The 280,893-nt window shown below is 41.7% G+C and overlaps 18 protein-coding genes across 38 annotated transcripts in view; 10 read left to right on the top strand and 8 right to left on the bottom strand.

Annotated features, from left to right (window-relative positions):
• LOC121198145 (rho GTPase-activating protein 27-like) overlaps positions 1-14,090 on the top strand; it is a 25,005-nt gene extending 10,915 nt beyond the window's left edge. For 4 of the 7 annotated variants that reach the window (XM_041062055.1, XM_041062054.1, XM_041062058.1 and 1 more), the window contains 18 exons: positions 1,911-2,129; positions 3,480-3,659; positions 3,895-4,050; positions 4,387-4,449; positions 4,567-4,689; positions 4,822-4,902; positions 5,041-5,106; positions 6,304-6,371; positions 6,755-6,842; positions 7,529-7,630; positions 7,842-7,940; positions 8,022-8,094; positions 9,397-9,513; positions 9,650-9,748; positions 10,072-10,149; positions 10,305-10,439; positions 11,153-11,258; positions 11,885-14,090. In XM_041062055.1, the coding sequence (XP_040917989.1) occupies positions 1,911-2,129; positions 3,480-3,659; positions 3,895-4,050; positions 4,387-4,449; positions 4,567-4,689; positions 4,822-4,902; positions 5,041-5,106; positions 6,304-6,371; positions 6,755-6,842; positions 7,529-7,630; positions 7,842-7,940; positions 8,022-8,094; positions 9,397-9,513; positions 9,650-9,748; positions 10,072-10,149; positions 10,305-10,439; positions 11,153-11,258; positions 11,885-12,062 (2,031 nt within the window). In that variant the 3' untranslated portion in view covers positions 12,063-14,090. The remainder of the gene's footprint in view (positions 1-1,910; positions 2,130-3,479; positions 3,660-3,894; positions 4,051-4,386; positions 4,450-4,566; positions 4,690-4,821; positions 4,903-5,040; positions 5,107-6,303; positions 6,372-6,754; positions 6,843-7,528; positions 7,631-7,841; positions 7,941-8,021; positions 8,095-9,396; positions 9,514-9,649; positions 9,749-10,071; positions 10,150-10,304; positions 10,440-11,152; positions 11,259-11,884) is intronic. The other 3 variants (XM_041062056.1, XM_041062060.1, XM_041062057.1) reach the window with 3 other exon arrangements.
• A 787-nt stretch (positions 14,091-14,877) lies between these two features.
• Positions 14,878-17,198, top strand: ccdc103 (coiled-coil domain containing 103). Its single transcript, XM_041062774.1, has 3 exons — positions 14,878-15,058; positions 16,091-16,264; positions 16,581-17,198. The coding sequence occupies exons 2-3, from the start codon at positions 16,116-16,118 to the stop codon at positions 16,681-16,683; spliced, it is 252 nt and encodes an 83-aa protein (XP_040918708.1). The 5' UTR covers positions 14,878-15,058; positions 16,091-16,115; the 3' UTR covers positions 16,684-17,198.
• Positions 17,199-17,478: 280 nt separating this feature from the next.
• On the top strand, positions 17,479-25,443 carry LOC121198543 (ABI gene family member 3-like). The gene is given in 13 exon segments (XM_041062775.1): positions 17,479-17,846; positions 18,369-18,518; positions 18,604-18,774; positions 19,697-19,885; positions 21,165-21,223; positions 21,338-21,391; positions 22,178-22,494; positions 22,658-22,686; positions 22,688-22,808; positions 23,079-23,213; positions 23,599-23,727; positions 23,997-24,125; positions 24,293-25,443. Coding segments are annotated over 12 exon segments (1,629 nt in total). The 5' UTR covers positions 17,479-17,846; positions 18,369-18,386; the 3' UTR covers positions 24,457-25,443.
• An 813-nt stretch (positions 25,444-26,256) lies between these two features.
• On the top strand, positions 26,257-28,776 carry LOC121197937 (DELTA-sagatoxin-Srs1a-like). Its single transcript, XM_041061713.1, has 3 exons — positions 26,257-26,398; positions 26,555-26,643; positions 27,741-28,776. The coding sequence occupies exons 2-3, from the start codon at positions 26,567-26,569 to the stop codon at positions 28,156-28,158; spliced, it is 495 nt and encodes a 164-aa protein (XP_040917647.1). The 5' UTR covers positions 26,257-26,398; positions 26,555-26,566; the 3' UTR covers positions 28,159-28,776.
• Positions 28,777-103,563: 74,787 nt separating this feature from the next.
• Positions 103,564-110,401, top strand: LOC121199079 (phospholipid transfer protein-like). 3 transcript variants are annotated; one of them, XM_041063538.1, is made up of 14 exons: positions 103,574-105,675; positions 105,915-106,002; positions 106,109-106,237; positions 106,443-106,598; positions 106,738-106,789; positions 107,598-107,759; positions 107,867-108,034; positions 108,245-108,295; positions 108,501-108,665; positions 109,494-109,561; positions 109,647-109,686; positions 109,774-109,825; positions 109,917-109,993; positions 110,104-110,243. In XM_041063538.1, the coding sequence occupies exons 1-14, from the start codon at positions 105,564-105,566 to the stop codon at positions 110,194-110,196; spliced, it is 1,413 nt and encodes a 470-aa protein (XP_040919472.1). In that variant the 5' UTR covers positions 103,574-105,563; the 3' UTR covers positions 110,197-110,243. The 3 variants fall into 3 exon arrangements, with proteins under 3 accessions (XP_040919471.1, XP_040919472.1, XP_040919473.1); XM_041063537.1 differs by having other exon boundaries at positions 103,564-105,675; positions 109,917-110,401; XM_041063539.1 differs by having other exon boundaries at positions 105,570-105,675; positions 105,944-106,002; positions 109,917-110,401.
• rdm1 (RAD52 motif containing 1) lies at positions 110,174-114,256 on the bottom strand. 5 transcript variants are annotated; one of them, XM_041063544.1, is made up of 9 exons: positions 114,209-114,256; positions 113,509-113,624; positions 112,653-112,832; positions 111,809-111,934; positions 111,560-111,728; positions 111,210-111,308; positions 110,675-110,751; positions 110,378-110,476; positions 110,174-110,283 (listed from the first exon to the last, which is right to left on the bottom strand). In XM_041063544.1, the coding sequence occupies exons 2-8, from the start codon at positions 113,617-113,619 to the stop codon at positions 110,396-110,398; spliced, it is 843 nt and encodes a 280-aa protein (XP_040919478.1). In that variant the 5' UTR covers positions 113,620-113,624; positions 114,209-114,256; the 3' UTR covers positions 110,174-110,283; positions 110,378-110,395. The 5 variants fall into 5 exon arrangements, with proteins under 5 accessions (XP_040919478.1, XP_040919477.1, XP_040919474.1 ...); XM_041063543.1 differs by lacking the exons at positions 110,174-110,283; positions 114,209-114,256 and adding exons at positions 113,882-113,958; positions 114,122-114,195 and having other exon boundaries at positions 110,338-110,476; XM_041063540.1 differs by lacking the exon at positions 110,174-110,283 and having other exon boundaries at positions 110,338-110,476.
• Positions 114,257-116,341: 2,085 nt separating this feature from the next.
• On the top strand, positions 116,342-118,470 carry LOC121198234 (interferon a3-like). The gene is made up of 5 exons (XM_041062221.1): positions 116,342-116,461; positions 117,043-117,117; positions 117,807-117,959; positions 118,144-118,221; positions 118,330-118,470. Exons 1-5 carry the CDS (start codon positions 116,342-116,344, stop codon positions 118,468-118,470), a joined length of 567 nt encoding a protein of 188 aa, XP_040918155.1.
• Positions 118,471-119,055: 585 nt separating this feature from the next.
• LOC121198966 (integrin alpha-3-like) lies at positions 119,056-138,328 on the bottom strand. Of its 2 annotated transcripts, XM_041063380.1 has the most exons (29): positions 138,054-138,328; positions 137,111-137,280; positions 134,829-134,956; positions 133,912-133,997; positions 132,971-133,107; positions 132,736-132,842; positions 132,488-132,580; positions 132,186-132,245; positions 131,937-132,090; positions 131,387-131,580; positions 131,200-131,288; positions 130,149-130,282; positions 129,724-129,801; positions 129,564-129,631; positions 127,579-127,715; positions 126,430-126,573; positions 125,710-125,807; positions 125,303-125,480; positions 124,572-124,658; positions 124,353-124,432; positions 124,192-124,269; positions 123,821-123,923; positions 123,575-123,751; positions 123,232-123,369; positions 122,823-122,933; positions 122,166-122,264; positions 121,955-122,080; positions 121,589-121,737; positions 120,051-120,177 (listed from the first exon to the last, which is right to left on the bottom strand). In XM_041063380.1, exons 2-28 carry the CDS (start codon positions 137,266-137,268, stop codon positions 121,621-121,623), a joined length of 3,159 nt encoding a protein of 1,052 aa, XP_040919314.1. In that variant the 5' UTR covers positions 137,269-137,280; positions 138,054-138,328; the 3' UTR covers positions 120,051-120,177; positions 121,589-121,620. The 2 variants fall into 2 exon arrangements, with proteins under 2 accessions (XP_040919313.1, XP_040919314.1); XM_041063379.1 differs by lacking the exon at positions 121,589-121,737 and having other exon boundaries at positions 119,056-120,177.
• A 1,816-nt stretch (positions 138,329-140,144) lies between these two features.
• On the bottom strand, positions 140,145-147,720 carry LOC121198401 (globoside alpha-1,3-N-acetylgalactosaminyltransferase 1-like). Of its 3 annotated transcripts, none has more exons than XM_041062504.1 (11): positions 147,663-147,720; positions 145,356-145,580; positions 145,074-145,106; positions 144,061-144,105; positions 143,071-143,127; positions 142,471-142,503; positions 142,255-142,389; positions 142,024-142,156; positions 141,695-141,890; positions 141,309-141,528; positions 140,145-141,231 (listed from the first exon to the last, which is right to left on the bottom strand). In XM_041062504.1, the coding sequence occupies exons 2-11, from the start codon at positions 145,412-145,414 to the stop codon at positions 141,090-141,092; spliced, it is 1,053 nt and encodes a 350-aa protein (XP_040918438.1). In that variant the 5' UTR covers positions 145,415-145,580; positions 147,663-147,720; the 3' UTR covers positions 140,145-141,089. The 3 variants fall into 3 exon arrangements, with proteins under 3 accessions (XP_040918438.1, XP_040918436.1, XP_040918437.1); XM_041062502.1 differs by lacking the exon at positions 147,663-147,720 and adding an exon at positions 147,469-147,648; XM_041062503.1 differs by lacking the exon at positions 147,663-147,720 and adding an exon at positions 147,473-147,648.
• A 1,456-nt stretch (positions 147,721-149,176) lies between these two features.
• Positions 149,177-151,684, top strand: ifnphi1 (interferon phi 1). The gene is made up of 5 exons (XM_041063206.1): positions 149,177-149,296; positions 149,535-149,609; positions 150,665-150,817; positions 151,114-151,191; positions 151,360-151,684. Exons 1-5 carry the CDS (start codon positions 149,177-149,179, stop codon positions 151,498-151,500), a joined length of 567 nt encoding a protein of 188 aa, XP_040919140.1. The 3' UTR covers positions 151,501-151,684.
• Positions 151,685-159,956: 8,272 nt separating this feature from the next.
• syngr1a (synaptogyrin 1a) lies at positions 159,957-165,628 on the bottom strand. 2 transcript variants are annotated; one of them, XM_041061989.1, is made up of 4 exons: positions 165,119-165,628; positions 163,282-163,519; positions 163,027-163,172; positions 159,957-160,079 (listed from the first exon to the last, which is right to left on the bottom strand). In XM_041061989.1, the coding sequence occupies exons 1-4, from the start codon at positions 165,218-165,220 to the stop codon at positions 159,957-159,959; spliced, it is 609 nt and encodes a 202-aa protein (XP_040917923.1). In that variant the 5' UTR covers positions 165,221-165,628. The 2 variants fall into 2 exon arrangements, with proteins under 2 accessions (XP_040917923.1, XP_040917924.1); XM_041061990.1 differs by lacking the exon at positions 159,957-160,079 and adding an exon at positions 162,655-162,775.
• A 66-nt stretch (positions 165,629-165,694) lies between these two features.
• Positions 165,695-182,846, bottom strand: itga2b (integrin, alpha 2b). Of its 2 annotated transcripts, XM_041061984.1 has the most exons (31): positions 182,654-182,846; positions 181,571-181,701; positions 181,380-181,480; positions 180,688-180,853; positions 180,141-180,190; positions 179,874-179,919; positions 179,486-179,605; positions 178,544-178,588; positions 178,242-178,285; positions 174,780-174,845; positions 174,642-174,694; positions 174,472-174,544; positions 174,084-174,219; positions 173,699-173,884; positions 173,564-173,609; positions 173,137-173,238; positions 172,950-173,005; positions 172,566-172,717; positions 171,844-171,957; positions 171,507-171,574; positions 170,844-170,979; positions 170,664-170,756; positions 170,316-170,395; positions 170,116-170,196; positions 169,375-169,480; positions 168,985-169,140; positions 168,814-168,900; positions 168,298-168,417; positions 167,748-167,849; positions 167,528-167,650; positions 165,695-167,174 (listed from the first exon to the last, which is right to left on the bottom strand). In XM_041061984.1, the coding sequence occupies exons 1-31, from the start codon at positions 182,824-182,826 to the stop codon at positions 167,091-167,093; spliced, it is 3,096 nt and encodes a 1,031-aa protein (XP_040917918.1). In that variant the 5' UTR covers positions 182,827-182,846; the 3' UTR covers positions 165,695-167,090. The 2 variants fall into 2 exon arrangements, with proteins under 2 accessions (XP_040917918.1, XP_040917919.1); XM_041061985.1 differs by lacking the exon at positions 167,528-167,650.
• Positions 182,847-184,380: 1,534 nt separating this feature from the next.
• On the top strand, positions 184,381-198,695 carry crhr1 (corticotropin releasing hormone receptor 1). 2 transcript variants are annotated; one of them, XM_041061986.1, is made up of 14 exons: positions 184,381-184,754; positions 188,777-188,867; positions 188,962-189,012; positions 189,772-189,891; positions 191,746-191,828; positions 193,401-193,507; positions 194,111-194,231; positions 194,313-194,466; positions 194,537-194,597; positions 195,368-195,440; positions 195,819-195,904; positions 196,111-196,249; positions 196,995-197,036; positions 197,182-198,695. In XM_041061986.1, exons 1-14 carry the CDS (start codon positions 184,722-184,724, stop codon positions 197,320-197,322), a joined length of 1,302 nt encoding a protein of 433 aa, XP_040917920.1. In that variant the 5' UTR covers positions 184,381-184,721; the 3' UTR covers positions 197,323-198,695. The 2 variants fall into 2 exon arrangements, with proteins under 2 accessions (XP_040917920.1, XP_040917922.1); XM_041061988.1 differs by lacking the exon at positions 188,962-189,012.
• Positions 198,696-202,050: 3,355 nt separating this feature from the next.
• maptb (microtubule-associated protein tau b) lies at positions 202,051-205,341 on the top strand. The gene is made up of 9 exons (XM_041062219.1): positions 202,051-202,495; positions 202,822-202,850; positions 203,341-203,398; positions 203,485-203,564; positions 203,723-203,872; positions 203,953-204,034; positions 204,203-204,312; positions 204,859-205,026; positions 205,100-205,341. Exons 1-9 carry the CDS (start codon positions 202,051-202,053, stop codon positions 205,130-205,132), a joined length of 1,155 nt encoding a protein of 384 aa, XP_040918153.1. The 3' UTR covers positions 205,133-205,341.
• Positions 205,342-208,345: 3,004 nt separating this feature from the next.
• Positions 208,346-218,353, bottom strand: cdc27 (cell division cycle 27). Its single transcript, XM_041063395.1, has 20 exons — positions 218,210-218,353; positions 215,571-215,646; positions 215,109-215,256; positions 214,750-214,875; positions 214,159-214,256; positions 213,921-214,066; positions 213,427-213,647; positions 213,193-213,292; positions 212,982-213,091; positions 212,717-212,816; positions 212,457-212,637; positions 211,800-211,972; positions 211,572-211,724; positions 211,398-211,478; positions 211,085-211,212; positions 210,310-210,427; positions 209,976-210,104; positions 209,661-209,735; positions 208,980-209,109; positions 208,346-208,720 (listed from the first exon to the last, which is right to left on the bottom strand). The coding sequence occupies exons 1-20, from the start codon at positions 218,234-218,236 to the stop codon at positions 208,629-208,631; spliced, it is 2,412 nt and encodes an 803-aa protein (XP_040919329.1). The 5' UTR covers positions 218,237-218,353; the 3' UTR covers positions 208,346-208,628.
• A 942-nt stretch (positions 218,354-219,295) lies between these two features.
• Positions 219,296-221,348, bottom strand: gh1 (growth hormone 1). The gene is made up of 6 exons (XM_041062256.1): positions 221,339-221,348; positions 220,646-220,779; positions 220,397-220,513; positions 219,678-219,821; positions 219,439-219,585; positions 219,296-219,358 (listed from the first exon to the last, which is right to left on the bottom strand). Exons 1-6 carry the CDS (start codon positions 221,346-221,348, stop codon positions 219,296-219,298), a joined length of 615 nt encoding a protein of 204 aa, XP_040918190.1.
• A 3,543-nt stretch (positions 221,349-224,891) lies between these two features.
• On the bottom strand, positions 224,892-252,002 carry scn4ab (sodium channel, voltage-gated, type IV, alpha, b). 3 transcript variants are annotated; one of them, XM_041062253.1, is made up of 31 exons: positions 251,855-252,002; positions 242,036-242,250; positions 241,677-241,814; positions 241,206-241,324; positions 240,996-241,085; positions 239,977-240,105; positions 239,687-239,778; positions 239,196-239,480; positions 239,008-239,071; positions 238,783-238,924; positions 237,620-237,820; positions 237,435-237,531; positions 235,712-235,950; positions 234,948-235,019; positions 234,758-234,859; positions 234,316-234,672; positions 233,822-234,020; positions 233,281-233,540; positions 231,771-231,876; positions 230,904-231,058; positions 229,907-230,080; positions 229,652-229,774; positions 228,774-229,058; positions 228,520-228,573; positions 228,154-228,291; positions 227,893-227,997; positions 227,508-227,778; positions 226,583-227,204; positions 226,364-226,508; positions 226,172-226,249; positions 224,892-225,884 (listed from the first exon to the last, which is right to left on the bottom strand). In XM_041062253.1, exons 2-31 carry the CDS (start codon positions 242,165-242,167, stop codon positions 225,510-225,512), a joined length of 5,349 nt encoding a protein of 1,782 aa, XP_040918187.1. In that variant the 5' UTR covers positions 242,168-242,250; positions 251,855-252,002; the 3' UTR covers positions 224,892-225,509. The 3 variants fall into 3 exon arrangements, with proteins under 3 accessions (XP_040918187.1, XP_040918189.1, XP_040918188.1); XM_041062255.1 differs by having other exon boundaries at positions 237,435-237,528; XM_041062254.1 differs by having other exon boundaries at positions 242,036-242,188.
• Positions 252,003-254,245: 2,243 nt separating this feature from the next.
• myl4 (myosin, light chain 4, alkali; atrial, embryonic) lies at positions 254,246-258,069 on the top strand. Its single transcript, XM_041062257.1, has 7 exons — positions 254,246-254,341; positions 254,911-254,938; positions 255,262-255,411; positions 256,030-256,103; positions 256,203-256,302; positions 257,877-257,954; positions 258,041-258,069. The coding sequence occupies exons 1-7, from the start codon at positions 254,246-254,248 to the stop codon at positions 258,067-258,069; spliced, it is 555 nt and encodes a 184-aa protein (XP_040918191.1).
• The last annotated feature ends 22,824 nt before the right edge of the window (positions 258,070-280,893 follow it).

The raw sequence follows: 280,893 nt of genomic DNA, 5'->3' as shown, positions 1-280,893 counted from the left end.
TATTCATTTATTTTTCCCCGCCTCAGAACAGGAGTTTTATTCTCATGGGGTGGGGGTGGGGTCTGGTGATGTCACAGCAGGATGTGATGTGATCAGCAGGATGTGCTGATGTTACAGGCTGCAGGATGTGTTCAGGGTTGGACAGGAAACTGTGAAAGAACAACGCTGCAGCGACACCTGCAGGATGAGACAGGAAGTACAGTAACCTGACACCTGTGTGTGTGTGTGTGTGTGTGTGTGTGTGTGTGTGTGTGTGTGTGTGTGTGTGTGTGTGTGTGTGCTCGTCTGACCGGTTTGTGACTGAGTTGTTATCTGCTCGCTGTTCTGCCCCAGGATGTTGTGGGGATCCTTAAAGATGTTTAATGAGTCCTTGAGAGAGGTAGACAGATCTATGAGGACATTTTACGTGTCCTGGGAGAGGTTTGTGCGTGTAGAGGAGTGTCCACATATTCCAGAGAATTTTCAAACTGACTTAAAATAGGATGGAGGGGCTTTGGAAGATTCCATGAAACTAGAGAAAAGTTGTAGGGGATCCAGGAGTCACTGAAAAGGTTCAAGGGGTCTTTCATGAAGTTCCAGGAGTTACTGAGAAAATTCAAGGGATCCTTGAAGATGTTTTATAATGAAGCTCTGAGTCTTTAATGTCAAGGAAGTCCTGTGGGTCCTTGAAAAGGTTCTTGCAGACACTAAAGGAGGTTTTATAAATCCATGAGGAGGATCTAGGAGCTGGAGTTTCAAACTTGTGATCAGGTTCGGGGGGGTGGGGGTGTAACAGCCTGCAGATAGACGGGGGAGGGGCTACAGTTGGCTGTGGGCGTGGCTACAGCCCACAGAGCTCTGCAGTCTGACAACATGAATCACTCTGAGTGACTGTCGGACTTGAAACCCTGAAATAAAAGCTGCCAGACTGGTTTCTAATGGAGGCTGATTCTGGATGGAAGTTAACTATAGGTGAGTCCACACATCCTGAATTCAGCTGATGAAGTTATTGGTTCAAGCTGTGTCTCATGTTTCAGACCAGAAGCTCCCTGAGTCTCTGCAGGTGAACTTTCCTAAAAAGCAGCAGAAACCAGTGGAGGTTTGGAACATTACAGCTCAGTAAGACCTGAAGCTGTGACGTGAGATCTGAGCTCCGTCAACCTCACCCTGAATCTGTGTTTCAGCTTTAAAAGCTGATCTCCAGTCAGCTGACAGGAGACGGACTGTGCTCAGGTTAATGTGAAACGGAGGTGTTATCATGGAGTTTGACCTCTGACCTCTGACTAACAGTCTGTCAAACACTGACACTGATCCTGGGCTCATCTGGTCTGTCGGAGTCCTGCATGGTGACGGAGACGGAGACGGGGACGTGCTCGGTACATGAACAGATCTGAGGACAGTGAAGTTCAGGTTTCACGTGGATCAGTCTCCTCCGGCTCCCTGACGCCAGGTTGTGTGAGGAGGAGCATCAGGTGTGAAAAGCTGTGCTGAGATCTGTGATGAAACATCTGAAGTGTGTCAGTCACAGTGAAGCTGTTGCTGTTGATCTGATGTGTGTGTGTTTATAAAACATAGGAGGAGTACTTCCTGTTTGGCGGGAGCTCGCTCCACCCAGACACAGAGATCGTTACTGTTAATGAGACTCAGCCCAGTTTACTGACAGAAAATCCCTGCAACATACAAACGTTTGTCTGAAGTCAGATCAGTGTCCTCTGTCCAACGTCCAACAAATGGACAAATCAACATTATCATCACTAACAGAAACCTAAACTGTGGCTGTAAACACTGAGTTGTAGTCTCATCTTCCGTCCAGCAGGAACGTACAAACCCAGTCTGAGATCCAACCTGTGGTTTCTGGTTTGGTCAGGGACCAGAGGTGCTGGTTAAATGAAGACTTTGTCCTGATGGACTGTCCCTTTATCCCTCTGTAGGACCGCAGCTTGCTCGGCCCTGACTCGCCCATCTACGCCAACGTCTCCTCTCTGAAGAAAACGTCTCTTCCTCAGATCTCTGTCTCCAGCCCCGTCCCCATTCCTCCACCTCCTCCTGATCCTGCCCCCTCCGCTACAGGCCCCGTCCCATCTTCTTCAGTCCCCTCCTCTGACATGATAAGACCCACCTCCCCCCTCAGCCCACAGGATGGGTGGCAGGTAAGGTGACCTCTGACCTCTGATATGTTTTTTTATACTATCACATTTTTTATAAAAGCAAGTTTAAGCTGAAGCAGGAGCACTGAAAGATACTGAAGAGACACATGAAATTCAATAAATAGAGTAGTTCACAGAAGTTCTTAGGTAAATTGAAGTTTCATAAAATTAAATGATTGAAAGTAGCTGAAAGAAAAATACAAGGAATTGAGGTGGGAAATGGAACAAAGTTCAAACAGAAGAGAGGCTGAAGAATGTAAAGAAACGGAAGAGAACAGAATGAAAGACACTGAAGTGGAAGTTCAGCCAGTGACTCAGAAACATTGGAAACAAAGATTGATTTCACGAGGCAGGTTCAGGAAGCACAGACAGAAACACTCATCAGTGAAGGACTGAAAGGAGCTGAAGAGTCACTGTACTGAGAAACACTTCTACGTTTAACATATTTCTCTCTGGTGGATTTTTGTCACAGTTTTTATTCACTGTCGCTCATAAAGTTGGAATAAAATATATTTGACCTGTTCTCATGAAATGAATGAATCACAATATGATTTATTCCTGATGATTATAGTTTATATCTCCTCAGAACTTTATTGATCAGTCTCTTCCACTGTGATTACTGATGTGTATAAATAAACTTAGGAATGTGTCTGAAAACAACATGATTCCAACTTTATGGCCGACTTTTACTTTTTATCTGCTTTTCTTGTTTATGTGTTGATGTATTTTTACAGTCGTTCATATTTTCACTTATTGTCACAGCCCTGGTTCTAATTCTTCTTTCACATTCTCTGTGATAAGATTTCACATTTTATTCTATTTACATTCAGTTTAACTCCAGGTTTTCTGTCCTGTGTCGTCTGTTCATGTTGCAGCTCACACAGGTAATTAAAGTTTAATCAGATGTTACCTGAGCAGTTCAGGTTTGTTCCACAGAGATCGAATGAACAGTTAAAGCTCACATGTTGCTGAGGGACAGTGATGGTTCAACAGGACTCACGTGGTTAAACTGAACTAACGTCCTGATGTTCAGACTTTCATCCAGCTGCAGGTGGTTGGCAAGGAAGGAACTTTTCCGTCGAAGACTGTTCTCTGTTCTCTTTTTTCTTTTTTCCTGTTCAGGAATGAGAAAAAGGCAAATATTTGCATTGTTCATTCAAAGTTTTAAATATTAGAAAATGAGTAAGGACAAAAAGAAAAGTCTGACGTCTTCATATGAAAACAATACGGATGCACCTTCAGTGGCTCTGCTGGATCCTACTGACTCTACTCATCAGTAGAACCCAGCAGAGTCAGTAGAACCCAGTAGAACCCGGCTAAGCTGTGCTGTTTGAACACTGCCTCTCTGCTCAGGTGCACACTGACCAGGACAGTGGGAAGGTGTTTTATTACCATCCTGTTACCAGACAGACCGTCTGGTCCGACCCCCACGGCCCCCCCCCCCCACCTGTTGGAGACATGGACCAGTCCAAGGGGAGGGAGGGGGGACAGCTGACCTCCCCCTCACCTGTGCTCTCCCCCGCCTCCTCTCAGGTATGAAACACAGAATAAAATAATCTGATGTGTGCAGGACAGCATTACGCGGCGTTAGCAGGTGCTAACAGCCCCCAGTTAAAACCCGTCAGACATGTACTGGAGTATATGACAGACTTGTCAGCTGGATCCAGTTTGGTTCAGAGAGGACCAGCGCTGCCAGCTGTAGAAACTCACTCTGCTGGTTTAATCTTTGTCAGCTGTTCGTACCCAGAGTCCCTCTCCTTCCTCTCAGGGTTCCTCTGGCTGGGAGCAGCTGATGGACGAAGTGTCAGGGAGATTTTACTACTACAACCCCACCACGAGAGCCACATCCTGGACTGCACCAGAGCTTCTCTCCCCCTCCTCCCCCCCTGCATCTGCGACCAACAGGAAGCCTGACGGCGGCCCGGTATGATCCTGAGACGCGTCTGGATTAAACCTGGTTTGAAATCAGTGAAGTCAGAACAGAACAGATTGATTCAGTTCTACATGATGAGTTTGTAACTGTAGACTTTTGTTCTGAGATGTTAGAAAGAATCAACCAGCAGCTGAAACTCAGAAGCTTTAAATGCTGTTGGAGACGTTCCTGAAGAACAGCTGAGTGTTTCTGAGAAAAGGAACCAGACTCCTTTCACTTTATCAGCATTTAAACTTCCTATAACTGTGAAGAGCAGCAGGTAAAGTGTGAGGTGTGTGATATGATGACAGCTCTGTCATAACTGATGTTTGTCTGATTGAACTCAAGCCTCCGCTGCCAGAGGAAGATTATCCTGTGGACAGACCGAACGAGGACTCTGTCTTTACAACGGTACACACACACACACACACGCGCACACACACACACGTTTGCTCTGACTGATCCCAGGACGGACTGAAAGGTGTCTGGAATATTCATCACTCTAATTGGTCCCTGTTCTTTTCCCAGCATCCTCAGCAGCCTGCGGGTGTGATTCCCAGAGCTCAGCCCCAACGGATGATGGGAAACGGTGTTTCTGAGGAGGGAACGACTCTGCAGGTCAGGAACTGGAGACACAGTGTGGCTGAAGAGGCGAGTCAAACAAATGAGATAAAAATGTGTGAATGATGATGATGATGATGATGATGATGGTGGTGGAGGTGAGACACCATCTCTCAGGATGCTCGAGACCTGGATTTAAAATTCGTCCTCTGTGTGTCACAGACGTTTGCTCCCGGACACAGGAGGAACGTCTCTGACCTCACTGAGGTGTCCAATAGAAGACACTCTCCCGACAGTCCACAGGTAGACACACCTGTCTCACTGCTTCATTCGTATCATTACATGTCCACCTGTCTCATTCTGCCCATTGTTTATTCATTAATTCATTAATTTATTCACACGTTAACACCTTGTGATGTCATCTGGTTCTCCCTCATCAAGCTCTCTGATAGGTACAGACTAAAGAGGAATCTGTCCAATCGGAGCACAGGCTCCCACCAGCTGCACGTAGGTCCTGGGCCCTGATTGGCTGTTAAAGCTCTGTTGAAAATGTGTTCAGGTTTCCATGGTGACAGCGTCAGCTCTCCTGCAGTTGTCACGGAAACGTGTTGCAGCAGACCTGGTTCTACTAACTTGTTCTACTAACACTCAGAGAATCACTCACATCTAAAACACCGTGTGGGTACTGAAGGGACCTTTCTGGGCAGTTCAGACAGACAGCGCCACCTGCTGTGTGTCCTCAGTATTACTGCTCAGTGCTGCAGTTTCATCAGGATGTTCCACTTTTTAGAATTTCCTGGGGGGATGCTGTCCAACATTTGGAGACAAATATCAGAGACAAATGATAGATCATCTTAAAAAGTCCTGATGTGGCTGTAAGTAACTCTGCCACCTGTAGGGGGCGCCAGCAGGACGCCACACTCTGAATATTGCCCAGAAGTTGGCCCGTGTTTTTCTACTAACGCTGCTAATCCTAAATGAACGCAGCTTCATCAGTTCTGAAGCTCTGGTTGGGTTCTGCTGATGTTCTGCTGATGGCTCTGCTGGTGGTTCTGCTGATGTTCTGCTGATGGTTCTGCTGATGTTCTGCTGATGTTCTGCTGATGTTCTGTTGTTCTGTTGATGTTCTGCTGATGGTTCTCAGGGTGACGCTGAAGAACTATCTGCTCTTCTGTTTGTCCACTGGTTACTCAGACCAGGCTGAATGGGTTAGACACTGTGTTGATCCTCTGACTCCTGTAGCACCAGCAGGTCAAACTTTTCATCTGTCCTGTGATGTGTGTCCACATACAGACATTCACATCTGTGGATGTTAGCATTAGCTCAAAGCAGCATTGTTTAGTACAGCGTCACAGAGCTGCTAAAGGAGGTTCTTGGGATCCTGGAGGAGAAGGCGGGGCCTCAGAAGGTTTTAGGAAAGTTGTTAAATTATCTTAAGTTTCTACAGTAAAATGTTTCCAGGACTCATCAAACCTCCAGGTAGATTTTATTCACTGTGACAGAATGTTAGAGCTGCACACACACGCACACACACACACACACACACACACACACACACACACACACTCACACACACACACACACCACTCCCATGTTTACACGGGAGTCACATTTCAAAGCTGACCTGCAGGTTTAAAGAAACCTGAAGACTCACCTGTCTGTCTGTTTACCTGTGTGTGTGTGTGCGTGTGTGTGTGTGTACAGGGCCATCTGCTGGAGAAAGCAGGAATCATCAATAAGACCAAAATAGCCGATAACGGCAAAAAGATCAGGTGAGACCAAAAACCTTTGACTCTCAGCCTCAGCACCGACGTTTCCTGATGGAAAGTTTTTACATTTGAAAGCAGCTTTAGACTCAATTTATCATGTGTTCGTTTGTTTGTTTGTAACCAGGACTGTACACAAAGTACTGAACTGATTAGCACCAAACTTGGTGGAGGGACGGGGTGTGGGTCAGGGAAGAACCCGTTATATTTTGATGTGGATCTGGTTTAAGAGGCAGATCCAGGAGTTTGGGTTCCGGTTTTTCCTTCTGTTGGTGTGAGAGTCAGACACACTCAGGGTTGGCCTGACGTAATTCCTCATCGAGGCGTTTTTCAGTTTGAACATGACACTGCTGTTTGGACGTAACTGTGTCTGTCTTGCTGTTGGACAGGAAGAACTGGAGTCAGTCCTGGACCGTCCTCCATGGAGGGATCCTCACCTTCCACAAAGACCCCAAATCTGCTCCAACTGGGAACGCTGTAAGAACCAGTCCCACATACTGGGACACTGACTGGGTTACTATCAGCTCAGTTATTACATACACATACACTGAATAAACAAGTTATTAGGAGGCAGCATCAGCCCTGTGGTCCAGGACCGAGCCTCCACTGCCCCTGATGTTTCACACGTTCATGCTCCCCTCAGGATGAACTGTACTCACTGGTGATCGTCTGACTTTTCCTCTTGCGCCATCATCAGGTCACATTTTAATTTGCCTGTCTGCAGACACTTCATTCGTACTCTGACTGCGACTCCAGGTCCTGCTTCACATCCTCGCACTCAGATCCAGCCAGTTTTCAGACGGACATATAGAAATAAACCTTCGTATACGAGGACAACAAAGCTGAGCACAGACGGATCAACATAAACAACAACTATTATGTACAATGTAAAATACATGCATATAGAAATATATATAAAAGGCGACAATGAACAACAACATACAGGATCCATATACAAAGTGTTTCTGTAGCCACAGCTACACAAAAGCCACACACACACAACTGCAATGCAAAATACTGTAGGGCAACATGATACTGGTAAACAGGTAAACACACTGACAGATACCAATAAGCTCAAACTTTGTTTAAGTTCTACAAACCTGTGAGTCACGCTGACTTCCTCCAGTGAAACTGATCCATGATGACGACTTCCTGTTTTCCAGAGTAAAGTGTCGCAGATTGTTCCAGAGTTCACTGTGGACCTGAGAGGATCTTCAGTTGGCTGGGCCTCCAAAGACAAGTCCTCCAAGAAGAACGTTCTAGAGGCAAGGATCTGTTACCATGGTTACAGTCTGTTATATGTTGATATGAACCGGTCCCATCACATGCTCTGTGACCCGCGTTTCTGTGGTTACAGGAGTGCTGTGTGGTGAGGCTCTGTCTCTGACAGTGAAGCTGTTGCCATGGTTACTCCGACTTGTTTCTGACTTCAGCAGTGGGTGTATGTGACCGCTCTGTTTGTGTTTGTGTGTGCAGCTGAAGACTCGTCAGGGCTGCGAGTACCTGATGCAGTACGACACCGAGAGCATCATCAGCGACTGGTTCAAAGTCATCCATGACGCCATCAGGCAGCTGGTAACAAACACAGCCTCACTCACTACGTTAAACAGATCTGAGATCAGGAGAAGTGGCGCTGACCAAGTTGAACTCTTCCAGGACCACGAGCATCTGACGGAGGACGAGGACGAGGCTGCTTCAGACAAAGAGGACAAAGACAGGAAGAGGACGTGTGAGTCTTCATATTCTGTTGACAAAACGCTTACTTGTTTGACCGTATCACATGGTCACCATCAGCAGATTGAGTTGATTCTGAGTGACTGTCGGTATTTTCAGTCTGAAATGATTGGTCAAAAAAATAATGTTCAACTGACTTTAATCATCAAATAATAATGAAGGGCACAGACCACACGATTAATCATCCATTCAGTCTACGTTTCCATAACAACAGCAAACTCAACATGCTGAAGAAAACTGAGCGATACTGTTGAAAGCTCCGGAACAAAAAATCATTTTAGTGAGTGCTTTTAATCAGCTGAATGAATCACACCAAAGCAAAATAAGTCAAAACAAGTCTGACTTGACTTTGCCTTAGGGGTGGGCGATATGGCAAAAATATCACATCACGATTTTTTAATGGTAAAATCACGATCACGATTTTATCACAGTTAATTTTTACAGTGAAATTAATTTAGAACCAAACTATTTTCTTTGTAAAAACTTAGATATAAAGGCAAAAAAAGTCACCTCTTTCCACCGTTTGCTACTCATATGTCGTGCTTTTATCAAAGGCTTGTGTTATAGTTGGTTGTTTCTGTGTAATGTCTTTAGCCGTTACCACCGGCTGATGTGTGGTCGGCCTCGCTGCTCTCAGCAGATTGTTCCGGATGCTGCCTCTTCAGGTGGTTAAAGAGGTTCGTTGTTGCGCTTTGTCGTTTGGAGAAAACCCAAACCAGTTCCATACGAACAGTGACAGTATTCAGAATACAGTTACATTGTTGAAATCAGTGGATTACGTGACGATACTTCTCTGTTTCACGAGTTTATATTTATTCTCTAAATGAACGAAGGCGACCCGATGCGTTTCCCAGAAGCCCCAGCTCCACGAAAACAAACGGAAATAAACGAGCTATTCGCCCGATCAGTCTGTCAGAATGGAGTCGGACGAGGAGCAGCAGGAGCGAGAGCTTGAGCCGCAGCCGGCAAAACAGAGCCGGGACAGGAATGCGCTGGCCAAGACAGAGACGGCGTTACGTTACGTATTCTGAATACGTAACGCCGTTACATGAACTCCGTTACTCTCCAACACTGTCCATACGACTCAAGTGGCCTTCTTTTTGGGGACCAACTCCAAGCTTTCACTTTCGTAGTCGGCCATGGCTACCCGCTACACCCTGACTAAAACAGCGAGGCTAGTAAAAAAAAAAAATCAGCACTGCTCGTAGATCGTCTTCACGATCTAATATCGTCATATCGCACACCCCTACTTTGCCTCCAGTCACACTGAGACGTCCAATCTTTGTGTCGGTTTTAGCCTCCAGGACTTCATCGGGACAGGACTCGGAGCAGAGACGAGTCCGGACCAAACTGAGACGCTTCCTCCAGAGGAGGCCGACGCTGCAGAGCGTTAAAGAGAAAGGATACATCAGAGGTAAAACCCACGTCTGTCCTCACTGTGAACAACATCCCCATCCAGACCAAACGTACTGAGAGTCTGATCAGCCTCAGCTGATCTGACAACGTTCAGTCCAAGACTCGGATCACTTCTGTCTTTCTGCTTCGTCCAGATAACGTCTTCGGCTGTCACCTGGACACACTCTGCCACAGAGAAAACACAACCATCCCCAAATTTGTGGAGAAGTGTATCAGAGCGGTGGAGAGGAGAGGTAAACACACACACACACACACTGTTACAGGTGTTGTCCTTACACATGGCTCTCAGGTAACCACAAAGGACCACTGACATTTACACCTGACCCACCTCACTGATCACATGACTACATTCTCCATGCGTGGTGTAAAAGGGCCCCAGATGTTGACAGCTGTTTAATCCAGGGAATCACCCCCCCCCCCCCTCCTTTTCTAAAATCTAACGCAGTAACATTTACTCAGAGTTTGTCGTCGTTCACCTGAATCCATTTTTAAAGTAACTGTTGGTGTCCTGGAGCACAGTGCTCCTGACTGATGTGTGTGGTCTGTGTGTGTTCAGGTCTGGATGTAGACGGGATCTACAGAGTGAGCGGGAATCTGGCTGTGATCCAGAAACTACGACATAAAGCTGATCATGGTAACAAACTGTCACTTGCCATCATTCATCATCTCGACCTCTCTGACGGCTTGAGTTTGAAAAGCTGTGTGGCACGTTCTGTCTGGACGTACCCCTCGTAGGACGTAGGTATTTACACACTGAAGCTTTTCTTCGTTCCTCTCCTGTCCCTGCAGAGGAGCAGCTGGACCTGGAGGACGGACAGTGGGAGGAGATTCATGTGATCACAGGAGCTCTGAAACTTTTCCTGCGGGAGCTTCCGGAGCCGCTGTTTCCCTTCAGCTGTTTTGACAAGTTCATCGCTGCCATCCGTCAGTGCACAAAAAACCCTGCGTCTCACAGACACACAACACACTGAGTACAAAATGTGACACATACACCGATCAGGCGTAACATTATGACCACCTGCCTAATATTGTGTTGTGTTGGTTGATCTGGACCAACATGTTGGCAGCAGATCCTTCAGGTCCTGTAAGTTGTGAGGTCTCTGTGGATCGGGCTCCTCCTCACTCCTGATAGATACTGACCTCTGCAGACTGGGGACGTCCCACAGGAGCTGCAGTGTTAGAGATGTCCTGACTCAGTCGTCCAACCATCACAGGCAAACTCACTCAGATCCTTACACATGTTCACCTGCTGTCTGATATGTCCCGCCCACTAACAGGTGCCATGATGAAGAGCTCATCAGTGTTATTCACTTCAGCTGTCGGTGCTCATAATGTTAAACCTGATCGGTGTATATACACATACAGAACCACACAGAGAAAAATCATACACTGACTCAAATTCTGTGTCCAACTGGACAACGAGACAACAGGGGACAGAGGGACAGAAGGACAGAGGGACAGAGCTAGAGAAAGACTCATGGGGTCAACACAGTCATGAGTACAGATCATCTGAGAACTGCTGCCCACAGATCGTGTCACAGTTTGGCCTGTGGAACTTTAAACTACCTCGTTAGCTGAAGCAGGTGTTTTTAACCTGCCGACATGTGAAAGCAGCTCTGTGTGTTTATTTCCATCAGAGGTCCCAGACCACAGTCTGAGAGTCTCCTACATGAAGGACCTGGTTCAGTCTCTGCCTCTGCCAAACCATGACACCATGGAGCTGCTGTTCAAACACCTGCGCAAGTAAGACTTCTTAAAACCTGAACCAGGCTGCAAGAGACCCAGGACTCGTTTTAGTTCTTGTATTTTTTAATCCTAAACATTAAACGCTGTCATTTTATATGTTGTTATTGTAAAAACATTTGATTATAGAAGCTTCAAGGGCTGTTCTCATTGTTTAACGTGCTTGAAATAAGGTCTTCTGTTCTGCGTATGCACTGGTTTATGGGAATTAGAAAAAGAGATATTTAAAATGCAGAAAAAAGGAGAAGGAGAACCATCAGTGCTAATGTTTTTTTAGACTGTGAGACGTTTGGGGCCTGGGGGGCCAGGTCAGGGTCCTGAGACCCCTCCTCTTTTGCAAACTGATCCTAAAGTTGAATATAGCTCAGTAAGTTTCTGAAAACTCTAAGATTGTCTTTGTACAATCAGAGCCTGGAGGACCCTGAATGCAGGGTCACATCTGCCACCAGTCCACTGACATTGTCCCACAATAACACTACACAGGATGTGATGTCATGGGCCTGGATAAAAGTATAAGTTCATATTAAGCAGTCATGTGGTTTGTTGTCTGGTTCTGTGATGTACAAATGTCAGAACTTTCACTGGAACACGAAAAAACATTCTTCAGTTTCTCTCTCTCTGTCCAGGGTGATCGAGCACAAGGACTCCAACAGGATGTCGGTTCAGAGTGTTGCCATCGTGTTTGGTCCCACGTTGCTCCGCCCCCAGACCGAGTCAGCAAACATGACGATCCACATGGTTTTCCAGAGCCAGATAGTGGAGCTCATGCTCAACGAGTTCCAGACCATCTTCTCCCAGAGGTAGGAGGAACCTCCTGGATCCCCCAAGATCTATAAGAGAACCTCCTGGAATTCCAGGAAGGCCCCAGACCACACTGAGAACTGCCAAAAATATTTTAAACTTTCCAGAAATTTGGACCTAAACTTCATCCCCTCTCAAACTTCATTGAACCAGAAAATTGCTGACTACATGGCATTCTGTGCCTTAAACAAGCCAAATGGAACCTGTGAGGAACCACGTGGTCCCTGGACTGGTTTTGAAACCGCTGACAGCATCTTCAATCCTCTAACGAGGCAACAGACCAAACACAACACACATTTTGTTGGCATCCTAAAAACCCATAAAAATTCCCACTTTTACCAAGAACTATCCAATCACGTTCCGGATCCTTCTGGAATCGCTATGCTCTCTGGATCCAAACTCTTTTCCTGGTCCTATTTTTGAAGTTTATGGACATCAGAGTTCATGGATTTTGAACCTGGTGGCTACATAATGCCCATCTCTAACCACTCTGTCCTCCATGATCCAGGTAGAACTGGAATATAACTATCTAGAACCCCAGACCGATTCTGAAACCTTAACCAGTCTCTTTCTAGACAACAGACCAAACAAAATGCACCTTAAACCCCCAAATTTCTGACTTTGAGAAAGAACTGACCCAACAGGTTTGAGATTCACCCAGAACCTTGTAAAACTCCCAGGACCCAGAGTAAAAAGAGTGGATCCATCTGGAACCCTGGTTTAATCTGAAGTTCTCCACCACAGACACGTGACAAGCTGCAACAGATCAAACATCTTCAGTGTCCTGCTCGCTTGGTGTCTTTAAAACACTTCAAAAGTTGAGACTTCTGTGTCCCACCTGTCTCCAGGGATTCAGACTGTGCTTTTCTGTTTTTAAAGACATCAATGTTCCAGGTATTTTGGCTCAAATGCTCGTTATGAACTCATCAGTTTGAGTTTAATTCAAAATAGCGACTTGTCCACGTCCACGTTCACAAGCGGAAGGCTCAGTAAGTGAGTTAGAGCTGTTCCCAGTATCCCAGTATCCCAGTATCCCAGTATCAGTCTGTATTGCAATCACTGACACTGGAAAACACAGATTTGCACAGAAAAGTCATTTTCTAACACTACATACTGATAACAAGTGTTTTACATGAGTCTGAAATGAACAAGACCTTCATCGTATTAAACACTGGATCAAAGTTTAGTCATGACATGATTTCATCAGTCGTATTCAATACAGAGCGAACAGGCTTCGTCACAGCTCAGAGAAACAGGAGATAACAATTCAGCTGAGAAATGATCAAACCGTCTTTGTGCTGCACATCCTGGATCTGTCCCTGGATCTATCTCTGAATCTGTCCCTGGATCTGTCTCTGGATCTGTCCCTGGATCTGTCCCTGGAGCTGTCCCTGGATCTATCCCTGGATCTATCTCTGAATCTGTCCCTGGATCTGTCCCTGGATCTGTCCCTGGATCTATCTCTGAATCTGTCCCTGGATCTGTCTCTGGATCTGTCCCTGGAGCTGTCCCTGGATCTATCCCTGGATCTATCTCTGAATCTGTCCCTGGATCTGTCCCTGGATCTGTCCCTGGATCTATCTCTGAATCTGTCCCTGGATCTGTCCCTGGATCTGTCCCTGGATCTGTCCCTGGATCTGTCTCTGGATCTGTCCCTGGATCTGTCCCTGGATCTATCTCTGAATCTGTCCCTGGATCTGTCCCTGGATCTGTCTCTGGATCTGTCCCTGGATCTGTCCCTGGATCTATCTCTGAATCTGTCCCTGGATCTGTCCCTGGATCTGTCCCTGGATCTGTCTCTGGACACAGTGAAAGTGAGAACAGGTTTTACAGAAATGTTTCTCAGAGATGAATCAGGAACATTTTACTGTTTGTGTTCTGCTGTAATAATGAACTGATAATCTGTACAATGCTGTATGTTTTTATAGTATCGAGTTTATACACAGATACAGAACAAAGGAAGATTAACATTAAACTCTGTACATAAGAGGGTATTTTACTGGATTTTAATAAAAATCAAACTGGTCTGTACGACGTATTCAGGAGCGGTTGATTAGAACTGAGAACACACACTGATTCTCAAACATAAATGTACTAAGTCCGCGTCTATTTCTAAATGACTCACAATAACTTTAAAACCACAAACAAGTCCAGAAAGATGGTGCTGTACTCAGAGGTTACGTCTCCATGTCCCTGATCATCATCCCTGTCCGTGCCACACTGGACCTGTGGTTCTGGTCTCAATTTAAGTCAGTCTTGGTTTTTACACGAGGAGCGTGTGTCTGTAGCTGTGTGAGTGTGTAGCTGTGTGTGTGTGTATCTGGCTGACACAGGTTGGAGTGCAGGTGTGTTACAGGCCAGCAGGTGTGTTACAGGTCAGCAGGTGTGTTACAGGGCAGCAGGTGTGTTACGGGGCAGTTGCCGACGCACCTTTCACTGTCCGTTGGTGCAGTTCATCATCCACCCAGCGGCGGCAGCACCGAGTTGATCTCTGCTCAGAGAGAAGAAGACAGGGCGCAGGCGCACACACCTGAGCTGTGGCAGGTTTGAACGCGCTGGACTGACGGTTAGACCACCTCCACCTGACCTCAGGTCAGTTCACTCTGAAAGTCTGATCCAGATCAGTGGGACTGACTCAGCTCCGGAGCTGTGATGATGACTCTCATTAATCATTATTATTATTATTAGTCTGTTCTAAGTCTCATTATCATCAGTTGTTGTTTTGTTATCAGACTGTTTCTGACCCTGCTGTTGTCTTCTTCTTTTTAGTCCCGCATCATTACCATGATGTGGACCCTGAGCCGTGTCCTCTGTCCTCCTGCTCGTCCTTGGAGGACAGTGAGCTGAAACCTGACTTTTTATCATCAGTATCAACCCTCAGTGCGCAGGCGCTGTCTGGCAACCCGTCGTCATGGAGACGGCTTGTTGTTTGTGGCCCACGAAGAGACTGAAAACGCACCAGAGCACACAGAGACCGCGAGGAGGGGAAACTGGTTCAGGTAAGCTTTACAAAGTTAAACTCACCTTTAGCCCACCTGTCCGCTGAGCTAGCGTTAGCTCACCTGTCGAACTTACCTGTGGATCCACGCGGTCACCGTGGAGCAGCGTTTAACGGGAAAGCGGCTGAGCTGCGTTCAACAGCAGCACGTTCAGTAACATTTGAAGCGGCGGTTCTGTCTCAGCTGTTACGGATCCACGGACCTGTCTCTTCAGCTTTTACATTATTAAAATCTACAGCTAATAAATCCGCTTCCTGCAGACACGCGAGCACCAGACCGCTCACCTGGACCGGTGTTGATCACCTGTTGTAGCGCGTGTTCAGCAGCGGTTCAGGTGTGAGGCTCAGGGTTGAATCGTGTTATTAAACGTTGTTGAATGTAATTTTACAAATGATCCAGATCCAGAAGCTTCAGAGGTTCACAAAAGTTTTACAAACTAACTGATGACTTACCTGATGAACAGTCAGGAGGAAACGGTCCATTCACTCACCTGTAAACACAGAATGTCCCCACCGTACAAACTTCATCTAAAGATACAAGAGACAGAAAAACGTGCTCATGTGTTTATTTTCAGCAGGTTAGAGCTCTGAGTTAGACACCAGCTGGACAGACAGCTGATCCAGGAGGAAGCCAGAGTCCTCTCTAACACCAGGAGGCTGAGCTCCTCTGCTCCTCACCTGTCTGTCAGAGGACAGGTCTGGACATCCTGTGACTCGTCTCTAAAGCCCTGAACGCTCTCAGGCCTAAATATGTCTCTGATCTGCTCGTACGTTATGAAGCATCCAGACCCTCAGGTCACCTGCAGCAGGTTCACTCAGAGTCTAACCTGAGGAAAGTGAAGCAGCTTTTAGTTTCTCTGCTTCTTACCTGTGGAACGAGCTTCCTGAACACCTGAACACCTGAAGTCAGGTCATTGACATCAGCGCTTAAAACATTAGTGTTTCCTGCAGCTGTCCAGTAAATGACAAACGTAACCTCTCTGTAATCTTTATTTGTTTGTTTTTGTTTATTTTTGAATGTTTTGATGCACAGCAGGTGCATGTGACATCATCAGGTGATGGCGACGTCAGGGCGTGATGTCATCGACTTCTCAGCGTTGGAGCGAGAGCTGCAGGCGGCGGTTGAGTCTGAGCGGAGGTACCAGCGAGAGAACGAAGCTAAACTGAGAGCAGTCAGTCAGAGAGTCGCCTCCTACAGGGAGTTCAGGTAAGTGCAGGGGCCTGGAAACTGCTCCAGGAGCCCTGCTCAGTATCCTGGGATGACATGAAAACTGGAGCCTTCAAAACCATCCCTGAAATTTCTTCAAGGATCCTTTAAGTCTCATTAAGAATCCCAGGTGCATTCTGGGCTAAAGTCTTTAAAATAAAAGTTCCAGGGTGATTTTGAAGGCTACCTCAAGACTCCCAGGAGTCCCTAAAGGATTTCAAGGATGTCTGAGAAAACCTCTGAAACTCAAATGTTCAGAATACTCCTGGGGTCCATGAAGTAGTTCCAGGCTTACCTGTGTTGTTGTCTCTGTCAGAGACCTGGTCCTGTCCTGTCACCTGAAGCCTCTGGAGAAGAAAGACAAAGATGGAGCTCCACGGAAACAACCCTGGAACCCTGCCGCCCCGAGCAGAAAGTGACGACCGGTTTCCGTAGCAACGAGGAAGACTTTTCCTTTTCTCCGATCTTAGTAATAAAACGTGTCACTGTAAAACCATGTTTTCACTCTATTCGACGAGTTTCTGGAGATTCGTAGTTTTCATTGGATGGTGAATATGATCACATGATGCCGACAGAGCAGAGATCCTTCGTGTTCTCAGGATGTAAACGCTGCTGGTTCCTAAACTGAGATTTCACCCAGTAACGCTGATCTTCATCAGACACTTTCTAATGATTCAGGTAAAACTGTCAGCAGCAAACTCAGCGTCACATGTGAGACACCAACCAGTGAGACACCCACCAGTGAGACACCAAGGTCTCTGAAACATGGCGGTTTTTAAAAATAAAAGCTGATGTTTTGGAGACATGGGTTTTACGTGCCGTGTTGACCTGATGTGACCTGATGTTGAATATGACATGTAGCTGTCAGGTGTAGAAATACAGAGGAAAAGTACAATGTGAGTCTTTGTCTTATTAAAGGTTCTTGTTTGTTGTAGCTGTGAAACTCTCACTCTGTTAAATTCTGTTGTTGATTCACTTCAGTTTTTACTTCAGCTCTTTGTAAACTTCTTTTGTCTGATGTGAAACAGGAAGTGGTTTATACTGAGCAGGTTCACACACAGAGGAGGAAACACAGACAGGAGGTCTCACTCTGAACACTTTATCAGGAGGTGTCTTAGATCATTCAAGGACTTCCAGTGTCCTGTAGAGGGCTCCAGAGGAACAGGGAATTGGTCCGTGAAGTGTGTCCTGGGCTTCTTCAGTCCTCCAGTGAAACCCAAGGACACATTTCAAGGTCTAAGGGTCTTTGAAAGTTCCCAGGGTCCCCATGAGGGCTATGTTTGCCCTCAATAACATTCCAGGACTCCTTGAAGAGGATTCCAGGATCACTGTGAGGGTTCAGTAGTGTGAAATGGTTCCGTCAGAGTTCAGAGTTTGAATCGGCCCAAAAAGTTGCCGGGATGGTGAGCTGTGTTTCCGGTGGATGAGACGGCGGCAGCAGCTGTGAGGAGTGAGTCCTCTGTCAGAGCGGAGAGGATCTCTGGCTGCAGGTTGCAGTGTGTGAGAGCAGAGTCCGGAGGAGACACCGTCCAGGTCCAGAGCTCAGCCCGCGGCTTGTCGGACTCTTCCTCTGCAGCTTCAGGTGAGTTTTCTCTGACTTCACATTCTCCTCGGCTCATCAAAGCGTCACGTGCGCGATCGGAAGCGTCTGATTAATGGAGTTTGATTTGAGTTCAGACTTCCTGTCACCTGTTAGATACTAACCACTGAAAATACATCGAAATCTTCCCTAAATAAAATCTACAATCAGGAAACTGTATTTAAAGTTTTCAAAGTAAAAGTCCTCGCTGCAGTAAATTGGCCCTGCGGCGGTTTTACTCTTTTGTTGCATTAGATTCTTGCTGGTGATTATTTTCATGTAAGTTTGGTAATGTCATGATGTCCCAGTTAAACAGACGCCGAAGTCAAAGCTTCTCATTGTTTTTGTCCAAACAGTAAAAATCAAAATGATTCAAAGAAAAACGACGAATCATCAGATGTGAGAATCTGGAAGCAGGAAATCAGTGGCTTCATCAGTGATCCTCAGGCTGCTTCCGCCCTCCTGCGGCTCACTGCTGGCTGCTGTGCGTTAGGGTTAGGCCATAATCCATCATTTTCTTTGCAGAGCCCTCAGACTGTGACCATGAAGGATCAGAACTTTAAAGAGGAGGTGGTGAAGATTCTGGAAGAAGCTCCTAACTCCAGAAAAGCTCTGCTGGAAAACTATGACAACCTGCTGAAACTGGCCAACTACTGCCACGAAAACTACCTGCAGGTCAGTGCTGACACTGCTGCTGCAGACTGACCAGCTACAGGTGAGTGACTGCTAACCCTCACCCTGCTCCACGTGTTTCTGTCAGTCAGGTGACGGCAACGCGAAGGCATTGGAGGAAACGAAAAACTTCACCACCCAATCACTGGCCAGCATTGCCTACCAGATCAGCACTCTGGCCAATAGCGTACTGAGTCTGTTCGACGCTCAGACCAATCAGCTTCGTCACATGGAGTCCTCCATCAACCTCATTGCTCAGGTGAGCGCACCTGTGGTCGCACAGGTGTTCAGCTGAGATCAGGAGACTGTGAAGGCCACGGAGTTCAGTGACCCCTCAGTCTTCAGGTCTCAGGTCTACGTTTGTCCTTTCATCACCTGTCTGTATACATACATACATACATGCATGCGCACATATATGTGGACTGTGACTGAAGCACTGTGCTGCCTGTGGTCGCTGGTTTGGTCTGTCCCCTCAGTTTGTGCTGAGAATACAGATCCAGGTCATCACAGTGTGTGTGTGTGTGTGTGTGTGTCTGTGTCTGTGTGCACCTCCTCTCCATTAGGGAGGGCTGGATAAATGAATGCATGAATGGATGAATGAATGGAGCCTCTGTTTTCCGTCTGCTTTGTGTTCACTTACTGTCCTTAACAGAGCTACTGGGAGCTCTGCTGTGATTTAACCTGCTGTCTAACAGCCCTGCATTCATTCATTCATTCATTCATTCATTCATTGGCCTTTTTTCTTCTAATTTATTTACTAATGTGTGTGTGCTTTGAGATGTGTGTAGTTTGTAACACAGTGAGTGTGAATCTGTTCTGCTCTGGATCACACACAGGTCCGTTAGCAGTTCACCCACAGATTCTTATTTTCAGTCAGAAAACAGGTTCAGAGCCTGAAGAGACGAGCATGTCCAGGTCCGTGCTGTGGGCAGAGGGTTGAGGGGACAGATGTTTCAGGTGATGCTTTGGGCTCTGGTCGTAGGACGCCGCGTGACCTTTGACATCTTTAAACTTGACATGTTGCGCACAGCTGGACTGAAACTCACAGGAGCCAGTTTTTCTGTTTTAACTTTGCAGCACGATGAATCAGACGTTCAGTTAGTGAAAATCAAATGTCTTTGTTCCTCCTGGCTCGGTTTGACAGAGCAGGCCGTTAACCTGTTCACCTTCCTCGTCCTCAGACGGTGGAGATGCATAAAGAGAAAGTTTCTCGGAGAGAGATCGGCGTTTTCACGGCGGTGAGACGAGTCTCACGCGGCCACAAGATCCTCCCTCCTTCTCAACCTCCTGCAGGTACGCAGCCCCGCCCACCTTACAGCCGCCGACCAATCAACTACCAGCAGCTGGATGGCGTGGGCCACGGCATGAAGGTATCGCACACAGACGCACGTTTTGTCTCGCTGGTTTGATTGTTTTGTGTCATAAACCCACTGATTCTGATCTTCCATTGGAGAACCTGCTGTAAACGTGTCCCTCTGTGAACAGGTCAGCAGCAGCGGCTCATACTGTGGATTTTATTTTTGGACGCGTTCAGTCACTGTTCTCTTTAAACACGGTTCAGTTCTGAGGTTCATTTCACTGGAAACAGTCGCTCTGGAGTGTTGAACTTCTAAACTGTTGGTCTCAGCGAATCACGAAGCAGAGACACGGAGCTGCGTGCAGAGCGGAAGAATCCACAAAAACAGAAGTGAAGTTCTGTTCTGAGTCTCTGCTGCGGCAGCGATGCTAACAGGAAGCGTCGGCTGCAGTGAACCGCAGAAGTGACGCTGCAGTAAAAGTTCCTCATTCAGACTTCATACGAGCTCTGCGAGCTGGTTTCAGGACTGGTTTACTGATTATCACTGTAGCTCTGTCCACTGGAAACCAGTTCACTGCAGAGAACACAGCCCAGTTTCCTCTGAATGTTCAGCCTCTTCTGATTATTCTGCTGCGTGCTGGTGTTCACACCCTGCACTGAAAACCACAACGTAGAAACACTGCTCCTTTAAATCTGTTTCCAGGTGGAGCTACAGTCAACCCCTTTATATACAGGGAGATAGTTCAGTTCACTGGTTCCCAACCTAGGGCTCGAGCCCCTCCAAAGGGTCAGCAGATAAATCTGAGAGTCCTTATTTACCAGCTGTCTGTTCCTCTTTGCTTGTTTTGCTTGTTTAGTTATTGTACGAGAGCAGGTTTGTTTCCTGATGTGTGAAGTGACTGCAGCTGCTGTTTGTAGCTGCAGATCAGGTCAGACTTTAATGAAGAGACACACACAGACACACACACACACCACACACACAGACGCACACACACACCACACACACAGACGCACACACACACACACACCACACACACAGACGCACACAGACACACACACACACACAGACACACACACACACAGACACACACACAGACACACACACACACACACACACACAGACACAGACACACAGACACACACACACACCACACACACAGACACACACACACACCACACACACAGACGCACACACACACACACACCACACACACAGACGCACACGCACACAGACGCACAGTCTTTGTTGAGCGTGGGAAACTGTGTAAAGAGACTAATTAGAGCTGCTGAGGCCTGAGAGGCTCTATTGATGCTCACTAAACCCCCCCCCCCCCCCCGCCTTTGCCCCACAGGTCTCTGGGAAACAGTCGGACAGAACAGGAACGATCCGTAAACATGGAGCTTCCATCAGGTTCAGTTTGATTCTACTGTGTTTCTGTTGCTGGCAGCTTCTTCTTTCACATCACACGTCTCTGACAGGAAGTCTGACCGTGGTTTAATGTGTGTGTGTGTGTGTGTTTTTTAGGTCCATCAAACCTCCAGAGCCCGTCCAGTGTCCAGTGGCGCCCCCTGTCAGCGGGTAACACTCATGAGTGTGTGTCTGTGTTTGTGTCTTTTTGAGGACCAGTTTGAGGACGTTCAGTCTGGTTCTCACTTCTTCAGATGTCTCTTGGTTTTTTTGTTATCTGTGACATGGTGAGTGACACCTTTTAAAAAAAGATGTTTCACCTTCGTCCATCTGGTTCAACATCAAAACAGCAAGTGAAACACGTAAGGATGGTGGACAGCAACGCCAGGCAGACGTCAGAGGACACGGCCCGACCTACCTGGACTGCACACCGAGGAGGACAGAAGCCTCGGCGCTGAAATATTCAGAATCCCACACACAGACCAGTATTTGCTCTGATTGTCACCACCCACTGCAGCACGAGCTGGGGGGTCTTCAGAGTCCGACACCATCAGGCCCAGAACATGTCAACAAGGACAGAGAGGGAGGAAAAGGAACAGCTACACATACAGGAAGCAGTCAGAGCCTGTGGTTAAAAACCGGGCCTTCATCAGAACCACAGAAAGACCCGGACAGGGAGGGACAAGGACCAGAAACACAGAAACACTGCTGCTCTTTATGATGCAGGAGTGTCTGAGACACCACGTCCCTGTACACTGCACACCCAGCAACACTCTGAGACACATGGCCCAGCACAGGACAGTCAGGTCAGGACTCAGCAGTCCACCTACACCTGAAGGACCAGGGACAGTCCTCTGAGGACAGGAAGACTCATATGTTGTCCAGAGAAGAGCGACGGTCTGAGAGAGGAGTGATCTTTGAGTAATCTCTCTGTTTCTCCTTCTTCTTCTCTCTCAGCTCCAGTTTTGGGAAACCTGTAGCTCCGCCCACTATCCCCACGACCTGGCAGGCTCCACCTGAGTGTGACATCATCACCAGTCTGCTGGATGATACCCTACCTCCTCCTGCAATGAATGAAGTGTTGGCTCAGGATGATGAGGTCATGAACACCTCTGTCCCGCCTCCTCCGCCTCCTCCACCTGATTTGTCAGGAGCGATGGTGCCCCCACCCCCTCCCCCTCCTCCTCCCCCTCCCCCTCCCTCAGAGGCTCTGACCAATCATAGCGCTCCATCACCTGCCCCACCCCCAGCCCCACCCCTCAGCCTTGAGACGGGTAAGTACAAAAGTTTTCTGAGTAACTGAAACTAACCTTAACTAAGCCTAGATTTATTAAACCAGGATTAATTAAATTAATTAAACCTGGATTAGTTTAATCATTCATAGTCATTGGTCAAGCTGAATGACATCAGAATGACATCACCTCTCTGTCTCCTCAGTGGTGGAGGAGAACATCTTCCCCTCTCCCTCTCCTCCCCCCCCCCCCTCCCCCTCCTCCCTCCGATGATGATGGATTCCCTCCGCTGTCCAATGACAGCACAGAGCTGCCAGCCCCACCCCCTCTACCCCCACCTACCCAGGAAGTTGACGGTACTTGTCTGTTTGAAGCTTTGGCTGTTTCATGTTGTGTGTTTGCTATTCTGTCGTTTACCTGCCCAGAAACAACAGGTGCAAATTAGCTTCTCGCTAACTTTTAAATGCGCATGTCAAAAAAAAAATTACTGTAGAAAACGAAACATGAGGCTCCACGTTTTGTGTTCGTCACCAAACTCTATATAAATATATAACGATTAGGTTTGTATTAAGTTTCTTCTCCTTCTCTGGTGATTTTGCTGTTTCTTCTTCTGTGGTGTTCTTCAGTGACCCTCCTGTCTCGGAGGAGTCGCCGCCGTCGCTCGCCCCCTACCACTCGCTCTCTTTCTCTGAGGGTCTGCTCTGGCCCCGCCTCCCGCTGCCGCTACACCCGCTCTCTCTTCCTGCCTGCTGTCCAATCATGTAAGCCGGCAGACGACGCTGCTTCACCCAATAAAAACTCAGGAGAGATGAAATCTTTCAGCTAATCAATGAGTTACTGATCAGTTTATTTGGTGTGTGTTGCAGTTTTATCTGGTTTAAAGAAAAGATAGAAATAAACGAGTCAGAGCAGGTTGAGGAGCTTCCGGGAGTTTATGTGGTGTATCCCTGAGAAGGTTCTAGGCTCCTTGGAAAAGTCCTGTGGGTGTTTGAAGACGTAACAGTTGACCCAGAGGCTGTTTGTGCAGGGGTCCAGTGTCCATGAGGAAGTCCTGCTGTGAGGATTCACACATTGTCTCTTCAGACAGATGATCACTCCCTCATTAATAAACCTGACGGTGACTCAGCTTCTCTCTGTGTCTGTCAGTGATGATCCCCCCTCCTCCCCCCTACCCTCCCCCCTGTGCTCCTCACTCTGCCCCCTCTTTCACCCTGCTCCCTCGCTCCTCCTCTTCCTCACCTCGACTCTGCTTACCTGCTCGCCTCGAACACCTGGGTAAGAAAACAAATGCTGTGGTATGTATGTAGCTGATAGTAAACAGTCCAGTTCACTGCAGCAGAAATGAACACAGGAGTAGGAGTAGTACTGCATGACTGTCCCATAGTACCTCAGTGTAAAGCAGTAGCACTACACCTCAGAGTACACATAACACCTGAACATATAAACTACCTGCTGTACTGCTTCCTGTCAAAGCTCCACCTCCTCAAACCTGATTGGTTGATCACAACTGTCACTCACAGGACTAATGATCAATCTTCTCTTAGATCTGGAGATCCCAGCCCCTCCCCCTCCCCTCTTTTTGGACAGTGAGGGTGGATTTGATGACATCATGCCACCCCTCCCTCCCCCAGTGGACTACGACACCAGCGCCCCCCCGAACTACCTGGAGAAAGGTAACCTTTACACTGAGACAGGTGCTCTGCAGACGCCAGAGGAGGAATGAAGCTTGATGTGTACTTTGTGTATTTTCTGTTTGTGTGATTGTGCAACAACGTTACGACAGTCCTGGTGCAGAGCTCCTGTTATGTATCTTCTAACTGTAGTTCTCCTGTTTGTCCAGTGGTGGCGCTGTACACCTACGAGGCCTCGAAACCCGATGACCTGTCCCTCACTGAGGGTGACATCATCTATGTGACGCATCGTCATAACAACGGCTGGTGTCAGGGGTCCCTCAATGGAAACCAAGGCTTCTTCCCAGAAAGCTATGTCCAATCATGTGACTAGATTAAGGCCCCACCCTCGCTCTTTCTAACGAGACGTCACCATCAGTGTTACCTCCTGTCCACTGCTACCACCCCGAGGTAAAGCACAGGAACTACAACACCAGGATCAGACTTTTCGCGTTTGTTTTAAGAATCTTTAAAAGGTTTATTACGATAATTTAAGACTTTATTAAAAACCAAACCACAGTTACTAAATTTGTATTATTTCGTTTTTATTCAGTAATACATCATTGTAAATAACAACACAACAACCTGTTTTCCTTCCCCTTTATCACTCACCTGTTCTCACCCATCACGCCCTGGATCCTAACACCACCGGGCGTGGCTCCTCCTTACAAGACAAATAATACAAAATTTAGATGAAGTGAATTAACTGAAATAAACGTTGGAGGAAAAGAAGAAAGCACAATCAGGTTCCACATATTAATAATGATGAAGAACATAAACCAAACTCAAACTCTGTAAAAGAAGGATTATTCTCTGTTTATGACAACAATTAAAAACAAACGTTTTATATGTTCCAACACCGAGGTCCAATTTACAATCATACAAAAATAAATGTACGTTCCCTTCTACAGGGGAAAATACAATAAAATACAAAGACTGAAAACCTGAAAATGAAAAACTCGGTTCCTCTGTATTTAAACTGAAGTAACATATGAAATGCAGTATTTATCCAGTGTGTTGCTGATTGGTGGAGCTGTGTGCTTGTTAGGCTGAACTGAGGGAAAAAAGCCTGAGGCTGCCCCCTGCAGGTCACAGATACAAACTACAGATGTCAAACTGTGAAACTGTAACAAATGTCAGTTTATTTAGGCTTTAATTCTTTAATTCACCAAACATGATGATGTTTTATTGAAATGACACAAGAAGTTGTGCTGTGTTGTGTAATTCAATGCTTTTACTGTTTATTAGTGAAACAGCAGTGATGATCAGTAAACATCATCATCATTTCCTCAGATGATCAATAAATGAATCAATATGTGAATCAGTGTTTGTTCATGTTTTTTCTGTTCTGGTTCATCAAATCAGACAATAAATACAAACATCCCAGTGTTTCCAAGTAAAACCAGTTTAAAATCAAACAGGACACTTTTCATTCAGAGCAGCTCCAGACCACACACAGAACCCGGGTCATGGTGGGCGACCGTCTGCCTCCACCGGCTCGGTGGGGAGAACGTAGCACCGTGCGGGTTTCACAGAACAAAAAGAAGAAGACTAATAATATGACAACAGGACAATAATAATAATCATTAATGTGACTAATAATCGGGCAGCAGCTGGTTTACAACCACAGATCCAGCTGGCGACAGACCCGGAACATCAGTTCAATGTGGGGCAAAGAAATCAAGGTGAGAACACCTGGGTTAGGGTTCACCTGTGTGAAGGGCTTCTCAGGAGGGAAGGAGAGGGAAAATTCAGCTCGAGGTTTAACAGAAGACGCCACAGGTACGATTCACCATTATTAATCAAAGGTTAATGGATTGGTTAGTCTGGTTTTCTTTGTAGCTCTTAGGAGGCAGCTGACTTTAAAATAGGTGATGTGAATATTGTGAATTACTGTAAAACAAACCTGAGATTCTGTAAAAGGGATGTGAAAGCAGTGGCACTTTGACATTGTTCTTTTGTCTTTTTCCCACTCCTTTGGTTCCTTAAAGATTTTCAACCTGACCGACTGGTCACTAGTTGCTAGTCAGAATAACGTAAATGAATAACTGAACAGCTGAAAATTAAAAGGGAACGTTCTGAGTGTGAGACTGAGCAGATTCACACAGGGACTTTTATTCTTTCAGTACTTTCACTTCATCAGTGTTTGTGGTGAGAGTTGTTTTCCCCGCCCGTTTCCTGCCTCAGACGTTTCCTGCACACGGATGTTTTGTCAGTCAAAGGAAAATCTGCTTCAGAGACGCTGAACGTGAAACTGGCTTCATCTCGTCGCTGCTGTAAGTCACAAACTTTGATGTTTCTAACAGCTGATTAACATCCAGTCTTTCATCCTCTTCACTTTCTAAATGTTCAATTGTCCATTTACTCACAGACACAGAGGAACACTGTGTTTACAGCAGAGCGGAGAACTGATGCTCTGTTTCTCTGCACAGGTTGAAGACATCATGTCTGTTCAGACACATCGTCAGTGCAGCATCGAGGTTCAGAATAAGTGCGCTGGTTACAGCCTGGGAAACCCACGGTGAGCACCAACCTCGCACGAAGCTGGTGGGGTGGGGCTGTGGGGGGGGGGGTGTTTGGTGTGTGTGGGCCGGTTGGGGGCGTCGGTGGGGCGGTGGGGGGTGTGGGTGGGGTGGGCGGTGCTGTGGGGGGTTAAAGTACAGTTTCATGTAAAAGTTTGTACAAATTCCATATTTAGTAGGTTTCTGTGACTCCAGCTCCACGTTAGACTGAAGCTCTGATGTTCTGTCTGAGACGTGTTCGTTGTCTCTTTAGGTCTTAACTAAGCCCTGACTGGAAGCCCCCCCACCCCCCCCACACACACCCAGCTGGCCTCAGCTTTTGCATAGAACTGTTTGTGTGGCACAGGAAGTCAGAGCTCTTCCTGCCACACACACATTTCCACAAAAAAAAGACAAAGAGCAACAATAAGATGAGATAGGATGAAGTTTAAGCTTTATTACAGTGAACTAAAGAAGTTATCCACAGCTCGTGTCTCAGCTCGTGTCTCAGCTCGTCTCTCAGCTCATGTCTCAGCTCGTCTCTCAGCTCATGTCTCAGCTCATGTCTGAGACAGTTATGCTGGTACATAGTGTTTAGAGACCACCGGAGAAAGCGGCATTGCAGGGTTAGGAGATTATAAACCTTTCAAGTTAACGTGAGGATTCAGATGTAGAGACGATGAGACGGTCTTCTTGTCTGTCTCAAATCCTCATCGATGACCCTCATCTAAAATGGCAGAGAAAGGAGCGACATCGTAGATGTTTTGTCGGGGAGAAACTCTGAGACTTTCCAGAGTTGCTGCTGACTGTACTCTTTGATGCTGCCCCCTCTGGTCATTTGCTGAACTGCATCTCATGTGATTGGAGCTATGATGCTTGTGCTAACACATAGTTGAAAACAAGTTTATCAGGGACCTAAAAGGTGAGAAACACCCTCAGTAAGTAAGTTGATATGCTGACAGGTCTGGACCCGGGGAACCGAGGCTTCCTCTGATACTTGTCACTACAGGTGCATCACCCCATTAACTCACAACCCTCAGTATGATGTCCGTCTTCTCACCTGACTCTCGCTGTACCTTCAGGTCACTGTTTCTGACTCGTGACTCTCCTGTTTCAGGGTTCACACCGTCAGCGGATCCTGTGAGAAACCTCTGCCGCCGACTCTCGGTCCATCTGAATCTGGAAGCGCTCTGTTCATCAAGACTCCGCACACAGCTTGTGGATCTGTTGGAGTCTTTACCTATGATCTCCTGAGTGAATCCACAAGGCAGTACAGAGGGAGAGTGGCTGTCATGTTCTCTGTTCCTTATGACTTTAACCTGTACTCTAACTGGTATGCAGTGGGAGTGTTTGGGCTGGACATGCACTGCGATAAGCATCTTTATGAGATGATGTATTACAATGCAGAGAGAGGGTTTGTCAGAGGTAAAGCTAAAGGTCCTTCTCTGACTCACAAAGGTAATGATGTTACCATCAGAGCCACCATGTCCGACAGTTACCAACCTGTCATCAAGGTACAGGTGTGCAACAACTGACATGAAAACATTCAAACATCTTTAAGATCTGTCTCCCAGTTTGTCCACTAAGACAAAAAGTCACTTATCTTCCTGTTTATCTGCATGTGCTCTGCTTCTGTCTCAGTGACCAGATTCTAATTGTATTTAGTTCTGGTAGAAACTAAACAGAAATACTTTGTAAAATTACAGTTTTACAGTTTATTTCTTCTGTGCTCTGTTTCCTATCACAGCTGTAACCTGCTGAGCACAGTGTCCACTAACTGTTCTGGGATCTGAATGCTGGCCCTCTAACATCGTCCACTTCCTGTGTGTATCATGTTATATATGCTGCATCTCCTTCTCCTCCTCTCCTCCATTCCGAGCTGTCCTATCTTCCTCCTCTTCCTCCTTTCACCCAGCCCGGCCCTCAGCAGGAGGGTTCCCCCCTGTGAGCCGGGTTCTGCTCGAGGTTTCCTGCTGTTCACAGGGAGCTGTTTCTTGCCACTGACGCCTTAAGTACTAATCTGGGGTCAGATTCTGGGTCTCTGTAAAGCGCTTTGAGACTATTTTGACTGTGGCAGTATAAATAACACTTTTGAACTTCAATTAAAATCATGTCTGTGTAACACAAACACAATAAATTCTGCCTGAAACACCTGTGGCTGTTCAAAATTCAGCATCTTATTTAGACAGACTGAATGACTGCAGCCTAAAAAACGTATAAGCTGATGTGAGCGTAAAAAAGATCAATTACATACTATGAGTTTTTAAATGAATTTTTCATTTGTTTATACTATGATGTTTTAAAAGATGTTGTGATAATGACTATAGGAAGATATTTCTTTATGGCTTTTTAAAACATTACTATAAGATGATGTTTTTGATGAATATTTCTTGAATTATTATACAATGAATTTTAAAAATCAGGTTTTGATGCCTTAAAACGTTATGACTTTTTTTGAAGTTTAGAAATTTATTAAGCTATAATTGTACTATTATTTTTGAAAGGTTTTGTGTCTCCATTGTCTGAACATACTTTTCAGATGACACTTTTTCCTGCTCAGCTTATTTTAAAATTTCTTAACAAAAAAAAAGACTGATTAAGACTGCCATGACTTTTTTTTGAATATTTTGATGTAAAAAAAAAAAATACTACAGTAAGACCTAAAAATGTCATAAAAAATGTCATAGTATAGTAAGGCGTTTTTTTCTGGCAAAAAAAGTCAAAAATTTTTTCGGCCTCAAAATTTCATAAAAAACGTCATAGTATAGTATGCCGTTTTTTTCAGGCAAAAAAAGTCAAAATTTTTTTCAACCTCAAAATGTCATGAAAAACGTCATAGTATAGTATGGTGTTTTTTTCGGGCAAAAAAAGTCAAAATTTTTTTCGACCTCAAAATGTCATAAAAAACGTCATAGTATAGTATGGCGTTTTTTTTTCGGGCAAAAAAAGTCACAATTTTTTTCGACCTCAAAATTTCATAAAAAACGTCATAGTATAGTAAGGCGTCAAAATCGGACAAAAAAAGTCAAAATTTTTTTCGACCTCAAAATGTCACAAAAAACGTCATAGTATAGTATGGCGTTTTTTTCGGGCAAAAAAGTCAAAATTTTTTTCGACCTCAAAATGTCATAAAAAACATCATAGTATAGTAAGGCGTCAAAATCGGACAAAAAAAGTCAAAATTTTTTTTGACCGCAAAATGTCATAAAAAACGTCATAGAATAGTATGCCGTTTTTTTCGGGCAAAAAAAGTCAAAATTTTTTTCGACCTCAAAATGTCATAAAAAACGTCATAGTATAGTAAGGCGTCAAAATCGGACAAAAAAAGTCAAAAAATTTTTCGGCCTCAAAATGTCATAAAAAACGTCATAGTATAGTATGGCGTTTTTTTCGGGCAAAAAAAGTCAAAATTTTTTTCGACCTCAAAAAGTCATAAAAAACGTCATAGTATAGTAAGGCGTCAAAATCGGACAAAAAAAGTCAAAATTTTTTTCGACCTCAAAATGTCATAAAAAACGTCATAGTATAGTAAGGCGTCAAAATCGGACAAAACAAGTCAAAATTTTTTTCGACCTCAAAATGTCACAAAAAACGTCATAGTATAGTAAGGCGTCAAAATCGGACAAAAAAAGTCAAAATTTTTTTCGACCTCAAAATGTCATAAAAAACGTCATAGTATAGTAAGGCGTCAAAATCGGACAAAAAAAGTCAAAATCGGACAAAAAAAGTCAAAAATTTTTTCGACCTCAAAATGTCACAAAAAACGTCATAGTATAGTATGGCGTTTTTTTCGGGCAAAAAAAGTCAAAAATTTTTTCGGCCTCAAAATGTCATAAAAAACGTCATAGTATAGTATGGCGTTTTTTTCGGGCAAAAAAAGTCAAAATTTTTTTCGACCTCAAAATGTCATAAAAAACGTCATAGTATAGTATGGCGTTTTTTTCGGGCAAAAAAAGTCAAAATTTTTTCGGCCTCAAAATTTCATAAAAAACGTCATAGTATAGTATGGCGTTTTTTTCGGGCAAAAAAAGTCAAAATTTTTTTCGACCTCAAAATGTCATAAAAAACGTCATAGTATAGTATGGCGTTTTTTTCGGGCAAAAAAAGTCAAAATTTTTTTCGACCTCAAAATGTCATAAAAAACGTCATAGTATAGTATGGCGTTTTTTTCGGGCAAAAAAAGTCAAAATTTTTTTCGACCTCAAAATGTCATAAAAAACGTCATAGTATAGTAAGGCGTCAAAATCGGACAAAAAAAGTCAAAATCGGACAAAAAAAGTCAAAAATTTTTTCGGCCTCAAAATGTCATAAAAAACGTCATAGTATAGTATGGCGTTTTTTTCGGGCAAAAAAAGTCAAAATTTTTTTCGACCTCAAAATGTCATAAAAAACGTCATAGTATAGTAAGGCGTCAAAATCGGACAAAAAAAGTCAAAATCGGACAAAAAAAGTCAAAAATTTTTTCGGCCTCAAAATGTCATAAAAAACGTCATAGTATAGTATGGCGTTTTTTTCGGGCAAAAAAAGTCAAAAATTTTTTCGGCCTCAAAATGTCATAAAAAACGTCATAGTATAGTATGGCGTTTTTTTCGGCCAAAAAAAGTCAAAATTTTTTTCGACCTCAAAATGTCATAAAAAACGTCATAGTATAGTATGGCGTTTTTTTCGGGCAAAAAAAGTCAAAATTTTTTCGGCCTCAAAATTTCATAAAAAACGTCATAGTATAGTATGGCGTTTTTTTCGGGCAAAAAAAGTCAAAATTTTTTTCGACCTCAAAATTTCATAAAAAACGTCATAGTATAGTATGGCGTTTTTTTCGGGCAAAAAAAGTCAAAATTTTTTTCGACCTCAAAATGTCATAAAAAACGTCATAGTATAGTATGGCGTTTTTTTCGGGCAAAAAAAGTCAAAATTTTTTTCGACCTCAAAATGTCATAAAAAACGTCATAGTATAGTAAGGCGTCAAAATCGGACAAAAAAAGTCAAAATCGGACAAAAAAAGTCAAAAATTTTTTCGGCCTCAAAATGTCATAAAAAACGTCATAGTATAGTATGGCGTTTTTTTCGGGCAAAAAAAGTCAAAAATTTTTTCGGCCTCAAAATGTCAAAAAAAACGTCATAGTATAGTATGGCGTTTTTTTCGGGCAAAAAAAGTAAAAATTTTTTTCGACCTCAAAATGTCATAAAAAACGTCATAGTATAGTATGGCGTTTTTTTCGGGCAAAAAAAGTCAAAATTTTTTTCGACCTCAAAATTTCATAAAAAACGTCATAGTATAGTATGGCGTTTTTTTCGGGCAAAAAAAGTCAAAATTTTTTTCGACCTCAAAATGTCATAAAAAACGTCATAGTATAGTATGGCGTTTTTTTCGGACAAAACAAGTCAAAAAAATTTTCGACCTCAAAATTTCACAAAAAACGTCATAGTATAGTAAGGCGTTTTTTTCGGCCAAAAAAAGTAAAATTTTTTTCGACCTCAAAATGTCATAAAAAACGTCATAGTATAGTATGGCGTTTTTTTCGGGCAAAAAAAGTCAAAATTTTTTTCGACCTCAAAATGTCATAAAAAACGTCATAGTATAGTAAGGCGTCAAAATCGGACAAAAAAAGTCAAAATCTGACAAAAAAAGTCAAAAATTTTTTCGGCCTCAAAATGTCATAAAAAACGTCATAGTATAGTATGGCGTTTTTTTCGGGCAAAAAAAGTCAAAAATTTTTTCGGCCTCAAAATGTCATAAAAAACGTCATAGTATAGTATGGCGTTTTTTTCGGGCAAAAAAAGTAAAAATTTTTTTCGACCTCAAAATGTCATAAAAAACGTCATAGTATAGTATGGCGTTTTTTTCGGGCAAAAAAAGTCAAAATTTTTTCGGCCTCAAAATTTCATAAAAAACGTCATAGTATAGTATGGCGTTTTTTTCGGGCAAAAAAAGTCAAAATTTTTTTCGACCTCAAAATGTCATAAAAAACGTCATAGTATAGTAAGGCGTCAAAATCGGACAAAAAAAGTCAAAATCTGACAAAAAAAGTCAAAAATTTTTTCGGCCTCAAAATGTCATAAAAAACGTCATAGTATAGTATGGCGTTTTTTTCGGGCAAAAAAAGTCAAAAATTTTTTCGGCCTCAAAATGTCATAAAAAACGTCATAGTATAGTATGGCGTTTTTTTCGGGCAAAAAAAGTAAAAATTTTTTTCGACCTCAAAATGTCATAAAAAACGTCATAGTATAGTATGGCGTTTTATTCGGGCAAAAAAAGTCAAAATTTTTTCGGCCTCAAAATTTCATAAAAAACGTCATAGTATAGTATGGCGTTTTTTTCGGGCAAAAAAAGTCAAAATTTTTTTCGACCTCAAAATTTCATAAAAAACGTCATAGTATAGTATGGCGTTTTTTTCGGGCAAAAAAAGTCAAAATTTTTTTCGACCTCAAAATGTCATAAAAAACGTCATAGTATAGTATGGCGTTTTTTTCGGGCAAAAAAAGTCAAAATTTTTTTCGACCTCAAAATGTCATAAAAAACGTCATAGTATAGTATGGCGTTTTTTTCGGGCAAAAAAAGTCAAAATTTTTTTCGACCTCAAAATGTCATAAAAAACGTCATAGTATAGTAAGGCGTCAAAATCGGACAAAAAAAGTCAAAATCGGACAAAAAAAGTCAAAAATTTTTTCGGCCTCAAAATGTCATAAAAAACGTCATAGTATAGTATGGCGTTTTTTTCGGGCAAAAAAAGTCAAAAAATTTTTCGGCCTCAAAATGTCAAAAAAAACGTCATAGTATAGTATGGCGTTTTTTTCGGGCAAAAAAAGTCAAAATTTTTTTCGACCTCAAAATGTCATAAAAAACGTCATAGTATAGTATGGCGTTTTTTTCGGACAAAACAAGTCAAAAAAAATTTCGACCTCAAAATTTCACAAAAAACGTCATAGTATAGTAAGGCGTTTTTTTCGGCCAAAAAAAGTAAAATTTTTTTCGACCTCAAAATGTCATAAAAAACGTCATAGTATAGTATGGCGTTTTTTTCGGGCAAAAAAAGTCAAAATTTTTTTCGACCTCAAAATGTCATAAAAAACGTCATAGTATAGTAAGGCGTCAAAATCGGACAAAAAAAGTCAAAATCGGAAAAAAAAAGTCAAAAATTTTTTCGGCCTCAAAATGTCATAAAAAACGTCATAGTATAGTATGGCGTTTTTTTCGGGCAAAAAAAGTCAAAATTTTTTTCGACCTCAAAATGTCATAAAAAACGTCATAGTATAGTATGGCGTTTTTTTCGGCCAAAAAAAGTCAAAATTTTTTTCGACCTCAAAATGTCATAAAAAACGTCATAGTATAGTATGGCGTTTTTTTCGGGCAAAAAAAGTCAAAATTTTTTTCGACCTCAAAATGTCATAAAAAACGTCATAGTATAGTATGGCGTTTTTTTCGGGCAAAAAAAGTCAAAATTTTTTTCGACCTCAAAATGTCATAAAAAACGTCATAGTATAGTATGGCGTTTTTTTCGGGCAAAAAAAGTCAAAATTTTTTCGGCCTCAAAATTTCATAAAAAACGTCATAGTATAGTATGGCGTTTTTTTCGGGCAAAAAAAGTCAAAATTTTTTTCGACCTCAAAATTTCATAAAAAACGTCATAGTATAGTATGGCGTTTTTTTTCGGGCAAAAAAAGTCAAAATTTTTTTCGACCTCAAAATGTCATAAAAAACGTCATAGTATAGTATGGCGTTTTTTTCGGGCAAAAAAAGTCAAAATTTTTTTCGACCTCAAAATGTCATAAAAAACGTCATAGTATAGTATGGCGTGTTTTTCGGGCAAAAAAAGTCAAAATTTTTTTCGACCTCAAAATGTCATAAAAAACGTCATAGTATAGTAAGGCGTCAAAATCGGACAAAAAAAGTCAAAATCGGACAAAAAAAGTCAAAAATTTTTTCGGCCTCAAAATGTCATAAAAAACGTCATAGTATAGTATGGCGTTTTTTTCGGGCAAAAAAAGTCAAAATTTTTTTCGACCTCAAAATGTCATAAAAAACGTCATAGTATAGTAAGGCGTCAAAATCGGACAAAAAAAGTCAAAATCGGACAAAAAAAGTCAAAAATTTTTTCGGCCTCAAAATGTCATAAAAAACGTCATAGTATAGTATGGCGTTTTTTTCGGGCAAAAAAAGTCAAAAATTTTTTCGGCCTCAAAATGTCATAAAAAACGTCATAGTATAGTATGGCGTTTTTTTCGGCCAAAAAAAGTCAAAATTTTTTTCGACCTCAAAATGTCATAAAAAACGTCATAGTATAGTATGGCGTTTTTTTCGGGCAAAAAAAGTCAAAATTTTTTCGGCCTCAAAATTTCATAAAAAACGTCATAGTATAGTATGGCGTTTTTTTCGGGCAAAAAAAGTCAAAATTTTTTTCGACCTCAAAATTTCATAAAAAACGTCATAGTATAGTATGGCGTTTTTTTCGGGCAAAAAAAGTCAAAATTTTTTTCGACCTCAAAATGTCATAAAAAACGTCATAGTATAGTATGGCGTTTTTTTCGGGCAAAAAAAGTCAAAATTTTTTTCGACCTCAAAATGTCATAAAAAACGTCATAGTATAGTAAGGCGTCAAAATCGGACAAAAAAAGTCAAAATCGGACAAAAAAAGTCAAAAATTTTTTCGGCCTCAAAATGTCATAAAAAACGTCATAGTATAGTATGGCGTTTTTTTCGGGCAAAAAAAGTCAAAAATTTTTTCGGCCTCAAAATGTCAAAAAAAACGTCATAGTATAGTATGGCGTTTTTTTCGGGCAAAAAAAGTAAAAATTTTTTTCGACCTCAAAATGTCATAAAAAACGTCATAGTATAGTATGGCGTTTTTTTTCGGGCAAAAAAAGTCAAAATTTTTTTCGACCTCAAAATTTCATAAAAAACGTCATAGTATAGTATGGCGTTTTTTTCGGGCAAAAAAAGTCAAAATTTTTTTCGACCTCAAAATGTCATAAAAAACGTCATAGTATAGTATGGCGTTTTTTTCGGACAAAACAAGTCAAAAAAATTTTCGACCTCAAAATTTCACAAAAAACGTCATAGTATAGTAAGGCGTTTTTTTCGGCCAAAAAAAGTAAAATTTTTTTCGACCTCAAAATGTCATAAAAAACGTCATAGTATAGTATGGCGTTTTTTTCGGGCAAAAAAAGTCAAAATTTTTTTCGACCTCAAAATGTCATAAAAAACGTCATAGTATAGTAAGGCGTCAAAATCGGACAAAAAAAGTCAAAATCTGACAAAAAAAGTCAAAAATTTTTTCGGCCTCAAAATGTCATAAAAAACGTCATAGTATAGTATGGCGTTTTTTTCGGGCAAAAAAAGTCAAAAATTTTTTCGGCCTCAAAATGTCATAAAAAACGTCATAGTATAGTATGGCGTTTTTTTCGGGCAAAAAAAGTAAAAATTTTTTTCGACCTCAAAATGTCATAAAAAACGTCATAGTATAGTATGGCGTTTTTTTCGGGCAAAAAAAGTCAAAATTTTTTCGGCCTCAAAATTTCATAAAAAACGTCATAGTATAGTATGGCGTTTTTTTCGGGCAAAAAAAGTCAAAATTTTTTTCGACCTCAAAATGTCATAAAAAACGTCATAGTATAGTAAGGCGTCAAAATCGGACAAAAAAAGTCAAAATCTGACAAAAAAAGTCAAAAATTTTTTCGGCCTCAAAATGTCATAAAAAACGTCATAGTATAGTATGGCGTTTTTTTCGGGCAAAAAAAGTCAAAAATTTTTTCGGCCTCAAAATGTCATAAAAAACGTCATAGTATAGTATGGCGTTTTTTTCGGGCAAAAAAAGTAAAAATTTTTTTCGACCTCAAAATGTCATAAAAAACGTCATAGTATAGTATGGCGTTTTATTCGGGCAAAAAAAGTCAAAATTTTTTCGGCCTCAAAATTTCATAAAAAACGTCATAGTATAGTATGGCGTTTTTTTCGGGCAAAAAAAGTCAAAATTTTTTTCGACCTCAAAATTTCATAAAAAACGTCATAGTATAGTATGGCGTTTTTTTCGGGCAAAAAAAGTCAAAATTTTTTTCGACCTCAAAATGTCATAAAAAACGTCATAGTATAGTATGGCGTTTTTTTCGGGCAAAAAAAGTCAAAATTTTTTTCGACCTCAAAATGTCATAAAAAACGTCATAGTATAGTATGGCGTTTTTTTCGGGCAAAAAAAGTCAAAATTTTTTTCGACCTCAAAATGTCATAAAAAACGTCATAGTATAGTAAGGCGTCAAAATCGGACAAAAAAAGTCAAAATCGGACAAAAAAAGTCAAAAATTTTTTCGGCCTCAAAATGTCATAAAAAACGTCATAGTATAGTATGGCGTTTTTTTCGGGCAAAAAAAGTCAAAAAATTTTTCGGCCTCAAAATGTCAAAAAAAACGTCATAGTATAGTATGGCGTTTTTTTCGGGCAAAAAAAGTCAAAATTTTTTTCGACCTCAAAATGTCATAAAAAACGTCATAGTATAGTATGGCGTTTTTTTCGGACAAAACAAGTCAAAAAAAATTTCGACCTCAAAATTTCACAAAAAACGTCATAGTATAGTAAGGCGTTTTTTTCGGCCAAAAAAAGTAAAATTTTTTTCGACCTCAAAATGTCATAAAAAACGTCATAGTATAGTATGGCGTTTTTTTCGGGCAAAAAAAGTCAAAATTTTTTTCGACCTCAAAATGTCATAAAAAACGTCATAGTATAGTAAGGCGTCAAAATCGGACAAAAAAAGTCAAAATCGGAAAAAAAAAGTCAAAAATTTTTTCGGCCTCAAAATGTCATAAAAAACGTCATAGTATAGTATGGCGTTTTTTTCGGGCAAAAAAAGTCAAAATTTTTTTCGACCTCAAAATGTCATAAAAAACGTCATAGTATAGTATGGCGTTTTTTTCGGCCAAAAAAAGTCAAAATTTTTTTCGACCTCAAAATGTCATAAAAAACGTCATAGTATAGTATGGCGTTTTTTTCGGGCAAAAAAAGTCAAAATTTTTTTCGACCTCAAAATGTCATAAAAAACGTCATAGTATAGTAAGGCGTCAAAATCGGACAAAAAAAGTCAAAATCGGACAAAAAAAGTCAAAAATTTTTTCGGCCTCAAAATGTCATAAAAAACGTCATAGTATAGTATGGCGTTTTTTTCGGGCAAAAAAAGTCAAAATTTTTTTCGACCTCAAAATGTCATAAAAAACGTCATAGTATAGTATGGCGTTTTTTTCGGCCAAAAAAAGTCAAAATTTTTTTCGACCTCAAAATGTCATAAAAAACGTCATAGTATAGTATGGCGTTTTTTTCGGGCAAAAAAAGTCAAAATTTTTTTCGACCTCAAAATGTCATAAAAAACGTCATAGTATAGTATGGCGTTTTTTTCGGGCAAAAAAAGTCAAAATTTTTTTCGACCTCAAAATGTCATAAAAAACGTCATAGTATAGTATGGCGTTTTTTTCGGGCAAAAAAAGTCAAAATTTTTTTCGACCTCAAAATGTCATAAAAAACGTCATAGTATAGTATGGCGTTTTTTTCGGACAAAACAAGTCAAAAAAATTTTCGACCTCAAAATTTCACAAAAAACGTCATAGTATAGTAAGGCGTTTTTTTCGGCCAAAAAAAGTAAAATTTTTTTCGACCTCAAAATGTCATAAAAAACGTCATAGTATAGTATGGCGTTTTTTTCGGGCAAAAAAAGTCAAAATTTTTTTCGACCTCAAAATGTCATAAAAAACGTCATAGTATAGTATGGCGTTTTTTTCGGGCAAAAAAAGTCAAAATTTTTTTCGACCTCAAAATGTCATAAAAAACGTCATAGTATAGTAAGGCGTCAAAATCGGACAAAAAAATTCAAAATCGGACAAAAAAAGTCAAAAATTTTTTCGGCCTCAAAATGTCATAAAAAACGTCATAGTATAGTATGGCGTTTTTTTCGGGCAAAAAAAGTCAAAAAATTTTTCGGCCTCAAAATGTCAAAAAAAACGTCATAGTATAGTATGGCGTTTTTTTCGGGCAAAAAAAGTAAAAATTTTTTCGGCCTCAAAATGTCAAAAAAAACGTCATAGTATAGTATGGCGTTTTTTTCGGGCAAAAAAAGTCAAAATTTTTTTCGACCTCAAAATGTCATAAAAAACGTCATAGTATAGTATGGCGTTTTTTTCGGGCAAAAAAAGTCAAAATTTTTTTCGACCTCAAAATGTCATAAAAAACGTCATAGTATAGTAAGGCGTCAAAATCGGACAAAAAAAGTCAAAATCAGACAAAAAAAGTCAAAAATTTTTTCGGCCTCAAAATGTCATAAAAAACGTCATAGTATAGTATGGCGTTTTTTTCGGGCAAAAAAAGTCAAAATTTTTTTCGACCTCAAAATGTCATAAAAAACGTCATAGTATAGTAAGGCGTCAAAATCGGACAAAAAAAGTCAAAAATTTTTTCGGCCTCAAAATTTCATAAAAAACGTCATAGTATAGTATGGCGTTTTTTTCGGGCAAAAAAAGTCAAAATTTTTTTCGACCTCAAAATTTCATAAAAAACGTCATAGTATAGTATGGCGTTTTTTTCGGGCAAAAAAAGTCAAAATTTTTTTCGACCTCAAAATGTCATAAAAAACGTCATAGTATAGTATGGCGTTTTTTTCGGACAAAACAAGTCAAAATTTTTTTCGACCTCAAAATGTCATAAAAAACGTCATAGTATAGTAAGGCGTCAAAATCGGACAAAAAAAGTCAAAATCGGACAAAAAAAGTCAAAAATTTTTTCGGCCTCAAAATGTCATAAAAAACGTCATAGTATAGTATGGCGTTTTTTTCGGGCAAAAAAAGTCAAAAAATTTTTCGGCCTCAAAATGTCAAAAAAAACGTCATAGTATAGTATGGCGTTTTTTTCGGGCAAAAAAAGTAAAAATTTTTTCGGCCTCAAAATGTCAAAAAAAACGTCATAGTATAGTATGGCGTTTTTTTCGGGCAAAAAAAGTCAAAATTTTTTTCGACCTCAAAATGTCATAAAAAACGTCATAGTATAGTATGGCGTTTTTTTCGGCCAAAAGAAGTCAAAATTTTTTTCGACCTCAAAATGTCATAAAAAACGTCATAGTATAGTATGGCGTTTTTTTCGGGCAAAAAAAGTCAAAATTTTTTTCGACCTCAAAATGTCATAAAAAACGTCATAGTATAGTATGGCGTTTTTTTCGGACAAAACAAGTCAAAAAAATTTTCGACCTCAAAATTTCACAAAAAACGTCATAGTATAGTAAGGCGTTTTTTTCGGCCAAAAAAAGTAAAATTTTTTTCGACCTCAAAATGTCATAAAAAACGTCATAGTATAGTATGGCGTTTTTTTCGGGCAAAAAAAGTCAAAATTTTTTTCGACCTCAAAATGTCATAAAAAACGTCATAGTATAGTAAGGCGTCAAAATCGGACAAAAAAAGTCAAAATCGGAAAAAAAAAGTCAAAAATTTTTTCGGCCTCAAAATGTCATAAAAAACGTCATAGTATAGTATGGCGTTTTTTTCGGGCAAAAAAAGTCAAAAATTTTTTCGACCTCAAAATGTCATAAAAAACGTCATAGTATAGTATGGCGTTTTTTTCGGCCAAAAAAAGTCAAAATTTTTTTCGACCTCAAAATGTCATAAAAAACGTCATAGTATAGTATGGCGTTTTTTTCGGGCAAAAAAAGTCAAAATTTTTTTCGACCTCAAAATGTCATAAAAAACGTCATAGTATAGTAAGGCGTCAAAATCGGACAAAAAAAGTCAAAATCAGACAAAAAAAGTCAAAAATTTTTTCGGCCTCAAAATGTCATAAAAAACGTCATAGTATAGTATGGCGTTTTTTTCGGGCAAAAAAAGTCAAAATTTTTTTCGACCTCAAAATGTCATAAAAAACGTCATAGTATAGTAAGGCGTCAAAATCGGACAAAAAAAGTCAAAAATTTTTTCGGCCTCAAAATTTCATAAAAAACGTCATAGTATAGTATGGCGTTTTTTTCGGGCAAAAAAAGTCAAAATTTTTTTCGACCTCAAAATTTCATAAAAAACGTCATAGTATAGTATGGCGTTTTTTTCGGGCAAAAAAAGTCAAAATTTTTTTCGACCTCAAAATGTCATAAAAAACGTCATAGTATAGTATGGCGTTTTTTTCGGACAAAACAAGTCAAAAAAATTTTCGACCTCAAAATTTCACAAAAAACGTCATAGTATAGTATGGCGTTTTTTTCGGGCAAAAAAAGTAAAAATTTTTTCGGCCTCAAAATTTCATAAAAAACGTCATAGTATAGTATGGCGTTTTTTTCGGGCAAAAAAAGTCAAAATTTTTTTCGACCTCAAAATGTCATAAAAAACGTCATAGTATAGTAAGACGTCAAATTCGGACAAAAAAAGTCAAAATTTTTTTCGGCCTCAAAATGTCACAAAAAACGTCATAGTATAGTATGGCGTTTTTTTTCGGGCAAAAAAAGTCAAAATTTTTTTCGACCTCAAAATGTCATAAAAAACGTCATAGTATAGTAAGGCGTCAAAATCGGACAAAAAAAGTCAAAATCGGAAAAAAAAAGTCAAAAATTTTTTCGGCCTCAAAATGTCATAAAAAACGTCATAGTATAGTATGGCGTTTTTTTCGGGCAAAAAAAGTCAAAATTTTTTTCGACCTCAAAATGTCATAAAAAACGTCATAGTATAGTATGGCGTTTTTTTCGGCCAAAAAAAGTCAAAATTTTTTTCGACCTCAAAATGTCATAAAAAACGTCATAGTATAGTATGGCGTTTTTTTCGGGCAAAAAAAGTCAAAATTTTTTTCGACCTCAAAATGTCATAAAAAACATAGTATAGTAAGGCGTCAAAATCGGACAAAAAAAGTCAAAATCAGACAAAAAAAGTCAAAAATTTTTTCGGCCTCAAAATGTCATAAAAAACGTCATAGTATAGTATGGCGTTTTTTTCGGGCAAAAAAAGTCAAAATTTTTTTCGACCTCAAAATGTCATAAAAAACGTCATAGTATAGTATGGCGTTTTTTTCGGGCAAAAAAAGTCAAAATTTTTTTCGACCTCAAAATGTCATAAAAAACGTCATAGTATAGTATGGCGTTTTTTTCGGGCAAAAAAAGTCAAAATTTTTTTCGACCTCAAAATGTCATAAAAAACGTCATAGTATAGTATGGCGTTTTTTTCGGGCAAAAAAAGTCAAAATTTTTTTCGACCTCAAAATGTCATAAAAAACGTCATAGTATAGTATGGCGTGTTTTTTGGGCAAAAAAAGTCAAAATTTTTTTCGACCTCAAAATGTCATAAAAAACGTCATAGTATAGTATGGCGTTTTTTTCGGGCAAAAAAAGTCAAAATTGTTTTCGACCTCAAAATGTCATAAAAAACGTCATAGTATAGTATGGCGTTTTTTTCGGGCAAAAAAAGTCAAAAATTTTTTCGACCTCAAAATGTCATAAAAAACGTCATAGTATAGTAAGGCGTCAAAATCGGACAAAAAAAGTCAAAATCGGACAAAAAAAGTCAAAAATTTTTTCGGCCTCAAAATGTCATAAAAAACGTCATAGTATAGTATGGCGTTTTTTTCGGGCAAAAAAAGTCAAAATTTTTTTCGACCTCAAAATGTCATAAAAAACGTCATAGTATAGTATGGCGTTTTTTTCGGCCAAAAAAAGTCAAAATTTTTTTCGACCTCAAAATGTCATAAAAAACGTCATAGTATAGTAAGGCGTCAAAATCGGACAAAAAAAGTCAAAATCGGACAAAAAAAGTCAAAAATTTTTTCGGCCTCAAAATGTCATAAAAAACGTCATAGTATAGTATGGCGTTTTTTTCGGGCAAAAAAAGTCAAAATTTTTTTCGACCTCAAAATGTCATAAAAAACGTCATAGTATAGTAAGGCGTCAAAATCGGACAAAAAAAGTCAAAATTTTTTTCGGCCTCAAAATGTCACAAAAAACGTCATAGTATAGTATGGCGTTTTTTTCGGGCAAAAAAAGTCAAAATTTTTTTCGACCTCAAAATGTCATAAAAAACGTCATAGTATAGTAAGGCGTCAAAATCGGACAAAAAAAGTCAAAATCGGAAAAAAAAAGTCAAAAATTTTTTCGGCCTCAAAATGTCATAAAAAACGTCATAGTATAGTATGGCGTTTTTTTCAGGCAAAAAAAGTCAAAATTTTTTTCGACCTCAAAATGTCATAAAAAACGTCATAGTATAGTATGGCGTTTTTTTCGGCCAAAAAAAGTCAAAATTTTTTTCGACCTCAAAATGTCATAAAAAACGTCATAGTATAGTATGGCGTTTTTTTCGGGCAAAAAAAGTCAAAATTTTTTTCGACCTCAAAATGTCATAAAAAACGTCATAGTATAGTAAGGCGTCAAAATCGGACAAAAAAAGTCAAAATCAGACAAAAAAAGTCAAAAATTTTTTCGGCCTCAAAATGTCATAAAAAACGTCATAGTATAGTATGGCGTTTTTTTCGGGCAAAAAAAGTCAAAATTTTTTTCGACCTCAAAATGTCATAAAAAACGTCATAGTATAGTAAGGCGTCAAAATCGGACAAAAAAAGTCAAAATCGGAAAAAAAAAGTCAAAAATTTTTTCGGCCTCAAAATGTCATAAAAAACGTCATAGTATAGTATGGCGTTTTTTTCGGGCAAAAAAAGTCAAAATTTTTTTCGACCTCAAAATGTCATAAAAAACGTCATAGTATAGTATGGCGTTTTTTTCGGCCAAAAAAAGTCAAAATTTTTTTCGACCTCAAAATGTCATAAAAAACGTCATAGTATAGTATGGCGTTTTTTTCGGCCAAAAAAAGTCAAAATTTTTTTCGACCTCAAAATGTCATAAAAAACGTCATAGTATAGTAAGGCGTCAAAATCGGACAAAAAAAGTCAAAATCGGACAAAAAAAGTCAAAAATTTTTTCGGCCTCAAAATGTCATAAAAAACGTCATAGTATAGTATGGCGTTTTTTTCGGGCAAAAAAAGTCAAAAATTTTTTCGGCCTCAAAATGTCAAAAAAAACGTCATAGTATAGTATGGCGTTTTTTTCGGGCAAAAAAAGTAAAAATTTTTTCGGCCTCAAAATTTCATAAAAAACGTCATAGTATAGTATGGCGTTTTTTTCGGGCAAAAAAAGTCAAAATTTTTTTCGACCTCAAAATGTCATAAAAAACGTCATAGTATAGTAAGACGTCAAATTCGGACAAAAAAAGTCAAAATTTTTTTCGGCCTCAAAATGTCACAAAAAACGTCATAGTATAGTATGGCGTTTTTTTCGGGCAAAAAAAGTCAAAATTTTTTTCGACCTCAAAATGTCATAAAAAACGTCATAGTATAGTAAGGCGTCAAAATCGGACAAAAAAAGTCAAAATCGGAAAAAAAAAGTCAAAAATTTTTTCGGCCTCAAAATGTCATAAAAAACGTCATAGTATAGTATGGCGTTTTTTTCGGGCAAAAAAAGTCAAAATTTTTTTCGACCTCAAAATGTCATAAAAAACGTCATAGTATAGTATGGCGTTTTTTTCGGCCAAAAAAAGTCAAAATTTTTTTCGACCTCAAAATGTCATAAAAAACGTCATAGTATAGTATGGCGTTTTTTTCGGGCAAAAAAAGTCAAAATTTTTTTCGACCTCAAAATGTCATAAAAAACATAGTATAGTAAGGCGTCAAAATCGGACAAAAAAAGTCAAAATCAGACAAAAAAAGTCAAAAATTTTTTCGGCCTCAAAATGTCATAAAAAACGTCATAGTATAGTATGGCGTTTTTTTCGGGCAAAAAAAGTCAAAATTTTTTTCGACCTCAAAATGTCATAAAAAACGTCATAGTATAGTATGGCGTTTTTTTCGGGCAAAAAAAGTCAAAATTTTTTTCGACCTCAAAATGTCATAAAAAACGTCATAGTATAGTATGGCGTTTTTTTCGGGCAAAAAAAGTCAAAATTTTTTTCGACCTCAAAATGTCATAAAAAACGTCATAGTATAGTATGGCGTTTTTTTCGGGCAAAAAAAGTCAAAATTTTTTTCGACCTCAAAATGTCATAAAAAACGTCATAGTATAGTATGGCGTGTTTTTTGGGCAAAAAAAGTCAAAATTTTTTTCGACCTCAAAATGTCATAAAAAACGTCATAGTATAGTATGGCGTTTTTTTCGGGCAAAAAAAGTCAAAATTTTTTTCGACCTCAAAATGTCATAAAAAACGTCATAGTATAGTATGGCGTTTTTTTCGGGCAAAAAAAGTCAAAAATTTTTTCGACCTCAAAATGTCATAAAAAACGTCATAGTATAGTAAGGCGTCAAAATCGGACAAAAAAAGTCAAAATCGGACAAAAAAAGTCAAAAATTTTTTCGGCCTCAAAATGTCATAAAAAACGTCATAGTATAGTATGGCGTTTTTTTCGGGCAAAAAAAGTCAAAATTTTTTTCGACCTCAAAATGTCATAAAAAACGTCATAGTATAGTATGGCGTTTTTTTCGGCCAAAAAAAGTCAAAATTTTTTTCGACCTCAAAATGTCATAAAAAACGTCATAGTATAGTAAGGCGTCAAAATCGGACAAAAAAAGTCAAAATCGGACAAAAAAAGTCAAAAATTTTTTCGGCCTCAAAATGTCATAAAAAACGTCATAGTATAGTATGGCGTTTTTTTCGGGCAAAAAAAGTCAAAAATTTTTTCGGCCTCAAAATGTCAAAAAAAAACGTCATAGTATAGTATGGCGTTTTTTTCGGGCAAAAAAAGTAAAAATTTTTTCGGCCTCAAAATTTCATAAAAAACGTCATAGTATAGTATGGCGTTTTTTTCGGGCAAAAAAAGTCAAAATTTTTTTCGACCTCAAAATGTCATAAAAAACGTCATAGTATAGTAAGGCGTCAAAATCGGACAAAAAAAGTCAAAATTTTTTTCGGCCTCAAAATGTCACAAAAAACGTCATAGTATAGTATGGCGTTTTTTTCGGGCAAAAAAAGTCAAAATTTTTTTCGACCTCAAAATGTCATAAAAAACGTCATAGTATAGTAAGGCGTCAAAATCGGACAAAAAAAGTCAAAATCGGAAAAAAAAAGTCAAAAATTTTTTCGGCCTCAAAATGTCATAAAAAACGTCATAGTATAGTATGGCGTTTTTTTCGGGCAAAAAAAGTCAAAATTTTTTTCGACCTCAAAATGTCATAAAAAACGTCATAGTATAGTATGGCGTTTTTTTCGGGCAAAAAAAGTCAAAATTTTTTTCGACCTCAAAATGTCATAAAAAACGTCATAGTATAGTATGGCGTTTTTTTCGGGCAAAAAAAGTCAAAATTTTTTTCGACCTCAAAATGTCATAAAAAACGTCATAGTATAGTAAGGCGTCAAAATCGGACAAAAAAAGTCAAAATCGGACAAAAAAAGTCAAAAATTTTTTCGGCCTCAAAATGTCATAAAAAACGTCATAGTATAGTATGGCGTTTTTTTCGGGCAAAAAAAGTCAAAAATTTTTTCGGCCTCAAAATGTCATAAAAAACGTCATAGTATAGTATGGCGTTTTTTTCGGCCAAAAAAAGTCAAAATTTTTTTCGACCTCAAAATGTCATAAAAAACGTCATAGTATAGTATGGCGTTTTTTTCGGGCAAAAAAAGTCAAAATTTTTTTCGACCTCAAAATGTCATAAAAAACGTCATAGTATAGTATGGCGTTTTTTTCGGGCAAAAAAAGTCAAAATTTTTTTCGACCTCAAAATGTCATAAAAAACGTCATAGTATAGTATGGCGTTTTTTTCGGGCAAAAAAAGTCAAAATTTTTTTCGACCTCAAAATGTCATAAAAAACGTCATAGTATAGTAAGGCGTCAAAATCAGACAAAAAAAGTCAAAATCGGACAAAAAAAGTCAAAAATTTTTTCGGCCTCAAAATGTCATAAAAAACGTCATAGTATAGTATGGCGTTTTTTTCGGGCAAAAAAAGTCAAAAATTTTTTCGGCCTCAAAATGTCAAAAAAAACGTCATAGTATAGTATGGCGTTTTTTTCGGGCAAAAAAAGTAAAAATTTTTTCGGCCTCAAAATTTCATAAAAAACGTCATAGTATAGTATGGCGTTTTTTTCGGGCAAAAAAAGTCAAAATTTTTTTCGACCTCAAAATGTCATAAAAAACGTCATAGTATAGTAAGGCGTCAAAATCGGACAAAAAAAGTCAAAATCAGACAAAAAAAGTCAAGACTTTTTTCGGCCTCAAAATGTCATAAAAAACGTCATAGTATAGTATGGCGTTTTTTTCGGCCAAAAAAAGTCAAAATTTTTTTCGACCTCAAAATGTCATAAAAAACGTCATAGTATAGTATGGCGTTTTTTTCGGGCAAAAAAAGTCAAAATTTTTTTCGACCTCAAAATGTCATAAAAAACGTCATAGTATAGTAAGGCGTCAAAATCGGACAAAAAAAGTCAAAATCGGACAAAAAAAGTCAAAAATTTTTTCGGCCTCAAAATGTCATAAAAAACGTCATAGTATAGTATGGCGTTTTTTTCGGGCAAAAAAAGTCAAAAATTTTTTCGGCCTCAAAATGTCAAAAAAAACGTCATAGTATAGTATGGCGTTTTTTTCGGGCAAAAAAAGTCAAAAATTTTTTCGGCCTCAAAATGTCAAAAAAAACGTCATAGTATAGTATGGCGTTTTTTTCGGGCAAAAAAAGTAAAAATTTTTTCGGCCTCAAAATTTCATAAAAAACGTCATAGTATAGTATGGCGTTTTTTTCGGGCAAAAAAAGTCAAAATTTTTTTCGACCTCAAAATGTCATAAAAAACGTCATAGTATAGTAAGGCGTCAAAATCGGACAAAAAAAGTCAAAATTTTTTTCGGCTTCAAAATGTCACAAAAAACGTCATAGTATAGTATGGCGTTTTTTTCGGGCAAAAAAAGTCAAAATTTTTTTCGACCTCAAAATGTCATAAAAAACGTCATAGTATAGTATGGCGTTTTTTTCGGGCAAAAAAAGTCAAAATTTTTTTCGACCTCAAAATGTCATAAAAAACGTCATAGTATAGTAAGGCGTCAAAATCGGACAAAAAAAGTCAAAAATTTTTTCGGCCTCAAAATGTCATAAAAAACGTCATAGTATAGTATGGCGTTTTTTTCGGGCAAAAAAAGTCAAAATTTTTTTCGACCTCAAAATTTCATAAAAAACGTCATAGTATAGTATGGCGTATTTTTCGGGCAAAAAAAGTCAAAATTTTTTTCGACCTCAAAATGTCATAAAAAACGTCATAGTATAGTATGGCGTTTTTTTCGGGCAAAAAAAGTCAAAATTTTTTTCGACCTCAAAATGTCATAAAAAACGTCATAGTATAGTAAGGCGTCAAAACCGGACAAAAAAAGTCAAAATCGGACAAAAAAAGTCAAAAATTTTTTCGGCTTCAAAATGTCATAAGAAACGTCATAGTATAGTATGGCGTTTTTTTCGGGCAAAAAAAGTCAAAAATTTTTTCGACCTCAAAATGTCATAAAAAACGTCATAGTATAGTATGGCGTTTTTTTCGGCCAAAAAAAGTCAAAATTTTTTTCGACCTCAAAATGTCATAAAAAACGTCATAGTATAGTAAGGCGTCAAAATCGGACAAAAAAAGTCAAAATCGGACAAAAAAAGTCAAAAATTTTTTCGGCCTCAAAATGTCATAAAAAACGTCATAGTATAGTATGGCGTTTTTTTCGGGCAAAAAAAGTCAAAAATTTTTTCGGCCTCAAAATGTCAAAAAAAAACGTCATAGTATAGTATGGCGTTTTTTTCGGGCAAAAAAAGTAAAAATTTTTTCGGCCTCAAAATTTCATAAAAAACGTCATAGTATAGTATGGCGTTTTTTTCGGGCAAAAAAAGTCAAAATTTTTTTCGACCTCAAAATGTCATAAAAAACGTCATAGTATAGTAAGGCGTCAAAATCGGACAAAAAAAGTCAAAATTTTTTTCGGCCTCAAAATGTCACAAAAAACGTCATAGTATAGTATGGCGTTTTTTTCGGGCAAAAAAAGTCAAAATTTTTTTCGACCTCAAAATGTCATAAAAAACGTCATAGTATAGTAAGGCGTCAAAATCGGACAAAAAAAGTCAAAATCGGAAAAAAAAAGTCAAAAATTTTTTCGGCCTCAAAATGTCATAAAAAACGTCATAGTATAGTATGGCGTTTTTTTCGGGCAAAAAAAGTCAAAATTTTTTTCGACCTCAAAATGTCATAAAAAACGTCATAGTATAGTATGGCGTTTTTTTCGGCCAAAAAAAGTCAAAATTTTTTTCGACCTCAAAATGTCATAAAAAACGTCATAGTATAGTATGGCGTTTTTTTCGGGCAAAAAAAGTCAAAATTTTTTTCGACCTCAAAATGTCATAAAAAACGTCATAGTATAGTATGGCGTCAAAATCGGACAAAAAAAGTCAAAATCAGACAAAAAAAGTCAAAAATTTTTTCGGCCTCAAAATGTCATAAAAAACGTCATAGTATAGTATGGCGTTTTTTTCGGGCAAAAAAAAGTCAAAATTTTTTTCGACCTCAAAATGTCATAAAAAACGTCATAGTATAGTATGGCGTTTTTTTCGGGCAAAAAAAGTCAAAATTTTTTTCGACCTCAAAATGTCATAAAAAACGTCATAGTATAGTATGGCGTTTTTTTCGGGCAAAAAAAGTCAAAATTTTTTTCGACCTCAAAATGTCATAAAAAACGTCATAGTATAGTAAGGCGTCAAAATCGGACAAAAAAAGTCAAAATCGGACAAAAAAAGTCAAAAATTTTTTCGGCCTCAAAATGTCATAAAAAACGTCATAGTATAGTATGGCGTTTTTTTCGGGCAAAAAAAGTCAAAATTTTTTTCGGCCTCAAAATGTCATAAAAAACGTCATAGTATAGTATGGCGTTTTTTTCGGCCAAAAAAAGTCAAAATTTTTTTCGACCTCAAAATGTCATAAAAAACGTCATAGTATAGTATGGCGTTTTTTTCGGGCAAAAAAAGTCAAAATTTTTTTCGACCTCAAAATGTCATAAAAAACGTCATAGTATAGTATGGCGTTTTTTTCGGGCAAAAAAAGTCAAAATTTTTTTCGACCTCAAAATGTCATAAAAAACGTCATAGTATAGTATGGCGTTTTTTTCGGGCAAAAAAAGTCAAAATTTTTTTCGACCTCAAAATGTCATAAAAAACGTCATAGTATAGTAAGGCGTCAAAATCAGACAAAAAAAGTCAAAATCGGACAAAAAAAGTCAAAAATTTTTTCGGCCTCAAAATGTCATAAAAAACGTCATAGTATAGTATGGCGTTTTTTTCGGGCAAAAAAAGTAAAAATTTTTTCGGCCTCAAAATTTCATAAAAAACGTCATAGTATAGTATGGCGTTTTTTTCGGGCAAAAAAAGTCAAAATTTTTTTCGACCTCAAAATGTCATAAAAAACGTCATAGTATAGTATGGCGTTTTTTTCGGCCAAAAAAAGTCAAAATTTTTTTCGACCTCAAAATGTCATAAAAAACGTCATAGTATAGTATGGCGTTTTTTTCGGGCAAAAAAAGTCAAAATTTTTTTCGACCTCAAAATGTCATAAAAAACGTCATAGTATAGTATGGCGTCAAAATCGGACAAAAAAAGTCAAAATCAGACAAAAAAAGTCAAAAATTTTTTCGGCCTCAAAATGTCATAAAAAACGTCATAGTATAGTATGGCGTTTTTTTCGGGCAAAAAAAGTCAAAATTTTTTTCGACCTCAAAATGTCATAAAAAACGTCATAGTATAGTATGGCGTTTTTTTCGGGCAAAAAAAGTCAAAATTTTTTTCGACCTCAAAATGTCATAAAAAACGTCATAGTATAGTATGGCGTTTTTTTCGGGCAAAAAAAGTCAAAATTTTTTTCGACCTCAAAATGTCATAAAAAACGTCATAGTATAGTAAGGCGTCAAAATCGGACAAAAAAAGTCAAAATCGGACAAAAAAAGTCAAAAATTTTTTCGGCCTCAAAATGTCATAAAAAACGTCATAGTATAGTATGGCGTTTTTTTCGGGCAAAAAAAGTCAAAATTTTTTTCGGCCTCAAAATGTCATAAAAAACGTCATAGTATAGTATGGCGTTTTTTTCGGCCAAAAAAAGTCAAAATTTTTTTCGACCTCAAAATGTCATAAAAAACGTCATAGTATAGTATGGCGTTTTTTTCGGGCAAAAAAAGTCAAAATTTTTTTCGACCTCAAAATGTCATAAAAAACGTCATAGTATAGTATGGCGTTTTTTTCGGGCAAAAAAAGTCAAAATTTTTTTCGACCTCAAAATGTCATAAAAAACGTCATAGTATAGTATGGCGTTTTTTTCGGGCAAAAAAAGTCAAAATTTTTTTCGACCTCAAAATGTCATAAAAAACGTCATAGTATAGTAAGGCGTCAAAATCAGACAAAAAAAGTCAAAATCGGACAAAAAAAGTCAAAAATTTTTTCGGCCTCAAAATGTCATAAAAAACGTCATAGTATAGTATGGCGTTTTTTTCGGGCAAAAAAAGTAAAAATTTTTTCGGCCTCAAAATTTCATAAAAAACGTCATAGTATAGTATGGCGTTTTTTTCGGGCAAAAAAAGTCAAAATTTTTTTCGACCTCAAAATGTCATAAAAAACGTCATAGTATAGTAAGGCGTCAAAATCGGACAAAAAAAGTCAAAATCAGACAAAAAAAGTCAAGACTTTTTTCGGCCTCAAAATGTCATAAAAAACGTCATAGTATAGTATGGCGTTTTTTTCGGCCAAAAAAAGTCAAAATTTTTTTTGACCTCAAAATGTCATAAAAAACGTCATAGTATAGTATGGCGTTTTTTTCGGGCAAAAAAAGTCAAAATTTTTTTCGACCTCAAAATGTCATAAAAAACGTCATAGTATAGTAAGGCGTCAAAATCGGACAAAAAAAGTCAAAATCGGACAAAAAAAGTCAAAAATTTTTTCGGCCTCAAAATGTCATAAAAAACGTCATAGTATAGTATGGCGTTTTTTTCGGGCAAAAAAAGTCAAAAATTTTTTCGGCCTCAAAATGTCAAAAAAAACGTCATAGTATAGTATGGCGTTTTTTTCGGGCAAAAAAAGTCAAAAATTTTTTCGGCCTCAAAATGTCAAAAAAAACGTCATAGTATAGTATGGCGTTTTTTTCGGGCAAAAAAAGTAAAAATTTTTTCGGCCTCAAAATTTCATAAAAAACGTCATAGTATAGTATGGCGTTTTTTTCGGGCAAAAAAAGTCAAAATTTTTTTCGACCTCAAAATGTCATAAAAAACGTCATAGTATAGTAAGGCGTCAAAATCGGACAAAAAAAGTCAAAATTTTTTTCGGCTTCAAAATGTCACAAAAAACGTCATAGTATAGTATGGCGTTTTTTTCGGGCAAAAAAAGTCAAAATTTTTTTCGACCTCAAAATGTCATAAAAAACGTCATAGTATAGTATGGCGTTTTTTTCGGGCAAAAAAAGTCAAAATTTTTTTCGACCTCAAAATGTCATAAAAAACGTCATAGTATAGTAAGGCGTCAAAATCGGACAAAAAAAGTCAAAAATTTTTTCGGCCTCAAAATGTCATAAAAAACGTCATAGTATAGTATGGCGTTTTTTTCGGGCAAAAAAAGTCAAAATTTTTTTCGACCTCAAAATTTCATAAAAAACGTCATAGTATAGTATGGCGTATTTTTCGGGCAAAAAAAGTCAAAATTTTTTTCGACCTCAAAATGTCATAAAAAACGTCATAGTATAGTATGGCGTTTTTTTCGGGCAAAAAAAGTCAAAATTTTTTTCGACCTCAAAATGTCATAAAAAACGTCATAGTATAGTAAGGCGTCAAAACCGGACAAAAAAAGTCAAAATCGGACAAAAAAAGTCAAAAATTTTTTCGGCTTCAAAATGTCATAAGAAACGTCATAGTATAGTATGGCGTTTTTTTCGGGCAAAAAAAGTCAAAAATTTTTTCGACCTCAAAATGTCATAAAAAACGTCATAGTATAGTATGGCGTTTTTTTCGGCCAAAAAAAGTCAAAATTTTTTTCGACCTCAAAATGTCATAAAAAACGTCATAGTATAGTAAGGCGTCAAAATCGGACAAAAAAAGTCAAAATCGGACAAAAAAAGTCAAAAATTTTTTCGGCCTCAAAATGTCATAAAAAACGTCATAGTATAGTATGGCGTTTTTTTCGGGCAAAAAAAGTCAAAAATTTTTTCGGCCTCAAAATGTCAAAAAAAAACGTCATAGTATAGTATGGCGTTTTTTTCGGGCAAAAAAAGTAAAAATTTTTTCGGCCTCAAAATTTCATAAAAAACGTCATAGTATAGTATGGCGTTTTTTTCGGGCAAAAAAAGTCAAAATTTTTTTCGACCTCAAAATGTCATAAAAAACGTCATAGTATAGTAAGGCGTCAAAATCGGACAAAAAAAGTCAAAATTTTTTTCGGCCTCAAAATGTCACAAAAAACGTCATAGTATAGTATGGCGTTTTTTTCGGGCAAAAAAAGTCAAAATTTTTTTCGACCTCAAAATGTCATAAAAAACGTCATAGTATAGTAAGGCGTCAAAATCGGACAAAAAAAGTCAAAATCGGAAAAAAAAAGTCAAAAATTTTTTCGGCCTCAAAATGTCATAAAAAACGTCATAGTATAGTATGGCGTTTTTTTCGGGCAAAAAAAGTCAAAATTTTTTTCGACCTCAAAATGTCATAAAAAACGTCATAGTATAGTATGGCGTTTTTTTCGGCCAAAAAAAGTCAAAATTTTTTTCGACCTCAAAATGTCATAAAAAACGTCATAGTATAGTATGGCGTTTTTTTCGGGCAAAAAAAGTCAAAATTTTTTTCGACCTCAAAATGTCATAAAAAACGTCATAGTATAGTAAGGCGTCAAAATCGGACAAAAAAAGTCAAAATCAGACAAAAAAAGTCAAAAATTTTTTCGGCCTCAAAATGTCATAAAAAACGTCATAGTATAGTATGGCGTTTTTTTCGGGCAAAAAAAGTCAAAATTTTTTTCGACCTCAAAATGTCATAAAAAACGTCATAGTATAGTATGGCGTTTTTTTCGGGCAAAAAAAGTCAAAATTTTTTTCGACCTCAAAATGTCATAAAAAACGTCATAGTATAGTATGGCGTTTTTTTCGGGCAAAAAAAGTCAAAATTTTTTCGGCCTCAAAATTTCATAAAAAACGTCATAGTATAGTATGGCGTTTTTTTCGGCCAAAAAAAGTCAAAATTTTTTTCGACCTCAAAATGTCATAAAAAACGTCATAGTATAGTATGGCGTTTTTTTCGGGCAAAAAAAGTCAAAATTTTTTTCGACCTCAAAATGTCATAAAAAACGTCATAGTATAGTATGGCGTTTTTTTCGGGCAAAAAAAGTCAAAATTTTTTTCGACCTCAAAATGTCATAAAAAACGTCATAGTATAGTATGGCGTTTTTTTCGGGCAAAAAAAGTCAAAATTTTTTTCGACCTCAAAATGTCATAAAAAACGTCATAGTATAGTAAGGCGTCAAAATCAGACAAAAAAAGTCAAAATCGGACAAAAAAAGTCAAAAATTTTTTCGGCCTCAAAATGTCATAAAAAACGTCATAGTATAGTATGGCGTTTTTTTCGGGCAAAAAAAGTCAAAAATTTTTTCGGCCTCAAAATGTCAAAAAAAACGTCATAGTATAGTATGGCGTTTTTTTCGGGCAAAAAAAGTAAAAATTTTTTCGGCCTCAAAATTTCATAAAAAACGTCATAGTATAGTATGGCGTTTTTTTCGGGCAAAAAAAGTCAAAATTTTTTTCGACCTCAAAATGTCATAAAAAACGTCATAGTATAGTAAGGCGTCAAAATCGGACAAAAAAAGTCAAAATCAGACAAAAAAAGTCAAAACTTTTTTCGGCCTCAAAATGTCATAAAAAACGTCATAGTATAGTATGGCGTTTTTTTCGGCCAAAAAAAGTCAAAATTTTTTTCGGCCTCAAAATGTCAAAAAAAACGTCATAGTATAGTATGGCGTTTTTTTCGGGCAAAAAAAGTCAAAAATTTTTTCGGCCTCAAAATGTCAAAAAAAACGTCATAGTATAGTATGGCGTTTTTTTCGGGCAAAAAAAGTCAAAATTTTTTTCGACCTCAAAATGTCATAAAAAACGTCATAGTATAGTAAGGCGTCAAAATCGGACAAAAAAAGTCAAAATCAGACAAAAAAAGTCAAAACTTTTTTCGGCCTCAAAATGTCATAAAAAACGTCATAGTATAGTATGGCGTTTTTTTCGGCCAAAAAAAGTCAAAATTTTTTTCGACCTCAAAATGTCATAAAAAACGTCATAGTATAGTATGGCGTTTTTTTCGGGCAAAAAAAGTCAAAATTTTTTTCGACCTCAAAATGTCATAAAAAACGTCATAGTATAGTAAGGCGTCAAAATCGGACAAAAAAAGTCAAAATCGGACAAAAAAAGTCAAAAATTTTTTCGGCCTCAAAATGTCATAAAAAACGTCATAGTATAGTATGGCGTTTTTTTCGGGCAAAAAAAGTCAAAAATTTTTTCGGCCTCAAAATGTCAAAAAAAAACGTCATAGTATAGTATGGCGTTTTTTTCGGGCAAAAAAAGTCAAAAATTTTTTCGGCCTCAAAATGTCAAAAAAAACGTCATAGTATAGTATGGCGTTTTTTTCGGGCAAAAAAAGTAAAAATTTTTTCGGCCTCAAAATTTCATAAAAAACGTCATAGTATAGTATGGCGTTTTTTTCGGGCAAAAAAAGTCAAAATTTTTTTCGACCTCAAAATGTCATAAAAAACGTCATAGTATAGTAAGGCGTCAAAATCGGACAAAAAAAGTCAAAATTTTTTTCGGCTTCAAAATGTCACAAAAAACGTCATAGTATAGTATGGCGTTTTTTTCGGGCAAAAAAAGTCAAAATTTTTTTCGACCTCAAAATGTCATAAAAAACGTCATAGTATAGTATGGCGTTTTTTTCGGGCAAAAAAAGTCAAAATTTTTTTCGACCTCAAAATGTCATAAAAAACGTCATAGTATAGTAAGGCGTCAAAATCGGACAAAAAAAGTCAAAAATTTTTTCGGCCTCAAAATGTCATAAAAAACGTCATAGTATAGTATGGCGTTTTTTTCGGGCAAAAAAAGTCAAAATTTTTTTCGACCTCAAAATTTCATAAAAAACGTCATAGTATAGTATGGCGTATTTTTCGGGCAAAAAAAGTCAAAATTTTTTTCGACCTCAAAATGTCATAAAAAACGTCATAGTATAGTATGGCGTTTTTTTCGGGCAAAAAAAGTCAAAATTTTTTTCGACCTCAAAATGTCATAAAAAACGTCATAGTATAGTAAGGCGTCAAAACCGGACAAAAAAAGTCAAAATCGGACAAAAAAAGTCAAAAATTTTTTCGGCTTCAAAATGTCATAAGAAACGTCATAGTATAGTATGGCGTTTTTTTCGGGCAAAAAAAGTCAAAAATTTTTTCGGCCTCAAAATGTCATAAAAAACGTCATAGTATAGTATGGCGTTTTTTTCGGGCAAAAAAAGTAAAAAATTTTTTCGACCTCAAAATGTCATAAAAAACGTCATAGTATAGTATGGCGTTTTTTTCGGGCAAAAAAAGTCAAAATTTTTTCGACCTCAAAATTTCATAAAAAACGTCATAGTATAGTATGGCGTTTTTTTTCGGGCAAAAAAAGTCAAAATTTTTTTCGACCTCAAAATGTCATAAAAAACGTCATAGTATAGTATGGCGTTTTTTTCGGGCAAAAAAAGTCAAAATTTTTTTCGACCTCAAAATGTCATAAAAAACGTCATAGTATAGTATGGCGTTTTTTTCGGGCAAAAAAAGTCAAAATTTTTTTCGACCTCAAAATGTCATAAAAAACGTCATAGTATAGTATGGCGTTTTTTTCGGGCAAAAAAAGTCAAAATTTTTTTCGACCTCAAAATGTCATAAAAAACGTCATAGTATAGTAAGGCGTCAAAATCGGACAAAAAAAGTCAAAATCGGAAAAAAAAAGTCAAAAATTTTTTCGGCCTCAAAATGTCATAAAAAACGTCATAGTATAGTATGGCGTTTTTTTCGGGCAAAAAAAGTCAAAATTTTTTTCGACCTCAAAATGTCATAAAAAACGTCATAGTATAGTATGGCGTTTTTTTCGGCCAAAAAAAGTCAAAATTTTTTTCGACCTCAAAATGTCATAAAAAACGTCATAGTATAGTAAGGCGTCAAAATCGGACAAAAAAAGTCAAAATCGGACAAAAAAAGTCAAAAATTTTTTCGGCCTCAAAATGTCATAAAAAACGTCATAGTATAGTATGGCGTTTTTTTCGGGCAAAAAAAGTCAACATTTTTTTCGACCTCAAAATGTCATAAAAAACGTCATAGTATAGTATGGCGTTTTTTTCGGCCAAAAAAAGTCAAAAATTTTTTCGACCTCAAAATGTCATAAAAAACGTCATAGTATAGTATGGCGTTTTTTTCGGCCAAAAAAAGTCAAAATTTTTTTCGACCTCAAAATGTCATAAAAAACGTCATAGTATAGTATGGCGTTTTTTTCGGGCAAAAAAAGTCAAAAATTTTTTCGACCTCAAAATGTCATAAAAAACGTCATAGTATAGTAAGGCGTCAAAATCGGACAAAAAAAGTCAAAATCGGACAAAAAAAGTCAAAAATTTTTTCGGCCTCAAAATGTCATAAAAAACGTCATAGTATAGTATGGCGTTTTTTTCGGGCAAAAAAAGTCAACATTTTTTTCGACCTCAAAATGTCATAAAAAACGTCATAGTATAGTATGGCGTTTTTTTTCGGCCAAAAAAAGTCAAAAATTTTTTCGACCTCAAAATGTCATAAAAAACGTCATAGTATAGTATGGCGTTTTTTTCGGCCAAAAAAAGTCAAAATTTTTTTCGACCTCAAAATGTCATAAAAAACGTCATAGTATAGTAAGGCGTCAAAATCGGACAAAAAAAGTCAAAATCGGACAAAAAAAGTCAAAAATTTTTTCGGCCTCAAAATGTCATAAAAAACGTCATAGTATAGTATGGCGTTTTTTTCGGGCAAAAAAAGTCAAAAATTTTTTCGGCCTCAAAATGTCAAAAAAAAACGTCATAGTATAGTATGGCGTTTTTTTCGGGCAAAAAAAGTAAAAATTTTTTCGGCCTCAAAATTTCATAAAAAACGTCATAGTATAGTATGGCGTTTTTTTCGGGCAAAAAAAGTCAAAATTTTTTTCGACCTCAAAATGTCATAAAAAACGTCATAGTATAGTAAGGCGTCAAAATCGGACAAAAAAAGTCAAAATCAGACAAAAAAAGTCAAAAATTTTTTCGGCCTCAAAATGTCATAAAAAACGTCATAGTATAGTATGGCGTTTTTTTCGGGCAAAAAAAGTCAAAATTTTTTTCGACCTCAAAATGTCATAAAAAACGTCATAGTATAGTAAGGCGTCAAAATCGGACAAAAAAAGTCAAAATCGGAAAAAAAAAGTCAAAAATTTTTTCGGCCTCAAAATGTCATAAAAAACGTCATAGTATAGTATGGCGTTTTTTTCGGGCAAAAAAAGTCAAAATTTTTTTCGACCTCAAAATGTCATAAAAAACGTCATAGTATAGTATGGCGTTTTTTTCGGCCAAAAAAAGTCAAAATTTTTTTCGACCTCAAAATGTCATAAAAAACGTCATAGTATAGTATGGCGTTTTTTTCGGGCAAAAAAAGTCAAAATTTTTTTCGACCTCAAAATGTCATAAAAAACGTCATAGTATAGTAAGGCGTCAAAATCGGACAAAAAAAGTCAAAATCAGACAAAAAAAGTCAAAACTTTTTTCGGCCTCAAAATGTCATAAAAAACGTCATAGTATAGTATGGCGTTTTTTTCGGCCAAAAAAAGTCAAAATTTTTTTCGACCTCAAAATGTCATAAAAAACGTCATAGTATAGTATGGCGTTTTTTTCGGGCAAAAAAAGTCAAAATTTTTTTCGACCTCAAAATGTCATAAAAAACGTCATAGTATAGTAAGGCGTCAAAATCGGACAAAAAAAGTCAAAATCGGACAAAAAAAGTCAAAAATTTTTTCGGCCTCAAAATGTCATAAAAAACGTCATAGTATAGTATGGCGTTTTTTTCGGGCAAAAAAAGTCAAAAATTTTTTCGGCCTCAAAATGTCAAAAAAAACGTCATAGTATAGTATGGCGTTTTTTTCGGGCAAAAAAAGTCAAAAATTTTTTCGGCCTCAAAATGTCAAAAAAAACGTCATAGTATAGTATGGCGTTTTTTTCGGGCAAAAAAAGTAAAAATTTTTTCGGCCTCAAAATTTCATAAAAAACGTCATAGTATAGCATGGCGTCAAAATCGGACAAAAAAAGTAAAAAATTTTTTCGACCTCAAAATGTCATAAAAAACGTCATAGTATAGTATGGCGTTTTTTTCGGGCAAAAAAAGTCAAAATTTTTTCGACCTCAAAATTTCATAAAAAACGTCATAGTATAGTATGGCGTTTTTTTCGGGCAAAAAAAGTCAAAATTTTTTTCGACCTCAAAATGTCATAAAAAACGTCATAGTATAGTATGGCGTTTTTTTCGGGCAAAAAAAGTCAAAATTTTTTTCGACCTCAAAATGTCATAAAAAACGTCATAGTATAGTATGGCGTTTTTTTCGGGCAAAAAAAGTCAAAATTTTTTTCGACCTCAAAATGTCATAAAAAACGTCATAGTATAGTATGGCGTTTTTTTCGGGCAAAAAAAGTCAAAATTTTTTTCGACCTCAAAATGTCATAAAAAACGTCATAGTATAGTAAGGCGTCAAAATCGGAAAAAAAAAGTCAAAAATTTTTTCGGCCTCAAAATGTCATAAAAAACGTCATAGTATAGTATGGCGTTTTTTTCGGGCAAAAAAAGTCAAAATTTTTTTCGACCTCAAAATGTCATAAAAAACGTCATAGTATAGTATGGCGTTTTTTTCGGCCAAAAAAAGTCAAAATTTTTTTCGACCTCAAAATGTCATAAAAAACGTCATAGTATAGTAAGGCGTCAAAATCGGACAAAAAAAGTCAAAATCGGACAAAAAAAGTCAAAAATTTTTTCGGCCTCAAAATGTCATAAAAAACGTCATAGTATAGTATGGCGTTTTTTTCGGGCAAAAAAAGTCAAAATTTTTTTCGACCTCAAAATGTCATAAAAAACGTCATAGTATAGTATGGCGTTTTTTTCGGGCAAAAAAAGTCAAAATTTTTTTCGACCTCAAAATGTCATAAAAAACGTCATAGTATAGTATGGCGTTTTTTTCGGCCAAAAAAAGTCAAAATTTTTTTCGACCTCAAAATGTCATAAAAAACGTCATAGTATAGTATGGCGTTTTTTTCGGGCAAAAAAAGTCAAAATTTTTTTCGACCTCAAAATGTCATAAAAAACGTCATAGTATAGTATGGCGTTTTTTTCGGGCAAAAAAAGTCAAAATTTTTTTCGACCTCAAAATGTCATAAAAAACGTCATAGTATAGTATGGCGTTTTTTTCGGGCAAAAAAAGTCAAAAATTTTTTCGACCTCAAAATGTCATAAAAAACGTCATAGTATAGTAAGGCGTCAAAATCGGACAAAAAAAGTCAAAATCGGACAAAAAAAGTCAAAAATTTTTTCGGCCTCAAAATGTCATAAAAAACGTCATAGTATAGTATGGCGTTTTTTTCGGGCAAAAAAAGTCAACATTTTTTTCGACCTCAAAATGTCATAAAAAACGTCATAGTATAGTATGGCGTTTTTTTCGGCCAAAAAAAGTCAAAAATTTTTTCGACCTCAAAATGTCATAAAAAACGTCATAGTATAGTATGGCGTTTTTTTCGGGCAAAAAAAGTCAAAATTTTTTTCGACCTCAAAATGTCATAAAAAACGTCATAGTATAGTAAGGCGTCAAAATCGGACAAAAAAAGTCAAAATCGGACAAAAAAAGTCAAAAATTTTTTCGGCCTCAAAATGTCATAAAAAACGTCATAGTATAGTATGGCGTTTTTTTCGGGCAAAAAAAGTCAAAAATTTTTTCGGCCTCAAAATGTCAAAAAAAAACGTCATAGTATAGTATGGCGTTTTTTTCGGGCAAAAAAAGTAAAAATTTTTTCGGCCTCAAAATTTCATAAAAAACGTCATAGTATAGTATGGCGTTTTTTTCGGGCAAAAAAAGTCAAAATTTTTTTCGACCTCAAAATGTCATAAAAAACGTCATAGTATAGTATGGCGTCAAAATCGGACAAAAAAAGTAAAAAATTTTTTCGACCTCAAAATGTCATAAAAAACGTCATAGTATAGTATGGCGTTTTTTTCGGGCAAAAAAAGTCAAAATTTTTTTCGACCTCAAAATGTCATAAAAAACGTCATAGTATAGTAAGGCGTCAAAATCGGACAAAAAAAGTCAAAAATTTTTTCGGCCTCAAAATGTCATAAAAAACGTCATAGTATAGTATGGCGTTTTTTTCGGGCAAAAAAAGTCAAAATTTTTTTCGACCTCAAAATTTCATAAAAAACGTCATAGTATAGTATGGCGTATTTTTCGGGCAAAAAAAGTCAAAATTTTTTTCGACCTCAAAATGTCATAAAAAACGTCATAGTATAGTATGGCGTTTTTTTCGGGCAAAAAAAGTCAAAATTTTTTTCGACCTCAAAATGTCATAAAAAACGTCATAGTATAGTAAGGCGTCAAAACCGGACAAAAAAAGTCAAAATCGGACAAAAAAAGTCAAAAATTTTTTCGGCTTCAAAATGTCATAAGAAACGTCATAGTATAGTATGGCGTTTTTTTCGGGCAAAAAAAGTCAAAAATTTTTTCGGCCTCAAAATGTCATAAAAAACGTCATAGTATAGTATGGCGTTTTTTTCGGGCAAAAAAAGTAAAAAATTTTTTCGACCTCAAAATGTCATAAAAAACGTCATAGTATAGTATGGCGTTTTTTTCGGGCAAAAAAAGTCAAAATTTTTTCGACCTCAAAATTTCATAAAAAACGTCATAGTATAGTATGGCGTTTTTTTCGGGCAAAAAAAGTCAAAATTTTTTTCGACCTCAAAATTTCATAAAAAACGTCATAGTATAGTATGGCGTTTTTTTCGGGCAAAAAAAGTCAAAAATTTTTTCGACCTCAAAATGTCATAAAAAACGTCATAGTATAGTAAGGCGTCAAAATCGGACAAAAAAAGTCAAAATCAGAAAAAAAAAGTCAAAAATTTTTTCGGCCTCAAAATGTCATAAAAAACATCATAGTATAGTATGGCGTTTTTTTCGGCCAAAAAAAGTCAAAATTTTTTTCGACCTCAAAATGTCATAAAAAACGTCATAGTATAGTATGGCGTTTTTTTCGGGCAAAAAAAGTCAAAATTTTTTTCGACCTCAAAATGTCATAAAAAACGTCATAGTATAGTATGGCGTTTTTTTCGGGCAAAAAAAGTCAAAATTTTTTTCGACCTCAAAATGTCATAAAAAAACGTCATAGTATAGTATGGCGTTTTTTTCGGGCAAAAAAAGTCAAAATTTTTTTCGACCTCAAAATGTCATAAAAAACGTCATAGTATAGTAAGGCGTCAAAATCGGACAAAAAAAGTCAAAATCGGAAAAAAAAAGTCAAAAATTTTTTCGGCCTCAAAATGTCATAAAAAACGTCATAGTATAGTATGGCGTTTTTTTCGGGCAAAAAAAGTCAAAATTTTTTTCGACCTCAAAATGTCATAAAAAACGTCATAGTATAGTATGGCGTTTTTTTTCGGCCAAAAAAAGTCAAAATTTTTTTCGACCTCAAAATGTCATAAAAAACGTCATAGTATAGTAAGGCGTCAAAATCGGACAAAAAAAGTCAAAATCGGACAAAAAAAGTCAAAAATTTTTTCGGCCTCAAAATGTCATAAAAAACGTCATAGTATAGTATGGCGTTTTTTTCGGGCAAAAAAAGTCAAAATTTTTTTCGACCTCAAAATGTCATAAAAAACGTCATAGTATAGTATGGCGTTTTTTTTCGGGCAAAAAAAGTCAAAATTTTTTTCGACCTCAAAATGTCATAAAAAACGTCATAGTATAGTATGGCGTTTTTTTCGGGCAAAAAAAGTCAAAATTTTTTTCGACCTCAAAATGTCATAAAAAACGTCATAGTATAGTATGGCGTTTTTTTCGGGCAAAAAAAGTCAAAATTTTTTTCGACCTCAAAATGTCATAAAAAACGTCATAGTATAGTATGGCGTTTTTTTCGGGCAAAAAAAGTCAAAATTTTTTTCGACCTCAAAATGTCATAAAAAACGTCATAGTATAGTATGGCGTTTTTTTCGGGCAAAAAAAGTCAAAAATTTTTTCGACCTCAAAATGTCATAAAAAACGTCATAGTATAGTAAGGCGTCAAAATCGGACAAAAAAAGTCAAAATCGGACAAAAAAAGTCAAAAATTTTTTCGGCCTCAAAATGTCATAAAAAACGTCATAGTATAGTATGGCGTTTTTTTCGGGCAAAAAAAGTCAACATTTTTTTCGACCTCAAAATGTCATAAAAAACGTCATAGTATAGTATGGCGTTTTTTTTCGGCCAAAAAAAGTCAAAAATTTTTTCGACCTCAAAATGTCATAAAAAACGTCATAGTATAGTATGGCGTTTTTTTCGGGCAAAAAAAGTCAAAATTTTTTTCGACCTCAAAATGTCATAAAAAACGTCATAGTATAGTAAGGCGTCAAAATCGGACAAAAAAAGTCAAAATCGGACAAAAAAAGTCAAAAATTTTTTCGGCCTCAAAATGTCATAAAAAACGTCATAGTATAGTATGGCGTTTTTTTCGGGCAAAAAAAGTCAAAAATTTTTTCGGCCTCAAAATGTCAAAAAAAAACGTCATAGTATAGTATGGCGTTTTTTTCGGGCAAAAAAAGTAAAAATTTTTTCGGCCTCAAAATTTCATAAAAAACGTCATAGTATAGTATGGCGTTTTTTTCGGGCAAAAAAAGTCAAAATTTTTTTCGACCTCAAAATGTCATAAAAAACGTCATAGTATAGTAAGGCGTCAAAATCGGACAAAAAAAGTCAAAATCGGAAAAAAAAAGTCAAAAATTTTTTCGGCCTCAAAATGTCATAAAAAACGTCATAGTATAGTATGGCGTTTTTTTCGGGCAAAAAAAGTCAAAATTTTTTTCGACCTCAAAATGTCATAAAAAACGTCATAGTATAGTATGGCGTTTTTTTCGGCCAAAAAAAGTCAAAATTTTTTTCGACCTCAAAATGTCATAAAAAACGTCATAGTATAGTATGGCGTTTTTTTCGGGCAAAAAAAGTCAAAATTTTTTTCGACCTCAAAATGTCATAAAAAACGTCATAGTATAGTAAGGCGTCAAAATCGGACAAAAAAAGTCAAAATCAGACAAAAAAAGTCAAAACTTTTTTCGGCCTCAAAATGTCATAAAAAACGTCATAGTATAGTATGGCGTTTTTTTCGGCCAAAAAAAGTCAAAAATTTTTTCGACCTCAAAATGTCATAAAAAACGTCATAGTATAGTATGGCGTTTTTTTCGGGCAAAAAAAGTCAAAATTTTTTTCGACCTCAAAATGTCATAAAAAACGTCATAGTATAGTAAGGCGTCAAAATCGGACAAAAAAAGTCAAAATCGGACAAAAAAAGTCAAAAATTTTTTCGGCCTCAAAATGTCATAAAAAACGTCATAGTATAGTATGGCGTTTTTTTCGGGCAAAAAAAGTCAAAAATTTTTTCGGCCTCAAAATGTCAAAAAAAACGTCATAGTATAGTATGGCGTTTTTTTCGGGCAAAAAAAGTCAAAAATTTTTTCGGCCTCAAAATGTCAAAAAAAACGTCATAGTATAGTATGGCGTTTTTTTCGGGCAAAAAAAGTAAAAATTTTTTCGGCCTCAAAATTTCATAAAAAACGTCATAGTATAGTATGGCGTTTTTTTCGGGCAAAAAAAGTCAAAATTTTTTTCGACCTCAAAATGTCATAAAAAACGTCATAGTATAGTAAGGCGTCAAAATCGGACAAAAAAAGTCAAAATTTTTTTCGGCCTCAAAATGTCACAAAAAACGTCATAGTATAGTATGGCGTTTTTTTCGGGCAAAAAAAGTCAAAATTTTTTTCGACCTCAAAATGTCATAAAAAACGTCATAGTATAGTAAGGCGTCAAAATCGGACAAAAAAAGTCAAAATCGGAAAAAAAAAGTCAAAAATTTTTTCGGCCTCAAAATGTCATAAAAAACGTCATAGTATAGTATGGCGTTTTTTTCGGGCAAAAAAAGTCAAAATTTTTTTCGACCTCAAAATGTCATAAAAAACGTCATAGTATAGTATGGCGTTTTTTTTCGGCCAAAAAAAGTCAAAATTTTTTTCGACCTCAAAATGTCATAAAAAACGTCATAGTATAGTAAGGCGTCAAAATCGGACAAAAAAAGTCAAAATCGGACAAAAAAAGTCAAAAATTTTTTCGGCCTCAAAATGTCATAAAAAACGTCATAGTATAGTATGGCGTTTTTTTCGGGCAAAAAAAGTCAAAATTTTTTTCGACCTCAAAATGTCATAAAAAACGTCATAGTATAGTATGGCGTTTTTTTCGGGCAAAAAAAGTCAAAATTTTTTTCGACCTCAAAATGTCATAAAAAACGTCATAGTATAGTAAGGCGTCAAAATCGGACAAAAAAAGTCAAAATCGGAAAAAAAAAGTCAAAAATTTTTTCGGCCTCAAAATGTCATAAAAAACGTCATAGTATAGTATGGCGTTTTTTTTCGGGCAAAAAAAGTCAAAATTTTTTTCGACCTCAAAATGTCATAAAAAACGTCATAGTATAGTATGGCGTTTTTTTCGGGCAAAAAAAGTCAAAATTTTTTTCGACCTCAAAATGTCATAAAAAACGTCATAGTATAGTAAGGCGTCAAAATCGGACAAAAAAAGTCAAAATCGGACAAAAAAAGTCAAAAATTTTTTCGGCCTCAAAATGTCATAAAAAACGTCATAGTATAGTATGGCGTTTTTTTCGGGCAAAAAAAGTCAAAAATTTTTTCGGCCTCAAAATGTCATAAAAAACGTCATAGTATAGTATGGCGTTTTTTTCGGGCAAAAAAAGTAAAAAATTTTTTCGACCTCAAAATGTCATAAAAAACGTCATAGTATAGTATGGCGTTTTTTTCGGGCAAAAAAAGTCAAAATTTTTTCGACCTCAAAATTTCATAAAAAACGTCATAGTATAGTATGGCGTTTTTTTCGGGCAAAAAAAGTCAAAATTTTTTTCGACCTCAAAATTTCATAAAAAACGTCATAGTATAGTATGGCGTTTTTTTCGGGCAAAAAAAGTCAAAATTTTTTTCGACCTCAAAATGTCATAAAAAACGTCATAGTATAGTAAGGCGTCAAAATCGGACAAAAAAAGTCAAAATCGGAAAAAAAAAGTCAAAAATTTTTTCGGCCTCAAAATGTCATAAAAAACGTCATAGTATAGTATGGCGTTTTTTTCGGGCAAAAAAAGTCAAAATTTTTTTCGACCTCAAAATGTCATAAAAAACGTCATAGTATAGTATGGCGTTTTTTTCGGCCAAAAAAAGTCAAAATTTTTTTCGACCTCAAAATGTCATAAAAAACGTCATAGTATAGTATGGCGTTTTTTTCGGCCAAAAAAAGTCAAAATTTTTTTCGACCTCAAAATGTCATAAAAAACGTCATAGTATAGTAAGGCGTCAAAATCGGACAAAAAAAGTCAAAATTTTTTTCGGCCTCAAAATGTCATAAAAAACGTCATAGTATAGTAAGGCGTCAAAATCGGACAAAAAAAGTCAAAATTTTTTTCGGCCTCAAAATGTCACAAAAAACGTCATAGTATAGTATGGCGTTTTTTTTCGGGCAAAAAAAGTCAAAATTTTTTTCGACCTCAAAATGTCATAAAAAACGTCATAGTATAGTAAGGCGTCAAAATCGGACAAAAAAAGTCAAAATCGGAAAAAAAAAGTCAAAAATTTTTTCGGCCTCAAAATGTCATAAAAAACGTCATAGTATAGTATGGCGTTTTTTTCGGGCAAAAAAAGTCAAAATTTTTTTCGACCTCAAAATGTCATAAAAAACGTCATAGTATAGTATGGCGTTTTTTTCGGCCAAAAAAAGTCAAAATTTTTTTCGACCTCAAAATGTCATAAAAAACGTCATAGTATAGTAAGGCGTCAAAATCGGACAAAAAAAGTCAAAATCGGACAAAAAAAGTCAAAAATTTTTTCGGCCTCAAAATGTCATAAAAAACGTCATAGTATAGTATGGCGTTTTTTTCGGGCAAAAAAAGTCAAAATTTTTTTCGACCTCAAAATGTCATAAAAAACGTCATAGTATAGTATGGCGTTTTTTTCGGGCAAAAAAAGTCAAAATTTTTTTCGACCTCAAAATGTCATAAAAAACGTCATAGTATAGTAAGGCGTCAAAATCGGACAAAAAAAGTCAAAATCGGAAAAAAAAAGTCAAAAATTTTTTCGGCCTCAAAATGTCATAAAAAACGTCATAGTATAGTATGGCGTTTTTTTCGGGCAAAAAAAGTCAAAATTTTTTTCGACCTCAAAATGTCATAAAAAACGTCATAGTATAGTATGGCGTTTTTTTCGGCCAAAAAAAGTCAAAATTTTTTTCGACCTCAAAATGTCATAAAAAACGTCATAGTATAGTAAGGCGTCAAAATCGGACAAAAAAAGTCAAAATCGGACAAAAAAAGTCAAAAATTTTTTCGGCCTCAAAATGTCATAAAAAACGTCATAGTATAGTATGGCGTTTTTTTCGGGCAAAAAAAGTCAAAAATTTTTTCGGCCTCAAAATGTCATAAAAAACGTCATAGTATAGTATGGCGTTTTTTTCGGGCAAAAAAAGTAAAAAATTTTTTCGACCTCAAAATGTCATAAAAAACGTCATAGTATAGTATGGCGTTTTTTTCGGGCAAAAAAAGTCAAAATTTTTTCGACCTCAAAATTTCATAAAAAACGTCATAGTATAGTATGGCGTTTTTTTCGGGCAAAAAAAGTCAAAATTTTTTTCGACCTCAAAATTTCATAAAAAACGTCATAGTATAGTATGGCGTTTTTTTCGGGCAAAAAAAGTCAAAATTTTTTTCGACCTCAAAATGTCATAAAAAACGTCATAGTATAGTAAGGCGTCAAAATCGGACAAAAAAAGTCAAAATCGGAAAAAAAAAGTCAAAAATTTTTTCGGCCTCAAAATGTCATAAAAAACGTCATAGTATAGTATGGCGTTTTTTTCGGGCAAAAAAAGTCAAAATTTTTTTCGACCTCAAAATGTCATAAAAAACGTCATAGTATAGTATGGCGTTTTTTTCGGCCAAAAAAAGTCAAAATTTTTTTCGACCTCAAAATGTCATAAAAAACGTCATAGTATAGTATGGCGTTTTTTTCGGCCAAAAAAAGTCAAAATTTTTTTCGACCTCAAAATGTCATAAAAAACGTCATAGTATAGTAAGGCGTCAAAATCGGACAAAAAAAGTCAAAAATTTTTTCGGCCTCAAAATTTCATAAAAAACGTCATAGTATAGTATGGCGTTTTTTTCGGGCAAAAAAAGTCAAAATTTTTTTCGACCTCAAAATTTCATAAAAAACGTCATAGTATAGTATGGCGTTTTTTTCGGGCAAAAAAAGTCAAAATTTTTTTCGACCTCAAAATGTCATAAAAAACGTCATAGTATAGTATGGCGTTTTTTTCGGGCAAAAAAAGTCAAAAATTTTTTCGACCTCAAAATGTCATAAAAAACGTCATAGTATAGTAAGGCGTCAAAATCGGACAAAAAAAGTCAAAATCAGAAAAAAAAAGTCAAAAATTTTTTCGGCCTCAAAATGTCATAAAAAACATCATAGTATAGTATGGCGTTTTTTTCGGCCAAAAAAAGTCAAAATTTTTTTCGACCTCAAAATGTCATAAAAAACGTCATAGTATAGTATGGCGTTTTTTTCGGCCAAAAAAAGTCAAAATTTTTTTCGACCTCAAAATGTCATAAAAAACGTCATAGTATAGTATGGCGTTTTTTTCGGGCAAAAAAAGTCAAAATTTTTTTCGACCTCAAAATGTCATAAAAAACGTCATAGTATAGTAAGGCGTCAAAATCGGACAAAAAAAGTCAAAATCGGACAAAAAAAGTCAAAATTTTTTTCGGCCTCAAAATGTCACAAAAAACGTCATAGTATAGTATGGCGTTTTTTTCGGGCAAAAAAAGTCAAAATTTTTTTCGACCTCAAAATGTCATAAAAAACGTCATAGTATAGTAAGGCGTCAAAATCGGACAAAAAAAGTCAAAAATTTTTTCGGCCTCAAAATGTCATAAAAAACGTCATAGTATAGTATGGCGTTTTTTTCGGGCAAAAAAAGTCAAAATTTTTTTCGACCTCAAAATTTCATAAAAAACGTCATAGTATAGTATGGCGTATTTTTCGGGCAAAAAAAGTCAAAATTTTTTTCGACCTCAAAATGTCATAAAAAACGTCATAGTATAGTATGGCGTTTTTTTCGGGCAAAAAAAGTCAAAATTTTTTTCGACCTCAAAATGTCATAAAAAACGTCATAGTATAGTAAGGCGTCAAAATCGGACAAAAAAAGTCAAAATCGGAAAAAAAAAGTCAAAAATTTTTTCGGCCTCAAAATGTCATAAAAAACGTCATAGTATAGTATGGCGTTTTTTTCGGGCAAAAAAAGTCAAAAATTTTTTCGGCCTCAAAATGTCAAAAAAAACGTCATAGTATAGTATGGCGTTTTTTTCGGGCAAAAAAAGTCAAAAATTTTTTCGGCCTCAAAATGTCAAAAAAAACGTCATAGTATAGTATGGCGTTTTTTTCGGGCAAAAAAAGTAAAAATTTTTTCGGCCTCAAAATTTCATAAAAAACGTCATAGTATAGTATGGCGTTTTTTTCGGGCAAAAAAAGTCAAAATTTTTTTCGACCTCAAAATGTCATAAAAAACGTCATAGTATAGTAAGGCGTCAAAATCGGACAAAAAAAGTCAAAATCGGAAAAAAAAAGTCAAAAATTTTTTCGGCCTCAAAATGTCATAAAAAACGTCATAGTATAGTATGGCGTTTTTTTCGGGCAAAAAAAGTCAAAATTTTTTTCGACTTCAAAATGTCATAAAAAACGTCATAGTATAGTATGGCGTTTTTTTCGGCCAAAAAAAGTCAAAATTTTTTTCGACCTCAAAATGTCATAAAAAACGTCATAGTATAGTATGGCGTTTTTTTCGGGCAAAAAAAGTCAAAATTTTTTTCGACCTCAAAATGTCATAAAAAACGTCATAGTATAGTAAGGCGTCAAAATCGGACAAAAAAAGTCAAAATCAGACAAAAAAAGTCAAAAATTTTTTCGGCCTCAAAATGTCATAAAAAACGTCATAGTATAGTATGGCGTTTTTTTCGGGCAAAAAAAGTCAAAATTTTTTTCGACCTCAAAATGTCATAAAAAACGTCATAGTATAGTATGGCGTTTTTTTCGGGCAAAAAAAGTCAAAATTTTTTTCGACCTCAAAATGTCATAAAAAACGTCATAGTATAGTATGGCGTTTTTTTCGGGCAAAAAAAGTCAAAATTTTTTTCGACCTCAAAATGTCATAAAAAACGTCATAGTATAGTATGGCGTTTTTTTCGGGCAAAAAAAGTCAAAATTTTTTTCGACCTCAAAATGTCATAAAAAACGTCATAGTATAGTAAGGCGTCAAAATCGGACAAAAAAAGTCAAAATCGGAAAAAAAAAGTCAAAAATTTTTTCGGCCTCAAAATGTCATAAAAAACGTCATAGTATAGTATGGCGTTTTTTTCGGGCAAAAAAAGTCAAAATTTTTTTCGACCTCAAAATGTCATAAAAAACGTCATAGTATAGTATGGCGTTTTTTTCGGGCAAAAAAAGTCAAAATTTTTTTCGACCTCAAAATGTCATAAAAAACGTCATAGTATAGTATGGCGTTTTTTTCGGGCAAAAAAAGTCAAAATTTTTTTCGACCTCAAAATGTCATAAAAAACGTCATAGTATAGTATGGCGTTTTTTTCGGGCAAAAAAAGTCAAAATTTTTTTCGACCTCAAAATGTCATAAAAAACGTCATAGTATAGTAAGGCGTCAAAATCGGACAAAAAAAGTCAAAATCGGAAAAAAAAAGTCAAAAATTTTTTCGGCCTCAAAATGTCATAAAAAACGTCATAGTATAGTATGGCGTTTTTTTCGGGCAAAAAAAGTCAAAATTTTTTTCGACCTCAAAATGTCATAAAAAACGTCATAGTATAGTATGGCGTTTTTTTCGGCCAAAAAAAGTCAAAATTTTTTTCGACCTCAAAATGTCATAAAAAACGTCATAGTATAGTAAGGCGTCAAAATCGGACAAAAAAAGTCAAAATCGGACAAAAAAAGTCAAAAATTTTTTCGGCCTCAAAATGTCATAAAAAACGTCATAGTATAGTATGGCGTTTTTTTCGGGCAAAAAAAGTCAAAATTTTTTTCGACCTCAAAATGTCATAAAAAACGTCATAGTATAGTATGGCGTTTTTTTCGGGCAAAAAAAGTCAAAATTTTTTTCGACCTCAAAATGTCATAAAAAACGTCATAGTATAGTATGGCGTTTTTTTCGGGCAAAAAAAGTCAAAATTTTTTTCGACCTCAAAATGTCATAAAAAACGTCATAGTATAGTATGGCGTTTTTTTCGGGCAAAAAAAGTCAAAATTTTTTTCGACCTCAAAATGTCATAAAAAACGTCATAGTATAGTATGGCGTTTTTTTCGGGCAAAAAAAGTCAAAATTTTTTTCGACCTCAAAATGTCATAAAAAACGTCATAGTATAGTATGGCGTTTTTTTCGGGCAAAAAAAGTCAAAAATTTTTTCGACCTCAAAATGTCATAAAAAACGTCATAGTATAGTAAGGCGTCAAAATCGGACAAAAAAAGTCAAAATCAGAAAAAAAAAGTCAAAAATTTTTTCGGCCTCAAAATGTCATAAAAAACATCATAGTATAGTATGGCGTTTTTTTCGGCCAAAAAAAGTCAAAATTTTTTTCGACCTCAAAATGTCATAAAAAACGTCATAGTATAGTATGGCGTTTTTTTCGGCCAAAAAAAGTCAAAATTTTTTTCGACCTCAAAATGTCATAAAAAACGTCATAGTATAGTATGGCGTTTTTTTCGGGCAAAAAAAGTCAAAATTTTTTTCGACCTCAAAATGTCATAAAAAACGTCATAGTATAGTAAGGCGTCAAAATCGGACAAAAAAAGTCAAAATCGGACAAAAAAAGTCAAAATTTTTTTCGGCCTCAAAATGTCACAAAAAACGTCATAGTATAGTATGGCGTTTTTTTCGGGCAAAAAAAGTCAAAATTTTTTTCGACCTCAAAATGTCATAAAAAACGTCATAGTATAGTAAGGCGTCAAAATCGGACAAAAAAAGTCAAAAATTTTTTCGGCCTCAAAATGTCATAAAAAACGTCATAGTATAGTATGGCGTTTTTTTCGGGCAAAAAAAGTCAAAATTTTTTTCGACCTCAAAATTTCATAAAAAACGTCATAGTATAGTATGGCGTATTTTTCGGGCAAAAAAAGTCAAAATTTTTTTCGACCTCAAAATGTCATAAAAAACGTCATAGTATAGTATGGCGTTTTTTTCGGGCAAAAAAAGTCAAAATTTTTTTCGACCTCAAAATGTCATAAAAAACGTCATAGTATAGTAAGGCGTCAAAATCGGACAAAAAAAGTCAAAATCGGAAAAAAAAAGTCAAAAATTTTTTCGGCCTCAAAATGTCATAAAAAACGTCATAGTATAGTATGGCGTTTTTTTCGGGCAAAAAAAGTCAAAAATTTTTTCGGCCTCAAAATGTCAAAAAAAACGTCATAGTATAGTATGGCGTTTTTTTCGGGCAAAAAAAGTCAAAAATTTTTTCGGCCTCAAAATGTCAAAAAAAACGTCATAGTATAGTATGGCGTTTTTTTCGGGCAAAAAAAGTAAAAATTTTTTCGGCCTCAAAATTTCATAAAAAACGTCATAGTATAGTATGGCGTTTTTTTCGGGCAAAAAAAGTCAAAATTTTTTTCGACCTCAAAATGTCATAAAAAACGTCATAGTATAGTAAGGCGTCAAAATCGGACAAAAAAAGTCAAAATCGGAAAAAAAAAGTCAAAAATTTTTTCGGCCTCAAAATGTCATAAAAAACGTCATAGTATAGTATGGCGTTTTTTTCGGGCAAAAAAAGTCAAAATTTTTTTCGACTTCAAAATGTCATAAAAAACGTCATAGTATAGTATGGCGTTTTTTTCGGCCAAAAAAAGTCAAAATTTTTTTCGACCTCAAAATGTCATAAAAAACGTCATAGTATAGTATGGCGTTTTTTTCGGGCAAAAAAAGTCAAAATTTTTTTCGACCTCAAAATGTCATAAAAAACGTCATAGTATAGTAAGGCGTCAAAATCGGACAAAAAAAGTCAAAATCAGACAAAAAAAGTCAAAAATTTTTTCGGCCTCAAAATGTCATAAAAAACGTCATAGTATAGTATGGCGTTTTTTTCGGGCAAAAAAAGTCAAAATTTTTTTCGACCTCAAAATGTCATAAAAAACGTCATAGTATAGTATGGCGTTTTTTTCGGGCAAAAAAAGTCAAAATTTTTTTCGACCTCAAAATGTCATAAAAAACGTCATAGTATAGTATGGCGTTTTTTTCGGGCAAAAAAAGTCAAAATTTTTTTCGACCTCAAAATGTCATAAAAAACGTCATAGTATAGTATGGCGTTTTTTTCGGGCAAAAAAAGTCAAAATTTTTTTCGACCTCAAAATGTCATAAAAAACGTCATAGTATAGTAAGGCGTCAAAATCGGACAAAAAAAGTCAAAATCGGAAAAAAAAAGTCAAAAATTTTTTCGGCCTCAAAATGTCATAAAAAACGTCATAGTATAGTATGGCGTTTTTTTCGGGCAAAAAAAGTCAAAATTTTTTTCGACCTCAAAATGTCATAAAAAACGTCATAGTATAGTATGGCGTTTTTTTCGGGCAAAAAAAGTCAAAATTTTTTTCGACCTCAAAATGTCATAAAAAACGTCATAGTATAGTATGGCGTTTTTTTCGGGCAAAAAAAGTCAAAATTTTTTTCGACCTCAAAATGTCATAAAAAACGTCATAGTATAGTATGGCGTTTTTTTCGGGCAAAAAAAGTCAAAATTTTTTTCGACCTCAAAATGTCATAAAAAACGTCATAGTATAGTAAGGCGTCAAAATCGGACAAAAAAAGTCAAAATCGGAAAAAAAAAGTCAAAAATTTTTTCGGCCTCAAAATGTCATAAAAAACGTCATAGTATAGTATGGCGTTTTTTTCGGGCAAAAAAAGTCAAAATTTTTTTCGACCTCAAAATGTCATAAAAAACGTCATAGTATAGTATGGCGTTTTTTTCGGCCAAAAAAAGTCAAAATTTTTTTCGACCTCAAAATGTCATAAAAAACGTCATAGTATAGTAAGGCGTCAAAATCGGACAAAAAAAGTCAAAATCGGACAAAAAAAGTCAAAAATTTTTTCGGCCTCAAAATGTCATAAAAAACGTCATAGTATAGTATGGCGTTTTTTTCGGGCAAAAAAAGTCAAAATTTTTTTCGACCTCAAAATGTCATAAAAAACGTCATAGTATAGTATGGCGTTTTTTTCGGGCAAAAAAAGTCAAAATTTTTTTCGACCTCAAAATGTCATAAAAAACGTCATAGTATAGTATGGCGTTTTTTTCGGGCAAAAAAAGTCAAAATTTTTTTCGACCTCAAAATGTCATAAAAAACGTCATAGTATAGTATGGCGTTTTTTTCGGGCAAAAAAAGTCAAAATTTTTTTCGACCTCAAAATGTCATAAAAAACGTCATAGTATAGTATGGCGTTTTTTTCGGGCAAAAAAAGTCAAAATTTTTTTCGACCTCAAAATGTCATAAAAAACGTCATAGTATAGTAAGGCGTCAAAATCGGACAAAAAAAGTCAAAATCGGAAAAAAAAAGTCAAAAATTTTTTCGGCCTCAAAATGTCATAAAAAACGTCATAGTATAGTATGGCGTTTTTTTCGGGCAAAAAAAGTCAAAATTTTTTTCGACCTCAAAATGTCATAAAAAACGTCATAGTATAGTATGGCGTTTTTTTCGGGCAAAAAAAGTCAAAATTTTTTTCGACCTCAAAATGTCATAAAAAACGTCATAGTATAGTATGGCGTTTTTTTCGGGCAAAAAAAGTCAAAATTTTTTTCGACCTCAAAATGTCATAAAAAACGTCATAGTATAGTATGGCGTTTTTTTCGGGCAAAAAAAGTCAAAATTTTTTTCGACCTCAAAATGTCATAAAAAACGTCATAGTATAGTAAGGCGTCAAAATCGGACAAAAAAAGTCAAAATCGGAAAAAAAAAGTCAAAAATTTTTTCGGCCTCAAAATGTCATAAAAAACGTCATAGTATAGTATGGCGTTTTTTTCGGGCAAAAAAAGTCAAAATTTTTTTCGACCTCAAAATGTCATAAAAAACGTCATAGTATAGTATGGCGTTTTTTTCGGCCAAAAAAAGTCAAAATTTTTTTCGACCTCAAAATGTCATAAAAAACGTCATAGTATAGTAAGGCGTCAAAATCGGACAAAAAAAGTCAAAATCGGACAAAAAAAGTCAAAAATTTTTTCGGCCTCAAAATGTCATAAAAAACGTCATAGTATAGTATGGCGTTTTTTTCGGGCAAAAAAAGTCAAAATTTTTTTCGACCTCAAAATGTCATAAAAAACGTCATAGTATAGTATGGCGTTTTTTTCGGGCAAAAAAAGTCAAAATTTTTTTCGACCTCAAAATGTCATAAAAAACGTCATAGTATAGTATGGCGTTTTTTTCGGGCAAAAAAAGTCAAAATTTTTTTCGACCTCAAAATGTCATAAAAAACGTCATAGTATAGTATGGCGTTTTTTTCGGGCAAAAAAAGTCAAAATTTTTTTCGACCTCAAAATGTCATAAAAAACGTCATAGTATAGTATGGCGTTTTTTTCGGGCAAAAAAAGTCAAAAATTTTTTCGACCTCAAAATGTCATAAAAAACGTCATAGTATAGTATGGCGTTTTTTTCGGGCAAAAAAAGTCAAAAATTTTTTCGACCTCAAAATGTCATAAAAAACGTCATAGTATAGTAAGGCGTCAAAATCGGACAAAAAAAGTCAAAATCAGAAAAAAAAAGTCAAAAATTTTTTCGGCCTCAAAATGTCATAAAAAACATCATAGTATAGTATGGCGTTTTTTTCGGCCAAAAAAAGTCAAAATTTTTTTCGACCTCAAAATGTCATAAAAAACGTCATAGTATAGTATGGCGTTTTTTTCGGCCAAAAAAAGTCAAAATTTTTTTCGACCTCAAAATGTCATAAAAAACGTCATAGTATAGTATGGCGTTTTTTTCGGGCAAAAAAAGTCAAAATTTTTTTCGACCTCAAAATGTCATAAAAAACGTCATAGTATAGTAAGGCGTCAAAATCGGACAAAAAAAGTCAAAATCGGACAAAAAAAGTCAAAATTTTTTTCGGCCTCAAAATGTCACAAAAAACGTCATAGTATAGTATGGCGTTTTTTTCGGGCAAAAAAAGTCAAAATTTTTTTCGACCTCAAAATGTCATAAAAAACGTCATAGTATAGTAAGGCGTCAAAATCGGACAAAAAAAGTCAAAAATTTTTTCGGCCTCAAAATGTCATAAAAAACGTCATAGTATAGTATGGCGTTTTTTTCGGGCAAAAAAAGTCAAAATTTTTTTCGACCTCAAAATGTCATAAAAAACGTCATAGTATAGTATGGCGTTTTTTTCGGGCAAAAAAAGTCAACATTTTTTTCGACCTCAAAATGTCATAAAAAACGTCATAGTATAGTATGGCGTTTTTTTCGGCCAAAAAAAGTCAAAAATTTTTTCGACCTCAAAATGTCATAAAAAACGTCATAGTATAGTATGGCGTTTTTTTCGGGCAAAAAAAGTCAAAATTTTTTTCGACCTCAAAATGTCATAAAAAACGTCATAGTATAGTAAGGCGTCAAAATCGGACAAAAAAAGTCAAAATCGGACAAAAAAAGTCAAAAATTTTTTCGGCCTCAAAATGTCATAAAAAACGTCATAGTATAGTATGGCGTTTTTTTCGGGCAAAAAAAGTCAAAAATTTTTTCGGCCTCAAAATGTCAAAAAAAAACGTCATAGTATAGTATGGCGTTTTTTTCGGGCAAAAAAAGTAAAAATTTTTTCGGCCTCAAAATTTCATAAAAAACGTCATAGTATAGTATGGCGTTTTTTTCGGGCAAAAAAAGTCAAAATTTTTTTCGACCTCAAAATGTCATAAAAAACGTCATAGTATAGTAAGGCGTCAAAATCGGACAAAAAAAGTCAAAATCGGAAAAAAAAAGTCAAAAATTTTTTCGGCCTCAAAATGTCATAAAAAACGTCATAGTATAGTATGGCGTTTTTTTCGGGCAAAAAAAGTCAAAATTTTTTTCGACCTCAAAATGTCATAAAAAACGTCATAGTATAGTATGGCGTTTTTTTCGGCCAAAAAAAGTCAAAATTTTTTTCGACCTCAAAATGTCATAAAAAACGTCATAGTATAGTATGGCGTTTTTTTCGGGCAAAAAAAGTCAAAATTTTTTTCGACCTCAAAATGTCATAAAAAACGTCATAGTATAGTAAGGCGTCAAAATCGGACAAAAAAAGTCAAAATCAGACAAAAAAAGTCAAAACTTTTTTCGACCTCAAAATGTCATAAAAAACGTCATAGTATAGTAAGGCGTCAAAATCGGACAAAAAAAGTCAAAATCGGACAAAAAAAGTCAAAAATTTTTTCGGCCTCAAAATGTCATAAAAAACGTCATAGTATAGTATGGCGTTTTTTTCGGGCAAAAAAAGTCAAAAATTTTTTCGGCCTCAAAATGTCAAAAAAAACGTCATAGTATAGTATGGCGTTTTTTTCGGGCAAAAAAAGTCAAAAATTTTTTCGGCCTCAAAATGTCAAAAAAAACGTCATAGTATAGTATGGCGTTTTTTTCGGGCAAAAAAAGTAAAAATTTTTTCGGCCTCAAAATTTCATAAAAAACGTCATAGTATAGTATGGCGTTTTTTTCGGGCAAAAAAAGTCAAAATTTTTTTCGACCTCAAAATGTCATAAAAAACGTCATAGTATAGTAAGGCGTCAAAATCGGACAAAAAAAGTCAAAATCGGAAAAAAAAAGTCAAAAATTTTTTCGGCCTCAAAATGTCATAAAAAACGTCATAGTATAGTATGGCGTTTTTTTCGGGCAAAAAAAGTCAAAATTTTTTTCGACCTCAAAATGTCATAAAAAACGTCATAGTATAGTATGGCGTTTTTTTCGGCCAAAAAAAGTCAAAATTTTTTTCGACCTCAAAATGTCATAAAAAACGTCATAGTATAGTATGGCGTTTTTTTCGGGCAAAAAAAGTCAAAATTTTTTTCGACCTCAAAATGTCATAAAAAACGTCATAGTATAGTAAGGCGTCAAAATCGGACAAAAAAAGTCAAAATCAGACAAAAAAAGTCAAAACTTTTTTCGACCTCAAAATGTCATAAAAAACGTCATAGTATAGTAAGGCGTCAAAATCGGACAAAAAAAGTCAAAATCGGACAAAAAAAGTCAAAAATTTTTTCGGCCTCAAAATGTCATAAAAAACGTCATAGTATAGTATGGCGTTTTTTTCGGGCAAAAAAAGTCAAAAATTTTTTCGGCCTCAAAATGTCAAAAAAAACGTCATAGTATAGTATGGCGTTTTTTTCGGGCAAAAAAAGTCAAAAATTTTTTCGGCCTCAAAATGTCAAAAAAAACGTCATAGTATAGTATGGCGTTTTTTTCGGGCAAAAAAAGTAAAAATTTTTTCGGCCTCAAAATTTCATAAAAAACGTCATAGTATAGTATGGCGTTTTTTTCGGGCAAAAAAAGTCAAAATTTTTTTCGACCTCAAAATGTCATAAAAAACGTCATAGTATAGTAAGGCGTCAAAATCGGACAAAAAAAGTCAAAATCGGAAAAAAAAAGTCAAAAATTTTTTCGGCCTCAAAATGTCATAAAAAACGTCATAGTATAGTATGGCGTTTTTTTCGGGCAAAAAAAGTCAAAATTTTTTTCGACCTCAAAATGTCATAAAAAACGTCATAGTATAGTATGGCGTTTTTTTCGGCCAAAAAAAGTCAAAATTTTTTTCGACCTCAAAATGTCATAAAAAACGTCATAGTATAGTATGGCGTTTTTTTCGGCCAAAAAAAGTCAAAATTTTTTTCGACCTCAAAATGTCATAAAAAACGTCATAGTATAGTAAGGCGTCAAAATCGGACAAAAAAAGTCAAAATTTTTTTCGGCCTCAAAATGTCATAAAAAACGTCATAGTATAGTAAGGCGTCAAAATCGGACAAAAAAAGTCAAAATTTTTTTCGGCCTCAAAATGTCACAAAAAACGTCATAGTATAGTATGGCGTTTTTTTCGGGCAAAAAAAGTCAAAATTTTTTTCGACCTCAAAATGTCATAAAAAACGTCATAGTATAGTAAGGCGTCAAAATCGGACAAAAAAAGTCAAAATCGGAAAAAAAAAGTCAAAAATTTTTTCGGCCTCAAAATGTCATAAAAAACGTCATAGTATAGTATGGCGTTTTTTTCGGGCAAAAAAAGTCAAAATTTTTTTCGACCTCAAAATGTCATAAAAAACGTCATAGTATAGTATGGCGTTTTTTTCGGCCAAAAAAAGTCAAAATTTTTTTCGACCTCAAAATGTCATAAAAAACGTCATAGTATAGTAAGGCGTCAAAATCGGACAAAAAAAGTCAAAATCGGACAAAAAAAGTCAAAAATTTTTTCGGCCTCAAAATGTCATAAAAAACGTCATAGTATAGTATGGCGTTTTTTTCGGGCAAAAAAAGTCAAAATTTTTTTCGACCTCAAAATGTCATAAAAAACGTCATAGTATAGTATGGCGTTTTTTTCGGGCAAAAAAAGTCAAAATTTTTTTCGACCTCAAAATGTCATAAAAAACGTCATAGTATAGTAAGGCGTCAAAATCGGACAAAAAAAGTCAAAATCGGAAAAAAAAAGTCAAAAATTTTTTCGGCCTCAAAATGTCATAAAAAACGTCATAGTATAGTATGGCGTTTTTTTCGGGCAAAAAAAGTCAAAATTTTTTTCGACCTCAAAATGTCATAAAAAACGTCATAGTATAGTATGGCGTTTTTTTCGGCCAAAAAAAGTCAAAATTTTTTTCGACCTCAAAATGTCATAAAAAACGTCATAGTATAGTAAGGCGTCAAAATCGGACAAAAAAAGTCAAAATCGGACAAAAAAAGTCAAAAATTTTTTCGGCCTCAAAATGTCATAAAAAACGTCATAGTATAGTATGGCGTTTTTTTCGGGCAAAAAAAGTCAAAAATTTTTTCGGCCTCAAAATGTCATAAAAAACGTCATAGTATAGTATGGCGTTTTTTTCGGGCAAAAAAAGTAAAAAATTTTTTCGACCTCAAAATGTCATAAAAAACGTCATAGTATAGTATGGCGTTTTTTTCGGGCAAAAAAAGTCAAAATTTTTTCGACCTCAAAATTTCATAAAAAACGTCATAGTATAGTATGGCGTTTTTTTCGGGCAAAAAAAGTCAAAATTTTTTTCGACCTCAAAATTTCATAAAAAACGTCATAGTATAGTATGGCGTTTTTTTCGGGCAAAAAAAGTCAAAATTTTTTTCGACCTCAAAATGTCATAAAAAACGTCATAGTATAGTAAGGCGTCAAAATCGGACAAAAAAAGTCAAAATCGGAAAAAAAAAGTCAAAAATTTTTTCGGCCTCAAAATGTCATAAAAAACGTCATAGTATAGTATGGCGTTTTTTTCGGGCAAAAAAAGTCAAAATTTTTTTCGACCTCAAAATGTCATAAAAAACGTCATAGTATAGTATGGCGTTTTTTTCGGGCAAAAAAAGTCAAAATTTTTTTCGACCTCAAAATGTCATAAAAAACGTCATAGTATAGTATGGCGTTTTTTTCGGCCAAAAAAAGTCAAAATTTTTTTCGACCTCAAAATGTCATAAAAAACGTCATAGTATAGTAAGGCGTCAAAATCGGACAAAAAAAGTCAAAAATTTTTTCGGCCTCAAAATTTCATAAAAAACGTCATAGTATAGTATGGCGTTTTTTTCGGGCAAAAAAAGTCAAAATTTTTTTCGACCTCAAAATTTCATAAAAAACGTCATAGTATAGTATGGCGTTTTTTTCGGGCAAAAAAAGTCAAAATTTTTTTCGACCTCAAAATGTCATAAAAAACGTCATAGTATAGTATGGCGTTTTTTTCGGGCAAAAAAAGTCAAAAATTTTTTCGACCTCAAAATGTCATAAAAAACGTCATAGTATAGTAAGGCGTCAAAATCGGACAAAAAAAGTCAAAATCAGAAAAAAAAAGTCAAAAATTTTTTCGGCCTCAAAATGTCATAAAAAACATCATAGTATAGTATGGCGTTTTTTTCGGCCAAAAAAAGTCAAAATTTTTTTCGACCTCAAAATGTCATAAAAAACGTCATAGTATAGTATGGCGTTTTTTTCGGCCAAAAAAAGTCAAAATTTTTTTCGACCTCAAAATGTCATAAAAAACGTCATAGTATAGTATGGCGTTTTTTTCGGGCAAAAAAAGTCAAAATTTTTTTCGACCTCAAAATGTCATAAAAAACGTCATAGTATAGTAAGGCGTCAAAATCGGACAAAAAAAGTCAAAATCGGACAAAAAAAGTCAAAATTTTTTTCGGCCTCAAAATGTCACAAAAAACGTCATAGTATAGTATGGCGTTTTTTTCGGGCAAAAAAAGTCAAAATTTTTTTCGACCTCAAAATGTCATAAAAAACGTCATAGTATAGTAAGGCGTCAAAATCGGACAAAAAAAGTCAAAAATTTTTTCGGCCTCAAAATGTCATAAAAAACGTCATAGTATAGTATGGCGTTTTTTTCGGGCAAAAAAAGTCAAAATTTTTTTCGACCTCAAAATTTCATAAAAAACGTCATAGTATAGTATGGCGTATTTTTCGGGCAAAAAAAGTCAAAATTTTTTTCGACCTCAAAATGTCATAAAAAACGTCATAGTATAGTATGGCGTTTTTTTCGGGCAAAAAAAGTCAAAATTTTTTTCGACCTCAAAATGTCATAAAAAACGTCATAGTATAGTAAGGCGTCAAAATCGGACAAAAAAAGTCAAAATCGGAAAAAAAAAGTCAAAAATTTTTTCGGCCTCAAAATGTCATAAAAAACGTCATAGTATAGTATGGCGTTTTTTTCGGGCAAAAAAAGTCAAAAATTTTTTCGGCCTCAAAATGTCAAAAAAAACGTCATAGTATAGTATGGCGTTTTTTTCGGGCAAAAAAAGTCAAAAATTTTTTCGGCCTCAAAATGTCAAAAAAAACGTCATAGTATAGTATGGCGTTTTTTTCGGGCAAAAAAAGTAAAAATTTTTTCGGCCTCAAAATTTCATAAAAAAACGTCATAGTATAGTATGGCGTTTTTTTCGGGCAAAAAAAGTCAAAATTTTTTTCGACCTCAAAATGTCATAAAAAACGTCATAGTATAGTAAGGCGTCAAAATCGGACAAAAAAAGTCAAAATCGGAAAAAAAAAGTCAAAAATTTTTTCGGCCTCAAAATGTCATAAAAAACGTCATAGTATAGTATGGCGTTTTTTTCGGGCAAAAAAAGTCAAAATTTTTTTCGACTTCAAAATGTCATAAAAAACGTCATAGTATAGTATGGCGTTTTTTTCGGCCAAAAAAAGTCAAAATTTTTTTCGACCTCAAAATGTCATAAAAAACGTCATAGTATAGTATGGCGTTTTTTTCGGGCAAAAAAAGTCAAAATTTTTTTCGACCTCAAAATGTCATAAAAAACGTCATAGTATAGTAAGGCGTCAAAATCGGACAAAAAAAGTCAAAATCAGACAAAAAAAGTCAAAAATTTTTTCGGCCTCAAAATGTCATAAAAAACGTCATAGTATAGTATGGCGTTTTTTTCGGGCAAAAAAAGTCAAAATTTTTTTCGACCTCAAAATGTCATAAAAAACGTCATAGTATAGTATGGCGTTTTTTTCGGGCAAAAAAAGTCAAAATTTTTTTCGACCTCAAAATGTCATAAAAAACGTCATAGTATAGTATGGCGTTTTTTTCGGGCAAAAAAAGTCAAAATTTTTTTCGACCTCAAAATGTCATAAAAAACGTCATAGTATAGTATGGCGTTTTTTTCGGGCAAAAAAAGTCAAAATTTTTTTCGACCTCAAAATGTCATAAAAAACGTCATAGTATAGTAAGGCGTCAAAATCGGACAAAAAAAGTCAAAATCGGAAAAAAAAAGTCAAAAATTTTTTCGGCCTCAAAATGTCATAAAAAACGTCATAGTATAGTATGGCGTTTTTTTCGGGCAAAAAAAGTCAAAATTTTTTTCGACCTCAAAATGTCATAAAAAACGTCATAGTATAGTATGGCGTTTTTTTCGGGCAAAAAAAGTCAAAATTTTTTTCGACCTCAAAATGTCATAAAAAACGTCATAGTATAGTATGGCGTTTTTTTCGGGCAAAAAAAGTCAAAATTTTTTTCGACCTCAAAATGTCATAAAAAACGTCATAGTATAGTATGGCGTTTTTTTCGGGCAAAAAAAGTCAAAATTTTTTTCGACCTCAAAATGTCATAAAAAACGTCATAGTATAGTAAGGCGTCAAAATCGGACAAAAAAAGTCAAAATCGGAAAAAAAAAGTCAAAAATTTTTTCGGCCTCAAAATGTCATAAAAAACGTCATAGTATAGTATGGCGTTTTTTTCGGGCAAAAAAAGTCAAAATTTTTTTCGACCTCAAAATGTCATAAAAAACGTCATAGTATAGTATGGCGTTTTTTTCGGCCAAAAAAAGTCAAAATTTTTTTCGACCTCAAAATGTCATAAAAAACGTCATAGTATAGTAAGGCGTCAAAATCGGACAAAAAAAGTCAAAATCGGACAAAAAAAGTCAAAAATTTTTTCGGCCTCAAAATGTCATAAAAAACGTCATAGTATAGTATGGCGTTTTTTTCGGGCAAAAAAAGTCAAAATTTTTTTCGACCTCAAAATGTCATAAAAAACGTCATAGTATAGTATGGCGTTTTTTTCGGGCAAAAAAAGTCAAAATTTTTTTCGACCTCAAAATGTCATAAAAAACGTCATAGTATAGTATGGCGTTTTTTTCGGCCAAAAAAAGTCAAAATTTTTTTCGACCTCAAAATGTCATAAAAAACGTCATAGTATAGTATGGCGTTTTTTTCGGGCAAAAAAAGTCAAAATTTTTTTCGACCTCAAAATGTCATAAAAAACGTCATAGTATAGTATGGCGTTTTTTTCGGGCAAAAAAAGTCAAAATTTTTTTCGACCTCAAAATGTCATAAAAAACGTCATAGTATAGTAAGGCGTCAAAATCGGACAAAAAAAGTCAAAAATTTTTTCGGCCTCAAAATTTCATAAAAAACGTCATAGTATAGTATGGCGTTTTTTTCGGGCAAAAAAAGTCAAAATTTTTTTCGACCTCAAAATTTCATAAAAAACGTCATGGTATAGTATGGCGTTTTTATCGGGCAAAAAAAGTCAAAATTTTTTTCGACCTCAAAATTTCATAAAAAACGTCATAGTATAGTATGGCGTTTTTTTCGGGCAAAAAAAGTCAAAATTTTTTTCGACCTCAAAATGTCATAAAAAACGTCATAGTATAGTAAGGCGTCAAAATCGGACAAAAAAAGTCAAAATTTTTTTCGGCCTCAAAATGTCACAAAAAACGTCATAGTATAGTATGGCGTTTTTTTCGGGCAAAAAAAGTCAAAATTTTTTTCGACCTCAAAATGTCATAAAAAACGTCATAGTATAGTAAGGCGTCAAAATCGGACAAAAAAAGTCAAAATCGGAAAAAAAAAGTCAAAAATTTTTTCGGCCTCAAAATGTCATAAAAAACGTCATAGTATAGTATGGCGTTTTTTTCGGGCAAAAAAAGTCAAAATTTTTTTCGACCTCAAAATGTCACAAAAAACGTCATAGTATAGTATGGCGTTTTTTTCGGGCAAAAAAAGTCAAAATTTTTTTCGACCTCAAAATGTCATAAAAAACGTCATAGTATAGTAAGGCGTCAAAATCGGACAAAAAAAGTCAAAATCGGAAAAAAAAAGTCAAAAATTTTTTCGGCCTCAAAATGTCATAAAAAACGTCATAGTATAGTATGGCGTTTTTTTCGGGCAAAAAAAGTCAAAATTTTTTTCGACCTCAAAATGTCATAAAAAACGTCATAGTATAGTATGGCGTTTTTTTCGGGCAAAAAAAGTCAAAATTTTTTTCGACCTCAAAATGTCATAAAAAACGTCATAGTATAGTAAGGCGTCAAAATCGGACAAAAAAAGTCAAAAATTTTTTCGGCCTCAAAATTTCATAAAAAACGTCATAGTATAGTATGGCGTTTTTTTCGGGCAAAAAAAGTCAAAATTTTTTTTGACCTCAAAATTTCATAAAAAACGTCATAGTATAGTATGGCGTTTTTTTCAGGCAAAAAAAGTCAAAATTTTTTTCGACCTCAAAATGTCATAAAAAACGTCATAGTATAGTATGGCGTTTTTTTCGGGCAAAAAAAGTCAAAATTTTTTTCGACCTCAAAATGTCATAAAAAACGTCATAGTATAGTATGGCGTTTTTTTCGGCCAAAAAAAGTCAAAATTTTTTTCGACCTCAAAATGTCATAAAAAACGTCATAGTATAGTATGGCGTTTTTTTCGGCCAAAAAAAGTCAAAATTTTTTTCGACCTCAAAATGTCATAAAAAACGTCATAGTATAGTAAGGCGTCAAAATCGGACAAAAAAAGTCAAAATCAGACAAAAAAAGTCAAAAATTTTTTCGGCCTCAAAATGTCATAAAAAACGTCATAGTATAGTATGGCGTTTTTTTCGGGCAAAAAAAGTCAAAATTTTTTTCGACCTCAAAATGTCATAAAAAACGTCATAGTATAGTATGGCGTTTTTTTCGGGCAAAAAAAGTCAAAATTTTTTTCGACCTCAAAATGTCATAAAAAACGTCATAGTATAGTATGGCGTTTTTTTCGGGCAAAAAAAGTCAAAATTTTTTTCGACCTCAAAATGTCATAAAAAACGTCATAGTATAGTATGGCGTTTTTTTCGGGCAAAAAAAGTCAAAATTTTTTTCGACCTCAAAATGTCATAAAAAACGTCATAGTATAGTAAGGCGTCAAAATCGGACAAAAAAAGTCAAAATCGGACAAAAAAAGTCAAAAAATTTTTCGGCCTCAAAATGTCATAAAAAACGTCATAGTATAGTATGGCGTTTTTTTCGGGCAAAAAAAGTCAAAAAATTTTTCGGCCTCAAAATGTCAAAAAAAACGTCATAGTATAGTATGGCGTTTTTTTCGGGCAAAAAAAGTCAAAATTTTTTTCGACCTCAAAATGTCATAAAAAACGTCATAGTATAGTATGGCGTTTTTTTCGGGCAAAAAAAGTCAAAATTTTTTTCGACCTCAAAATGTCATAAAAAACGTCATAGTATAGTATGGCGTTTTTTTCGGGCAAAAAAAGTCAAAATTTTTTTCGACCTCAAAATGTCATAAAAAACGTCATAGTATAGTAAGGCGTCAAAATCGGACAAAAAAAGTCAAAATCGGACAAAAAAAGTCAAAAATTTTTTCGGCCTCAAAATGTCATAAAAAACGTCATAGTATAGTATGGCGTTTTTTTCGGGCAAAAAAAGTCAAAAATTTTTTCGGCCTCAAAATGTCATAAAAAACGTCATAGTATAGTATGGCGTTTTTTTCGGGCAAAAAAAGTAAAAAATTTTTTCGACCTCAAAATGTCATAAAAAACGTCATAGTATAGTATGGCGTTTTTTTCGGGCAAAAAAAGTCAAAATTTTTTCGACCTCAAAATTTCATAAAAAACGTCATAGTATAGTATGGCGTTTTTTTCGGGCAAAAAAAGTCAAAATTTTTTTCGACCTCAAAATTTCATAAAAAACGTCATAGTATAGTATGGCGTTTTTTTCGGGCAAAAAAAGTCAAAATTTTTTTCGACCTCAAAATGTCATAAAAAACGTCATAGTATAGTAAGGCGTCAAAATCGGACAAAAAAAGTCAAAATCGGAAAAAAAAAGTCAAAAATTTTTTCGGCCTCAAAATGTCATAAAAAACGTCATAGTATAGTATGGCGTTTTTTTCGGGCAAAAAAAGTCAAAATTTTTTTCGACCTCAAAATGTCATAAAAAACGTCATAGTATAGTATGGCGTTTTTTTCGGCCAAAAAAAGTCAAAATTTTTTTCGACCTCAAAATGTCATAAAAAACGTCATAGTATAGTAAGGCGTCAAAATCGGACAAAAAAAGTCAAAAATTTTTTCGGCCTCAAAATTTCATAAAAAACGTCATAGTATAGTATGGCGTTTTTTTCGGGCAAAAAAAGTCAAAATTTTTTTCGACCTCAAAATTTCATAAAAAACGTCATAGTATAGTATGGCGTTTTTTTCGGGCAAAAAAAGTCAAAATTTTTTTCGACCTCAAAATGTCATAAAAAACGTCATAGTATAGTATGGCGTTTTTTTTCGGCCAAAAAAAGTCAAAATTTTTTTCGACCTCAAAATGTCATAAAAAACGTCATAGTATAGTATGGCGTTTTTTTCGGCCAAAAAAAGTCAAAATTTTTTTCGACCTCAAAATGTCATAAAAAACGTCATAGTATAGTAAGGCGTCAAAATCGGACAACAAAAGTCAAAATCGGACAAAAAAAGTCAAAAATTTTTTCGGCCTCAAAATGTCATAAAAAACGTCATAGTATAGTATGGCGTTTTTTTCGGGCAAAAAAAGTCAAAATTTTTTTCGACCTCAAAATGTCATAAAAAACGTCATAGTATAGTAAGGCGTCAAAATCGGACAAAAAAAGTCAAAATCGGAAAAAAAAAGTCAAAAATTTTTTCGGCCTCAAAATGTCATAAAAAACGTCATAGTATAGTATGGCGTTTTTTTCGGGCAAAAAAAGTCAAAATTTTTTTCGACCTCAAAATGTCATAAAAAACGTCATAGTATAGTAAGGCGTCAAAATCGGACAAAAAAAGTCAAAATCAGACAAAAAAAGTCAAAAATTTTTTCGGCCTCAAAATGTCATAAAAAACGTCATAGTATAGTATGGCGTTTTTTTCGGGCAAAAAAAGTCAAAATTTTTTTCGACCTCAAAATGTCATAAAAAACGTCATAGTATAGTATGGCGTTTTTTTCGGGCAAAAAAAGTCAAAATTTTTTTCGACCTCAAAATGTCATAAAAAACGTCATAGTATAGTATGGCGTTTTTTTCGGGCAAAAAAAGTCAAAATTTTTTTCGACCTCAAAATGTCATAAAAAACGTCATAGTATAGTAAGGCGTCAAAATCGGACAAAAAAAGTCAAAATCGGAAAAAAAAAGTCAAAAATTTTTTCGGCCTCAAAATGTCATAAAAAACGTCATAGTATAGTATGGCGTTTTTTTCGGGCAAAAAAAGTCAAAAATTTTTTCGGCCTCAAAATGTCAAAAAAAACGTCATAGTATAGTATGGCGTTTTTTTCGGGCAAAAAAAGTCAAAAATTTTTTCGGCCTCAAAATGTCAAAAAAAACGTCATAGTATAGTATGGCGTTTTTTTCGGGCAAAAAAAGTAAAAATTTTTTCGGCCTCAAAATTTCATAAAAAACGTCATAGTATAGTATGGCGTTTTTTTCGGGCAAAAAAAGTCAAAATTTTTTTCGACCTCAAAATGTCATAAAAAACGTCATAGTATAGTAAGGCGTCAAAATCGGACAAAAAAAGTCAAAATCGGAAAAAAAAAGTCAAAAATTTTTTCGGCCTCAAAATGTCATAAAAAACGTCATAGTATAGTATGGCGTTTTTTTCGGGCAAAAAAAGTCAAAATTTTTTTCGACCTCAAAATGTCATAAAAAACGTCATAGTATAGTATGGCGTTTTTTTCGGGCAAAAAAAGTCAAAATTTTTTTCGACCTCAAAATGTCATAAAAAACGTCATAGTATAGTATGGCGTTTTTTTCGGCCAAAAAAAGTCAAAATTTTTTTCGACCTCAAAATGTCATAAAAAACGTCATAGTATAGTAAGGCGTCAAAATCGGACAAAAAAAGTCAAAATCAGACAAAAAAAGTCAAAAATTTTTTCGGCCTCAAAATGTCATAAAAAACGTCATAGTATAGTATGGCGTTTTTTTCGGGCAAAAAAAGTCAAAATTTTTTTCGACCTCAAAATGTCATAAAAAACGTCATAGTATAGTATGGCGTTTTTTTCGGGCAAAAAAAGTCAAAATTTTTTTCGACCTCAAAATGTCATAAAAAACGTCATAGTATAGTATGGCGTTTTTTTCGGGCAAAAAAAGTCAAAATTTTTTTCGACCTCAAAATGTCATAAAAAACGTCATAGTATAGTATGGCGTTTTTTTCGGGCAAAAAAAGTCAAAATTTTTTTCGACCTCAAAATGTCATAAAAAACGTCATAGTATAGTAAGGCGTCAAAATCGGACAAAAAAAGTCAAAATCGGAAAAAAAAAGTCAAAAATTTTTTCGGCCTCAAAATGTCATAAAAAACGTCATAGTATAGTATGGCGTTTTTTTCGGGCAAAAAAAGTCAAAATTTTTTTCGACCTCAAAATGTCATAAAAAACGTCATAGTATAGTATGGCGTTTTTTTCGGGCAAAAAAAGTCAAAATTTTTTTCGACCTCAAAATGTCATAAAAAACGTCATAGTATAGTATGGCGTTTTTTTTCGGGCAAAAAAAGTCAAAATTTTTTTCGACCTCAAAATGTCATAAAAAACGTCATAGTATAGTATGGCGTTTTTTTCGGGCAAAAAAAGTCAAAATTTTTTTCGACCTCAAAATGTCATAAAAAACGTCATAGTATAGTAAGGCGTCAAAATCGGACAAAAAAAGTCAAAATCGGAAAAAAAAAGTCAAAAATTTTTTCGGCCTCAAAATGTCATAAAAAACGTCATAGTATAGTATGGCGTTTTTTTCGGGCAAAAAAAGTCAAAATTTTTTTCGACCTCAAAATGTCATAAAAAACGTCATAGTATAGTATGGCGTTTTTTTCGGCCAAAAAAAGTCAAAATTTTTTTCGACCTCAAAATGTCATAAAAAACGTCATAGTATAGTAAGGCGTCAAAATCGGACAAAAAAAGTCAAAATCGGACAAAAAAAGTCAAAAATTTTTTCGGCCTCAAAATGTCATAAAAAACGTCATAGTATAGTATGGCGTTTTTTTCGGGCAAAAAAAGTCAAAATTTTTTTCGACCTCAAAATGTCATAAAAAACGTCATAGTATAGTATGGCGTTTTTTTCGGGCAAAAAAAGTCAAAATTTTTTTCGACCTCAAAATGTCATAAAAAACGTCATAGTATAGTATGGCGTTTTTTTCGGCCAAAAAAAGTCAAAATTTTTTTCGACCTCAAAATGTCATAAAAAACGTCATAGTATAGTATGGCGTTTTTTTCGGGCAAAAAAAGTCAAAATTTTTTTCGACCTCAAAATGTCATAAAAAACGTCATAGTATAGTATGGCGTTTTTTTCGGGCAAAAAAAGTCAAAATTTTTTTCGACCTCAAAATGTCATAAAAAACGTCATAGTATAGTAAGGCGTCAAAATCGGACAAAAAAAGTCAAAAATTTTTTCGGCCTCAAAATTTCATAAAAAACGTCATAGTATAGTATGGCGTTTTTTTCGGGCAAAAAAAGTCAAAATTTTTTTCGACCTCAAAATTTCATAAAAAACGTCATGGTATAGTATGGCGTTTTTATCGGGCAAAAAAAGTCAAAATTTTTTTCGACCTCAAAATTTCATAAAAAACGTCATAGTATAGTATGGCGTTTTTTTCGGGCAAAAAAAGTCAAAATTTTTTTCGACCTCAAAATGTCATAAAAAACGTCATAGTATAGTAAGGCGTCAAAATCGGACAAAAAAAGTCAAAATTTTTTTCGGCCTCAAAATGTCACAAAAAACGTCATAGTATAGTATGGCGTTTTTTTCGGGCAAAAAAAGTCAAAATTTTTTTCGACCTCAAAATGTCATAAAAAACGTCATAGTATAGTAAGGCGTCAAAATCGGACAAAAAAAGTCAAAATCGGAAAAAAAAAGTCAAAAATTTTTTCGGCCTCAAAATGTCATAAAAAACGTCATAGTATAGTATGGCGTTTTTTTCGGGCAAAAAAAGTCAAAATTTTTTTCGACCTCAAAATGTCACAAAAAACGTCATAGTATAGTATGGCGTTTTTTTCGGGCAAAAAAAGTCAAAATTTTTTTCGACCTCAAAATGTCATAAAAAACGTCATAGTATAGTAAGGCGTCAAAATCGGACAAAAAAAGTCAAAATCGGAAAAAAAAAGTCAAAAATTTTTTCGGCCTCAAAATGTCATAAAAAACGTCATAGTATAGTATGGCGTTTTTTTCGGGCAAAAAAAGTCAAAATTTTTTTCGACCTCAAAATGTCATAAAAAACGTCATAGTATAGTATGGCGTTTTTTTCGGGCAAAAAAAGTCAAAATTTTTTTCGACCTCAAAATGTCATAAAAAACGTCATAGTATAGTAAGGCGTCAAAATCGGACAAAAAAAGTCAAAAATTTTTTCGGCCTCAAAATTTCATAAAAAACGTCATAGTATAGTATGGCGTTTTTTTCGGGCAAAAAAAGTCAAAATTTTTTTTGACCTCAAAATTTCATAAAAAACGTCATAGTATAGTATGGCGTTTTTTTCAGGCAAAAAAAGTCAAAATTTTTTTCGACCTCAAAATGTCATAAAAAACGTCATAGTATAGTATGGCGTTTTTTTCGGGCAAAAAAAGTCAAAATTTTTTTCGACCTCAAAATGTCATAAAAAACGTCATAGTATAGTATGGCGTTTTTTTCGGGCAAAAAAAGTCAAAATTTTTTTCGACCTCAAAATGTCATAAAAAACGTCATAGTATAGTATGGCGTTTTTTTCGGGCAAAAAAAGTCAAAATTTTTTTCGACCTCAAAATGTCATAAAAAACGTCATAGTATAGTATGGCGTTTTTTCCGGGCAAAAAAAGTCAAAATTTTTTTCGACCTCAAAATGTCATAAAAAACGTCATAGTATAGTAAGGCGTCAAAATCGGACAAAAAAAGTCAAAAATTTTTTCGGCCTCAAAATTTCATAAAAAACGTCATAGTATAGTATGGCGTTTTTTTCGGGCAAAAAAAGTCAAAATTTTTTTCGACCTCAAAATGTCATAAAAAACGTCATAGTATAGTAAGGCGTCAAAATCGGACAAAAAAAGTCCAAATCGGACAAAAAAAGTCAAAAAATTTTTCGGCCTCAAAATGTCATAAAAAACGTCATAGTATAGTATGGCGATTTTTTCGGGCAAAAAAAGTCAAAAAATTTTTCGGCCTCAAAATGTCAAAAAAAACGTCATAGTATAGTATGGCGTTTTTTTCGGGCAAAAAAAGTCAAAATTTTTTTCGACCTCAAAATGTCATAAAAAACGTCATAGTATAGTATGGCGTTTTTTTCGGGCAAAAAAAGTCAAAATTTTTTTCGACCTCAAAATGTCATAAAAAACGTCATAGTATAGTATGGCGTTTTTTCCGGGCAAAAAAAGTCAAAATTTTTTTCGACCTCAAAATGTCATAAAAAACGTCATAGTATAGTAAGGCGTCAAAATCGGACAAAAAAAGTCAAAAAATTTTTCGGCCTCAAAATGTCATAAAAAACGTCATAGTATAGTATGGCGATTTTTTCGGGCAAAAAAAGTCAAAAAATTTTTCGGCCTCAAAATGTCAAAAAAAACGTCATAGTATAGTATGGCGTTTTTTTCGGGCAAAAAAAGTCAAAATTTTTTTCGACCTCAAAATGTCATAAAAAACGTCATAGTATAGTATGGCGTTTTTTTCGGGCAAAAAAAGTCAAAATTTTTTTCGACCTCAAAATGTCATAAAAAACGTCATAGTATAGTATGGCGTTTTTTTCGGCCAAAAAAAGTCAAAATTTTTTTCGACCTCAAAATGTCATAAAAAACGTCATAGTATAGTATGGCGTTTTTTTCGGGCAAAAAAAGTCAAAATTTTTTTCGACCTCAAAATGTCATAAAAAACGTCATAGTATAGTATGGCGTTTTTTTCGGGCAAAAAAAGTCAAAATTTTTTTCGACCTCAAAATGTCATAAAAAACGTCATAGTATAGTATGGCGTTTTTTTCGGGCAAAAAAAGTCAAAATTTTTTTCGACCTCAAAATGTCATAAAAAACGTCATAGTATAGTATGGCGTTTTTTTCGGGCAAAAAAAGTCAAAATTTTTTTCGACCTCAAAATGTCATAAAAAACGTCATAGTATAGTATGGCGTTTTTTTCGGGCAAAAAAAGTCAAAAAAATTTTCGACCTCAAAATTTCACAAAAAACGTCATAGTATAGTAAGGCGTTTTTTTCGGCCAAAAAAAGTAAAATTTTTTTCGACCTCAAAATGTCATAAAAAACGTCATAGTATAGTATGGCGTTTTTTTCGGGCAAAAAAAGTCAAAATTTTTTTCGACCTCAAAATGTCATAAAAAACGTCATAGTATAGTAAGGCGTCAAAATCGGACAAAAAAAGTCAAAATCGGAAAAAAAAAGTCAAAAATTTTTTCGGCCTCAAAATGTCATAAAAAACGTCATAGTATAGTATGGCGTTTTTTTCGGGCAAAAAAAGTCAAAATTTTTTTCGACCTCAAAATGTCATAAAAAACGTCATAGTATAGTATGGCGTTTTTTTCGGCCAAAAAAAGTCAAAATTTTTTTCGACCTCAAAATGTCATAAAAAACGTCATAGTATAGTAAGGCGTCAAAATCGGACAACAAAAGTCAAAATCGGACAAAAAAAGTCAAAAATTTTTTCGGCCTCAAAATGTCATAAAAAACGTCATAGTATAGTATGGCGTTTTTTTCGGGCAAAAAAAGTCAAAATTTTTTTCGACCTCAAAATGTCATAAAAAACGTCATAGTATAGTAAGGCGTCAAAATCGGACAAAAAAAGTCAAAATCGGAAAAAAAAAGTCAAAAATTTTTTCGGCCTCAAAATGTCATAAAAAACGTCATAGTATAGTATGGCGTTTTTTTCGGGCAAAAAAAGTCAAAATTTTTTTCGACCTCAAAATGTCATAAAAAACGTCATAGTATAGTATGGCGTTTTTTTCGGCCAAAAAAAGTCAAAATTTTTTTCGACCTCAAAATGTCATAAAAAACGTCATAGTATAGTATGGCGTTTTTTTCGGCCAAAAAAAGTCAAAATTTTTTTCGACCTCAAAATGTCATAAAAAACGTCATAGTATAGTAAGGCGTCAAAATCGGACAAAAAAAGTCAAAATCAGACAAAAAAAGTCAAAAATTTTTTCGGCCTCAAAATGTCATAAAAAACGTCATAGTATAGTATGGCGTTTTTTTCGGGCAAAAAAAGTCAAAATTTTTTTCGACCTCAAAATGTCATAAAAAACGTCATAGTATAGTATGGCGTTTTTTTCGGGCAAAAAAAGTCAAAATTTTTTTCGACCTCAAAATGTCATAAAAAACGTCATAGTATAGTATGGCGTTTTTTTCGGGCAAAAAAAGTCAAAATTTTTTTCGACCTCAAAATGTCATAAAAAACGTCATAGTATAGTATGGCGTTTTTTTCGGGCAAAAAAAGTCAAAATTTTTTTCGACCTCAAAATGTCATAAAAAACGTCATAGTATAGTATGGCGTTTTTTTCGGGCAAAAAAAGTCAAAATTTTTTTCGACCTCAAAATGTCATAAAAAACGTCATAGTATAGTAAGGCGTCAAAATCGGACAAAAAAAGTCAAAATCGGACAAAAAAAGTCAAAAAATTTTTCGGCCTCAAAATGTCATAAAAAACGTCATAGTATAGTATGGCGATTTTTTCGGGCAAAAAAAGTCAAAAAATTTTTCGGCCTCAAAATGTCAAAAAAAACGTCATAGTATAGTATGGCGTTTTTTTCGGGCAAAAAAAGTCAAAATTTTTTTCGACCTCAAAATGTCATAAAAAACGTCATAGTATAGTATGGCGTTTTTTTCGGGCAAAAAAAGTCAAAATTTTTTTCGACCTCAAAATGTCATAAAAAACGTCATAGTATAGTATGGCGTTTTTTTCGGCCAAAAAAAGTCAAAATTTTTTTCGACCTCAAAATGTCATAAAAAACGTCATAGTATAGTATGGCGTTTTTTTCGGGCAAAAAAAGTCAAAATTTTTTTCGACCTCAAAATGTCATAAAAAACGTCATAGTATAGTATGGCGTTTTTTTCGGGCAAAAAAAGTCAAAATTTTTTTCGACCTCAAAATGTCATAAAAAACGTCATAGTATAGTATGGCGTTTTTTTCGGGCAAAAAAAGTCAAAATTTTTTTCGACCTCAAAATGTCATAAAAAACGTCATAGTATAGTATGGCGTTTTTTTCGGGCAAAAAAAGTCAAAATTTTTTTCGACCTCAAAATGTCATAAAAAACGTCATAGTATAGTATGGCGTTTTTTTCGGCCAAAAAAAGTCAAAATTTTTTTCGACCTCAAAATGTCATAAAAAACGTCATAGTATAGTATGGCGTTTTTTTCGGGCAAAAAAAGTCAAAATTTTTTTCGACCTCAAAATGTCATAAAAAACGTCATAGTATAGTAAGGCGTCAAAATCGGACAAAAAAAGTCAAAATCAGACAAAAAAAGTCAAAATTTTTTTCGACCTCAAAATGTCATAAAAAACGTCATAGTATAGTAGGCGTTTTTTTCGGGCAAAAAAATTCAAAATTTTTTTCGACCTCAAAATGTCATAAAAAACGTCATAGTATAGTATGGCGTTTTTTTCGGGCAAAAAAAGTCAAAATTTTTTTCGACCTCAAAATGTCATAAAAAACGTCATAGTATAGTATGGCGTTTTTTTCGGGCAAAAAAAGTCAAAATTTTTTTCGACCTCAAAATGTCATAAAAAACGTCATAGTATAGTAAGGCGTCAAAATCGGACAAAAAAAGTCAAAAATTTTTTCGGCCACAAAATGTCATAAAAAACGTCATAGTATAGTATGGCGTTTTTTTCGGGCAAAAAAAGTCAAAATTTTTTTCGACCTCAAAATGTCATAAAAAACGTCATAGTATAGTATGGCGTTTTTTTCGGGCAAAAAAAGTCAAAATTTTTTTCGACCTCAAAATGTCATAAAAAACGTCATAGTATAGTATGGCGTTTTTTCCGGGCAAAAAAAGTCAAAATTTTTTTCGACCTCAAAATGTCATAAAAAACGTCATAGTATAGTAAGGCGTCAAAATCGGACAAAAAAAGTCAAAAATTTTTTCGGCCTCAAAATTTCATAAAAAACGTCATAGTATAGTATGGCGTTTTTTTCGGGCAAAAAAAGTCAAAATTTTTTTCGACCTCAAAATGTCATAAAAAACGTCATAGTATAGTAAGGCGTCAAAATCGGACAAAAAAAGTCAAAATCGGACAAAAAAAGTCAAAAAATTTTTCGGCCTCAAAATGTCATAAAAAACGTCATAGTATAGTATGGCGATTTTTTCGGGCAAAAAAAGTCAAAAAATTTTTCGGCCTCAAAATGTCAAAAAAAACGTCATAGTATAGTATGGCGTTTTTTTCGGGCAAAAAAAGTCAAAATTTTTTTCGACCTCAAAATGTCATAAAAAACGTCATAGTATAGTATGGCGTTTTTTTCGGGCAAAAAAAGTCAAAATTTTTTTCGACCTCAAAATGTCATAAAAAACGTCATAGTATAGTATGGCGTTTTTTTCGGCCAAAAAAAGTCAAAATTTTTTTCGACCTCAAAATGTCATAAAAAACGTCATAGTATAGTATGGCGTTTTTTTCGGGCAAAAAAAGTCAAAATTTTTTTCGACCTCAAAATGTCATAAAAAACGTCATAGTATAGTATGGCGTTTTTTTCGGGCAAAAAAAGTCAAAATTTTTTTCGACCTCAAAATGTCATAAAAAACGTCATAGTATAGTATGGCGTTTTTTTCGGGCAAAAAAAGTCAAAATTTTTTTCGACCTCAAAATGTCATAAAAAACGTCATAGTATAGTATGGCGTTTTTTTCGGGCAAAAAAAGTCAAAATTTTTTTCGACCTCAAAATGTCATAAAAAACGTCATAGTATAGTATGGCGTTTTTTTCGGGCAAAAAAAGTCAAAAAAATTTTCGACCTCAAAATTTCACAAAAAACGTCATAGTATAGTAAGGCGTTTTTTTCGGCCAAAAAAAGTAAAATTTTTTTCGACCTCAAAATGTCATAAAAAACGTCATAGTATAGTATGGCGTTTTTTTCGGGCAAAAAAAGTCAAAATTTTTTTCGACCTCAAAATGTCATAAAAAACGTCATAGTATAGTAAGGCGTCAAAATCGGACAAAAAAAGTCAAAATCGGAAAAAAAAAGTCAAAAATTTTTTCGGCCTCAAAATGTCATAAAAAACGTCATAGTATAGTATGGCGTTTTTTTCGGGCAAAAAAAGTCAAAATTTTTTTCGACCTCAAAATGTCATAAAAAACGTCATAGTATAGTATGGCGTTTTTTTCGGCCAAAAAAAGTCAAAATTTTTTTCGACCTCAAAATGTCATAAAAAACGTCATAGTATAGTAAGGCGTCAAAATCGGACAAAAAAAGTCAAAAATTTTTTCGGCCTCAAAATTTCATAAAAAACGTCATAGTATAGTATGGCGTTTTTTTCGGGCAAAAAAAGTCAAAATTTTTTTCGACCTCAAAATTTCATAAAAAACGTCATAGTATAGTATGGCGTTTTTTTCGGGCAAAAAAAGTCAAAATTTTTTTCGACCTCAAAATGTCATAAAAAACGTCATAGTATAGTATGGCGTTTTTTTCGGCCAAAAAAAGTCAAAATTTTTTTCGACCTCAAAATGTCATAAAAAACGTCATAGTATAGTATGGCGTTTTTTTCGGCCAAAAAAAGTCAAAATTTTTTTCGACCTCAAAATGTCATAAAAAACGTCATAGTATAGTAAGGCGTCAAAATCGGACAACAAAAGTCAAAATCGGACAAAAAAAGTCAAAAATTTTTTCGGCCTCAAAATGTCATAAAAAACGTCATAGTATAGTATGGCGTTTTTTTCGGGCAAAAAAAGTCAAAATTTTTTTCGACCTCAAAATGTCATAAAAAACGTCATAGTATAGTAAGGCGTCAAAATCGGACAAAAAAAGTCAAAATCGGAAAAAAAAAGTCAAAAATTTTTTCGGCCTCAAAATGTCATAAAAAACGTCATAGTATAGTATGGCGTTTTTTTCGGGCAAAAAAAGTCAAAATTTTTTTCGACCTCAAAATGTCATAAAAAACGTCATAGTATAGTATGGCGTTTTTTTCGGCCAAAAAAAGTCAAAATTTTTTTCGACCTCAAAATGTCATAAAAAACGTCATAGTATAGTATGGCGTTTTTTTCGGCCAAAAAAAGTCAAAATTTTTTTCGACCTCAAAATGTCATAAAAAACGTCATAGTATAGTAAGGCGTCAAAATCGGACAAAAAAAGTCAAAATCAGACAAAAAAAGTCAAAAATTTTTTCGGCCTCAAAATGTCATAAAAAACGTCATAGTATAGTATGGCGTTTTTTTCGGGCAAAAAAAGTCAAAATTTTTTTCGACCTCAAAATGTCATAAAAAACGTCATAGTATAGTATGGCGTTTTTTTCGGGCAAAAAAAGTCAAAATTTTTTTCGACCTCAAAATGTCATAAAAAACGTCATAGTATAGTATGGCGTTTTTTTCGGGCAAAAAAAGTCAAAATTTTTTTCGACCTCAAAATGTCATAAAAAACGTCATAGTATAGTATGGCGTTTTTTTCGGGCAAAAAAAGTCAAAATTTTTTTCGACCTCAAAATGTCATAAAAAACGTCATAGTATAGTATGGCGTTTTTTTCGGGCAAAAAAAGTCAAAATTTTTTTCGACCTCAAAATGTCATAAAAAACGTCATAGTATAGTAAGGCGTCAAAATCGGACAAAAAAAGTCAAAATCGGACAAAAAAAGTCAAAAAATTTTTCGGCCTCAAAATGTCATAAAAAACGTCATAGTATAGTATGGCGATTTTTTCGGGCAAAAAAAGTCAAAAAATTTTTCGGCCTCAAAATGTCAAAAAAAACGTCATAGTATAGTATGGCGTTTTTTTCGGGCAAAAAAAGTCAAAATTTTTTTCGACCTCAAAATGTCATAAAAAACGTCATAGTATAGTATGGCGTTTTTTTCGGGCAAAAAAAGTCAAAATTTTTTTCGACCTCAAAATGTCATAAAAAACGTCATAGTATAGTATGGCGTTTTTTTCGGCCAAAAAAAGTCAAAATTTTTTTCGACCTCAAAATGTCATAAAAAACGTCATAGTATAGTATGGCGTTTTTTTCGGGCAAAAAAAGTCAAAATTTTTTTCGACCTCAAAATGTCATAAAAAACGTCATAGTATAGTATGGCGTTTTTTTCGGGCAAAAAAAGTCAAAATTTTTTTCGACCTCAAAATGTCATAAAAAACGTCATAGTATAGTATGGCGTTTTTTTCGGGCAAAAAAAGTCAAAATTTTTTTCGACCTCAAAATGTCATAAAAAACGTCATAGTATAGTATGGCGTTTTTTTCGGGCAAAAAAAGTCAAAATTTTTTTCGACCTCAAAATGTCATAAAAAACGTCATAGTATAGTATGGCGTTTTTTTCGGGCAAAAAAAGTCAAAAAAATTTTCGACCTCAAAATTTCACAAAAAACGTCATAGTATAGTAAGGCGTTTTTTTCGGCCAAAAAAAGTAAAATTTTTTTCGACCTCAAAATGTCATAAAAAACGTCATAGTATAGTATGGCGTTTTTTTCGGGCAAAAAAAGTCAAAATTTTTTTCGACCTCAAAATGTCATAAAAAACGTCATAGTATAGTAAGGCGTCAAAATCGGACAAAAAAAGTCAAAATCGGAAAAAAAAAAGTCAAAAATTTTTTCGGCCTCAAAATGTCATAAAAAACGTCATAGTATAGTATGGCGTTTTTTTCGGGCAAAAAAAGTCAAAATTTTTTTCGACCTCAAAATGTCATAAAAAACGTCATAGTATAGTATGGCGTTTTTTTCGGCCAAAAAAAGTCAAAATTTTTTTCGACCTCAAAATGTCATAAAAAACGTCATAGTATAGTATGGCGTTTTTTTCGGGCAAAAAAAGTCAAAATTTTTTTCGACCTCAAAATGTCATAAAAAACGTCATAGTATAGTAAGGCGTCAAAATCGGACAAAAAAAGTCAAAAATTTTTTCGGCCACAAAATGTCATAAAAAACGTCATAGTATAGTATGGCGTTTTTTTCGGGCAAAAAAAGTCAAAATTTTTTTCGACCTCAAAATGTCATAAAAAACGTCATAGTATAGTATGGCGTTTTTTTCGGGCAAAAAAAGTCAAAATTTTTTTCGACCTCAAAATGTCATAAAAAACGTCATAGTATAGTATGGCGTTTTTTCCGGGCAAAAAAAGTCAAAATTTTTTTCGACCTCAAAATGTCATAAAAAACGTCATAGTATAGTAAGGCGTCAAAATCGGACAAAAAAAGTCAAAAATTTTTTCGGCCTCAAAATTTCATAAAAAACGTCATAGTATAGTATGGCGTTTTTTTCGGGCAAAAAAAGTCAAAATTTTTTTCGACCTCAAAATGTCATAAAAAACGTCATAGTATAGTAAGGCGTCAAAATCGGACAAAAAAAGTCCAAATCGGACAAAAAAAGTCAAAAAATTTTTCGGCCTCAAAATGTCATAAAAAACGTCATAGTATAGTATGGCGATTTTTTCGGGCAAAAAAAGTCAAAAAATTTTTCGGCCTCAAAATGTCAAAAAAAACGTCATAGTATAGTATGGCGTTTTTTTCGGGCAAAAAAAGTCAAAATTTTTTTCGACCTCAAAATGTCATAAAAAACGTCATAGTATAGTATGGCGTTTTTTTCGGGCAAAAAAAGTCAAAATTTTTTTCGACCTCAAAATGTCATAAAAAACGTCATAGTATAGTATGGCGTTTTTTTCGGCCAAAAAAAGTCAAAATTTTTTTCGACCTCAAAATGTCATAAAAAACGTCATAGTATAGTATGGCGTTTTTTTCGGGCAAAAAAAGTCAAAATTTTTTTCGACCTCAAAATGTCATAAAAAACGTCATAGTATAGTATGGCGTTTTTTTCGGGCAAAAAAAGTCAAAATTTTTTTCGACCTCAAAATGTCATAAAAAACGTCATAGTATAGTATGGCGTTTTTTTCGGGCAAAAAAAGTCAAAATTTTTTCGACCTCAAAATGTCATAAAAAACGTCATAGTATAGTAAGGCGTCAAAATCGGACAAAAAAAGTCAAAAATTTTTTCGGCCACAAAATGTCATAAAAAACGTCATAGTATAGTATGGCGTTTTTTTCGGGCAAAAAAAGTCAAAATTTTTTTCGACCTCAAAATGTCATAAAAAACGTCATAGTATAGTATGGCGTTTTTTTCGGGCAAAAAAAGTCAAAATTTTTTTCGACCTCAAAATGTCATAAAAAACGTCATAGTATAGTATGGCGTTTTTTTCGGGCAAAAAAAGTCAAAATTTTTTTCGACCTCAAAATGTCATAAAAAACGTCATAGTATAGTAAGGCGTCAAAATCGGACAAAAAAAGTCAAAATCGGACAAAAAAAGTCAAAAAATTTTTCGGCCTCAAAATGTCATAAAAAACGTCATAGTATAGTATGGCGTTTTTTTCGGGCAAAAAAAGTCAAAAATTTTTTCGGCCTCAAAATGTCAAAAAAAACGTCATAGTATAGTATGGCGTTTTTTTCGGGCAAAAAAAGTCAAAATTTTTTTCGACCTCAAAATGTCATAAAAAACGTCATAGTATAGTATGGCGTTTTTTTCGGGCAAAAAAAGTCAAAATTTTTTTCGACCTCAAAATGTCATAAAAAACGTCATAGTATAGTATGGCGTTTTTTTCGGGCAAAAAAAGTCAAAAATTTTTTCGACCTCAAAATGTCATAAAAAACGTCATAGTATAGTAAGGCGTCAAAATCGGACAAAAAAAGTCAAAATCGGAAAAAAAAAGTAAAAAATTTTTTCGGCCTCAAAATGTCATAAAAAACGTCATAGTATAGTATGGCGTTTTTTTCGGCCAAAAAAAGTCAAAATTTTTTTCGACCTCAAAATGTCATAAAAAACGTCATAGTATAGTAAGGCGTCAAAATCGGACAAAAAAAGTCAAAAATTTTTTCGGCCTCAAAATGTCATAAAAAGCGTCATAGTATAGTATGGCGTTTTTTTCGGGCAAAAAAAGTCAAAATTTTTTTCGACCTCAAAATGTCATAAAAAACGTCATAGTATAGTATGGCGTTTTTTTCGGGCAAAAAAAGTCAAAATTTTTTTCGACCTCAAAATGTCACAAAAAACGTCATAGTATAGTAAGGCGTCAAAATCGGACAAAACAAGTCAAAATTTTTTTCGACCTCAAAATGTCACAAAAAACGTCATAGTATAGTAAGGCGTCAAAATCGGACAAAAAAAGTGAAAATTTTTTTCGACCTCAAAATGTCATAAAAAACGTCATAGTATAGTATGGCGTTTTTTTCGGGCAAAAAAAGTCAAAATTTTTTTCGACCTCAAAATGTTACAAAAAACGTCATAGTATAGTAAGGCGTCAAAATCGGACAAAAAAAGTCAAAAATTTTTTCGGCCTCAAAATGTCATAAAAAACGTCATAGTATAGTATGGCGTTTTTTTCGGGCAAAAAAAGTCAAAATTTTTTTCGACCTCAAAATGTCATAAAAAACGTCATAGTATAGTATGGCGTTTTTTTCGGGCAAAAAAAGTCAAAATTTTTTTCGACCTCAAAATGTCACAAAAAACGTCATAGTATAGTAAGGCGTCAAAATCGGACAAAACAAGTCAAAATTTTTTTCGACCTCAAAATGTCACAAAAAACGTCATAGTATAGTAAGGCGTCAAAATCGGACAAAAAAAGTCAAAAAATTTTTCGGCCTCAAAATTTCATAAAAAACGTCATAGTATAGTATGGCGTTTTTTTCGGGCAAAAAAAGTCAAAATTTTTTCGGCCTCAAAATTTCATAAAAAACGTCATAGTATAGTATGGCGTTTTTTTCGGGCAAAAAAAGTCAAAATTTTTTTCGACCTCAAAATGTCATAAAAAACGTCATAGTATAGTATGGCGTTTTTTTCGGGCAAAAAAAGTCAAAATTTTTTTCGACCTCAAAATGTCACAAAAACGTCATAGTATAGTAAGGCGTCAAAATCGGACAAAAAAAGTCAAAAAATTTTTCGACCTCAAAATTTCATAAAAAACGTCATAGTATAGTATGGCGTTTTTATCGGGCAAAAAAAGTCAAAATTTTTTTCGACCTCAAAATGTCATAAAAAACGTCATAGTATAGTAAGGCGTCAAAATCGGACAAAAAAAGTCAAACATTTTTTCGGCCTCAAAATGTCATAAAAAACGTCATAGTATAGTATGGCGTTTTTTTCGGGCAAAAAAAGTCAAAATTTTTTTCGACCTCAAAATGTCATAAAAAAACGTCATAGTATAGTATGGCGTTTTTTTCGGGCAAAAAAAGTCAAAATTTTTTTCGACCTCAAAATGTCATAAAAAACGTCATAGTATAGTAAGGCGTCAAAATCAGACAAAAAAAGTCACATTTTTTTTTATCTCAAAATGTCATAAAAAACATCATAGTATAGTAAGGCTTCAAAATCGGCCAAAAAAGTCCCATTTTAGTCATGTCATCATTTGCCGCTTATCTGGGTTTAGTCCCAGGTCGCGGGGGTAATTTCTGCCCAGTCCACAATGCACTGAAGTTCTACGGCACCTCCCACAGGTGGTGAGCCCATGGAAGGTGGCGCCGTCCTGAGTGAGGCTCAAACCCACGACCCCGAGATATTGAGTCTCGTGCTCTACCAACTGAGCTAAGTTGCTAAGTTGCCGGGTGGCATCATACTTTAGTAAAGCCTCAATATGTCATAAAAAACGTCATACGGCTGCAAGGCGTCAAAATATGCCCCCAAAAAAGTCTGATTTTATTGTTATATTCTTATTCTAGTTTGAAACAGATATACAGGACATTCTTGGACAGACTTCAGGTCATCTGGTTTTCTGGATTAGCAGCAGGTCGATCTCCAGGAATATTCACCACACCTGGGAAACAAAAGAACTTGGAAACTTTTCAGGATTCTGGCGTTTACTCATCTTATGGATTTGTAGACTAGATTTGTGGAGGGTAGTCAGTGCAGCTGAGTCCTCAGGGACTACGTTGATAGTGTGTTTTTCTAAAATATATCCTGAGGTCTTCCCTTGATGATAACATCAAGGGATAGATATAAATTATCTATCTATAACTTTTGATTATTAACTTCTGTCAGTCTTCCAGCGGTTCCTGAACCATGCAGATCTTTTCACCATAATTTGGTATTGCCTGGAAACTTTGAAATGTTTCATTTCCACCATGTTTTGCTCTGATAATCTTCCAGCAATGTTTGCGTGTGAGAGCTCTGTAACTTCCTCAAACAGCGTGCAGGTCAGATATTGTGTGAGCTGATGATCAGAGGAGATAAACTCTGACACAGGAAGCCTGTCCATGATAGGTAGAAATTTTGAGGTGTCATCTGCTAAAAGTTGCCGTTGTCACAGTTTGGCTGTTGGGAAATTTCCTGAGATGACGGAGTCATTGCTCAGACTGGCAGATTTCTGAAGGCAGAAGATCAGAATCTTTTATAAAAACTCTGCACAAGTCTCATTTCTCTGAGTTCAGCTGTTTGAGAAACATATTTACTCTCTTAATTTACACAAAGTTCAGATTAAAGTTAAAGAAAATCTCTAAAATGTTTTCATCTGAAACGAATGAGATGGACTCAACGTAAAGGGAAGATGTAAAAAAGAAATGTAATGTTTAAATTCAGGATGGATGCAACATCTTTTCCAAAGATTCTGTCCTATGGGAAAATGCATTTTAATATAAAGATATGATTCAACGAGGAGAACCTCCTGATTATTTCATACAGAGCACATTAGCTCTTCTCTTAGCGTGGTGTTTTCCCGTACGTATGAAGCTAACGCTGCAGTGCTACACTGCATAAATGAGGATAAAGTGATGTTTATCAGTATGAGCGCTGAGATGCAGCTTTTCAAACAAACCTGATTTCACAGCTCATTTCTGACACTTCACATCTAATGAAAGAGCAAAATCCAAAGTGGGATTTTCCTGTGGACCAGCACGAGAACAGTTGAGTCACTTTACTTTAAAGTTTGTCCGGCTGCAGCTATGATCAACATTGCTGTAATGCCAACAACAGGCTTCATGTTTCTGTGTTTTTTTTAACTCAGTCAACATTCAGAACTCCATCATCATTTCACCCACTCCACACAGGTTTGGCCTGAGAGATCTGTCTCTGTGGATTGAACAGGAGGTGACAAGGCAGCAGCAGAAACTGTGACAGTGGTTTGAGCTGACGTCTGAGCTTCACACTGATGCAGCTCTGTCATCGTGCAACTACACGATAGCCAGTGTTCATTTAAAGCAGCTAATTCACAGACGCCTTGTCCATATTTGGTAAAATGTTCCAGACTCTGAAAGGTGGAGCTTCGTGATTTGCATATATAGTGGTGAGTTTGTGGAAGTTGTGATCAGCTGCTGGAGACACACAAACCACAGGTAACACTGCTTCTTCTTCTTTTTCTGTTAAAGTGACTGAAGCCATCGCTCTGCTTTAGCTTCGTTGACTTCAAAGTTCCTGATCCTGATCCTCTGTGATGCTGATTCCTGATTCAGGCAGTGGCTCATGGTGGAATCTTAAGTCTGCGTTCATGTAGCAGTGTTAATGTGTGAAGTGACGGTTTGAGTCTGTATGAATGGAAACGTCTTTGTCTCTGACTGAAACATGTTCGGTACTTTAACTCACTGACACAGCTCAACTTCATTCCAGTGAATTCAAAGCAGCTTCGTTTAGGAAGGCACATGAGAGAAAACGGAACGTGTCCTCGCTGCTTTTCTTCTTCTTGTGTTTCAGGATGACTTCCTGCGTGTTTTCCTTCTTGTTCTCCATCTCCCTGTTTTCCTCCATCACTGCTGTCGATCCTGCAGGCCTCAAAATCCGGATCACCAACAGAGCTCTGAGCATGTGTAAGAAAAAAAAACCACAGCAAAGATCAGACCAGACAGTTTCTACCTTCATTAAATATCAACTGCATGTAGGAGTAAACATATATCCAGTAAAACTGAGAATCATGTGCTTTCTTTATAGAACGGAGATAAAATCAGTCAATAAAGCGTTTTACTGCTCGGCAGTGAAAGAATTTGTGTGCAGTGAATTCGTTGTGGGCTGAACTTACACATCACTGACTTCTTGTATGATTTTACAGTGAAGGATCAAGCTCTGGCCTTTTTACAGGAGGGGCTGGTGAACAGGCCGTTTGAAGAGCGTAGCATTGGAAGCTGCACGATCCAGCGGTGAGTTTTACACCATGTGACCTCAGATCCTTCAGACATCTGATCGGTCTGCGAACAAATGACTTTTATTTTCTATGATGAATCAGACTCTGCTTCCTCTGCTTAGGGCTGTCATAACTCAGCTGGCTGTGAATCAAGCTGATCTTCGTTTCCAGGCCAACTCCGGGTTCCAGTTCGTGATCCAGAACTTTGGCTTCACCATCACCTTCGACCGACAGCTCAACCTGTACATTTTGTAAGTTCTGTTAAATGACACAGTTCGCTTTCCGTAGCAGCTCGGTGCCTGTTTGTCCGTGTTCAGATGAAGGTAGAGTCTGAGCATCAGGCACAGCGTCTGAAGCGTGTGATGATCAGTCTTTGTTGTCTTCGTCTTCAGACACTCGGTTTAATCAGAGTCGTCGTCTGCGCTTTAAATGGTTTCTTCATGTTTTTTGTTGCAGCCGAGACACAGGAACGTCCACGTTTGAAGCTGAAGGCGTGAATGTCAACATGGCAGTGAGTCTATTCCGAAATGACCAAGGACGTCTGAATGTGGCAGTGTCGAACTGTGAGGCTTCAGCCAACGGCATGGTCTCGAGGTCCACTGGCCCACTCAGGTAACACAAGGCAAAGATCTGCTTCAGACAAAGACCAGACGTAGAGTCCAGGTCCACACTAAGGCCAAATAGAAGATAGAAGCTGGTTTGGCGACACTGACTCAGGCTCATGATGACGTCTGTTGTTTGTTTGTTGTAGGCGCGTCTGGGACAACCTTCTGCCATGTGTGCGCCACCTCTTCAACCATCTGGTTTGTTTCCTTTTCAGTCTTTTCAGTGTAAACCAGGACTCGATACGTCCTCGTAGATACAAGGACGTATCATCGCTTTGCATCTGCTTGGTGAACTCAGTGAAAACTCAAATCACAGCGTGGGATGTGGCTAAGACAGGTGTAAGAGTTAGGACCTACCTTTTTCTGCCCAGCAGGTGGAGTCCAGGTCAGTGCAACATGTGAATGGAGCTGTTTCAGCCTTTTAAATTCCTTCTGGTCTTTAATTCTTTGTGTGTTGGGGACAGTGGTACAAGAGTTTAGAATTTAATACCAGCTTGGAAATTTTCCCAAAGAAAATAGTTAAAATTGCACAATACCAACTGCAAGGCGCTCAGGTCCGTTATACTACGAGGCAGGAAAGGGGAACCCAGTCAGGGCAGAGGCTTATGGTCGGGGCCCCTCGGGTTCCTGTCTGCTCTGCAGCAGTACAGTCACAGCTCAGGGGGGTGGGACTACCGCACCCTTTCATAGAGCTCCTCGTGTGGTGATAGGCTAATGAAACGTGAGATAAAAGCAAGGCAGCGAACTCTGGCTTCGACTGTGAGTAACAGTCTTGAGTTTTCCAGCCCAGTCGCTCGGACGTTATTTGGCCTTTCTCAGTTTTCTGTATGTTCACTCTGCTGCTGATTATTTGTGCTCATAAGACGTGAAGTCTTAATAAACTGCACACCCACTGTGGTCCGTGGTCTTAAACTTTGTCTGGATTGGTTTTAGCGTGGCTTCAGGATTCGGGGGAGAAACCAGCGTTGACTGTGACCGTCTCTCCATCTCTGTAATCTGTCTGCAGTTCTGTCCTGTTGTGCAAAGATATGGCGTGACTGCAGTAAACCGGATGTTGGACACCGTAAACATGGATGCAGAGCTGTTTCCAGACTTTGGCATCAGCATCGACTATTCTCTGATCAGAGACGTCCAAGTGACGGCCGCCAGCCTCGACCTGTCTTTCAAAGTAAAACAATCTGATCCTCGAACCAGCAGCAAACACTGCATCAGTTAATGAAGGGGATGTCTCAGGACGCGTGCTGGTAAATCTGGTTTTCGTGTGTGTGTTGTCAGGGTTTGGCACACAGACGAGGTGAAGCCGCTGCCGTGACCAGTGACGGTGTGGATCCAGTTTTCCCTGGAAATGAGCGGATGGCGTATTTAGGTGTCTCCCAGCTTTTCTTCGACAGCGCCGCCGTGTCCTTCTACAACGCTGGAGCCATGGGGAAGAAGCTCGAAGAGGTAGGAGGAGCTAAAACTCACCTGACAGGACACACACTCACCCACTAACACACACACTTCCTGTGTGTGTGTTAGTGGGTGAGTGTGTGTCGATAATAGATAATAACTGAGTTGAACTGGTTAAATTAAACGTTCCTATTTCATGTTATTGTATCTGTCATCAGCCTTTAACCTTTAACCTAAATAAAACCTGCCCCCTGCCCCCACCAGGTGACCTCCGTACCTGCCAAAGTTCTTCTCAGACTTCGTCAGTTTTTCACAGTAAGTTAAAACGCTCAGTGTGTTCGCTGCGTTCCAGGTGAACAGGTGTGTGTCGAGTCCCGTGACATGAAGCCTGATCAGGTTCTGAGCGTAAAACACGTTTCACGTGTCGAATAAATACGACTTTAACTTCCCAGATACAATCACACAATGTCGATTTGAAATAAACACAACTCTTACTGTGAGAAATACTCTGTCTCCATAGCAACCGTGGCGCCTGTCAGCTCCTCTCAGCGCTGAGGTCGGACTCACTGAGGCTCCCAGGATCAGAATTACCCCCCACGGAGTCACGGTGAACGTCAGGGCCAGACTCCGAGCAGCGTCAACGCCTCCCAGCAGGGCGCCACACGTCATCGCGTCTGTGTCCGCGGTAATGCACAACAATACACACTCAGATCAACACAAAGACTGCAGTCACAACTACACAATTATTCAGTCGCTGTGTTGATATAAAAACATTCGATGTTTACAACAAACAGAATAAAATAATCTTTATTGTCACTGTAACACACACAGAGACACATTCTTACAGCAGGTGCTGCACTCAGGAAACTGCTGTTGTATACAAACTGATCTGAGATCTGTTCCTGGTTGTGATCAAATGCTGAACGTGCAGCGTGAGCAGCGACGACCCTCTGACTTTCCCTCTGACTCGCTGTGCAGCTGCTGTGTCACACACATGTACAGTGCGTGACGATGCTCTCCTCCAGCAGTCTGGGAGCTGCTGCTCCTCAGCTCCCTCAGGAGGTGCAGTGTCAGAGCTGTTCACGTCCCAGGTGAGATCCTCACCGCTGACGTACAGTGGCAGAGTACAGACTCCGGTCAGCTGGTCCAGCCGTCCTCTGGTTTATGAGAGGGTTAGGGTTAGAACGGACATTAAAGACCAGCGTGTAGGATTCATGACGATCTGTTTCCGTTACCTTCCAACGAGCCGGTCCTCGTCCACGGTCCTCTGTGTTTCCACAGTAGCATCATACGTGTGAACATGTAACTCTGATCGGGCAGCGAATCACATCAGGCCGAGCTCCGCTGCGTGACGATCCCAACACACGGCTACACGCTGACATCAGCTACACAATGAAGACGCACTCGCTCCAGTGACACACTCATTTATTCATCAGCCATAAAAACACTTAACATTCAGACCCAGTCTCTGATTCAGACTCAGACTCAGTCCATCTCTGTCTCTCTTCTCCAGACCTGTGAGGTCAGTGTGCGTGTTACTGTGGATGGAAATCGCCTGACTCTGCCATATCAACAAGTCAGGTACACACACACACACACACACACACGCACACACACACGCACACAGATCATAATCCTCCGTCACACTTCTCATTTCGTCTCTCAGCTGCTCTGTGGTCACCAGCAATTCTGTAAAACAACAACTGGTAAGAACCTGTCTCACCTTTTACCTGTAATGATAACAATGATAACAATGATAATGATGACGATGATGATGATGATGATGATTGCAGGTGAAGCCCCTGAACACCCTCCTGACGAACAGGATCAGTGACTTCATGGAGGGTGAGCAGCAGTAAAATGTAAACACCACAGTGTGCTGCTTGTTGTTGTTGTTGTCGTCACTGACAGTCGGGGCCTGGTTGTGTGTGAGCAGGTTGGTTTGCTCGGGGAGTTCAGCTTCCTCTGCCCGAAGGAGTGAGCTTCACCCAGGGAACGATCCAGTATCACGATGTGAGTGGTCACACACGAAAGCACTCAGCCTCACAGTACGACAAGTGTACGACAAGTTTACCACCTGGTTCTACCTGGTTCTACCTGGTCCTGTGCTGTTGTCTCTGCAGGGCTTTGCGTTGGTTGGAGGAGACCTGGACTTCTCTGCAGAGGGCAGGAGGAACCTGCAGAGACACTTGGGAGGTGAACAGAGCCGTGACTGAGCGTCCAACCAGACCAGGTTCACATTTAGTCCCAGTCCGACGTCACAGCCCTGGTCCTGTGTCCTGCTGCAGCCTGATTTTCTGCTTCTGCAATAAAAACCTTCAGCATCACCGAGTCTCAGTTTTTGTCTGTTATACGCTTCAGGTTTCCCATCATGCATCACTCTACACCCGGTCCTACCCACAATCCTTTGGGTGCCTATGATACAGTCAGATCCCACTCTTCATCTTCACCCTCCTCTTCATCAGGAGCAAACTCACTCCAGGAAAACTCATTCACCTGAAACAGATCATCAGGTGTCATCTCACACAGAGACACACAGAGAGACAGAGAGACACAGAGACACACAGAGACACACGCAGACACACACAGACACACACGTTATTAAAAGAATCAATTTTTGAATCAAGTGTGTGTGTGTGTCTACTTAAACCTTCATCAGTGTGTGAACAGTCAACTGACAGCAGGTGAGTTTACCTGGACGACTTCTTCAGTCTGCTCAGGTAAACCTTGATCTGAAGTCTGTTTCACCTCCACCATCACTTTCCCGTTTCCTAAAGACAGAGAACACAAACATCAGTGTGTGTACAGAACAGCAGCAGTAATGCAGTGGCGCAGTGACACAGTGATGCAGTAATACAGTGATGCAATGACGCAGTAATACAGTGATGCAGTAATTAAGTGATGCAGTGACACAGTGATGCAGTAATACAGTGATGCAATGACGCAGTAATACAGTGATACAGTAATGCAGTGATGCAGTGATGCAGTAATACAGTGATGCAGTGATGCAGTAATACAGTGATGCAGTGACGCAGTAATACAGTGATGCAGTGATGCAGTGATACAGTGATGCAATGACACAGTAATACAGTGATGCAGTAATGCAGTGATGCAGTAATACAGTGATGCAGTGATGCAGTAATACAGTGATGCAATGACGCAGTAATACAGTGATGCAGTAATGCAGTGACGCAGTGATGCAGTGACGCAGTGATGCGGGCGGCAGTACCTGGTAGTATGAGCAGCACTGTGGTGAAGGCCTGAACCAGAGCTTTCTCTCGGACCAGCTTCTGTAGTTTACAGCGTTTCTGAAGCAAAACATCTGGACCTACAGAATGAGAAGCGACCCGGATCCATCAGATGTGAGACCTCTGTCCAGAAGAGTCCAGTCCTACGAACAGCTAAGACACTGTGCAGGGCCCTCGAGCTCCCGGGGCCTCTGGGAAACCCAGCGGAGCACGAGGGGAACGATCAGTGGAACGTGAAACACAACGTTCGCTGATTGATCTGCAATAATCTGACAAAACTGTGCGATCGATTTTATTGGCTGGCGTCTCTGCAACTGATGTTCAACCTCACCTGTGCAGGTGAAGCTGTCCTCCACCACCGCTGTTCCTCTGGTGCTCTGTCCGTGATGGGGGAAGCTGAGCTGCAGCAGGCAGCCAAACCTCAGCCTCCTCCGCCTCCCGCCTCCACCCTCCTCATCCTCATCACCTTCTTCTTCTTCTTCGTTGGTGAGCTCCTTCAGCTGAGGACACGCACAGACACGATGGCACCTGCCCTCACACTAACTCACCTGTATTTAAATGAATGAAGAGTGTTTCTCACTGTGATGATGTCAGAGGTCCAGCCGTTGAATCCCAGGCAGTGGTTGGCCAGTTCCAGGCAGCGGGCGTGGCTTAGAGGTCGGTCGTTACACAGGAAGTGAGGTGTGTCTTTGGAGCTCAGCCTCACCTGGACAGACACAGGTGAGTCATATGCATGTTAGGACTGTAACGATCACTGTTTACTGATCGTTTATCTGTGGAAAATCGTCAGTTTGACATTAGAAAGCAAATCTCTGCTAATCCTGCACCAAACAGCTGATTATTCCATCATCACGTCATCGGGCGAAGACTCCGCTGCTGCTGTGAAGACACGAAGGAGCAAAGACCATGACCGACTGAGGACATGTTTGAAGACAGACGAAGACAGACGCTCTCTGCTCTCTCACAGCTGATCATGCTGCTGTAAAAATATATTATTATTATTTATCTAGTTTATTTTATGCTGTGTTATGTTGTGTGTGTTGTGTGTCTTTCAGTGTGGACAGCACAGGAAGGATTTCATCGCCCAGGGAAACATGACGATGAACACTTTGACTCAACTGTCCCACATTCTCTGTCCTCCCCTCCTGCCCCCTCTCCTCCTTCTCTCTCTCTCTCTCTTCCTGTTAAAGGGAGTTTTCCTTTGCCGTCTCCAGGTGCTGATCTTTGGGGACATGTTTCGTCTCTGTAGATCATATTACGTACAGACTACGGTCTGAACCTGCTCTGTATGCAAAGTGCCTCGAGATAACTTTGTTATGATTTAGCGCTTTATAAATAAAGTTCAATTCAACTGAATGAATAATGAAAAGAGTCAGTTACAGCAGAAGAAGAAGCCCATGTGCTGAGAGCTGTGAGGTGACAACCTTGAGTGGAGAGCTCTGGAACAGCGAGCGTCCGTCCGTCTGTTGTTGAGCCTTTGAGGCCTGAGCAGCAGAGTAGAACCTGACGAGGGCGTAGAAACCAGGGGGGTGGAGGGGGGCGTTAGGACTCACCTTCAACAGGTAGAGAGGACCGAAGGACGAGAACACACCAAACAACCTGTCCTGTAGGACACACAGAGACAGAGACAGGGTCAGGGATATGTACAGAGACAGAGACAGGGTCAGGGTCAGGGATAGAGACACAGTCAGGGACAGGGACATGTACAGAGACAGGGACAGGTGCAGGGACAGGGACAGGTACAAATACAGGTACATGTAGATGTACAGAGACAGAGACAGGGACAGAGACATGTACAGAGACAGAGACAGGTGCAGATCTTCATCAGAACTTTGACCTTTGATTTGATGTCAGTTAAATCAGCAGCTGATCACTGAGTCCTCTGGAGTCTGGGACCTTGGACTCTACTTTGTCCTTTTAATGATTGGTGGAGGAGCTGGACCTGGATCTGTGGACCAACTACTAATTAGTCCCATTGACTAGTTATTATTAGTCCTGTTATTAGCCATACTATCATCAGTTCTACTTACTGTTACTGATCCTGCTGTTGTCTTATTATTTTTCGTCTCTGTCATTATCATCAGTGGAGTCTGGACGGTGCTATGTTCTCTGTCCTCTCTAAATAAAACTGACTTGACTACAGTAGACTGTATTGGTAAGGCCGCATTAAACTGACTGATTTTTGAATGGAGTTTGGCATGATGAGATTCTCTGTGGTAGTCTCGGATACTCTGTGATAAACTGTGCTGATACCCAAACCTGGTCCCACAGTGGACTCACATAGATCTGAGCCTCAGTGAGAGATGGTTGGATGTCCCACACAAACAGACTCTTATTGTTTTCCACGGGAACCACGAACTCCAAGATGTCCACCTCCACCTCTCCATCCATCACACCTGCGGAGGACAGAACCGGAAACCAGCAGATTAAATCAGAAAAAAAGAAAAACAATCTGCACCAAACTGCCATTGAAAATCTCACAATTTAAAAGGTTTTTCCCTCGTCAGCTGAGACATATATTACAAACCACGAATTCAAAGTTTTACCATTTATGAGGAAGCACCAAATACTTCGGCATTCAAGTGATCTGTCAAAAATACATTTATTCGAAATAAAATCAATTCAAAGTTGTAAGTCGTTTAGAGCAGCTTACCACGTACAACCAGAGAACGTTGAACAGAACCATGGGGGACAGTGGTTAATTATCTGAAAGGAGTTTTACGGTGTGTTCTGCACAGAAACGATGAACAACTCAAGCACTTCAAACTTCTATAGAACGTATCGGCTGAGCAGCGTTAAAAGGACAGTTTTTTAAGTGGAGTTCGGCACGGAGTGCTCACCGCACGGAACTTTTCGAGTATAGAGGGCTGCCATCAGTTTAAGTCAAACCTACCGATAAATCTCCGCCCGTTAGTCCGTTACCCGTCGGTACTTTGTGTCTCCGGTTATATTTAATACTCAGTAAAGTGATTTTACTCACCGTCACTTTTCCGTTTTCACCGCAACTGGATTTACCGCGCTTCCGCTGAGGGGCGGGGTCTCCTACGATAACCAATGAGGATTCACATAAAGAGTGACGACAACAGACCAATCACGGTGCTCCCGGGGTTTGTAACAGCACATTACACCTGCACGTTAACCAGCAGCCACTGGAACGTGCTTTAGAAAAACAAGTTTGATTAAAGATTGTTTGTGATTTGACTCGTTTCATTTAGTCTCAGTCTGATTGCGGCTCAGGTTAAGGCTCAGGCTCAGGCTCAGGCTCAGGCTCAGGCTAAGGCTCAGGCTCAGGCTGGGGTTAGCGAGGACGGAACCAGAATCCATCACATTAAAAGACAACACAAACTTCCTTGTTGAACCAAACTGCCTTTAAAAATCTCAGGATTTAAAAGTTTCAGCTGCGACACGTTTATCACACAACAGGATTTTACAGGTTTTACTGTGTAACAGGTGAATCTTTGACTTGTGACCTGTTTATTTCAAATCATCCTGTTACAGCTCTCAGAGACTGATCGATCGATCGATTGATTGATTGATTGGGTATATTAACTGTACATTAAAGAAGTAACAACTAACATGAAATCATGTAATAACTGTATATACAGCTCAAACACAAACTGATGTCGGATACAAACGTGCTCTGTAAAACCAGGATCTCCTTCTTGACATGACGTCAGCACATAGAACGTCACAGCCTTGCGTCATCAGTGACAGTTCCCCTGACGAGCAGAAAGTGAAAACGAGGCTGACGTCAGCTCCTAAACGCCAGAGGCACAGGAAACAGACGGAGCACGGCCTTCAAAATAAAAGCATGACACTTATATACACTCTCTGCACTTAATGAGATCTTTGGAAAGTTTAATTTCTATGACATGAAAACACTGAGCTCCGTCCCTGTGCAGTACAAAGTCACGTCTCTACAGGTTTGTTGGTAAAGAGAAAAAGGACAAGCCTTTATTTTGCAGAGCTGAGTGTGTTACTGCCTGTGTGTAATCTGAGATGGGAAAATGAAAGTGAAGGGACTTCACAGCGAATAAACTGAGAGGGAAAGCTATTCAGATATTCCCATATGAAAACAAAGAAGCACAAACGTGTTGATATTAACTGGTTTTGATAATTATTTGTTAATAATTGAAAAAAATTATTTAAATCGGATCATTATCAGATCTGCAGTGACTCTGCACATGAAGGTTTCTCCATGAAACAAAAACAGTCGGAGAGAATGAAATCTTTCTAACTTTATATACAGTGAGGTAAAACTGTAAGATGCTGCACGTTTCTGCGTCAGTCAGATTAATAATCATTTGATTCAGTGAGTCACTCTGCAGAAAAACACATTTTGTTTTTGATGCTTTAAACATATTTTTCTGATCTGATCAAACTTCTCTACCTTTACTGAGGCTAAAAAGCAGGGCTTTTACTTTTAACTGAGCATTGGTACAATGTGGTCGTCATACTTTTAGTGCAGTGTAGTTATATTCTAAATGCAGACAAGACCAAGATCTGTAGAACCAGAAATGTGGCAGATGATGGTTTACATATCTCCACTTTAACAGGGCACAGCACTGAAAGTGTTTCAGTATCTGGGCATCTGATTGGATCAGAAATTCAGCTTCAAACTTCACATCCACACACAAGAAAATTAAAACAAAAAAAATTAATTTCTACACAGAAACAAAACAAATTTGTCTTTGTCCTGTAGGAAGCAGATTTTTGAGGCTGTCTCTTTATCAGTGCTGGATGATGGCGATGTCATCTACAGACACACCTCTGTCTCCAGCCTCACTCCACTGGATTCAGTGGATCTGCGATCAGATCCCAGTGATTCTACTTTTCAATGAACAGTTTTTAGTGGAGTTTGTTTGTTCTTTGTGTTTGTGCAACATCACTGAAAACGAGGGTTTTGCCCTCAATGGTTCCTTGAGATTTAAATAAAGGTTGAATATTAGAGTGTGGAAAGTGAGAATGGAAACACAGCGGGACTTTTTACCTTTCACTCTGCTCTGTCCCTTTCTCTTTCCTGCTGGAATAAAAGCCCTGAACTCAGATCAGCAGCATGTTGGAGACACTGACTTACAGCATAGCTCACATCCTCACCTTCATCACCTTCATCATGATCAGCTGGACCGGCCTCTTCATCCTCTGCGGCGTCCTCAATCCTGCTCTCTGCTGTGATTGGCTCAGACACTACGGTCACTACAGCAACATCTCTCTGACTCTCATCCAGCTCATGGTGAGTACCGCCCTGATTCAAGGGTCCTGGAGAGGTTTCAATGAGTCCTTGGAAAGGTTCTAGGTGTCCTCAAGGGGTTTCAAGGGTTCCAAGAGTATCTGTAAGGTCCCTGGGGGGGTTCAGATTATGGTTTAGGACATGACAGGGGCCCAGGAAGCAGTTCCAGGTTTTCTCATGAAGGAAACATAAAGCATTAGCATGTTTACACTGGTGCATAATCATGTGTTCATCGTGTTCATGTGTTTCTATGTTTCCATTTAAACTCGTCAGCATCAGAATAAATGTGTTTATGTCTATTAACAGAAATAGACTAAAATAGATTATGTACATAAATCTGTGTTCAAGTAAAATAACATAAAAATGGACCATACATGTCTGCAAAAACATGGTGACATATATGTTGTGTACGTAAAAAAAAAGTATTTTGTCAGATTTGTTGATATTTTCTTGTTTCAGAAATGTGTGAGTGGCCTGGTTTGAGCTTAAAGTTTCCTTCTTATAAACCAGTGGAACCAGTTGAGTTTACACTGGTTTGTGAAGCGTGTGATGTGGTGAAATGAAGTGTGGTCTCTCTGTTTCAGGGCGGTGAGCTGACTGAGGAGGAGAGTCCAGTTTCCTTTCCATACAGACTCTACAGACAGATACGAAACACTGAGGTAATCAATCAGTCTATCAGTTTATCAATCAGCCTCTATCTATCTATCTATCTTTTAATTCAATTGTATTTATACAGCGTCAAATCATAACAGAAGTTATCTTCACTTCACAGAGCACTTTCCAGGTTCACAGAGAGAGAGAGGGAGAGAGAGGGGGAGAGGGAGGGAGAGAGAGGGAGAGGGAGAGAGGGAGGGAGAGAGAGGGAGAGGGAGAGGGAGAGAGAGACAGAGAGACAGAGAGAGAGACAGAGACAGAGACGGGGAGAGAAGTTGGGACAGTGCAGGTTTCATGCAGAGCAGGATTAAAAGTAATGAAAGAACAATAACATGATTAGTAATAACAGAACTAATGATGTCAGACTGATAGTAGGAATAATAATAATAATTAATGAGAGTAATGGAGGCAGCTGATCCACGGCAGCTGAATGGCACAGAATGCAATTCATAGGTTATTACTGTTATTATTATGTTGCTAATATGTTGTTTTTCGTATGTTCTTATATTTATTGTTATTACAAGATGATCAAGTTATTATCATGTTATCAATTGTACTTTATTATCTTGTATTCGTATGATGTTATTCACGTTTACAGGACACATATTTGGATGTTTGCATTCAAACAAAGTCTTGATGACAAAAGCTCTGTCAGCCAATCAGAAAGCTAGAATTCTCACCCGTCCGTCTCCAGGTGGAGTCCCAGCTGGTTTTCATCCGGGACGGTTTGGAGCTGATCTCCGGTCTCTATCTCCATGACAACCTCTCATCCGTTACCTGGAATACAGAGAAGATGACACACTTCCTGATGAGCTTGAACAGACAGATCGACGGACTCAACACCTGTGTGAGTAAACAGACACTTCAACTCCTTTCAATGTGCACACTTCAACTGCCAGTTCAGTGTCTCTGTGAACTGACACCTTGACAGTTTTAGTTTCCTCTTCATACACTTCCATTCCTTTTATATGTTCAGCTTCATTTTTCCTGCCAAACTCAGAGAATCAGTCTGAATTGTTTTCTACTATCAGGTGTCAATGAACAGCACAGCAGACAACAGACTGAGCGGATACTACAGGAGGCTGAAGACCAGGACTCTGTCCCACACTGTAAGTCCAAGTACTGTTGGAGCACTGACTGTAGCACTGACCGCAGCACTGACCGCAGCACTGACTGTAGCACTGACTGTAGCACTGACTGTAGCACTGTGTTCACAGGGTGGGAGCACTGCATCCTGGGAGCTGATCAGGAAGGAAACTAAACTGCACCTGGATCAGTTGGACCTGCTGGTGGCCTCCATCAAACATTCATCTGCTGCCAGCAGGAGGCGCTCTACAACAACTCCACACCAACAATGACACAAAGTGTTGTGTCATTCATCTGTTTCTCTGTGAGAGACGGACTCTGATAGTTTCTATTCTCACTCTATTTATTTATTTATTTATCTATTTATTTATTTATTTATTTATCTGTCAGGTTTCTATTTATGAACGAAGTGTTATTCTTTGATTAAAATAAAAATAAAATTTTCTACTCTGTCTTCTTATTTAGAATCTGGAACATGTTTTGAATTTTTTTTTTCATTTGTCATTTTTATATTTTGACAAAAACTGTTTTTTAAAGAAAAAACAAGTATTTTTGGTAAAAAACAAAAACAAAACAAATTGCCTGAAGGTTTCACCAACTCTCCTCTGATCAAGTTCCAGATGTCAGTTCAATCCTCCGTCACATCTGTCTGTCAGGAGGTTACACAGCCACTGTGGTATATCACAGTTAACACCGGAGCTGCAGACAATCTGAGGAAGACACAAACTGTTCACTACGATTCTTAAAGTGAAATATATGAATAAGTGAGCTTTAGGATGTGGACACAGATTCCAGCAACACATTCGTTTACAGACAAAACCCTGAACTCATCACAGCAGGAAAGTAGAGGCTGGTAAACTACCAAAATACTTTAATATTACCAGAGAGTATACTGATAAACACTGCAGCCCAGTGATTACACACCACAACCACACAACCTGAACAGGACAGAGGATTTTACACATACACTGCTGCTACGTTCAAGTGCTGTCAGAAATATCAGTTATATAAAAACACAGATCCTTCAGCACCTGAAAATAACACAAAATAATTCCAGCTTTCTAAAAGAAGAGCGAGGAGTTTACAAGCAGCCCTTTAAAAACAAAATAATCAGATCACATGAAAACCTGTCAACACTGATTTTATCATTGTCACTCAGGTAAAAATGTCTTTTCTAGTCTCTGGGAAAATTGATCAAATATAAAACCTTCATATATTAGAATTTGATCAATATGAAAAGTAATAACTGAGCTTGTTTGCAGTTGGAGGAGTCGGTAGCTTTATCAATACGTTATATATATAATGGAGGTCTTAGCTGCAGTACCATGACTGACCACCAGCTGAGTGGAGGCGCCGTATCACATCTATTAGTCGATCCATGATCTGGACACGTGGACGATGTTATCACTGAAAATCTTTTCTCGTCGCCTTCAGTGCTGATCTGGGGTCAGGCTATCGATCGTGGAATGAGCTGAATAAATAACACTGAATTACTCAGAGGCCTTACAGGAGCATGCTGGGAAAACGAAATGATTCAGTAACAGAAATGATAAACTGAATCTTCCACATAAACAAAAATCACCATCTGCTGTTTACAAACAAATATTTACATCCACATTAACCGACTTAGAATGTCAGCTGAAAACCTCATATCTCCACTTTTAATACACACTGGAGTGAATGTAAACAAGTTAAGGGGTTGTCACATAACACACACACACACATTTAGTCTGGCAGTGTGTTGATCTGGTTTGGTCTGGTCTGGTCTGGTTCAGGACATGTTTGCCAGTGTCTCAGTGAGTCTCGGTCCAGGAGGTGACCCAGTGTTTCTGTGACTTCCTGTTCCTGAATGAGGGGATGTGGTCCTGAACCAGGAAACAATTAGAGTCTGTGTACTGCTGCTGCTCGTGTTCACCCATAATCCTCCCCTGGTGCAGCGCTGCGGTCTGCCATGCCGTTCGACGCACAAAGAAGCCACACTGCAGAAAACACAGAGAGCTCAGTCAGAAAGCAGGTGTGGCTGCAGAGCAGGAAGCAGGTGAACAGGATGTTTATATTTCCTGTGAACTGACTCATCATTGTTTGTTCAGCGGTTATTTTTCCTCCATCAATGTTTTTCGTCTCACTAACTTCTGATCAGTATTTAGTTGCTAATTGTGCAGCATCTTTTGCCAAAAGCAGCTTTTTGTTTTCATTGTGAAACGTGAACCAGCAACAGAAGCAACATCAGTGAAACAGCTGAGTCCGTATTTTAGTTTAACATCGAACGTTAGCAAAGTTTGTTTGTGAAGCAGTTACAGTTTAAGATTTTCCACAGAAAACATATGATCATCTTTGGTATAGGACAGTTAGGTAAGCACGGGAAATAATGGAAACAATGAAAAGAAGTCAGGGAAAAGAAAAGAGATCAATACAGATCAGTGTGATGATTGAAAAGCTGATTGATCAGATGCAGGATGAATGAGAACGGCTGAAAAAAGTACAGGAAGTAAATAAGTTAAACCCGCCCCCTCAGGAGTGACTGACATCTGTGGGAAAAACAGCCAGCAAGTTAACCAGTCAGTAACCAGTCAGTGAGCAGTGAGCAGTCAGTGAGCAGTCAGTAACCAGTCAGTGAGCAGTGAGCAGTCAGTGAGCAGTCAGTAACCAGTCAGTGAGCAGTCAGTAACCAGTCAGTAACAGTCAGTGAGCAGTCAGTAACCAGTCAGTAACCAGTCAGTGAGCAGTCAGTGAGCAGTCAGTGAGCAGTCAGTAACCAGTCAGTAACAGTCAGTGAGCAGTCAGTAACCAGTCAGTAACAGTCAGTGAGCAGTCAGTAACCAGTCAGTAACCAGTCAGTAACAGTCAGTGAGCAGTCAGTAACCAGTCAGTAACAGTCAGTGAGCAGTCAGTGACCAGTCAGTAACCAGTCAGTAACAGTCAGTGAGCAGTCAGTGAGCAGTCAGTAACCAATCAGTGAGCAGTCAGTGAGCAGTCAGTGAGCAGTCAGTAACAGTCAGTGAGCAGTCAGTGAGCAGTCAGTAACCAGTCAGTGAGCAGTCAGTGAGCAGTCAGTAACCAGTCAGTAACAGTCAGTGAGCAGTCAGTGAGCAGTCAGTAACCAGTCAGTGAGCAGTCAGTGAGCAGTCAGTAACCAGTCAGTGAGCAGTGAGCAGTCAGTGAGCAGTCAGTAACCAGTCAGTGAGCAGTCAGTGAGCAGTCAGTGAGCAGTCAGTAACCAGTCAGTAACCAGTCAGTGAGCAGTGAGCAGTCAGTGAGCAGTCAGTAACCAGTCAGTGAGCAGTCAGTGAGCAGTCAGTAACCAGTCAGTAACAGTCAGTGAGCAGTCAGTGAGCAGTCAGTAACCAGTCAGTGAGCAGCCAGTCATGGTCAGCAGCAGCTGGTCCTTACAGCAGAGCTCAGTGGCAGCACTGTGCCCAGACTCAGAGCTCCTCCGTCAGCCTCAGCCTCTCGCTCTCAGACGGCTGGCTCTTCATCTGGGCCTTCTGGGTCTTTGCCTTGTACAGCTCTCTGGTGCTGGCTCTCCTGAAGAACCCACACTGAACAGCAGGGAGTGACACAACAGAACTTTACCAACCAGGAGCTGGTGGTGAGATTATACATTTACTGGTGATCTGATGATTTGATGATTTAAAAATGAAAATAATGACACTGCACAGCGTGGACTCCGGTCCATCGTGGATTCTAAATCTACGATCGGTGACATGACAGAAGTATTTAGTTTGGTCTTATAACAGCTGTTACAGCTCGATTCACCTTCCAGAGCAGCAGGCAGATCAGAGCCAGAAGTAAGACTCCAGCCAGGACGGACACCACAATAATCCACAAGGGGGCGCCGGAGTTCACCTGCTGTCCCAGGTCCGGATAAATGTAGACCCCAATCTGCAAAGTAAGATGTGATTCAGGAGGTGATGGACAAATGAAAGCTCAGTGTGTCATGTGACACTGCAGCCTGTACGTATGTTACCTCTGTGCTGTGAGGCTCCATGTTGATGGTGGGTTTGTTAGTCTGCAGTTTCAGAGTCGCCCGGGCACGAACCACGACGCTCCTTACATCGCTGTACTCCTAAAACACACACAATCAACACACTCAGCGGTTTACTGAGACATGTTTAGACTTTTGTTTCACAGCTCATCTCTCTGTCTGATGATGGACATCAGCAGGAGGGTCCCCCATATGAGCAAGGTTCTGCTCGAGGTTCCTTCCTGTTCACAGGGAGCTGTTTCTGCTGATCTGGGGTCAGACTCTGGCTCTCTGTGAAGATCTTTGAGACCATTTTGATTGTGGAGCTATATAAATAAAATTGAATTGAACTGATTTATCCAGATACAACATCCAGATACAACCACCTGAGGACTCTCAGTCCATTGTCCCTCTCTTTTAGCTCTGGTTTTGGTCTCCACCAGCTCCTGAGGGAATCATCTGGTTGTTTAGCTGCTAAATGCTGCACCATGTTCAGCAGCTGCTCTCTGAGTCCATCAGCAGTTTGCTGCTGAGCAGATGGTGGACAGAGGCTTTTACAGCCGTTTCTCTGAAAACAGCTGAAACCTAACCTGACAGGAAGTGTGTCTGCAAACCAAGAAGCTGTGCAGAGCTGCAGAGCGGATGACCATGTGTCTGTACCTCGATCATGGTGGCGTTCCACAGCCTGGCTCTGACTGTCAGTATCGCTGACTTGTTCATGTTGATCAATGGACAGACGAATGTCACACATTTAGCCCCGTGCGCACAGTCCTGTAAGCACAAACACACATTTCTACTTCGTATATTTGAGGAATTTAAAATTTAAACTTGGAAATACTGAAACAGCTTTAAAGAAGTGAGCAGGACAAAATGTACAAAATGTTTTTCCTTTTCTAAAATGTCCTTTCCTCACTTTCTAAAAAAAGTCTTTCATGTTTGTAGTTTCATGTTGTTGCACAGATTCACCAGACATAGGTGAGCCTGTGTTTTTTACTCTAGCGTGCCCTCATGTATGTAGCTGCAGCGCTACACCTGTCTGAGAGATGCAGCATTACAAAAGTGCTTGTACCAGAGTGAAGGACTTCTTCTTCTGTCCCTGCAGGTGGAGGACAGGTAGAATTCTTTCAGTCTGCTTCTCCCTCTTCTCCTTCTCCACCGCCTCCCCCCGACTCCTCCTCCCCCTGTTCTTCTTCTCCTCCTTTGACATCTGAGCAAACGGGAACAAAACAATCATCAGGTTGATGTGCTCAGAGACAGCGCTGTCCCACTGAGTGTCCTGAAGCCTGGGGTGTCACTGCAGCTCTTTGGGGGGATGATTTTTCATGTGCTGTCTGAGAGGGTTAAGAAAACAGGTGGTTTCAGATTTCATTTTGAAAGGAGTCATGTTATGCTGCTGTGGATGCCGTGGTTACCGTGAGGTTGAGAGTGTTGATGATGTTGCCGGGTGGATTGCAGCGAGGCTCCAAGGTTCCGTTCACTTGGATCTCTGTCAGGTACAGCAGCCACTTCCCATTGGACACCACCCTCGGCCAATCAAACTCCACCTCCAGGTTGCCAAGGTGACCCAGTGGCTTCCCGTTGATGTGCACCTATTAGAGAAGGCTGTGGGTTACACCTGATTATGTGTCGTTAACAGGCCAGACTAATTTCAGACTAACCTGTAAAGTGAAGAGTAGCAGACTGCCAATGTCCTCCGTCTTCCTCATGGCTGACTCACCGATCACATGACCACTGAAGGATGTGGGCCCAGGTGGATTGATTCTGTCAAAGGTAAGAGGTCAGTATTAAAGCTCTTATGCTGCGTTCACATCCTAACGTTTGAACTCTAACTGACCACTGACAGCAAGGCTACAAACGCACCACAAATATAAAACCCAACATCAACACTAACATGAGTGCCCAGCTCGTCTTACAGCAGCTGGACCCTGTTCCTGGTTTCATGTGCTAACAAACTGCAATAAAAACATAACAACAGAAGCTAATTAAGGCTGTTTATCTGCTGTGGCTACAAGGTTAGCTCTGTACTTACAGAGTGAGGGATGTCTGCAGTGAATACTCCACCAACATGGAGACAGAGACGGGAAACAGATCTGACTGTTCGCTGAGACTGAAGACACACAGAGACACAAATAAACATCTGTCCAATATAGCATGCTTAGGGAGCAGAGTGTGGGTGAGTGTGTGTCCTACGTGGACAGCTGCAGCAGTGACTGAATCTCTCTGGTGTCCAAACTGATCTCAGACGGCTGAAATATGATCAACACCTTAACCTGAAATCCAGAAAAAAGGATGAAGGGTCAGGCGTCTCTCAGGAGTACTGCAGCACACAAACCAGTAAAGACAGTAGTGAAGACGATTGTACTAGTGGAACCACAAATTCAGCAGCAGTAGATGATCTAGAACGTGTACCTCCTGGTTGCTTTTGAATGGGTTCCCCAGTTCACACAGAAGAACAATGTCTTCAACAAGACACTTCAGTGCTGCTGTGGTGTCACCCTGAAACACAAGCAAACACAGGACTGGTTGTTGTAGTAACTTGTCCGAATCCAAGGTCCTTTAAGATAAGTCTCAAGTCCTTTATTCTGAGCCTCAAGCCAAGGACACAGTCAAGTACCACGTACTTTAGGGCAGGTCAAGCCAAGCAGCAAAGCCCTGCAGGTCTTTTGGGTCTGTGAACAGTGCACGGTGATAATGCAGTAGTTTCCTTCAGGCAATGTTAATGGTGTTTACTTTTTCAGTTCAAGAGACAAAGTCAGTCATTTCAACTAAACCTTTACAAAAAAGGCTAAACAACAAAAAGAAAAAAGAGATGTTCACTTGACTCGAATGCAAATGCAATTAAGCTGTTTGAAAAATGTTTGAAGTGATGTAACGTATCTGCTTCTCTGAAGACTAATGACTCATTTATCCTCTGTCTCCTCACCATGTGGCACCGTATGTGACATAGGGTGAGGGAGCCCATATGCCATGTATGGTGTCTCTCAAGGCTCAATACTCAGTCCTCTCCTCTCCTCTACCTACATGCTCGTGCTCAGGAACTGAAATTGCAGCCTCAGGATAAATATCCACTCATATGCAGACGACACTCTGCTCTGTCTTGCATTGTACCTGATAAAAGCTGGATGAAAAAAAGCCTTTACCTTCACAATCTTTGTTCGAACTCCAGAGTATATGAGTGATGGCGGGATGCTAATGTTCACAATGGCATTGTGAGCATCCTCAGCTGGTTGGCCCAGTGATGGTGTGTTGGTGACAACAACCTCCAGAAACAATCTGCTTATGCTGGCGTTGTAGTGCAACACTTGACTACCCTCCTGCCTGAAAACACACATACACACAAAAACACACACATCAGCAACTGTGACTTTCATGAAGCCGGAGAGCTGCCAATCATCTGATCAACTACATCCACTGTAACTGTCAGAGATTTTTTAAGTCCAGATCTCCAGTCAGGACCTACGTCCTGTAAGACGTCCAGAGAAGCCTTTTGACTTTTGGTTTCCTCAACATGGACAGACGGTCTGACATGGAGGACGGGTTCACTTACATGGGGAAGGGTTTCTGGTTTTCATCTGTGAATCGGGCCGTCATCTGCAGGTTACTGTGGCAACGGTTATCAGAGCCACAAGCCTTCTGGATATGGATCTAATAGATGAAGAAATTCAGCACTGATGAAAGAACATTCAAACAGTGAGTGGGTTTTAAATGCAGGTGTAGCTCAAAGCGGAGTTCTCCTGAGAGAGACTGGTCATGACCTGGGTTCTGAGCAGTACTGTTGTGGGTTCTAATGTGAGTTCAGATATTTTTTAAGTGGGTTTAGAAAGGTTATAACCTGGATTGGAGCCTGTTTAAATGATTGGTTTTAACCTTAGCTCTAAACTGGAGCTTTGACCTCAGATCTGATTTCTCTGCTTCATGACTCCAGTTCTCAGATGATGCTAAGATTTAATGTGGTTTTCATTTGGTTCTCGATTGTGAACTGGGCTTGGTTCTGACCTAGATTCTGAGCACTTTGGACTCTGCTGTGTTCTTACCTGGGTACTGACTGGTTTTTAAACAGCTTCTGAATCAGTTTGTGATAGGTTCTGTCTTTGGTTCTTGGTTATGTCCTCAGCTCTGATGGATTTTGAACTATATTGTGTGGGTTCAAATCTGGATCCTGATGGATTCTGTTTGGTTCTGTCTGGGGTTCTGATGAGCTGTGGAGTATTCTGGATTATTCTATAGGTTCATAGCTGGTTTCTGATGGGGTCTGTTTGGTTCTGACCTTGGTTCTGATGGGTTGGGGTGTCTGGCTCAGCACAGGGAGGCGTCTCAGATCCTGTACAGCACTCCTTTTCTTCGGAAGCTTCTTGTACAGAGAGACGTTCAGGGAGAACACCAGAGGTTCTATTTTGTCTTGGACTGGACTCTGAAGATCACAGACACACAGAACAGAACCTAAGAAACACTCTACTCGTGAGGAACTGTTCTACTTTTCACTGTTTGTCTCAGATCAGCCTCTGAAAACAGCACCAGGCCACACGATGAGGACACAACTGAACATAATGTGCCATTACACAGAGTAGAATGGAACGCAACAAATACACGCTGATAACACGAGCACCGACAGTGCAAAGCATCATGAACTTTACCTCAGCCTGCACTGCTTGATGCTTACACCTGCAAAAAATGCCACCATCACTCTTTAAAGGAGCAGTCTGAACAAATGTCCAAAAGGTTTTATGAAAAATGTGGAGCAGTTCCTTTCAGAGACTCTCAGCAGTTTGATGCTGCACCTTGACCAGAAACGTTCCCTCTGTAATGTATTGGAGAAACAGGAAGTGGACTCTGTCAGCAACAGACTGATTAAAGCTCCGTAAAGTCTCGCTGACGTCTGGAATCCGTTGGTCTTATCGCACACAGCAGAACTTACTTTGATGAAATATATACAGCCACACAAACCAAGAGTCCAACCACAATACGAGTGAGTGACTTTGTTCTCGGGCTGACGTGGCTCAGGAGGCAGAGCAGTCACATCGTAACTGGAGAGTTCCTGGTTCAGTCACCGGCTTCTCCAGACTGTTGAAGTGTCTTTGAGCAAGACACTTAATCTCTCCTGATGCTGTGCCATCAGTGAATGAATATGTGTAGATGGATGAATGAAACATACATTGTAAAGCACTTTGAATGTTTCTTCTTCTTATTAAGTAACAGCCGTGGTAGCGTGGGTACTTCTGCTTCTCACACCAGCCCCCAGTTATTTTTATGTGAATGAATTTCACTACAGATCAAACATCTTCCCTCAGGTCAGTTCCTCATCCCCTTTCTGCCCTTTTTATTTAATGAATGCTGGTTCTTTCCTCTAGCGCCACCCTCAGGACAGACGTGGCTGTAATGTTAACAGGCTGTTATCTGTTAAATGTGTGTGACTCACCAGCAGTCCGACTGACAGTGATTCACATTGTTTTTGTGGCATTGACAGGTAACTGGAGTACACGCTTTGGCCGTTGTCATGGAAACGGAGGCGGGACTTGAGGCTGCTGACATCAGCGGACACAGTGAAGTGGACGGCTGAGAGACGAAGAAACATACGGCTTCATGTTAGCATCGCTAAGAAAGAGCACACGCATCAGCATCAGTTTTATGCAGAATCACAGATTTTATCACAGATTTTATTTCTAAAAATGGATGAAAACACAAATTCAAACCTAAATTCAAGTCAAAGGTTCATCAGGAAAAAATACATTTAAAATGTCACAAAATGGAAACAAGCAAAAGAAAAAGGATAAAAAAAATTTCATTCTGAACAGAAATATATGTTATGTTTGTCCCTGTTGTTGTTCTGAGCTGTTCCACCTCAGAACAACAACAGGGTTTTTTTTGTTTTGTGTGTGTGTGTGTGTGTGTGTGGTGGTTTCGGTGTCATAGCAACAGTGTGACCTTGTCTCTGGTCAAATTAACGAGACAGAAGCAGGACACACAAAGGTCTCCGAGAAATAAGAGTGTGTAATTTATCGTTCGGAGAAAAACACACACATTAGATGACATCATACTGTGTCCTTGAGTGTCCTCATGCCCTCTGTGTGTGTGTGTGTGTGTGGAGGGGGGGCTGGGGGGCTTTGGTCTGTCAATCAGTCAGGTCATCAATTAGCTGAAGGCGCGCACACACACACACAGGAAGCAGGGTGATGATGGTTAATGACTCCTATAAACAGACTCGTTAGTGTCTGTCAGGTTAGCATGTTAGCATTAGCAAAGATCCCTGCTCTGCTCTGTTCTTTCACTTCATGAACAGGAGCCACTGACAAACAGGACCGTGGGGAAGTGGTGACCAGCGACAGCGTTTCTGGAAACTCTGGATGCCTGGATGCCTCCCCACTGATAACAACTCTGCAGAGAATTGAAAGTAATGTGTAAGTGATGTGTTTACAGTTATTCTTCCAAAACTGAAGAGGTGCTCTGAGGAATGGGGCTCTGGGAACGAGACTCCGGGGAACTGCTAATCAATCAGCTGCTGTTCGAGCTGAGTGAGGTGTCTGACCGGGGTCTGCTGAGTCCGAGCCAGACGAGCAGCACACTGACGCACTGGGTTCTGGACTGTAGCAGCTCTGCATGATGCCTGATGATCCTGGGAGTTTCTGTCAGCCTCTCCGCTTGAGACGGCAGCACTCCGTCTCTCCTGCCAGAACATGGCGTCCTGGTCCAGGAGACTCCTTTGGGTGGAGCATGCACACAGAACTCCTCCCTGTGCCTGCAGCTACCATCCTCCACTCTTTCTGGCCCAGGAGTAAGAGGTCAGTGTGCCTGACGGTGGATTAAGGCTCCTCTGCTCCTGTGTCCCACAACTTCCCACAAAAATTCAACTTCAAAATTTCAGACAAAAGTTAAGAAGATTCAGTTCAGAATCAGGTTTAGGTTTGGGGGTCATGGTCCAGGGCATGAATTCTGTCTACACAAGTATACGAGGACAGATGTGTGTGTGAGATGCCATCACTGCTCCCCGTCCAAATCCTCACACCTGGGACCTTCCTCTCAGGGGAGTCATGGACGCTGGCTTCCCGCTCAGGTCCATCAGCCCTGCAGCAGTTCAGATCTGTCTCCTGAGGTTCAGGCACTTTCATCCACTAAGCTTCAGTATCACAGCGTCCTGTCGAGCAGCAGGCTGCATAAAGATGAAAACTTCCACCATGTTGCTCCTTTTTTTTCAATTAATCAATTAACTAATTGATTTTTTTGTCTAAAATAATCAACAAAGAAAATGATGAGTTATAAAGACATCACTGTATTTTTACTCATCATTTACATTATAATGAAATTGTCCAAAGTTTTGATTTTGTCCTCACACACACAAGGACATGTACCAGGTCTGGACCAGAGCTCGGTCTGTGAGTCAGCGGCTGGAAACTGCTGTTTACTCACTGATGTTGTCGCTGTCGCTTTTCTCTCCGGTGCTGAAGATGTAGGAGAAACACACCTCCACCTGAATACTGACACACACACACACACACACACTCAGTCTGTTAGCCTGTTAGCCTGTTAGCTTGTAAGTCTGTTATCTGGAATCAGCTTTGAATCTCACCAGAAGTTGCAGCTGTTGGGGTTGACGATGTCCGGAGAAACTCTGAGTGTTTTATTAAGGTGGATGACTGGACGAGTTCTGAGGAATCAATCAATCAATCAATCAATCAACCAATCAATCAATCAATCAACCAACCAACCAACCAACCAACCAAGTAAAAAGAATCAACTGAGTCACGGAATCATCCGGAACATACGTGTAGCAGCTGCACAGATTGCAGACTGCAGCAGACTCAGATAAATGTTTATCTACATGTTCACACACAAACTGTATGAAGTTATTCTGAACCAAGCGTCAGTGGTAGTTACTGATACGAGCTGGTTCTGTGAGGCTGAGCTCAGGTTAGAACAATGACATTTACCATGTGCTATTAAAGTTGGTGGCCGTGGTAACGGCTGCGAGTTTTAGCGTGTTTTTTCGTGTACCTGAGCAAAGCGACAGTGTCGTCCAGAGAACCCACCACCACGTCTGGATATCTGTTCCCATCAACATCCAGACCTGCGGACAGGGAGTAGCCGAACGTCCTGAACCCCGGAGAGACGCTGCTGCCGCTGATCACCTGCATAAAGACGGGGGCGTCATCAGCACCTCCCCTCCTTAGAGGAGCTGTACAGGTCCCACTGCCACAGAAAGACCCTCAGCCTCCCGAGGACCCGTCCCACCCTCACATCACCCGTTCCAGCTGCTGCTTTCAGGACAATAAAAGCCAGAACAAACAGACTGAAACCAGCACGTGTCCCAGGGCTCATGGGACACTCTGGAACACTGACGGGTTCGCCACAAACCTGAGCAATATTCCACCTTCTCCTATCAAAAACATTCAATAGGTTAATATGACATGCAAGTATTTCTGTTTCATACACACATATATACATACAGTCAAGCCTGAAATTATTCATACCCCTGGCAAATTTTGACTTAAAGTTACTTTTATTCAACCAGCAAGTGTTTTCTTGATTGGAAATGACACAGGTGTCTCCCAGAAGATAATAAGACGATGTACAAGAGGCATCATTGTGGGAAAAAAGTAAAGTTAAAAGTAACTTTAAGTTAAAATTTGCCAGGGGTATGAATAATTTCGGGCTTGACTGTATATTTTATTATATTTATTTCTTGTACTAGTTTACTATAATTTCTCTTCTTTTCTTTTTTAAATCTTTTTTTAAACAGGAAAATGTTTCAATTGCGTCTGAATGGGACGGTGTGCAATGTCTCGTACTTTCTGTGTAATGACAACAAAGATTGTGACTCTGATTCTTACAGCAGGGTTCCTGCGTTCTCCATGAGGACCAGTTTCACTTTCAAACCACTGGAGTGAACATGTTTCTGCCTCGTGAGGACATTTCTGTCTGGTCCTCACACCTTAAGTATCTGTTCAGGTTAGAATAGCTTCAGGTTTTGGGGTTAGTGTCCAAACAATGTGATATATCAGTGAGGGCCCCCACAGGTATAGAAAGACAAAAGTGTGTGTGAGACCTGGCTCGGTTCCGTAGAGACCCCCTCATGACTCCCGGTCCAGATCATCACAGTTCCTGTTTCATGGAAAGGCGCTCCAACTGCAAAGTCTGGAACACGACAACAACTCATCACTCTGACTGATTATTGGATATGGATCGTTAAACATGAACACCATGTCATCATCAGCGTCATGCTGCGTCCTCACCCTGGAAGCCATCTTGGTTTAGGTCTCCGGTGGCGGTAACAGCCATGCCGAATGCAGATCGGGCCGGTCCTTTCAGCACCACGCTGGGCCCAGAATCAAACCTTCCTCCTGAGTTCATGTAGACATAAACTGCCCCGCCTGCCTCCTGCTGACGATGGAAATAAAAAGGAGCGCCCACCAGCAGGTCGTTCCACCTGCAGGACAAAGAACCTTTGTGTTTTTGATCGAAGACGTTGAACGATGCCTCAGGATCAGAAGATTCTGTTACATTCACAGCAACTTTAAAGTTACAGCTCTTTGTTGTGACTGCGTCTCCGTAAAGCTTTGAGACGGTTTGGATTGTGGAAGGAGCTGGATAAATAAAACTGAATTGAACTGAACTGAATAATAGAAAACTCGGACAGAACCTGAAAATGATCACGAGCTGGTTCTCAGCATACGCCCACAGACTTTATCAGTGTGTGTAAATTGTTTTGTGTTTTTCTGCATTTGACCTTCATGATGATGGAACAAGAGTCAGGGGGAATCATAGGATCTGAAGCTTCTTTACCCATCGTTGTTGAGGTCAGTTGTTGCTACGGCATTACCGAAGTACGAGCCCGTCTGTTCACCGTGCAGAGTCAGCTGAGTAATAAGCTGATGATGGCGTTTCACTGCCAGCAGCACGGAGCCACGAGCGTCATCTTTACTGTCCTTTGGAGCTCCTGTTAATCAATACAGCAATCAATACACTGATACATCAGGCCATCTGTACTGACAGGATCATTTACTGAGAGGTGAAAGTAAAGCTGCCCATCACCTGTTACTATGGTTTCCTCTTCCTCAGAGAGAAGACGGCGAGCCTGAGTGACTGAATATCCTGAACACACACACACACACACACAGTGACCAGCTGTGAAGGAAACTTAAAAACAGCAGGATTCTCAGTGAAGTTCTGCAGGATGGACATCAGAGATGACGATATCCTCAGGAAGTGATGTCACACTGAATCAATATGAGTCTCATATCTGTGTTCAGATCTGATGGAGGAGGAGGAGTAGAAGAGGAGGAGGAGGAGGAGGAGGAAGAGGATGAGGACAGAGATTTAAAGGAACAGTGCACCTATATAAACGTTCCTGCGGACCATGTTGGGGAAGGAGCTCCTCCGGGTGTCGAAAATGTCATGTGGATTCATCCAGGAGACGTGGACATTTCCTAGCACACACACACACACACACACACACACACACACACACACACACCACAGTAATACAACAGAACAACAAAAAGTAGTTAAAACTAAAAACGGTCCATGAGAGGAGAAATGCTGACAGAAAGAGAGAGGTGAGAGAAACAGAGCAGAATGGAACCTTGCCATTCGTAGCTTCCAGGTGATCCGACGATGATTTCAGTCTGAGTGATGGACGCTGAAATCCCCATGTTACACATGACCTCAGCTCTGACATCACCCTGATGACTACACACACACACACACACACACATGATTTCTGACCATAAATATCATGTGTCATGTGACTTCTGTCATGTCATGTCCTGTGACAGGTCATGGGATCTGTGTCATTTCTAATGTGTCATGTGACCTACTTGCAGGCCTGGTCTGGGTTCTGCCAGTGCATATCGCTGTGGTTGTACTGCAAGTCGTTTCCACGGAGATAACATCGACCAATCATTTGCCTGAGTTTCAGTGGCCCATAGAGTTTAATGAACCGATGACCACAGGCCTGGAAGGACAGAGGACACAAGGTTCCTTAGTTAGTTAGTTAACAAAAAGTCAGGCAGTTGCAGGTAGTTATTTAGTCAAGATAGTCAATTGAGTTAGCTAAGAAACGATCGGTCAGCATAGATCAGTCAGTTAGCCGCTCAGTTAGCCACTCAGTTAGCTGGTCAGTTAGTTTTTCCATATAATCTGTTCATTTCTCAGTCAGCTGTAGTTCATAGAAGGATGAGCTTATCAGCCAGTCAGATTAGTTAGTTAGGTTAGTTGATTAGTTAGTTGATCATTCAGTTAATGTTTGACAGTTGATGTCATTTAGTTCTCGTCCAGTCAGTGGTTTTGATGGATATTCAGTGAGTTAAAGGTAAAAACTTTAATAACTTGAATAATGAAGGTGTCTCCGACTGTCTCAGTGACCTATAACAGCCTGTGGACTGATTTCTGTGAGAATGGGTCTGGACTCTGGACGTCCTCTGTGTGGACCTGTTGTTTGTGGTGCACGTGAGAATGTGTCCATAGGATTCATGTCCAGGGAGTCACATTGCCACCAGTCTCTGATCTGCTGTCCTACTAAATCCCATTGGATCATGGTCTGAACTCGGCTGTGAGCGCGGGCTGCAGGACGACCACCAGTTACCCAGTTAGTGAGTGAGTCTGACAGATAGTCAGTTAGTTAGTAAGATAATTAGTCAGACATTTAATTAGTGGGTTATTTAACGTATACGCAGTGTTTAAAGGCACAGTTCACCCAAACAGCAGAGCGACACGTTCTTTCTGAGCCTCCTCTGGAATCTGACCATCACAGACTCACCAGGACCCTCCCTCCAGGTCGGCCCTGACTGGCCACTGAGACGCCCAACCACATGTCTTCAATCAGGTCCTCAGACAGGTTGACATCTGAAACAGTAACAGCACAGTTTCATTTGTGTGTGAGCTGTGATGCAGCAGCTGCAGAGGGTTATGGTCCATTGTTTTTATAAGATTACATTAAAAATGAACCCCTCTGATTGCCCGTTGTCATGGTTACCACTGATGAGTGCCCTCTCAGGCCGAAGCCTTATCGTGTCTGAGTGTGTTTGACAGACGGCAGCTGTCTGAGGGATGGGCCACTGTAATGCACCAGCACACAGATAAGATCAGAGGGAAACATGACTCCTGAGCTCTGACTCTCAGGCTTAAAAAGCTGCCTTCTCCTCTGTGATTGGCTGACACAGACCTCAACAGTATAGACCAGCCAATGAGAGCTCTTTATTTATATTAACCCTTTCAGACATGAATTATGAAAACCTCTTTAGGCATGAAAAAAACATGTCCACTCTGTGAAAACTGTGAAACATTTAATGCTAATCTGATGTTTTCTCAGAGCATCGTCTGCAGGCGTACAGATGTTCTGTCTCCTCTCTGATGTGCTATCGTCCTCTCACATAATCACGTCCTGCTCATCTCCACTTCCCATTTATCTTGTATGGAAATTGGCAAATCATCGAGGGCACACGACACTGCATGCAGACATGTTTGTTTTTCGTGTGCATGCAGCGTCATGGCATCTGTTGGCACCTTTCACATCCACTGTGTTGGCTGCAACAAAGGCCGTGCATACACAGGAGAGCAGCTCTGAACATCATGAAAGGGTTAAAGTAAATGAACCTGTGTTAGTTCAGTAAATTCTCTACAGGATTCACTCGCTCTTCTTCATCATATAGAAAATTACTGTTAAACACGACTCACTCGGATCTATGAGCTTCATCCTGCTGCAGTCTGATTGGTCCGCTGTTATCGGGCAGCTGTATACTCCTCCTGTTCGATTGGCTGGAACATCACGCTCCGCCTTTTCCCTGGGAGCTCCAACCAATAGCCTATCAGGGTGAAACAGGTGAGACATGTGAGAGGGTCTTCTTCTTCTTCAGTGTGGAACCTGCCCTGTTCTCCTTCACTGACACCTTGAATGTCTTGAATGACCCTGGGAATGTTTTCAAGCACCCTGGATTTTTTTAAAGGACACCTGGAATATCCTGGAGGACTCTCACTCAGTGTGGCGTTAAAAATGTGAGTTCCTTTGGTGTTGTTACGGTCCTGGAATAAATGAAGAGACGTCTGAGCCCCGAGGACATCCAGGACACACACACACCCACCCACACACATGAAGGACAGGAAACAGACAATGACAGACAGAGGACTGGTGTCAAACACTCAGTCTGCTCTGCTAAAGTTCAGCATGTTACAAACCTGTCTGCACCTGGTCTGCCCCCCCCCCCCCCCCCCCCCCCCCGCTCAGAGGACTGAACTGGAACAATGTGTGAAATGTGTCCAAACAGCTGTGAATTTATTTGAGGTGACACACAAGGACACAGCTCTGTGTGTGTGTGTGTGTGTCTGTGTCTGTGTAATTCTCTCTAAATGAGTTTCATTTCCTGTCCTGTGTTCAGACCTGATCTCAGATCAGTCTTTCAGCTGAACATACAGCTCAGCTCTGGTGTGTTACCATGGCGATGATGTCACAGGTATCATGTGTCAGAGGGGTCAGACGTGAACATGGGTTTCAGCTCAGGGACACAACAACGTCTTCCAGGTTGATTCAAATCTCCTCAAGGCTCACTGGAAGACCCACATCACTATCTCCAGGACAAACACACAGAGCTTGAGGAACCTGGAATGTTCCCAAGGATCCCTGATACGTCCTTAAGACTACAGAACCTCAAACCTCACAGACATGTTAAACCTCCTCGAGGACCTACAGAACATCCGGTTCAGCCAGTCACAGACGGGCAGGAGTCTGATGGGCGGGACTCACAACCAATTAGAGGAGACATCGACCTCCTAACCCCTGAACTCCCACAGGAAACATTACAGTGTGTGTATGTGTGTGGTCCATTAGCAGCCAATCCAATTAGAGAGCACAGAGAGACGGTTGTCATGGTGACTGTGGAGACAGACAGCTGGGTGACCTCTAGCTAACCTCATCACTTTGGACCAGAAGGTTTTAAACAGTAAAGGAAAACTCACCGTCCTCCTCCACAGACCTGAACCACATGATTCAGTGTGACCTCACTTCCTGAGGAAGGTGTCCCTCCAGAATAAACCTCCAGAGGAAAAGAGGCTGCAGAACTTCATTCAGAATCCTGCTGTTTCTAAGTTCAGGTGGTCTCAGCTGCCGCCTCCTCCTGCTCCAGTCACCTGACTGTGTGTGTGTGTGTCTGTGTGTGTCTGTGTGTGTGTGTGTGTGTCTGTATGTGTCTGTGTGTGTGTGTGTAACTGAGTTTAAAGTATTTTTCATTTACAGAACACGTGCTCTGGTCTGGACCAAACCAGACTGAGACCAGGACTGAAGATCCTGGTTCATAGCGGACTCTGGTGGAACAACTGAGATGAATTCAAAATTTAAACAGATGATAAATAATGAGCTGATCTGAGATCTGCTCTGCAGGAGATTGTCTCACTGATCTGTATGACCCTGTGTGTGTGTGTGTGTGTGTGTGTGTAAATCAGTGTGAAGCAGTTAAACCTGTGGTCTGTGTGTTTGGATCCGACTCAGTGAGTCAGCCGTGTTCTGTGTGAACCGGACCAGAACTAAAAGCTGACCCTGGGTCAGTTTTCTTTGGACCAAATGAACTGAACTTCAAGTGTGAAAGCTTTTGTCACAGCACAGCCATGAAATTTCCAAAGCAGCGTCCATCCCTGAATCACAGCTAGCTCACCTGGCTACTGCTACATACCTGTCACTCATGTTTCTCAGACGGCACCGTGTGTCTGCCTGTAACACACTGATAACACACTGTCGATTGGTGGAGTCACAGAGGGAATCAGAGCACAGAATAAAGTTTCAAGTTAAAAAAAAAGGTTGATGAAATCCAGCTGACAGGTAACTGACGAGTGTAGAGACAGACGAGTGTGCAGACAGACGAGTGTAGAGACAGACGAGTGTGCAGACAGACGAGTGTAGAGACAGACGAGTGTAGAGACAGACGAGTGCGCAGACAGACGAGTGCGCAGACAGACGAGTGTGCACTCACAGGTAAGCTTCTGTCTTCAGGTCTTGGTGCAGGGCCACAGACAGTCCAAACAGACTCCCGTCTCCACCCTTCTTCAGCAGTGGGAATGACGTGTCGAGGTTAAACGCCACGCACACACCAACACAGACACTCAGCAACACACACACACCTAGAGCCATGGCGACACACACCTGAGAGGATGACAACAACAGAAGGTGATGAGTGAAAAAAGAAAACAGCAGTGCATTGAAGTCATGTGACCTGCTGAGCACTCACCTGATAAAAAGACAGACAGTGTGTTTGACACCTGTCTCACTGGGTGACTGATCTCAGTGTGTTCACATGAATAATTCAGTTTCCTGGTCAGGAGCCAGACTCTGTTCTGCCTCTTCTCTGGTTAATATTAACATTAACATCCCTGCTCACAGTGATGAACGTGGCTGTTCGCCTTCATGCAGACGACACCGTGTTGTATTGATCAGCCTCAGTTCAGTCACACGTCTGTGTGTTTGGACCCAACTGTCACATTTTGCATCAGGGTCAAAGTGAAATCTGCACTCTGAACGCTGCACTCTGAACACTGCACTCTGAACACTGCACACTGCACTCTGAACACTGCACTCTGAACACTGCACTCTGAACACTGCACTCTGAACACTGCACACTGCACTCTGAACACTGCACACTGCACTCTGAACACTGCACTCTGAACACTGCACTCTGAACACTGCACTCTGAACACTGCACACTGCACTCTGAACACTGCACACTGCACTCTGAACACTGCACTCTGAACACTGCACTCTGAACACTGGTCTGCTTCAGTAACTGACAGAATCACTGACTCCACCCCTGCTTCTAATGAAACATGCATAGTAATATTATAATGTTCTGTTAATGAACATGTAATAAATCCTTCTGAACAAAGCAGCTGCAGTTTGAAGAAAAGAGAAAAATCTCAAACCTTTTCCTCCTGTCGACAGAAGCAGCTCCTCGTCCTCAGCAGGTCGTCGGTTTGATTCCCGCTCTGTTCTGTCTGACTTCTCCTCAGAAGTCTCCTCTCCCTGCTGACGACTGATCTGCACACGCTCAGTCTCTCTCTCTCTCTGCTTCAACTGTCTCTCTACCAACCCCCCCTCGCGTCTCTCATTCTCATTCTTCAGTCATGCTCGCTCGCCCTGAAATGAAATCATGTCTGTGTGTGTGTGTGTGTGTTTATACGCGCACCCCCGTGCCTGGCCCACACACACAGAGGCTGTAAATGGATTTGGGCGTGCGAGGGCACCTTCATTCTCTCTCTCTCTCTCTCCCTATCTCTACACACACCCTCCTGTTTTTAATGTGTGTGTGAGAACATAATGAGGTCTGAACTTTGACTGCTCACGCTCACGCTCACACACACACACACACACACACACACACACACACACACACACACACACACACACACACCGCTTCCTGTCTTTGTGATGACTTCCTCTCTCTCTCTATTTTCAGTGGGTCAGTCTCACACTCAGTGACGTGTCGACCAACATGAACATTATATCCTCAGGATTTGTTAAATTAGTAGAATGTTGAATAGAGTTTGGTGCTGCTGTTCATTAAAATCCACCCTGAATGAAACATGCTGGTCCTCACAGAGACAGACGCTTAAGAACATACACGTTCACGTATCTCCAGCTGCATCAGTACCTGTCTGTCTCTCTCTCTCTCTCACACACACACTCTCACACACACACTCACATCTACAATAACCAATCAGACAAGAGAAACTTTCTGTCAACCTGAAACAGACAAAGACCGACTGATCCAAGGCTTCATGTTCCACCTGAACCACAGAGACGGACACACAGAACCCACACACACGGAACCCACACACACAGAAACCACACAGAGTGTTTTTAGGTTCTCAGATAAACTGAATGAACACAGTGTCACAGCTTCACATACGTGGTTTTCAGTGGACATGAACAAGATGGTGACAGTGACTATGAAACAGAGAACAGGTAACAACTGATCACCTGACGACCTCTCAGTGTCATTAGCAACTGTTGCCACCCTGCCTGCTGGCTGTAACCTAGCAACCACCCAGTTACACCCGAGCAACCATCACAAAGCAGCATCCAACCTGTCACCTGTGAGTCTGAGAGTCTGAGTCTGAGAGTGAGAGTCTGAGCAGCAGAGTGGATTCCAGAGGAATCAGCAGGGACGGTCTGTGCTCAGCAGCAGGCTGAGCTGAAGTGTGTGCGTGTCCTCTCACAGCGAGTGCAGCAAACTTGTTTGTGTGTATCATTTCCTGCTGAGACCTGATAAGAGAAGATGGACTGAACAGGAAGACACTGATTGCTGTCTGTCACACAGTAACTGAGATTATTAAATGGGGGCGGGGGGGGGGGGGGGGGGGGGGGGGGGACATTTCCACAGATCTCTGCCTGACTCTGCCTGACTCAGAGGTTATTGTGTTTGGTCCTGAACAGCTCAGGAACAGTTTATCGAACCATACAGTTCCTCTGGATCACATTAATTTAGCCTCCAGGACGACTGCGAGGAACCTTGGAGTTATGTTGGATCAGGATTTGTCCTTTAACTCTCATACAAAACACGTCTGTAGCCCCGCCTTCTTTCACCTGCGCAGTATCAGTCAGATCAGGAACATCCTGTCTGAGTGATGCTGAGACACTCGTCCATGCTTTTGTTACTTCCAGGCTGGACGACTGTAACTCCCTGTTCTCAGGATGTCTGGAACTGGAATTAGCAACAGAGATCATGTTACTCCTGTTCTAACTTCTCTTCATTGGCTTCCTGTAAAATCCACAATTGATTTTAAAATCCTTCTCCTTACGTATAAGGCCCTCAGGGGCCCCCTGGCTCCTTCATACCTCACAGAGCTGATAACACCATATTATCCCAGCAGACTGCTTCGTCCCCAGACTCTCTGACAGTAGAATGTGAGGCTGAGCCTTTAGCTATAAAAAATGAATCAGGTTTGACTTTTCTGTCCTTCTTCCTTTGTGACCGTCCCACAGAGGCAGGTGGACCAACACACTGTCTGCACAAAAGACGAAAAGAAAGAAATTTCTTTCTCGTTTTATTACATGAAAGAACCAACAGAAACTGAGAGGACGTCAGGTGCAAACACCACAGAGTGAACAAATGGAAGCTCTGATGCAGGTGAGTCAGTCTCACCTGATGAACCTGAGTCTCACCTGTTTGTCCGACAAGTAAGAGAATCTGAACCAGCACAAAAAGCCTGATCCTGATTCTGACCCCTTCCCGCGAAACAAAAGAAAAATGCTCTGAAATGAACAGACCTGAGGGTGGTGCTACACGTCTAACTGCAACACTTGTAAATGTTTTTAAGGCTGACTATTGACCAGGCGAGGTGGGCCCCAGGGGCCCCAGACCCACAGAGGGCCCGGAAGTCTGCTTCATGAGTTACATCTGAAGCAGACACAGTGCAACAGTTTGGAAAATGAAATCTTTGTTCTGCACAGACAGCAGCCGTTTAGCTTAGCTTAGCATAAAGACTCGATGAGAGGTGGGGGGGTGAAATCAGTCCTCCGATCTTTGCTTCAGGAAAAGAACAAAAGAACAAGGGAAGAACTCCTGCATTAAAATCCGGCAGAGGAAAAGTAGTTTTCATCATCAGATTCTTTGCACTGATCGTTCACCTCGTTTTAATTACTTCACATCTCATCAGGTAGTTTCATCCAGTGGTTCCCAAACTGGGGGGTCGGGCCCCTCTGAGGGGTCCTGAGTTTGTTTGTGAGGTAGAACAGAAGGAGAAACAAAGCTGTGCTGAAATTTCTTTTCTCTGATCTTTGTCTGTTTGGACAGGAAATGTCTCACACAGTGTGTCAGCACTGGGTCTGTGGATCTGGATCTGTTGGATTAATGCATCATGTTGGAGGAGCTGCTGGGTGCACGCTGTCACCTTTAATCAGAGCCAGGGCAGCTGCTTCCGGTCCTTATGCTAAGCTAAGCTAGCTCTTTGGCTCTCTCAGACGTTCGGTCGGATCTCAGCGTAGTTCTTGACGACTCCAGAGAACCTGATGATGTGAACTTCAGGGTTTCTGGATTTGAAGTCTTGCCACAGGTACTCAGGTGACAGGACCTTACTGGGCTTGTTGATCCACATGTACCTGAAAATAAAGAAACAGGAAGTATAGTCATCACAAACTCAGCCAGGCTCAACACCTGTTCAGGTAACTCTGTGTACCTGTTCAGGTGACTCTCCTCCTGCCAGGCAGCCTCGATGCCTTCCTTGGCGTCAGCCTCGAAGTTGGAGCGGCAGGTCTTGGCGAGCAGGTGTACTTCCTGGAGGAGGCCTCCAAACGCCCCCCCACAGTAGTAGAAGTCTCCCTGTCCAGGAGCCACGTAGGCGCGGGAGGCCGGCCTCCGCTCGTAGGGGAACTTGCTGCGGTCATCTCTGTAGTAACCTGCGGGCACAGGTAGGAAAGAAAAAAGGAACATGCCCAAATATTAAGGTGAGAACAGTCTCATCCACAGCGCACTGCACTTCACTGAGAATCCCTCCGCCTAACAACATAGTCCCAACACAGGATGTGATGTCAGCACAGGGAGGAGCGAGGATTCTCTGCTGACCTGGATGAATCACAGCCACCAGTCCGCCCAGTGACTCCGTCCCCCAGCGGCCGTGGAACTTCGAGTCCACGTCCAGACAGAAGATGTAGTCAACGTCGTTTTGAAGCTTCTCCTCTATCAGCGTCTGGATGAGCTCCATCCTGCGAGCAGAGATCTCCTGCCAACGCCTGGAACTGGGCACTGAATGCACCATCAGCTGGAAGAGGAGGGGTGGGGGTGGGGGGGTTGATGGAGGTGGAGGAGGAAGAGGTGAGGTGTTTTTGTAAATCCGGCGACAGAGTCCTGATCTCTGGTCATTTAGTTGAAACACTTCACCTGCATCCTCTTACCTGTCTGCCAGCGGCCATTTTGACTTTGGGCACTTCCTCTGGCCGGTCGGTGAAGACGTATATGTGCACCTTGAAACCAACGAAGAAGTGCTGCTCTGCAGTCTCCAGGAAGTTTTTCAGGAACATGATGTACCTGTGGAGAAGATCAGAGGGGTCACTTCCAGGTCAAAGGTCAAATCAGAAATGCTGCATTCAGGGAGGTGTGGAAACCACAGTGCTGTGACTTCGTACTTTCCCACAGCGAACACGGTGGCTGCGATGGTGATGTTCTTCTGGGTGTAGATGCTGTCCAGGAGAACCGGGTTAAAGGTTCCCTCCCAGACCACAGGAGCCAACCAGGGCGTCACCGTCACCACATCGGTACGACTACAATTACACACACACTGATGTCATCACCAAACGAGCGACAACACGACACGAACAGTGACCACCGTGAGCGATACTCACCCCTGCACGATGCTGGGCTGTTTGTACTGCAAACTGAAACACAAACAGTGTCTTCATCAGGAAATTACACAACAGTGTGAAGAGTGTCCAGCGCCCCCTACAGGCCCAGCATGAACAAACATCGAGATCACCTCTCTGACTGCCAGTGTAACGGATTGGAATGAGATGATCAGATGTTCTAAACCAAAGAGTCTGAGGAAGATCGAGGCTTTCAGGTCTCAAACTGTCACTGTCACACATGCTGAGGACTTCATTACCCAAAATTCCTGTGTGCTGAGGGGTTTAATGTGAAGGATAATGCTGTGATTAAACATTCATACCGCACTGGAGCTATTGTAATTAGTCTCTGCTGTAGCTGAGCCCCGACCCGTAACTCTCTGTTATTCATGGTGTGGACCAGGAAGGAGGAAGTCGTCTTACACAAATAATGTCAATGATGGCCACAATAACAATAACACACTAATCAATCAATAATCAATATCCCCCATCTGTGCCCTGTCTGTCTCCCATCTGTCCCCGCCTCCACCCACCCATGATTGACATGTGTGTGATACTAAAAGTACACCTGATGATGATGATGATGATGATGAGTGTACTTACTTGTTGGGGGCCACCAGGTGGAGCTCATGACTTGTGATGACGGTATTGGCAGCAGATCTACACACACACACACACACACACACACACACACACACACACACACACACACACACACACACACACACACACACACACACAGTGAACACGCAGCCTGCAGGTTCACTGACTGATGATGTCCAGAGAAACACTGAACCTCTGTCTCTCATGGTCTGTGTCTGTCTTCAACAAATGTCACCACCTTTAATCCAAGTCAATAAACTGATGAATCATTAAATTAAAGAACCCACTCCCACAGAACCCGCTCCCACAGAACCCGCCCCTGCAGAACCCGTCCCCGCCCCACAGCACCACTGGGATCAGTCCTGAACGGCGTGCACCAAACTTAACACCTCATTAATTAAACATGTTCAAACCCACGTCAACAACTGGAAGTGGGTCTTTGACAAAGAAGCGCTGACGTTGGCGAGCGTCTGGGTGTGGTACAAGGACAAACACTCAGCTTCGTCTGACGTGAATGTTCTTTAAACTTAGACACTCCTCGCTGGAGCAGACCTCAGATCAGGCAGAAGTATGGGATCCTGTTACTGAACAGATCACTGGAGTCTACTGAGCTTTAGCTCTGACTGGGAGTCGTCTGGGAACCAGTAAGACAACAGAAAAATAGATAAATATATGATATCAGTAATAATAATAATAACTATTGCGTCTTCTTTCTTTAGTCCCCTGAAGACATTTGTCACTGCCACTTTGTGTTTGCGTCTCCCAGAGCAGTTTGTTTTGTATAATGACACTGATCTGTGATCAGATTGGAGCTGTGAGTTGCTGTCAGATCAAACCATTAACCTTCAGTTTCTGTTGCTCGCAGCTGGAGAAGCTCAGACCAACAGGTGAACAGGTAACAGCCGCTCTGTGTGAAGGTCAGCTGATAAGCCTATCAGACTACACCCAGGGAGAAACCAAACAAGCACAGAGAATATTTGTGTTACTGACCCGCCCTCTGGTGGTATCTGATCCTGCTCAAAGGACACAACAAGTCTGCAAAACACAAACACACAAAGGTCAGGTCGTCACGTGTGAAAAACATCACCGTGACAGGAAAATCATTCATCCTTTCATCCATCAGTCGTTTCATGATCCAGGTTCTCAAGTGAGAGAATCGAAAAAACATGACAATGATGTAACCTTTCATGACCAAACGATTAATCAGTTAATCAAGAAAATCGTATCTGATAAATGAAAAATGATTTGCAGTGAGGACACGTTAGACAAACTGGTTCTGACTGGTTCGTCTCATCAACGTTCACTTCCCTGACTGGAAGGTGTTCTGAAATAAAACTTTATTTGAAAGGGCTCTGTGGACACTGAGCTGCTGGAAACCAGTTCAGACCCAGGGAAACTCCCAGTCTCTCAGCTGCAGTGTTTGCTCTCAGGATCAAAGCCTCCTCGGATCAGGTTCAGTTCCTGGTTTCAGTGTTTAACAAAAATACCTGTGTGTGTGTGTGTGTGTGTGTGCGTGTGTGTTCACACCTGTTTGTCACCAGTTAATCGTCTGAGCACCAGTCCCAACCTAAGGTCTGGCCCTGTACTAACCCAGTACTTAGTGACCCCCCCTCCATGAACACTGACAGCAGCTCAGAGTCCTGCAGATCAGTTCAGGTCCACCCACAGGTTTCCAGTCTGGTTCAGGTCTGCGAGCTGACGTATAAAATATATAATCTGCACAGTTTGAGCTCAGTGTTGAGGAGATCCCTCTCAGACCAGATCCCTCTCAGACCAGATCCCTCTCAGACCAGATCTCTGTATAAAGAACAGTTTCCCCCTCACAGCAGCTGCACTGAGATGAACGGTGAAACTGATGCTGACGTGGAAACACATCAGAGGATTCACTGTGTCTGATTCACATGTCTCCTCTGTCCCAGAGACAGTGTCTCTAACAGAAAGATGAAGACACGTCTCTGTCTGAAGCACAGAGCATAAAGCATCAGTCACAGTGAGTGTGTTACCTGTAGGACTGGAAGTTGTAGTAGTACAGCACTCTGTGGGTCGAACAGACACACAACCATTACCCATCAACAACAACTGATCACAGCACACACACACACACACACTGACAGACACGCTGTCACACACACACACACACACACAGACACGCTGTAACACACACACACACACACACACACACACACACACACACAGACACGCTGTAACACACACCTTTTAAGGTGGAATGTTGAGTTGCATGTTGCTCCGTGTCAGCAGCAGCAGTGGTTTGTGTGTGAACTCACCCCAGCAGCAGAGCTAACAGCAGGATCACCGTCACAACTTTACCGCTCCACAGATGCATGTCCCAGTCTGAGTGAGACCAGGACAGTCCTGATCCACACGGGGACAATCCTGACTTCAGTCCAAGTCCACTACAGACCAGGTCCACAGAGACCACAGCTTGAGATCCAGCCAGTCTGAGCAGAGGACTCTTCTGGCAGCAGTTAGTCCTGGTCTGTCCTCACACCCTGCTCACACACACACACACACACACACACACACACACACACACACACACACACACACACACACACACACACAGGAGGAGTGTCCAGGTGTGTTGCAAGCACCTGGCGGGGGGAGGGGGAGGGGGAGGTGGGGGGGGGGGGGGGGGGGGTTGTCCCTGTTCAGACCTGATCGTCAGTGCACAGATGATCAGATCAAACGTGAAGCGAGTTTTCACCTTGTGCTGCTCGACTGTTTTTCACACACTGCACAGCCAATGGAAGCTCTCCGACCGAAAAGGAGGAGTGGCTTGCCTTCAAAGATACCTCACACCCGAGCAACGTTTGTTTCCGTCATCAACCGTGAACTAAATAAGGCCTATTGCTGCTTCGTACCAGAAAGCCGGCCGTGCTAACGTGTGTGCTGTCTAACTGGAAGCTAATGCTAGTGCTAACTTGGCTCGTGGTAAAGTTCAACCACTCGCTGCAAACAAGAAACAGATTCAGTCTCTGAGAAACGACCTGGTCGTCCTACAGTCTCGGTTCTGTCTCTGTGAAGTACAGAAGTAATCAGCGGACCACAGATCACCTGACCTGGTTGTGCTTCACCGTGATCTCTTCAGTTAACGTGTTTCTGGAGGATGAGACTGAAACGCTCAGAGGAGATTTTCAAAGAAAAACACTGGGCCTCAGGTTTGTTACTCCAGAGACACATAAAGAAGGACGGTAATGGAGGGACAGCAAAAGACAAACCAACTGTGCTGCTTCCCAGAAATGAACCAGGGACATTTTCCCAGAGACAGAACCTCATCGACCTCAGCTTCTCTCAGCTTCTCACTGTAACTCACTGGACAAAGCTCTCCTCAATTCTCTGGCGTCACAGTAGCTAAACATTAACTGTCCCATCAGTCCAGATAATCCGTCCGTCACGTGGCACTTTATCATTTCAACCTTCCACAGATTAAACCAGAAGCTTCTGGACTCAGTGGGAATCGAGCGGCTTCTGCTCTGTGTCCACGTCAGACCTCACGTTACACCTACACTACAACATTACAACCTAATTCATTACAGATTTACGTTACTCAATTTTAAAGTCTAAACTTTTCAAAATAAAATCTAAACTAAGCTCAACAAAGGCTCTCTCCAAACCAGCAATAAAAATGAAGCCACTTTTGTTTCCTTGAATCATCTCCAGCATCATTATTGATGAATAATGCCTGTCACATTTAGCAGGAATCTTAGCATCACAGCGTGTGATTGGTCTGATCAAAGGGTTCAGTTAAACCACAGAGCTCAGTGGGTCTCCACCTGTCCCAGGTGTTTCCCTGGTTTAAAGCACCACAGCAGTTCTGAGAGCTGAGAGGAAGTATGACGTAAATGAAAGTATGTCGTCTCATCCACTTTACACGGGTTCAGTCTCCACTAAACCCTGAAGTTCATTTCATTTTCTGATCAAATCAGTCGGCTCTAGATTCATCAGCTGATTTATCAATATCTAGAATCAAGTGCTCAGCTCCTGCTGCCAATGCTTGGTCTTTCAAATTAAAATTCCAACATCCTGCTCTAAGAACACTGAAAGATTTAATCCAACACAAACATGTTCAGAGCAAAACTCTGGGAAAACAGAAGAAACCGGATCTACTTCCTGGTTTTCCACATATCCCAGTTTAACTCCGAAACACACACTGTGGTGTGATTCACATCAGACCACATGATTATACCTGAATCACGGCCTGAAACAACCAATCAGGGAGTCAGGGAAGACACACCTGAGACAAAACGCCCTGAACGTGATACAGTCAGGACCAGAGACAAAGGAGTGTCCCTCCCTCAGCCTGCCTGCTGGAGCCTTCACGCACCAGACTTCATAGAGAAAACGCCGTATTTTAAAATGATTGATCCTCTGTCTTACATACGGTCTACGTCCTCTACACGTCATCTGTCGCTCCGCGTCTGGCGCGAGCCTCAACGGGACCCCGGGTGTCAATCAACCCTCCGACCACCCGAGACTACCGGAACCAGCAGGAGTTGTTCCTCTGCGTCGGTTCCGACAGAACAAACAGAACAGATTGAAAACCGAAACCGAAAAAAACTTCACAGACTCACCACTTCCGCGTGCCACTCCCAGCGCGCGCTCCCCGCTCTGAAACAGGAAATGCTTGCATCTCCCTCGTCTTCCGTGTTTTTTTTAAACAGCAGCGTACATCCGAAATGTTGCACTACCGCCACCTCCTGGAGACCATCACTTCCTGCAGCATCTCACCAGACCTGGGCTCAGGAAGCTGAGCTTTGTCCCGTGTCACCACAGTCCTGTTAACTCTGTACACCTGTAAACTCTGTACACCTGTACACCTGTAAACTCTGTGCACCTGTACACTCTGTACACCTGTACACCTGTAAACTCTGTACACCTGTAAACTCTGTACACCTGTACACCTGTAAACTCTGTACACCTGTACACCTGTAAACTCTGTGCACCTGTAAACTCTGTACACCTGTACACCTGTAAACTCTGTGCACCTGTAAACTCTGTACACCTGTAAACTCTGTGCACCTGTACACTCTGTACACCTGTACACCTGTAAACTCTGTACACCTGTAAACTCTGTACACCTGTACACCTGTAAACTCTGTACACCTGTAAACAAATCTCAACAATAAATATGAATAGTTCCAGGGTCACAGAGTTCCAGGGTTTGCAGAGGTTCTTGAACGTTTCCCTGCAGGTTAATGAATCTGAACTGTGTCTGTGTTCATTACTTTTCATTGTGTTTACAAGTAAACGTCCAATAATATTTTAATATTTAATTTTAATATTTTAATAATGATTTCATTCTCATAGTTTCAGTGATGTCACAGGGTTGCATCATGACTGAACATTTCCATAACAACCACAAACTGAATGTACGGCCTGAAAGTGAAAAGTATGATGTCATCACTTCATCAACTTAGAGTCGGTGTGAAGAGGATTCAACCTTCAAAATAAAATAAAAGTTTAAAGTTTAACCGACCATCCTAAACTTTACAGAAAATGAGTCAAACCTACTCAGTGTTCTTATGTTTGTGTTTATTTACATTTGGATTTAAAATGTTCATTAGTTAGTGACACAGGCCCAGCTGACATCACTTCCTGTGAGGTATGCTGCATTTAGACCTGAGGTCTGGAAAATGAAAGTGAAGGGACTTCCTCAGCATAAAGTAGACTGAGCAGGAAAAAGGTCCAAATATTCCCACACACACACAAACACTGTGTGAATGAATGAAAAGCTAAAATGAAATATTCACTGATTCATCTCACACATTTCAAATCCTGTCTCACTGACTTTCAGTTTCAGAGATTCTGCTGTTTTTAGACTCAGTTTCTTTAAACAGGTTTGTCATATTTTTGCAGTAGAAACATTGGGACAAAGTGAAGACGCAACATTAACACGCAGACAGTAACAGTACATTGATTGGATTGTGTAGAGTGTGGAAAGTGAGAATGGAAACACAGCGGGACTTTCTACCTTTCACTCTGCTCTGTCCCTTTCTCTTTCCTGCTGGAATAAAAGTCCTGAACTCAGATCAGCAGCATGTTGGAGACACTGACTTACAGCACAACTCACATCCTCACCTTCATCATGATCAGCTGGACCGGCCTCTTCGTCCTCTGCGGCATCCTGAATCCCATTCTCTGCTGTGATTGGCTCAAACAGTACCATCACTACAGCAACATCTCTCTGACCTCCATCCTTCTCATGGTGAGTACCGCCCCGATTCATGGTCCTGGAGGGACTGGTGCTTAAAGACGTCCCTGTGAGGCCCCTGATGGATTTAAATGATCCCTTAGGAGTCACAGATTAAGTCTCTGGTTACTTTCTACTTACCACCTAAAGGAGCCCAAAGTCTGCAGCTTGTAGACCAGTGGAACCAGTTGAGCTTACACTGATTTGTGAAGCGTGTGATGTGGTGAAATGAAGTGTGGTCTCTCTGTTTCAGGGCGGTGAGCTGACTGAAGAGGAGAGTCCAGTTTCCTTTCCATACAGACTCTACAGACAGATACGAAACACTGAGGTAATCAATCAGTCTATCAGTTTATCAATCAGTCTATCAGTGAATCAATCAGTCCATCAGTTTATCAATCAGTCTCTCAGTGAATCAATCAGTCCATCAGTTTGACATTTCAGCAGCTTTCAACTGATACGTCAGCTGGAGCTGTGAGATCACACAGCGTCTGAGCCAATGAGCAGCTCGCACACTGTGCTAACGTGTGAGGTCGGCTCTTACACTCACAAAGCTAAATGCAATGAGTTTGGGCTACGCAAGTCAACTTCAATTCAGTTCAGTGTTATTTGGCGAACCAGAGTAAACAGGAACCAGCAGATGTCTCCACCGAGTCTCGTCCTGGAGACAAAGACTGAACCCTCCAAACGTTAAAGCTGTAATACACACACACTGAGTGATTACAACACGTAACATGCTGACAGTATGTGTCTGCACCGGCAAACACAAACACAAGCATCTGGTTACACACCTGGACCCACTGTCAAAAACATTTAATAAAAAAAAGACATGTGAGATCAGTGTAATGCACGCATTAACAAGCTGTGTGGATGAATAAGCAGGGCAATTAGGTCAACAGGCGAGTTGCCCCAGGTGTTGATCCCTACACGCTAGCCAAAATGGCTGCTCCTGGTTGGACCGAGCAGCTGCGTGTGCTGTTTGGTCCAATATATTCTGTTTCACACGAATCCCTGCGTCTCAAAGTTAGCAAGACCCACAGAGCGGTGACAGCCTCATCTGTGGGAAAGAAAGAAAGCGGAATCATCCTTTAAATTCACGCTGCTTTGATTTCATGTTTCCATTTCTGCTGCCACTTTAACTCCTTTCAGTGTTTCCAACGTTTTAGCAGCAGATTTTCAGTACTTTCATTTCTTTCAGATAATTTTTCCTTTTCTCGTCATATGTTATTATTCTCATGTAATAATGTCGACGCTGACGCACATTCGGTGGCGTTTCCGTACAAACGTAAACAAACTGTTGCTGTCCTCTGTTATGTTGATGACATCAGCTCTGTCAGCCAATCAGACAGCTACAATTTACACCCGTCTCTCTCTCTTTCTGTCCAGGTTGAGTCCCAGCTGGCTTTCATCAGAAATAGTTTTGAATTGATCCTCGGTCTCTATCGCCATGGCAACTTCTCCTCCCTTACCTGGGATACTGAAGAGACTCAAAGGTTCCTGACGGCCATCGACAGGCAGATAAATGTATTCATCACCTGTGTGAGTAAAGAGTTTACACTTCGAGAGAAACTTCACTTCAGCTCCTTTCAGTGTTACACTTCAACTACCAGTTCAAGTTCTCTGAGAACACACATCATAACCACACACACACATCAGCAGAAACACTTTAACTGTTTTAACTGAAAGCTCAGCATCTTTCAGTGTTTCTGTTCAAACTGAACCACTTCAGCGTCCTTCACTGTTTCCTCTTCATACACTTCCATTCCTTTTATATGTTCAGCTTCATTTTTCCTGCCAAACTCAGAGAATCAGTCTGAATTGTTTTCTATTATCAGGTGTCAATGAACAGCACAGCAGACAACAGACTGAGCGGATACTACAGGAGACTGAAGACCAGGACTCTGTCCCACACTGTAAGTCCAAGTACTGTTGGAGTACTGACTGTAGCACTGACTGCAGCACTGACCACAGCACTGACTGCAGCACTGACTGTAGCACTGACTGCAGCACTGACTGTAGCACTGACTGCAGCACTGACCGCAGCACTGACTGCAGCACTGACTGTAGCACTGTGTTCACAGGGTGGGAGCACTGCATCCTGGGAGCTGATCAGGAAGGAAACTAAACTGCACCTGGATCAGTTGGACCTGCTGGTGGCCTCCATCAAACATTCATCTGCTGCCAGCAGGAGGCGCTCTACAACAACTCCACACCAACAATGACACAAAGTCTCGTGTCATTCATCTGTTTCTCTGTGAGAGACGGACTCTGATAGTTTCTATTCTCACTCTATTTATTTATTTATTTATTTATCTATTATCTTTCTATTTATGAACAAAATGTTTTTCTTTAATTGATTGATTGATTTTTCTGTATTTTGTACTGACAGTAAAGAGCCTTGATGCAGATCTGTGTTCAGTGTTTGGTTCTTTGCTCAGTGACCTAACTCACCTCTCAACTGCTTTTAACTCAGTGGTTTCACCTGGTCTCATATTTACCTTCAAAATAAATAAAAATATAAATCAGAGGTAGAAAGTAAGTATTTTTATTACTCATTTACTCTAGTATTTAATTTATTCTGAGTATTTTCCTTTTCTGTTACTTTATATTTCTCTTCTACTTTCACAGTAAATATTCCTTCTACTTCTGTGCTGCACTCAATTAATCTGACTTAAAAAAACATGATAAATTGCAAAAAAAAAAAAAAAAACAAACCCACTTTTTCCTGTGATGGTTGGTCATTGTTTCATCACAATCTGCAGAGAATATGAATCCATCATGGATCTGAAGCAGAGTAGGACATTAAACACAGTCATGTGTTAGAGATGATCATTGTAGACAATAAACATAAAGAACAATACAAACAGGAAGTGGAGGAAGTTGGAGGGCAGCATTCAGAGCACACAGCAGGACGCAGCTTCCGGATCAGGGGCTTTGCTGCACCTGGACCTGGTTCAGCATCAGGGAAGCTGTGAGCAGGACAATGACCCTAAACATGGACGTGAATCTACCACAGACAAAGAACATCCACCTTCTGGAGCAGTCCAGCGAGAACCCAGACCAGAACCCAGAGCTCAGAGAACTTCTGACCAGTTAGGTCAGGTTTACTTCCCTCTTCCACCAGTGAGTGCTGGTGTTTAATGGGTGTGACACAGAGATTACAACAGGTTGTGTGTTATTAACTGTGTGTGTCTGTTCTGCTGAGCTCAGGTACGACGTCATGTCACGACCGACGTGACAGTTTGAAGAAGTGCTAACAGAAACAGAGACGAGGCTGACGATCGTTTTTCCTCTCAAAGCTGAGGAGAAATGGAAAGTGAGTGAGCGAGTGCAGCTGAAGCAGAGGACAGAGGACGACTCGAGGCTGGTTACTCAGTTTCCCTCCTGTTTTCTGTCTAAATTAAAACTGAAACTTTTCCCCTGCATCTCTTCGCTCTTCACTTTTCTCTGTAAACCCTAACCAGAGTTTTTGAGGGTTAAACCGCTTCCTGGGCTGATGACACACACGGGTTTTTTTTTCTTTGATTCATACAGAAAAAAAAATACACATTGTAGCCAAATGTATGTGGACAGCTCTGCCTGCACACGTTCTGGGGAAAAGTTCATGCTGCAACATACAATGATAGTTTCCAGCCTTTAAAATGCAGCTGAATCAGCTTTTTGATCCTTGTCACAGAAGCACAGTGCAAACCCAGTCTTTACATTAACATCTCATTAATTTATACTTTCACAACATTTACACAAAGTCTTTCAGTTTAGGACGGTTCATAGATGAAGGACTAGAGAATAATAAACATACTTTCATGTTTATCATCTTCACGGTTTAAGTGTTTCTTGATGGTGTAAAAACTAAAAGCACATTGTCACATATGATTTTTTATGGCTTTTCTGAATAAAAGTTCTTTTTAAACCAACCAAACAAAATAAAAACCATCTTCTAAGTGAAGCTTTAAAAGTTTCTTCAGTAAATCATGACTGAAAAAAAGGACTGAAGTAAAGGGAATTTTCCAAAGAATTTTTGCTTTGTAATTCAGTTTCTGCTTTGTATAAAAGACAGAGGGGCTCATCAGAACCTGAACAAGCACCAGCCTGAGAAGAACCACATCAACTGAGACCAGGACCTGCAGGACCTTCAACACACGGTGAGTTCGTTACATCGCTTTTTCTTTGTAGGATTAATGAGGACAAAAAGTTTCTCATATCAAACATAGAAATCATTAGTTTTCTCTCAAACTAAAAACAAGTTTTCATTAAAAGGATAAAAAAACAGAAACAGAATAATTTCATGAAAACAACAAAACAAAAATCAAAAAAACAGAAACAGTAGAATCAGGATGATTCTATTTAAAAATGATCGGAAAGAAAAATACAACTAAACATTTCATCTGCACATGAAGAGCTGAACCGTCCAGAGACGTTCAGGACGAAGACAAAGACCTGAAGAGGACAAATCTCAGGGACATCGTGGGATTTTTTCATTTTCTGGTTTTACTCCAATTTCTGAAAATTTCTTTCAATTGTGTTTTAAAGAAAAAGACGAATTTATTTAATGTGTTTGTCAGAAATGATTGGATGAAAGACAATAACACACATCAGTGATTCTCAGTCCCAGACACGGACTTTGTGTTGAACAGATTTCATTCAGTTTCCTCTCAGTGGATTTAACCTCTGCCTCAGCAGAGTCAGTCAGAACACGCCGCTACAGGTCAAAGTTTAACGTCCTGTCAAATGTTCTTCTTCCTTTGACTCGAATTGTTCTGTGGAGAATCTCAGGATCTTTAACCACCACAGACCCAAACTGTCTCCAACACTACCACTACTACCACTGCTGCTACTACTGATAACAACAACAACAACAACAATAATAACAATGTCTTTGTGTGTAGCACCTTTCATGCAAAGCTGCAGCCCAAAGTGTTTTATAAAAAAGGACCAGAAGCTTTAAATGAACCTGTTTCTGCTTCTTCTGTTCACGTACAACAGCATCGACCTGTGAAGGAAACATCTCAGACCTTCAGCTTCCTGAGAAACAACCTGAGCATCATCAGTTCACACCTGAATCTGTGTGAACAAATAGCTTCAGCCTGCTGATTTTTACTTTTCCCACACAATAAAAAGGTAAGTGGATCGTGAACGTTACCGTGACGACTCCGTGTTAACGTCACCAAACACGATTTCCAGCGTGCGACTTTTCCGGCGCTCAGAAACATCGAGCATCGGAGCACAGATGGAAATATTTGTCAGCGTGAACCAAGCTAATCGAGATGATGATGAGCAGCTTGTGATGATGCCACAGATTTAAGTTTCATTTCAGAGCTGACTGACAGCTCAGAGTGTAAGAGCCTGAAGACTCAGAACGAAGCAGGGTCCTGCTCTGAAACAATCCAGGAATCACTGATCACTGACTCACTGACACGATGAAGCAGCTTTTTCACTTTCAGTCCATTTCATTTTTGTTGGAACTTTTCATTAAATTCAAAAGTTTCCAGTGGAGAACATTGTTTTACGGCTTGACATCAGCAGCTTGAATGGAAACATGTCGGCTGCTTCGGGTGTCGGTGTATTCCCATGCCCCGTTCGCTGGCACTGAAATGAAACTTAAATTTGTGCGATCGCGTCTCTGAGTTCACTTCATGCTGACAAATTTCCAAATTTCCAAGTTTCCACCTGTGTTCTGACACTTGATGTTTCTGACCGCTGCGAACAGGGAAACTGTTCATCAGAATTCGTATTGCGTTCTCATGACAAATGGCAACTGTCACATGACACGTCTGTTCTACGCATAAATGCTAACGTCGCTTCCATTTGTCCTCTAGTGAAGCCTGAAGCTTCGGTTCCGTCTCCAGCTGCTGCGACAGACTCTCAGGTCAGAGTTCAACTTTGATTTCACAGGACAAACTTCTGCTCCGTTTTTTTATTCTAACGTGTTTGATCACTGTGTTCAGCATATGATCACATGACAGAGTCAGACTGTGAAACCAGAGCGCGTTACCTCCATCAGAGACGGGACGATTTGTCCGTCCTGACAGCGCGGGGACAGCCAGAGGAAGATTTACTGCATATTTAACAGAGATTTTGTTGTTGATCACTTTTTTCTCTGGTTTCTTTGTGTGAAGTGTCACTGATGTTAGTCAGAAACTTTGTTGTTTGTGTTGTGGAAAACTGTTCGAATCAACATGGAACCAGAGGCGCTTTGCTGACTCAAATCAGTTCATGGTTACAGACACGAGTTTGAACAGCAGCAGCAGACACATCTCCATCCATCCAGCTCGCAGCTCTGATTCAGACTAAGACACAGTGAAGTTTCAGAGCTGCAGCTGTCGTGTCCTGAGGACAGAACGACGTTTAGGCCAAACTTCATTCACTTTTCTTCTTATTTTACTGTTAAATATTCTGGAGACTTCAGACAAAAACCTTGTATTAAATCAACTTCGAACCGTGCTTGTGTACCTGAATGAACCTGCAGTGACTCACCTGGCCCAGGTCTCTGCTGCTGTGGTTTCGTAGTCTATGATGATTCACACAGGTATAGCCACCGGCTGGTAAGCCATTCCGCTGCTCTCTGTTGTAGGTTACCTGAACTCACCTGAAGCTCCCGGCTCACACAGCAGACCTGAAGCATCTCAGCCCAGCTCCAATCAGGACCAGAACCAAGGCCACCTGAAGAACAGGAATCAGGATCAGGACCGCTCCAGGTAAAGGCTGTGAACACTCAGAGTCAGTTTGACTTTGTTTAAGCTTCAACTAAAACTGAGATCTGTTTGTGAATCTCAGGACCAGGACCAGCTGAAGATCAGTTGAAGAACCAGGATAAAACCCATCAAACCCAGAACAATGACACCCGCTTCAGTCCTCCTTGTTATCTTGCAGCTCTGCAGCCTCCAGCTGATGGCGGTTGCTATGCCGACCTGTCAGCTGCAGGCGAACGTGGTCAAGGACGCCCACCACCTGCTCAGAGACCTGGTAAGACCCCCGACCCCTCACCTGTACACTCAGCACTGCCTTACTTTCTTTAGCTAATGTTAGCCCAGTCTGAGCTGTGTCCTGTCTGTCCTGTAGGGGGGACAGTTTCCTGTCCACTGCTTCCGTTACAATGTCAACATCACCTTCCCAGACTCCGCCTTCCCTGCCGCCACAGCCAGTCACCCTCAGGTGAGCCTCTGACCTCACCGGGTCGTTTTTAAAAAACTGTTTAAACTCTGAACACTGATGTCCGATTGGTTCCCTGCAGTGCCGCCGGGTATTATGGGTGGTGTATGAGTCCCTGCGGGAGACAGAGCTAATGTTCGACGACTATGAGTTACCGGTCGGAGAGGGCGGAGTCACCTGGGACGTTAAGAAGCTCAGCGACTTCCGGAACCTGCAGTACCGACTGCTGGAAGAGGGAAGCTGTGTGAGTACGATGGCAGGTTCCTCTGGGGTCTGGGGTCAGTGCTGGGTTCGTTTCTCTGTGCTGTTAATCACTTTTTTACCCTCCCCACCCTCTCCACCCCCCCTCCCACAGCTGTCCACATTCCATGGTCCAGATGTGTTATCCTCTTACTTCAGTAATGTGACAGCTGTTGTGCAGCAGCAGGTAAACTTCATGTTTTCATGAGTCGTGAACATAAATTAGATGAAGAGACGTTAAGCTTCACCCTGAGTTCAGTCTGTCAGGCAGAGCTGCGTCAGAAGCAGCTGCAGCCTGAGGACACAAACAATCTGTGAAGGTTTATTGTTGAGTAAAAAGAAAAGAAAAGAAAGCATCTGGATCTTTAGACATTAGAAAGAAATAATTTGAAGAACAAACATTCATTCTTCAGGTTTTCAGTAACTGTGGAAAATTCTTCAATTCCATTCAAAAATCATTTCTTTAATAAAATAATTTATGTATTTTTAGTTTTTATTTCTGCCCCAAATATTTTCTGAATTCCTGTTTCACTGTTGATCAGGAGAGCGCTGCCTGCGGGTGGATGGCTCTGAGGAGAGACGTTCTCGGGGTTCTAAAGAAGGCTCTGAAGGAACACCTGAGCTGCTTCACCCGGACAGACTGACACTGACCACGCCCACTGAGCACAGAGACCACGCCCACTGATCGCTTACTCACAATGGCTAATTGAAAATCAATATTTATTTGACCTATTTATTTATTTATTTATTTATTTATTTAGACTCATTTTGATATTTATACTTTCACATTTATTGTTTACAGGATTTTTGTTGTTTTGTTTTTATTTCTGCTTCTGTTTGTGAATCACTGTTCTGTCCTCAGTGTGTGTGTGTGTCTGTACACACACACACACACACACAGAGGAAGTCCGAGCAGATTAAAGTCAAACTCTTTCATCAATCTCATGAAGTCTTTTTTAGAAAACTGTAAAACACAAAATCAATTACACACCAAAGTTACTGCAGTGACATCACAGTGTGACACCGTCACTGTTCACCAGGTTAGCATTCACAGATCAACACACTGAACTGCAGCACAACAAAATACACTATAAGAACCAACGTTCTACATACAGCGGAACATTTCCCTGTCTGACTCTGAACGGGGACCCGACAGCACCGTGTGACCAAAACAACCAATGAAACAGCAGCACGGGCAAATAACTAGAAAACAATGTCACACACACACACACACACACACACACACACACACACACACACAAACATTTCTGGGTTGGGTCCTGCTTCTTGTTTCTATTTCCTGTTTTATTTTGAAGCCCTGGCCTTTGTGTATCAGCTTGTTTCCCGTTCCGTCCTCATCTGTCTGTTCTGGGGTTTCTGTCTTTGGTTCCTCTTTCCTCGTGTTCCTGCCCCCAGACCCCTGACCCTGATCTAACCTGAGTCTAACCTGAACCCTAAAACTGGGTCTGAACCTTCAAACAGACCTTTAACGTTGTGAGAACCAAGCAAAATGTTCATTCACCTGCAGCCGATGGTGTTTACAGCTGATGACTCACATTTCTTAATGCTGAGTTCATGTCTTTAAAAGTCCAGGTCCAGGTTCAGGTTCAGGTTCAGGTCCAGGTTCAGGTTCAGGTCCAGGTCCAGGTCCAGGTCCAGGTTCAGGTCCAGGTTCAGGTCCAGGACCTGTACCTCCAGGATGAACCAGTTCAGGATGAACCAGAACTCCCAGCAGCATCTGTCTCCCAGCAGGAAAACTGTGTTAGTCCGAACACATGAACATAAAACACCAACAACAGGCAGCATCAGTTGGATCGCTGATGTCTGAGTGTCCCCTGATTTCTCTGGTTATTTCTTTGCTCAGTATATATACATGCATGTCTACGTGTGTGTGTGCGTGTGTGTGTGTTCCACTGCTGCATGTTTGTCTTTTTATTATCTAAAACAAATGCTGATGATTCAGGAGTCAGACCAGGTGAGTGCGTTACTTTCACTTTCCCTCCTCACACACACTCAGACTGTAAACAGAGCGAATCAGCTCAGTGTGAGTCACTGTTCGGCCTGAAGCTCTGAGCTAAATCACTCAGACACAATGAGTCACAGCAGCAATTAACACAGAAACACCACACACACAATCCGGCTTTCAGGTCTGAGTTCAGGGTTCGATCACGTCTGAGGAGGTGAAAGAAAAGGTGAGAGAACTTTAGCTGCACCTCATGGATGAAGGGACACACCTGTCTCACCTGTGTCATTCTTATTAAGGCTGAATGTTTGGAATGAAATGGAAGTTAAACCCACAGCAGTTAGCACTGTGTGTGCCTGTAACAGAATCAGAAAACATGCAGGTGAACAGGTTTCTAATCTTTCAGATGTTTTACCTTTGTTAAACATGATTCAACTTTTTTAAAACATTTTTTTTGTTTTCAATTCAAAGATCTTTTTCTTCGGTTGTTTCTGGAAGAAGCTTTTTTCCAGTTTACAGTCACACAGACTGGATGTGTGTCTGCAGTGGAAGTGTGTTCCTGTTCTGATTGAGCTGAATCAGCTGTGATCAGCTAAACCATCAATGGACAGACTGCTCTCACTGGATCACTGTGACACTGAGGGAAACCTAAAAACAGCAGGATTCTCAATGAAGTTCTGCAGGAGGGACGTCAGAGGTGATGATAACCACAGGAAGTGACATCACACTGGATCAGATCAATATGAGTTTCATGTCTGTGAGTTCAGGTCTGACTCTGGGCTGACTCCGCCCCCTTCAGCAGTCAGCTGTGCAGCACCCTCCTGTGGAAGCTTCGGACGTGATGCTGATCTGATGCTGTGATTTCACCAGGACACGTTACTTTCATGTATTCACAGTCTGTTTATTCACAGACACACAAAACCAGCAACAACACAATGAAACTAAATCCTGAAAATGACTCAATTCAGTTTGAGAACTGAACAGTTCAGTGTTTTATAAGCTGCATGTCCTCCTCCTCCTCCTCCTCTCCTTCTTCTCCTCCTCCTCCTCCACTCCTCCTCCTCATCTCCTCCTCTTCCTCTCCTCCTCCTTTCCTCTTCTCCTCCACTCCCCCTCCTCCTCTCCTCCTCAGCATTAAACATCAAACATTAAAGAGTGTTTATTCTGTACTGGTGTTCTGGACTCTGATTGGCTGCGGTCAGAGAGCGTGTCATCATCAGCCTATAAAACTGTTTCTTTTTTTCAGTCCAGTCCTGTTCTCACAACACACAACTACCCAGCATGCATCATGGTTTCCACCGTGCTCTGTACTGATGGGCGGAGCCTCTACTCCTCGGGGAGCGGGCCCTCAGCAGGTTCCTGTTGGTCGGGATCGGCGTAGTCCTGATTGAAGGTGACGGAGTCCGCTCCCAGTTTAAACCTGTAGATTCCCAGCAACCCTTGCACAGCCTGCAGATAGATTCAAATTACAAAACTTTATTAACAATTCGTAGGACTGAAATAACAAGCATCATCACAGCGATCCAACACAAACAGTTCTGCTCTGACATATCGAGGCGCAGGCAGTCAGACCCACTGCTCCGAGTTAAAGGAACATTCCACTGAAAACTCAGCTGGTTCCAGTTCCATGACTTCTTTTCTTAAAGGTCGGCTCCAGTGAACAGAACAGACGCTGAGTTCACTTCAACACCTGATAAAAGAAAAAGTTCCACTGGCAGCAGAAAGTCAGGATGGATGTTTCCGAAACGTTCCAGAAACGTCTGAAGCTTTGGTCACACTCAGCGTTCGCTGTGTCTCATGTTGATGGCCTGATGTTCGCAGTCATTCCACACAAGTAGGACGACATGTTGACAACATGAGAGCATAAGAGTAACATGGTCTTCTACAGAAACTGTTGCATTATGGGTTGTTTGTAACTTTAATGTTGCTAGGCTAGCGAGTTTTTCCGTGTGTTGGTAGTTATACTGGTTAGAGCAGTTTAACCAGCAGTTTGTGTTTTAAATAAAGTTCTGATGTGAAGATCAGATCCATCAGCAGTGTTCATGGTAAATGTGCTGCATTTATCTCCCATTCACACAGTCATATTCACCCATTCACACAGTCACATTCACCCATTCACACAGTGCTTTAACTGACACATACACACCGACGGGCACATCAGGCGCCTGAGGACACTTCAGCCTGTGGTCAAACCAGAGACAATCATCATCATCATCATCAGTGCGTTGATGGCCTGTCAGGGTCACATGGTCAAACACCAGAAGAGTTTCTAAGCGCTGACATTATAAACCACGTTAAACACATGAATTCAATTCACTGTGAGAAATACAATCGGAATAATAATAATGAATAAACAAACAAACGGAGAAGCCGTTCACTGAATGTCGTCTTTTCATCCCAGACTTTTAACTCTGTTAGTTTCATGAGGCCACAAACGATCTGTCGATATAAATATTTCCCAGGAGTCACTGTGTCTCACGTGGAGACGGAGTGAAAGCTGGACACAGAAACATCCCTGTGTCTCTGCTGATGTTTTGGACGATGGACCTCAGACTGAACTTTACTGCTGCGCTGCCACGCTGACAGCAGCGCTTCACATTCCGCACTGATTTATATTTATTATATTCACAGTGATTAACAAATGTGTTAGAGCGCCACCCGGTGTACGGTTTCTGCCACAGCTGCAATAAATGAATGACCGAAATCATTTTTGATGTTTCTGTAAGTGCTAATTCTCTTTCACCAAAATGATTTTTTATTGCTAAAATATAATTATTATTTTATTCATGAATTTTCAAATTTACTGTTTTACAAAAAACTGAAAAACCAAAACAGTAAAGCTTGTGATTATTTCCTGATCAGATCAGATCGTAGTGATTTACTTCCTGAACAGAAAAAAAATAAATAGAAAAATGACAATTTAGTTGTTTCTGTTTGTTTTTTGCCAAATAAATAACATTTTTAGTTTGAAACACTTAATATTTATATATTACTTAATATTTGTTTCCTCGTTTTTCTGACACATGGTCTGATAACGTCCTTCCTCAGAGCTATGACCTGACGTGACCTCGGTCATTTAAAAAAAAAAGTGAACTTGTTGATTATTTATTTCTTCATCAGTCTCGTTTTTCTGGTTCTTTATTTTTTCTTTCTGTCATTTTGTTTTTATCATGATCAGAATCATCTGTTTGTTTCACTGCTGCTGTGAGTCAGCAGGGGGCAGCACACACACACACACACACACACACACACACACACACACACACACACACACACACACACACACACACACACACAAACACACATTAACTCTTCATGTTCCACAGTTCCAACTGTTTATCTCTTTAATCTTCATCATCACATCATCTTCATTAATCAGGACATGTTACGATGTCACAGCAAACCTCATGACATCACTGTAACAATATGGTCACTGCATCACTGAGTCGTCATGGTAACAGGAAGGCACTTTGGATGACAGGCACTGAGACCAATGAGAGTCCAGACTGAGCTGAGGGGGTGGGGTTTGGAGAGAGGTGAAATGAGGTACGTGTGTGTGTGTGTGTGTGTGTATTGCTGTGTGTGTGTGTGTGTTGCTGTGTGTGTGTGTGTGTGTGTGTGTGTGTGGCTGTGTGTGTGTTGCTGTGTGTTTGTGTGTGTGTGTGTGTGGCTGTGTGTGTGGCTGTGTGTGTGTGTGTTGCTGTGTGTTTGTGTGTGTGTGTGTGTGTGTTGCTGTGTGTGTGTGTGTGTTGCTGTGTGTTTGTGTGTGTGTGTGTGTGTGTGTGTGTGTGTGTGTGTGTGTGTGTGTGCGTGTGTGTGTGGCTGTGTGTGTGGCTGTGTGTGTGTGTGTGTGGCTGTGTGTGTGGCTGTGTGTGTGTGTATGTGTGGCTGTGTGTGTGGCTGTGTGTGTGGCTGTGTGTGTGTGTGTGTTGCTGTGTGTTTGTGCGTGTGTGTGTTGCTGTGTGTGTGTGTGTGTTGCTGTGTGTATGTGTGTGTGTGTGTGTGTGTGTGTGTGTGTGTGTGTGTGTGTGTGTGTGTGTGGCTGTGTGTGTGTGTCAGGCGAGTGGAGGGCTGAACAGTTTGTTGTATTCTTCTTCAAACGACACTTTCTTCAGACGCTCCATCGACAGCAAAGTGAGACCTCCCTACACACAACACATATACACAACACATCACACACACACAGAAACCCACACAAACACAACATAAACATATCACAGATCAAAACACAGACAAACACACAGAGAGATTAACATGTTACACATGTTCAATCATGGTTTTAACTCCAGCACCAACACGAAGCCGCTGACTGCTCACTTCCTGTTCTGGAAAAGAACTCTGACACTGCTCAGGTGAGCCGTCAGGTGTCAGACGCTGTCAGCTGACATGTACGTACCCAGGTGAAGACAGAGAAGAAGGAGAAGACAATGGCGGCTCGGGCAGCATCGGTCCCCTCTCTCAGAGGGTTGTCCTCTTCTTTAGAAACCTGCCACTGATTGGCCAGAAAACAGAACCCCACAAACCAGACCAGAGACCAGAGAGCTGTGAGGAACACAGGTTCCACCAGGTTATTACACTCAGAGAACACGGGTTCACAACGTTATTAAAACAACAAATAAAGATGACAGAACCAGAGCAGATGGAGCCTCACCTGAAACGCCAATGTCGGCCATGACAGCTTTCTTCCTGTCCTTCACGCCGCTGATCTGAGGGAAATAAACGTCCAGTGCCAGGAAAGCAGCACTGCACAGAAAACACAGTGTTCCCATGGCGACAGCATAGTTGCAGGCATTCTGGTTACGGTTGAAGATGCAGTACTCCTCAACCTCTTCAGGTCTGTTAACGTAACCCTCGTTAGCGACGCAACCCAGGACCACGATGGAGAAGAGCTGAAAACAGAGAGGACACAATTAGCTCAGCGCTAACAGACACCTTCATTCTCAGTTTATGAGGCTAGATACTAACTGTCGAAGAAGGATTTAAACAAAACTGCCCCTTTTTAGACGAATAAGTTGTAAACAATGTCAGACCAGCAGGTCCTGGTCTCACAGACTGTGAGAATCCACCTGCTGGTCTGCTTCATGTTTCAGAGCCGACTGACCCACAGCTTCACTGTAGTGAAACAGCTGAGGAAACGTGGCAACAACAACAAACTAAAGCAGAACTGCTTCAGGAAATCCTGTTGTTGTCAGGTTGTTGGTTTGTGTGTGATTTGATGAAGGTAGTCACAGTGAACGTTGTGTGTAATGTTACGGTGGACGACAGATCCTGGATCAGTCCCTGGGATTCGTCTGCAGGTTAGTTCAGACTGACTCTGTGTGTGTGTGGAGTGTGTGTGAGTTTAACAGTGAGGTTTTGTTTGAAGAGCGTTGTGTTGAACCTCAGGAATGTTAACACCAGTCTCATGACTGAAATACTTACAGCACACACACACACACACACACACACTGTGGGTTGGGCTGTAAACATAACCTGCAGGAAATAGCATGCTTTGCTAGCAGGCTAACAACAACTGTCCTCAGCGCTGTAACAACGAAACATGTCACTGTTGTTAACCTCTGACCCCGTCCTCACACTGACTGCAGCCAATCAGCATCTCTCTCTCTTCTAATTGGATCATTTCAGTTATAAACAAACTGAATTATTATTATTATTAATAATAATAAAGCTTGTGTTCTTCTGCTTTACCTGCGTGACCACAGGGACCGTTGGAAACACAGAAGACCTACGCTCAGTACTGTCCCTGAACGCACCCTGTGGACACAGTGTATCAGCATCTTGTCTGAAAGATCAATGACTGAAAAGCTCAGATGTCACTGATCTCCTTTATCACTGACAGCTACCTGCACAGGTGTAAAAATTCCTCTGAACAACCTGAAGCTACAGCGCTGTGAGGAAAACACCTCAAGCTTTGATAAAAGCCGGAGCTAAAGAGGCTGTGGACAGAAAAACAGGGAGAGACGTTAACTACAAGTCCCAAGGTGCATTTCACAGACAAGCAGCCAATCACAGAGCAGGATGAAGCTAAAGCTGATGTGTTGAGAAAACTGAAAACACCATCTGCAGCTGAAATCACTTCATCGGTACATTCAGCTTTGAATTCAGTAACCATGGCGACATATGTTGTCCTCAACTGTGATGAAGAATAATTTGGAACCTCTGACCGGCCTCTCCTCCATGGCAACAGCAGCCGAGGTTCATGGGTATTGTAGTGTTTAGAGCTGCTGCACTGACACACAAAACCAAAGTTCTCAGGAACTAAGTGTAAACGATGGAAACTGGTGAGAACATGAACGTGTTCCTGCTCTGATGGTTCCACCTGACAGAAACACCTCTGCCTGAACCTATATCTCCTCCCAGCTACAGTACATGATCAGTCAGCACACCTGGACACACCTCACACACATTTCTGCTGTTTTGATGTGAAAGTGCGTTCACCAATAGTTTACTGTTACACTGTGACATCATCATGACATCATCAGACTCACCCAGCAGAGGATCCTCACGACAGTCTGAGGTTGTCTGATGAAGGTCAGAGGGTCAAAAGCTCCACCCGCCTTCCCGGCCCCATACGCCTGGAAACCATCCATCTGTCTACTTCCTGTCCCAAAGACCAGCTCACACCAGTACGGACCAGTTCAGCCCCGCTCAGTCCACTCGAACCCTCCTCCCAGCTCAATGCAGTTAGATTCAAGTCTGAGAAACTGGTCCCAGTTCACTGCATCTGGTGCAGTGCACTTGGTCCAGTTAGTCTGGGTGTGTGTCTGTACTGGTGTGTGTGTGTGTGCTCTCTCTTCTTCTTCTCTGCTGTTATAAACTGCTCTGTAATCTGCTCTAATCCTCCTCATCCTCCCTGCGAAGACTGAGGGGTTTAACACCCTGATCTCAGTCTCACAGGCTGCGAACCGCCTCCAGCCTGCTCCACCAATCACATGCTTCTATTTCTTTAAAGATTCATCACGTTAGGAGTTAGAGTTGTCCAATCACAGTGAAGGAGGTAGGGTTACTGCCTGAGAGGCAAGGGTCAGGTTAAGAAAAACCCTGTCTTTCAGTTTTCCGCTCTGCCCTTTCTTCCTCTCCTTCTTCCCTTCTTCCCTTCCTTCCTTCTTTCTTGCAGCACCAAAATAAACTTTACTCTTCTTTGTATTTAAAGTTTCCAAAGTTTCAGTATTTTATTATAAATTAATGCAAATTCCAGGAGTAAAAAACAACAATGAAAGAAAAATGAATCCACAGGTGGTTTCCATGGAAACACATGATGAGTCTCAGTGTGTTTCACTGTGTGTGTGTGTGTTAATAGGATCAGTGTGAGCTCCATCTGTCAGGCTGGAAACTCAGACTCTTTGTCAAACACGAGGAACGTTTGTAATTTTGAGTTGTGGAACTTCAGTTGATGTTGTTGTGGTGATAAAATCCAGATGTGCTCAGCTGTGTGACTGTGATCCGAGAGTCATGGACGATGGAAGGAACAAATGAAGCTTCAAGCAAAAAGAAAAAACTGAATTCGACTGATTTGATTTAAAGAGACAGACTCACAGGAGCTGAGTGTTGAGCTCCTCCACCTTTAAGCTGGAGACACACTACACAACGTTCACTGCCACAGGTTCACACTATGACACACTGACACACTAACACACTCAGGATCACACACTTAACACCTGCGTCTGACGAGGAATCACAGACGACACGATGTTAAACCAACTCCAGCAAACTGAACAACACAAACAGTTGGTGGAAAGAAGAAGAAGAGGAAGAGGAAGAAGTAAACAGGTGGACGGGGAGAGATTAATCTGCTACTTCCTGTGTCCCACCCTCTCTTTTTCATTGGCGTGTTTGCAGGTGGGTAATCGGTTCGCGCTGCCCGATCGCGTCCAGATTCGACTCAAAAATTCAAACATGTCTGACCGACTGCGACTGAGGTCAGGTCTGTTCCCCTCACACGCTAACAGATGTTTACTCACAGCAGCTGTTCCCAGCTACAGCAGAGCGCTGCGGACTGCACCCAGCTGGGAATCCTGAGGGGGGGTCGGAGTAAAGGCGCAGCCCCCCCTCCTGCAATCTGACTCAGTGGCCCGTTTCTCGGAACCTGAGCCTCAGACTGGACCCCCACCCAGAGCTTTGGAACCCCACCCGTGTGCTCAGGCCTAAAAGGTTGTGAACTCGTGAACACACGATTCAGGAAGTAGTTTCTGTGTTTGAATTCTGGAGAGAAATTAAACCCGAGAAAAACTGTTTCAGACACACTGTGAAACTTATCTTTTATTTGTGCGTGTGTGTGCGTGTGCATGCGTGTGTGTGCGTGTGTCATGTGAGACGTGACTATTTTGAGTCTAACTTCTCTCAATAGTGATTAAAGGTGACGTGTGAAAGAAACGTGTGTGAAACAAACATCACACAGACATCATGTGTTCATGTCCAGTGTCATGTGAGAAATACTCTGTGTGTGTGTGTGTGTGTGTGTTATTCAGTCATGTGACTCTCCTCAGCCTCTTCTTCATCATCCTCATCACCAGTGGGGGGGCGTGTTCTCTGAAAGAAACCCAGCTACACACACACACACACACACACACACACACACACACACACACACACACACACACACACACACACACACACACACACACACACTTCATGTGTAAAATCTGTGGAATGCTCCTTTAACACACACACCAGACTCCATTCAGAAATCAGGCAGTTTAATCTGTTCACTGCTGTAGTGAACCTGTCAGGTGGACGATGACCAGGTGTGACAGGTGTTTCACATTCAAACGATCTGCTGTGTTCAACTGAACTGGCCACACGTGGAGTCCAGAACCACAGGTGTTATCAACACTATGTGACAGCTGTTGTCTGGTTATTTGATTGATTGATTGATTGATTGATTGATTGATTAGCACCTTCCAGAAGATAAAACACAGCAGACCCAGGAGGAGGAGTCCAGAGATGATTGACAGGATGATGTAGCCAATAGGAACATCGTTCTCTCTATCAGGAGGACGCCACAACACACTGATCTTAGTCTAAACACACACACACACACACACACACACAGTCATTATTTGTTGGGCAGTAATTATGTAAGTGTGTAGGTGTGTGTTTTTGTGTGTGTGTAAATACCTGTGTGTGTCCACTCTGCAGCACTATTGGTTGAACCTTTGATGACGCATTGATGACATCATACGAAGCAGAGGAAACAAGCTCATAGTTCAAGTACGGAGTCTGAAGAAAGACAATGACATCATCACCATCAACTGTGTCTGTGTCTGTGTGTGTGTGTGTGAGTGTGAGTGTGTGTGTGTGTGTGTGTGTGTGTGTGTGTGTGTGTGTGTGTGAGTGGGCACCTATATGAGTGTGAGTGTGTGTGTGAGTGTGTGTGTGTGTGTGTGAGTTCGTGTGAGTGTGAGTGTGTGTGTATGTGAGTGTGAGTGTGTGTGTGTGCGTGTGAGTGTGTGTGTGAGTGTGAGTGTGTGTGTGTGCACCTGTATGAGTGTGTGTGTGAGTGTGTGTGTGAGTGTGTGCGTGTGAGTGTGTGTGTGAGTGTGTGTGTGAGTGTGTGCGTGTGAGTGTGTGTGTGAGTGTGAGTGTGTGTGTGTGCACCTGTATGAGTGTGTGCGTGTGAGTGTGTGTGTGAGTGTGAGTGTGTGTGTGTGAGTGTGTGTGCGGGCACCTGTATGAGTGTGTGTGTACATAGTCGGGCTGAGATTCTGACGACAGCACTGAAGCCCCGCTCCAACGCCATGACATCACACACAAACCTGACACACCCCGTCTCACTGCTGCTGCAGTTCTACACACACACACACACACACACACACACACACACACACACACACACACACACACACACACAAGAAATAATCAGGAACAGTTTTTAAAAAGTTCTGTAACATGAAGCAGAAATATTTCAGGCTCTGATCTGTTTCTGGGTCAAAGGTCACATTTGATCAAATCTGGTCCGTTAACCAGCTGAACCCGTTTGTATCAGAGGTCGTTCAGGTGCCTCCACCTGCAGCCAGTGTTCACCTGGTCTAAACAAGGCTGATCTGACCACACTGAACATTAATGACACGAGAAGACTGAGAAAGTTCAACATTCATCCTGACACAAGAAGCTCATCAAGCTTAATACAATACAATACAATACAATACAATATAATAGTAATGATGTAGTTTTGTATATTTACCACATGGACAGTTCGTCTGTGGGACTTTGTCTCCTCCTGCTGGATCAATGGAGAAACTACAGACACACTGGAGGAGTTTCCAACCAGCTGCAGAGAGACAGACGGGTCAGAAGGACAGACTGGTCATAAAGACAGAGAGAGAGAGACAGGTCAGACAGACAGGTTCTGGACCTTGTAGGGGTCTATCTGCGATGCGTTCAGGGTCCAGCAGCTCAGTGATTCTTCGGAGGCGTTGGCGAAGATGTAGAGCAGGAAGTGACGTTGCCAGATGGAGGGGAAGTCCACCGTCAGCCGGACGTTGACCACACTCGGACCCTGGTTTCTCAACTACATACCAATATCATCAATACTGTCAAAACAATATCAATATTACCAATATCATCAGTCTGATCAACATGAGGAACGAGGTCAGTGCTGCAATGAGAAGCAGGTTGCTGGACCCTGACAGCTGGACCTCAATCTCAAGTCAAGAGAGTCCTGGTCCCTGTGTTTAGACTTTTTCATCATCTGTGGTTGTCCATAATAAACAGTCTCACCTGTTGGACCACAGACCCGTCTCACCTCATAAACATGTTCCACCAGTGGACCTACTTCCTCTAAACTCCCAGGATGCATTGCAGGCTGCCAAGCAGGGAGGGGCAGGAGAACTTCTGGAGGTAAGGAGCCTCTGAAAACACAAACAGACGTCGTCATGTATGATCTGCAACCGGAGCCGGATCCAGTGGACTCACTGCTCACACTGTTCTCCGTCAGCCTTTATTCAAACGGAGGGCCATGGATTACAGCACGTGTCAAACCGTACACATCAACAAACGGGACGAGGACATCAACGAGAGGGAAGTCAAAGACAACACGCGTCTTCACACGGCTCTGTGTCAGTCAAAGGGGATTCAGTCCATTAAAAGGATTCATTCATCTACTTTTACAAGCTTCTGCAGCTTGTTCCTCTGATGGAGAACAGGTGAACCCCGCCTCTCACCTGTAGTCAGCCGGGATAGGCTCCAGCTCCCACATGACCCTGATGGACCAAGCGGTGTAGAAAATAGACGAATGGACTGAAACGTTGACTGCAAACATTTTGTTGTGTAACACACCTCAGGCCACTTCATTCACACGTCACTTTTCTCTTTTGTTTTCCTGTTTCATGTTAGTCCAAGCTCTCAGTGCTCAGGTGAATCCCACTGTTTCTCACGCCTACACTCAGTTCATTTATAAACTGACAACCATCAGCCACAACAGAGGGACAGGCTGGAGGGACAGGCTGGAGGGACAGGTGATCTACCACTGAGAAAAGTTTCTTACCCTCTGATCTCCAGTGTCGCCTCAGCTCTCACCTGAACCTTCACAGTGACCTCGTTACTGCTGGAATTCATCTGGTTCTTACTGACAGACAGAGAGAGAGAGAGACAGGCAGGTGGAGAGAGAGAGACAGGGAGACACAAACATCAGCTGATTTCCTTCTAATCCCCGTCAAACAGCAGGTGTCTCTGTTTTGTTTGTACCTCCTGATTCGGAGGTGGAAGGTGATGTGACTCTCTACGTCCTCCAGACGACCCACACTGAACAAAAGACCTGTCTGCAGCTACAGAGCAGAGAGACAGAGAGACAGACAGACATACAGACAGACAGACAGGCAGACAGACAGACAGACAGACAGACAGACAGACAGAGGCAGGCAGACTCAGTACAGGTGTGTTTCAACTGAAGGAAAGTTCAAAGAGGTTCTGAAGGCATCCATGTCTGTAATCTGCATCTTAATAATGTGGCACTATGTTAAGTAATGAAATGTGTGTGTGTGTGTGTGTGTGTGTGTGTGAGTGTGTTACTGTGTGTGTGTGTGTGTGTGTTACTGTGCGTCCTGGTCTCATGGGGTTGCCGAGGTCACAGGTCACGATGATGGTCTGATTCTCCTTCCTCTGAACACACACCAGCCTGTTCACACCCTGCAGATAGACACATCAATATCCACTGTGTGTGTGTGTGTGTGTGTGTGTGTGTGTATGTGTGTGTGTGTGTGTGTGTGCGTTCACCTGGCTGCTCTGGAAGTGTGTGTGTTCGGGGACTCGCACCACCAGCTCAGTCTCGTACGCCCCCTCACCATCATTTCCTGCCGACACTGACAACAACACCGACTGATCATCACCGACAAACACACTGTCTGACACACTGACACACACACACACACACACACACACACAGAGCAGTTAACATCAGCTGACTCCAGCAGAATCAGTGAAACTGAAAACAACTCTGTTCTGCTGTGTTCTATCGGCTGCGTTCTATCGGCTGCGTTCTATCGGCTGCGTTCTATCTCCTGTGTATATCTCCTGTGTTCTATCGGCTGTGTTCTATCTCCTGTGTTCTATCTGTTGTGTTCTATCGGCTGTGTTCTCCTCCACCATATGCTTTCGGTCCAGCTCGGTTCTCTGCTGTTCAGTTCCACTCTGTCGGTTCCTGCTCTGTTCCTGTTCCTTCTCTTCTGTGTGATTTGATTCTTTTCCAATCAGCTGGATTCAGCTGATGGTGATTGATCTGTGGAATCAATATTTCTGTATTGATAAAGTTTGATGTCTGACAATATTTTTGATCTGTAACTAATGATCTTTGTGTTTGTCAATAAAGTTCATTGATGATGATGTTTCCTAATTGATATATTAGATATAGTTTATAGACTGTGTGTGTGTGTTGCTCACGGTTCAGCCCTCAGCTTCAAGTCAGGAACACAGATGTTGTCGTCTCCACAGTCCAGAATAATTCTGGTCTACACACACACACACACACACACACACACACAGGATCAGCTTTAGGCTCAGGGTTGGGATTCAGAGTAAAGTTCTCTGACGCCGTGTTTCCTTTTCCTCTCGGGGTTAAAGGTCAAACCGAGCTGCTGCTGATGTGATTGTAAACATCAGAACAGGTGGGTTGTTGTGTCCAGTGCAGGGACTGTGAGGCACAAACAGTTCAAGCCACTGCACTCATCACTATAAGCCTGTGACGGAGTGTGTGTGTGTGTGTGTGTGTCAAACTCACCTGTGCAGCAGCGTGTGTTTGTCCATGAAGCAAAGCATGCTGGGTAGTATTCAGGAGGCTAATGTCAAAGGTGATGAAGATTGGACTCAACTTATCATGAACCTCCTCTTCAGACTGCGCGTGCACACACGCACACACACGCACACACAAGGCAAGGTTTATTTATATAGCACCATTCATACACAAGGTAATTCATAGTGCTTTACAGATTGCATTAAAATCATAAATAATTGAATAAAAGAAATATATTAAAACATTGGAGCAGAAAAAATAGAAAACAGTAAAATAATTAAATAAGAAGAGTGCAGTTAAGACAATTTAAGAGAATGCGTCAGTAAACAAGTGTGTTTTCAGGCCTGATTTAAATAAACTGAGTGTTTGGGCTGACCTCAGGTATTCCAGAAGTTTATTCCACAAGTGAGGAGCAGAATAACTGAATCCTGCTTCACTTTGTTTAGTCCTGACCATGAGAACGTCCATAGATATTTTGGTCCAAGACCATTCAGTGCTTTGTAGACCAAGAGTAGAACTTTAAACTGTATCCTTTGACTCATATGAAGCCAGTGCAGTGATTTGAGGACAGGTGTAATGTGGTCCATTTTTCTGGTGTTAGTCAAGGACTCTGGCAGCAGCATTTTGGACCAGCTGCAACTGTCTGATAGATGCACACACACAGGTGTGAATCTGTTCACCTGTTCTTCTTCACATTTTTTTTCACTCACCCTCAGGTAGGCTGTCTGATTCACACAGGCCACGCCCACCTCCCTCTGAACCATCAGCTTCATCGTCTCCTGTGGCTGATTGGTTGACAGCAGCAGAGTCCGTTGTGCCATTGGCTGCTTCATCTTGTCCAGCTGCAGCTCTGCCCCCAATACTGCCTCAGCCAATCAAAATGAAGACAGAAAAATTAGGTCACCATCAATAAAACTCTGTGTGATGATATTACCTTACTCAGGTTGTGTTTACCTGACTCAGGTTGTGTTTACCTGACTCAGGTTGTGTTTACCTGTGTCAGGTTGTGTTTACCTGACTCAGGTTGTGTTTACCTATGTCAGGTTGTGTTTACCTGACTCAGGTTGTGTTTACCTGTGTCAGGTTATGTTTACCTGTCTCCTGTGGGATTCTGTGACCAGACACATAGACACACACCTGGAAAACAAAACTATAGAGAGAGAAGATTAGTGTGTGTGAAAACATTTTCAGTCTTAGCTTGAGCCCGGACCCCCATTATTTGGTGTCTTTTCTTTTTCATTTCATTGTTTCTGTTAGTTGATCACTTCGTTAATCTGTTACCAGGAGACAGGCGTGTTTGCTGCATGACACAGTTTGACATCTGGATTCAGGAAGTCTGGAAGTAGAGTGAGAGAAACTCTGGACCGGATCACTGCCCGGGACCTGAACACACAAAAACACAGGTTTATCAACAAAGCTTCATTTTCATCGTAAGATTTTGGACCGTCTGAAAACTCTGAGAGGGCTGAGAGGAAACGCCTTCACAGAGTTCTGTGATATCTTGAACAAACCTTGTACTGATTTGGTTACACTTTTCTCTCATCTTTGTTTTTCTCTGTGAGCTGCTGGATGATTTTAACTCTTCAATAGTTGTTCAAATAAAACAAAACTCGCTCTTTAGTTAAGAAGCAACAACCGACAGATCAGTGCGACTGTTGATGAGGTGTCACGAGTAAACACTTTTCCCTGAGATCTAATGACATCGTACCTGTACACGAAAGCTCGGTTTGCAGCCCACGCTCCAACCAGCAGGTCTACAACACATGGACAGGAGGCGACGCGGGTTATTGATGACTGATAAACAGTAACACGAGTGAATGATCTCTGTACCCTCAGACCGTACCTGGGTATCCATTCCCGTCAATATCAGCCCCGCCCCTCAGAGTAAATCCGAACGCTGCCCTGCTGCTAGGCAATGGGCTGTCAATCACCTGAGAGGGTGTGGCTGACAGACCGTTACTGTTGCCCAGGTAGATAAACACCTGGCCCCACCCATCTTCGCCTGACCAGGGCGCCCCCACAGCCACATCTGGAGAGAAACAGGCAAAGGACAACCCTGAAGTTGTGTATCTTTGTTTTTGGTTTGCTTGTGATTAGCTGCATTAGCTAGCACCTCTCACCGACACTTCTGTTGGTAGCTAGCATGATGAGCTAAGGCTAGCAGCTCGCCATGTTGAATTTCCTTTCAGTAAACTATGGCTGGACAGTAACATTTAACAACTAATTACCGTGGAAACCGTCCATATCCAGGTCACCCAGAACAGCGAGGGCGGAGCCAAACCGCCCATACAAGGAGAGGCCGATCAGTGATTGGTCAGGTTGAGAGGCAAAGTAGGCGTGTCTTCTCTGCAGGTACACAACCACCTGGAATAATAAAAGTAGTGCAGTGGTAATCCCGACACTAACCCCCCTGCAAACAGGAAACACACTGACTTTGTGTAGTAATGTGTAGCTTTCAGTTAATTACAGTTTAGAGACACATCAGACACAAAACATCCAGATAATTCTGTTTCCTCATTTCAGCTTTATCAGAAGCCGATGGAGTAACAGTTGGCAGAGACAGGTTCTTAGTGGTCTGAAGACAAAGAGCAGATACAGGTGAACAGACGTCCTCACCTGTCCTCTCTCCTGCAGCTGCTCCATCACCCTGTCCATGTACAGAGGAGCTCCGATCAACACATCATCCAAACTACAGGCAGAGGCAGAGAAACAGAGGCAGACAGTTACAGGCTGACGGTACAGAAACCACGAAAACCTTCTGACAGCGTCTGTCTCTCTGTTCCCACCCGTCACTGTTGATGTCAGCCACGGCCACACTGTGTCCAAAGTATGATGCCACCTACAGGAGACAGGTCCAGGTTCAGACTGTAGTGATTTCTTTCACATCAGGTAGATTTACATTCATGATGACATCACGCTCTCACCTGAGCTCCCTGGAAGACGTGGTAAACACTCAGGGATCCAGTGCTCCTGCCATCGTAGATGTGCACCTGTTAACACCCACAGACTGAAAACAGCCCTGAACCACAGTCTCACTGACTACACTGAGAGTACTGCAGAGTAAAAAAAGACATGAGGAAAGGACGTCCACTGTCTTCTCTTTGCAAGGGACTTAGTTGTTTCACTTCCTGTCTTAGTTTTTCCCTCTTCTCTGAGCGTCTGCTCCACCCAGATGTATTTCACCTGTTCCTAATTACCCCTCCCTTCAGTGTCTGTGTTCTCTTCAGTCCGTGTCAGTCCATCTGCGTCTTCTCTCTCATGTTCTCTGCATTGATTACTTGCGTTGGATTATCACTTTTCTTCCTGATTTCTTTGTGTAATTTCCTGTGTTTGTGTTCCTGGGTTCCAGTCCGCCATCTTGTCCTGTATCTTACTTTTCACTCATTATAAAGTCACCTTACTCATTCAGCCTGCTTCCATATGTGTCTACATTTGGGTCCTGAAATCACTGAACAGCGGGGAAAAAATAACACGTAGCCCAGGGAATTAGAAATATTAGTATTTGTTTATCAGATTGGTTGAAAAGTAAATTACTTGGGGGAAAAAATCACAGAAAACTAACTTTAACCTATAAACAAAAAGAGGCCACTCCATACCTAAAGTTTTAAACAGCTGGAAAAAAATACTAGTCAGAAAAAAATAAACACTCTCCCTCCAAAGGGGAGTCAGAATAACAACTTCAGTGACTACAGTTGGATCAACTGGTCAGCTACAAACACAAACTTTAAGCTGCCAAAGGGCTCACGGGCCCAAGCTGCAACCAGTCCCAGTCTCCATACTTGACCCAGATGAGCAAATGATTGGAAACAAGTGTGCTCAACTACTTGCTACAGGAGGGTGGTACCTGGAAGGTGGTACCTGGGGGGTGGTACCTGGGGGGTAGTACCTGGAGGAGCTCATGAGCGAAACAAAGAAGCTGAGGTTCAGTGAACATCTGCGATCTAAAGATACAACGACCTGTTCCAGACGACATGCTGTTATATCTAACCAGGCTTCATGTGCAGTCCACAGCCCAACATGTAGCTTTGGTAAAATCTCTGGCCACTTAATGTCCAGAGGCCGGCAAAAATTTTTTTTTCAGTTACAGAGACTTCACAGAGAGCCAGGGTCTGACCCCAGATCACCAGAAGCAGCTGAGCAGAAACCTGTGAACCCGGCTCACAGGGGGGAGCCTCCTGCTGAGGGCCAGGCTGGGTGAGAGGAGGAAGAGGAGGAAGATAGGACAGCTGGGAATGGAGGAGAGGAGGAGAAGGACACGCAGCATATAGAACATGATACACGCAGGAAGTGGACAATGTTAGAGGGACAGCATTCAGATCCCAGAACAGTGAGTGGATCCTGTGCTCAGCAGGTTACAGCTGTGACAGGAGACAGAGCACAGGAGCAAACAGCTGTTTCATCACAGTCTGCAGAGAATATGGATCCAACATGGATCTGAAGCAGAGTGGGACATTAAACACAGTCATGTGTGTCCTGTTACCAAAGAGAGATTCATCTGATCTAACAGATCAGGAGGCAGACGTTTCTAAAGCTGCTGTTCCTGACACACCGACATCAGTAACAGCTGTGGGCAGGATGAGATGGACTCTGTCTCTAACATACTTTGTTGGTACAGAAGCTCATAAAGTCATCAGTAGTGAGAGCCAGAGGACTGCATGGTTCCACAGAGCTATGACTCTGTCAGCCTGGCTACAGAGCTGAACAGAAACCTCGCGTTGTTCCTGTTTTCCTCTGTTAATGATGACTAACAGGCAGTTGTCTTACAAAGGGCTTTTTATACATTATGAAGCTGTCTGTCCAGGCTCAGTGGAATTCCTCTAAATCAGTGGATAACCACTTCCTTTCCAGCTTTCATGATATCTGCTTTAAAGGACGTATTTGTGAATCACACCATGGAGCTTCCTCTGATTTATCACCTTCTTTTTCAGAGGAGCAACAGAGTCAAGGGTCGAACGTAATGAAGCAGCTGTTCTATCAACTAGTTAGTCTCTATCTGCTGGAGTAAGGTTTAGGTCGCTGTCCTCTGTAAAGGGACTGACTAGCTAGCGCTGCTACGGGGCATCTCACACACCGAGCAGGAGAGAGGACAGACAGCAGGAAAGACAGCAGGAGAGAGGACAGACAGCAGGAGAGACAGCAGGAAAGACAGAAGGAGAGAGGACAGACAGCAGGAGAGACGGCAGGAGAGAGGACAGACAGCAGGAGAGACAGCAGGAGAGAGGACAGACAGCAGGAGAGACGGCAGGATAGAGGACAGACAGCAGGAGAGAGGACAGACAGCAGGAGAGACAGCAGGAGAGAGGACAGACAGGAGGAGAGCTAGCAAGAGAGAGAAGCCAATGCTAACAGCTAAGCTAGCGGACCAGAGATAGAGATTACAGTGTTAAATCCAGATGGACCCGCGCACAACAGAAGTTTAACTAACGCAATATACGTGAATTCAGAGATTGAGCACAGAACACAGAGTTAATGCAGATCGATAAGCTAGGATAACTCCACAGAACAGGAGCAGCAAACAGGAAGTGACACAATACGTTACAAGCACGTCAGCACGTCAGGAGTCACCCTGCACTGTGAAGCAGGTTCAACACATCCAGGATTTCTCTATTCTCTGGTTTCTCTGAGTCTAACATCAGATCCTGAAGCAGGTTCTCACCTGGTTCAGTTCTCTCTGGGTTCACCTGCTCTGAGCTCGGTCATGTGACACAGGCTGAGCGTTAATTACAGAAAACATGAATAAAGTCCCGAATACGATGTGTGAAGAAACAGTGACACCTGCAGGTAAACTCAGGTACAGTTCATCCACAGGTGAAATTCAACCAGGTGAGATGGAAACAACATGATCACGTGACTCGGACAGAAAAGAAAGAGTGGAACTAACTGACAGCTGATGAAGTCAGACGGAGGATTTACTGTCAATAAGAAGAAGAATTGTTCTGAAATTTTTCAATGAATCAGGAACAAAAGACTGTGAACAGGTGAAGCAGGTAAAACCAGGTAACGTCTCCTCCTGTTACTCTGAGCTGCAGTGATGGAATCAGTCTGTCAGGAATTCTGTCCCATTAAAGAATCTGTGTTCAGCTGAAGCTGGAATCTTTCTGATGGAGTTATTCAGTGAGATTAGCTGTGCAGCATTGGTTACCATGGTGATGTGACCCTGAGTTAAACCTGAAGTTATCTGGTTAACCACAGATCCTGCTTCACAGTACAGGACTCAGGTCAAATACAAAATCTGAAAGATCACACACACCTGCGGTGCTGAGGGCAGAAAACCACATCACAACCAAAATATAATGTTCAAACATGTGCAGCCACTTCAACGGAAACAATAACATTACATGGAAATCAGTACATTAGTTTACAGGACAGAAGGAAACTCTTCTTACTGTTCCTGCAGTGTTTCTGTCATTGGGAACTCCGACCAGATAATCTGAAACACAAGCACACGCCCATTTTTTATTGATCAGTTGTTGTTCATTGATTTGATTCTGTAACTCATATAACCACCCCCCCCCCCCCCCCCCCCCCACACTGATCCACTCCAGCTCCCAGGTAGGTCTTGTGCATGTTCATGCTTTGTGTGTGTGTTTGATTCACTTAGTGTGAGTAAAATGCAGAGAGTAATTTCCCCGTTGACGAATAATAAAAGGAATAAACTTAAATTAAACTTAATAATAATCATATTAACCTGGTGTGGCGTCTCCAGTCAGCAGACCACTGGCCACAGAGTAACCTGACATAGACACACACAGACACACACAGACACACACACACACACAGTCAGACACACACAGACACACACAGTCAGACACACACACACAGACACAGACACACACAGACACACACAGACACACACAGTCAGACACACACACACAGACACAGTCAGACACACACACACACACACACAGTCAGACACACACAGACACACACAGTCAGACACACACACACACACACACACACAGTCAGACACACACACACACACACAGTCAGACACACACACACAGACACAGACACACACAGACACACACAGACACACACAGTCAGACACACACACACAGACACAGTCAGACACACACACACACACAGTCAGACACACACAGACACACACAGTCAGACACACACACACACACACACACACAGTCAGACACACACACACACACACACACACACAGTCAGACACACACAGACACACACACACAGACACACACAGTCAGACACACACACACAGACACACACAGACACACACAGTCAGACACACACACACACACACACAGTCAGACACACACAGACACACACACAGACACACACAGTCAGACACACACACAGACACACACAGACACACACACACACACACACACACACAGTCAGACACACACACACAGACACACACAGTCACACACACACACACACACAGTCAGACACACACACACACACACACACACACAGACACACACTGTCAGTCAGAAACTGAAAGTTCAGTTAAATCCCACAGCCAATCTGCCAATACCATGTTCCCAGTGAATCCTGGGAAATGTAGTGACAGCTGGCAGATGTGTCAGCCTGACTGATTGTTTAATAGGTGTAATAGGTGTACTCCTTCAGAATAAAAGTCTTCCTTAGCTCTGCTCACCACGGTAAAGGTCATAATCTCCTCTCTCGTCCGATTGGCTGATGCCTCCCACATACTGGATGGGACTGTCGCTGTGCTCACTGTTGATGATCTTACTCACACCCACTGTGAAAACCTGACCTGGAATCAGAGTCATGTCAGTAATTAGCCAGATCCCTCTGAGTCATTTTAAAGTCAAACCCAGTTTCCTGAGTTCACTGTAGCTAACACTAAACTTCAGGAGTTCAACAGCAGCTTAGCTCCTCCTGTACATCCTGTCTGTGCCAACCAGTGCTTTAACTTTTCACCTGCTGTACAGGTGTACTCCATGACAATGAGTGTGTGATGTAATAAAGTGTTTTTAATCAGACGGACTTCCTGTCAGGGACCAGTAGGTGTCTCCACTCACCCTGGAAATAAAAGCTTCCAGGAGCACCCAGCACGAGCCGACCCTCCTACAACACAGAGACATGAAGACAATCAGACACTGGCCTCCATGACAGCACAGGCCAGCTGTTGTCATGACGACAGCGTTTTTTTGTTTTGTTTTGTTTTTTTACCATTTTCTGACATTGTACAGACAAATCAGCAGATTCATTAATGACCAAAATGATTATTTGCTCCATTTAGCTGCTACGATTATTAACAGGTGTGACTCCGCCCACCACTGCCTTACCTTAGTGATGTCAGCGCTGAAGCCGACCTCACAGTAGCGCTGGTCGTTTCCTTGACAAAGAGAGACAGACATGAGATGAGGCGTGTGGACAGACGTCCTCCTGTCCCGAGTGGTTTTCAGACACAACCTGACAGTTAACTGATGAACCACACACTCACCTGTGCTCACCCTGAGTCACACTCTGATCTCTGATCAGCTGAAATACTACTTCCTGTTTACTTTCATAAAGACCTGAGATAAACATGTGGACATGTCTCTGACCCAGGTCCAACACCCTGACATGGTGTGCCCGCCCCCCCGGTCTTTGCTCGTCTCAGTGAAGCTGAGCGCTACATACGCTTCGTCATATTTCCTCATCTTAGCTTTTGGTGACTTTCGTTTGTCTCATTGTCTCCGTCTCAGCGAGTTAGGAGGAGGACTGCTCTACAGGAGGCTTCTCGGTCTCAAAGACGAGAATTTGTGAGGGTAGATCTATGAGTGTAGCATGAAATTCGTCAAATGATGGACATCAGACTGAAAACTGTTCAGGAAAAGAAGCAGATCTTACTATTTTTCATGCGTTTGTAATCAGCCTCCATCATGCTTCCTCTGCACGGAGAGAAGGAGGAGGAGCTTCCTGTCCTGTGGTCCAGTAGAAGGCAGTTCCCCACAGGTGTTTTCCCTGACTCCGCCCCTCCCCCCTTAACATTCCAATGAAACAGTGGAGCACATGCCTGACAGGTAAACACACTCAGGTTACACTCCAAAGCACGATGGTCATCGGGTCATTAGGCATCAATTCATGATTATTCACTGTCACTAAACAGGATTCATGATTAATCTCAGCTCCACATCATGCTTACATCACTCCATCATTCAGCTGATGAATCGTGTGATATATTGCAGTAACTTGGGGTTTACTGCAATATATCACACGATTCATCAGCTACAGAAAGGATTTGTTAGACTCTTATTTTGTAGGCTGCAGTGACCCCACCTGGCCTGTTCTGTGTTCAGCTGGTTCCAGAAACACTGGACCTTAATGGTTCTTTCAGTTCCAGGTAATTATGTAAACTTACACCCGGATGTTTTCAGATCCAGGAAATGTTACACGTTAGGAAACTCATCGTACACTGAACCACACTGTGGATTCTGGTTTGCACAGATAAACACGTGAATGTTGACAGTAAACATTGTGCGTTGATACTGTGAATCTTCCTGTGGAGCGACCTGTTTCACAGTTTGTGTGTGTGTTCTCACCAGTAAGTGTGTGCTGCTGAGTGATCGAACTGAAGCTCCAAACCACTGCTGAGTCTTAAAGGTGTGAAAGAACAGGCCGGAGCTGCTGAACATCTCATCACCTGCAACAGGTGAAACATCACCGTGATGAGACAGAGGTGATGCTGTCTCTGCTTTAACCTGGTTGGACAAAGCATCGGTCAGAAAAGTACCTTTCAGGTCAAAATTGATGATGTCACAGGCCCCGCCTCCAGGTGACAAGGGGCAAAGAAACACACCCCCTCCCTCCGTCACTCCTGATTGGTTGGTGTTGGCTTTGGGAGCTCCAATCACAGCAAAGGACCTGCAGAAAACACATCAGTGTGTTTCTAATGTGGTTAAGCTTCTGGACAGAACGTCTGTAACAACCCGGGAAAATATTCACACAGGAACCGAGAACATTGTATAGGACCGAAGAAAGCAAGGACCAAGACCAAGTTCTTGGTGTTCAAAGACCCAAGAACTTCTTCATCAAGTTAAGGCCAAAAAAACTGCTTAGATCTTCCTAAGGATATTTCCTCATCCTCGTTCCTTATCCTGAGATCTTTCCTCTTTAGAAAGGTTCCTCTGGACTCCAGAACTACCCCAGATGTGATATCCTCCAAAACATTCTCCTGTGCATGTCTTTCTCTGGTCTCTCTGTCTCTGTCTGCAAGTGTCTCTGTCTCTGCCCCTGTCTGCAGGTGTCTCTGTCTCTGTCTGCAGGTGTCTCTGGTCCTGGCTCCATCTCTAACACGTGACTGTGTTTAATGTCCCACTCTGCTTCAGATCCATGTTGGATCCATATTCTCTGCAGACTGTGATGAAACAGCTGTTTGCTCCTGTGCTCTGTCTCCTGTCACAGCTGTAACCTGCTGAGGACAGTGTCCACTCACTGTTCTGGGATCTGAATGCTGTCCCTCTAACATTGTCCACTTCCTGCGTGTATCATGTTCTATATGCTGCGTGTCCTTCTCCTCCTCTCCTCCATTCCCAGCTGTCCTAGCTCCCTCCTCTTCCTCCTCTCACCCAGCCCGGCCCTCAGCAGGAGGCTCCCCCCTGTGAGCCGGGTTCACAGGGAGCTGTTTCCGGGAGCTGTCGCCTTCAGTGCTGATCTGGTTTTATTTTGAAGGTGCTATGTAAATAAAACTGAACTGAAAATTGAATTTAAGTTCAGTTAGTTAAATGATGTCTTTAGCTAAGGTTTAGTGAAGGGTTAATGAAAGAGTTCTTACATGTTGTTAAAGGTTGATGAAAGGTTAATTAAAGGTTCTTACTTGTTGTTGATGGTGTGAAAGTCGACAGAGAATCCAAACAGACTTCCTGTCGGTCCGCTGAACATCACAACTTCATCCAACAGGTTCAGACACACACACACTCTCTCACACACACACAGCAGTATACACACACACCTGAACACACACATCACACCTGTCTGTCTGACACACATCCCACCACCTGTCTGTCTCACTGTCTCAATGTCTGACTGAAGTAGTTCTCACACAGTAACACTGTGGTGTGTGTGTGTGTGTGTGTGTGTGTGTGTGTGGGGGGGGGGGGGGGGGGGGGGGGGGGGTTATCTGACAGATGACTGACAGCCAGCTGTGTCACTTTAACAACTCTGCTGCTGTTTCCTGTTGATAGGGGATAAAAATAAAAGCCTGTTTATCTGTTTTTCTCTTATTTTGTACTTCTTGTTCTTGTGTTGGTGATGAGTTCAGGGACCTCTCTCTTGTCAACACACATTTCTCTGGTGATTTTCCACCCTGTTTATTTCCTCTCTGTACTCTTGGCATTAGCTGTTTTTGTTGTCATTTTATTTAACTTTTGTTTAAGTTCATCCATCATGTTTTTCATCTTTTTTGAACTGACTGACGACACAAAGGTCATTAAAATTTTTGGGTTTTAAAACTGAACAGATGGTTGATATCGGTGCACTGACCTGCTTTATTGTCTTTCTTCTCCCAAAATACAGAAACGAGCTGATTTATGCAAAAACAGGTTGAATCTCACAGATTTCTCCTGCTTTCTCTTGTTTAATGAACAAACGTGACTCATGACAGCATCTGCTTCTTTTGTTCTTATGTGTGACCAAGTCCTGATCAGCATCTGGGCGCCTGAGTGTTGCGTTGCCTTGGTATACCTGAGTCAGGAGTTAGATATTACACTGCCTAGCCAAAAAGAAAAGTTGTTACCAAAGAAAACACTCTAATATTTTGTTGGACCGCCTTTAGCTTAGGTTAGGGCACGTGTTCGCTGTGGCAGTGTTTCCATAAGCTTCTGCAGAGGACAGGTGTCTGCTTCCTGAACCCAGGCTGGCAGCTGGTTCCACAGGAGAGGGGCCTGACAGCCTGACGGCTCGGCCTCACGTTCTGCTGTTAGAGAGTCTGGGAACCATAAGCAAACCTGCATTCTGGGAACGAAGCAGTCTGCTGGGAAAATGTAGTGCTATCCGCTCTGTGAGGTATGAAGGAGCCTGGCCCCTGAGGGCCCCTGAGGGATTTTACAGGGAGCCAATGAAGAGAAGTTAGTACAGGAGTAACATGATCTCTGTTGCTAATTCCAGTCAGTGCTCTGGCTGCAGCGTTTTGGATCAGACATCCTGAGAAAGGGGAGTTACAGTCGTCCAGCCTGGAAGTTCAACATCCACCTGCAGAGGCTCCAGCATCATGGACCTGGTTCTGGTTCAGTTCAGACTCACAGCAGCTGCTTCAGCTCAGGGAAAGATCCAAACATCATCCTGACCTGAGGGACAAATGTGTGAATGGACCTGCAGCAGAGCAGGAAGCTTCCAGAGCTTTCCATCCCCTCCTAATAATTCTTTTCAAAATAAGAGCTCATGAGATGTTGACACGACTTTTTAAACATGAGACTGGTCCAGACCTTCATCTCTCTCTCTCCCGCCATGCCCTCTCTCGCTGTGATTGGCTCATGCTCTGCGGCTCCCTCCTCCCCGGCAGCACGCGCTGCTCCGGTCCATCAGTGTCCCCGGTGTGGACTCGCATGAAAGGCTGTCAGTCCGGAGGCTCCGTGAGAGAAACGGACCAGAACAGACCCGGACCGACGCGGACCGGCAGACCCGGAACCCCCTCCCTCCCCCTCTGCGTCCTGGCGTGTTTTCTGGTTCGGCTCGTTTCTCCACCGCCCGGATCGAACCCAGTTCGGCTCCATTCGGCTCTCCTCGGATCTCTTCGCCTCCTCCTCCGTTGCGAATCTGTCTCATCCATCCGTCCCAGCTCGGACCGACATGACGCGGGACTTCAGCAGGATCGGGTCGCGCGGGACGAGGCTGTGAACAGACGGCCCACCGCGTGCCAGAGCGCGCGCGACCGTTCGGATGAATGAATGACAGAGATGGAGCGGAAATTACTGAGTCAGGTGGGTGGTGTGTGTGTGTGTGCGGGCACGCGCGCGCGCGCCACAGAGCTGCAGGTAAAGCAGGCTCCTGGTTTTTAACACCACCAACAGTACACAAAGCCTGGGACAGTGAAGTCAGTATGTGTCATCTCAGGCTTTCATACACAGTGATTTGTATTTTTCATTATTGTCCAAAATGTTAATATCCAGAATATCCAAAAATATATTGTTCAAAATGTTTAAAATGCAGGTAGCGCTCAGGTGAGTGCAGTAAACAGTGTCCTCTTAGTTTAACTTTAAATGTTCAGTGAACCTGAGTCAGAGATTTGAACGTCGTCGTGCTGTGGTTGTGTGTGCGCGGGCTGACAGTTACCTGCCCCGGTCCTGGAAACAGAAAACAAACATGGTTAGATAGATACATACATGGATGGTGCTAACAGATAGTTTAACAGTTACAAGGGAAAGGAGCAGGAGCAGGAGCAGCCTGCCCTTCACTGCCAGACGGTGTGGAGTTTGAACGGGGTTGATCGGCCTTGCAGACCAAAGACCAGTATCGACATGAAGGCGTAGTGGGTGGGAGGAGCGTGTTCTGGTGGTGGCGTATGCGCCTCACATGATGACATCGTGGAGGAGAGATGGCTGAGGAACAGCCAAGATCAGGAGCGGCTGAGGCTTTCCAGCTGATGCGTCTCTCTGTATCTACCTGACAGGTGTTTCACAGAGCCAATACATCAGTGTTGTTTTATCCCATTTGCTAAAGTTTGTGATCGCTAATCCCAACTAGCTAGTTAGCGAACAGGTACCTGTGTCACAGCTGTGTGCCGGGTAATGCTGCGTGATGTTAGCTACAACAGAGAAGAGCTGAGAGTTTCTCTGTTTGGAGCTGCTCCGGGAAACGTCTACTCCTCTCTGCATGTTAGCATGAACTGTAGCACAGTTAGCTAACCCACAACCTAGCTAACATTAGCTCAATTCAGTATTATTTATACAGCTCCGCCCACAATCAATCAGAGAGCCAGAGTCTGACCCCAGATCAGCAGAAACAGCTCACACACACACACACACACACAGACACACACACACACAGACACAGACACAGACACACACACACACACACACAGACACAGACACACACACACACAGACACAGACACACACAGACACAGACACAGACACAGACACACACACACACACACACACAGACACACACACACAGACACAGACACACACAGACACAGACACACACAGACACACACACACACACAGACACAGACACACACACACACAGACACACACACAGACACACACACACACACAAACACACACACACACACACACACACAGACACACAGAGACACACACACACACACACAGACACAGACACACACACACACACACAGACACACACACACACACACACACACAGACACACACACACAGACACACAGACACAGACACACACACACACACACACACAGACACAGACACACACACACACACACACAGACACACACAGACACAGACACACACACACACAGACACAGACACAGACACACACACACACACACACACACACACACACACAGACACACACACACACACAGACACACACACACACACACGGCCGATGTTACAATCACTCATCCATCACTTCCTGTTTCTGTCTCCTTTCATCCCTTCATCATCCATCCTCCTCCTCACACTGCAGGAACACAGAGAGGGGGGTATTCTGGGTAATGAAGTCCTCAAGCAGCAGGAAGTTCCTGTGTTGCCACAGTCTGTGTGTCACGTTATCAGCCAATCAGATCAGAGCACAGCGTCCACAGACTGATGTGTGTGTGACGGAGCAGGCGTTTGCCGCGCAGTTTCACGGCGACGCACTGAACGCTCTCTATGATGTTTGTTGTGTTTGAGTTTACACAAAAATAAAAACAGTGTGAGCTCGCTGAGCAGCAGAAACCAGCAGGACTCACACAGGCGTGTGCACAGATGGACCTCGAAGGGAACTTGAGCTTCTGCCATTTTGCTTCCTAAAGAGAAAGTGAGTCAGCGTCAGTGCGACGTGTTCCTGTGAGGCAGACCTCAGGTCTGTGGCCACAGTGTGAATGCACCGTGTGCTGGGAAGCAGGTGACGTTTCTCCAGCTGAGCTCTTCCTCTGAACTCGCTTTTGTTGTTTGTAATGTTGGAATCAGCGGTGGGGCTCCTCAGTGCCACACACTGAGCGTAAACGAAGGATCCCATCACACCGCTAACAATACTGATGGTAACAGTAAGGTGTTAGCTGGCTAGCATTAGCTCTCTGTCTGTCTCTCAGTCCTGTTAAAGAAAATAAGTAAAATGTTCTAAAATCAGAACAGAGTCAGACTTCGGGGCTCGGCCGGTTAAACTGATGAAAAATCAGTATCTCCGGACGCTGTTCACTGAACAATCCATCGATGAGGAAAGAAAAAGAGAAAATGAAAAGTAAAATGTCTTTCACATGTGATTCTTATTTTTCATGTCACACACACAAACGCTTCTTTAGTTCAAACACGCGTCCTGAGTGCAGCATGCAGCTGAGACGCAGCTGGAAACAACATGAACGGAAAGGAAACGTTTCACAGTCACATCTGGTCTGAACGTCCCTGAACGTCCTCACAGAGCTGCACATGTGTCCCAGCATGACCACAGACATGAATCATGTGACATGTGTGTGTGTCTGTGAGGGTCTCAGCTGTCTCTCTGATGATGATGATTGGTCACGGTGAAGATGCGTTCCAACCCGGGGAACGTCGGCAGCAGAGCTGAGTTTCTCACTGTGTGAATGAGTCACAGTGTCCACCTGTAACCTGCTGCTCCTCAGGTGAACAGCTGTTCTCTGAAGAACACGTGAATCCTCCCGTCGTGTAAGTGATTGACACGGTTTTCTCACATCAACCTGTCTCACATTCTGTCAAGAAGGACTGGGATGGAGGACAAACACCACTGACCAGGTCCATACCCAGACCCCGCCTGTGGTTCAGGCTCAGATAAACATATCGAACTGCTTCTGGATCTTTCCCTGACCTGAACCAGCTGCTGGGAGTCTGAACAGAACCAGAACCAGTGCCATGATGCTGGAGTCTCTGCAGGTGGATGTTGAACCGACAGGTCACAGAAAATTCACAGACTTCACGAGCTTCACTGCTGCAGACGAACCAGGAATTGAACCGCCGACTCACTCAGCCGCCCCTGTGGGAAACCGTAACTGCAGCAGGACTGACCACGGCTCTGCTCTGCTGCAGACTGGATGGGAAAGCATTAGATCTGAGTTTGTTACAGTTCATATAAAAAAGTTGTAATTTGCATAAAATAATAATAATAATAAACAACAACACGTTTATTACTGTAATAATAATAAATGATTAAATATTTGCACCTCGTTTTTATCGCAGCTGATTCAGATCCACCTCCGTCACGTAACGCATCTCCCTCCGTGTACGACACGTTGAAGTGCGTGGTTCTGCTGACGCAGACCGACTCTGACAGCACGTCACAGAGCCGCGGTGCTGGACGTCAGTCGTGAGCTCCTGATTCGCCCAAACTCGCTGTACTTCCTCAGGGAGCCAAGCTCAGCGAACAGGACTGTGGACGCCGGATGGAACTCGTCCCTCTGAGCCGCCGTGACCCAGAAATCTCCACCAAAGGCCCTGAAGAGAGAGAGAGAGAGCTGCTCTCAGCTCGGCCCGATGTCAGCTGCAGCATCAGCACACTGTGTGTGTGACATCAGTGAATAATTAACAGACTGAACAGCTGATTAATCATCAGTCTGATGAATGAATGAATGAATGAATGAGTCTGTGCTGAGTGAGTCAGTGGAGTCACGTCTCAGGTGGGTCAGTGCCGCGGCAGCAGTCATGTGACCGTTTTGAAGAATGAATCAAAGGTGTGAATGTGAAGTGAATGGTTGTCTGTCTCTGTGATCAGCCCTGTGATTGGCTGACGACCGATCCAGGTGTACCCCTCCTCTTGCCCATTGTCAGCTCTGATTGGCTCCATCACACGGTTCTCTCTCTGTTTTCCAGGTGGTTTGTGTGTGTGTGCTGCTGACTGGGCGAGTTTGTCCGGTGGAGTTAACCTGTGAAACTCTGATCCTCCTGTCGACCAACCTGACAGGTAACTTCCTGTCTGTCTTCCTGTTCCTGGTTCTCCATGAGCCGTTCTCCTAAATTAAACTGAGAAGTGCTGATTTCTTCTTTCTGTCTCTCAGCAAAGACGCTGGCGTTACTAAACCAGACGTTCACCATCAGTAACACCTCAGGTTTGTACAGGTGATGTAAACTGTTCACCGATAAACCAGAGCAGTGGTTCCCTCTGCTGGTTTACTTTTTCATCATTCTGTGGTTTACATGTGCAATATTTGGTTCTAAGTGGATGCCACATCAAGGACCCCTCTGGATCTCTGGACCTCTGAGGATTGTTCCCATCTATCCTGGACCCAACGGACAACCCAGAATTACTCTGCATGACTTTGGACTAAGCCTGAAGAAGTTCAGGCTTAGTCCAAAGTCAGGGTAGTCAGTTTCACAGGATTAGCTTTACTACTCAGGAGTATCAACAAGATTACCCCAGCTACACGGGAGGAACTCTCTAAGTACTGACTACCACAACTACATAAGTACCCAGGACTACCCTGCCCAACAAGACCAGTGCACCTCTTAATACTTACTGACTGTTACTCTTACAGTACAGGAATACCCAGATTAAACCAGAGTGACTTAGGTTGCTAGGATTGGCCCAATTAGACAGCAGTGCTTCTCTGATGCCTCCTTCATTCATGCTTTTATTTTATCAGACTCTCAGCAGCTGCAGGGCTTTTACTAACACAACATACTCATAATTATCCAGGTCCAGTTGGTCCAGGTTCGGGTTGGTTGATAAAATGTCTAAATCTGTCCATTCTCAGTAATATCATTTAGCAGATGTGTTTCTCTTACCAAGTAAAATCCACAAAGGTTCGTCTGGTCTTTCTGTCTCTCTGCCTGTCTATCTCTCTGCCTGTCTGTCTCTCTGTCTGCAGGTATGTATTGTGACCTGTCTGTGGATGGGATAGGGACCTGTTGGCCTCGTAGTGCAGCAGGAGAGCTGATCTCCAGACCCTGTCCAGAACAGTTCAATGGCATCCACTACAACACCACCAGTGCGTACCTGCCTCACTACCTGTCTGTCTGCCTGTTATGTGATCAGGTGTTTTGCTTATTGAACTGTGTCCCAACTAAAGATCTGGATTCCCATTCCATAAACTCATGGTCCTTTCAGGTCCAAATTTAAAATAGATAGATACCTTAATTCATCCCCAAGAGAAATTCACCTGTGAACATCCATCACCTGAACCCAGAGAGAGTTTAAACAAATCTCCTGCTGTCTGGAAGCTGTGTGAACTTCCTGGAGTCAGCTGTCTGCAGCTGTACAGGTGGGGGACCAGGATCCCTGTGGATTACTGCACACTTCCAGTAACTTTTCCAAACTACTCAAGATTAACCTTAAATGTGTTGGAGTATCCTGGTCTGCCTGCAGCTGGACTGTCCAGAGTTATTGTGCATGACTCTGGGTGTGACTGTCCTGTAAAGAACGAGAGTGTCGGTCTTCTGTGCAGCAGCGTTCATCGTGAGGCGACTGACAGCTGTTGACCTATGACAGGAGGAAAGCAGGAAGTCAGGTGACCGACCACATATGGAGGTTGGTGGTTCGACAAAACACGAGACTTTCTCACAAGAGACTGAAGCTTGTTTTTCAGTTCAGAGCAACAGTCAGCGTTGTTTCCTTCATCCACAGTCGGAACCGTGTTTTTATTCTCGTTACTATGGCGATGATCCAGTACACCTGCCGCTGTAGCAGGAAATCAGGAACTATCTGGACGAGCAGAGGTTAGAGACGCGTGGACCAAATGGACCGAACACGTCAGTTTAATGTGGACTGACAGGGAAGCAGCTGAGGACATTTTGTCTCACTGACGTCCAACAACAGTCTGAGGACACAGCAGGGGATTTACTGCCTTTTTATTTCCTGCCAAGTGGACAGATTACACTAATTCCCAGTAGGACTGTTTGTGTGTGTGTGTGTGTGTGTGTGTGTTAATGTTAATGTGTGTGTGTGTGTGTTAATGTGTGTGTGTGGGTGGTAATAAATATCCTGTTTAATTAGAGGTTTACTTGTTGATCTGACTTATTAGCATGAGTCATCTGTGTGTGTGTGTGTGTGTGTGTGTTGAACCAGCTGGAGCTCATGTCTCACTCCACCTTCATCATCATCATCTCTTCACACACTGAGAAATACCCTTGTTGTCTCTGTTCTGATATCATCAAATCCCCTGGTGGTGGGGGGTTGGGGGTGGGGTGTGGGTGTCACAGGGCAAGACACTGAAGCCCAGACTGCCCCAATTGTGTGTGTGTGTGTCTGTGTCTGTGTGAATGTTACCTTTCGAGCTGAAAACTGTGCGTCCACTCCTCCCTGATCACCCAGCTCCTCTGTCTCAGAGCTGGAGCCTCCGGTCTGGGAGCCCCTGGTCTGGGAGCCCCTGGTCTGGGAGCCCCTGGTCTGGAAACCTGCGGTCTGGGAGCCCCTGGTCTGGGAACCTCCAGTCTGGGAGCCCCTGGTCTGGGAGCCCCTGGTCTGGGAGCCCCTGGTCTGGGAGCCCCTGGTCTGGAAACCTGCGGTCTGGGAGCCCCTGGTCTGGGAGCCTCTGGTCTGGGAGCCCCTGGTCTGGGAGCCCCTGGTCTGGAAACCTGCGGTCTGGGAGCCCCTGGTCTGGGAGCCCCTGGTCTAAACTAATATGTGTACGTAATGAAAGCAGCTGGAGCATCGATCGGTCGGGATCAGTGATCTGATGATCACCTGATGTGAATCGTTTGCAGATGTTTGAGTTGAATGAAAAGTCGTCGATGCTCCACGTTTCACAGTCGTACACAGAACCTGTTTTATTTCATTTATAACAACGTTATTGTTTGGCTGATATTGATTTTATAAAGTAACCTGTGTGTGTGTGTGTGTGCAGACAGGGTGTACAGAGAGTGTCAGTCTAATGGAAGCTGGGCTCTTCGAGGAAACTACAGTCAGTGCACTGAGATCATCGTCCTGGTGAGACTCATCAATACACTGATCACTACACTCCCTAACCCCTAACCACTGATGAAGGACACATCAACAATAACAAAAACAACAACAGTAAGAAACAACAAAAACTAAAAGCAGTGAATAAGATTAACTGAAAGTGGACGGGTGGGACAGTAGGACGGACGGGGACCACTCTGCTAATGATGATGATGATGAGGATGTTTTTAAAAGGCCAGCAGAAATGTTTTTGTTGTTTGTCGCCTAGCGACAGTGCCATCCACAGCACAGCTGTTCATATTAAACAGAGACAGAGGACACGTATGTCCCCAGACACAAGAAACACAGAAAGGCTTTTAGAACAACAGACTGTGTGTGTGTGTGTGTGTGTATTGAAGTTAACACATGTATGAGGGGATATATAATAATATAATATATTCTTCTTGTACAGTCGTTTATAATGGATCACACTCAGAGGGCAGAGACTGTCTGCCTGCCTGTCTGTCTGCCTGCCTGTCTGTCTGCCTGCCTGCCTGTCTGCCTGCCTGCCTGTCTGCCTGCCTGCCTGTCTGCCTGCCTGTCTGTCTGCCTGCCTGCCTGCCTGTCTGTCTGCCTGTCTGTCTCTAACACAGTAACAAATCTGATTTACACAAACATCAGAGCACAAACAAACACGAACCAATCAGAGATGAGCATGAAAACGTCAGTGTGACCAACAATGTCCAGAGAGTGAGCCATCTGGTGTGTGTGTGTGTGTCCATATGTTGTGTAACACAGTTTTTCTTTCACACTGAGAGAATCTGTCACCTTTCTCCTGCTCGCCTCTGATTGGACAGCTGAGTTGGCTGCTGCCCAATCACAGGGCTGTAATTAATAAGAGAGAAAGGTGTGCGTGTGTGTGTCTGTGTGTGTGCGTATGTGTGTGTGTGTGCGTGTATGTGTGTGTACATGTATGTGTGTGTGTGTTTGTGTGTACATGTACGTGTATGTGTTTGTGTACATGTATGTGTGTGTGTGTTTGTGTGTACATGTACGTGTATGTGTTTGTGTACATGTATGTGTGTGTGTGTGTGTGTACGTGTGTGTGTGTGTGTGTGTGTGTATTGGTTCTGCTGTGTTTTGTTTTCATTTCTTTTCTGTTTATGAAAACAAAACAAACCAGGGAGAGTAAACGTGAAGTCACATGGATGACAGGAAGCTCACTGATTGGTCAGCTTTGGTGATGATGTCATCCTGCATTATTAGCAGCTACAGCGTGAAATCGCTTTGTGACCTGTCTGTGGTCACATCACCATGGTAACTAATGCTGCACAGCTAACCTGCTCTGGATCACATCAAAACCTGCCAACAGCCCAAACTACTGACCAATCAGATCATAGGAAACACCAAGTCATCATTCCTACAGGATCCTGACAGGGACAAAAGAGTTAACCAGATCTGAACCGATACCTGAACCGATACCTGACGACTACGTTTCTCTTTACTCGTCATCTCTGCTTTGATTCTGTTTCTCTGCTTTTAACACTGTGCTGTGACGACTGAAAACAGCTGCTGTTTCCTGTTTCCCACGTCTGACCCGTGTGTTTCCTGTGTGTTCAGAGGAAGAGTAAAGTCCATTATCAGGTTGCTGTGATCATCAACTACCTGGGTCACTGCATCTCTCTGGGAGCGCTGCTGCTCGCCTTCACTCTCTTCATGAGACTCAGGTAACACACCTGTCCACCTGACCACAGTAACCTTCCCTGTAAAGACTCAATCTCTCCTTTCAAGCGCAGGTGCTTAGCGTGACGTGAAGAATCAGAGCAGTCAGCCAGACTTCAGGCATGTGTTAAAGACATGAAGGCCTGGATGATCTGGAACTGTCTTCTTCTGAATTCAGACAAAACTGAGGTTATTGTGTTTCCTGAACACCTCAGAAACTTTTTGTCTGACAAAGCTTGGAATTAGTTCTAGTTCTAGTTTGAGTCATTATGACTAAACTGATAGTTAGTCAGGGTCAGGGTCTGGAAGGAGCTGTATGAATAAAACTGAACTGAAGTGACAGGCGGACTGTGATGTCACGGTGATGTCAGATTAGAGAGGACAGTTCAGTGCTGTGATAAACCTGAAGCAGCCCGGTCAGAGCCAATCAGAGCTGGACTCGGGGGCGGGCCGAGAGGTTCAGGGTGATTCAGGATTCTGAAGCTTTTCTGTGTCAGACTCTTTGGGCCGTGAACAGCCTGAGTCCAGCTCATCCTCTGGTCCTCCAACAAAAACACAACAATCCAGCGTGTGTGTGTGTTTCTGTGTGTGTGTGTGTGTGAGAACAGGAGCATTCGCTGTCTGAGGAACATCATCCACTGGAATCTGATCTCTGCGTTCATACTGAGGAATGCGACCTGGTTCATCGTGCAGTTAACCATGACCCCTGCTGTTACCGAGAGCAACCAGGTAACGCACTCACAGACACACAAACTCTGTGTCCCTGACAACGGTCACCATAGAGGCAAGGTAACAACCTGTCCCCCCCAGGTGTGGTGCAGGTTGGTGACCGCAGCCTATAATTATTTCCACGTGACAAACTTCTTCTGGATGTTCGGCGAGGGCTGTTACCTCCACACGGCCGTCGTCCTCACCTACTCCACCGACAAACTCAGGAAGTGGATGTTCATCTGTATCGGCTGGGGTCAGTACGTCTGTCACACACCGTCTGTCCTCCTGCCAGCACACCTGCTCACCTGTCTGTCTTTTTGTAGGTATTCCATTTCCCATCATAGTGGCCTGGGCTTTTGGGAAACTTTACTACGACAATGAGAAGTAAGTCACATGATCAGATCACAGGTGTGTGACGAATAAACGGTACAAACACAGTGAAGAGTTGTGACAGACAGACGGCGGCAGCAGAGCGAACGTCACAAAGCGACACGCTGAGACCAACAATCACAACTGACTGAGTCTGTACAGGGAGCACAGGAAGGACACGACGAACAGGTGTGAAGGCAGGTGAGGAAGTGCCAGCACCTGAGAACAGATGGTGACCAGGTGGATCCTCGATGGTGGAACAAGCTTCCCAACGTTCTCAGAGCAGGAACGTCTCTGTAGCTTTAAGAACCTCTGGAAGACTCATGTCTGCTGAAAGCTCTCCTTATATCCTAACCTCCTCTCCTTACATCCTAACCTCCTATCCTCACACCTCACACCTCCTCTCCTTAAATAATCTCCTCTCCTTCACTTCCTGTGCACCTCCTTACCTGATCTCCTGCTCTTAGTGAACATATCTCTTGCTGACTGTCTCCTGCTGGACTGAGGTCATGGTCCGGGGGGCATGGTCGGGTGGGGTGGGGGGGGTCAGGATCAGGTTCAGGATTTGAGAAGAACCAGATTATAGGGCGTGTGAAGCATCAGTTCTGTTGCCATGGTTACCAGCAGATAAATACAGCCTGAGCTCTGGTTTGAAACAGAGGTGAACTTTTTGACTGCTGACAGCCAATCAGAGATCAGGATTTTCAGTGTACATGATGTCATCAGTGTGAGGAGGTGAAGCAGGATCAAAGAGCCACTGATTGGTGGTTGTGTTTGATTGACAGGTGCTGGTTTGGAAAAAGGGCAGGAGTTTATACAGACTACATCTACCAGGGCCCCATGATCCTGGTCCTGCTGGTAAGAACACATCCAGTCTGTATTAAATACAGTCAGTCCACCTTAAATCATGTCACTGAAGACACTTTACAGCAGACAGACTTTTCATTCTTCTTAAACTCACGAACAGACCTGTCCTCGTCCTTGTCATAAAGCTGTGACGTCCTCTCGTCTCCTCAGAGATGTTTGTAAATGTTTGATATTAAATGTGAATCCAGTCACAGCAGGTGAGCTGAACACCTGTGTTCATTCTGATCATCGGTGCAGGTAGAACTTTAGGAACGACTGCTTTATAAAAACAAGGAACCTTCACAAATCTTGATAAGTTGTGAGAGAACATCCTCCTGTGAACAGTCTGACCACAAACAACAACATAAACTCTTCATCAACTCTCCTCAGATCAACTTTGTCTTCCTGTTCAACATCGTTCGGATCCTGATGACCAAACTGAGGGCCTCCACCACGTCAGAGACCATCCAGTACAGGTACGAGCCCCGACACAGGAAGCTGGTGCAGGGCCACGCCGTCCCGACCCCAGGTTCTGTTTCCGGCTGCTTCCTCCCACGCTATGCACACGTTAGCTTAACCGCTGACTGTAAATTGTCCATAGATGAATGTTTGTTTGTGTCTGTGTGTCAGCCTATCAGGGTGTGCCCCGCCTCTCACCTGCTGCCTGTTGTCGTTCCTGTAGGAAGGCGGTGAAGGCGACTCTGGTGCTGCTGCCTCTGTTAGGAATCACCTACATGTTGTTCTTTGTGAATCCTGGAGGAGAAGACGAAGTCGCTCAGATCGTCTTCATCTACTTCAACTCCATACTCGAGTCCTTCCAGGTTCATCTCACATCAGCATCTGTGGGGGGGGGGGGCGGAGGACAGGATCAGTAACAGGACTGATAACAATACAAACAACAACAACAACATTAGAACAGATGCTAATGACACTAATAATAATGAGAGTAATGATGGGCAGTAGCTCTGAGGACAGACGCCAAAGCTCTGAGGACAGATGAACCTGCAGGGAGAGAAGGAGCTGAGTCAGGAACAGGTGTTAATGGGATGTGAAGGAGAACAGAAAGAGAGGGAGAGGTTAGGGGAGGTGCCCGGTGCATCATGGGAAGTCTAAGCCTAACATTTATCACAGAGGAAAGTTTTCAGCTGCTCTGAAACATGGGGGGGGGGGGGGGGGGGGGGGGTTCCAGATCCTGGTTCCTGTCAGAGCTGCAGTGTTTGGAATCAGCTGGAGTCTGCGGAGACGTGTTGGAGCAGCCTGGATGTTTCTGATGTCTGTGGAGTCACAGACGTGATAAAGTCCGTCCCTGAGTTAAAGGACGAGCCCTGATCAGAGAGAAGTCTGAGGCCAGAACAACATCGTCCACAGGAACAGCATCAGCTGGGTCTGCAAATTAGCTTTAGCTTAGCTCCAGTTTACAGCAAACATTTAAGCAGCATGTTGACCTTTAACCTTGTTGACCTTTAACTGGGCTCAGACTGAGCAAACAAGCTCCTGTTAGCAGCCAGTCTGTTCTGTTAGCAGCTAACACCATCCCTCTGTCTCTCCATCTCTCTGTCTCCACAGGGATTTTTTGTCTCAGTTTTCTACTGTTTTCTCAACAGTGAGGTGAGTGTGAGGTTCCTCAGGGTTCTGTGCTGGGGCCCATTTAGCTTTTGTTTTCCATCATTAACCAACGTCACATTGACACATTTTAACCTTTGCATGTGCACTGGATATTTACCTGTGTGCCGACCTCTCTGTCTGTGTGCAGGTGCGCTCTGCAGTCAGGAAGCGTTGGATTCGTTGGCAGGATCGTCACTCCATTCGAAGCCGGACGGTGCGCGCCACGTCGCTGCCCACCTCACCCAGCAGAGTGTCCTTCCACAGCATCAAACAGTCTTCTAACCTCTGAAGGACCTGACCAATCACCACCTGTGATGTAATTCCACTCAGCCAATCAGAGGTCCCGTTCTGCTCTGGGGTCAGTGGATCAGATCAAACCAGCCAAGACAGAGATCTGTCAGTCAGGTCTCTGTGTGGCTCCACCCCCTTTCATATGCTGACCAATCAGTGAACATGACCAATCAGCTGCTTCCCCAGGGTCACATGTCCCATCAGGCAGCTGGACTGTGCTCATGTTCTGTAACACAACTTTATTTATTATGAAATGTTTATTATGCGTATATGAGCTACAAGTGTCTATACTGTAACTTTGATCACCAGCTTTCACACACACACACACACTTCGCCGCCCTCTGAACGACCTTAAATCCTTTTACTGCTGCGTCACCAGCTCACGTGCTGTGAGTTTTGTTGGAGGTTTAAAGTCTCGTGCATGTTATAATGACTTGTTCAGTGTTTCAGTCCTGAAAACATCAGGCCACAGCAGCTGAGCAGCCAGCAGGGGGCGCTCTAACAAAGTGGTTCCTGTTATTCCAGAATCCTAACCAGTTCTCAGAGCTGTACACACACTCTGGACTCACTATAATAATTTGGATTCAGTTCAGTTCAACTCAGTGTAAATTAATTTTATACCTGAACCCAAACTGACATGAGACTGAGCTGGAACACATTCAGAAATCACCAGATGAGCTGTGAGATCGTAAAGTTTCAGTTCAGCGCGTCTGCGTGTCGTGAGCTGGACTCTGTGCCGAACACGTGTAAATCATCTGTTAATCATCAGTCGTAACTGTTGTTGTTCACATTTACACAGAGTCAACTGTTAAACTCAACTTCCATACAAAGGACCAGTTTAGATTAGTCCTGATAGGTAGAGAACAGTAGTACTGACAGTAACTATACTAACCACAGTAACCATAGTAACTATTCTAACCACAGTGTAGCTTCCACCTGTAGGGATTTATGAAGGGAAACACTCAGGATAAAGCACAAACTGTTCCTCAGTTATTTTATTCTTCTGTGTGTGTGTGTGTGTGTGTGTGTGTGTGTGTGATTATGAATGAAATAAGAGATAAAAACCTGTGGGGGCGGCTCGGTGGTGCAGTGGTTAGCACTGTCACCTCACAGGTTCGAACCCCGGCCTGTGTGCATGTTCTTCCTCTGGCTTCCTCCCACAGTAGGACATTAGGTTAACTGTGAGTGTTTAACTGTGAGTATGAGTGTGTGCGTTTGCCTGTGTGTCAGCCCTGTGATTGACGGGCGACCTGTCCACGGTGTACCCGTCTCTCGCCTGTAGTCTGCTGCGACGGGCTCCAGCCTCCATGCGGCACAGAGAATGGATGGATGGATTCAAACCTGTGGAAAACTGGACAGATTTGGGTTAAAAACAACTTTTTGTAAAGACTGAATTTATGAAAATATTACTGATTAAAGTCTAGTTTGTCCACAGGACACGTGGACATAATCTGACTGAAGCTTCTGTATCTGCTGACGTCTGAGGTCTAATAAATGTCTTCATCAGGACATGTTGTCTTTCTTTACTAAACATACAAACACTGCTGAAACTCAAAGATCTGCCTCTTTAGAAAAAGTCAAAGTGACAATGAGCCTGTGGACTGAGGGACAGCAGTCCACTACAGCTCCCAGGGTGCATTTCACCAACTGCCAGCCAACCACAGAGCTTCACCCCCTGCTGTTTGAAGGCAGAGATGAAGCTGTGTCGCTTGGTTCTGTTGTGCTGTGAATAGTTGTGAATGTTGGGACCGGGTCTCGTCCCCACCTGGACTTTCAGGTGAGAGCGTCACTCATGAGACGTCCGTCTTTGGGTTAGGAAGTTCACCCCGTCTCCACAGAAACACAGAAGTCCAATGTCACTGCCTTTCACAGTACATGAGGGTGCAGGACCTCCACAGTCCTCAGGTTTCTGACCGGTCAGGTGCAGCAGCACAGCAAAAGGAAGTCTGCAGGTTTGGTTCGAGAGGATGCTACGAGCGCGTCTCCCCTGCTCATCACAGAATTTATCCTTAGTTTTAAAAAGTGGTGAGCAGGTTTGGTTTGGTCTGACGCGCTCTGATGTCTTTCTGTTGGTGGTTCTCTGTCTGTGTGTGTGTGTGTGTGTGTGTGTGTGTGTGTGTGTGTGTGCGCGTGCTGTCCTGGTTGTACAGTCTAACAGCAGCAGGAAGGAGCTGTGACATCAGTCCTTCACAGGTGTGAAGCAGCGTCTCAGTGCTGTCAGTGTGTCCTCCATGAGCTGGGACTCATTCACCATCACTGATGAAAGCTTCACTACATCCTCCTGTCTCCCACCACCTGCACTGGGTGGAGGGGGCGACGCAGGGCTGAGCTGTGGAACTCTTCCCAACTTCAGGCTGAGGTTGAAGGTTGAAGACGTGCTGTGATCCCACGGAGCTGGTCTGTGCAGGACCTGAGGAGCCTGGAGCTGATCCCATCCGGACCTGCAGCCTTCCTCACGCTCCATCTTTCTGAGCTCTCTTCTCACCGGGTCTGCAGAGAGGGACAGACTTGAGGACGGGGACAGGATGTCTCCCAGGGAGTGACTGAGAGCTGAAGACCAAGTAGCTCAGATTAAACTTGGGTGCAGGACTTAGCCAAACGTACTCGCTCGTACTGCTGCTGCTTGTGTAAGTTTAGCTTTTGAAATACACGCTGCTGCCAATAATCAGTAATCACAGTGGGAGACACCGATCAATAAAGTTTAGAGAAGATATAAACTTTATGTATGAAGGATAAATCACTTCATGATAACAGGTCAAATAGATTTTATTCCAACTTTCTGTGCGACAGTGAGTTTGTATTTTTGTTTTGATGAACATCAGCTGATCTTCACTCGTTTCTTCACTATGCAGTGATGCAGCACGTCACCATGGCAACAGCAGCCTCTTTTCCCAGCATGCAGCAGTAGCGGAGCGGCCCCCCCCCGTCCCCGTCACTGAGCGACAGCAGGGTGGAGCAGCAGACAGACGGACAGCAGCTGCAGTACAGCCCAGAGGTAAGACAAGGACACCACCACCTGTCTGTGTCTCACCTGTCTGCCTTTCCTGTCCTTCACCTGTCTCTCTCGCTCTCTCCCTCTGTGTGTGTGTGCCACACCTGTCTGCAGCCTCACAGGCTTTCAGGCAGCGGTAGCGGCAAACGCGGCGGTGGTATTTTCCGCTCTCTGTCCGTCTTTCACCGTCCGGTCCACCGCCCCGCGTGCCGCTCCGCGTGCCGCCCCGCTGCTGCCCGTTAGCCTGCAGGCTAAACGAGCTTCACATAGAGGGAGTGCAGGGAGGTGAGCGTGTGCGCGGGTGATTGACAGGTGAGCGTGTGCGCGGGTGATTGACAGGCAGAGACAGTAGAGTCAGACAGAAACGGACTTTACTGTTGCTGCATCATCATCATGGAGGATTTATTCTGTTACTGAGCATGCTCACTGCCTCCTCCTCTCCTCTCCCCTTCCTTCCTTCTCTTACCCCCCAATAGGAGTGATGATGGACGGAGACTCGGTCCCCCCCAGAGATGGCCCAGGTCAGCAGGAGCAGCGCATGATGGGAGGTGGGTGGAGTCAGTGCTGATCCCGTCAGGTCTGCTCTGAGGTAAATCCCCACCTGCTGACAGGAAGTGAGGAGTCAGCTCAGGTTCATTTACACTGAAGGGATTCCTATGAGAGGTCAGAGGTCACCTCAGAGGAGGAGATGAGGAGAGAGGGGGAGAGGAGGAGGGGGAGGAGAGGAGAGGAGGAGGGGAGAGAGGGGAAGAGAGGGGGAGGAGAGGAGGAGGAGAGGGAGGAGACGAGAGTGAGAGGAGGGGAGAGGAGGAAAGAGGGGGAGAGAGGGAGGAGAGGAGAGAGGGGAGGAGGAGAGAAGGAGAGAGGGGGAGAAGAGGAGAGGAGGAGAGGGGGAGAAGAGGAGAGGAGGAGGGGGGAAGAGAGAGGGTTGAGAGGAGGGGAGAGAGAGGGGGAGGAGAGGAGGAGGAGGGGGAGAGGGGGAGGAGAGGAGGAGAGAGGGAGAGGGGAGGAGGAGAGAGGAGGGGGAGGTGGAGGGGGGATTATTTCTATTCATGAGAGAATAAACATGCCATGAGTTCGTCCAATCAGGGTTCAGTTTGTTCTTAGTGTTTGTTGCACCTGTGATGTCGTCTGGACACTTGTCTCCTTCACTGTCCCCTCTCCTTCCCTCCTCCTGGTTTCTCCTCTCTGTCTCTGCCATTGTTGCCTCTCTCCTTTTCGTCTCCTCCTCCTTCAGAGCTCGACTCTGTTCGTTTTCTGGACAAACTCCCAAATGGAGGAAGAAAAGAGGATGAGCAGGAAGTGGAGGAGAAACAGGAAGATGGAGGTGGAGTGATGAGGAGCAGCTCTGAGGAGCAGCCGAAGAGGAAACAGGAAGATGAAGGCTCCAAGGTCGAGAAAGAGGCAGAGGAGGACCGAGAAGAGGAAGAGAAAGAGAAAGAGAGGAAAGACGAAGAGAAACAGCCAGATGCTCCCTGCTCCTCCTCCCCACCTCCTCCTGATGAAGAGGAGGAGCCCAGAGAAGAACAGACAGAGGAGGTGTTAGAGGTGGATGAGCAGCTGGATGGAGGCGACAGAGAGGTGGAGGTTGAGAAGAAAGAGGAGGAACCGGAGAGTCCTCCTTTGTCACAGGAGGAGCAGGGAGGTGGTGATAAACAGGAGGAGGAACCTAGAAAACAGAAGGAGGAAAAGGAAATCGATAAAGAGAAGGTGAAGGAGGAGAGAGAGGCTGTGATGAAGACAGAGGAGCAAGCAGAGACTCCCTGCTCCTCCTCCACACCCCGTCCTGATGAAACACAAGCTGAGGATGAGGAGGAGCAGCTGAAGGGAGGAGCTGGGATTTCAGCTGAGGTAAAAGAAAGAAGGGCTTCCTGCAGCTCAGAGCCTCCTGCTGAGGAGGAGCTGGGCGTCCAGGAGTTGAAAATAAACGCACGGATCCACCAAACACCTCCTGCCCCTCCGTCCTCTGAAGACCAGGAGGTCCCAGCTTATGAAACAAGCCCTCCTCTGACCAATGGAGACCTCAGCAAAGAGAAGGGATGTTTGATTTCAACAGCAGGTCCTCCCTCCAGACCCAGAGCTCCACCCACAGGAGCTGCCCCAGTGAAGAAAACAATTCCTCCAACTAAGAAGTCTGGTCCAGCTAGGAAATCAAATGCCCCTCCTCCCCCCACTGAAGGTCTGTTCTTCTGAACCCCCTCCCTCACTGACCCCCCTCCCCCCCCTCCCCCCCCCCCCCCAGTTTGTTTGCACCTCCTTCTTTTTCCTTGTCCTTTCTCTCCCTTCACCTCCCTGCGCCTCCTCCTCCTCCTCTGTGTCATGTTTCTGGATGTTAAAGGAACTTTCGTATGTTTTCGTCATGAAAGTGACACAGACTGGACATTGCTCTCACATGGCTCTCTGACCTTTGACCTCTGCTTTCTGTTTGCTGCCCCGCTCTCACCTGCGTGTGTCGGTTCAGCTTCACGTTCATCGTGTTCACGTCGTTTCTCTTCTGTGTTTCAGCCGCGAAGGAAACCGAAGACGCTGCGAAGGTAAAATCACCATGACGACGTTTTCTCTTCACACTCAGTCAGGTTAAATATTCACGAACAGAACCGACCACTGTGCGGGTCCTCGGCGGACATTAACCCTGATTGGTGCACAGAAGTTAACAGAGCCCCGCCCACTTTAAAGCAGCAAGATCAGCTGATGAGTCAGACAAACCGGTGTTCAGGTTATTTTGTCCTCTGTGTGTAAACCAGTGAGGGTGGACAAAATAACACGAACACATGTCAGTACAACACAACACAGCTGAAAACACACACGCACACACGCACGCACACACACGCACACACGCACGCACAAACACACTGTTCTTAGAATTCTTATGTCATCACTTCCGTGTGATCACGTTACTTCCTGTATGTTCGTGTTCTTCTTCTGTGAAAGTGAACTGAATCACAGTCGTCCAGGTGAACCTTAGAACAACAACAACAACACAATCACAGCTTTTATAATCACTCTGATGTTTGTGTGTTTCAGGCCTCCAGGACAGCAGGAGGCGCCAGAGCAGCCAAGATGATCTCAGCCAAGAGCTCAGGTACTGGACTGCACTGGTTCAACGAGTTACACCAGTTAGACCAGTCTCAGTCAACCTGTCTCTCTCTCCACCTGTCTGTCTGTCAGAGTCAGTGGATGGAGTCAGCAGTCCAGGAAGCCGCTCTCCTGCCAGCAGATCGTCCACTCCAAACAGAGACATCAAGAAGGTCTGTCCACCTGTCCGTCACCTATCCTCAGAGGTCTAACAGATGTATGGTGATGATGATGAGACCATCATCTAATGGTTCTGTTCTGTGGGTGGTTCCCTTTGGTTCCGACCATGAGTTTTACTGGTTGAACTGTTTTTTTACTGGTGGTCCTGAAGGTGGCGGTGGTCCGGACCCCCCCCAGGTCTCCCAGCTCTGCTCGTGGACGGACACCCCCCCTCACCTCCCACCCCATGCCTGACCTCAGCAATGTGAGGTCAAAGGTCGGATCCACAGAAAACCTGAAACACACACCCGGAGGGGGCAAGGTAACACACACACACACCTCAAACACACACACCTCACCGTGTTTAAACCCGCGGTGATTCCCGCCTGTACCTGTCTGCAGGTTCAGATCGTCAACAAGAAGATGGATCTCAGTAACGTGGCGTCAAAGTGCGGCTCCAAAGACAACATCCGCCACAAACCAGGTCACACACACACACACACACACACACACACACACACACACACACACACACACACACACACACACACACACACTTATTTAAAATCCAAACTCTGAGATAAATTTGTTGGATTTACTTGCAGAGAAACTTTGTTCTCATACAGTGTGGACGTCAAACTGTGTGTTCCAGGTGGAGGGAAGGTGGAGATTAAATCAGAGAAGGTGGAGTTTAAAGCTGTTCATTCTAAAGTTGGTTCTCTGGAGAACATCACGCATGTACCAGGAGGGGGAAAGAAGAAGGTACAAGCTAACACACCAACATGCTAACATCTCAGAAACAGAAGCATGACGCTGACGAACATCAGATAAAACTAAGATCTGACCTGATGCAGCGAGCAGGTCGTCCTGCAGGAGGCGCTGTAGCTGAAGTGTCAGGTCCTACTGAGCAGCCTGATGCTGCTTTGGTTCAGGGATTAATTCATCTCACTTCTGTCAATAAGAACAACACTTCCTGCTTATTTTTCACATTAAAAGCCGACAGGAAAGGAGGGACTGTCCTCCAGAGAGAGACGCCCCGCCATCAATCAAAATGCGAACATGCTTCAGGTGTGAAACTCCTCCCTCAGCGAGGCGTTAGCGTCCAGCAGCTCTGATGGCTGAGCGGGTTAATGTGGAGCAGATCATACATCACACATACATCACACACCTGCTGTTTTTAGTGTGACGTCAGTGACATTAAACACGTAAAGCTTTGTTTGTTTCATATTATTCACATCGGATATATATGTAAATATGTGTATATGTTTCAGCACAACATGATCTGTGTTACACATCATGTGTTGACAGATTGAAAGTCAGAAACTGACCTTCAGAGAGCAGGCCAAGGCTCGAACTGACCACGGTGCTGACATCGTCATCCAGCCTGACTCCTCCCCCCCTCGCCTTAGCAACACTTCTTCCCCTGGAAGCCTTAATGCTGCCGAAGCTCCGCCCCTCGACACCCTGGCCGACCAGGTGAGAGATTTACCTGTTCAGATCAAAAACAGAAATAAAACAACACACATTAACAACTTCCTCTTCCTGTCAGGTGTCAGCCTCTCTCGCCAAACAAGGCCTGTGATTGGATGACCCCTGTACCTGCAGACCCCAACCTCTCGTTACCAAGGAAACTGCCTGATGAAAGAAAGAAAGAAAGAAATTCTTCTGCCTTTTCCCTCGAGCGTCTTCATCACAGAGCAGATTGCAGGGATTTTATGAAGTGAAACGAAGCCCAGTCATTATCAGCCAATCACAGCTCAGTCTGGCAGGTACATCCATCCAGGTGTTCAGTCATCACAAGAAGCAACACTCAGATTGATCTGATAAAAACCCTGCTGTCTGTTTCCTCCAGACTCAGACGAGGCGAGCGGTGCTGTGGTTCCTCACTGATTTTACTACGTTCAGTCAGAAGCTTCTGAGGAAACAGCTGATCCCAGCTCAGCGCAGTGTCCTCTGACTGTACGCGGACAGGGGCTCGGTGTCCTCTGACTGTACGCGGACAGGGGCGCGGTGTCCTCTGACTGTACGCGGACAGGGGCGCGGTGTCCTCTGACTGTACGCGGACAGGGGCTCGGTGTCCTCTGACTGTACGCGGACAGGGGCGCGGTGTCCTCTGACTGGACAGGGCCTCCGGTTCAGATCAGGTCCCAGGCCTCATTTTAACGACGACTCAAATCCAGTTCAAGACAAAAGAGTTTAATTTAGCTTTAGCATCAAATGTTCAGCTTTTACCAGGAAGTTTCACACCTTCAGCCGCGAGGCGGCGCTCAGAGGAATCCAACCCGACACTCTAATCTGACTGTACGCTGTATTTTATTTAAGGTGGAATAACATGTCTGATGTGGTCAGTGAATGAGGTTCCTAACCACGATCTTCTGATAATAATCAGCTCTCTCGCTGTATCGCTCGTATCATACGTGAAGGACTCAAGCCCACAGGTCTGGGCCCCGCCCACAGGCCTGGGCCCCGCCCATATGTCTGGGCCCCCGCCCACAGGCCTGGGCCCCACCCACAGGTCTGAGGGGTCACTGAACGCTCTGTGGCCTTCACAGTCTCCTGATCTCAGCTGAACACCTGTGGGAGACTTCGGAGCGACCAGGTGAGGGAACATGTGGAAGGATCACGTTCAGAGACTCACAGAGTCAAAGCCAGGCTGAGGCTGGTCTGAGACGTGGCGACTGTAGAGTTTAACTGTGGCGTCGGCCACATGCTGCTGCACGTTGGACAGAAACAGCTCGTATTTCATTCTTTTGTGTCCCTTTAGCTTAGTTTGTGTATCAGAGGTCAGTGGAGCTTCACAGGGGTGAATCCTGGTCACAGCTGGATCTAACAGCAGCTGAGCATAAAGACTGGAAGCAGAGAGGAGACGAGAGTCTGAGCAGCTGCAGCCGCTCGAAGTCTCACTCTGAGAAAACCTCAGCCGTAAAAACCTGAAATAGGAAAAGCTGCCAAGGATCAAACCAGAAGAAAAACACTTTCCTGTGCAGACACGTAGAGCTGAGAGACTCTGTGAGAGATTTACTGTCTGACGGATCAGGATCTGGATCCGGATTGTTTCTCAGCTTCTGCAGACTGGTGACGCTGTGTATCCACAGCAACTTGGATGTAAAACATTTCTTAAATAGATTTATTTCTCAGATAAAGGGTTCCTGTCTGAACTGGTTGTCGAAGTCCTGGAGGAGATGGAACTGAGATCCATGTCTAGTTCGGCTCTGGAGAAAACAGTGAACATACAAATCCGTGCTAATGGACCGCCTATAGCCTAGCTTCATAAAATCCCTCCGATCACAGACTCTGTCTCTGATGCCACCTCTCAGCCAATCATCATCTCTCCTGTTTCTGAATGCTGAAATGCTGTACCTGACCCCCCGTCCCCGTCCCCCGATCACCACAGACCCAGAATGCTGTTTGATACCAGGTACCAAAACCATCTCACCACCTGTCGCCTGTTAAAGTGCTTTGTAAAAATAAAGTTTCTCTTGGATCTGATCGGACCTGATGTCTGTCTAACCTTTCTGTCCAACACTGTCCACTGACTGAACTGAACACTGAAGCCACTTGATGAGGACATCAGACAAACTGGAGCAGGACGGGATTCTGTCCCCCAGAACCCGACTGATGCCACAGTTAGATGATGATCACACAGGTCAGATTCAAACGAGGCCGCTGTCTGCAGACTGTGACACACACACACACACACCTCAGCTCTTCACTGTGGTCAATCAGTAAAGATTCTCTACATTAACTGTATTTCAGAGCGTATCACATGGAACATGAATGAAAACCTTCAGTTCTGTTTCACTGGCAGTTTGATTCATAAAATACTAAAGTCCAGTTTCCAGTTCAGTCATCGGACGTCATGGAAACGCCTGAACAGACTGGTTAATGAGACTTTTGTACGATAAGGAAGAAAATCAGAAGAACATGATTCAGGTGTGTGTGTGTGTGTGTGTGTGTGTGAGAGGGAGGCTGCTGATCATTATGTTAATTCTGGTCATTTACTTTTTTCACGAGTCTTTCTTGTCTTGTCGTCCTCTGCAGTCCAGAGTCCAGAGGGTCTTTAAGAGTTAGTGTCCGCCGTGTCTCTGTTACTCTGAGGTGACGCTGGTTTCCAGTTCAGACGCAGACCACGGTGCTGGTTCTGTTTCAGTCAGGGCCTGTGGACTCATTAACAAAGACTTTTACTCTGAAACACTAAACACAGACCAGTTTCTACTGATACTCTTCAAAATAAAATGTTATTTCTTGAACAGAAGTTTTAAATTAAAAGATGAAAATAAAACTGGTTTGTTTACAAAATAAACAGAAACCACATGTTTACACACTGTTGTTTACAAACATTTAAAGAATCTTCACATCTGGACAGATGCTGCTCACGCTGCACATGTTCAGCCTCAGGTCAAAGTAACGATCCAATGTTTGAACCAATCAGAACAACAAGACAGCCCGGTGTTTCCCATGATGCACTGGGGTCTCGGGGTGCAGCTACAATTCATTTCTGCTGTGGGTAATCAATAAGTGCTGATCAGCGAGATCACGTCCTGAGTCCGGAACACGTTACCGGCGGTCGCCAGGTTTTATCGGCTTACACCTGAAAACACCCACAGCTGCACACGCTCTCACCAACGCGTCGCTCGCATCACTGAACTGAGCCCATCTCATGATGTCAGCATGACATCACAACAGGCCAGGATGAAGTCATACTGAGAAGTACAGTCAGGTGACAAGTGAGGGAAGTTATGTGTCATGTGACCTCTCTCACCTGGTAAACAGGAAGTGAACAGACAGCAGTAGGCGGGGTTTACGTGTTTTTATTGATTTATTTCCATAACGATGATAAAAAGAACATAAAAAACAGCTGTGATGTCAGAGGAAGAGCTCAATGACATACCGGGAGGGCGGGGGCTCCAGGGAGGCAGCAGTCTGTTTCAGCCAATCGGGGGTGGGGGTGGGACCGGGGGCAGAGCTAAACCGAAGATCTCTCTGTCAGAATGTTGCCTAGCAACAGCAGTTCTTCAGTCAATCAGAGCAAGGGACGGGGCTTGGTTCAAACGAGGCAGGATATGGAGGGGGCGTGGTTAAAGAACATCATCACTCTCGGCCGTGTGGAGCTGCGTGTCGTCAGCATCCGTCATGATGCTGCTGTCCTGACTGTCATCCACCTCCGCCGCTAACAGGTGAGACAGACAGGTGAGACAGACAGACAAGACAGGCAGGTGAGACAGACAGGTGGAGAGAGAGACAGATGTGGTCAGTCATGTTTCTACCAGACAAAGTGCTGATGTGTGATGTCATCATCTCTGATAGGTTAAAATCAATGCACTGATCAACAGTCCACCTGTCCTCTGCGGGATAAACAGCTGACCACAAACTGACCAATCAGCAGGCAGATCACACGTTAAACCACCGGCTTTGATGGGTGTCAGTACCTTCGTCCTCGGGCAGGTATCTCTTATCGATGGCTTCTTTGATCTGGTTGTTCGCTCCTTTAGGATCCAGATCCATCGCCCAGCTGAAATTCATCAGAGCCAGGTGAGTCTGACCCAGCTTCTTATACACCTGAGAGACCAGGGGTGGTTAAGGTTAGTTAGCGGCAGAGACTGACTCAAGTTAAGATCAGTCAGTTTAACTCCATCATGTCCACTGATCTGTGACTGAGTCAGGGACTAAGACAGCGTCACAGCGTCCACTGACATCTCTCTGCTCTCCGATCATTGTACTGCACCTGGAAACCTGAGACTCCTGCTCACCTGTGGACGGGCTCAGGAGGAGTCTGCTGTCCTGAGCCTCATCAAGACAGTGACGTGTCAAAATCCTGAGTGACATCATCATTGCCTATGAACAGGTAAACTAATGACTTTGGATCAAACTCACACCACCTGAGTATGAAAGGATAAAGTCACAGGTGCACACCTGGGCAGAAAACACACCTTTACAGGAGCTGAGGCCTGTGTGAGCTTTAACGGTTCAGATGGTTCACATGTCGCTGTACTACACAGATGCGACTGACACTCAGCCACGTCCAGTGGACATGATGGGGTTAAACTACTACAGCTGGCCAGGGGCCAGAGGTCAGAGGTCAGGGGTCAGAGCATTGAGCTGTTTGTTACCTTTCCTATGAGAAAGTAAACCAGAGACTCTTTGGGAACGATCTGTTTCAACTCCTCCAGCTCCTGAAGAGCCGCCTACAGAGAGACAGACAGGTCACAGAGACAGAGACAGGTCACAGAGACAGAGTGTTTGATTACAAATCGATTTTCAGATTTGGATTCAACATGGTTTATTGTTCATTTCTATTCCACATTTACATGAGAATAAAAACGATGTGTCGAGCAGTAGTAACACGTGTGTGTGTGTGTGTGTGTGTGTGTGTGTGTGTGTGTGCGCGTGCGTGCACAGCTCCGTAACAGGCACACAGTGATTACCTTGTACTTGTCGTTAGCGAACAGTATGGACGCTCGGTGGAACTTGCAGAGCGGGTTTTTGGGGTCGATCCCGATAGCTCTGTTCAGAGTCTCTAAAGCCACATCAGACTTCTTCAACGCATGCTGGACCTACCACACACACACACACACACACACACACACACACACACACACACACACACACACACACACACACACACACACACACACACACACACACACACACACACACACACACACACACAATTGATTAATACATTTCTGCAGGAGGGGGTTGGAGCTACATGCTAACAGAGCAGTTGTTCTGAATGCACGGTGCTACATGCTAACGTACCACTCCGATGTGGCACAGCAGCACGGAGCTCTGAGGGTTGATGCTCAGAGCTTTCTTGAAGTGGATTTCTGCCAAGTTGAACTTCTCCTGTTTGTAGTAAATCATTCCCAAACCGTACCTGAACACACACACAGGAAAACACAGGAAAACACGGCAGTGTCACACCGATCCAGGTCAGGCTCATTCACACACCGACACATTTTATTTTTACAGTAAACACGTGTTTGGATGCAAACTGCAGAAGCTGTGTGTTCGTTACTGAACTCTCCATGTTTGAGTATCATGTGTTTACAGTGAAATTTGTGTTGGACTGAATGTTACATACATGGCACATACACACGTTACACATATTACACAGTCAGTGATAAGAACTCTGTGTCGTCTGAGGGACGCGCTCACACTCAGCACAGATAAGACTGCGGGTACTTCCTTCCCGTGACCTTGGATTAGATGATGTACAGCGCTCACATCCCACGCCTGACCCCGTCGCCCTGAGTCTGAGTACAGAGCGTAATCTCTGCTGTCATCAAGAACACAAACATGGGCCTTCCACGTGTCACTAACACAGACAGGCACATGCAGCTGTATGTAAATATACACGGAGCACCCAGCCAATCAGGTGGCAGCAGTGCAGATACAGAGGAGGAGCTTACTGTTCTCAGTTCTGATGTTTGTTGATGAGAGAGGTCAGAGGTCAGACTGGTTGGAGCTGACAGAAAGGCTACGAATCACAATGACAATGATAAATATGCACCGGTTACCACGGTTACCGTACCACGCGTTGTAGTGTCTGTTGTTGACTCTGATGGCGTTGCGGAAGCAGGCGAGCGCTCGGTCCAGCTCCTCTGTCAGAACAAACTCATGACCCAACAGAGTATACGCATAAGCAAAGCCTGGGTCCACCTGAGAGACAGACAGAAGACAGACAGAAGACAGACAGGAGAAAGACAGAAGACAGAGTGAAGGACTGATGACGCTGTAAAGACTCTGCACCTGTTTACCACAGTGCACACTGGAAAAAGTCAGCCAGCCTAACCTTGGTAACTATGGTAACAGTAAAAATGGTAACCATGGTAACAGCAGCTAACCTGGATGGCTCTCTGGAAGAACTTTATGGCGATGTCATGCTCCCTCTGCAGACTGAAACAGTTTCCCGCCACACACCAGGCCTGCAGAGACACACAGCATGAAACCACGCAGAGACACACTGAGACAGCTGGTCCTGTAGAGAAAGGTGTGGTCTGGACAGCTGTAGGTCTTACCTCAGGACAGTTCTTGTCCATGTCGGTCAGGTCTTTGGACAAGGCGGACAGCGCCACATCCTTCTGCAGGTGCCACAGCGTGGTCGAATAAATCTCCATCCCTTCAACTCTGTAGGACTCGATCCTCCGGACCTCGCTGAACAGACGCTCCGCCTGCGAACAAGTCGTAATGACAGTGTTACCTGTGCGTCGGGTGAGCGTTGCATGTGTGCATCACACGAGGGTTACCTGTGTGTACTCGGCCAGCTCGAAGTAGGCCCTGCCGATGTGAGTGAGGACCCAGCCGGTGTTGTAGTGCTGGGGAGGGAGGGAGGTCAGGATGTTGATGGCTTCTCTGCAGTTGTAGGAGCACAGTGCCTGGTAACCTCTCCCCAGTTCCCGTAGCAACGCCATCACGCTGTCTGAACACACAGAAAGAGGATAATCATGAATCTGAGCACTGTTCAAACATCAAATCTCCTGCATAACTTTCTGTTCAGATCACAGAAGCTCAAACCAGAAACCAGAGAGGATTTAGATTCACGATCACGATTACAGACACTATTATATATACTATGGATACCATGACTACGCTGTGTTATCAGTGGAGGTGATATCTGTAGTTTGGGTGGAGGCCATCACACCAGGATGGCTTCAGGACTGCAGTTACTGAGTCATCCTGCTACAATTGTGAGGAGGAGCCGCTGCTCCTTCATGTACAACCAGAGGAAAGACTCTGATCCTCCTGGACACCTTCTAACTGGGAAGAGACCACAGGATGAATCCGGGACATGCCGGGGGGGTTGAATACCCCAACGACCCGGGACACCTCAGGTCCAAGCAGGAAGATCTTTAGGATGTTGCTGGGTGGATACACCGCAGGAAAATGGGTGGTAGTATTTTTACCTGCAGCAGCTCTCTGGTACTGGGGGATCTTGGTGTCTGGTAGGCTCAGACTGGGATCCAGTCTGAGGATGTCCAAACTCTCATTCAGGTTGCTGCTGTTTGAGGTCTTTGCAGATTTACATTTAGTTTTCCTGTTGGGGATCTTTGTGGGAAACTTCATCTTTAACTTCTTACTGTTCTCCTGCAGACACACAGACAGGAGGTTGGTCACATCATGGACCTGCAGTACAGTATGCAGTGTTACAGCAGCTGTGCAGTACCTTGGCAGTAGAGCTGGCACTGGTAAACAGTCTGGAGCTTCTTCTGGGCTGAACGTTTGGAGGACCAGACATACTGGGACTGAGGACCTGAGGGGAGCCACTAAGAGACAGACAGCTTTGTCAGACAGACAGGTAGCACTGAGAGACAGACAGGCAGATCGCCCTTAATGAATATAAACTGTCTGTCTTTCTGATCTGCTGTTTTCTGAGTGGACCAGAGACAATGAGGTCGCTGCAAAGCCCTGTGATTGGTTATAGCAGTTACCTGGTGTGAGGCGCAGAGGTCTGTGATTGGTTGAAAGGGATCGGGAGGACATCTCTGCTGTTTCCACTCTGACTGAAGACAGACTTTGACTGACTGATCCTGGAGACAGACTGAGAGGGAGACACAGGTGAGGAGACAGGTGAGCAGCAGCAGAGTGTAATTACTGAAACCTGCGTGTGTCTGTGTGTGTGTGTTTACATATCGTACGTACCTTCTTGCTGGGAGCTGTAGTTTGCGTTTCCATGGTAGCTGAATAATTCTGTAGATACGTGGGGTCTCCAGGGCTTGGCTCCAGGGGCAGGATTCCAAAACTACACACACACGCGTGCACATGTGCACGCACACACACATTAACTTACTGACATATTCCCTGATCACAGCTAAATGCCCGACCCTGAACCCGAAAACCACAGACTCACCTGTACAGTGCTGCAAAATCACTCACCTGGGTGTCAGTGGACTCAGAGCAGCAGGTCCTCCCAGTAAACTCCTTCCGCTCTTGGGCTTGTTCTGTTTAGCCAATAAGGACCCGGCCGAGGCCATGGAAACCGTGTTACCCAGCAGGGAGCCGGTCTCCGGGGAGATGAGGGAGGAGTCAATGTAGGAAACCGACAAATCAGACGTCAGCTTTCCATTAGACGATTCTAAATTCAAACGATTCAATTCCTGAGGAAAAGAAAAAAAAAGAAAACCCTCAACACTGATGATCAGACCGGAGTCATGTCAGTAATCAGTTCATTTAACCTGATTAACCTGACAGAGTGTATTTATTGCATCTTGTGACTGCTGCTACAAACGAATTTCCCCACGGGATCAATAAAGTATCTCTTAATCTTAATCTTAACTGTAACTAACCTGTTACAGGGCAAGAATATGACCACGAGTTACCTGATTACCAGACCAGAGTAATCTGATTAAATGTGTGTTTGTATTTTGTACCAGCGTGTCCTGTGGCGTTTCCATAAGGGCGGTGTCTAGACGATGGGAGGAGTTCTGGGCGGGGCTTACAGATGGAGGGGGGGGCGCTATAGAAGAGTTCTGTAGTGAGGACAACCTGAAGACCTGATCTGGATCTGGTTTCTCTCCTGAAACACAAAAAACACAATATATGATCAAAGGTCACCAGGTGTGTGTGTGTGTGTGTGTGTGTGTGTGTGTGTGTGTGTGTGTGTGTTACCTAGGTGACAGAGGTTCTGGAAAGGCGACCAGAGGAACGGATTGAGAGTTAAACTTCTCTGGAAACAGTCTACACCTTTAGCAACACGATCTGTCTTGCTGCTCAGAGTGAGGAGACAGGCAGAGACAGAGAGACAGGTGAGGAATCAGAATGTCTCACATCATTAACACCAGTGACAGATTAGATAAACCGATCGTTGCCAATAAATGGCATACAGGTCAGACAGACATCAGATTCAGGGTTAGGCTCCACAGAGCAGAGAACATCAGGCTGAACACAGACCTGTGAGAGCTGAACGCACTGATGAAACAAATCAGGACCATAAAGATAAGCCAGCAACAGGATGTTCATCACTGAGCTAATCAAACAGCGGATTAGATATTTCTACATATCATCGACTCAGATAAGTTGCAGCCCGTTAATAAGGCGAGAAAGAATAAATACAGAATAATACGAGTGTTTCTGTTTGGGAGTAATTCCTCTGGATGTTCGCAGCAGATGATTTAACTCATTTGGTCAAATTTAAAAACAAAATACACCTAAACCCCCTGTAACCTCAGGAAAACTTGAATTGGGAAACTGGTTTGTTACCAGTAAATATGTCCCAGTAAAGAAAGAGTGAAGGAGGCGGAGTCTCCAAATTCTGTGATGATGTCATCTTGACTCTTCTGTTTATTCAGCACTCCACCAATCAGAACCTGCTCTCCTTCAGCCAGCCTGACACAGACAGGTAGAGAGACAGAGAGAGGGAGACAGGTAGAGAAATAGGAGTAGATTCAAAGAGAGATGGGTAGATAGAAGAGGGACAGGTAGATGTATTTAAGGGCTCCATTAAAATGAAGTCAATTAATAAAATGTTTCCACTTTTTCTACTGTTTCTACTGGTGTGAAAAAAAGGGTTGGTTTACTAGATTAACTTCTTTTAACTAGTTCTGTGTGTGCGTTCTTACTTGCTGAGTTCGACGCAGCATTTTGCCAGCAGGAATCGAACTTGTGGTGTGGAGCAGCTGTGAGCCTTCAGCAGTCGGTATGCTTTGTACGGCTTCCCCGAGCGGTAGTAACATGTAGCCAACAGGTAGAGAGCCTCCTCTGACCTCACTGACAGACAGACAGGTAGACAGACAGGTCAGCATGTAGCCAACAGGTAGAGAGCCTCCTCTGACCTCACTGACAGACAGACAGGTAGACAGACAGGTCAGCATGTAGCCAACAGGTAGAGAGCCTCCTCTGACCTCACTGACAGACAGACAGGTAGACAGACAGGTCAGCATGTAGCCAACAGGTAGAGAGCCTCCTCTGACCTCACTGACAGACAGACAGGTAGACAGACAGGTCAGCATGTAGCCAACAGGTAGAGAGCCTCCTCTGACCTCACTGACAAACAGAGAGACAGACAGACAGACAGGTGTTACCCTCAGCATAGAGTCTCTCAGCGAGGAAAACGGCGTCCAGGTAGGCGTAGTGGTTCAGAGCCTGCCACACTGCAGCCTGAACAGAAAGAGAGATTTAATATCAGACACTCATTAACTAGTCCTGACAGGTGAACTGATATTAACTGGTACTGACCTATAGACTGATGTTACCTAAGATAAGATTAGAGTTACTTTATTGATCCCCATGGGGAAATTTGGTTGTAGCAGCACAAGGAGCAATAAATACACTGTATATAGGAAAAACTAAGCATGGAAAAGAGAATGCAATATATAAACAGGAGGGGGTCTTATATACACATACATACACACATAGCAGCAAACAATTGCACATACATATATACAGTTAATGTCACTGAGGTTTATAGCACACCTTAGATGATGCATTAGTCCAGGTTTGTGAGCACAGCACTGACAGATACAGACGAGTTATAGAGTCTGATGGCGGACGGCAGGAATGACTTCCTGTACCGCTCCTATAGAGCAGCGTTTAGGCGACACATCAGAATGAATGTAGAAACACTGTCAGAGCTCTGAACAAACAGAAACCAGAGCTAAAACATGCGGCCGGTCTGTGACACACACTTATCGCTGAACTCATCAAACAGCTGACTGGATATTATTCTGTAGCATCACATTGAAACAGCAGCTACAACCATCGATGAGGTAAACTTTTGTTGGGGGTAATTCTTGTGATATTAACAACAGCAACAGCAGATATAACTAAAATTAGACTATGCTGATGATATAATTACTGGAGACGTGATCCACCTGTGACGGATGGCAGCAAAATAATGACTCTAAGTGACATCCCCAGACTGAGCTGACTTACATAAATATTCATGTACTGAATGTGTCATTAACATTAGGCAGTAAAGCCAGTTAGTTGACATTATCTAAAAATGCCTCAGCTAAACATTTTTTCATATGAAAAAACAAAACACTGTTAGAAAATGCAACAAAAAGCAAGCGAGACCATAATTTGTTACCATGACGTACAAACCCAGAGTTAATAGGTAATGGGATCGTTTTAACTGAAATAAACAAAGAAAAACCAGAAACTCTTTTGATCTGTCCAGTTTTACCTCACAAATGAATACTGCTGATGCACTTTAGCTGTCCTGTCATACACGACACTGCACTCTCATTCACACATCTCCACTACTGCCTTATCCAACTTTGATATTGCTATTTCATTAAATCCCCAACTTGTTATTTGGTGAAATTAATAGACCTTTAACCATAAGTACAATAAGTGTTCACAGTTTACTTTCACAAATATGGTGAGAATAATGGTCAAAAACAATGTAAAAAAAAACAAAAAAACTTTTTTTTCCAAATAATGTGAAACCCTTCCAACCACCACCCCCGGGTCTCAGACAGCAACTAAGCCCTCTGAAAACCCTGAGTCTGGTTAAACACCACAATGAGCTCCCACTGTGAACAGTGATGTTACTGGTTTTAGACCAGTTAGACACGATCACTTGCATGTCAACACGTCACAGAATTAAACAGTTTATTTCAGTATGCTAACGCTGATTCTGGTCGTGGTGTCACGAACATACCTGTGACCCAAAGTTTGTTCAGTAGATATTTATACTGGTCGTACACTAACCGTCAGACGAAAGTACGGCGTTGGTTAACTCTGGTTAACATGGCAGATAACCAGCTGAAGGCTAATGTTCACGTTAACCGGTAGCTAGCTGACGTTAGCTAGCGTTAGCAACAAGAGCCTAACTAGCTGTTGGTTAACTTTAGCCTGACTGCTGTAGCTGCTCTGGGGTCAGACTTCCCATGCAATCTGAATAAAACCGTAACCTCTTCATGTTCACGTGTAAGCTTAAAAACGGACTTTCTGAAAGTGCTTCACCTTATACACGGAGCTAGCCGGCTAACAGAACCCAACTGTTAGCAATCCAGCATTAGCAGACAATTAACTATTTCTTATTGTCCCGCTCATCAACAAAACACAAAGCTATTTCTTTAAAAACATCAATACAGACTGCTGATCGATTCGGCATACACAAACTCAACCACAGGCGGGTTGTTAAGGTAGAATACCAACTTTGATGACTGTTAGCGCAGGGTATTGTCGCCCTCCGCGGTACATTGTGACCTCGGCCAGAGTGCAGCGTAATCAGACCAACATGATAAATTAACGATAAATTATCGTAAACTAAAATACAATTTATTTATTGTGTCTACCCCGAAACAATGAACGGCGCCTATCAATCCAGAAAGCATCGTAAGATTTGTTCCATCCTCTTTATTTTTTAAGCGATACAACAATAAACCTCAATTTGGTAGGTTTTTTAACGGAGGCTGGCGTGACCGATGTGAACTGAAAGCTGACGTTAGCTAACGAACTAGCATTGTGTTAAAGTGTTGATCCAAACGCCTCCCGACAAACCAGACCTTATTGTAATGATCGGATTTCTACCACCAACAACATTAATCAAACGCTCCGTGCCACTTGCGGCGGGATGTGGGGCCTGTGGCGGAGGAAGAGTTCTCAAACCGCGGACCGGACCAGCCGCTGAGGCCGGGGCAGAGAAGGTAGCAAGGGCTTCATAAAAACTCGGCTCCCTGCTCATGACAACGACCTGAAGATGTGTTTTTACCTGGACAGGTTCCTGCAGCACCGTCATTCCGTTTGAAGACTCCGTCTATCAGTTCCTATCGTTTGTTTTCCCTCTTTTCTCTCGGCTCTTTCTCTACTTGAGTCTCCAGGAGGAGCTGCAGCCGAAGATTTGAACACACCGACCGTTACCAGACGAATTCAGCCGAACACTGCCGAGGAGTGTCGGTCAACGAAAGGAGCCGAAGCGACGGCGCCCCCTGCTGATGAGATTGATTCAATGCAGGAAAGAAACGCTTTTTGTCGCAACTGCGTAGAATTAACTACATAATAAGGAACCAAATGAAAATGAATCATTAATACTCATATTTCTTAGATGCTGTTCATCATCTTGATGATCCTAAATACTCTAGAATGAATTTCTGTCCAGTTACTGTCCCATTATTAGTATCATTGATGATTATTATTAGTCCTATTATCATTAGTCTTACTATTGTTATTGTAAGTCTTATTTTTAGTCCTGTTACTGGTCCTACTGTCTTCTTCTCCTGTGATGAGGTCCATGACTTATTAAACTCGTATAAAAGCCAGAAAGCTCAGCTTCAGTTTCCTGCTTCCTTTCAGAGACGTTTGAAGACGTCACTGTGGTTTAATCCGTGTTTTACTGACCAAACATTTAATAGATTCAACCAGAGAACAAATGTTAGAGGCAGCGCTGCGAGACACCAACCCCCAACACAGAACTTCATTTATGATTCGATTTTGTTTTTAGCTGTAGAACTCTTTATTGATGTTTGTGGTCAGGAGGACCTGTTCAGAGGTCCAGGCTCAGACCGGGTCTGAGTGGGTTTTACAGAGGAAGGTCTGAGACCAGAACAAACTGAAGACGATGAAATATATTACAAATATTATGACTTTCAGGACGTGAAGAAGAAAGAGCGAAGACACAACTGAATGAACACACTTTATTTCACTTGCTGACAATATGACATCATGATGACATCATCATTTCATCATCAGTTTGGACTTGAGCCCCCGGCTGCGGCTAACGCTAGTTGTCAGATTTGGCTAACGGGTGGAACTACAGGATAAGATCATCAACAGGAGGCTGAACCGTGGAGGGGTGGGGCTACAGGGTGCAGTTAGCTTCTGGAGAGAGTCGACATTTAGCCACTGTCAGGTACGTCTCCACCTGTACACACAGACATCATCATCATTACATCATCAGTACTTCCTTCTCCTCCTCTCCACCCTCCTCCAACACTATCCCACCTTGTGCATGTCCTTCTTGAAGCAGGCCAGCAGTTCATACGTCCGTCTCAGCGATTCGTCGGCTCCCAGACTCTGATAGTAGTTTCCATAACGAGCCAGCTGGAGGGCTGAGGGGTCTGAGAACATCTCCGTTCCATCCTGATTGGCCTGCAGGGTCAGGTGGTCAGTCAAATAGCTGCTCTGATTGGTTAGATCAGCTCAGCGTGCACGACGATGTGTGTGTGTGTGTTTGCTCTCACCCTGATCAGCAGCAGGATTCCCGTCTTTAGTTCAGACAGTTTGGGTGAAATCTGGTTCCGCTGAGCAGAACCTCCAGACAGAGAACGGCTGGAGAACTCCCAAGACTCAACCAATCGATAGGAGATCGATAACAGCTTCAGAACCTAGAACCAACCGATGGAACCAATGTGCTGAAGGTACCATGACTGATATTGTGTGGGACTGTCTGTGTGTGTGTCCCGTGTGTCCCGTGTGCCCTGTGTGTCTCATGTGTCCCGTGTGTCCCGTGTGTCTCGTGTGTCTCGTGTGTCCCGTGTGCCCTGTGTGTCTCATGTGTCCAGTGTGCCCTGTGTGTCTCATGTGTCCCGTGTGTCCTGTGTGCCCTGTGTGTCTCATGTGTCCCGTGTGTCTCGTGTGTCCCGTGTGCCCCGTGTGCCCTGTGTGCCCTGTGTGTCTCATGTGTCCCGTGTGTCCCGTGTGTCTCATGTGTCCCGTGTGTCTCGTGTGTCCCGTGTGCCCCGTGTGTCTCATGTGTCCCGTGTGTCCCATGTGCCCCGTGTGTCCCGTGTGCCCTGTGTGCCCTGTGTGTCTCATGTGTCCCGTGTGCCCTGTGTGTCTCATGTGTCCCGTGTGTCCCATGTGCCCCATGTGCCCTGTGTGTCTCATGTGTCCCGTGTGTCCCATGTGCCCCATGTGTCCCGTGTGTCCCATGTGCCCCATGTGTCCTGTGTGTACTCACGGAGCTGCGTTGTGTTTCGTGCTTGTCGATGGGGCTGATGATGTAATCAGAGTTACAGAAATCCTGCAGGAAGATTTTGTTGAGTTGACGCTGCTCCTCCGTCTGCAGAGAACTCTCCTAACAAACAACACACAGAGCTGCACAGTAACACACACAGAAATACACAACAGACACAGCAACACATAGAGAAGTGGACTCAGAGGACATTGATGAACCGTCCCCGTGTCCCTGTGAGCCGCTGACACTTACGAAGTCGGAGAAGAGTCTCTGAGAGAGCAGGTGGAGGTGCTGCACCCTGCTGACAGCGATGGTGAACAGACGCTGGCTGTCTGTGATTGGCTGAGAGGAGACGCCCAGAGACAGGACTGACAACAGGAGGATGACTGAGACAGACAGGCAGGCAGACAGACAGACAGACAGACAGACAGACAGACAGACAGGCAGACAGACAGGCAGACAGGCAGGCAGACAGGCAGACAGGCAGACAGACAGGCAGACAGACAGGCAGACAGACAGACAGACAGACAGGCAGACAGGCAGACAGGCAGACAGGCAGGCAGACAGGCAGACAGACAGACAGGCAGACAGGCAGACAGGCAGGCAGACAGGCAGACAGGCAGACAGACAGGCAGACAGACAGGCAGACAGACAGACAGGCAGACAGACAGACAGGCAGACAGGCAGACAGACAGGCAGACAGACAGGCAGACAGACAGAGGAGTATATGATGTGACTTCACAGTTAAACTGGTTGTAGAGCTTGAAGACATTTCACTCTCAGAGACGTCTTCATTTCTGAACCGGTCGTGTCTCATTGAGGACAAGACACAAAACAGAAGATGAATAAAACTACATTTAAAATAATAACTTTTCTGATCCGTGTCAGGTCTGGGTTAGGACACTGAAGCAGCCCCGACAAAATCTAAAATCGTTTTTGTCTCACCTCTGTCCATAGCTGGTCTGCGTTCAGTTCTGGTTCTGGTCTGAGTTCTCTGTGCGTTGTGATTGCTTCAGTTCAGATGTTTGTGGTTTTATAGCAGAAAACTCGATGATTAAATTCATGAAAGAAACATGAAACGAACAAACAGCCTCCACGTGTTTGTGTGTGTGTGTGGCCTCTATTGAACATTAACAGCTTAATAATAATATTTATAGAACATTAAATCTGACTGTGAGATGAAAACATGGAGGAATTTATAAATTATTTTATTTATATTTATATACACATGTACACACACACACACACACACACACACACACACACACACACACACACACACACACACACACACACACACAGTGAGAAAAAAACAGAAACATTTCAAAACAAGAAGTTCTGTAACATGAAGGAGAAAGATTTCAGGCTCTGATCTGTTCCTGGGTCAAAGGTCACATTATTATTCAGACTAAAGACCACACCATCACAAGAAGACGACATCACACTCAGTTCTCCTCTGATCCGTGAGTCCTGTCAGAGGACGGCTGTGCTGTGGTGTCTCAGAGGACAAGGAGCAGCATGTCTCAGGAGGGAAACGACGGCCAGTGGTACCTGAAATGTGTGAGTGAGGTGAACATTAACGAGTCCTAAAGCAGCAGAAAACGTTTTCGTCGTGTTTGCTTCAGGTTTGTGTTGCAGCTGTTTCTGTTTGATGATCCAGATCCTGTTTCTGCTGTTCATCTTCTTTACAGAGAACAAATGAATCCTTCATGTTTCAGCGTGGAACAGTGGGATTTAGAAATGTCTAACATCTGACCCGTTACGTCAGTACCAACACTGCAGCATAGAAATACTCTACTATTAAAAACAAGTCCAAGTCCTGGATCCAACATTTTACTGAAGTAAAAATACAAAAGTATTAACAGTAAAATGAAAAGTACAAGAAGTAAAAGTATCATCATGTGTGTCACTGTGTCTCAGTGATGGAAACTCCTCAAAACCCAAAATACAAAAACAAGTTCCCACGTGAGACAAATCATTGAATGTGTCAGCTTTTCTCTCCTCGCAGCTGAAACCTTTCTGTACGCAGGAGCACAGTCTGCAGTCAGGTGAAGGAATCACAGCCGAGTGTGAGCTTGCCTCTGTTCACTGAAAATAAACACGGCCCTCTGCTTTTACTGATGTTCAGTTATGAAGGAATAAACCAATAAAGGTTTTTGAAATGGTTTAAATGTGATAAAATGTTTTTTAAACTAATGAATGCCAGTAGTTTTTTAACAGTTTGACAGATTCAGTCCAGCTGAGGAAACAGAAAAACGTTGGACACTGGATTCACAGGAAACACAAACTGCTGTAAACCTGCTTTCAGACGCAGAGTGAGATGTTTGATGTTTTTGTCCTCAGAGCTGTGAATTTATTCAGAGCTGTCACTGATCTGAGGTCAGACATTCAGCAGTTACATCACAGGAAAATGAATGAATTCAGCTCCGCCTGACACCGAGGCGACCGCCTGTGATGCATGTTAAAGACGTGGGACAACAACCTGACAGTTCACCAACAACAACAGTGACTTTCAAAATGTCTCATCAGTGAAAAATAAAGTGGATTGTTTTCTTTTTTAGAAAATTCTAATTAAAGTAAGTTAGAGACATTGTTGACTTAGTTGCAGACACTTCCCAGCATGCACTGCAGGAAGGTTAAAATTCTCCAAAAAACATGATTTTTCTGATGTGAAGTGTCACGATGGAGGTTTGTCGTGCATCGTTTCATTCACACGCAGTCGACTTATTCTGACTCAACGCAAGTAAAAACTCAGTATTGGACAAATTCAAAGTCTAAAAGACGCAGAGACACACTGATGATGGACAGACAGCTGGACACATTTACAGAGTCGTGTTAAATCTGATGGACTCACACTGTATCTGTTCCAATGAGCTGAACCTGCTCTTACTGTATACTGACTGTGTGTGTGTGTGTTGTATATTAACGACGTGTGTTGTATGATACTAATCTGTGTTGTGATGTGTGAGTGTGTCTGACCTTCAGGTTGTTTGTCTCAGTTTGAATATTAACAATTTAACAGCAGAAACAAACTCATTCATCTAAACAAACCTCCATCATTTCATCACACACACACACACACGTCACAAAAAGAGCAAAAATAAATAAATAATGAAACGAAAGCATCAGATAAATATTCGGTGTTTCACGCCACGTGTTAACACGCCTTCAACACATCATCCGTCCACACGGGGTCATTGTGTGTTTCGGCTCTTTTCTCTTTGGAGGCGGACCAAACTGAGGACACCCGGACGGATGAGAAGCTCCGCCCTGTCCTTCAGAGAACCCAATCCCTCGGGTCTGAATTCATCCTGCAACAGGATCGTGACCCCAACACCTCAGAGCTCTGAAAGAACCACTGAGGCACCAGAGACGACCAGAGAGTCCAGACCGCCATGGAGCCAAGCATTCGGTGAGAGGACAGCCTGTGGTCCACAGCTCTGTGGAGTCCGTCCAGCTCCAGTCCTGTTTATCAGCCAAACGGGGAAAAAAACTAAAACGGATTCTTAAATTCATCCGCATCTTTTAAAGATTCTTTTCAAACTGTTAAACCAATAATATTATTTTTAATGGAAATATTAGTTTTACATTTAAAACAAATGTAAATCAGAAACATCTTGATGAGCGGTTTCAGACTGGACTAACCGAAGTTACCCGAATCCTGTGTTCTGTCATCTGGTCAGTGCAGGATGTGGTGAAGGAGCCAGGTCTCTGATTTCCTGTCGGTGAGTGACACCGGCATCATCCGTTCCATTTTCCTGCGACCGGACATTAGACAGAAGTCTACTCAGAGGACACTGAGGGGAGACACGGTCTGAAGCTGCACGTCCTTTAATTTAAAATGCTTCACCTTTTAAATCTCATTTCAGCTTTTAAATGTAGTTACAGGCGTATTTATCATTTTCACCTCATTCAGAACAAAAAATTCAAATTTACTTATTAAAACGATCGTTACACAGATCAGACGCACCGAGTGAGTGTGTGTGTGTGTGTGTGTGTGTGTGTGTGTGTGTGTGGTGTGTTTGTGTGTGTGTGTGTGTTAGCAGCTGTTCCTCTTCTTGTCTTTCTCTTTGAACTTTGACCATTTGGATCTGACAGCAGCTGCAGCCCTGCTGCCTCTGAGCCAGGCAGGACGTGGAACCATCATTGCCTCAGGGATCAAACAGCGTTACAGCCCTGTTTGTCCTTAGATCCTGATCCCAAACCAAAGAAACGCATGGAAGAGCAGCAGAGGACGAACTCTACTTCCAGAACACAGACACCAAACAGAAGACGTGTGCACAGAGCAACACAGAAGTCTGGACCACTGAGTCAGCACGTTTACAGTCAGGACGACAGACATCACAGAAGGATGTGATCTGGACGCTGATCACCTCTGAAGCTGTAATGAATGGGTTAGGGGATTAGGGGGTTAGGGTGGTTATGAACTTCATCACAGAGCAGAAAAGAAAAACTGATCAGTAACAACCACATTTCTCTGTTTCAATAAACAGCTGAATTTATTTTTTGCACATATTCATTTCTCTTCGTTTCACCACTGAATACTGTCATGATTAGTCAACTCAAATGTCCATCAAAAGACTTTTCTGGTCACAGCCGGCAGCTCCTGAACATGTTCCAAACACGGTGGACCAGTCAGAGCTATGAGGTGATCCATCCGACCAATCAACACCTATGGACAGGTAACAATCACCTGATCTGGGACTAACAGTCAACAGTCCCAGATTACTGATAACATAATAAGGGTTAGATTCGTGTTACACATCATAAGTAGTTAAAAAGAGTTTATTTGTAAATTTTAATGTCACAAACAAACTCGTAATATAAACAGATAATATCATATAATACACTGTGTGTCCCAGAAGAGGCTCATGACTCTGATGCATCAACAGATTGAACAGTGTTAGATTAAAAAATCCCCGAACTCCTTCGGCACAGACAGAAATGAAGATACAGGAATAAAACACGTTCGTGTGCAAAGCCAGAGGAGGAGCTCAGGATCAACTGTCTGTTGCGAGCTGTCGTTCTGCGGAGTCGCTGTGAAGCTAACAGAGAGGTTAGCGAGTTCACACAGTGCAGAGGAAGAAACAGGCAAAACATTAAACACCAGGCATCATCACACGATAGACTCCCTCAGGTTCTCATCTCGCAGGACGTCGTCTGTATTGAGGGGCGGAGCGCTGTGGAGGACAAGCTCACTCTGAAGCTCCACGCGGGCAGGAGGAGGACGTTCCTCGTCTGAAACACCAGAACCGGGCTCCTGCACGTCCTGACGGTCTCCATACAGTTGACTGATCTGTTTAAAGATAAGTCCTTCTGTCTCTGGGGCCAAATCCTCATCTCGTTGTCCATCTGTCTTCTCGCGGTATTTGTAGGACGCCAATTTGACCGTCCGACGCAGGAGGTGTTTCCTGTACGCTCGCTGGATCACCGTTGCTGCCACCTCCTCCTGTTTCCTCCGCAGGGTGCTGCTGATCGGTTCATATGACACCTGCAGGTAACAGTGATTATGGGTCTGTTTCCCATTGTGCATCACACAATATGAACAATATACAGATGTTGCACCAGCGCACGTCCGTTCACAGTTTTGATGAGAAGTTCACGTTTGATTTTGATGTTTTAATGTAAAAGTGTGAACAAAACAACATTCTAACACAGTTTCTTAAAACCAAGGAAACAAGATTAAATTTATTTTGAATGAAATTAAACTTAAGGTTAAAATAACAGGTAAAAGTTTTACAGGTAAAAGTTTTAGAAAAAATCAGTATGGGAAAAAACCTTTGAGGGGTTGTTGGCCATGAATTTCTCCTCCATGCTGGCTTTGAGAGTGTCCATAGCTCCTGAGTCACCCAGCACCTGCATCAATATAATAATAATATAGTATAATATAATATAATATAATATAATACAATATTATAATATAATATGAAATATTGTAGTATGACACAATATACAACCAGGTGATGTTACCTGTGCCGTGAGTGCAAGCAGAATGTCCAGACAGTGGATCTTGTCTCCAGGAACCAGAGGCAGATCCATGTGGATCAGTTTGATGGCGTTGGGTTTAGGAATCCTCAGAGGATCCTGTAGAGTGTCGCAGAAATCCGACAGCTTACTGTGGTAAACAAGAGAGAACGTTAGAGTTTATTAGAGTTCTTTAGAATTTCTTCTAATGGAGGTGCGACTCACCTGTACTGTATAAACTGGGAGGCGTCAGGGTCAAACTTCTCCCAGGTTTCATAAAACATCTCAAAGTCGTCCTCACACAGCGGGTCGGCGCTCTCCTCTGTGGCCACGTTGAAGTTCTCCAGGATGATGGCAATGTACATGTTGACCACCACCAAGAAGGACATGATGATGTAGGTGGTGAAGAAGACAATGCCCACTGCTGGGCTGCCACAGTTCCCTCTGACCATGGATCCCGGATTCTCGATGTCCGGGTCACAGTCCGGCACCGTGTTCATGATGGGACTCAGCAGACCATCCCATCCAGCTGAAGTGGTGATCATAAACAAACAGATCATGCTGTTCCCAAAGTTCTCGAAGTTAAAAATGTCATCTATCATGGCCTCCTTCTTCACATAGGCAAAGTTTGACATCCCAAAGATGGAGAAGATGAACATGATGAGGAAGAGAAGGAGGCCAATATTGAAGAGGGCAGGAAGTGACATCATCAGGGCAAACAACAGCGTCCGGATCCCCTTAGCTCCACGAATGAGACGAAGAATTCGACCAATACGAGCCAATCGGATCACACGAAATAGTGTGGGCGATACAAAATACTTCTCTATGATGTCAGCGAGGAGTAGACCTGAAGGAAGGAAGGAAGGAAGGAAGGAAGGGAGGAGGAGAGAAAGAAAGAATGGTATTTCAAAAAATTCTTCTTCTGGATTAAAGGAAAAATGGCTGCTGTTGTTGTTGTGGGCTAAAATATAATCTGAATGAAAAGAGCAAATAAAAATGGGACTCATAAACTCTCAGTCCATTGTTGATCAAATTAAATAATCCATCACCTGAAATTTAAGACATGTAAAGAACTTTCTGGGCTTTGAATAAAGAAACGGAGACTGACACTTTAATAAATGACTGAATGGTCATCGACTGGCCGACTCACCTACTATGGAGAGAATGACGACCACAAAATCGAATATGTTCCAGCCGACAGCGAAGTAATGCTGCCTGAGTGCAATGATCTTCAGAGAACACTCAGTGGTGAAGATGATAATGAAGACGAGGTTGACCCAGTATAGGATGATTTCTTTCTCCTGGCTCTGCTCGTCCGTCTCCACCATCATGGTCACCATGTTGAGGCAGATCAGCACCATGATGAAGATGTCAAAAAACTGTTTGGTCACCAGGTCAAAGACCAGACCCTGGAACTTGTTCTACAGAGACAGAAAGAGAAGAAACAGATGACTGAAAACTCCTTCAAATGGAGATTTAACTTTCACACTTACATCTGGATCTAACAACATCAGACAGGAAGTATCTGAACTTACCTCAGGTCGTGGAACAGGTTTCTGCGGTTTCTTAGAGCCCAGTTTCTTCATGGCATTGTAATATTTCTTCTGTTCCTCTGTCATGAAAATATCTGTTCCTCCCAAGTAGAGACAAAAGAAAAAACACAGTCAACTGACACAGAAAAAGTCAATAGTTATTATCATAATTTAATCTGGGCAAAGATGCAGCTGATCTTTCAGTTTCAACTGTTAAAATGTGAACAAACTCTACTCTCAGTCTGTCAGTGAGTAAAAACATATCTTGGCTTTTTGTTGGTTGAAGTTGTCGATGATGACTCCGATGAAGAGGTTGAGGGTGAAGAAGGAGCCAAAGATGATGAAACAGACAAAGTACAGGTACATGTACAGGTTATCTTCATACATCGGCTGGGACTCCACCTACACAGTAGGTAACCACGTTAAGCAACAACAGGCCAGGTTCAAGTTGTGAGTCTGAGGTTTGACTGTTGTGATGGAAACAACGGTAACTTCACGTTGGTACCGGCATCATCACCACTATCAACACATGTATGTGAAGTACCACTAGCATCAGTCCTGTATCATTACCAGAATTAGTTCCAGTATCAGTATATTGGCATTACTGGTACCAGTGCTAGTATTACTGACCTCTCTGGAGTCCACCGCAGCGTACATGATGTCCATCCAGCCTTTAAATGTGGCCTGAAAGAGAAGAAGTTCCTCAACATCAGTTTTAAGTGAAACAGCTGAATATAAAGCGCCCAGTCATCAGCATACAGCGACACTCAGCCTGTCAAACGTAGCAGCCTGATACTGTATGAGGGGTTAGATTAGTGTAAACATTATTCTGATCAGACTGAGTATCTCATTTTATCTCAGTGACGACACAGATGTTGACTGACCACTTGCAGGAGCGACAAGTAACCCATTCCCACATTGTCGTAGTTGACCTTCAAGTTCTTCCAGCGGACCTCAGTGAAGTTTTCACTGATCAGAGCAAAACACTCGGTCTTGTTATTGATGTCATCAGGATGAAACCTCTCCTCTGAGGTCTCATTGTAGCAGTAATAAAACTTTCCTGCAAACAGATTCACTCCCATGATGCTGAAGATCAGCCAGAAGATCAGACAGACCAGCAGCACGTTGAAGATGGACGGGATCGCTCCAACCAGAGCATTCACCACCACCTGCACACAGACCGGTACAGAGAGGCAGACAGTGAGACAGGTGAGACAGAAACTTTCCCCTGGACAGAATAATAACTTCATTAATCAGGAAATACCAGATAAAAGTGGAACAAAATAATAAAATAAAAAATGAGGTAAACTCCCAATGGCACCAAAACACAAAGTTAAAAAATAAAAACATTTTGTGTTTTTATTGTAGATTTATTTGAATCAACAAAGCTGGTGTGCCTGATCTCTGACAGGTTGTTCTACATCTGAGAGACACACTGTCCCTTCTGGTTTTTAGCCTCATCCCAGGAACCACTAGCTGACCCAGACCAGAGGATCTCAGGCTTGTTCAGGTTAACAGGTGAGGGTTACAGACAGAGGCCAACCCCGTACAGGTCTTAACCCCCTCCCTACCCTAACCTTCCTACAGGTAACCAGTGTGAAGCTGATCATGTGCTTCCTTCTGTTAGATTTGGTGAAATGTGGACCAGATGAAGTTTGGAGAAATCGTACTGACTCTGATAGGAGAGTTAGAGTAACCTGAGACCAGCAGACAGGTCGCTTTCTGATGCACCTGTCTGTCTGTGTGTCAGTCCCTGTCTCACCCTCATGCCCTCGAAGCGTGACAGGGCTCTTAGGGGCCTCAGAGCTCTCAGAGTCCTCAGAGACTTAATGGCTCCCAGCTCAGAGTATCCTAGGATGTTTGCTGTCAGAGACACGAGAGACACCTGCAAGACACAACACACCTGGTGACATCATAACCCTAACCACAGGTGATCACCTGAAGACTGAGTATTAAACACTGAAAGAACAAGTATCGATATGTTACCAAGGCTCAGTGTTATTGATCATGTTCTTACGTCTACGATGAGAAAGTCCAGCCAGCACCAGGCATTGGTAAAGTACGTCTTGTATCCATAAGCAATCCACTTGAGAATCATCTCTACCACAAACACGTAGGTGAACACCTGGTCTGCGTATTCCAGAACGATCTTTATGACCCGACGCTGCTCCAGGTAGATGTCCTCAAATGCCTGTTCACAAAGAGACTAACATTAGCACCTGGACGGTGGAGGAGGAGGGAGGGGGGGGGGGGGGGGGGGGGTGTGTTTGTAACTGAGAGACACAGAAATGATGGAAATGAATGAAATAATGCTTTTTTCCTTTGGTGCTGACAGAAAACAACAAACATGTTGTGTTACCTTGTCGTGTTGTTTATGCTGTTATTGTTTGTTTTGTTATGCTGCTTGTTTGTGATGTGTTGTATTGTATTGTGTTTTTTGGTGTTATGCTTTGTTATGTTTTGTTTTGTGTTGGGTTATTTTCTGTTGCTGTTGTGTTTTGATGATCATGTCATTTTCATCACGACGTCTCTTTTTATTAAAGGTCGATCAGTTTTATGCAGTAGTTGGACACACATCACCTCACCTTCGTAACGTGTGGCTGTCATGTTAGTAGTCATAATGTCAGCCATGTTTGTAGTCCACTGTTAGCTATGCCATCCATGTTGTCTCCACGGGTTAGTACTCACACTGCACACATTCCTGAAAACCAATCAGATCTGACCTGCTTGGTCACATGACCAGATCAAACAGACCAACCAGCACCCAGGAGAAATGAGCAGCAGTCAGATTTTTGGAGAATTTAAAAAAAAAATTATATATAATAAAATTTATAATATTATAACTTGTTTTAGAACAAAAAATAAATTAAAACAAACAAAAGATGTTAAAGAAGCAGGACAATAATAAACCACACTGTTAAACTGGGTGACGTTTCCACTCACTCCCAGTTCAAAGTTAACTACTGATCATGTTCAACCAATCATCTATGATAATAATGCAAAATTATATTTACCAGAGCTCCACTGCTCAACAGGATCATGAAGATGATGAAGGTCTCGAAGTAGTTGTGTTCTACTATGGAGAAACAGGTTCTCCTGACGTTAGACCAGACCTTCCCCCTGCCCTGGGACGTGTCTATGTCCAGAAGCGGACAGCGATGATAACACTCTGTAATACATACACACAAAAAATGGTTTATTTTAATCAGTAAATTACATAATCATCCATCCATCCATCCATCCATCCACCCACCCACCCACCCATCCATCCATCCACCCATCCACCCATCCATCCACCCATCAGCAGCAGCAGCACGAATGTCCCTCTTTCCAATGACAAGTTTTCTGCAAACCACCTCAGTGCATGCTGAAGATCGTGGTCTCATGAAGCTAATCGAACCACATCATCTGTAAATAACAGAAATGCAATTCTGAGGCTCCCAAACCAGACACGTCCCTCCCCCTGGCTGAGCCTCGAAATCCTGTCCATGAAGATCACAAGCAGGATTGGTGAAACCCTCCCATGACCCCTCAAGGATAAAGAGCTGGTCCACAGCCAAGACGAAACCCACAGTACTTCTGCTGAATCTGAGGTCTGACGATAGATCGCAGCCTCCTTCCCAGCACCCTGGAATAATTATCCCCTGCAGGGTGAGCAGCATGATGCCCTGATAATTGAAGAGCATCCTCAGTCCCCTTTTTAAAAACGCGAACCTCCACCTGAGTCTGCCAGTCCACAGGTACCGTCCCCATCCTCCAAACGACTTTGAAAAGGCATATCAGTGACGACAGAATCACAAAGACTCAACAGTCAGTTCAGATCCTGGATCAGTTCACCAGAAAACTGCTCCATGTACAGGTGTGTGTGTGTGTGTTCATACTGTCGGTGCAGCAGTCCTCAGGCGTGTTTGAATCGTGATCATCATCTTCGTCCTCCTGGGCTTCCGGATATTTCTGTACGGTGCTGCAGACCGACGACTCGTCACACTGAACAAACACAAACTCATTTTACATTCAAACCAAAAATGACTTTATATTAACAAATATTATTATATAATAGTAATAATAATTATTATTATCACTACAATCAATAACTCACCGTAAACCTGTTTCATTCAGGATCATGCTCTGATCTGACAGCTCAGCAGTTCTGTTCACACTCAAACTTGTTTTATTATTCGAGAAGTTATTTGGTAAAAGTTTAGAATCTCCCAGTGATTCACAGTGAAATTTCACTGTATGAATGAGGTCTCAAAAAAAAAACTAAAATATTCAGCTGTGTAAATGTAGGTGCAGAAGAGAACCAGAACTATGAGGAACAAGAGAGTAAAAACTGGGATAAATAATAATAATAATAGGTTTAGTTTATAAGCGCCTTTGTGTGTACAGCAACATGCAGGAGGCGTCGGAGCCTGCGCTCTAACTCTAACCCGGCCTCGGACAGTCTGATCACATCTCAGTGTACAAACAGTAAAAATGTGGACTGAAGACTGATCAGGTGCTTCAGAACGGCTTTGATGTGTTCGAGACAGATGCTGTGTAAAGACTGTGCTGTTGCAGTAACCAGCTGCATCAGCACCTGCGTCGACAACACCGTGCCTGTTAAACACATCTGGGTGTATCCCAACCAAAAACCATGGATAAACCATGTAATGTCAGTGAGCACAACAAAGCCAGACATGATCTATGAAGAACCTGAAACTAGAGAGTCACCACGCCACCACTGACAGCGGCAGGATCACTGACAGGAACATCACACCAAGAGTTTAATGAGTCCTGTGTCCCTGAGGAGAGAGTCGAATCCACCATCCACCAGGCAACCAGCACAGACAAGCACCCAGACCTGCTCATGGATGGTAGCAGATGTCTTTGTGGACATATGCAACCGGTCCCTCTCACATACCTCTGCCCTGATTATCGATAAAGAAAGCTGTCTCAGTGACTGGCAGCCCATTGCACTGACCATCCTGATGATGGTACTGGACACTCTGGACCGTCTCCAGTTTACATGGAGAGCAGGGACAGATATGTTCGACTGCTGTTCGTTGACTACAGCTGTCGACTCAATGACTCCATTAAAGCTCATTAACATGTTTTCCATTATCGATGTGGCACCAACCTACATCCAAGACAATAACTGTGAACACAACACCTCCACGTTCAGCGTGCTGAGCGCTGTGCTCTACATGATCCACACCCATCACTGTGTGAAGCCCCACAACAACACCAGTCAACACCATCATCAACGCACAACATAACACATTCACCCTCCTACTGTCAGGAAGATGCACGGCAACAATTGTTTATTATAATTAAACAGTATTTCTCCCAGATGTTTCTCTTGTTCCCATGGTCTGCACACACAACAGAATAGAACAGAATAGGGTTTACGTGGGAGTGCTTTTCTTCCTCTTCTTCCTCTTCATCCTCTTCATCCTCCTCCTCGTCTTCATTTTCAGGTGTTTCAAAGTCGGACTCTGACTCAGCCTTGGCAATGGGCACCCTCAGGAAGGTGATGTTATGGTAGTTGCTGGTCAGGTTGCTGTGGCTACAGCTGAGGGCTTTGACCTCTGACACCGACTGGTCTGAGGTCATAAAGGTCAAAGGAAAAACTTCTTCTGTATTCTTGCCATCTTCTTCACTGTCGACCACTGATGATGAAATTTACAAAATATATGTATTATTATTATTATTATTATTATTAACAATAATAATAAAACAATAAAGCATATAACATGTATTATTATCCACCACACTATCAAACCCTGAACCAATCTGATGTAACTCTGAATATTTCGTTTAAATAATAAAACATACTGAACAAAAGAAACAACAAACACAACTTTAAAACATAAACATCACAACAGAAAAGCTGACAAAGAAAGATGAATAAACAAAAGAATAAGGTCTGTAGTCCCAGGTCTGGTCTTACCGATGTGGTCTGGGTTAATGTGGTTTTTCTTTCCCAGTACAGTCCAGATATGATCTAGGATCCAGGCTTTGGTCCAGGCCAAAGCCCGCTTGATCCGATTTATGGCGATCTGCAAGTTATTTTCACCTTCATCTTCTGAAGCTGCCAGATTGTCACCGCTGAACGAGCTCAACAACAAAGCCAGGAACAGATTCAACACCTGAAACAAGACCAGGGTCAGATTCAGGATCTGAAACAAGATCAGGAGCAAATTCGGGACCTGTGACAAGTCCAAGAGATTCAGGACCATAAAAAGGCCAGAAACTGATTCAGGATCTGTAGCTTGATTGGATTAGAAATTTGAAATCTTACTGTCTCTTTGTTCCCAGTCAATCTCATTCACACCAGAACCACCAGTCACTGATCCTAGACCTTGATCTGTTTGTAGCTGCCCTGTTGGAGGAGTCCAACTGAACCAGACTTAGTTTAGAAGGTGTCAACCAGCAGAGACTCACCACCAAGTTTCCGATGACAAGGACCATCATAAAAACGATCAGACACATGGCCTGACCAGAGACCTCCATGCAGTCCCACATGGTCTCGATCCACTCTCCACACAGGACCCTGAAGATGATGAGGAATGCGTGGAAGAAGTCATTCATGTGCCAGCGAGGAAGCTCACAGTCCTCTGCGATGCGACAGACGCAGTCTTTGTAGTTCTTCCCAAACAGCTGCATCCCAACAACGGCAAAGATGAACACGATGATGGCCAGAACCAGAGTCAGGTTCCCCAGAGCCCCCACAGAGTTCCCAATGATCTTAATTAGCATGTTGAGGGTTGGCCATGACTTGGCCAGCTTAAAGACTCGCATCTGAACACAAGACAGACAGGGAGACAGGTGAGGAGACAGGTTAGGAGACAGGTAGACAGAAAGGTAACAGTGATGTTTCACTTACCAATCGGAATGAGCGCAGCACAGACAGGCCCTGAACGTTAGCCAGTCCCAGCTCCACCAGACTCATAGTGACGATGATGCTGTCAAAGATGTTCCAGCCCACCTGTAACCATGGCAACAAAACAGACACATTACCATGGGAACAGTTGTCAGTTGTCATCACTGAGTTGGTAACAAACAAGAAGTCTGACCTGGAAATAGTGATATGGGTCCATGGCCAGAAGTTTTAGGACCATCTCAGCTGTGAAGATCCCTGTGAAGACCTGCAGGGGGTTAGAGGTCAGAGGTCAGAGACCAGCAGAGGAATGTCAGTACGTTGCTCTTAGTGTGTCTTTAAACTCTCACTGGCTTACGTTGAAGGCGCCTCAGTGGTTTTATATTTGTCACCTTTCAGTCTCTAACCACCAGGTGGCAGCAGTGCCATTCTAACCCTGATCACAGTGTAAAGAACAGAAGACTCCACTGGTTCTACTGTGATTCAAACGGACTGTGTGAGCCCGGTGACGTGGTGCTGATCATCAAAGTTCATCTGTCAGGAACAGGCCAAGTGCTCGTACAATACAAACCATGGATTAGAGGAATCCGTCACATTCACTGCTTTCATCCGCTTTAAACTCAGGACTGGTCAGAAACCACTGATGCTCTGAAGTCGTGGTGAGTTTCCCTCAGACGAAATTCACTACTGAAAATTTCATTCATTAGATATTTTACATACAAAATGATTGAAAGAAAACAGTCACCATGTTGTAACTTTTACATGATCCAGGTATGAACCACAGATAAATCTGGATTAGTCTGAAAAATATAGAATAAAACTGGAAAAACAAGTAACAGATGAATAAAGGGAACTGTATGATGTTTGGGGGGGGCGACCTGCTCGACATCAGTTCTGTGGTGTGACGGAGCAAACTGAGGCAGCGTGGACTGATCCATCTGACTTCTCCTCAGCACTCACTAGATTTCCGACGCTCAGCAGCTCCTCGAACTCCTCCGTCATTGGATAATGCTCCATGGCCATAAAGACGGTGTTTAGGACAATGCAGATGGTGATGCTGAGGTCAACGAACGGGTCCATGATGATCGTGTAGAGCCACTGTTTGAGCCACCGCCAGCAGCCACAACAGTTCCACTTTAGGAAGATGTCAGCAAAGGTGTACCAACATGGAGGACACGGCCTCTGGTCATCCTCAAACTCTGAAACACACTCTGGTTAGTGATGAGCGAGACAAAGTAAAGTCTCAAACATGATCCGGTAGCAACGCAGTGACCTTCAGACTGCAGAGGATTCAACAACGCTGAGGTTCAGTGCTGAGACATCACTACCTACACCTGTCTGAGTGTGACATCACCTCACTGAGAAACCCATAGTTAATCAGGGCTCTAAACTACATTTACCACAGGAGAACGGAGGACGTCATGGAGGAGCAGGAAACAAAGTCCATGATAGGGGTGTGCCATCTAAGGCACCTCACGATTCGATTACGATTCACAGTGCTACGATCCGATTATTCCCCGATTATCGATGCATCTCGATTAATCTTTTTTTTCCCCCACATAGAATGTCTCTGTAGTTACTTGTAAAATGATGTATATTTTTAAATATCCATTCATTGAAGTAAAACATGTTTATCTCTTTTCTTTTCTAACTCCTCTGATAAAAGAAGAAAAAGGCATTAGCTCGCACATGTAATGCCTGTTTCATTTATTGTAGATTAAAAACAATAATAATAATAATAAAAATATATATTGTGTGGCTGTACTGACATGATTCTGATTGGATTATTTTATTATGAACATGTACATGAAAAATTATGTTAAAAAAGAAAAGAAAAAATATGGAAAGTAAATTAACAATATTTCCACTTCTATTACAATCTGATATCTCGATTTACATGTGCAGAAAATAATCCTTTTAAATCTTACTGTATGTTCATGTCAGTCAGATTGTTTCTCATATGGATTTTAGACACTATCCGGTCACTGCGCGTATTTTTTACGTTTCCAGTCAACGGAGTGTTGACAGAATATGCAACACTCGACGCTAACCCCTCAGTACAGAGCCGAGCAGTTCGCGTCGAGTTTCGCAGTTTTTTCGCTGACGAACACAGAGCCGTACGCAGCCGCTTCGCCATGAATACATTGTTTTGAAGAGGGAGGGGCTTAGTCTGTGGAAGGGGCTTGTTGTGCCACCCAGATTTGCTTCCCTCCGTGCAGTTTTCCCCAGACACACGTTCCTAAATTGCAAACAGCATTGCACTCAAATTATGTCAAATTCCGTGATATTCCGTGTTAAAAATAGATTCCGTTTTAGTCGGCCAATTCCGCGATTCAGTGATCGCGGAAATCATAGGGCCCCATAATATGTCTGGGGGGCACGCGCTACTATTTTTTCGTTCCGACCGCTGCACTTTCCTTCCGTTATTAAAAGAATCGATTTTTGAACATTTATGAATCGATTCTGAATCGTCAAGTGTCGCGTCACGATTAATCTATGAATCGATGAATCGGGCACACCCCTAGTCCATGAATCAACAAAATAAAAACAAAGCTTTTTTTCATTCATTCAGTTGGATGGAAACTTTTATCCAAGATAAAAGTTTTTCTTCCTGGTTTCTTATCCAGGATATTTTGTGGAACAGGTGACAGACAGTCGAGTGTGTGCGTGTTGGTGTGTGTACCTCCCATGGCAGTGTGTTCTTGCTCGTGTCCCTGTCCTTCCACAGATGTGTGTGTTGAGTCTGGTTTCTCGGACAGCTCCGCCCTGCAGGCCGCCTGCTGGAACAACAATCAAAACAAAGGTTCAGAGTGTGTATTTCAGTGTTTGTCAGTTTTTGTGTTTGTGTTTGGCTGTGTCAGCTTGGACCTCCTCATTTCTCCTCTTCAGCGCCTCCAGGATCTGAGCGTACTCCTCCTCCTTCTGTTTGGCCTCTGCCAAGGTGGCCTCGTTCTGCTCGGCGTACGCCATGGCAACCACGGCCAGGATCAGGTTAATGAGGTAGAACGAGCCAAGGAAGATGACGACCACGAAGAAGATCATATAGGTTTTACCTGCTGCTCGCAATGTCTGCAAAGAGACAGACAGGTGAGAGAAAGACAGACAGGTGAGAGAGATGTGAGACTGGTCCAATCAGAGACATCTTTTCAATCCTTCTTAAAACATATTTTTATTTCAGAGCTTTTCCTGATTTTATGTGACTTTTAACTTATTTTATTTGTCTTTGTATTTAATTTTAATCCCATTTTATAATTTATTTTATTTTACATTGTTGAATTAATTTTATCTTTTATTTTAATTTAAATTACATTTTTTATTAATTTTGACTTATTTTAAAATTTCTGCACTTTGTAACTTGAATTTTGAAAATTGACTGGCCGACGTTTTCTATTGACATAATGAGTAAATGTTGTTATTTAAGATAAGATAAGATAAGATAAGATAAACCTTTAATTTATTTGGAAAGATGCAAATATTTCATTCTGAACATATCAGTAAAATGTTCTCACACATCTGTTTGTTTTCCACCAAACTATCTGGTCTTGCAGTACAGAACCCGTCTGCAGTGATTATTAAACTAGTTAATGGTTCAGTTCACAGCTCTCGGTTCAGAAAGATCCTGGTCTGATTTAACACAGAAAGAGTTCACAGTGACTTTAAAACAACCCGTGTGTTTAAATTGAACCTGAACCACCATTTTTCCTGCAGAGTAACCCAAAAATGTTTGTTGCCTAAACCACAAACGGGACAGTGGATGTGAACCTGGTTTCTGGTATCACAGTCCTGAACTGTACAACCTCCATCACCTCAAACTCCTCCTGGAGACTCACTGCCATTAATAAATGTAGCACCTCATTAACAACACAAACAAACAACATGTGTCTGTGAAGATGGATGGTGAAGGGTTAGGATTAACAAACTTAAATCTTTGCTTTTGCCCCTAACAGTTAATATTTAATTTAATTTGTAAAGTCATTACTCCATAAACCAGTTAGGACCAATCTCTGCACTGGGACCAGTCAGGTACTGACCAGCTGGAAGAGGTTTTCCCAGAAGTCCTGAGTCATCAGTCTGAACAGAGCCAGGAACGCCCAACCAAAAGAGTCATAGCTGGTGTAGCCGTAGTTTGGATTTCTCCCCGCCTTCAGACAGATGAAACCCTCCGGACAGACCCTGAACACATCACGGTCACGGTTATCATCATCCTCATCATCATAATTCTGGTCATATATTCATTAGCATCCATGTGAATGTACCCGGCATCAGAACTGTTTCCACACAGCAGAGCATCGAGCTGCCCGGGCAGGTAGTAGTAGTTCTCTGTCAGACAGACAGACAGACAGAAAGACAGACAGACAGACAGACAGACGCTGAGCTGACGTCCACGCCGCAGGCAGAAAGAAATGTAAAACATTAAATCAACACTTTGCTCATCGCGTCAGACCTGGGTCGCTGATGTACTCATAGAAATCAAAGTTACTGCTTCCTGTGTCATTGCTGTGGGTGTAGTTGCCGATGGTGATGTTGCCCTGGTAACCAGTGTTGAGATCGACGTCAGATGTGTGGTTGCGAAGCAGCGGCGGTATCAGGACACACTTTTGCCTCAGGTTTCCCATGAAGAGCTGCAGACCAATCAGAGCGAATACGCTGAGACAGAACACCGTCAGGATCATGACATCAGCCAACTTCTTCACTGATTGGATGAGAGCTCCGACAATCGTCTTTAGACCTGAGGGAGGGTGGGGTTGGAAAACGTTTAAACCAATCAGAGGAACAAAAATCAGCTCATGAAAACAGACACAAGCTGCAGTAACATGACTGATTCTCTACAGACCACACGTCTGATGGTTAGGCTCTGTAGCTACATGCCATAACACTGTTTTAAGGTGGACTTAAGGTGTTAAATCCACCTTAAAATGTGACACAAACACTGACCAGGGATGACTGTGATGGTCTTCAGGGCTCGAAGAACTCGGAATGTCCTCAACGCAGAAACATTTCCCAAATCTACAAACTCTGTCAGATATCTGAAACAGAGAGAGACGCCACCACCATCGTCATCGTCGTCGTCATCATCATCATCATCATCTAACCCACATAGTGAAATAGTATAAATTAAGAAATTCACGTTTTAAGTGATTTTTTTTTTAACAACTAAGTTTAAAAATACTAAAAACTATGAAGTGATGTCATGAGTGTGTCTCAGGTGTGTCATTGATTATTACGCCATGCTGATGACCATGAAGTCCAGCCAGTTCCAGGGGTCTCTGAGGAAGGTGAAATCTCCAACACAGAATCCTCGGGACAAAACTTTAACTGTTGCTTCAAACGTGTAGATGGCCGTAAACACGTATCTGTTCAACAACAGAAATATATATATATACACATACACATACACATAACATCTAAATATGTTGAGAAGAGACAGAATTTGTAAATCTGAATGTACAACTCAGAAAAAGTTCCCAGGAAGATCTGAGAGAATCAGGGAAAATCCTGGAGACACTTCAAGAGTCTTTACTGTTGCTATGAGAACATAACAAACGTTTGACGCACATATAAATAGCACAATAAACACTTATGAAAAATATGAAATCTAGAGTCGTCCTTTACAGACAGTCTGAGTCCAGTGCGTTGGTCTGCATCAGAGTTTGACTGGCAGGTTTTCGCACCTGCCTGAACGAACCAAACTAAACAGATTTGAATACTGAAGTGATCCACAGAGGTCAAAGTTCAAGCTGTTTAAACTGCAGTGACCTTTCATTTGCCTTTCCTCTGAGATCCCAGATCAACTGCATCACAGGAAGTGAACATCTGAAAACAGACACTTCAAATTCATCGACTACCGTCACCGTGCAGCACCAGCCACAGGTCTGGAAATGCTCGACGACGAGATGAACTGATCGTTTGTTCATAAATATTATTATAAACGTAAGACCTTCAGTCGCTGACGGTCGCGTCTGCTTCTTTAGAAAACAGTAATTAGCTGCTAATGCTAACTCCTTGGCGTGTCCAGATTTTTGACTGAACCATGTGATTTAAAACTAAACTTGTTCTGTGTCGGTCAAATCCAGAGAGAACTGACGAGAGTTTACCCTGAACCAAGAGACGACACGACGACCTCTGCTATCAGATTAACGGTGGAATGACAACAGCCCCGGAATGTGTATCTTTCATGCTGAATAGTGATACGTACAACAGTCCATGTGTCAGAGTGTGTGTGTGTGTGTGTGTGTGGACTCACTCCACAGTTTTGCTCCATGCTGGAGGATCACTCATCGTCATGAACACACAGTTGGTCAGAATCGTCACCATGATGAACAAACTGAATAAAGTTTTGGTTTTAAGGAACAAAAAACATAATCGGTTTTCACTCGGTGGTTAAATGAAGAAGGGTTAGGACTCTGCAGTGGACTCTGTCCTGATGAAAGCACATTAACATCATAAAGGATATGAATGGATGAGGATCCTGATGGCGAAGGTCCTCAGACGACTGAACGGACTCAGCAGGTAACACGCTGACTCAGCGTTAAACCTGTAGATGATGTTCCCTTTACTGAGCACGATGAACGTCTGCAGACAGACAGGTCAGAGACAGAGAGACAGGTCAGCGACAGATAGACAGGTCAGAAAGAGACAGGTCAGAGGAAGAGAGACAGGTCAGAGACAGAGAGAGACAGGTCAGAGGAAGAGAGACAGGTCAGAGACAGAGAGACAGGTCAGAGGAAGAGAGACAGGTCAGAGACAGACAGACAGGTCAGAGACAGACAGACAGGTCAGAGACAGAGAGACAGGTCAGAGACAGAGAGACAGGTTTGAGACAGAAAGGTTTGAAATTTTCCACTGAAGCGACAGAAGCAGAAAAACGTGATGTGATGTCACATTTAAATCCAGATGTTTTCGGTAAAACCACGAAACTTCTGACCTTCTGTGATTGGTAAAAGGGATCCAGCTCCTCCAATGGGGTGTTGAGAAGGTCAGGGGGTGGGTCTCCGTAGATAAATGGGAGGGGCTTCCCTGCCTCCAGGTCACTGGCTGGTTTAGGAAGATCTTCCTCATCTATCTGTCAGTCAGAGAGAGAGCCAATCAGATGCAACAAAGAGAAAGCCAATGGGAGACGCAGCCAATCAGAGCCAGTCTCTGTATCATGGTATTCAGAATAGATTATTAGTAGCTGATACATTCTGCTCTGTTTATTGATTGCTGGATCTCCATGTATTGATTATTTGTTATCAGTGTGTTGATTAGTTGTTGACAGTTGATTTCTGATCAATACATCTTTACCTCGATGTTTCTCTCCTTCCTCCTTTGTTGCTCCTTCTCTTCGGCTTCATGTCGTCGTTGGATTTCCTCCAGCGAGGCTGGTGTGAAGCGTCTGAAGACCTCTGAACCGACAGGGGGCAGCAGAGGTGCCATTCTGGCATCATGCAGAGCCACCTGGGGTTAGGTGGGTTTAGGTGGGGTTAGGGTTAAGTCCACCGTTGCCTGGAAACCGCCTCCTGTGGGAGCAGAATCATGACTTTGCCTTTGTTTTGTTGTTGTGATGCATAAAAGTCAAAGTTTATGAAGCAAAAGATGAAAAAGAAAATGTGACAGAAAATCAATTTTATTTTCCACAAACAACAAACACACGAAGAGAAAACGCAGGAAACGTCATGTGAATTCAGTGAGACATAAATCTGAAACTCTGCTTTACACCAACGACACAAACAGATCAGTGATACGGATTCACATGAAAACAGTTTGAGTCTGTGCCGAAACAGTAAAGGTTAAAGGTTAAAGGTTTATTCCGTAAAGAATCAGAGTTACAGCTTTGAGGGATGAAGTCTCAGCTGATTGGTTCTCTTCAGAAGAGCTCCTCCTCCTCCTCCTCTCTCACCGCCCAACTCAAACCCTCCTTCCTAAAGTCAAACTGACATTTTCCCGCTCGTCCTGGTCTCAGCTCTCTGTCTCTGTCTCAGCTCTCTGTCTCTGTCATTGTCCCGCCTGTTTCTTCTGCGTCTTTCCACGTTCGTTGTGTTTGCCGTCCTGAGGCTGTTGATCTGTTTTCATCTGTAGACTTTATTTATTATTTCTCTGCCAACATTCATGTGTTCATCAGCATAGTAAACACACGCACACACACACACTCACACACACATTTGTCTCTCGTGTCTTCAGTGTTGCCAGGGTTGACCCCACCCTTGCGTTGCCATGGAAGCAGCAGCTGTTGCGAGTCTTCAGTTTGACCCTCCAGTATAAAGTTACTGAGAGTACGATGACCCAGCTCATTCCTACACACACACACACACACACACACACACACACACACACACACACACGCACACACACACACTCACTCACACTCACACACACACACACTTTCTTCATTCCTATCTGTGTTCCTACATGATTTTCTTTCAGACCCTCCTCACCTTCCTCTGATCAACCGCTGACTTCTCTCCTTAGCCTGCTCTCTCTATCTCCTTTCCTTGTTGCCTCTCCTTGTCTCCTGTCCTTCTCTCCTTCCTATATATATGTAGGAACGCTGTATAACAGGTGGAGGAGGTGGAGGAGGTCCTCTGTCGTGTGATGCTTCTCAGTGTTTCTGGACTTTAGACTAAAGGTGAGTTTACCTGAACACCTGAATCAGCTGATGATGATGATGACGAAGGTGTTTTGATTCTTAGTAGGTCAGTGAAAGGTCAAAGGTCACACTGGCAACCAGATTAAAACAGTTTTAACATGGTGAAAGAAACTGAACTTGAACAGAAACACAATGCATGCTGGGAAGTTTGTACGAAGTAAATCAGAGTTTATAATTGAATGTGATCAATTCATCAGTTCATCAGTTAAACATTTAATGAGTTGATCATTGAAACTAATGGGGCAGATGACTGACTGAAAACTGTTATTGATCAACAGGAGTTGATTTGACGCAGGTGATTTTACTCTGCAGCCGTCGCTGCCTCCTAGAGGCCAAAGGCTTCATCACACCATCAACACCACTGATTTTCACTGTTCAGTAAATGTTTGACCTCACATCATTTTTTTCAATTCAACTGACACAACAGTTAAAAACAAAGATGTCAAAGCAAAGTCACATGTCTCTGTCTGTCTGTCTGTCTGTCTCTCTGTGTCTCACTCTCTCTGTGTATCAGCTCAGTGACCGCCGGTTCCCACAAATATTAAGCTACAGGCAGCTAAAAACAGTAACACACACACACAGACACACACAGACACACACAGACACACAGACACACACACACACACAGACACACAGACACAGACACACACAGACACACAGACACACACAGACACACACAGACACACAGACACACACAGACACACACAGACACACAGACACACACAGACACACACACAGACACACACACACACACACACACACACACAGTCACACACACACACACACAGACACAGACACACACACACACACACACACACACACACACACACACACACACACACACACACACAGTCACACACACACACACACAGACACACACACACACACAGACACACACACAGACACACACACACAAAACATGAATGATAAAAGTCCTGACAGAGAAGTGAATAAAAACAAATGAGTGTGAGTGAAAGTGTCGGATCGATGAAGATGATTAAACTTTCATCATCAGAGTGAACGACACCATTTTTCTGTCCAGTCGTCGTGTTGATGACACGACCGGAGTTTATCCACAGGAACCATGAACAGTGTCAGTCACTGTGGCATCGCAGCACAGACGGCACACACTGCTACACCGATTACTGCCACTCTCCCCACCCAGCTGCCCCACCCGACCCTCTCACACTGGTCTTAATGATAGATTAATGCCCCTGATCCCAAATTTACTCTTAATGTTGTTGTTGTTATTTATAATATTTTGAGAAAAGTCTTTTATCTTCAAAGTTCCATAAATAAAATCCTTTGCAGGGCCTCATCAGTCCTGGCTCACCTGGCCCAGGTGTATGAGAGAGCAAGTGTTTCTGGGAAAAAAACGACTGATTGATGCTCCACATGAAGAAGAAGAGGAAGAAGAAGAAGATCCAAAAGGTGTGTGTCACCACAGGTTAGCAGAAAAGCTGTTCACCACCAGCAAACACTGAATGCTTCATTTGATCTGATGTTTAAATATTAAAGTAAAACTAAAACTGTCAGTGGAGCTACAGTGAAAACGCCGCTCGGTGGAATTTACTCAGTTTTAATACTGAAAGTGTTTTTGATTCATTGAATTTAAATTGTGTTCACCTGTTTCCTCTGCTGCACTTCCTCCTCTGTCAGACCAGGAACAGCCAAACCTGGGCTGGAGCGGTCCATTTGGTTAAATAGGGGGGTTCACAGGGGAAGAAACCATGTGTGGTAGAGTGGGAGGGGTGTTTTGTCTTTTGTGGTGAAATGACCTGTATAAGTATCTTGTTTAAAAAGAAATATGTGTTTTTACAGTGAGTTTAACTAAACTTCTGTTTGATATGTTTTTTAATGTTGGGACTTTTGTAACTGTGCTGGAAGTGATGACTGATATCGATGTCTCGAGAAGGTGCAGTGTGAAAGTGAGGAAGCTGTGGTGAAGAGGAGAGGATCACGGCTGCGATCGATCACGGCTGCTGCCATGGACCTGAAAGACTTTTGTCTTTCTGGTTGCACAAGGTGCATTTTTACTGTGAAGCTTTTGAACAAGACTCTAACTTTGTCAGATAAAATTACTCCAGAGTGACACAATTCGTTGTTGTTTGCCGGGTTTCTCAGCCACCCCCACGTCTACATGCGAAACTGTGAATTGAATTAACATATTTTACATATGTAGAATAAAACAATTTAATTTAAAGCACAATAACAGAGTCATCAACCACAATCTCTGAATGACACAATGAATTTAAGTAAATTAAACACGGGTTTAGTCAGAATTACTCAGGAAATCACAGTAACAGCTGCTCAGAATGTTTGTGCTGAAACTGCTTTTATAATTTATTTGAAATTACTAAAAAACATTAAGCACAGTCAACTTAAAAAAATATGTCTAGATTTAGATGAGTGTATTGCGTGCAAACACTTTCAATATTAAACTGAGTCTGTTCAAACCTGAGACGGACATCTTATAAAAAGTCAGAAATATTAAAATCCTTACATTAACTTCTGTTGCTGTACATGAAGACGCTAAACGCTGAATTATTCCAGTTATGTGAATAATTTTCTGAACATCATTACACAACAGGAAGTGACCAGAGTCAAGTCGCTCTCATTGATCAGAGCAAACAGATGCAGCTGTTTCTGAGCTTCAGTCGTTCAACATCCTGAGGGAAGATTCCACAGTTTACATCAAACATCACTCATTCATCTGCACTCACACAGAAACATCATCAAACGAGCAATAAGCACAATCACATGCAACACGACAACACATGAACAACATGTGAACACGACACTGATCAGAGGAGAAACATTAATGTTAGAAAACTTACTGTGCTCAGCTGCTGTCGGTTCATTCACAGTGTGTGTGTGTTTTACAGTGTGTGTGTGTCCATCACTAACATGTCGTTCAGCCTCTTGTCTTTGTGATAACAGGCGCCACACAGAGACTCAGTGGGACAAACTTCAGGGTGAACACACAGTGAAGTTCCCCACAGAGCCCTGATCGCAACCTCATGGAGTCCGTCTGGGATCACATGAAGAGACAGAGACACTGAGACAGATCAAACCCACAGAGGAACCACAGACCTGCCGAGAACCTGACAGACACACACATGCACACACATGCGCACACAGACACACACACACATTAAAAAAATTTCTGCCAAAAGCAGTTTTTCCTGTTGAATATCAGACACTTCGTCCGCTGTGTCTCAGTTTCCCGCCTGCTCTCACGCGCCGTGCTGAGCTTAGCTGACAATATAAACGATGAACTGGTCCTTTAATGAAATTGGACTTGTCTTTCTTTCAGAGAGACAGACACTTGACTCCTGAAGCTGTGTCTTTTTGTCCTTTTGTGGTGCCTTCACAAACACACACAGCTGTTATCAGTGTTGCTGTTCCTGCAGAGTGTGATGTTGTGTCACACTGATAGAGAAAAGTCCTGCCACTCTTAATGCAGTGACACACACTGCGTCCAGCCAGCCAGCCACACACACACACACACACACACACACACACACACACACACACACACACACACACACACACACACACACACACACGTGTGTGTAACTGTAGACCGCAGAATGTTGTTGGACGCAGTCAGAGACGCCCGGCATTTCCTCTCTCTCTGTCAGCTCAACACGCTAAAATAAAACGATGCATGTGTGTTTGTGAGAGAGTGTGTGTGTGTGTGTTGTGGTGTAGTGCAGGAAGTGAATGACAGACTACAGCTGACAGGGTCCTCCTTCAGACAGGGGGCGCTGCAGTCACACTTGATTTCAGGAAACACTGAAATCAAACTTTAGAATTCATCACGTTCGGACGTCAGCGCTGCAGCAGGTGATCTGACGTCTTTCTGCTGAACTTTATTAAAAACCGGAGTCAAACTGTTTGAATTTCCAGCAGCTGTATGACGACGTTTCACCTTCATCCAACCTGCTGTGGGGTCGTTCACACCTTGAGGGCTGCTGATGTCACATATGAGGTCACCTGAGTCCTGGTGTGATCGGGTGTTGGTCTGAGGAGGGTAAGTGGTGCATAGGCCACCTCCTCTGCTGACGGATGGTTGTTCCAGTCTGACGTAGACGTCTTCCTCCACTTCTCTGTCAGACCGTCACTCTTCTCTGGACACAGTGTGAACGTTACTGTCCTCAGATGAGTGTCTCTGGTCCTTCAGGTGTAGGTGGACTGCTGAGTCCTGGGTTAACCCTAACCCTATGTCCTCTGACATGTTCCTGAGTGAACTTCATGTTGTTGTCCAGGTGTTAGCTGATCACAGGTGTGATCCATGTGTCTGACTAGTGGCTGGGAGCAGTTCTCGTGAAGGACACCAGGGCTCTGTTCTCTACTTCTTCCATACAGAGACTGGTTCCGTCTGTAGAAACACCTGGAAAGTGTTAGTTAGTTTGTGAGAGCTCGGGACTGTGTGTCTGACCCCCTGACCTGCAGTGTGGGTGTGCTTGCGCCCTTCCTCTTCACCCTCTACACTGCAGACTTCAGACACAACACGGACGGCTGTGTCCTGCTCAAGTTCTCTGATGACTCTGCTATCGTCGGCCTGATCAGCGATGACGATGATGCAGAGTACAGAGGAGTGACACAGGACTTTGTGGACTGGTGTCGGCCAAACCACCTCCTCATCAACGCAGGGAAGACCAAGGAGATGGTGGTGGATTTCCGCAGACACCGGTCTGCCCCCTCACCGGTGAACATCCAGGGAATGGACATTGAGAGGGTGGACTCTTACAAGTACCTGGGTGTTCACCTCAACCACAAACTGGACTGGACTAACAACACAGACGTACTCTACAGGAAGGGGCAGAGCAGGCTCTACCTCCTGAGGAGACTGCGGTCTTTTGGTGTGCAGGGGACACCTCTAAGACCTTCTATGACTCTGTGGTGGCTTCAGCCATCCTGTACGGTGTAGTCTGCTGGAGCAGCAGCATAACTGAGAAGGAGAGGAAGAAGCTGGACAAAGTCATCAGGAAGTCCAGCTCTGTCCTGGGCTGTCCTCTGGACTCAGTGCGAGAGGTTGGAGACAGAAGGGTCCTAGCAAAACTGTCATCTATGCTGGACCATGAGTCCCACCCCCTGCAGGACGTCCTGTCAGCTCTGCAGAGCAGCTTCAGTGACAGACTGCTCCACCCTCGGTGTGTGAAGGAGAGATTTAGAAGATCTTTCCTTCCTGCTGCTGTCAGACTGTATAACGACCATTGTTAACACACACACTGATTCCAATTCCATGCAACTATAAGTGCAATATCTATGTGCAATAACTCAATTATTAGTGTGCAATATTTATTGTGTACGAAAAGTCATTCAACAACAATCTCCAGCCCATATTTATTTTATTTATTTATCTGTGTGTGTATGTATATTTTATTTTTTACAGCAGCTGTTCTCTTAGTTTAGTATCTTGTTTTGGCCATATTGGTCTTACTTATATTTTACTTTCACTTACTGGACTGTAATCTTGCTGTTGCTGAATGCAATTTCCCCACTGAGGGACTAATAAAGGATTTCTTATCTTATTCTTAAAACAGGAAACAGGTGGAGGTCAGACTCTGGGGTGAGCTCAGTTCTTGGTTCTGTTCTCTGGGAGCGAACATGAAGAGCGACGCAGCCTCAGCAGTTTGGATGTTTCCTGTGGAACGTCAGCTTGTGTCATGAATCTGATTTGACGTGTGTTTCCTTCAGTTTGCAGGTGCAGTGAATGTTAGAAAACATTGTTCTTGGTTTGTTAATTGAATTATTTTTTTAGTGAGACAGTTTCTATTTCTCGTCCAGGAGTAAAATCTCCGAGTTGATGGTGGGCTGAGTTGTTTGCCATTCTGTTTGTCAGAAACACTCATTTTGGGGGAAGAGCTTTGATTTCGGGTTCAGCTGCGCTGTTTGTCATATTTCTGGGTTCAGCTTCACGTCGTCCTGTGACCTGTTGGCCGCTCAGGTTTCTATGCTGCTGAACAACATTAATGACAAAGCTGTGCAATCACTGTCGTCTGTGTTTTTCAAAGAAAAACTACAGTGTTCGGTTGGGGTTGGATGAGGCGACAGTGCTCCACACTGCAGCCGGACTTTAACTACGTCCAGAAACTCAGATGACGTTACATCAACAGAACTGTTTTCTGGACACGAAGCAAAGTGGAACTACGTCGTCCCAGGTTTGATAAGTGACTGAGGTGAGGGAACTGGTCACTGTTAACAGGCCGGCTGACTGGTGTGCTGTTTTTGATGAGTTTCTCCGGACAGATGGATTGTGGGTGCTGAGTTGTGGGTGTCGAGTTGTGCTGTGTCTCTCTGATTGAGTCGTACTCAGACAAACTCTCTTACACTCGACTTGTTTCTCCAGTTTCTCACTGAAATCTCTGTGGACTCAAACCAGCTACAGTGCAGAGCCGCTGCCAGACGTGAAACACATCCACACACTGACGTATCAGTGTGTGTGTGTGTGTGTGTGTGTGTTTGATGAGTGTGTGGTTTGTCAGGATCACATTGCAATTCTGATGCCAAGTAACCTGTAACTCTGAAACCTCCAAATGTGCAGCAATCACATGTTACTGTGTGTGTGTGTCTGTGTGTCTGTGTGTGTGACTCTGTGTGTGTGTTTGATTTTCTCTGCAGCTTCATTCTTATTTTTTTAAATCTCCCAAAAAAACTGAATGAAACAACAAACATCACTCGTCTTTTGTTTGGCATGAAGAGCGATGACGGGCAGTTTCCCTTTAATAAGGAAACTGAAGAGAAGGGTCAGAGGTCAAAGTTCCTAAAGCTATTTGCTCATTAGCTTAATGCATCTGGCCAGATGTCAGCACCTCATAGCACAAATATTTAGGCTGATGAGTTGCTAGCTCCTGTTTGAGGCCTGTGTTAACACTTCTGCAGCACAGACATTTTAAGCAACCAGATCTGTGTTATAATCCATCACATTACAGCTTTCCTGGGTCAGGACCTGCCATCTCATCTTATAGCACGCATGCTATCCTGAGCTGAAGCTAGCAGTGCTAATCAGACTAGCTAAATGCTATTTCCTCCGACAGGCTGTTAACCTTTCAGTGTGACCCTGCTCAGTTAGCGGCTAGCCTGGCCACAGCAGCACTGAGCTAATTTAGACTGCAGCAGTTGTTGGTGGCAGCAGTTGTTAATATCTGGTCTCTGATCAGCTTGTTCACCAGTCAGCTGCTCTATAAATACTGGGTCTGCTGGTTTATCTTAAACTATAAGCTGGAGTCAGCACTGTGTCGCTCAGACGTACGAGCAGCTTTCAAACTATTAATGCCTGAGTCACATGCATCTTTAGATGAAGATCAGACTGACAGACGACTGCAGTCTGACCAGTCTGAGATCCTCACTGGTTTCCAGTAGCCCGTACTGGTTGTCTGCCTGTCACTGGCTGCCTCACACAGCTGCTTGAGGACGTTACCTGGAGAAGTAAGACACCTGAGGGTCTGTCTGACCCTGTGAAACTGTGTTGATGATCTTTCCTGAAGCATCAACATTCTAACAAACTCTGGGTTAAACTGAGAACGATGAACATTTAGTGTTGAAATTTAAAATGATGTAACTGTTGAATGTGGAAGAAACAGAATCTGAATAAATGTATAAACTGAAAAACAAAAACAAAGTGATGCAGATCTTTGCAGCTCAAAACTTCTACAACTTTGTTCTCTGGGTTAAAACTCACGAAGCAGAAACTAGAAATCTAATGTTTAAGTTAAGTACCACCTTTATCATCATCATCTTTCATTATCTTTCATCATCATCAAAGCAATGATGTGACCTCTGACCTTCAGACTGTAAGTTGGTCATTAATGCTGTAATGTGGATGGTTTGATTCCCAACAGTTTATTCTGAGTTATTTCCTTTCAGTGTTTAAAGATTTTTAATGTCTCATGATGTACAGAGTGAAACCAGAGAGACTTTCAGCAGCATATCCAGTGTACCACACACACACACACACACACACACACACACACACACACACACACACACACACACACACACACACACACAGTCAAGTCAGATACAACACAGTACAGGTGAGATGAAAGATGCGTTCACGAGTTCAGGTTCAGACAAAGATGATTTGTTTACAATTGTTTTTCTGTTTTGTTAAATAGTAAACGATGATCAGATTGTGCTTCAGTTATTTGGTAAATGAAGATTTGGACCTGGATCCAGTTTAAACCTGAATCTGAACTTGTGATGAAATTGGAAATTTTTGGAGGCTGAACTTTATCTCTGAATAAACTTTATTAATAAAGTGAGTCAGTAACATGTCTTTATTAATAAAGTTTATTCAGAGATCAAGCAGAAATCTGCTGATTAAAATAAATCACGTCCATCAGGACAAACATGAGCTCCTTCTCTGACCGGCTTCATCGTCCGTGTGACGACGGATTCGTTTCAAACTGAAACAGATAAATAATCATGTGCAGAACAAACACAAACAGGTGATGGTTCAGACTTACCTGCTTGTCTTGTTTATTCCAAAATAATTTCAGTAAACATCAGAGTCTCAGCAGCGTGGCTGTCTGTCTGTCTATCTGTCAGACAGATACGACCTGTCTGTGTGTCTCTCTCTGTCCGTCCGGGTGTCTGTCTCTCTCTTTTTCAGCCTGTCTGTCCCTCACTCTGTCTGTCTGGTGTCTTCTGGCCTCGCCTTGCTTTGCCTCTGACTGAAACCTGAGAGGTCAGGTAGTGTGTCATCGCACACACACACACACACACACACACACACACACACACACACACACACACACACACACACACACACACACACACACACACAGTCACATGTTCATCAGTTCCCATCAGGCCTTTTTTAATTCATTTGTTAATTATAGAAAATGTATGAATGTGTAAATTAACTGAGATTAAAATCAAGTCATGAATTAATCAGTGGAATTAATAAAAACAGGTTGGTTCAGTTTTTTCTTTCTGTTTTATTTAGACAGCAGATAAAACCTGACACGATGAAGGATGAAGGCTGAGTTTGCCGACCCGTCCTCCAGCCACTCAAAGTGGATCATTTTCAGTAACCATGGTAACATGCTCTATATTCTGAGGAAAGAAGTGAAGGAGTGAAAGTGGATGATATGTCCCACTTGTCCAGAACACCTGAGGTCCCCTCCAGCAGGTGGAGTGTGCTGATGCTGTAAATTCCAGGCTTCGCTGACAGACGTCCATCGAGCTCTAAGTTTGGAACAAGTCAAACTTGACGTTCTGTTCAAAGATTCAGTTCAATGTTCCACATTCATCCGTATTTTGTTTCAGTTTCTCAAAATATGACTGGCTGTCTGAGAGCGCCCCCTGCTGGTGACTCTGAACAGATGTGAGCTGCACTGACTTTCAGAGACTGATCCCTGTTAGTTTAACACAGTTACTGAGAAAACACTGTGAGGCTTTAAATGAACTCACTGCCCCCCACTGGTGGAACAGGAGGCAGTTCATGTAAAGGATGAATGAGAGATGGTCCATGTGGTTCTGCTGAAGGATCATGTTTTGGCAGGATTAGGGGACATTGTTGGTACTTTATCTGCTCAATAAACTGTTTTATTCATGTTTTCCTCAGTGGAAGTTCTGCTGCAGCCAAACTTCTGTTTGCATTCAAAGATTCAAAGATTCAAAAGGTTTATTTTCATCTGTGACGCCTCCTGATGGCAGGAGTGTGAAAACACTGTGCCGTGGGTGTGTGTTGTTCTTTATGATGTTGTGGTTCCTCCTGACGACCCTGCTGCTGTAAATGTCCCTGAGTGATGGAAACGCTACTCCAGAAATGTGCTGTGCAGTCTTTATCACCCTCTAACCCTGACCCACAGCAGCTGACCCACGGCAGCTGACCCAGACTCTGCAGGTCTGAGAGCAGATGAACCTGCAGAGGGCGACAGCAGAAGAAGAGAGGAGAGGAAGAACAGAACCACAGGAAAGAGAAGAAGCTGAGTCAGTAACATGTCTTAATGGGATATGAATGAGAGCAGACAGAGAGGAGCCTGGTGCATGATGGGAAGTCCCCGGGCAGTCTGAGCCTATAGCAGCTTAACTAGTAAATGGTTCTATCAACCTGAACGAACTATATACTTCATTACAGAGGAAGGTTTTATCCTCCTGTGAAACATGGAGAGGGAGTCTGCCTCCCAGTCTGCCTCCCAGTCTGCCTCCTAGACCCAAACTGGTAAATGGTTCCACAGCAGAGAAGCCTGAGAACTGAAGGATCTGCCACAGTAGAGGTGCATTCTGGGAGAGCAGAGTTCTGTAGGGTAATATCTTATGATGGCAGTGAGTTGACAGAAGAATCCAAACCTTTAAAAAAGTCTTTAATGAGTTCTTCAAAAAAACAACCAGGTCCAAAATGGAGTTTAACCAAAGACAACACAACATCTGATTCAGGAAATAATGTCTTTCCATTTTTTGAAATTGTTTTTGAATCAATGAGGAAAACAAAGAGAACAGTAGCTGCTTTTTACACCAATCAAACACAGTTTTAGGTAAATACGTCCACACGGTTCTGATTGGTGTATTTAAGGTGTTCTGTTTCAGTTTCAGTAGAAAGGGGTTCTGCATGGGTCCAATACAAAACAGCAGATGATTTCTATTTAAGGTGGTGTGAGTAGATGTGTGTTCAGTAGAGGATAGTAGAATTTATTTCAGATCTATTTGCAGTTTGTCTTTCTGCAGGAGAAATCCTGAGAGGATTCATTCATGAGTTCATTCTCTGACCATAAATGGAGGTGATGGGGTTTGGGTTAGAGTATTTAAACTGTGTCACAGAGGAATCTCTGTTTCCTCTCTTCCCTTTCACTGTCTTCTTTCACTGTCTTGTATGATTCTACTCTGTTTATTTTCTTTCTATCAGTTTTTTCATGGCACCGAAGAAAGAACAAAAGAAGGAAGCAGTGAAAATGTCTCCAGACCCTGAAGCTTCTAAAGAGCCAGACTTCGAGCCACGCAGCATCAAGGTCTGAACATCTGTCAGACTTTCTGTGTGACTATCCTCTGTCTGTCTCTCTGTCTCTCTGTCTGTCTCTGTCTTTTGGTCCCTGTGTTTGCCTGTAACTGAAAGCTAAATCACTGTAATAGAAAATCTTCAATAACACAAATTCACATTTTCTGCTTATAATGTTAGAAGAAAGAAAACTTAGTTCAGAGGAAACGAGTGAAACATTTAAAGCCACAGTGTATGAGGAGAAAGCTGAACAGCTGCAGGAGGTGATTCATGAGTGTCTGTTATATGTGATTTATATGAAGCAATGATCCGTCTCTAACACATGACTGTGTTTAATGACCCAGCCCGGCCCTCAGCAGGAGGCTCCCCCCTGTGAGCCGGGTTCACAGGGAGCTGTTTCTGCTGATCTGGGGTCAGACTCTGGCTCTGTGTGAACAGCTTTGAGACCATTTTGATCGTGGAAGAAGCTTTATACATTTTAATGAATTGAAAAAACTGAATGAACCACATTAGCCACTGGAAAATCAATGACTTAATGGTAATCACAGGGTTAGGATTAACTGTTTTTTTTTTTTTTTTCAGATTGAATTCAGTGCTGATCAGATTGTAGGTAAAGCAAACATACACATACACACACACACACACACACACACACACACACACACACACACACACACACACACACACACACAGAAGGAGTATAACCAGTTTGCACAGTGACATTATGACTGATTCCAGTATAAACTCTGAGCTCAGACTCAACCTGCTTTTAACATGATGTGTATTTTGATTTTCATGTGATCCACGAGTCTTTGCATTTACACGTCATCACAAAACCTGTCATTGTTTAGACAAGTTCTGAATATGAAGAATTGTTTGATGCAGTTCATCAACCATCAGACTAAAAATCAGTCCACTCTTTGGCGTCTGCAGAATTCAGAGAAGCCTTCCAGCTGTTCGACAGAAGTCCAGACAATCAGATGAAGATCTTGTTTTCTCAGTGTGGAGATGTGATGAGAGCTCTGGGACAAAATCCAACCAATGCTGAAGTCCTCCGAGTGCTAGGACAGCCCAAACCTGATGGTATGGACATAAAGTAAAGATGTTTTTGTTAAGTTAAAATGTTTATGAATAAAAATCTAATCATATAATTATTGAAGAATATTTTCAAAGTTGTTTCGTCTTTGTAAGAATCAGATTGAGTGAAATCCATTATTGTGCTCATGTCCTGTTCTGCTAAACTTTTTTTTTTTTGAAAAGTAAATGTTAATGTGGGCGGCACGGTGGTCCAGTGTTTAGCACTTTCAACAAGTCACAGCAAGATGTTTCCTGGTTCATGGTTCCTGGTTCGAATCCCGGTTCTGGGCTCTTCTGTACAGAGTGTGCGTTACCCTCCCTGTACCTGTGTGGGTTTTCTCTCGGTACTCCAGTTTCCTCCCAGAATCCCCAAAACATGCACATCAGGTTAATTGGCCACTTTAAATTGACTCTAGGTGTGAGTGTGTGGTTGTCTGTCTTTGTGTGTCGGCCCTGTGATTGACTGGAGACCAGTCCAGGGTGCACCCCACCTCTCGCCTGTAGTCAGCTGGGATAGGCTCCAGCTCCCCTGCGACCCTGACAGATTAAGCGGTGTGGAAGATGAATGAATTAATTGACGTTGATGTCTCTTATGTCCATCTGTCCTCTTTTGCTTGTGTACAGAAATGGAAATTAAAGTCCTGGACTTTGAGACCTTTCTGCCGATGCTACAACATGTGGCTCAGTCCAAAGACAAAGTGAGATAAGTTTTCATGTTCACAGTTTATATGTTAATGTCAGTGACTGAGAAATATTTATGACTTACTGTGTGTTTTTTTGTGCTTGTGTGTAAACAGGGGACATACGAGGATTTTGTAGAAGGCCTTAGAGTCTTCGATAAAGAAGGAAATGGGACAGTGATGGGCGCTGAGCTAAGACATGTTCTGGTCACTCTGGGTATGATGAGCAGTTTGTGTGTCTGTATATATACATGTACACACACACAAATACATATATGTGTACGTGTGTGTAAATATGTATAATGAAATACAAAAGTCAGAGATTATTCAAGGGAATAGGAAATACTGTGTGTGTGTGTGTGTGACTGAAGGGTTCACAAAGGGACACAGTCACAGCTTTGGAAAAAAACATGAATTAATATGTGAACACATGAAGTTAGAACAAATGAAAAGAATGAAACATGACAGGTGTGTAAAATATATTTTATTTCAAAGTAACGTGTTGTACAGTTTTGGTCAAAAGTTTTCAAACAGCACAATTTTTCCAGTTTTTTTTTTGTTGAAAATTGTGCAGTTTAATGTCTCATTGTACTCTGAAATGAAAACACGGAACAAATAAACAACTGAAGTTAAAGAAATTATTGAATCAACTTATAAACCAAAATTTATTCAAAACTTTTGACTCATAAAAGCAGCTACCTTTGGCAGATGTAACAGCTGAACACACTCGTGGAATTCTTTCTACAAAGAAATCAAATATTCTTCAGAAAGTTCTTCTCCCAACTCTGTTGCAGAAGTTCCCATAAGTGTGTGGCCTGCAGGTAGGTTGCTTACTTTTATGTAGACAGTGGGGGTTGTAAGTAATCACTAAAAGTTGGAACACCTGTAGGAACGGGTAGCTCCAACTTTCAAGGCTTGATCAACCTCCGTTGCTGCAGAACAGCTTTAAGTTGTTAAAAACATTTCTTGTTCCCTGAAAAAGTGTTTTTGTATAATTTTGAAATGTACATTGTTTTTCATTTTTGTGTAACTAACTTTTTTTTTTTTTTTAGCCTCTGATAGTTCAGTATTTACCTCTGTACAGTTTCAAGCTATTCATTGCTCTTGAACTGCTTGAATTACAACAAAACAGGAAAAATTGGGGTGTTCTAAAACTTCTGACTGGTAGTGTTGATAGTTTTGAAACGACAATACCACTCTAATATATTCTTTTTTATGTCAACATGTTCAGTGTGGGTATCAGCCTACATCAAACTCGATCACGTTGTGTCACAACTGAACTGTGACAGAACCCAAATGCATGACTCCAAAACGAAGGATCAAATAGCAAACAAAACAAAACAAGGATCACCCAACCGGGGAAAAAGGTACGAAAACAAAAGATTACAACAAACAAAAAAATCACTCTTACGAGGAAAAATGTAAAACAACAGGCGAAAACAATTGATCAAAACGAGAACAGTGAAAGTGCGAAAGAACAACAAAACCTGACATGAAATATAAGGACTTGATAAGGACACTGGTTCATTTGATGAAGGACAAGACAAACTGGCACAGAACAAAAGGGGAGACAGATGATATATAGACACCAGGTAAGGGGAACAGGTGGAAACAATTAGGGCGGGGAAAACAATCACACTGGCGGGAAACAAGAGGAAGGGTAAGCAACCTGAAACAAGAGATCACATTTCAAAATAAACGCAAAACCCACAAGACAATATGAACACAAGACAAAACATAACCAGGCATTATTTCCTGACTATGACAGTTGTGGATGTTTTGTGTTTTCAGGAGAGAGGATGACAGAGCGAGAAGTGGACCAGCTTCTGGCAGGACAGGAAGAAGCTAATGGTTGTATCAACTATGAAGGTAAAATTCACATCCAATGAAAATACAAAAAAAACACAAAGCGCAGTGAAAAAATGACTCAAGAGAATTGTACATGTGTCTTCCAGCTTTTGTGAAGCACATCATGGCTGGCTGAAACAACATGAGAGCGTGTTGATGTTGGTTCAAGAGCAGAATCAGCAGGATATGAAGTGTTCAACACAGTCATTGAGAGTTTCATAGGTCAGAGTCTGTTTTCTGTAATAAAATGTTTTACTGTCAAAATGTGTTTGGTTTGTCCCATATGCTTCATGTCAGTAAAACAAAAACACTTCTCACGGTGGGTATAAATTAATGTCTTAGCAGGGAACTGTGTATCATTCTAATCCGAGTCGTTGACAGGAGCTGTTGGACAACAAGACGGCAGAGGTCGCCCCAGCTGCTCCCGCCGCCACAGCTGCACCCGCCGCTCCAGCTGCATCCGCCGTCACAGCCGCTCCGGCAAAAGCACCGTAGAAGAAGGCCGCAAAGCCGAGCAACAAATCCGGACCAGACCGCTGCTGCCGCCGCTGTCAAGAAGCCAGCAGCCACCAAGAAGCCCCAAGCAATCAAGGCAACAGCGAAGAAAGCTAAGAAACCTCCAAACAGCCCGAAGAAAGCGGCCAAAACTAACAAGCTTGCTGCCAACAAAGCAGACAAAAAGTCAATCAAATCATTTCAAACTCGTCAAAAAGCTCTTTTAAGAGCCACCCACATATTTCACTCAAGAGCACACTTCCAGCGGATATTCACTCCATACTCTTTCTCCAAAACCATCATAACTACAATCATCATTAATCATTGTTAACCTGTCATCGCACTCATTCTGTCAGCGCTGGAAAACGCAGCCGCTGGCTCTGCAGGAGGGCAAAGATAAGGAAACATTTACCCCCCAAAAAATACAAACCCTTATATAATGTGTCGCTGCTGTATGTTTGAAACTCTGACAAGAAATTTGAAATTATTGGGTTAGGGGAGGGTTAGGGTTAGGGGCTCCAGGGCGACAGCAAGGTTAACCAAGGGGGCACTGGCGAGTTAGGTGAAAAGGTAAGTCCATCCCCTCCGAGGAGAGAACGATAAGTGCACTGTCCTACCAACATGGTCCTTGCTGGCGCCCTGGAGTAGTCCCTTTCAAAAAATTAGCCATACTTAGCTTAGTTGTAGCATTAGTTAGCTCAGGTGTTATGTAGCTTAGCATCAGTCTATCTAGTCCGCACTAGTCTGACGTCAGACTAGTGCGGACTAGATAGACCGATGCGTATGAACTGATGAAGCCCCTTGGATAAGAGGCGAAACGTCTTCCCAGACAAACATATGTCCAGTTGCCTTCGATTCAATTTTCAAAGAGAGATCATCAGTAGTGGACCTCAGGATCACAGAGTGTTTCGGCCATTACCACGAGACACTCTCACCCGAGTGCGGCCCTCACGGGGTTGATCAAGTCCCACAGTGTGTCCCGTAGCCAATTAGAGTCCTTAACGTCTGGTTTTAAATCTTATCTTTCAGTTTTAATAATTAGGGAGACACCTCTTTAGAATAGGTTTTAACGCTTCTGTTTTTTTAGAGTTAAAGAACTCCTCTATTCGGGATAGATTTTAATTTTCAGTGTGTACGCGGTTGGAATCTCTAACTCTGGTTGAGTGGTGGAGAGATACCTGATGTAGATTGTTCGCTTGTGATGAATCCAAGGTCCGGTTGAGGAGTTGAATAGGTGATGAAGGAGAGTTGAGTATCTTGATTCTGATGTCTCCATGTCTCATTTCATCTCTGTTGTTAATCTCTGGGGTCTCCTGCTTCTACACAAAATCTGGTATAGAAAACAAGAAAGAAGAGGAGGAACCAGGGGGCAGAGCCTTATCCTGTGTTCCATACACCGCACAACCGCAGGATACGCTGGTACTAGTATAATCTTATCCATACTTACCAAAAAAGGAAAAAAAAAATTTTTTGGAAAATGTTACTTTAATTTAAAAAAAAAAAAAAGTTTTTATTAAATTTTCTTTATTAAGGAAACAAGTCAGATTACTACCATTGCATGTGAATCCGATTTCCAGTACTTACCTTTGAATTGGTGTTGTACACACTTCATCGAATCACTGAGATCCTTTCTGTTTAGGTAAAACGAATAAGTGGAGCATGAATCACAGTCATATGTTGGCTAATAAATGGGCAGTAGCATGATAATTTCAAATTTCTTGGAAGAGTTTTAAACATACAGCAGCGACACATTATATAAGGGCTTGTATTTTTTGGGGGGTAAATGTTTCCTTATCTTTGCCCTCCTGCAGAGCCAGCGGCTGCGTTTTCCAGCGCTGACAGAAAGAGTGCGATGACAGGTTAAGAATGATTAATGATGATTGTAGTTATGATGGTTTTGGGGAAAGAGTATGGAGTGAATATCCGCTGGAAGTGTGCTCTTGAGTGAAACATGTGGGTGGCTCTTAAAAGAGCTTTTTGACGAGTTTGAAATGATTTGATGGACTTTTTGTGTGTTTTGTTGGCAGCGAGCTTGTTAGTTTTGGCCGCCTTCTTCGGGCTGTTTGGAGGTTTCTTAGCTTTCTTCGGTGTCGTCTTGACTGCTTTGGGCTTCTTGGTGGCTGCTGGCTTCTTGACAGCGGCGGCAGCAGCGGTCTGGTCCAGATTTGTTGCTCGGCTTTGCGGCCTTCTTCTGCGGTGCTTTCGCCGGAGCGGCTGGGGCGGCTGTGACGGCGGGCGCAGCTGGGGCGACCTCTGCCGTCTTGTTGTCCAACAGCTCCTGTCAACGACTCGGATTGGAATGATACACAGTTCCCTGCTAAGACATTAATTTATACCCACCGTGAGAACCTTGGAGACTCAACCCAGCCCGCCGCGCTCTGCTGCTGCAGGAATACAGGAGCCACTTGTGTTTTCTCTGTAGCATTAAATCTGTAAAATACACGTTTGGTGGAAGTAGTAAAGCGTAAAATCGAATCGAAGTGATAGCGTAGGAGTTTCTCTTCATGTGGAATCCATGTAAAGCTTAAGATTTTTCTCCATTTTGTTTTAAAGCGTTTAAAGCTCTCCCATCTGCCGCCGCTCGGTGTCTTTTCTCCGTTAATTCTCTCCTAAATGTTTTAAAATCCAGCAGAAGCCCAATGAAACGACTTTGACAGCGAGACGACAGGTTTGTTCAAAGATACGGTGCAAAAACATTCAACTCTTGACTGTCTTTTTTCGTTAAACAGCAGTTTTTTCGGCATCTACAAACACACGCATGTTGGTGGAGGCCACCGGCTGAGTTACGTCCTGCGACAGTGTGTGTGTCATCTGTTTACCCCCGTTTTTCCCTTTCATTCATAATAGAATCAGACGTGAATCGTAGTTCTGACAGTCTGAAATGTGTCAGGCAGATAATCAATGACTGCAGTACAACAAAGGAGATAATAAAACAATCATTTAGTGATATGATTTGTGAAATAATGAGCTTAAATCATTGCATGTGAATCCGATTTTCAGAACTTACCTTTGAATTGGTGTTGTCGCCACTTGTTCGAATCACTGAGATCCTTTCTGTTTAGGTAAAACGAATAAGTGGAGCATGAATCACAGTCATGTGTTGGCTAATAAATGGCCAGTAGCATGATAAGGGATTCAACGCCGTAACTCCGCTTCTGGTCCAGCTGAAGCCGTTTGAGTGATGAGGCAGCAGGCGGAGCAGGTGATACTGATTGCGTTAGCCGGACCTGTGCACGAGCAGCACGCCGCTTCTGATCGGTGAGCTCGGCAGGTATGTGTAAAATAGTGGACACAGCAGATCCTGGCTCAATCAGGAGCCCTGCAAAAACCCCGCAGCTTCGGCAATCAGGTGATCGTGGAACTTCAAGCGGAAGGTCACATAAAATTGAAAGGAAAACAAAGGAGAGAATAAAACAATCATTTAGTGATATGATTTGTGAAATAATGAGCTTAAATCATTGCATGTGAATCCGATTTTCAGAACTTACCTTTGAATTGGTGTTGATCGAATCACTGAGATCCTTTCTGTTTAGGTAAAACGAATAAGTGGAGCATGAATCACAGTCATATGTTGGCTAATAAATGGCCAGTAGCATGATAATTTCAAATTTCTTGTCAGAGTTTCAAGCATACAGCAGCGACACATTATATAAGGTTTTGTCTTTTTTTTCGGGGGTTAAATGTTTCCTTATCTTTGCCCTCCTGCAGAGCCAGCGGCTGCGTTTTCCAGCGCTGACAGAATGAGTGCGATGACAGGTTAGGAATGATTAATGATGATTGTAGTTATGATGGTTTTGGGGAAAGAGTATGGAGAGAATATCCGCTGGAAGTGTGCTCTTGAGTGAAATATGTGGGTGGCTCTTAAAAGAGCTTTTCGACGAGTTTGAAATGATTTGATGGACTTTTTGTGTGTTTTGTTGGCAGCAAGCTTGTTAGTTTTGGCCGCTTTCTTCGGGCTGTTTGGAGGTTTCTTAGCTTTCTTCGCTGTCGTCTTGACTGCTTGGGGCTTCTTGGTGGCTGCTGGCTTCTTGACAGCGGCGGCAGCAGCGGTCTGGTCCAGATTTGTTGCTCGGCTTTGCGGCCTTCTTCTGCGGTGCTTTCGCCGGAGCGGCTGGGACGGCGGTGGCGGCGGATGCAGCTGGAGCGGCGGGCGCAGCTGAGGCGACTTCTGCCGTCTTGTTGTCGAACAGCTCCTGTCAACGACTCGGATTAGAATGATACACAGTTCCCTGCTAAGACATTAATTTATACCCACCTTGAGAACCTTGGAGACTCAACCCAGCCCGCCGCTCTCTGCTGCTGCAGGAATACAGGAGCCACTTGTGTTTTCTCTTCACCATGAAATCTGCAAAATACACGTTTGCTGGAAGTAATAAAGGGTAAAATCGAATCGAAGCGATAGCGTAAGAGTTTCTCTTCATGTGGAATCCATGTAAAGCTTAAGATTTTTCTCCATTTTGTTTTAAAGCGTTTAAAGCTCTCCCATCTGCCGCCGTGTGAGGCACCGCTCGGTGTCTTTTCTCCGTGATTTCTCTGCTAAATGTTTTAAAATCCAGCAGAAGCCCAATTAAACGATTTTGACAGCGAGACGACAGGTTTGTTCAGAGATACGGTGCAAAAACATTCAACTCTTGACTGTATTTTTTCGTTCAACAGCAGTTTTTTCGGCATCTACAAACACACGCATGTTGGTGGAGGCCACCGGCTGAGCTACTTTCTGCGACAGTGTGCGTGTCATCTGTTTACCCCCGTTTGTCCCTTTAATTCATAATAGAATCAGACGTGAATCGGAGTTCTGACAGTCTGAAATGGGTCAGGCAGATATTCAATCACTGCAGTACAACAAAGGAGATAATAAAACAATCATTTAGTAATATGATTTGTGAAATAATGAGCTTAAATCATTGCATGTGAATCCGATTTTCAGAACTTACCTTTGAATTGGTGTTGTCGCCACTTGATCGAATCACTGAGATCCTTTCTGTTTAGGTAAAACGAATAAGTGGAGCATGAATCACAGTCATATGTTGGCTAATAAATGGCCAGTGGCATGCGAAGGGATTCAACGCCGTAACTCCGCTTCTGGTCCAGCTGAAGCCGTTTGACTGATGAGGCAGCAGGCGGAGCAGGTGATACTGATTGCGTTAGCCTGACCTGTGCACGAGCAGCACGCCGCTTCTGATCGGTGAGCTCGGCAGGTATGTGTAGAATAGTGGACACAGCAGATCCTGGCTCAGTCAGGAGGCCTGCAAAAACCCCGCAGCTTCGGCAATCAGGTGATCGTGGAACTTCAAGTGGAAGGTCACATAAAATTGAAAGAAAAGAAAGGAGATAATAAAACAATCATTTAGTGATATGATTTGTGAAATAATGAGCTTAAATCATTGCATGTGAATCCGATTTTCAGAACTTACCTTTGAATTGGTGTTGTACACACTTGATCGAATCACTGAGATCCTTTCTGTTTAGGTAAAACGAATAAGTGGAGCATGAATCACAGTCATATGTTGGCTAATACATGGCCAGTAGCATGATAATTTCAAATTTCTTGTCAGAGTTTCAAGCATACAGCAGCGACACATTATATAAGGGTTTGTCTTTTTTTTCGGGGGTTAAATGTTTCCTTATCTTTGCCCTCCTGCAGAGCCAGCGGCTGCGTTTTCCAGCGCTGACAGAATGAGTGCGATGACAGGTTAGGAATGATTAATGATGATTGTAGTTATGATGGTTTTGGGGCAAAAGTATGGAGAGAATATCCGCTGGAAGTGTGCTCTTGAGTGAAATATGTGGGTGGCTCTTAAAAGAGCTTTTCGACGAGTTTGAAATGATTTGATGGACTTTTTGTGTGTTTTGTTGGCAGCAAGCTTGTTAGTTTTGGCCGCTTTCTTCGGGCTGTTTGGAGGTTTCTTAGCTTTCTTCGCTGTCGTCTTGACTGCTTGGGGCTTCTTGGTGGCTGCTGGCTTCTTGACAGCGGCGGCAGCAGCGGTCTGGTCCAGATTTGTTGCTCGGCTTTGCGGCCTTCTTCTGCGGTGCTTTCGCCGGAGCGGCTGGGACGGCGGTGGCGGCGGATGCAGCTGGAGCGGCGGGCGCAGCTGGGGCGACTTCTGCCGTCTTGTTGTCGAACAGCTCCTGTCAACGACTCGGATTAGAATGATACACAGTTCCCTGCTAAGACATTAATTTATACCCACCTTGAGAACCTTGGAGACTCAACCCAGCCCGCCGCTCTCTGCTGCTGCAGGAATACAGGAGCCACTTGTGTTTTCTCTTCACCATGAAATCTGCAAAATACACGTTTGCTGGAAGTAGTAAAGGGTAAAATCGAATCGAAGCGATAGCGTAAGAGTTTCTCTTCATGTGGAATCCATGTAAAGCTTAAGATTTTTCTCCATTTTGTTTTAAAGCGTTTAAAGCTCTCCCATCCTCCGCCGCTCGGTGTCTTTTCTCCGTTAATTCTCTCCTAAATGTTTTAAAATCCAGCAGAAGCCCAATTAAACGACTTTGACAGCGAGACGACAGGTTTGTTCAGAGATACGGTGCAAAAACATTCAACTCTTGACTGTATTTTTTCGTTCAACAGCAGTTTTTTCGGCATCTACAAACACACGCATGTTGGTGGAGGCCACCGGCTGAGCTACTTTCTGCGACAGTGTGCGTGTCATCTGTTTACCCCCGTTTGTCCCTTTAATTCATAATAGAATCAGACGTGAATCGGAGTTCTGACAGTCTGAAATGGGTCAGGCAGATATTCAATCACTGCAGTACAACAAAGGAGATAATAAAACAATCATTTAGTAATATGATTTGTGAAATAATGAGCTTAAATCATTGCATGTGAATCCGATTTTCAGAACTTACCTTTGAATTGGTGTTGTCGCCACTTGATCGAATCACTGAGATCCTTTCTGTTTAGGTAAAACGAATAAGTGGAGCATGAATCACAGTCATATGTTGGCTAATAAATGGCCAGTAGCATGCTAAGGGATTCAACGCCGTAACTCCGCTTCTGGTCCAGCGGAAGCCGTTTGAGTGATGAGGCAGCAGGCGGAGCAGGTGATACTGATTGCGTTAGCCTGACCTGCGCACGAGCAGCACGCCGCTTCTGATCGGTGAGCTCGGCAGGTATGTGTAGAATATTGGACACAGCAGATCCTGGCTCAGTCAGGAGGCCTGCAAAAACCCCGCAGCTTCGGCAATCAGGTGATCGTGGAACTTCAAGTGGAAGGTCACATAAAATTGAAAGAAAAGAAAGGAGATAATAAAACAATCATTTAGTGATATGATTTGTGAAATAATGAGCTTAAATCATTGCATGTGAATCCGATTTTCAGAACTTACCTTTGAATTGGTGTTGTACACACTTGATCGAATCACTGAGATCCTTTCTGTTTAGGTAAAACGAATAAGTGGAGCATGAATCACAGTCATATGTTGGCTAATAAATGGCCAGTAGCATGATAATTTCAAATTTCTTGTCAGAGTTTCAAGCATACAGCAGCGACACATTATATAAGGGTTTGTCTTTTTTTTCGGGGGTTAAATGTTTCCTTATCTTTGCCCTCCTGCAGAGCCAGCGGCTGCGTTTTCCAGCGCTGACAGAATGAGTGCGATGACAGGTTAGGAATGATTAATGATGATTGTAGTTATGATGGTTTTGGGGAAAGAGTATGGAGAGAATATCCGCTGGAAGTGTGCTCTTGAGTGAAATATGTGGGTGGCTCTTAAAAGAGCTTTTCGACGAGTTTGAAATGATTTGATGGACTTTTTGTGTGTTTTGTTGGCAGCAAGCTTGTTAGTTTTGGCCGCTTTCTTCGGGCTGTTTGGAGGTTTCTTAGCTTTCTTCGCTGTCGTCTTGACTGCTTGGGGCTTCTTGGTGGCTGCTGGCTTCTTGACAGCGGCGGCAGCAGCGGTCTGGTCCAGATTTGTTGCTCGGCTTTGCGGCCTTCTTCTGCGGTGCTTTCGCCGGAGCGGCTGGGACGGCGGTGGCGGCGGATGCAGCTGGAGCGGCGGGCGCAGCTGAGGCGACTTCTGCCGTCTTGTTGTCGAACAGCTCCTGTCAACGACTCGGATTAGAATGATACACAGTTCCCTGCTAAGACATTAATTTATACCCACCTTGAGAACCTTGGAGACTCAACCCAGCCCGCCGCTCTCTGCTGCTGCAGGAATACAGGAGCCACTTGTGTTTTCTCTTCACCATGAAATCTGCAAAATACACGTTTGCTGGAAGTAATAAAGGGTAAAATCGAATCGAAGCGATAGCGTAAGAGTTTCTCTTCATGTGGAATCCATGTAAAGCTTAAGATTTTTCTCCATTTTGTTTTAAAGCGTTTAAAGCTCTCCCATCTGCCGCCGTGTGAGGCACCGCTCGGTGTCTTTTCTCCGTGATTTCTCTGCTAAATGTTTTAAAATCCAGCAGAAGCCCAATTAAACGATTTTGACAGCGAGACGACAGGTTTGTTCAGAGATACGGTGCAAAAACATTCAACTCTTGACTGTATTTTTTCGTTCAACAGCAGTTTTTTCGGCATCTACAAACACACGCATGTTGGTGGAGGCCACCGGCTGAGCTACTTTCTGCGACAGTGTGCGTGTCATCTGTTTACCCCCGTTTGTCCCTTTAATTCATAATAGAATCAGACGTGAATCGGAGTTCTGACAGTCTGAAATGGGTCAGGCAGATATTCAATCACTGCAGTACAACAAAGGAGATAATAAAACAATCATTTAGTAATATGATTTGTGAAATAATGAGCTTAAATCATTGCATGTGAATCCGATTTTCAGAACTTACCTTTGAATTGGTGTTGTCGCCACTTGATCGAATCACTGAGATCCTTTCTGTTTAGGTAAAACGAATAAGTGGAGCATGAATCACAGTCATATGTTGGCTAATACATGGCCAGTAGCATGATAATTTCAAATTTCTTGTCAGAGTTTCAAGCATACAGCAGCGACACATTATATAAGGGTTTGTCTTTTTTTTCGGGGGTTAAATGTTTCCTTATCTTTGCCCTCCTGCAGAGCCAGCGGCTGCGTTTTCCAGCGCTGACAGAATGAGTGCGATGACAGGTTAGGAATGATTAATGATGATTGTAGTTATGATGGTTTTGGGGCAAAAGTATGGAGAGAATATCCGCTGGAAGTGTGCTCTTGAGTGAAATATGTGGGTGGCTCTTAAAAGAGCTTTTCGACGAGTTTGAAATGATTTGATGGACTTTTTGTGTGTTTTGTTGGCAGCAAGCTTGTTAGTTTTGGCCGCTTTCTTCGGGCTGTTTGGAGGTTTCTTAGCTTTCTTCGCTGTCGTCTTGACTGCTTGGGGCTTCTTGGTGGCTGCTGGCTTCTTGACAGCGGCGGCAGCAGCGGTCTGGTCCAGATTTGTTGCTCGGCTTTGCGGCCTTCTTCTGCGGTGCTTTCGCCGGAGCGGCTGGGACGGCGGTGGCGGCGGATGCAGCTGGAGCGGCGGGCGCAGCTGAGGCGACTTCTGCCGTCTTGTTGTCGAACAGCTCCTGTCAACGACTCGGATTAGAATGATACACAGTTCCCTGCTAAGACATTAATTTATACCCACCTTGAGAACCTTGGAGACTCAACCCAGCCCGCCGCTCTCTGCTGCTGCAGGAATACAGGAGCCACTTGTGTTTTCTCTTCACCATGAAATCTGCAAAATACACGTTTGCTGGAAGTAGTAAAGGGTAAAATCGAATCGAAGCGATAGCGTAAGAGTTTCTCTTCATGTGGAATCCATGTAAAGCTTAAGATTTTTCTCCATTTTGTTTTAAAGCGTTTAAAGCTCTCCCATCCTCCGCCGCTCGGTGTCTTTTCTCCGTTAATTCTCTCCTAAATGTTTTAAAATCCAGCAGAAGCCCAATTAAACGACTTTGACAGCGAGACGACAGGTTTGTTCAGAGATACGGTGCAAAAACATTCAACTCTTGACTGTATTTTTTCGTTCAACAGCAGTTTTTTCGGCATCTACAAACACACGCATGTTGGTGGAGGCCACCGGCTGAGCTACTTTCTGCGACAGTGTGCGTGTCATCTGTTTACCCCCGTTTGTCCCTTTAATTCATAATAGAATCAGACGTGAATCGGAGTTCTGACAGTCTGAAATGGGTCAGGCAGATATTCAATCACTGCAGTACAACAAAGGAGATAATAAAACAATCATTTAGTAATATGATTTGTGAAATAATGAGCTTAAATCATTGCATGTGAATCCGATTTTCAGAACTTACCTTTGAATTGGTGTTGTCGCCACTTGATCGAATCACTGAGATCCTTTCTGTTTAGGTAAAACGAATAAGTGGAGCATGAATCACAGTCATATGTTGGCTAATAAATGGCCAGTGGCATGCGAAGGGATTCAACGCCGTAACTCCGCTTCTGGTCCAGCTGAAGCCGTTTGACTGATGAGGCAGCAGGCGGAGCAGGTGATACTGATTGCGTTAGCCTGACCTGTGCACGAGCAGCACGCCGCTTCTGATCGGTGAGCTCGGCAGGTATGTGTAGAATAGTGGACACAGCAGATCCTGGCTCAGTCAGGAGGCCTGCAAAAACCCCGCAGCTTCGGCAATCAGGTGATCGTGGAACTTCAAGTGGAAGGTCACATAAAATTGAAAGAAAAGAAAGGAGATAATAAAACAATCATTTAGTGATATGATTTGTGAAATAATGAGCTTAAATCATTGCATGTGAATCCGATTTTCAGAACTTACCTTTGAATTGGTGTTGTCGCCACTTGATCGAATCACTGAGATCCTTTCTGTTTAGGTAAAACGAATAAGTGGAGCATGAATCACAGTCATATGTTGGCTAATAAATGGCCAGTAGCATGATAATTTCAAATTTCTTGTCAGAGTTTCAAGCATACAGCAGCGACACATTATATAAGGGTTTGTCTTTTTTTTCGGGGGGGTAAAAGTTTCCTTATCTTTGCCCTCCTGCAGAGCCAGCGGCTGCGTTTTCCAGCGCTGACAGAATGAGTGCGATGACAGGTTAGGAATGATTAATGATGATTGTAGTTATGATGGTTTTGGGGCAAAAGTATGGAGAGAATATCCGCTGGAAGTGTGCTCTTGAGTGAAATATGTGGGTGGCTCTTAAAAGAGCTTTTCGACGAGTTTGAAATGATTTGATGGACTTTTTGTGTGTTTTGTTGGCAGCAAGCTTGTTAGTTTTGGCCGCTTTCTTCGGGCTGTTTGGAGGTTTCTTAGCTTTCTTCGCTGTCGTCTTGACTGCTTGGGGCTTCTTGGTGGCTGCTGGCTTCTTGACAGCGGCGGCAGCAGCGGTCTGGTCCAGATTTGTTGCTCGGCTTTGCGGCCTTCTTCTGCGGTGCTTTCGCCGGAGCGGCTGGGACGGCGGTGGCGGCGGATGCAGCTGGAGCGGCGGGCGCAGCTGAGGCGACTTCTGCCGTCTTGTTGTCGAACAGCTCCTGTCAACGACTCGGATTAGAATGATACACAGTTCCCTGCTAAGACATTAATTTATACCCACCTTGAGAACCTTGGAGACTCAACCCAGCCCGCCGTTCTCTGCTGCTGCAGGAATACAGGAGCCACTTGTGTTTTCTCTTCACCATGAAATCTGCAAAATACACGTTTGCTGGAAGTAATAAAGGGTAAAATCGAATCGAAGCGATAGCGTAAGAGTTTCTCTTCATGTGGAATCCATGTAAAGCTTAAGATTTTTCTCCATTTTGTTTTAAAGCGTTTAAAGCTCTCCCATCTGCCGCCGTGTGAGGCACCGCTCGGTGTCTTTTCTCCGTGATTTCTCTGCTAAATGTTTTAAAATCCAGCAGAAGCCCAATTAAACGATTTTGACAGCGAGACGACAGGTTTGTTCAGAGATACGGTGCAAAAACATTCAACTCTTGACTGTATTTTTTCGTTCAACAGCAGTTTTTTCGGCATCTACAAACACACGCATGTTGGTGGAGGCCACCGGCTGAGCTACTTTCTGCGACAGTGTGCGTGTCATCTGTTTACCCCCGTTTGTCCCTTTAATTCATAATAGAATCAGACGTGAATCGGAGTTCTGACAGTCTGAAATGGGTCAGGCAGATATTCAATCACTGCAGTACAACAAAGGAGATAATAAAACAATCATTTAGTAATATGATTTGTGAAATAATGAGCTTAAATCATTGCATGTGAATCCGATTTTCAGAACTTACCTTTGAATTGGTGTTGTCGCCACTTGATCGAATCACTGAGATCCTTTCTGTTTAGGTAAAACGAATAAGTGGAGCATGAATCACAGTCATATGTTGGCTAATAAATGGCCAGTGGCATGCGAAGGGATTCAACGCCGTAACTCCGCTTCTGGTCCAGCTGAAGCCGTTTGACTGATGAGGCAGCAGGCGGAGCAGGTGATACTGATTGCGTTAGCCTGACCTGTGCACGAGCAGCACGCCGCTTCTGATCGGTGAGCTCGGCAGGTATGTGTAGAATATTGGACACAGCAGATCCTGGCTCAGTCAGGAGGCCTGCAAAAACCCCGCAGCTTCGGCAATCAGGTGATCGTGGAACTTCAAGTGGAAGGTCACATAAAATTGAAAGAAAAGAAAGGAGATAATAAAACAATCATTTAGTGATATGATTTGTGAAATAATGAGCTTAAATCATTGCATGTGAATCCGATTTTCAGAACTTACCTTTGAATTGGTGTTGTCGCCACTTGATCGAATCACTGAGATCCTTTCTGTTTAGGTAAAACGAATAAGTGGAGCATGAATCACAGTCATATGTTGGCTAATAAATGGCCAGTAGCATGATAATTTCAAATTTCTTGTCAGAGTTTCAAGCATACAGCAGCGACACATTATATAAGGGTTTGTCTTTTTTTTCGGGGGGGTAAAAGTTTCCTTATCTTTGCCCTCCTGCAGAGCCAGCGGCTGCGTTTTCCAGCGCTGACAGAATGAGTGCGATGACAGGTTAAGAATGATTAATGATGATTGTAGTTATGATGGTTTTGGGGCAAAAGTATGGAGAGAATATCCGCTGGAAGTGTGCTCTTGAGTGAAATATGTGGGTGGCTCTTAAAAGAGCTTTTCGACGAGTTTGAAATGATTTGATGGACTTTTTGTGTGTTTTGTTGGCAGCAAGCTTGTTAGTTTTGGCCGCTTTCTTCGGGCTGTTTGGAGGTTTCTTAGCTTTCTTCGCTGTCGTCTTGACTGCTTGGGGCTTCTTGGTGGCTGCTGGCTTCTTGACAGCGGCGGCAGCAGCGGTCTGGTCCAGATTTGTTGCTCGGCTTTGCGGCCTTCTTCTGCGGTGCTTTCGCCGGAGCGGCTGGGACGGCGGTGGCGGCGGATGCAGCTGGAGCGGCGGGCGCAGCTGAGGCGACTTCTGCCGTCTTGTTGTCGAACAGCTCCTGTCAACGACTCGGATTAGAATGATACACAGTTCCCTGCTAAGACATTAATTTATACCCACCTTGAGAACCTTGGAGACTCAACCCAGCCCGCCGCTCTCTGCTGCTGCAGGAATACAGGAGCCACTTGTGTTTTCTCTTCACCATGAAATCTGCAAAATACACGTCTGCTGGAAGTAGTAAAGGGTAAAATCGAATCGAAGCGATAGCGTAAGAGTTTCTCTTCATGTGGAATCCATGTAAAGCTTAAGATTTTTCTCCATTTTGTTTTAAAGCGTTTAAAGCTCTCCCATCCTCCGCCGCTCGGTGTCTTTTCTCCGTTAATTCTCTCCTAAATGTTTTAAAATCCAGCAGAAGCCCAATTAAACGACTTTGACAGCGAGACGACAGGTTTGTTCAGAGATACGGTGCAAAAACATTCAACTCTTGACTGTATTTTTTCGTTCAACAGCAGTTTTTTCGGCATCTACAAACACACGCATGTTGGTGGAGGCCACCGGCTGAGCTACTTTCTGCGACAGTGTGCGTGTCATCTGTTTACCCCCGTTTGTCCCTTTAATTCATAATAGAATCAGACGTGAATCGGAGTTCTGACAGTCTGAAATGGGTCAGGCAGATATTCAATCACTGCAGTACAACAAAGGAGATAATAAAACAATCATTTAGTAATATGATTTGTGAAATAATGAGCTTAAATCATTGCATGTGAATCCGATTTTCAGAACTTACCTTTGAATTGGTGTTGTCGCCACTTGATCGAATCACTGAGATCCTTTCTGTTTAGGTAAAACGAATAAGTGGAGCATGAATCACAGTCATATGTTGGCTAATAAATGGCCAGTAGCATGCTAAGGGATTCAACGCCGTAACTCCGCTTCTGGTCCAGCGGAAGCCGTTTGACTGATGAGGCAGCAGGCGGAGCAGGTGATACTGATTGCGTTAGCCTGACCTGCGCACGAGCAGCACGCCGCTTCTGATCGGTGAGCTCGGCAGGTATGTGTAGAATATTGGACACAGCAGATCCTGGCTCAGTCAGGAGGCCTGCAAAAACCCCGCAGCTTCGGCAATCAGGTGATCGTGGAACTTCAAGTGGAAGGTCACATAAAATTGAAAGAAAAGAAAGGAGATAATAAAACAATCATTTAGTGATATGATTTGTGAAATAATGAGCTTAAATCATTGCATGTGAATCCGATTTTCAGAACTTACCTTTGAATTGGTGTTGTCGCCACTTGATCGAATCACTGAGATCCTTTCTGTTTAGGTAAAACGAATAAGTGGAGCATGAATCACAGTCATATGTTGGCTAATACATGGCCAGTAGCATGATAATTTCAAATTTCTTGTCAGAGTTTCAAGCATACAGCAGCGACACATTATATAAGGGTTTGTCTTTTTTTTCGGGGGTTAAATGTTTCCTTATCTTTGCCCTCCTGCAGAGCCAGCGGCTGCGTTTTCCAGCGCTGACAGAATGAGTGCGATGACAGGTTAGGAATGATTAATGATGATTGTAGTTATGATGGTTTTGGGGCAAAAGTATGGAGAGAATATCCGCTGGAAGTGTGCTCTTGAGTGAAATATGTGGGTGGCTCTTAAAAGAGCTTTTCGACGAGTTTGAAATGATTTGATGGACTTTTTGTGTGTTTTGTTGGCAGCAAGCTTGTTAGTTTTGGCCGCTTTCTTCGGGCTGTTTGGAGGTTTCTTAGCTTTCTTCGCTGTCGTCTTGACTGCTTGGGGCTTCTTGGTGGCTGCTGGCTTCTTGACAGCGGCGGCAGCAGCGGTCTGGTCCAGATTTGTTGCTCGGCTTTGCGGCCTTCTTCTGCGGTGCTTTCGCCGGAGCGGCTGGGACGGCGGTGGCGGCGGATGCAGCTGGAGCGGCGGGCGCAGCTGAGGCGACTTCTGCCGTCTTGTTGTCGAACAGCTCCTGTCAACGACTCGGATTAGAATGATACACAGTTCCCTGCTAAGACATTAATTTATACCCACCTTGAGAACCTTGGAGACTCAACCCAGCCCGCCGCTCTCTGCTGCTGCAGGAATACAGGAGCCACTTGTGTTTTCTCTTCACCATGAAATCTGCAAAATACACGTTTGCTGGAAGTAGTAAAGGGTAAAATCGAATCGAAGCGATAGCGTAAGAGTTTCTCTTCATGTGGAATCCATGTAAAGCTTAAGATTTTTCTCCATTTTGTTTTAAAGCGTTTAAAGCTCTCCCATCTGCCGCCGTGTGAGGCACCGCTCGGTGTCTTTTCTCCGTGATTTCTGTCCTAAATGTTTTAAAATCCAGCAGAAGCCCAATTAAACGATTTTGACAGCGAGACGACAGGTTTGTTCAGAGATACGGTGCAAAAACATTCAACTCTTGACTGTATTTTTTCGTTCAACAGCAGTTTTTTCGGCATCTACAAACACACGCATGTTGGTGGAGGCCACCGGCTGAGCTACTTTCTGCGACAGTGTGCGTGTCATCTGTTTACCCCCGTTTGTCCCTTTAATTCATAATAGAATCAGACGTGAATCGTAGTTCTGACAGTCTGAAATGGGTCAGGCAGATATTCAATCACTGCAGTACAACAAAGGAGATAATAAAACAATCATTTAGTAATATGATTTGTGAAATAATGAGCTTAAATCATTGCATGTGAATCCGATTTTCAGAACTTACCTTTGAATTGGTGTTGTCGCCACTTGATCGAATCACTGAGATCCTTTCTGTTTAGGTAAAACGAATAAGTGGAGCATGAATCACAGTCATATGTTGGCTAATAAATGGCCAGTGGCATGCGAAGGGATTCAACGCCGTAACTCCGCTTCTGGTCCAGCTGAAGCCGTTTGACTGATGAGGCAGCAGGCGGAGCAGGTGATACTGATTGCGTTAGCCTGACCTGTGCACGAGCAGCACGCCGCTTCTGATCGGTGAGCTCGGCAGGTATGTGTAGAATATTGGACACAGCAGATCCTGGCTCAGTCAGGAGGCCTGCAAAAACCCCGCAGCTTCGGCAATCAGGTGATCGTGGAACTTCAAGTGGAAGGTCACATAAAATTGAAAGAAAAGAAAGGAGATAATAAAACAATCATTTAGTGATATGATTTGTGAAATAATGAGCTTAAATCATTGCATGTGAATCCGATTTTCAGAACTTACCTTTGAATTGGTGTTGTCGCCACTTGATCGAATCACTGAGATCCTTTCTGTTTAGGTAAAACGAATAAGTGGAGCATGAATCACAGTCATATGTTGGCTAATAAATGGCCAGTAGCATGATAATTTCAAATTTCTTGTCAGAGTTTCAAGCATACAGCAGCGACACATTATATAAGGGTTTGTCTTTTTTTTCGGGGGGGTAAAAGTTTCCTTATCTTTGCCCTCCTGCAGAGCCAGCGGCTGCGTTTTCCAGCGCTGACAGAATGAGTGCGATGACAGGTTAGGAATGATTAATGATGATTGTAGTTATGATGGTTTTGGGGCAAAAGTATGGAGAGAATATCCGCTGGAAGTGTGCTCTTGAGTGAAATATGTGGGTGGCTCTTAAAAGAGCTTTTCGACGAGTTTGAAATGATTTGATGGACTTTTTGTGTGTTTTGTTGGCAGCAAGCTTGTTAGTTTTGGCCGCTTTCTTCGGGCTGTTTGGAGGTTTCTTAGCTTTCTTCGCTGTCGTCTTGACTGCTTGGGGCTTCTTGGTGGCTGCTGGCTTCTTGACAGCGGCGGCAGCAGCGGTCTGGTCCAGATTTGTTGCTCGGCTTTGCGGCCTTCTTCTGCGGTGCTTTCGCCGGAGCGGCTGGGACGGCGGTGGCGGCGGATGCAGCTGGAGCGGCGGGCGCAGCTGAGGCGACTTCTGCCGTCTTGTTGTCGAACAGCTCCTGTCAACGACTCGGATTAGAATGATACACAGTTCCCTGCTAAGACATTAATTTATACCCACCTTGAGAACCTTGGAGACTCAACCCAGCCCGCCGCTCTCTGCTGCTGCAGGAATACAGGAGCCACTTGTGTTTTCTCTTCACCATGAAATCTGCAAAATACACGTTTGCTGGAAGTAATAAAGGGTAAAATCGAATCGAAGCGATAGCGTAAGAGTTTCTCTTCATGTGGAATCCATGTAAAGCTTAAGATTTTTCTCCATTTTGTTTTAAAGCGTTTAAAGCTCTCCCATCTGCCGCCGTGTGAGGCACCGCTCGGTGTCTTTTCTCCGTGATTTCTCTGCTAAATGTTTTAAAATCCAGCAGAAGCCCAATTAAACGATTTTGACAGCGAGACGACAGGTTTGTTCAGAGATACGGTGCAAAAACATTCAACTCTTGACTGTATTTTTTCGTTCAACAGCAGTTTTTTCGGCATCTACAAACACACGCATGTTGGTGGAGGCCACCGGCTGAGCTACTTTCTGCGACAGTGTGCGTGTCATCTGTTTACCCCCGTTTGTCCCTTTAATTCATAATAGAATCAGACGTGAATCGGAGTTCTGACAGTCTGAAATGGGTCAGGCAGATATTCAATCACTGCAGTACAACAAAGGAGATAATAAAACAATCATTTAGTAATATGATTTGTGAAATAATGAGCTTAAATCATTGCATGTGAATCCGATTTTCAGAACTTACCTTTGAATTGGTGTTGTCGCCACTTGATCGAATCACTGAGATCCTTTCTGTTTAGGTAAAACGAATAAGTGGAGCATGAATCACAGTCATATGTTGGCTAATACATGGCCAGTAGCATGATAATTTCAAATTTCTTGTCAGAGTTTCAAGCATACAGCAGCGACACATTATATAAGGGTTTGTCTTTTTTTTCGGGGGTTAAATGTTTCCTTATCTTTGCCCTCCTGCAGAGCCAGCGGCTGCGTTTTCCAGCGCTGACAGAATGAGTGCGATGACAGGTTAGGAATGATTAATGATGATTGTAGTTATGATGGTTTTGGGGCAAAAGTATGGAGAGAATATCCGCTGGAAGTGTGCTCTTGAGTGAAATATGTGGGTGGCTCTTAAAAGAGCTTTTCGACGAGTTTGAAATGATTTGATGGACTTTTTGTGTGTTTTGTTGGCAGCAAGCTTGTTAGTTTTGGCCGCTTTCTTCGGGCTGTTTGGAGGTTTCTTAGCTTTCTTCGCTGTCGTCTTGACTGCTTGGGGCTTCTTGGTGGCTGCTGGCTTCTTGACAGCGGCGGCAGCAGCGGTCTGGTCCAGATTTGTTGCTCGGCTTTGCGGCCTTCTTCTGCGGTGCTTTCGCCGGAGCGGCTGGGACGGCGGTGGCGGCGGATGCAGCTGGAGCGGCGGGCGCAGCTGAGGCGACTTCTGCCGTCTTGTTGTCGAACAGCTCCTGTCAACGACTCGGATTAGAATGATACACAGTTCCCTGCTAAGACATTAATTTATACCCACCTTGAGAACCTTGGAGACTCAACCCAGCCCGCCGCTCTCTGCTGCTGCAGGAATACAGGAGCCACTTGTGTTTTCTCTTCACCATGAAATCTGCAAAATACACGTTTGCTGGAAGTAGTAAAGGGTAAAATCGAATCGAAGCGATAGCGTAAGAGTTTCTCTTCATGTGGAATCCATGTAAAGCTTAAGATTTTTCTCCATTTTGTTTTAAAGCGTTTAAAGCTCTCCCATCCTCCGCCGCTCGGTGTCTTTTCTCCGTTAATTCTCTCCTAAATGTTTTAAAATCCAGCAGAAGCCCAATTAAACGACTTTGACAGCGAGACGACAGGTTTGTTCAGAGATACGGTGCAAAAACATTCAACTCTTGACTGTATTTTTTCGTTCAACAGCAGTTTTTTCGGCATCTACAAACACACGCATGTTGGTGGAGGCCACCGGCTGAGCTACTTTCTGCGACAGTGTGCGTGTCATCTGTTTACCCCCGTTTGTCCCTTTAATTCATAATAGAATCAGACGTGAATCGGAGTTCTGACAGTCTGAAATGGGTCAGGCAGATATTCAATCACTGCAGTACAACAAAGGAGATAATAAAACAATCATTTAGTAATATGATTTGTGAAATAATGAGCTTAAATCATTGCATGTGAATCCGATTTTCAGAACTTACCTTTGAATTGGTGTTGTCGCCACTTGATCGAATCACTGAGATCCTTTCTGTTTAGGTAAAACGAATAAGTGGAGCATGAATCACAGTCATATGTTGGCTAATACATGGCCAGTAGCATGATAATTTCAAATTTCTTGTCAGAGTTTCAAGCATACAGCAGCGACACATTATATAAGGGTTTGTCTTTTTTTTCGGGGGTTAAATGTTTCCTTATCTTTGCCCTCCTGCAGAGCCAGCGGCTGCGTTTTCCAGCGCTGACAGAATGAGTGCGATGACAGGTTAGGAATGATTAATGATGATTGTAGTTATGATGGTTTTGGGGCAAAAGTATGGAGAGAATATCCGCTGGAAGTGTGCTCTTGAGTGAAATATGTGGGTGGCTCTTAAAAGAGCTTTTCGACGAGTTTGAAATGATTTGATGGACTTTTTGTGTGTTTTGTTGGCAGCAAGCTTGTTAGTTTTGGCCGCTTTCTTCGGGCTGTTTGGAGGTTTCTTAGCTTTCTTCGCTGTCGTCTTGACTGCTTGGGGCTTCTTGGTGGCTGCTGGCTTCTTGACAGCGGCGGCAGCAGCGGTCTGGTCCAGATTTGTTGCTCGGCTTTGCGGCCTTCTTCTGCGGTGCTTTCGCCGGAGCGGCTGGGACGGCGGTGGCGGCGGATGCAGCTGGAGCGGCGGGCGCAGCTGGGGCGACTTCTGCCGTCTTGTTGTCGAACAGCTCCTGTCAACGACTCGGATTAGAATGATACACAGTTCCCTGCTAAGACATTAATTTATACCCACCTTGAGAACCTTGGAGACTCAACCCAGCCCGCCGCTCTCTGCTGCTGCAGGAATACAGGAGCCACTTGTGTTTTCTCTTCACCATGAAATCTGCAAAATACACGTTTGCTGGAAGTAGTAAAGGGTAAAATCGAATCGAAGTGATAGCGTAAGAGTTTCTCTTCATGTGGAATCCATGTAAAGCTTAAGATTTTTCTCCATTTTGTTTTAAAGCGTTTAAAGCTCTCCCATCCTCCGCCGCTCGGTGTCTTTTCTCCGTTAATTCTCTCCTAAATGTTTTAAAATCCAGCAGAAGCCCAATTAAACGACTTTGACAGCGAGACGACAGGTTTGTTCAGAGATACGGTGCAAAAACATTCAACTCTTGACTGTATTTTTTCGTTCAACAGCAGTTTTTTCGGCATCTACAAACACACGCATGTTGGTGGAGGCCACCGGCTGAGCTACTTTCTGCGACAGTGTGCGTGTCATCTGTTTACCCCCGTTTGTCCCTTTAATTCATAATAGAATCAGACGTGAATCGGAGTTCTGACAGTCTGAAATGGGTCAGGCAGATATTCAATCACTGCAGTACAACAAAGGAGATAATAAAACAATCATTTAGTAATATGATTTGTGAAATAATGAGCTTAAATCATTGCATGTGAATCCGATTTTCAGAACTTACCTTTGAATTGGTGTTGTCGCCACTTGATCGAATCACTGAGATCCTTTCTGTTTAGGTAAAACGAATAAGTGGAGCATGAATCACAGTCATATGTTGGCTAATAAATGGCCAGTAGCATGCTAAGGGATTCAACGCCGTAACTCCGCTTCTGGTCCAGCGGAAGCCGTTTGAGTGATGAGGCAGCAGGCGGAGCAGGTGATACTGATTGCGTTAGCCTGACCTGCGCACGAGCAGCACGCTGCTTCTGATCGGTGAGCTCGGCAGGTATGTGTAGAATATTGGACACAGCAGATCCTGGCTCAGTCAGGAGGCCTGCAAAAACCCCGCAGCTTCGGCAATCAGGTGATCGTGGAACTTCAAGTGGAAGGTCACATAAAATTGAAAGAAAAGAAAGGAGATAATAAAACAATCATTTAGTGATATGATTTGTGAAATAATGAGCTTAAATCATTGCATGTGAATCCGATTTTCAGAACTTACCTTTGAATTGGTGTTGTCGCCACTTGATCGAATCACTGAGATCCTTTCTGTTTAGGTAAAACGAATAAGTGGAGCATGAATCACAGTCATATGTTGGCTAATAAATGGCCAGTAGCATGATAATTTCAAATTTCTTGTCAGAGTTTCAAGCATACAGCAGCGACACATTATATAAGGGTTTGTCTTTTTTTTCGGGGGTTAAATGTTTCCTTATCTTTGCCCTCCTGCAGAGCCAGCGGCTGCGTTTTCCAGCGCTGACAGAATGAGTGCGATGACAGGTTAGGAATGATTAATGATGATTGTAGTTATGATGGTTTTGGGGCAAAAGTATGGAGAGAATATCCGCTGGAAGTGTGCTCTTGAGTGAAATATGTGGGTGGCTCTTAAAAGAGCTTTTCGACGAGTTTGAAATGATTTGATGGACTTTTTGTGTGTTTTGTTGGCAGCAAGCTTGTTAGTTTTGGCCGCTTTCTTCGGGCTGTTTGGAGGTTTCTTAGCTTTCTTCGCTGTCGTCTTGACTGCTTGGGGCTTCTTGGTGGCTGCTGGCTTCTTGACAGCGGCGGCAGCAGCGGTCTGGTCCAGATTTGTTGCTCGGCTTTGCGGCCTTCTTCTGCGGTGCTTTCGCCGGAGCGGCTGGGACGGCGGTGGCGGCGGATGCAGCTGGAGCGGCGGGCGCAGCTGAGGCGACTTCTGCCGTCTTGTTGTCGAACAGCTCCTGTCAACGACTCGGATTAGAATGATACACAGTTCCCTGCTAAGACATTAATTTATACCCACCTTGAGAACCTTGGAGACTCAACCCAGCCCGCCGCTCTCTGCTGCTGCAGGAATACAGGAGCCACTTGTGTTTTCTCTTCACCATGAAATCTGCAAAATACACGTTTGCTGGAAGTAATAAAGGGTAAAATCGAATCGAAGCGATAGCGTAAGAGTTTCTCTTCATGTGGAATCCATGTAAAGCTTAAGATTTTTCTCCATTTTGTTTTAAAGCGTTTAAAGCTCTCCCATCTGCCGCCGTGTGAGGCACCGCTCGGTGTCTTTTCTCCGTGATTTCTCTGCTAAATGTTTTAAAATCCAGCAGAAGCCCAATTAAACGATTTTGACAGCGAGACGACAGGTTTGTT

The sequence above is a fragment of the Toxotes jaculatrix genome, chromosome 18 (assembly GCF_017976425.1).
Source record: "Toxotes jaculatrix isolate fToxJac2 chromosome 18, fToxJac2.pri, whole genome shotgun sequence".
NCBI classification, from domain to species: Eukaryota; Metazoa; Chordata; class Actinopteri; family Toxotidae; genus Toxotes; species Toxotes jaculatrix.
Note: the sequence above shows the minus strand (reverse complement) of the source record. Positions and strands in the feature narration are given on the sequence as shown.

Coding starts and splice junctions, on each gene's coding strand:
- LOC121197937 (XM_041061713.1), top strand. CDS start 26,567: ATGTCTGTTCAGACACATCGTCAGTGCAGCATCGAGGTTCAGAATAAG. Junction 26,644..27,740: donor TACAGCCTGGGAAACCCACG/GTGAGCACCAAC, acceptor CTCCTGTTTCAG/GGTTCACACCGTCAGCGGAT.
- gh1 (XM_041062256.1), bottom strand. Junction 220,514..220,645: donor AGAGACTCTTCTCCGACTTC/GTAAGTGTCAGC, acceptor GTTGTTTGTTAG/GAGAGTTCTCTGCAGACGGA. Junction 219,586..219,677: donor GAATCCTGCTGCTGATCAGG/GTGAGAGCAAAC, acceptor CTGACCCTGCAG/GCCAATCAGGATGGAACGGA.
- LOC121199079 (XM_041063537.1), top strand. CDS start 105,564: ATGACTTCCTGCGTGTTTTCCTTCTTGTTCTCCATCTCCCTGTTTTCC. Junction 105,676..105,914: donor CAACAGAGCTCTGAGCATGT/GTAAGAAAAAAA, acceptor ATGATTTTACAG/TGAAGGATCAAGCTCTGGCC. Junction 106,599..106,737: donor AGGTCCACTGGCCCACTCAG/GTAACACAAGGC, acceptor TGTTTGTTGTAG/GCGCGTCTGGGACAACCTTC.
- ccdc103 (XM_041062774.1), top strand. CDS start 16,116: ATGGCGACGTCAGGGCGTGATGTCATCGACTTCTCAGCGTTGGAGCGA. Junction 16,265..16,580: donor GCCTCCTACAGGGAGTTCAG/GTAAGTGCAGGG, acceptor TGTCTCTGTCAG/AGACCTGGTCCTGTCCTGTC.
- syngr1a (XM_041061989.1), bottom strand. CDS start 165,220: ATGGATGGTTTCCAGGCGTATGGGGCCGGGAAGGCGGGTGGAGCTTTT. Junction 163,520..165,118: donor TCGTGAGGATCCTCTGCTGG/GTGAGTCTGATG, acceptor CTCTGTTTTCAG/CTCTTCTCCATCGTGGTCCT. Junction 160,080..163,026: donor TCTTCTCTGTCTTCACCTGG/GTACGTACATGT, acceptor ATCTATCTGCAG/GCTGTGCAAGGGTTGCTGGG.
- itga2b (XM_041061984.1), bottom strand. CDS start 182,826: ATGTGTGTCAGACAGACAGGTGTGATGTGTGTGTTCAGGTGTGTGTGT. Junction 173,006..173,136: donor GCAAACACGCCTGTCTCCTG/GTAACAGATTAA, acceptor CTCTCTCTATAG/TTTTGTTTTCCAGGTGTGTG. Junction 170,396..170,663: donor CCATGAGACCAGGACGCACA/GTAACACACACA, acceptor TCTGCTCTGTAG/CTGCAGACAGGTCTTTTGTT.
- LOC121198234 (XM_041062221.1), top strand. CDS start 116,342: ATGATCAGCTGGACCGGCCTCTTCATCCTCTGCGGCGTCCTCAATCCT. Junction 116,462..117,042: donor TGACTCTCATCCAGCTCATG/GTGAGTACCGCC, acceptor TCTCTGTTTCAG/GGCGGTGAGCTGACTGAGGA. Junction 118,222..118,329: donor CCAGGACTCTGTCCCACACT/GTAAGTCCAAGT, acceptor CTGTGTTCACAG/GGTGGGAGCACTGCATCCTG.
- myl4 (XM_041062257.1), top strand. CDS start 254,246: ATGGCACCGAAGAAAGAACAAAAGAAGGAAGCAGTGAAAATGTCTCCA. Junction 254,939..255,261: donor CAGTGCTGATCAGATTGTAG/GTAAAGCAAACA, acceptor TGGCGTCTGCAG/AATTCAGAGAAGCCTTCCAG. Junction 257,955..258,040: donor TGGTTGTATCAACTATGAAG/GTAAAATTCACA, acceptor TGTGTCTTCCAG/CTTTTGTGAAGCACATCATG.
- cdc27 (XM_041063395.1), bottom strand. CDS start 218,236: ATGACGGTGCTGCAGGAACCTGTCCAG. Junction 213,648..213,920: donor AAACGCCACAGGACACGCTG/GTACAAAATACA, acceptor TCTTTTCCTCAG/GAATTGAATCGTTTGAATTT. Junction 213,092..213,192: donor CTACAGCTCCCAGCAAGAAG/GTACGTACGATA, acceptor TCTCCCTCTCAG/TCTGTCTCCAGGATCAGTCA.
- crhr1 (XM_041061986.1), top strand. CDS start 184,722: ATGACAGAGATGGAGCGGAAATTACTGAGTCAG. Junction 188,868..188,961: donor CCTGTCGACCAACCTGACAG/GTAACTTCCTGT, acceptor TCTGTCTCTCAG/CAAAGACGCTGGCGTTACTA. Junction 195,905..196,110: donor TCAGAGACCATCCAGTACAG/GTACGAGCCCCG, acceptor TCGTTCCTGTAG/GAAGGCGGTGAAGGCGACTC.
- LOC121198401 (XM_041062504.1), bottom strand. CDS start 145,414: ATGCATCTGTGGAGCGGTAAAGTTGTGACGGTGATCCTGCTGTTAGCT. Junction 142,504..143,070: donor CACCTGGTGGCCCCCAACAA/GTAAGTACACTC, acceptor TTTGTGTTTCAG/TTTGCAGTACAAACAGCCCA. Junction 141,529..141,694: donor GGTGGCTGTGATTCATCCAG/GTCAGCAGAGAA, acceptor CTGTGCCCGCAG/GTTACTACAGAGATGACCGC.
- LOC121198966 (XM_041063379.1), bottom strand. CDS start 137,268: ATGGCTCTAGGTGTGTGTGTGTTGCTGAGTGTCTGTGTTGGTGTGTGC. Junction 134,957..137,110: donor CTGAAGACAGAAGCTTACCT/GTGAGTGCACAC, acceptor TCACCCTGATAG/GCTATTGGTTGGAGCTCCCA. Junction 122,081..122,165: donor TGGAGCCTCACAGCACAGAG/GTAACATACGTA, acceptor CTTACTTTGCAG/ATTGGGGTCTACATTTATCC.
- ifnphi1 (XM_041063206.1), top strand. CDS start 149,177: ATGATCAGCTGGACCGGCCTCTTCGTCCTCTGCGGCATCCTGAATCCC. Junction 149,297..149,534: donor TGACCTCCATCCTTCTCATG/GTGAGTACCGCC, acceptor TCTCTGTTTCAG/GGCGGTGAGCTGACTGAAGA. Junction 149,610..150,664: donor GACAGATACGAAACACTGAG/GTAATCAATCAG, acceptor CTTTCTGTCCAG/GTTGAGTCCCAGCTGGCTTT.
- maptb (XM_041062219.1), top strand. CDS start 202,051: ATGAAGACAGAGGAGCAAGCAGAGACTCCCTGCTCCTCCTCCACACCC. Junction 203,565..203,722: donor CAAACAGAGACATCAAGAAG/GTCTGTCCACCT, acceptor GTGGTCCTGAAG/GTGGCGGTGGTCCGGACCCC. Junction 203,873..203,952: donor ACACACCCGGAGGGGGCAAG/GTAACACACACA, acceptor ACCTGTCTGCAG/GTTCAGATCGTCAACAAGAA.
- scn4ab (XM_041062253.1), bottom strand. CDS start 242,167: ATGGCACCTCTGCTGCCCCCTGTCGGTTCAGAGGTCTTCAGACGCTTC. Junction 234,021..234,315: donor TTGTCATCGGAAACTTGGTG/GTGAGTCTCTGC, acceptor GTCTTGTTTCAG/GTGTTGAATCTGTTCCTGGC. Junction 229,059..229,651: donor CACGCTTCGAGGGCATGAGG/GTGAGACAGGGA, acceptor GTCTGTGTGCAG/GTGGTGGTGAATGCTCTGGT.
- rdm1 (XM_041063544.1), bottom strand. CDS start 113,619: ATGGATGGAGAGGTGGAGGTGGACATCTTGGAGTTCGTGGTTCCCGTG. Junction 110,752..111,209: donor AGTGCTGCTCATACTACCAG/GTACTGCCGCCC, acceptor CTCTGTCTTTAG/GAAACGGGAAAGTGATGGTG. Junction 110,477..110,674: donor AGACTGAAGAAGTCGTCCAG/GTAAACTCACCT, acceptor GATCTGTTTCAG/GTGAATGAGTTTTCCTGGAG.